Below are 275,190 nucleotides of genomic sequence, written 5' to 3' on the forward strand. Positions count from 1 at the left end.
CCTCCTCAAAGTTGTTACGATGCTCTGTCAAGGTCGCGGTGTCCTTGCCAGTTCTGCTGCAATCAGCAGCTTCTACCGTGGCCTAGTCTGGCTACTTACGCTAAGTTTGTTAGAACAGGCTCTGCTCGTGCAACTGCTCTGTAGATCCATGTCCTCTATCCTTTAGCCACTGCCCAACACTGCTGTGGCCACTTCTTGCCTTCAGAGTGTTTTTCGTTGCTCTTTTTCATGGCGTGAACCTCTCCCCTCACGTGTGCTGAAGCTCACGGGAGAGAGCGGGATGCGAGGAAGAGGAGGAGCCGATGCTGTGGACTCGCAGGAGCAAGGCAGGAGCCCCAGGGAGTGCTGCTGGGTTTGGAAGGGGCTCAGGCCAGTCTGTGTCTCCCTGTGCCCCACGAACCCTGAGCAGGAGCCCGGGAAAAGCAAAGGGCAGAGTCAGGCTCTGGCTCCTGGGGAGCCGGGGCTCCTTCCTGACCATGCTGGATCTGCCTTCACCCCATGCGGAGCAGCCTGGGGAGCCCCCGGGCCAGCACTGTGGCCGTGCAGCTGCTCTCAGCCCTGTGTGGGCCACGGGAGGTACGAGGGTCAGGGCACGGCGGGGCCTCTTCATCTCACCAGCCTTTCCCCCTCCCCGCAGCCCGGCTGCCGGCTGCCCAGGCGCTGCTGGCTCGACCGCTGGTGAGTAGCGGGGCCCTGGGGGAAGAAAGAGCTTTTCTGGCAGCACTCCCGAGCCTGCCCGAGCCCCGCGGGGATCCCAGTCCTGTCTCGGGGCTGGCGGGGGTGGCTCTGGTGGCAGGGGTGACCCGTCTCTGCTCCCTCGCCCAGGTGCTGGCGGCAGCTCCTCACACCAGCAGCGGCCGCGCCGTCGCTGCCTTGCAGCTGCTGCAGGCCCTGCAGGGCTGGATCCGCGGGGCCTTGGGGACAGCGTGGGCCACCGAGATGCCCCTCCTGCTGCAGCACCTGGCAGGTAAAGTGTGGCTGGGGGGAGAGGCTGGAGGGGAGGGAGGGCAGGAAAACGCAGCTTCCCAGTGGTCACACAGTGGGGATCAGCCGTGGTCAGAGTGTCCTTCCCCATCATGGATCCAGTGGCTCTGACAAACGCCCCTGGGCTCCCTCCTGTGTCTGTGGCCTTGCGAGGGCTTTGGCACAGGCGCTTGTGGGCTCTTTCCAGCCTGATGGCCTGGGACTTCTGGGAGGTCTGACCGCAGAGGAGACCACCGGGCTCTTCTTTGGTGTGAGCTTGAGCAGCAGCAGCAGAGCTTTTGCTTCCTCTTGCTTTCTAGGAAGAGCCAAGAGCTCCCTGGACTCTGCAGAGTGGGAGCAGCATGTGCTTAAGGTACAGCATCCTCGGGGTGTCACAAACATACGGGGAGAAGAGGGAGCAGGCAGAGTTGTGGGGAGCTGGTGAAAAGAGGGCTGGGCTTGGCAGGGCAGACACTGCCATTGCAGCAGCTCTCCCCAGCAGCATCCCAGGACACGTGGGTGTGGGAAGGGCCCTGGCCAAGGGCAGGGGGACACCCGCTTCCTCTGCTCTTCCCCCCAATTCCTGCGGGCGTCCCTGGACCCATTGAGGACGAGACCTGCAGCGTGGGCCTGAGCCAGCAGCTGAGCCGGCAGAGAGCAGCTCTGCCCCCGGCTCCTGGGAGAAGGCTTTTCTCCTGCCTCAAACCGGGACTCTGCCCACACCAGCAGTTTTCACTGCTTCACCCCCAAACTGCGCTTCCCCCGTGCTGCCCTGGCCCGGCACTGCGGGCAGTCCCGCCTGCTCCTGGGGGAGTCGGGTCAGGGGAGGCTTTGGCGGGAAAGGCTGAGGGACCTCAGGGAGGGGGGACATCGGGGAGGCTGCAGTGGCAATGCTGAGGTAGCTCAGGATGGGATGGCACTGAGGTTGGTTTCAAATGGAAATGCTGAGGTACCTTGAGAAATGGATGCTGGGCTGGGCTGAGAGGATATGTGAGAGGAGCTGCAGTACTGCTGCTTCTTCGTTAGATATATTCTGCCCCATCTCCTCTCGCTCCCGGCTGCTCACCTCTTCAGGTGTCCATTGCACCGATGTCGGATCCTCTGCTTTCCCACAGCTCCACGAACTGCGTCCCGGTCCCGGTCCAGCCGCGCCGTATGCAGCCGGGGCTCGTCCCTCATCCAGCAGTCGCCTGCTCGCCGTCAATTCTCCATATGGATCACATCGGGGTTACCACTTGTGAGGGCAAAAATCACAGACTCCACACAATTCAATGTGAATTCAAGCTGAAGCCGTTTATTGCTTGTTACGTGTCCATCCTCTCTGCTGCCCACCCTGGAAATCCCTAGAAATCTCTACCAACCCACAAATGGAGCAGCTTTGCTGCTGTTCAGATCGGCCAACCAGGTGAACACGGGGCTCGGGGACACACCACAGGGCAACAGGGAGGTCCTGAGGGGACATGAGGGCAAAGGGGGGTCTGGAGGCACCCGAGAGCACCCAGGTGCCCAGGGCTGAGCTGGCCTGTGCCTCCCCAGGCGCAGGGTCACAGCAGGGCCCTTTGTGACCTCACTCTGTGACACCCACTGCCCTGCGTGTGCTCAGCGCAGCCGTGGGCCCAGCCCACACTGTCCGACAGGACGGTGACGGGACAGGGCGTGAGCACGGAGCTGGCGAGAGCCCCGAGCGTAGCCCCAGTCTTTTGGAGAATCCTAGAATCATTTTGGTTGGAAGCGACCCTACAGATCATTGCGTCCGACCATCCCCTATCTCTAGCTGCCCTCAGCAGACTCTGGCTGTGGAGTCCCTGAGCACAGCCCACATCTTTCCCCACTGCCCCAGGCAGACCTGCGGCACCGAGGGATTTTGCCGAACGTTCTCCCTTCCTTCCCTTCATCCCACAGGATGGGAGAGAGACGCCCCAGGCGTCGCAGGGTGAGCTGGGCAGGCGGTCCCCCTGTCATCATCGGGGAGGCCTGGGAGGAGAGACCCCCCAGCCCTCCTGGGGGGGCCTTGGAGGAGAGACCCCCCAGGCGTCGCAGGGTGACCTTTGCAGACGGTCCCCCTGTCATCATCGGGGACGCCTGGGAGGAGAGACCCCCCAGGCGTCGCAGGGTGACCTTTGCAGACGGTCCCCCTGTCATCATCGGGGACGCCTGGGAGGAGAGACCCCCCAGGCGTCGCAGGGTGACCTTTGCAGACGGTCCCCCTGTCATCATCGGGGAGGCCTGGGAGGAGAGACCGCCCAGCCCTCCCAGGGTGGCCTGGGAGGAGAGACCGCCCAGCCCTCCTGGGGGGTCCTTGGAGGAGGTTTGGGATCCCCAGGAGGACAGCCCTCCACAGGAGCCCTCTGAGACGTCCCTGATCTGGCACCTGGAGATCGGTGAGTGAGGGGCGCTGATTGTCTGGGCAGGGTGGGCCCCAGAGATCGTTCCCCACTCGACACCAGCGTCACGGTTCCCCACACGCTGGCAGGGGGTTCCATGGCTGGGGATTATGCTGCCTGAAGCCCAGGGCTGCTCCGAGCTGGGAGCCGGCCCCAGCACAGCCTCTGCGGGCAGAGGGGACCCAGCTCCTGCTGCAGGGCACGGGCAGCGAGAGGCAGCTGGGCGGGCAGGAGGCAGCCGTGCTGCGGGACGGGGACCTTTCCTGCCCGTCTGAAGCGAGTTCCTCACCCGCTGCACCGGGCGCTTTCCCCGTCCTGCCTGGCTCCAGCATCGCAGCCCGTCTGCCGGGCACCCTGCAGCCCTGACACGCACGGGGAGACTGTGCCGGGACAGCGGGCGTGCGGCTGGACGGGGGGCAGAGCTCCTTCTGCTCTGTCCTGCCTGCAAACCTCTCTGCAGCCCTCCCTGCTCTCCCCCTTTATTAGATGCCACCTGGTTGCCGGTGTATGAATTTGCAAAGGGACACGTGGACTTCATCACGGCCTTTGTCAGAAACCCAGAAAAGGTAACCGCAGCCGCTTTAAATGCGGCTGTGCTGGCGGCTGCTGACAGGGGCTCTGCTGCGGGTGCTGGAGGGTGCTGGCTGGGCAGAGCTGCTGCTCCCAGGTCTCCACATGGCACTGCACCCCCATGCTGCGGTGCCCACTGCTCGTGTGTCCTGATTCTCACACTCCCTGTTTGCCTCTCTGCTCCCTGGCTCTAGGAGGAGAGCCAGAAGATGCAGTTTCTGCAGAGCATCTGTGCCCTGTGTGACACCAGCAGGGGCTCCGGCTTGTCCCTGGGCCTAGATCTCTTCTGCCAGATATTCCAGCTGGCAGACAAAATCAAGGTGAGGGGATACCCAGCGGCTCTGGGGAAGGGCTTGAGGCCCCTGACACTGGCACCCAGTGAGGACATTGTTGGGCAGGGCCAGGGGCTGGTGGCACTGGGTCCCATCCCAGCTGTGCTCTGCAGGTGCTGCTGGAAGAGGAGCCCAGGGACCAACTGCGCACGGCGCTGCGGCAGATCGCCATGCGTGCCATTGCTGAATTGAGGTACCTGCCCATCCCTCCCGGGGACCCCTGCCCCCGAGCCCCGTGTCCACCTGTACGAGGCCTCCACGCACTGCTCCCAGCACCAGTGTCTGACTGGCCCGTCTCTCTTTGCAGCCTAGTGGAGATGGTGCTGGAGGGCAAGGAGACAAGCCTCCTCGAAGCCTGCTTCTCCAGCGTCTTCTTGCTTCCTCCAGAAGAGGAAATGCAGGGCCTGGACTGTGACCTCTACCATGTGGTAAGTGCTGGGAGAGCTACAGGAGCCCCCAGTCCCTCTGGGCTGCTCTCCAGCCACCCTGCGCTGTGATATGACCAGAGATCCAAGCAGGGCAGGGTCTCAGTTCTGCTGTCCCACCCTCATCCCTCGGTCCCCTGCCTGCGGGCCTGGCCATGTCCAGTGCTGCAGGTTGCTCTGCCCGCAGCAGATTATTTGTCCCTGGGTCTCTCCCAGGCACAGCGAAGCAGCGCGGGAGTCGTCCCTCAGTGCTGGGAGTTCAGATCAGTCCCCTGGGGGTGAGAGGGATGGCAGGAAACACAACCACAACTCCTTGTCTTCTTGCAGACCATGCAAACCATGGACAACATGCTAACTAGGCTGGTGCTCCGGTGTCGTGTCTCCAGAGTCAGCAAGCTGCTGCACAATATCTTCCAGGTCTGGGTGTGCAAAGTCTGGGCTTCGCAAGGGCTGTTCCTCACCCTGGGGGACGGGGTGTCCACTCTGGAGGTGACAGTCCCACCCCGTGCCGTGCAGAGAGCGCTGCCAGGCGGGTGCCCACCTCCCCGGGGAACCAGGGGCTGCCCTCCAGGCTCTTCTGCAGCACAGTGGCCGCAGAGGGTGGCATCTGCCTTCCTGCCTGGCCACAGGGCTGGCCTGGGGCTTGTGCCCCAAGCCTGCCAGGGACCCCAGGGCAAGAACCTCACTACAGGCTTTGTGCAAGACCAGGGGAAGCCTTAATGGACTGGGCCAGTCCAGCCCAGGACTTGAGCTTCTGCTGGAGCGGTGGCTGCTCCCAGGGCTCTCCAGCAGCTTGTCTCTCCCCAGATGCTTATGACCTTCACCAGCTCCAGCAGAGCATGTGTGCAGGAGAGGGCTATGGGCAGGATTGCTATGCTGAGCCATTTACTGTCCAACTTAGTGGAGGTAAGGACCAGGCACACCCTGCTCTGCCAGGACCCAGCTCTGCCCCAGTCCTGTGTCGGCTGGGACTGCCCAAGGAGCCCAGGGGGAGCCCAGGTCTGGCAGCTCTGCCTGTGTGGGGCTGTTCAGGGAGATGGGGCCCACAGGGCCCTGCAAAGCTCTGACCTGCCTGCATCCAGCCCTGGGCACACCCTTGGGTTCAGGGCTTTATCCCCAGGTGCCCTCAACCCTTCTGTTCTTCCTCCTCCCTTGCCCAGGCTGATCCCAATGAGGACAGACACGCCTCCTACGCATCGATCCACATCCCAATCCTCGGACAGCTGCTGGGACATCTTGTCCTGCTCCTGTCATCCAGGGGAGAAGAGATCAGATATTTGGCTTTGGATGCTCTTTATTCCCTCTTCAAAGTCAAGTATCAGCAACACTGTAAGAGAAGCTGTGGCGGGATGAATCCCCCTGCACACCAACATCACCCAATACCTCTGCTAATCTTCCTGAGCATTGCAATGAATGGTTCTCCTGCTTGCTGGAGACACCATCATGTCACCAGCCCTGGCCCTGCTCCTGACCCCCACGCTCTGTCCCAGGCTGGTGATGGTCCCGTGTAGCTGAGCTGCTCCTCAGGAGCATCTTCCCATCTCCCCCGAGGGGCCCGTATCCCTGCCCCGCAGCACTGCAGCCATGCGAGCCGTCCCCCACGTCACCGTTATTCCAGCCATGGCGGACTGAACTGTGGGACTGCATGCAGAGCTCTAGGGCCTTGGAGTTTCCAGGGCCAGGAGCATTCGCACACGTACAGTGGAGGCGGGTCAGCCTTTCCGTGGCCCCGCTCTCCACCACCTCCTCCCCAGACCCTGGGTGATAATCTCCCTCCTCAGCCACTCCAAGTTCACAGCTCTTTCCAATGCTGGGGAAGCTGCTGTGTCTTACCCACTCTTCTGCGTTTGCCCCGCTCTTTAGGTGCCACACTGCCAGAGAAGAACGCACAGCTCCAAGGGGATTGGGAAGCCAAGGCCACCTCCCTGCGCTCTTCGCCCAGCACCACTCACGTTGCCATGGTAACAAGCTCCCCCCTTGCTGGCCCTCCTGGCTGTGGCACCAGCAGCGGACTTGTGAGAGCAAAGGCCTCCACAATCAGGGGGCTGGCGTGGCCTCCCTGTCCCTGCTGAGAGGGTTCCTGCTGTCCCCGAGCAGGGACGATGCGAGGGCTGCTCTCCAGTGTCCCAGCAGCAGCCCCAGTCCTGCTGGCCACCAGCAAGCCCTGGTTCATGGCAGGGCCAGCACGCTGCGCAATGACCGCAACCCTCCTCCCTCTCCCGGGCCTCTCTTCTCCTCCTCCCCAGCAGTCACTGCCGCCCCTGCTGCCAGCTTTGCTGCGGGCACTGCCGCAGCACCGCCGGGTGGCTCTGCAGGGCTGCGGGCACTGCCGCAGCACCGCCGGGTGGCTCTGCAGGGCTGCTGGCACTGCCCGGCTACGCAGCAGCACCGGGGCACTCGGTGTGACTTGGCTTTGCTGCCTCCCTTCCTCCCTTAGCTCTTTGAAGAATACCTCCAGCCTCCCGAGAGGACAGACATGGTCCTGGTGTTCATCGAGGCCATGAGCGACTCCAGCACCTTTGACAAGGCGATGGCCAGAAACCCACTGGACGTGGTCACGGGAAACCCTAAACTCTGGCTGGTGGATGTAAGTGGCCTGTGGTTGGATCGCCCTGTCCTTCAGCCCTGTCAGGCCTTGTTCCTCCCTCCATCCCTCTCTTCCTCCCCACCCCTGGTGTCTCGGGCACCTGAAGTCACCTGAAGGCGGCAGAGAGGGACGGAAAGGGCAGCTGAGGAAATGGCTGCACTCCAGTGGCAGCACCATCCTCACCTGTGTCCCCTCCAGGTGCCAAAGATCACGAGCTGCATCCACAAAAACCTGGAGAGCATCAGCACGACAGCAGCCCGGCAGGGTGTGGAGTCCCTGCTTCTGCTGATGGCCAACAGGAGCCCTGGGGAGGTGGTGTCGACGCTGCTGACAATCGCTCCACCAGGAGACAGGTACTGGCCCCAAAAGCCATGAGGCCTTGTTCCCTGTGGGGAGAGGGGCCCGGAGACGCTCTGGCTGCCAGCGCCAAGGAATCCTGCAGGACACCCCTGAGGAGCAGGACCCTCCATCCCACCACGCTTTCCAGCGCTGGGGTCAGCCAGGCCCGCAGCAGCCACAGCTGAGCGAGCCAGCCCAGAGCCCCCCACTGCGCTCCTGCCAGCCCCACGGGAGCACCAGCTCAGCCTCTGCTGCTGCCCAGGGCATCCCAGGCGTCCTGCAGCGCGGAGCCGGACACGCTGCTGTGGCCCAGGCTGCCCTGCTGACAGAGCGCTCTCTTGCAGCACTGCCCTGGCACTGTGGGAGGTGATGTTCTCCGTGCCCCAGACCCTGCTGAGCGTTTCCAATGAGCTGCTCATCCAACTCCAGGACAGGCTCTTCTGCACACACCCGGAGGACCACTGCCTTGTTAGAACGGCTGTGAGTGACCGGAAAAACACCCTGGTGCCCTTGGCCTGGTGCTGGGGTGCCTGCTCCAAAGGCCCTTCCTGCCATGGTGGGGCCTGGTGGCTGCCTGGGGAGCTCTCCACACACGGACCTCGTCCCAAAAGGGCAACTCTCTTCTTCATACAGGCAAGGAAAATGAAGGTCATGCTGCCAGACCTGATGCGGGTCCTCCAGAACGGCAATAAGGCCATCACGATCGAGGCTCTGCCCATCTTCAGAACCATGATGGCTCACCTGAAGAGGAAGGAGGCCAGTCCCATTGCCGTGCCGCTGGCAAAATTTCTCCTGCCCTTCTTTGATGACGTAAGGCTGATGTATAAGCCTGAGCCCCACGGGTGGGCACTGGACAATGACAGCAGCCCTTCAGCCCAGCCACTCAAAGCAGGGGCTTCTCTCCTTTCTCCCCGGGGCTCTTGTGGGATGGTTTCTGCATTCTGCAGCCCAGCCCAGCTTCTCCCTGCCAGCTGCTCCCACAGCTCCTCCCCACCATGGCTGCTGAGGCTGCTGGGGGATGCTGGGGCGGCGCTTTGAGGCACAGGCACTGACTGAGCAAGTCTCTTGAGCGTCCCTTCACGCACCCAGGGCCGCAGATCTGGCCACAACTGCAGTGTGCACAATGCCGCCCTGGAGCGTCTCCCCTCCCATCAGCCATGCAGGAGCTTCTGCTCCCCGTGGGCAGAGAGCTGCTGGTGCTCAGGTCCTACTGTGCTGCTCCCTCCCAGGAGCTGAGCCAGCTGAGAGAGTGCTCCATCAGCCTCTTCAGAGACTTGATGAAGATGGATGTGCGGAACGACAAGAGGGAGATGAAGAACACAGCGCGACTTGGCCTGCTCCCTCTCTTCTTCCACATGAGTGACCAAGTGCAGAGCGTGGCCAAGGTACAGATTTCAAAGCCGAGCAGTGATGCAGGGAAGAGACCCCTGGGCGTTTGGGCCAGGGCATGTCCCCGCTCCCTAAGGGCAGAATCACCCCAGGAACAAAGCCCAGAGCAGGGGGACACCAGGTCTCCTGCCCCAGACAGTGCTGCCATCTCCCAGCTTCTGCTGTTCCACAGGTTGCCAGGGAAGCCCTCCTGGGTGCCGCAGAGCTGCTCAGGTGGAAACAGCTCCAACGCCTGGTGCAGACAGAGCAGACATGGCGGATTGGACAGAGCTTGGTGAGGACAACCCCCAAGGCCCAGGGCCCAGGCTGGACGGGGCTGCCCCACATGTCCGTGCTGTGGGCTCTGCAGATGTGCCTCACCTGTCCTGCTGCAGCCCCGAGCTGCATCCTTGTTCCCTGTGCTCAAGAACAGAGCCGCCAGGGGCTCTTCCCTCTTCCCTGCAGCCAGCGGGAGGGAGGGCTCTCAGCACCCCTGGGACCCTCGGCCTGTGTCTCTCTCTCAGCCCCACAGGGCTCCTGGCTGGAACACGGGGATGGCCGGGGCGGAGGGAAGGGGAATGTGTGTTGTTGTGGGGAGGGACTGGTCCGGCCAGCTGGGGAGGGACAGTGACGTGCTCACACCCTTGTGCTCTCTCCAGCTGGAGCGGGACAGGAGCAGAGCTCAGGAGCTCTTGAGTCAGAGCCTGCCGTACCTGAGGGATGCTCAGGCCAGCTTGCGAGAGGCGGCCGTGAGGTTCATCGGTGAGTCACAGCCCCCGGGTCCCTCTTTCGGCAGCCTGGCCCCAGTCCCCACCGCTGCCCTGGCACAAGGAGCAGCCCTGTGGCTGCCAGAGCCCCGGCTGCCCCGGGCAGGGCCTTGGCCTCCCCTCCCAGCCCTGCCCACGCAGGTGGCCTTGGTGGCCGCCTTGCCCGGTCCCACCATCTCGGCTCCTGCCCTCCCCTGGGGTCAGCCCTGATGAGGGGAGGGAGCAGGGGCTGACGAGCTCTGTGCCCAGGCCTGGCTGCGCGGCCCCTGAGGGACCGAAGGGAGGAGGAGGAGCTGGCTGAGATCTGCAGCGGTGAGTAGGGAGCGTGGTCGGGAGGGGATGCCTGGGGGTCTCTGCAGACGTGGGAGCTCATCTGGGGTCTGCTTCTCTCCCTTGCAGCCCTTCAGCCCTTGGAGTGGGACAGCGAACCCTCCATCCGCTCCCTGGCAGCTCAGACCATCCGCATCCTGAGCAACCCAAGGGAGCAGCCACGATCGCGATGGGCCCTGCGAGGCCTGTGCTGCTGGCGCCGCTGAGCCCGGCGGAGGTGCAGCTCTCCTCGGGAGGAGGGCTGGAGTTTAATAAAGCTGGAGGAGAATGCCAAAGCCCTGGTGTCCTTCAGATGTGCAGCGCCCTGAGCGTGCTGAGCAGACGGTGTCGTTCCCGGGCTCTCCCGCTGCCGCGGGACGTCTGTCCCTCAGCACAGCCTGGTTCCAGGCGTAGTCACGGTGCCGGCGGGCGGGCGCTCGCTGGCCCCCAGGCCCTGCCCTGCAGGGTGAGGCCGGGGAGGCATTGGCCGTGCGGGCACGGCAGGCACGGGGGCAGCAAAGACACGCAGGTTTACAGCAGGGCTGGTCCCAGCGCCTCAGGAGCTGTTTCCCACTGTTTTGCCCTCAGCTCCCGCCACCCCCGAGGGTTTCCACAGCGCCGTCTCAGCGAGCCAGACCCTCTGCTCCGGGCTGCCGGGCCTCGTCTCTCGCGCTGCCCTCCCCTCCTCGCCAGCAGCTGCCGCCCGGCGCTTTCACCCTTTCCTGGAGATGCTTTCCCAGCGTGTGTTTGATATAGAGAGATTCCCTGCGCTGATATTCCACAGTTACATGAGAAAAAAGCTGAGTGGTAGATCTACCAGAGAAAGGTTTCCAAACAGGTCATCTAGCACAAGAACAGCAGTGTGCGCGGCTGTGCAGAGCACGGCTGTGCTGTTTGTAGGAAAGGTTCCGCATGCATCTACTTGCACAGTCCTGCATTTCTCATGTGGACAGATGCAAGGTAGCTCAGCTAGTAGAGGAACAAAGACAGTCGTAGGCAGTACTGAATGCTGCTCCACGGCACTTCTCTGCCATGGCAAATGCTTCACAGTGGCCTGAGGAAAGATGCTCAGCAATCGATGAACAAGAGAAAGGAGACTGACCATGCCATAATGCAAAAGAACAGCAGAGCATCTCTGCACAAGCTTGTCCCTGATATAGAAGCTGAGGACAAACACTTGTGTGCTTGTGTGAGAGCATGTGTCTTTCCTGTAAGTGTCTGATTGTTTGGCACAGTTACATGTGGTGGGGTCGGCTATCAACATCTAGGATACCTGCAGGTCGGTCCCTGTTGGTGTGGAGACAGTGTGCCTGTAACTCAGTCTGTGTTCGTTAGCACCTGCTGTATCCATCCATCGCTCCACACGTGTCTGAGTCCATGTCTTTCCCTCCACAAGCATGTGTGTTGATTTCGTCGCACATGTGCATCTGCGCTGGTGTAGAGCTCAGCGGAGTGTGTCTGGTGACACGAGGTAATCGAAGCCAAACCTCTGTTTTCTGGGACTTCTGCCTGGACACCTGTACACACACGAGCTTTAGAATTATCCAAAGAGAAGAAGATTAATATCTGGACAGATTCCAAGTATGCTTTGGGAGTGGTGCATGCCATGGAGCGTTTGAAAAGGGCCACGTTTATTAACAGCATAAGGAGAACAGATTAAATGTGATACTCCAATTGCCAGAAGCTGTGCTCTTCCTAGAAAAGTTGCCATCATGCATTTCAAGGAGCATCAAAGGAGACACTGATCAGGAAACGGGAAATAAATTGGCAGCTGATACTGCGAGACGAGCTGCTGAAAAGACAGAGAGAGCAATGAGAGTGATGTCTCTGAGCCCGGACGCTGCCCCTCGAACCAGCACCAGTAAACTCTGCCTTGCAGTGTGTTAACAGAGACCTTCTCAGGTTGGCCAGAAGCATCCCCTGCCCAACTAGTAAAGCTACAACAGTAACCAAAGCTTTGTTAAATGAGACCGTACCCCAATTTGGGGTACCCGCCGTGATGTCCTCTGCTAGAGGGCCCCGTTTTGTTGCACAGGTAGTGCTGCAAGTCAGTAAAGCATTAGAGATCGATTGGCAGTTGCGGACTCCCTACAAGCCTTAAGCAAGTGGGCAGGTAGAATAGAAAACGAATCATTTAATGGAACAGCAGACAAATAGAATTGGCCAGGAAACTAACTGGAAGCAGAATCAAGCACTATCTTTAGCGCTGCTCAGAATGAGCGGGAAGCCTTGAGCCGAGGAAAACGGAAGTCTTTTCTTTCATCCCACTAGATGAAGTTTCTGTGAAAGCTTTTTCATGTCAGCCTCGAGAAGAGAAGTGGAATGGGCTGTTCAGCTGTTGCTGATGGCCCTTACTGCCATCACGATTAGAGAACAACCTGCCTGGATTCACTGTTCAAGAGTGAAGAAAGCAGCAGATAAGAAACAGACGTCGGAACCAGTAGGACCTGCTGCTTTCCAGTTCTCTCGATGTTGATCTCAGTGACCTTAAAAAGTTATGCACTTTAATGCCTAAAGATCCAGTAGAAGCTGCTGTGGCTTGAACTTACCTGTCCTCTAGCAGAGGACATCAGAGCAGGGACCCCAAATCGGGGTACAGTCTCACTTAACAAAGCTTTAGATACTTTTCCAGCTTTACTACCTGGGCAGGGGATGCTTCTGGCCAACCTGAGAAGGTCTCTGTTAACACCAGCAAACCCCCTTTTCTAGGGAGTCTGGAGAAATCTAGTTGCTAATGTTGACCTGCTACATTTCCTTTTCTAATTGTTCGCATTTGTACCATATTTGTCATATTAAGCTTGTTTTCCAGACATAGTTCACATTGCTGGGTCACTTGTTTCCAAATACTATATAAATTCACTCTTTCCTTTTAATCAGATATTGGGATAGAGCATCAGCTCCCCAGTGAGTTTTGCTGTGTTCTAATATGGTTTCCCGTAATGTACTGCAAGACAGAGTTTACTGATGTTGGTTCGATAACATCACCATAATTTGGTTAACAATGTGTAAGGTTTAATTTTATTGATTCCTCTCCAGTCCTGCACTAACTCTACAGCTTTACCATCGAGGTTCTTTACTCGCATTCTATCAGCAGTCCAAACTGCAGGAAGTCACTCGTCCTTCTCGGGAGCCTCTGCTTCCTTCAGCTTTCCAGAAGACACCTTCTTGTTTTCCAGCACATCCTCCTTTCACTGCCCTGCAGAAACTCCTTTTGCCTCTGTGCCATCCCCAGCACTGACACCGTTCTCTTGGTTAATAGGAACTCAAAGGAGAAGACAGTGATACTGCTCTGAGGACAAAAACAAGCAGTACTAATGAACCACATGCTGATAGCAGATGTTCTGCCCTTCTTTCAACTGCTCCTATTTCTGTAGCACTATATCAAAGCATTTTGCAACTGTTAATTAAGGAGATTTGATGTGAAAACCAACATGCAGTGGTGGTAGAAACTGGAAATGTGACCTGGAATGATGGAGTCAGTCTTTGAGGGCAGAAATCCATTGACCAAGGTCGCTGGGTCTTCACTGAGAACATGGAGAACTTGTGCAGCGACCTGCAGGACCGGGGGCGGTTGCTCTGCACCCAGAGCGGCCACACGAGGAGCAGGTCCTGCAGCAACAGCAGGAGCAGCTGGAGCAGCAGCAGCAGCGTCTGCATCAGGGAAGTGTCTCCTCACCCTCCCCACTGGGCCTGGGGCCACAGCGCCCAAGCCCTGGAGCATTTCTGACAGCTTCTCTCCCTGCCTTTCTCCCAGCGACCGTGCAGCAGCGGCTGAGCACGGCTCACCAGAGGAGACGGCGTGAACAGCCCCGCCAGGAGCTGCCCGACCGCCCTGTGACACCGCTGACCGCAGCCCAGGACCCCGGCGCCCCGACCGAGGGTCTCTCCAGCACCCTGGGTGAGGCTTCCATGTGTTGTGGGTGGGAAGGGACTTGCTGGGGGAAACTGTGCTTGTACCAGTGTCTCCGGAGACTCGGGATGCTCCTGGGGGCTGGTTTAGTGCCCCTGTGTGTAAACCTCAGGTGTGAATTGGCCTCCGCATCCTCTGCAGGGGCTCAGCGGAGCTCTCTGAGCCAGGGCAGTGCCCGGAGGGGGCAGAAGGGGAGAGGCCGGTGGGTTAAAGCCCGTTTGCCCTGGCTTTGTGCTGTCCCCGTCCTGTGCCCCAGGTCCCCGCTGGGTCTTTCCCCAGGCAGGGACACCCTTAGCGGCTTCCCCTGCGGGTCTTGCTCACACTGCGAGGCTCTGGGCTCTGGAGGAGCATGGGGAGGGGTCCCCTCATGGGGGACACGGCACGACGGAGGCTTTGGGATGCTTCTCTCGTTGGTGAGCAACTCCTGGACTGTGACCCTGTTTCTGCGGCACTTTCTGTGATCATTCCCACACATCCTTCCCCTCTTCTCAGGGGGATGATGACTTAGAAAAGATCTTCTTGGAGTCCCTGAAGAAAGCGTCATACAACACTTCACGTCTGTCAGCATCCGTCCGTCCTTCTGCCCTTCTCCGGACCACGATTGCTTTGAGGATACGCAGTTATATCTGGAGATCCCGAGGAAAGGGCCCTACTGCACTTCACCTCTACCAGCGTCCCGGCTGCCCTCCCTGCCCCTGACCACCATTTCTTAGAGGGTTTCTTAGAGAAATGGGTTTAGAAGCCCAAGTCTCTTTACCTTGTGTTCCCTCCCCTGGGAGGCCCCCTGCTGTACCTTTTAAGTTGTTTTTTCTCTTATAACTAAAGTATTTTTTTAAAGCGCAAACGTCTGAGACTCTGATACAGGGAACCTGGGGTCAAGAACATTTCTGTGACAGTTTGTGCGCGTGAATCCGCGTGTGGCACTGCTTTGCTGATGGAGCTGGGAAGGAAATACTCGTCCTTCTCTGGAGCCGAAAAACCACATGCGGTGGTTGGAGAAACTGCCAGTTTGACGTGGAAGGATGAAGCCAGAACTTGAGGGCAGAAATCGGTTGCCCCAGGTCCTTGGGTCTGGAGATTGTTCTGGGATGTTCTTCTGGTTTTCAAAGGCCATCTTCCAGAAAACAACAATCCCAGTTGAAATAAATAACTTACGCTTTTTCTATGGATAAACAACGTTTAATTCAATTCCTTAAATGTATTCTTTAAACATGTGTTCATTAGAGCATAAGCAAAACAGCGCTGGGTGCGCGGGGGATTCACTCCGCCCAACATGCACACCTTTAACAATAAGAAGTGTGCTTAAATACAGTATGGTATTACATATTCATAATGACCCCAGAAACGCCTATACATATTCATGACCTTTCCCGCTTTTTATTAAAATGAGTCTCAGATAACCATTTACATATTCCCCTCCTTGACCCTCCCCTGTTGCGCCTGCGCAATGTCACTTGGTGAATTTGAGGAAGGGTCTTTAGGGGTCTTTGGATGAAGCTCCTTCAGCTTCGTCACAGTGGACTTTGTACCTTTGGCTCATTAGGAGGAACTGGCTGGAACCCGAGCTACCAAACCGACTGAAACCAGACTGGCGCCTCCTTTTTGCTGTAAATCTTGGCTGTCTTGTCTCCTCAAGGTTGCAGCTGGTGCTGTAAAACTTCTTATCTCGGCATTTAATGAAGTCCTGGTTTTTTTAGCACAATTATTTACATACAGCTCTAAACTACATATTAATTATGTGGTTTAAAATGTTAGCTTTTTAGTAGGCCCTTATTATATAGTTGCTTAACCCTTAAAATGTTAGTTCGCTCTATCAATATAACTTCCTAAACAAGTTTCATAACTTTTTACATAAAACTTAACCACCTTTCCCTTTTCCAAGTTCAGGGTCCGTGCCTCATTTGGTTATACCTGTAAATATTAAACATCTTAGCACGAATCACAACTGCATTTTTCACAATTCCCCCTTTTTCTTTTTATCCTATTGATTCGTGCTTTGGCCTCAAAGTTAGCCAGCACCTGCCTAGCGGTGGCTAGGTCCAGTTTGGTGTTATCTTTTAAAATCATCAATTTATGCCCCATTCCTTTTGTTGCCATTTCAGGTTCTATAGGCCTAGCTGAGATTTGCATGCCTTAGACTACTGAATGTATTAACCGAATAAAGCACGGGATCATACATGGTACAAACAGTAAACGCAGAAATGCGCATAATATCATGAACCCTATTTTCTTCCACCAGACTCCCCAAATAAGTTATCCCACCAATGGCTAGTAAGTATAGAATACCATTTCTGTACTGGTACATGTGCAACTCGTTTTATCTCCTCTGCTATTTTCATTATAGCTTCCCCATTATCATCTATTTCCAAACAACACTCAGAAGTATTCCATTTCCCACAGACGCCCCCCTCTTCAGCTAAAAGATAATCTAAGGCTACCCGATTTTGGTACACAGCAGCCCTGGTCTGAGACAATTGTCTTGCTATAAGATTCAGTGCCTCAGCTGTCTGGTTGCTTATTATTTCAACTACTGCTTGCAACTGGATAATCTGGTTTAGCATATATATTGGGGTACGGTATCCCCAGCTTCCATCTTGGGCCCAGGTGGCTGGATCATAGTATTCAATTATCCTTTTCGCAGGCCATTCATCATCTTTCCAAGTTTGCGTTCCTCCTATGGGGACATTTATTAAACCCCTCTTCTCTCTGTTTAAAGTTTCATACAGAGGTTTCCCCCCCTTTGGTAAAAGGAAAGATGCTGGTTGAATTATCCCTATTGTACAAGACCCTCTCCACCTAAGCATTAACTCATTATAAGCTCTATTCCCACATATCCAAAATAATCTATCAGGGGCTTTCCATGGTTCGTTTATATCGGTAGAGCTAGGATTCTGCCAATATCTCTTTAAATCCCCAATTTCCTCAAAGGGGTTTGCTTTGCTTTGATTCTTCTAGCATATCGTTTCATTTCCCAGGCTACAATTTCGAGACCAATATCCATTAGGTGGACTTGGCCACCAAGTGGGAGGAATAGAAGTATTTGATGAATTTGCCCGCAACACTAACTTACAAGGGGTTTGTCCAACATATTCAGTAAAATCTCGTTTACCATCATCCCTTGATATGCATATCTGCCCTATTATTAAGTGACTTAATATCCATCCTTCTGGTCTTTTTTCTCGAGTTACATGAGTTCTGTTCCATACTAGTAATCCTTCTGGGCTTACACTCTCTCCTCTCCAAGGCCACTCTTCTGCCATTTGAGACTCCCACATATCCAGCATGATGTGACATTTAATTCCCAGGCTGTCTTTTCCATAAGGTCTATAAACAGGTTTCTCCCTACTGTTGGTAATTGTAATCCCTTGTCTTTTTGCCTTATTTCTTCATACCAGTCACTGCTCTTCTGTACCACTTTCTGTTTCTCTTTCCTTCATTTCAATTCCTGAGTAGCACTCTTAACTAACTCCTCCTTATACTGATCTTGCACTCCCCCTCCATCTGAATAGCCCCACATACCAGTTTGTGAAAAACAGATACTCTGTTCTCCCCTAGGGCAGGAGACAGAGCCTACACCGAGTCCACCTTTCCCTAGATTAGTTGCTACCCATAACTTCTGCCCTTGGATTTCACATTTTTCCAATTTTGTTCTATCATAACATACATAATTAACATGAGTGTGATAATTGAGAACATATTGTGTCAGTCGTCCTATTCTCACGTGCTCATAGCACTTGGTACAGGGATTGGCCAGGCTAAGTTGGGAACAATAGGTCACCACTCCTAGCAAGAGGATCAGGTCCAGGTTTGTACACCCTCTGCCTCTCTGGCCTACCAGGTTGCAGCTGGCAGCCGAGTTCATCATCTTCTCGGCAGCAAGGGTAGTGTCCCCGCCTTTCCTATATTTGCCGTTAGGTGATGACTTCTTATTGTATCCCCAACTCTTGGCCTTCACTTTCCAGAAGCAACAGGACAACACGAAATTTGATTTCTCTTTTTACACTCTATTCTTCCTATTACTGGTGGACTCTCTAAATTCCCATACACCCCTTTAGTAAATACCTCCCATCATTCTTCACTATTCTTTTTGTATTCTTCCAGTGACTGTTAGAATTCTCAACTTAGCTTTGGTTTCCTTATCTTCTATTCTTAAATGCTTATTACACAATCCTGTTGGTAATTTCCCTTCGTGGATATGCTTATACCACAGTTCATTACAACCTAAACATCAAATACAGATAAGAGAATTACATATACAACTTAGTTCAACATGCTTAGCTATGAAAACATTCTGATTTTCATTTATACTGGACATTCATATGAACAATACTGATAGTAGTTACATCACCGATCCCGTGTTAATTTCAATTTCAATTCCCCTGGTCCTTGAGTTACTTTCCAGGTTCTTTCTTCCATCAGGGGTCCTTTAACTCGAGAGGCGTGTGTCCATCCTTTCTCTGCAATCCGAACCGCTATTTCTGTAGTTAACAAAACAAGAAAAGGCCCCTCCCATCGTGGAGTTAGAGTATCTTCTTTACAGGTTTTAATTAGTCTTTTGACAAGTTATGCACCCGTGGGTGATTTGTTTCGCTAGTTCATATATCTCAAAACACCCAAAATACTTAAGAAATTGATCACCCAATGCTCGGGTTCGCCAACGAGTTCTCTGATGCAACTGGTGTAAAATTACCCTAGCATAACTTTTTGGAACCATTTCTCTATTATCTGGTAATATTCACTTATTATTTTTAAGTTGTGCTCCTATCTTTTCTAATTCTTGCATTTCTTTTGGAGTGAACGACTCTCCCGTAATTTCTGATCCTTCTTTCAGAGGCTGTAAAACAACTGGTTTTAAAGGTAGCACTGTTGCTTTCCTGGCTTCTTGGTCACCAAAATTATTCCCTCTAATTCTTAACCCTGTTCCTCTCTTTTCTAAGGGCATTGTTTTATCCTTACCGGCTTTTCTCCTTTGATTTTTACCTCGACGAGTACAGCATTTTTGCCCTTCCAGGTACATCAGTAGTCTGTATCCCGGGATACACTTGGTTCACGACGTCTTCATTAATCTTGCCTTCTGTGGGAACAGTTGCTAAAAGCAAGCCCATTATTTTCATATATTGCTGATCATTTACCTCCAGAGTAATTTCTCCTTTTTTTGAATCTGATTACTGCACCCATTTGTTCCAACAAATTTCTCCCAAAAAGGTTTCAAGGAATTGGACATATATAGAAATTTATCAATACCTACTGTTTACCCAATTTGTATTTCAAAGGTTCACAAAAATATGCCCTTTCACTTTGGCCAGTGATTCCCTTTACCTACTATGTAATTGTTACTTATTGTCCATCCATCAAAAATTCCACTTGTTTCTGTTCATTCCAGGTTCCCATCAGTCTTTTTCAAAACTTGCTACTGTCCGTCTCTCTCTCTGCCTATTTCCTCTGTACCTTCCCCAACATGCATTTTTCCAACATATATATATATATACTGACTTCTCTCTAAAGGCTTCCAAAGCCTTCTAACCTCTTCAGTTCCATACTTTCTTATCCTTTCAACAATCTTCCTTTTCCCTGTTCCTGAATACTCTCCAAGCTTCATCTAACAACATTTCCAAATTTCTACTTTCTGTTGTCGTCTCTACTTTCTGTCGCCCTCAATTTCTATTACTTCTCTAGGGAAGCTCGCACCATTTCAGGTGTCAGGCTACCCTGAGAGGCATACGGCTTGTCCTCCCCCTGCCTCCTTCCCCCTCCGCCGCTTTGAGCAGCGTTTTTTTCTCTATATTTTTCGTTCTCTCCTTGCTGCAGTTTAGACACAGGCAAGGCCACATGGATGGGGGAGGTTCAGTTTATCTTACAACTTAGCACAGGCTTGTGATTTATGTTACAACACAGGCCTGGGATATTTCGCTTTCTTGTTTTTCCATTTAATTCCAGTCATAATACACTTAATATGCAATTCCAATTAGCTCAGCGATAGTTACGTTCCTCAGTCCCATTTACCTTTGCAGATGTCAGAAAAACAACATATTAAACATAAGTCTATTATTTCTATTTTCCTAGGTCAGTTCAATTCAGTTCATATTCTAGCCACTTACAAGCTACTTTTAAATACAATCTCCCAAGCTCACATCTATCATAACATTTAGTTTGTTCTTTTTCTATATCTCCAACTAGCACATAAATTCAATACAGATCAGAGTTTAACAACTTAAATCCTTTCCTGGTTCCAAAATTATTAGATAACAATAAAAGCAAATTATCTTAGAGTACTGTATCTCATCCTAATTTCCAAGTTCTGCAGAACAACATTTAATTGCGACTAATTTATATAACCCCACATTCGATCCACAAGTGAATACAATATTGTTTCAAACTTTCTTTTATCAGGTTTCCCCACTAAGTTACTCTAATGTGTAAGGATGCATCTTAAGGGGGAGCAAGGTGGTACTTTAATAACGGAACCGGTTCTCATTTTGTAATTATCTCCCCAAACAAATTCTTTTGGTACCAAATCTAAATATACTAACTAAAATACTGAGCTCAGACACGCAAACCAAATACCAAGTTCAAATATGCAAACAGATCACAATTACACTTCTTCAAGACAATATCTCAATTTTAGCATTGCACCTTTGAACTGCTCACTGCTCAGCCAGGTGGAGGCACCGCTGGGTCTCCCTGACAAAACAGGTCAGCGCGCGCTGGAGCCCCATGGGCACCCACCACCCCCGCCGCAGAAAGCTGGACCGGGCAAGGCTTTTATCACTGTCTCACCTGGGGCGGCACAACTGCCATCCCCAAACCAGGACCCCCCATCCGGTGCGCATACAAAAGAGCCAAATCCAGCACACCGAGATGAGACACAGCCGATCACAGAGCCGTGCAAGTCCAGATGCCAGAACAAAGCCAGCATGCCAGAAAGAAAAGCAATGGCTATCACACACAAAACCCCATCACCACATTCACACAGTTAAGAGCCAAATTGCTCATCGTCACAAAATGTACATTTTGGGTCAATCTGTGATCTTACTGTACCATACAACAGGCAAAGACTTACGAAACTGCAACACATTCAAAAAGATACCCACAAAGAAAAAAAAAACTAGTACTAAAAGGCATCTTGCAGTCTGTTCTGCAAGTTTTTCTGTGATTCATTTGTTATCAGCTAATTCTCTCTCCGCTTGCTGAAGTTCAAACCATTCTGCTTGTAAATCTGTCTACAGTGATTTAATGATCTCTTGCTCAGTTTGCTTGTCTTTCACGGCAGCTATCAATGCTGCTTCCAAAACAGCAGAAATCTCAAATCTGCTTTCTTTTGCCAAGTCCCTTATTTACTCAGTTACAATATCTGGAGACGACCAATGTCCAGAAGCCCACCTAAGACCCTCAGGACTCTGGCAAGCTTTATAATCTTTCAGCAAACTCAATATCAGGGAGCAGTCCCAGCCTGGCTTGACCCGGGATGCCATGACCTACTGCCGGAGAACACAGCACAGACCGATCCGTCCTCCTTTAGAGCCTCTGGCTCCTATCCCCCCCCAAACCACTTCTCACAGAATATCCCACTTCTGACACCAAATAAACTGTCCCGTCCCAACAGATGGGATGAGGGATGAGTTAACGCTTTGTTTCTCCTTATCTCTTCGAGTTTTCTAGTTTCTTTTCTTATATCTCCCCAGGATTTTGTTACAAACTGGGGGGTCCACTCCTTGAGTCCATTTATCCTTTGCTTTTTCCTTGGGTGAACTTCTCTTCATCCCAGAATTCTAGCATGATCCCCCCCCAAGGGACTGTTGGGGGGTCCAAAACTCTAACATGACCCCCCCCCCGCCAAGGGACTGTCAGGGGGGTACCTCCGGCAGGTCGCTCCCCTTCGACCTCTTGTGGGAACCTCAAACCCACGAAACCTGGCTCACAACGTGGGGATCAAACCCACTACAACTGGCTTACAACATGGGCATCGAGCCCACTAGCTTACAACGTGGGGCTCAAACCCACAACACAGAAAGAGTGCTTCACTCACTTTGTCCCGTCAGTGGCCAAGCCCCTCGCGGGGTGTTGGAACCGCACTTAGAAGGACTCTGCACTCACTTCGCAACCAGATCGCGTCTCAAACAACACCAGTCACACAATCACATTACCCGACATGATGGTACTTACAGTCCATTTTTCCCATCAGGACCTACCCGACCCGGCGGTACTTACAGTCCACTTTTCCCGTCGGGACCTTCGTGCACTCTGGATTACGGGTAAACCGCGGCATTCAGGGGGAGTGAGCTCAATTCTTCTCAATTCTTTTGCTTATGCTTTAATTTTGAATAACGTTGGTTGCTCTCCGCACACCCGCGTCCAAGGGCCACTGTTAAAGTGGGGCGCCTCCCTTGAACCTGAGGTAACACAGAGCTATCCAAGGTTATCACGTCGGGGTCACCAATTGAAATAAATAACTTACGCTTTTTCTATGGATAAACAACGTTTAATTCAATTCCTTAAATGTATTCTTTAAACATGTGTTCATTAGAGCATAAGCAAAACAGCGCTGGGTGCGCGGGGGATTCACTCCACCCAACACGCACACCTTTAACAATAAGAAGTGTGCTTAAATACAGTATGGTATTACATATTCATAATGACCCCAGAAACGCCTATACATATTCATGACCTTTCCCGCTTTTTATTAAAATGAGTCTCAGATAACCATTTACATATTCCCCTCCTTGCCCCTCCCCTGTTCGCCTGCGCAATGTCACTTGGTGAATTTGAGGAAGGGTCTTTAGGGGTCTTTGGATGAAGCTCCTTCAGCTTCGTCACAGTGGACTTTGTACCTTTGGCTCATTAGGAGGAACTGGCTGGAACCCGAGCTACCAAACCGACTGAAACCAGACTGGCGCCCCCTTTTTGCTGTAAATCTTGGCTGTCTTGTCTCCTCAAGGTTGCAGCTGGTGCTGTAAAACTTCTTATCTCGGCATTTAATGAAGTCCTGGTTTTTTTAGCACAATTATTTACATACAGCTCTAAACTACATATTAATTATGTGGTTTAAAATGTTAGCTTTTTAGTAGGCCCTTATTATATAGTTGCTTAACCCTTAAAATGTTAGTTCGCTCTATCAATATAACTTCCTAAACAAGTTTCATAACTTTTTACATAAAACTTAACCACCTTTCCCTTTTCCAAGTTCAGAGTCCGTGCCTCATTTGGTTACACCTGTAAATATTAAACATCTTAGCACGAATCACAACTGCATTTTTCACACAGTGAAGTGTCCAGGCTGTGTTTCCTCCCCGTGCATTTCCCGGGGTGATCTGCTCTGTGACCCTGTGAGCAGGGGTTGCACTGGGGGCTCTGCAGATGTCCCTTCAGCCCCCCAGGCTGGGATCTGTGACTCTGTGACTGTGCACTGCGGGTCCCCAGCACCCCCAGGATGTTCCACAGCCCACAGGAACTGCAGCTTTTCCTTTCCGGGCTGATTTCTGAAAAAAACATGGCTGTTGTTTTGGGCTTCACCTCCCGTCCTGCTACCCCGGGGTGACAGCGGGGCCGCTCCGGTCCCTTCCGCGGGCTCTGCCCGGTCGGAGCAGCAAGGCCGGCGGTGGGGAGGGGTTCCCGGGGAGGGCAGAGCGCGTCCCGCGGGGCTGCGGGGACGTTTCTAGGCAGGCTCCGCGCTAAACAGCCCCGTTGCTAGGGCAGGGGGCATTCCCAGACAGGCGCTGCGGTGGACAGACCCGTTGCTACGGCTGCGGGGCCTTCCAGGCCGGACCCCGCGCGGCGCAGCCTCTGTCGCCATGGTAACGGGCCCTTCCGGTGCGGGCGGCGCGCAGCATGGCGGTGCCCCTGCCGACGCGGCGCTGTGCGGCGTCCGGAGCGGGCGGCGTTCGGCACGGCCGGTGAGTCCCGGGCCGGGAGCCCCGGTTCCCCGGGGGCAGCGGGAGCCGCTTGGGGCGTGGCGGGAGAGCGCTCGGGCGGCTGAATTCCCGGCGTGGCCGGCCCGGGGAGCGGGGGCGGCTCCGGCTCTGCCCGGGCTCTCTCGGCCCCGTCTCTTGCGCTCTGGAGAAAGCGGGAACTTCCTGGAAGTGAAGAGACCGACTGAACAGCAGAGGCAATGCTGCTGTGCGGCGGCATTCTTTATTTCAGCAGCGCTGGGCAGCACTGGGAGAGACTTGCATCTGGGCAGGAACAAGCCCAGGTTCCAGTGTAAGTTGGGGAATGACCTATTAGAGAGCAGTGTAGGGGAAAGGGACCTGGGGGTCCTGGGGACAGCAGGGTGACCATGAGCCAGCACTGGGCCCTTGCGGCCAGGAAGCCAATGGTACCTGGGGTGGGTTAGAAGGGGGTGGTCAGTAGGTCAGAGAGGTTCTCCTGCCCCTCTGCTCTGCCCTGGGGAGACCACACCTGGAATATTGTGTCCAGTTGTGGCCCCTCAGTTCCAGCAGGACAGGGAACTGCTGGAGAGAGTCCAGCGCAGCCACCAAGATGCTGCAGGGAGTGGAGCATCTCCCGTGTGAGGAAAGGCTGAGGGAGCTGGGGCTCTGGAGCTGGACAAGAGGACACTGAGGGGGGACTCATTCCTGGGGATCAATATGGAAAGGGGGAGTGTCAGGAGGATGGAGCCAGGCTCTTCTGGTGACAACCAATGGTAGGACAAGGGGCGATGGGTGCAAACCGGAACACAAGAGGTTCCACTTAAATATGAGAAGAAACTTGTTCGCAGTGAGGGTGGCAGAGCCTGGCCCAGGCTGCCCAGGGGGGTTGTGGAGTCTCCTTCTGTGCAGACATTCCAACCCGCCTGGACACCTTCCTGTGTAACCTCATCTGGGTGTTCCTGCTCCATGGGGGGACTGCACTGGATGAGATTTCAAGGTCCCTCAGGATCCCTGGCATTCTGGGATTCTGTGAATCATCCTCCCCTCATTTTGCAGATGCTCTGAAAGCATTTACAATGGGTGCCTCTTTTGTAAGTGAATCACAGTGTGCATGAATTGAGCAGCTTCTCTTCACTCTCCATTCCCAGCTGCGCTCTCACGCGGGCAGCCCCGCTGGGGCCAATGCCCAGTGAGGATATTGATGTCGGCAACTTAGAAGCGCTGGAAAAATCCCGCAGTTTCAGTCGGTCATTGAGGCTGGCGAAGGAGAGCAGGGAGCCGCGCTGGGGGCAGACGGCCCGGCAGCACAGCAGCCCCAGCCAGGTACTCGCCCAAGGGGCTGCGCCGTGCGGGGTTTGGAGATCAAGGCAGCTGTTGCTGGGGCTGCATTTTGCCCCAAACTGTGCTCTGGAAAGAGCTGATGAGGGGCTTTGGCCCTTTTCTGATGTAGAAGTTTGCAGAGAGCAAATGTTTCAGGGAACCGGATGGCAGTTTTCTGGGAGGAGGGAGGCTGGCCAGGACCTGCCAAGAGACGTGGAGCAGAGTAGAGGAGTGATTCCTTGGAATCATAGAATCATTTGGTTGGAAAAGACCCTCAAGACCATTGAGTCCAACCATAACCCACCCCCAGCACTGCCCCATATCCTGAGAACCTCATGTCTGTCTGTCCAGCCCTCCAGGGATGGTGACTCCAGCACTGCCCTGGGCAGCCTGTTCCAATGCCCCACAGCCCTTTGGGGAAGAAATTGTTCCTCAGTTCCAACCTCAACCTCCCCTGGTGCAACTTGAGGCCGTTTCATCTTGTCCTAAACCCAGTAGTGTCAGAGGAACCAGAGCAGGAACCAGAGCTGTAGAGCACCTGCAGCAATTAACCCAGTTTGGCTGCAGAGAGCAGAGCTGCTCCTGGGCCGGGAAACCGCTGGGTCTGGGGGTGCGATGGGCTGGGGGAGGAGGAGGCGGCAGACGCGTGGAGGTGCCGAGGGAAGGCAGAGGTGGTAGATTCGAGTCTCTGCTGTCTTGGAGTTTGCGTCTCTTTCACAGCCTCTCTAACGCTCTGCAGCCGTTTTGTGTTTGGGTGTTTTGGGTATTTGAATTTTTCACGTATGTGTTTTTTTCACCCCTGTCTGAAGAGCCAAAGACCGACATCAGCCTGCCGCACGAGAAGCTGCTGCGGGCAAAGGAAATCAAGGCTCTCACTTACGAATACGCTGAAAAATGCAGTGCCAGTAGGGATACTTGTAGCACTTAATAGGCAATCTCTCTGCATCGTGAAAATTTACCAATCTTTGCTTCCCAGCCTTGCAAGCTATTGATCTGTTGTAGCTCAGTGTCTTTGAAAACTCTGTTATAGATCTTTTTAAAAGCCTTGTTTGGGATTACATTATATCGGTTGGATCACTGTTGTTCATACCTCTCCTTCCAACAACTGTTACAGATTTCTGAGCCACGACTTTCCTCTAAAAAGCTATGTTGACTCTACCTCAAGTCACTACACTTATCCAGGAGTTCCTACAAATTTCATGTTTATTAGAATTTCTACTGATATGGGGAATTAACAATTAACTAATTAACACTTAAGAACTAACACTTAAAGACACTTAGAGAGCTGACCCTTCAACCCACATCACTATTGCCCAGCCTTGCTCAGCTCTGTGTAACTTATTGGACGAGGAGTTCGCTGCCGCGTTGCAAGGACAATAATCCTTGGTGCATCCTTGGGTGCACTAGATTACAGAACCTTGGGCACAGGACAGGAGATAGGCCAGTTCTAACCAACGCAGCAGTCTGAGACCCAACCGACTCATCACACTGACCAAAGGTGACCTGTGCAGAGAAGAGGACCTGGGGTCATGATCCCTGCGCAGCTGCAACCGGGATGAGCCGGAGGTGGAGACTGTGGAAATGTCTCCTGAACTCATTGTAATAAGAACCGCCTCCCCGGGGACAGGTTATGAATATGTACAGGCGTTCCTAAAACTGTCATGAATATGTAACACCTTGCTGCATTTGACCAAGCTCACAGCTACTGGAAATTTACACACATATTAGGTGAAATGATTCCCCACGTGTCTGGCGCTGTAACTATATAAATCAATGCATACCGTCTTTACAATCTCAAGGGTTGTAAGGTCATCTCCGCGGCTCACTGCCGCTTTGCTCGGTGCAGAAATGAGAGCCGGCTGCCGGCCGTCCTGGTGGGGTTTGGTGAGGGCTCCCTGGGGATGGCCCCGCAGGTCTGGGCTCACCTGGGATGAGCTCTGTGACTTCTTCGTGCTGACTTCTCAATGTTAAGTCGTGCCAGCAGCCCCGCGAGGGCTGGGCGGCGGGAGCGCTCTGCACCGCTGCTCCCACGGCCGGCTCCCGGGCACGGCCGCTGCCCGCGCCGGCCCCGCCGCGACTCCTGCAGCGCGGCCCCTCGCCCTCCTGCTCTTGGCAGCCCTGGTGCGGCTGCTGCAGAGCACTGGCCGGCTTTCCGCTCCTGGTGGCTGGGAACAAAGTTTTGTCTTTGTCACATTGCTTGATAAAATTATTTTTGGCCTGCCTCTTGCAGTTCTACATTACACTTACTGAAATTCATAATGCTTTCTGGTTTTGTTCTTCTTTGAAGGTGATTTCTACCTTTTGAATGGCATCCCATAGTCTCCTCTCCTCTGTTTGGTGTCCCTATTGGCTCTGTTGACCCTCTCAGGATCTGGCTGTGGTTAAGCTGATTGCATTTATTCCAAACCTTCACCGCAGTGTTTGTAAATGCCCTCCCTACATTTTACCTTTTTATCTTCTCCTTTTAATCTCCTTTTAACAAGCTCGCAGTGGATATTTCCCACCGTTTCTACCCAGAGTTTCTCTGGTGTCCGGGAATACAACATATTCAGGCCACCAACTTTGCTGCTTGGTCAATAATAACACTTTTACAATATATTTATTGTCTCTACCTTGTTCCTGGTGTAATGCTGGCAGTTTCAGTCCTAGACCCTTTTTTTTAGGATTTTGAATTTGTAGGACCTCAAAGGATCCTCGCCCTGAGGGACTAAGCGGGGGGCTGTGTGCTCCTCCGCACCTGTTGGATGCCCTTCAGGGTCCAGCCCGTCCCACCCACCGCGGCGACGGCTGCGCGCACCAGCGTCCCGGCTCTGCCTGGGTCCGGTGCGGATGTCCGTGCTTGTGCAGGTCCCATCAGTTCCCAGTTTCTTCAGTTACTAATAAATGTGACCTCTCTGTCGCAACACCGTTCTCCTCCCAGGCGCAGAGGCTGTTTCTCCCTGTCTCTGCACATGGTGTTGGGATCATTTTGGAGAATTGCTCTGGGGACTCTGGTCTCTAACCTCCCATGTGACAGTGCACGTTTTGAGACACCTTTGGGACATTCATCTTGTGTTGTACTCAGGACTGCAACTCCTTTGCTGCAGTCTCTTCCAAACGGGGTTGCATCCATATGGCTGTACTTGGCGTCACCTATTTTAGGATCCAAACAGCCAGTTACAAAATCCTTCAGCACTGCAGCCCGTCTGGGACCCCTGCTCCACCCCTCTGTCTGCTGGGGAAGGTTCCCCTGTGGATCCATCACCCCCTTCCCCAGGCTGGGTGCCCTCCACCCATGAGATTTGCCTCCTTCACGGCACAAGAGCTCCAGGACTGAGGATGAGGGAGCTATGATGTCCCTAAAAGCCTCACTGATGTATTTCTCTGCTTCACAGAATCATCAAATGGTTTGGGTTGTAAGGGACCTTAAAGATCCTCTAGTGCTAATTCCCCTGCCACGGGCAGGCACATCTCCCACCAGAGCAGGTTGCTCAGAGCCCCGTCCAGCCTGACCCTGAACACTCCAGGGATGGGGCACCCACAGCTGCTCTGGGCAGCCTGTGCCACTGTCTCACCACCCTCATGGGGAAAGAATTCCTTCCTCATATCTAATCCAAATATCCCCTCCTTCAGTTTAAAGCCATTGCCCCTTGTCCTGTCACTATGTGCCCTCCAGCTTTCTTGTAGGTTCCCTTTAAGTACTGGAGGCTGCTCTAAGGTCTCCCGGAGCTTCTCTTCTGCAGCTGAACCCCCAGCTCTCTCACCTGTCCCCAGCAGAGCTGTTCCAGCCTCGGGTCATTCCTGGGGCTCCTCTGGCCCCTCTCCAGCAGGTCCGTGTGTGTCCTGTGCTGAGGACCCAGAGCTGGACCAGCACTGCAGGGGGTGTCACAGAGCGGGGCAGAGGGGACAGTCCCCTTCCTGACCTGCTGCCCACGGGGCTGGGGATGCAGACAGGACACAGTTTGCTTTCTGGGCTGCAAGTGCATGTTGCCAGCTCATGTTGAGCTTCTCAGCAACCAAGTCCTTCTTCTCAAGGCCGCTGTCAGCCCAGCCTGTATTTGTGTTTGGGATGTATGTATGTCCCTCAGACAGACATTGTCCCAAAGGACCGAATTCTGCCTGTAGCCAGTGAGCAGATGGCAAATGATCCTGGCCAAAAACCTGGTAAGTCTGTTTTGTGCAGCATGGCCCTGAACAGCAGAGGGCTCCAGGAAGCCCGAGTATCTCTGATTCCTTTGTTTCTCTTATGCTTGTCTAAATCATAGCTTTCCAGGACACCCACGTACTCATTATTGCTTTAAAATGTCTGTAGACCGTACTTTTAGAATCACTTCTCTCTTTGGTGTCTTGACAGGCAGCTTGGGACAGGCTGACATGGCTGTAATGAATCACAGAGGGGGAAAATAGAGATATGGAGCAAAGCAAACCTGGCTGAAAACAAATAAATGGTTTCTAAGCGAGGTTTGCAATCATTGTGAAAACTACCCAAAACAATTATTTGTGCATATTCTTCCAGTTCTGCAAAACACCCCGGGTGGCGGCTCAGTTCTCCAGAGCAGCAGCAGGACCCGCCTGTGCGGTACGGAGGGGGCTCTGCTCCACCTGCAAGCCGGACTGAAGTTCAGATGCCCGTGGCCATCTGTATTGGCTTCCTGCCACCGTTTATTCCATGTTTTCATCAGAGGTGCCTAAAAGCTGCACCTGGGTGCTCCCCAGGTCTGTGCCGGGTTTTGGAGCTGGGGATGAAGTTGCCAGAAACTAGAGAGAAAATAAGTGATTTAAGCCTGAAATTATATCTATTTTGTCCCCCTGTGTCTTCCTACTGCAGGTGTAAAAGCAGAAACTTCTATAAGGGAAATACAGTGATTAAAAGAATATGCATGTGTTTTGAAGGTATAAGCATAGAAATTACTTCTCATTGTGGCTCAGGCTCCTGTATCCTCACTCTTCCCTAGCATTCAGGTGTTCCTCTTCCCTCATAATGATATAGGGATCCAAGCTTAGCTTGGGGAGGGCTCTTATTACATAGTTATGCAGACATTTGAATGACCAAGTGAGCTGTTCCTGCAGCCCCGGTATCCCCGGCATCGCTGCGGAGGGGAAAGAGAAAACCTCGTTCCCTTGGCACTGGATGCTCAGGGTGAGACCCCAGCAGGTGCTGCCGGGGGCACCTCCTCTGCCCCCCTGTGCGGAGCTGCACAGCAGAGGACACGTGGCAGGCAGCAGTGACTGCACAATCCTTTGGGATTTGTGTGGTACGGTGCATGTGGAGCTGCCACTAGTGATGAGTGATGCCTGCGTGGCCTTGGCCCGTGGGGTGGAGGAGCACATGGAGTCATAGAATCATTGAACCGTTTCGGTTGGAAAAGCCCCTCAAGAACATCAAGTCCAACCATCCCCCACCCCTGGCACTGCCCCATGTCCTGAGAACCTCATGTCCATCTGTCCAACCCTCCAGGGATGGTGACTCCAGCACTGCCCTGGGCAGCCTGTTCCAATGCCCCACAGCCCTTTGGGGAAGAAATTGTTCCCACATCCAACCTCAACCTCCCCTGGCGCAACTTGAGGCCGTTTCCTCTGCTCCTGGCGCTTGTTCCTGGGGAGCAGAGCCCGACCCCCCTGGCTCCAAGCTCCTTTCAGGCAGTTCAGAGATCAGAAGGTCTCCCCTCAGCTCCTGTTCTCCAGCTGAACCCCCCAGGTCCCTCAGCCGCTCCATCACACTTGTGCTCCAGCCCCTCACCAGCTCCGTTCCCTTCTCTCCACTCGCTCCAGCACCTCAAGGCCTTTCTTGGCGTGAGGGGCCCAAAACTGCCCCCAGGATTAAAGGTGTGAATTTTAAGGACTGCATGACTAGTGGTGTGTAAATCCCACTGCACCCAAGATCATCATTGTCCTCTCTTGCATTCAGTGTTTGCATCGCCTCTCCCGCTGGAACAGACATTTGCTTGGGCTATTTCTCCACTCGGCTCATGGCTCAGTGACTTGACGTGCTTTCTGTTCAGCTGGATGCCCGTTGCTATAATTTTACCTGTTTGTGTCCCTTAATCTGTATTTGTTCCCTTGAAAGTGCAGGGAGACACATGAGGGCAGAGGCACTGGGTAAACACCTCCCGCCCCTCTCCACGCCGGCAGCAGTGATTACCAGCGGGTAAACAGAGCCGACTGCAGCGAACCTGCGGCTGGGGGGACACGGGCCTGCAGTCGCTCCTCCCCGGGTCTGCAGGGGAGATAAAAGCCGGGGTTCTGGGTGCACTGCATGAGCAGGACTGCAGCGTGGAGCTGCAGCTCCAGTGGCCGGTGCCTGGTGGCCGGTGTCGCGGTGCCATGGCCCGGGTGACGAGCACCATGGGCGGGATCAGCTGCTGCTGCTATAAATAGGGCTGGTGAGCTGCCCCGGCGAGACAAACCGAAAGTTGAACCTCGGAGCGTGGAGGAGAAGCGTGGTCTGGCGTGGGGCAAGCGACGGGAGGAGGACGAGTGCTGCGGCTGTCCTGTGCTGGGAGCTCCATGGCATGTGCATGATGGCAACACAGCACCCGTAGGGCTCCGGCACAACCAGGACGTGAACCACAGCACCGGGGCAGACCGATACGGGCTCCCCAGGAGGCTCCGGGGATGGCGGGAGCTCAGTTGGGGCTCCCGGGACCCTTCCCGGAGCCCCAGGTTGGGCCATGCCCGGTTTCTGACTCTGACTCTGACTCCGAGGATGCAGCTGCGGGCGGCACGGGACCCGAAACCGGGGTGCAGAACCCCTCCCAGGTCATCCACAGTGGCCACTTCATGGTGTCATCCCCGCACAGCGACTTGCTGCCCCGCCGGCGCCACCACGGCGCCGAGCCCGAACCGGCTGATCCCCGGAGCATCGACCCGACCCTCACCCGGCTCTTCGAGTGCATGAGCCTGGAGTACAGGTGAGTCCCAGCCCACGCTGACATTCATCTCAGGGACCCCCTGGCTCTTTGAAGGCACAAGGTTGTCTGATCCCTACTGCCCATCCAGGAACATGCTGCCAGTTGCCAGCTGACATCATCCTCCTCTTCTCCATGGGGCTGTGATGTGTCCATGAGATCTGGAGTCACTGCACTGGCTGTGGCATCCTCACTGGGCTGGATGGCTGCGAGGGCTTTGCGCAGGGCCTCCTGAAAGCTTCTCCTTCTGTCCTGCAAAAGCAGATGGGTGACTGCATCATTGCCTCAACCGCACAAGCCCAGGATGCTCATCCCACAGCTCCTCGGTGATACCAGGAGAGCCTACATCGTATCTCCTGGTGCCCGGGTCCCCATTCTGGAAGGCAGGCCCAAAGGTTTTGACATATAGCATCAGGGTGACTTGCTCTGCTGGTATCAATGCAAAACTGCTTGCACAGCTTTCCTAAAATGTCCAGGTGAAGGCCCAGAACAACAATGTCCTACTGATGCCCTATGAAAAAAAAAATGTCAGCAAAACAGCCTTGAAGAGTTGCCCATTACCTTGTTCCACGCAACATCTCACTCAGTTGCTGAGCTCTCAGGTTCGCCTTCAAGTCCTTGAGTGCTCGACATAGGGCAGCCCTGGTGACACTGGGCACTGGGACAGCGCTCCGAGGGTCCTGGTTGCCACACAGCTGTGCAGATTTGGCCCATCGCCACATCCCGGGTTGTGTGGGTTGCTCACGGCTGGTGGGGCACAGCTCTCCCGAGCTGCCGCTCCGGCTGGTGGGAGCACGGTGAGCTTCCGCGTGGGTGACCCAGCTGGGGGCCGTGCTTCATGCCTGGCACTGTTAGGCAAGGCACCCCTGAGTGCCATGCACAGGGGACACTGGTGGCCTCGCTCTCTTTTGCTCTCCCAGCCCCTCACTCTGAGCCTCGCAGCCTGGGACTGGAGGAGCAGACACTGCTCCACCCCAGGTGCGCCAGCTCGGGACTCCTGAGGCGCACCACAGCCTCCTGTGCCCCTGAGCTCTGGGGCTCCCCGGGCAGAAGGGAAGGGGACAGGGTGCAAGTGCCTTCACATGTGGAGGGACCTCCACAGCTGTATGTCACCCAGGGCTGGCCACCGCGCTGCAGACAGGGCTCCGTCACTCCAGATCTCTCTACCCCTTGCACTCCTGCAGGGCCTTGTTTCCCTCCTGCACACACGACCGTGCACACACCAGCCCCAGGCCCAGCACCACTGCAACCTGTAACCACAGCTGAACAGTAGCCTCAGTGAAGAGGACCCACATCAGCTACAAAGCATTAGTGCAACCACCAACAGCCACCCCGGAGTCAAGAGCACTACAGATGTCTCCTGACTGCCTTGGTGCAAGAACAGATCTTGCTCAGCACCCATGGGAGCAGTTCTTGGTCTGCCATGGAGCCAGGGTAGCTGCAGGCCATGGAACCCAAACAGGGAAACTTTGACATTGGATGTTCTCCAAACTTCATGCTCCGTTCTTCTCTCTTGGAGTTCCTTTCATCTTTAGACACTCTTCCCCTTCACGTCTCAGCTGCCATGCTCTGCAGCTTGCTGGAACCCTAAAAACAGGACGACAGGCATCGGTCAGAGATCAGGCTCAGCCGAACCTGGACCTGGATGCGGTGCTGGATGCGCCTCTCCACAGGTGCGACTGGACCCTTGCTTTGGAGTTGACCACGCTGCTGGCTACCTGCTCTTCAAGCATTTCTTTTCTCCCTTCAGAAACCTGTGGCAGCTTTGCTAATACACTATTGACAGGTGCAAGCAGCAGTGGGAGGAAGGTGTCAGAGGGAGGAAAGGGAGTTCAAAGATACTTGGTGGACCTCTTAGTCTTACCTGATTTAATACTTCTCTGCATCATCTGCTGTTTCACGCCTTCCAGCCAGGTTCCTCAGAAGGGTGCTGGTGCAGCACAGGCTCAGCTGGAGCTGTCTGCCATGTGTCCTGCAGTCTTCAGGAGTGCACCCACAGCTGTGTTGTAGACTAGCTCCTGGTGAAGCAGGCTCCACTGACAGGTATCAGCTGGGAGACCCCTCTGGAGTTCATAGTCCATCCCTTGGGCAGAGCAGGGCTAACTCCAAAGCCAGATCAAGTTGCTCAGGGCCATAACCCTGGTGGATGGAGACCCAGGACAGTAATCCCACCATCTGTCCACCCTGTCCCAGGGCTGCACCTCTCTCACAAGGAAGACTTCTCTCCATGGCTTTAATTGGAGCTTCCCTTCTTCCAGCTTGTGTCCGTTGCTTCTAGTCCTTTCTCAGTGCATGTCTGAGAAGCGCCTGGCTCCATCTCCTCTATAGCCTCCTTTGGGGAGCTGAAGGCAGCAAGTAGATCCTCTTTTCACCCTCCCTTCTTCAGGCTGAACAAACCCGTCACTCATCCTCTTCCTCCGTCATGTACATCAGTTCCCAACCATCTTCACGTCCTCCTCTGGGATCTCTGCACGTGGGGATCTCTTGTACTGGGGGACCAATCTGGACGCAATACCCAGGCTTGGTCTCCGCGGTGCTGAGTTGAGGGAACTATCACCCCCTTGGCCGGCTGGCTCAGCTGTGGCTGTTCAGCCACCGCTCCTCGCTGCCTGGGCTCACGCCATTCCGAAGGCCAAACACTCAGTTCTCTCTGAACGGCACCATTTTTCAATGGCTGTGGCTGTACATCGGGACACCTGTAATTCCTCCCCTCACCAGGATTCCCCCGCAGCACTTCACAGACACTCATGGCAGTCCTGCAGCCCGAGCAGTCGCTCTGAGGATCATCACGTCCTGCACTGTGCATCCCCCCTCACTGGGAAAGCAGCGCGGGTTCCCAAGCTGCTCTCTCCCCAGCAAGGCTGCTGTCCAGCAGAAACTTGTTTCTTCAGATTCCTCAGAGAGAGGCAACTCCCCCCACCAACATCTTCCTCCTGGTGCTGGGGGCTGGGATGAAGCAGTTCCCAGGCCCTTTGCACCCATTTTCCAGGATACGACTCTCCTTCCAGCAGCATCCCTGCTAAAGACTTCATGATTCTCCTCCGCTCCTTCTCAGAATCATAGAGTCATTTTGGCTGGAAACAAACTTTAAGATCACTGAGTCCAACCATAACGCACCCCTGGCACTGCCCTGTGTCCTGAGAACCTCATGTCCGTCTGTCCAACCCTCCAGGGCTGGTGACTCCAGCACTGCCCTGGGCAGCCTGTTCCAATGCCCCACAGCCCTTTGGGAAGAAATTGTTCCTAAATCCAACCTCACCCTCCCCTGGCGCAACTCGAGGCCGTTTCCTCTTGTCCTATCACTTGTTACTTGGGAAAAGAGACCAAAATTCACTTCTTCAACCTGTTGTATTTCTTGAACCCCCTCCCTAGACTGCTGTTTCTCCCATGGGTGACCCCCTGCAGCACACGTGGCCTCCCAAGGCTCTCCCGAAGAGCTGAGCGGGTGGAACCGAGCTCCTTCAGGAACCGTTCATGCTGCCATCGCCTCAGCGCGATCTGCCTGGCAGAGCAGCTGTCTCCCATCGCGCAGTGTCACTGCTGTCTCCCATCACGCAGTGTCACTGCTGTCTCCCATCGCGCAGTGTCACTGCTGCCTCCCCATCGCGCAGTGTCACTGCTGTCTCCCATCGCGCAGTGTCACTGCTGTCTCCCATCGCGCAGTGTCACTGCTGTCTCCCCATCACGCAGTGTCACTGCTGTCTCCCATCGCGCAGTGTCACTGCTGTCTCCCATCGCGCAGTGTCACTGCTGTCTCCCCATCGCGCAGTGTCACTGCTGTCTCCCATCGCGCAGTGTCACTGCTGTCTCCCCATCACGCAGTGTCACTGCTGTCTCCCATCGCGCAGTGTCACTGCTGTCTCCCATCGCGCAGTGTCACTGCTGCCTCCCCATCGCGCAGTGTCACTGCTGTCTCCCATCGCGCAGTGTCACTGCTGTCTCCCATCACGCAGTGTCACTGCTGTCTCCCTGGTGTCCTGCCTTGCAGAGCTGGTCTCCTGCGCTCACACACCCTCCTGTCACCAGTGCAGGGAGCCACCAGGTGACTGACCTGGGGACTGTCCTCCTGAGGGAAAACACCTGGCGCAGATGGGAGCTGCAAACTGCGGACACCTGTGGTCTCACCTGGCACATATTTATCTCGTGCTTCAGAAGAAGCCTCCTGTAGCTGTGCCCAGAGCATAACACAGATTAACCCCCTGCAAATACCAGGAGGGGAGATTTAGCAAGTAGGGACATGAGACTGGTAAGGGATGTGGAGTATTAACTCTGGCCCTGTGGTCATTTAAAACACAGCAGGCTTCAATTACATGCTTGCATGGCCATTTGGTACTAATTCATCCTCCTGGCAAGCTGAGAGCAGGCTCGGCGGTTTCCTTGAAGTGGAATTGCTGCTATAGCTTTGCTATACTCTCTAATTGATTCTCTCATTCCCAATGCCTCAAACACACACATACGGGGTGGAAAGCCTGCAGGCAGAGACTCCGGGATGCAGATGTTGAGCTGCCCTCTCTCCACTTCACTCTCTGAATTAACCTGCGCTTTTCTTCGCCCTCCTGGCAAATGACTCACCTCAGCTCACAGCTCCCCAGCACCCACCTGCAGCCCCGTGCGTGAGCTCAGAACAGCTGGAAGTGGCTCCCGTGGATGTGGCCACGTCCTGCAGTTGCTGCGTCCAGCCCCAGCGCTTGATGAGGCTTCGGTCCCATCCGGCCCGCAGCCGGGCCGGGGCAGCAGAGCTCGGGGTGATGGCAGCCCCGCTCAGCACAGCCCTTCGGGGCTTTGCAAAGGGTTCAGCAGCTTCTGTGATGAATTATCCACATGATGGGCAATGGCAGGTCAGGCAAGGGGGAAAGGCTTGTGCTCCAGCTAAACCCATTCATGCTGCAGGGGAGCTGTGCTGTCAGCAGCAGGAGCTGCAGCCTTTTCTCTGTCATTTCCCAAGGACTGGGGGCTGATCCCCTCCAGCAGTGTGCAGCCTGTTCCCACACTGTTCACAGTGGGGTCCTATCTCCAGACATCCCCAAAAGAGCTGGTTGTGTTCATTTACCTCGCTTGGCTCGCAGCTTCCCAGACAACTGTTTGCAAGAGGATTTAAATGACTTCCCTTCTTATCTGGGGCACTTCGTGCTCACTTTGTGCAGGGGTAAATGGCTGCCCAAGAGGCAGAGCTGGGAGGGCAGAGGCTCTCCCATCTGGGAGCAAATACACAGAGCGGGTCCCTATCTAATCCCCAGTACCGGGTATTGACACCTTTGCCACAGCACTGCCCTCAGATGACCCCTGACAGGGCAGAGCTCACTCCCACCACAGGCTTTGCATCAGTGCATTCAGATAGTAGAGATTTGAAGTCAGATTTGAGCACAGTGATTTTTTTTTTTTTTTGCTTTGAGGCACTTTTCAGGAAAATTGTGGTTAGATTTTTAACTTTCTTTGCCAGACTTTGGATTTTAAAACACAAAAATTCAAGATAAAATAATGAGAAATGCAATGTGAGCTTTTCAAACTTCCAGGGAAGGCTGTTGCCATCCAGCCAGCCAGGACTGAGCTGTGTCCCGGCAGCCTGGGGAGCAAGGGGGGCCCTGGCAGCCCCACGGGGACCCTGGCAGCCCCACAGGGACCCTGGCAGCCCCACGGGGACCCTGCCCCTGGCTGCAGGGGGGAAGGTCCACCGGGCTCCTACCTGCCACAGGACCCTCAGTTTGGCTGTTCCCCTTCTGCTACCACCCATTTCTCTTCACCGAGTAATTCCTCCCCCTTCCTCCTGCTGTTATGTCGAGCAAAATGCTCATTTTGCCAGGAAAGCAGGGGATGTAACACCTTCAACTTCTATACAGGCTACATGAATCACAGAGCAAACAAGGTGCAAGTGGCTGAAACAGAGTCCGTGCTGACCCACAGTGGGTTTGGTCCCAGGCTGAGCCGTGTTCCCGCCTCACCCCATCCCACCGAGACCCACAGCTGGTGCAGGGGTCTGTGTCCCCATTTCTGCAGCGGGACCTCCAGCCTCTTTAGTGCATCCCAAACCTTTCTCACGCTCAACATGGCGTTTGCATCCATCTCCCCACAGAGATAATTTCAGGGAAGGGCGGAACACTTTTCAAGGCAAACCAGGGAGCAAAGATCAGCCTGATAAGCCCCAAAACTGAAAGGATCATTAATGGGAAAAAAACGGCAGTTAGTGGCAAAGCCCAAAGGCATCTCCCCTCTGCCTCCAGGTCCCCAGCAGCTCCGTGGCTGCAGCCCCCCCAGCCCCGCCCGTGGCCAGGATGCTCGGCTGCAGCCGCGGGGCTGCGGTCCGTGTGCTCGGCCGCTCCTTTAACCGGCTGCGGGGCGGGCGGCACCGGGAGGAGTGTAGCCAGGTAGCCTTGACCGGCAGGAGCTGGCCGTGTGCCCGGGAAACCTGTCCCTTCCATTGGCTCCTCTGGTTCGCACCACCGCGCTGTTTGCCTTGTGCCACCGGGGAAAGTTCAAAATCCTGTGATAATGGAGTGGTCAGCGCGCAGCCAAACCCTTAACTCTCTGCAGGTTGGAGCTGCGGTCGGGCTTGGTGTCCCTGGGGACACCGTCCCCATCCAGTCCTGCAGGTGGGAGCACCCGCTCCCAGACACATCCCTGCACCGGGCTCTGGAGGGTCCCTGGTCCTTGTCTCCCGCGGTGAGATGGGTCAGCACACCGTCCCCTCCGCCCCGTCACGCTCCCTGTGCCCATAAAGCTGCGCAGGAGCAGCGCGGGGCTCTCACTGCCTGCGCTGTCGCCTGTTGGGGCTGCCTGGCTGCAGCACCCGCCTGCAACAAGACGCCTGCCCGCTGGCTGCACAGAGCTCCCAGCCCAGCTCCTCACCCGGCCGGCACAGCCGCGAGCAGGGAGCCCCCTGCAACACGGCCACGCTGTGCCGCGGGAGGCAGATTTACAGGCAGGTTAATGCAGAATCAGTCAGAATATTCATTCAAGAGTGCTCAGGAGTTCCACAAGCTTGAAGGAACAAGCGTACAGCTTCTTAAAGCATGAGCCATGAACTGCTCCTGTTCGCAGCACCGCAGCACGGCCAGATGGCACCGCATGGTGCATCTGAAGAGATGCAGGCAACAGGAGCTGCGGAAGGGTCTGCAGAGATGGAGACGGGCTGGATGCAGCAATCCAGCACCAGGGACCAGGGCAGTGACCGTCCCTGTGCTGGGACCTGGGGAGGCCAAACCTCGAATCCTGGGGCAGTTTTGGGCCCCTCACACCAAGAAAGGCCTTGAGGTGCTGGAGCGAGTGGAGAGAAGGGAACGGAGCTGGTGAGGGGCTGGAGCACAAGTGTGATGGAGCGGCTGAGGGACCTGGGGGTTTCAGCTGGAGAACAGGAGCTGAGGGGAGACCTTCTGATCTCTGAACTGCCTGAAAGGAGCTTGGAGCCAGGGGGGTCAGGCTCTGCTCCCCAGGAACAAGCGCCAGGAGCAGAGGAAACGGACTCAAGTTGCGCCACGGGAGGTTGAGGTTGGATCTGGGAACAATTTCTTCCCCAAAGGGCTGTGGGGCATTGGAACAGGCTGCCCAGGGCAGTGCTGGAGTCACCATCCCTGGAGGGTTGGACAGACGGACATGAGGTTCTCAGGACATGGGGCAGTGCCAAGGTGGGTTAACAGCTGAAATCAATGATCTCGAGGGGCCATCCCAGCAGGTCAGGGAGGGGATTGTCCCCTCTGCCCCGCTCTGTGACACCCCCTGCAGTGGGGGTCCAGCTCTGGGTCCTCAGCACAGGACACACACGGACCTGCTGGAGAGGGGCCAGAGGAGCCCCAGGAATGACCCGAGGCTGGAACAGCTCTGCTGGGGACAGGTGAGAGAGCTGGGGGTTCAGCTGAGAAGAGAAGCTCCGGGAGACCTTAGTGTGGCCTTTCCGGACTTAAAAGGAAAGAAAGATGGAGACAGACTTTTGAGCAGGGCCTGTTGCGATAGGACAAGGGGCGATGGTTTTGAACTGAAGGAGAGAGATTCAGGCTGGACACAAGGAAGGAATTGTTGCCCTGTGGGTGGTGAGAGCCTGGCCCAGGTTGGCCAGAGAGGTGGTGGCTGAACCATCTGGAGACATCCCAGGCCAGGCTGGACGGGGTCTGAGCACCCTGAGCTGGTGAAGAGGTCCCTGTCATGGCAGGGGGGGCACTGGGGGAGCTGGGAATGTCCCTCAACCCAAACTGTTCTGTGATTCTATAGTTCTATGATTCTGTGCAGCCAGCGTTGCCCCAAAGCCATGCCCTGGTGGGTGGGAGAGCCTGGCAGACACTGGGCTCATGGAGAGCAGTGAAAGGGCCCCAGAGTAAGGCGGAGTGACCCCAGTCTTCCCCCCAAGCTCCTGGGGCAGCAGGACACTCAGGACCCCCCAGTAGGTGTATGCAGGGGGGTGTGTCCCTCAGCTGGAAAGAAATGATGCTTAGTGCGATGAGGCTGCCCGCACTGCAGTACCCATGAGGGACATCACCAGAATGAACACGGCTGCCTCCAGGAGCTGGGAAATGAGATGGAGGGAGCCCAGCTCGGGCTGGGGGCTGGGGCGGGTGGTGCAGGTTTGCAGGGATGGATGTGGAGAGGAGCCCAGGGCAACACCGGTCCTGCTCTATGCCCTTCTTGGCGCACAGGCAAGTGTCCCTTAGCATCCCCCAGCTGGCTGTCCTGTCCCCCCCAGCCCCGCAGATCGCTGCCCCTGCCTGTCCCGCTGCCTGCACCTGCCCCCCGCTGAAGGCAGCATTTCCGAGCCTTGTCCAGCATTAAAAGGAAGGTCAGAAATAGCTGCCCAAATGCTGCAATGAGGCGAGAGCCACAGCAGCACATGTTCGCAGGTGTCTCACCTGGGCAGGAGGCTTCCATTCCCATCCCACGGGGCTGGGACACAGCCGTCCTGGCCAAAGGCAGCGGGATCCCACCTTGGACCTGGGCTTCAAGCCTCCGTGAATCAGTTCCTCCGTGTGCTGTGCTTGAGAAGCCTTGTGTGAGTCTATGAGGTTCATGGTTTAGGTCTGTGCTGTTCCCAGGGCGAACAGGAGCTGAGGGTGCTCCCATGGGTGCTCCCATGGGTGCTCCCATGGGTGCTCCTGTGGGTGCTCCTGTGGGTGCCAGGCAAGCAGCCCGCAGCAGAGCCACACGGCCATGCCTGCTCCAGACTTGCCACCGGGCTGGTGGTCTCTGGGCATCTCCAGACTCGGCTTCCTTGGGAGACCCCAAACCAGGAGGGCTCTGGAATAGTGCTCTCCCCTCAGCCTCTCCTTTGCTTGGTGTTTTAGTGGGAAGCTGGTGTCTCCAAAGTGGAAGAATTTCAAGGGGCTGCGGCTGCTTTGCCGGGAAAAAATCCGCCTCAACAACGCGATCTGGAGAGCATGGTACATCCAGTGTGAGTACAGGGCAGACCCTGCTCCATCAGCCACATGCTGGCGTGGTTGGGTGGAATGGGGCTGGCACTGGGGCAGCGACGCACAGGTACATGGACACCCTCCCGTGCCCAGGGATGGAGCCATGGGTATAGCCAGCTGTTTTCCCCCATGCAGATGTGGAGCGGAGGAAGAACCCCGTGTGTGGCTTCATCACCCCGCTGGAGGGGTCGGAGGCTGATGAGCACCGAAAACCAGAGGTAGGGCATGGTCCCTCGCAGCTCTCTGGGCCAGAGCAGGTCTGGGTGGCACAGGTGGGAGCTGAGCACACAGGGCACAGAGCTCATTGTATTTCATCGATTTGCTGGGAAAGGTGTTTCTGACATGGCACAAGGGAACCAGCCCTGGCTGTGGGGTGCTGGGGCTGGGGGTCTCAGTCGTGACTCTCGTGCTTCCCCCCAGGCTGTGGTGTTGGAGGGCAACTATTGGAAACGCCGCATCGAGGTGGTGATGAGGGAGTACCACAAGTGGAGGATCTACTACAAGAAGCGGGTGAGTGGCCTTGCCAATGCTGCTCCCCATCCCATGGCAGTGGCACTGGTGGGGCAAGATACTAGCATGCCCAGTGTGGAGCCACGGCTGACCAAGAGCGGGACGTGGCACGCAAGATGCCAGCATGGGAGTGGGATGCCGCCTGTCCCCATGGTGCCAGTGACGGGGAGCACAGTGGGGACCCAGCTGCCTGCAGCGCTGTGGTGTGCTCCAGCAGCCCCACCTGGGCTCACAAACCAGTGAAGAGTCTGGAGCACAAGTGTGATGGAGCGGCTGAGGGACCTGGGGGGTTCAGCTGGAGAACAGGAGCTGAGGGGAGACCTTCTGATCTCTGAACTGCCTGAAAGGAGCTTGGAGCCAGGGGGGTCGGGCTCTGCTCCCCAGGAACAAGCGCCAGGAGCAGAGGAAACGGCCTCAAGTTGCGCCAGGGGAGGTTGAGGTTGGATTTAGGAACAATTTCTTCCCCAAAGGGCTGTGGGGCATTGAACAGGCTGCCCAGGGCAGTGCTGGAGTCACCATCCCTGGAGGGCTGGACAGACGGACATGAGGTTCTCAGGACATGGGGCAGGGACAGGGGTGGGTTATGGTTGGACTCAGTGATCTCAAGGGTCACTTCCAACCAAAATGATTCCATGATTCTATGATTCCATGATTCTATGATTCTATGATTCCATGATTCTATGACTGGACTGTGCCCTGCTCGGAGCACGATCTGGGACTGGGTTTGGCAGTGTACCCGCAGCACACGTGTTGGAGGGGTTAAGTGGGGCCACGGCTCAGCCGCCGCGCTCCGGCTGGGCCGGATTTTCTGGCACGCCGCTGGCAGCCGCCGCTCACCCCGGCAGCACGTGCTGCCAGGCAGGCCAGGACGCTCCACATCGCTCCAGGTGCCCGCTCTGGGCATGCTGGCACACAACCTTGGCCACCAGCCACACGGGGTGGAGCACGGCCCAGCCTCCTCCCCAGCCACTCGCTCAGGACCAATAAAGGCCGGGGGTGCCACGGGCCGGCAGGGCGCTGTGGCCTCGCACCGCCACACTCCGCCTGTCCCACCGCTGCAGCAGCTGCTCAGCCCAACCCTGTGGAGTAACGGCAGATGTGAACACGCGGCGGCCACGCTGAGCCCCCCAGTGACCCCGCTCCTGAGCGCTGCCCGCTCCCCCTGCCCCGGCTCTGCCCCCCGCCCTGCCCGCCCTGCCAGGCGGGTGACCCAGGCTGTCCTCTCCTTCCAGCTTCGCAAGCCCACCCGGGAGGGAGAGCTCTCCAGTCCAAAGCAGGTGAGCCTGGGAAGGGTGGGGAGGAGGGGAAAAGGGGCTGCAATACAGACCCCGCACTGGGCAGCTTGGGAGGAGGGTGGATGAAAGCCCCAGGGTGTGACGAGCCCAAAGGGATGGGATGCCAAGCCCTTAGGATGGCAGATTCACCCTTCTGGAGGCACCAGGGTGCCAGGTGTGAGGCTTGGAGAGGAGCTGGGGAGCCAGGCATGGACTCGACCCACAAGAGGTGCCCACCTGGCTCCTTCGCTCCATCTCATGCAGGATGAGGATGTCTGGAAGCCAACAGAGAAATGGTGCAACCAGCTTTTCTGCAATGTGGTGCCCATGCTGCTGGGGGATGAGGAAGAGGAGCCGGGGGGTAGGCAGCACTTCGACTTGGACACCTTCCTCTCGGACATCTCTGATACCCTCTTCACCATGACACAGATGCCCAGCACCCACCAGGAACTCCCAGAAGATGGTAGGTACCCCGGACCACGCTCTGACAGGAGGTGGAGGAGGCCCAGGTGGGCAGCATGCACCATAGCACCTCCTTGCCTCTTGGCTTAGCCTTTGAGAGCTGCCGCCTGTGTCCTCCGGGCAGATGGGGTCTCCTGGCAGCCCTCTTGCCCGGGGCAGGAGGAGGGGATTCTCCTGCCCTCCTGCCCTGCCCAAATGCAGCAGGGAGCCACCAGAGGAGGAGATGCTCCTGCTCGGCCCAAATGGAGCTTTTGTTCCATTTGAGCAGGGTAGGAGCACCCCCTCTTTCGGTAGCTCCCTACAGAGCAGCCAGGCTGTCCCAGGTGGGATGGGTGAGCTGCCTGGGGAGGTTTGCCCCCATGAAAGACCTTGTGCCAACCTCCATGGCCACTCTTTGCTATCCCTGCCTGGCATGGACCCTGGAGCTCCTGCAGCACCCGGCAGGACCTATGCCAAGGATCAGCTTTTCTCTGGGGTTCTTGGGTGCTGGATGAGGTCCCAGAGGTGGGAACAGGATGGCTCTGAGTCTCTGCGGTGCGGGTGCCGAAGTCCCTGCACATGCACAGCTGCAGGGCAGGGTGCAGTGACGTGGGGTGACTCTGGGGTGCCACCAAGGAGTGGCAGCCAGGCATGTGTGGTGGAGTAGCCATGCAGGAAGGTCTTGGGGGTGCAGCGGCTGAGTCTCAATGTTGCAGCTCTGCTCTTTTCCAGCATACGTTGGGAATGCTGACATGATACAGCCGGACTTGGCACCCCTGCAGCCCAGCCTGGATGACATGGAGATCTCAGGTAAGAGAGCCCCAGACATCCAGTGGCATAGAAAAAACAGCATGTGTGGGGCAGGGTGCTGTGGGGCGGGGGCTCAGCACAGCTGCCTGCACCTGGGGAACAGCCACGGCGGGTCAGGAAGAGCCCGCCCAGGGGCTGTGAATCCATCTCAGTTTGTCTGCAGCCAGAGGAAGGATAATTGTTTTCTGCAAGAAAGAAGAAAACCTCTAGAGAGCAGGTTGTGTGTTGGTGTGTCCCCTCCTCACTCCTGAGCCACCAAGGGGGTCTGGCCCAGAGATGGGACCCTGTGCTGGGCTGTGCTACATCCTCTGGGGACAGGTCACCGTCCCTGCCAGGCTGGCCCTGAGAGACAAACCTGGTGTCCAGATGAGGCAGGGGGACTGCCAAGGGGACAAGTGAGCAATTGTAACGGCAGCCTCCTGTAGGGCTGCCACTGGTGCTGCTGGTGCTGCTGCACAGGCTCTGAGCCACGAGTGCCCATGAGCACCGTGGAGCTGGTGGGGACGTGTCCTGGTCCCAGCTGTGCTGTGCAGAGTCCCCATACACCAGGGCTCTGGTGCACGCTGTACCAGGGACCAGCTCTGCCCTTGGACTGCTGGCCTGGGCACACTTTGTGCAGTGGGAGCTGGTGGGAGCTGGGGCTGCAGCATCTCCAGAGCCCTCCGCATGTCTGTGAGCAGCACTTCCCTCAGTGGGAGGAAACAAGGGTGTTTGCACCATACGGCTGTGGGGTGATGCAAGACCAGATGCTGGTGGGGAGCAGGCGGGGGCACCTGATGTGCCGGGGCAGTGCTGGGATGTCCTGGGGATGGAGGGTTTGGGGTGGGAAGGCTCCTGCCAGCCCTCCATGGCTCGTTCCCTCCAGAGGTCCCATCGGGGTGAGTGGTGCTGGGCAGAGTCTGTTCTCATGGCTGGGCCTTTGCCAGAGGGCAGAGCAGCCTGAGGGCAGAGCTCAGGGGCTGCAGGTTCCTCAGCAGGAGCAGGAGGGGCAGGGTGAGCTCTGCTCTGTGACAGTGACAGAGCCCAGGGAACGGCAGAAGATGTGCCAGGGGGGTCAGTGGGACATGAGGAAAAGGTTCTTCACCCAGAGGTGCTGGACACTGAACAAGCTCCCCAGGAGGGGTCACGGCCCAACCTGACAGTGTTCAAGGAGAGACTGGACAACGTCCTCAGACACACGGGGTGACCTGTGGGGTGTCCTGGGCAGCGACAGGAGCTGGACTCCATGATCCTTGTGGGTCCCTCCCAACTCAGGATGTTCTATGATTTGCCTCCTGTCCTCAGGTGCCCCTTGAGGGTGTCAGTTGCTGGGAGGTGGGACAGCTCCAAATGGGTTAAAATGACATTTGACCAGAGTCCCGTCCCCCTGGAGTTCCTGCATGGCCATGGAAAGCTGCAGCAACCCCTTTCAAGCATCACCGCACCACAGCGGTGTCACAGCAGCCCCAGCACCGCTCTGGGTGGACCCAGCTCTGTCCGTGCTGCCAGCGTGGCAGCGCTTGTGCTCAGGAGGAGATGGCAAGGGGCATGGCAGTGTCATCTGAAGTGACATATTTCTATGAGCAGCCAATTTAGAATCATAGAATCATAGAATGTCCTCAGTTGGAAGGGACCCACAAGGATCATCAAGTCCAACTCCTGGCCTGTCTTTATTTCCTGGGGCAAAGCCTTGCATTTTGCTCCAGGGTGCTGCCTGGGAAAAGGGTGAGTCTTGCTGCAGGTACATCACAGGAAGGTGTCCCTTCCCATCCTGACCATGCCCAGCAGCTCCACACGGGCCGACAGGTGCGGGTGGGGAGGGTCCCAGCCCAGGCGGGGTCAGGGATGGCACCCCAGGATTCTGTGCCCTGAGGAGGGCAGGACCCTGGGGGCACTCGGAAATGCATTGCCCAGAGTTTCGTCCTGGACGTGGTGTGCGCAGGGATGCTGCACAGAGCAGCTCACCCCGGTGACAAGGGGTGACAGTCCCATGGCAGCTGAGCACTGCGCGTGCTGAGTGAGGCGTGCGCTGGGCTGTGCGGGACAGCTGTGCAGAGCAGACACGTGCGCACACTGTGCCATGGGCAGCACCGGTGCTGTGTGCCCACGGGACGTGGGAGCAGCAGGGAGAGGAGATGAGGGGTGAATGCTGGGTGCTGGGTACCAGAGCTGTGGGTGGCAGCCATCCCAGTTATGTCCCCAAGGCCACTTTTCTAGCAGGGTGTGCGATGGCTTCTCGTGGCTGGGGAGCAGCCTTGTGCAGAGCCCCAGGTGAAAGAGTATGGGGTGGGCACCGCGATGGAGGGACAGCGCTGCCGCAGGGTCACAGGGCTGTCGCCGTGTCTGGTGGCGGTGGCAGAGCTCGGTGCCTGTCACTCAGCACATGCAAACCAATCCCCACATGAGGAAGCACCCCGTGTCCACAGCGCGTGCCGCAGCCTGGCGTGGGGGGATGGAGAAGTCCCGATGGCAGAGGCGAGGGAGCAGCCCGGCCCCGTGCCCTGCGGGCACCGCGCTCCAGGTAGGACCCACGCCAGGCACCGGGTGCCGGGGGCTGCACTGGCTGTCCCGTAGGATGGCATCACACTGCAGGGCCCTCCCAGAGCCTGGGGCCAATGCTGGAGGGCCCTTGGTTTGGGAATGGGCTCTCTAGCCCCGACCCCACTGGAAAGCAGTCCCAGGTGTGAGTGGGGTGCCAAAGGTGTGGTGTGCCGACCACGTGGGCTCCTCTCCCTTGAGCAGCGGCATGTCCTGGACACACCGCGTGGCCTGGGAGCAGGTCAGGGTGATACAGGGGTGGAGAAGAGCGTGGTCAAGGGCTGTGGGGTGGGGAAGGGGCAGGAGAAAGGGAGGACAGGGCGCCCAGTGGCTGCCAGCCACCTCCTATCCCCGCAGCACAGCGAGAGACACAAGAGGAATTGAATCTGCAGAGCCGGGCACCAGAAATGCCTATAAATACCCACAGAGCTTCAGTGCTGGTGGCAAGGGACAGCGTGGGGCTGGCACAGCGGCGGGCTGGGGACAGCATGGGGCTGGGGACAGCATGGGGCTGGGGACAGCATGGGGCCGGGCGCTGAGACCCCGCCGGGCAGCACCGCGGTGCAGGGGAGGCTGTGCCGTGGTCCCTCGGCAGGGGAAGGGGCATCTGAGGGCTCGGGGCTGCACTGCTCCATCTTGCACCAGTGCCACCCTCAGCTGGCAGCACGCGGCACCGCTGGAATCACCAACATGCTCGGCCCCACAGCATCCCCCTCTGCTGCACATTCACTCCTGCGGTGTAGGTTCCAAGGGCTCCCAGCCGGGCAGCCCAGGGCCCACAGCCTGGGGGGAGCGCAGGGTCCTGCGGCCTCGCTGGTGCCCACGACGGCTGCACGCCAGGCAGGCGCAGCCAGCGCGGGGCCCAGCTGGCTCTGCTGGCGGCAGTGATGCTCGTGCTCGTGCCAGCACAGGGCTCAGCCGGCTCTGCTGGCGGCAGTGATGCTCGTGCTCGTGCCAGCACAGGGCTCAGCCGGCTCTGCTGGCGGCAGTGATGCTCGTGCTCGTGCCAGCACAGGGCCCAGCTGGCTCTGCTGGCGGCAGTGATGCTCGTGCTCGTGCCAGCGCGGGGCCCAGCTGGCTCTGCTGGCGGCAGTGATGCTCGTGCTCGTGCCAGCACAGGGCCCAGCTGGCTCTGCTGGCGGCAGTGATGCTCGTGCTCGTGCCAGCACAGGGCTCAGCCGGCTCTGCTGGCGGCAGTGATGCTCGTGCTCGTGCCAGCACGGGGCTCAGCCGGCTCTGCTGGCGGCAGTGATGCTCGTGCTCGTGCCAGCACGGGGCTCAGCTGGCTCTGCTGGCGGCAGTGATGCTCGTGCTCGTGCCAGCACAGGGCTCAGCCGGCTCTGCTGGCGGCAGTGATGCTCGTGCTCGTGCCAGCGTGGGGCTCAGCTGGCTCTGCTGGCGGCAGTGATGCTCGTGCTCGTGCTCGTGCCGGCTGAGGGGCTGGGAGCACAGCTCGCCAAGGGGATGCGAGCGCCTGTGTCCTGGGGCGGCTGTTCGGGCAGAGTCTGTGCCAGGAGCTGCCACTCAGGTGCCTGCAAACCCAGTCAGTGCTCCTGCTCCGTCCTGCAGCGCCATCCCTGCCCCACAGCCGTCCTCTCCCAGGAAACCCTCCTGGGGGTGATGCCCGAGCCAGGGCTGGTACAGGGAATGGTCGCACCGGGCCGAGGTGTGAGAGGAGTGATGTGCCCAGGGAGCTCGTTTGAGCAGGGTGGCGGCTGCCCCACACGTCGGGCCAGCCCTTTGTGTCGCGGTGCCTGGGCCTGCAGGAGGAGCAGGGCTGTGCGAAGGGAGAGGAAGGGAGCGGGAGTCACGGCGGGGTCACGGGGCTCGGCTCCGGGAAGGCCATGGGATGTGGTCAGCCGCAGGCTGCACGCACGGCAGCGCTGCTCTGGGGACGCAGCACTCGCCACGGCTTCGGGGGACTGTCCCCCGTGGTCTGTGAACGTGGTGACCCACTCCCCTGAGCCTCCCGCTGTGGCTGCCCCACAGCCCAGGTGCCGCGGTCCCTGCCCCGGCCCGGCGCTGGTTCAAGAGGAGCAGGACGGCCCGGCCCCCTGGCAGCAGCCCCAGTGCTGAAGCACGCTGCACCCAGCTGGGTGTCGGAGGCAGGGTCCCCACCCTGGGGTGGCACTCCGGGTGGGTTTTCCTGTCCCCATGCATGTGGCAAGGCTGGCCCAGGGTGCATGGGCTGCCTCGTCCCTCCATACTCCAGCATTTCACAACCTGGGTAACAAACCCGCCAGCAGAGCTGGGACCTGCCCCAGCCCCACAAGGTGAAGGGCTGGCAAATTAGCAGGACTGGCAAACCCCTGTCGGGGCTGGTCATGGGGTACAGCTTCCCCTGGGGCTTGTCACCCGCTCTGGGAAGGGCCGCTCACGCCTGTCACCCTGCCTCCGCTTGTCCCTGCAGATATTTTCACCAGCTACCGGCCAGTACCACCGCAGATGCAACCAGGCTACCAGGAGCTGCCCTGCTTCGTGCCCATGGCTGAGACCCAGTTTGGCACCGGGGGGCCCCTGATGGGTGCCCGGGATCTCCCCGCCAGCCCTGAGGCCCCGCTCCCCCCCAGCACCCTCCTCCAGGTGAGCGGGACCCTGGCCCGTGGCTGCCGGTAGCCCAGCCACCCCCACCCTGACCCTCCTGTGTCTCCCACAGCCCAGCGGTGCCTCCCAGCTTGGCCTGCATGGAGCCTTCCTGGCCCCCGAGCTCCCCCCAGCCCCGCCGCCCCCCGCACCCCCCGCTGCAGCGCCCAGCCTCAGCCCCCCACTCCCACACAAGCCCCTGCTGCAGTTTGGCATCCCCGGCAAGCGCCTCGGCCCGGAGCCACCGGAGCCCCCCTATGCATCCCCTGGGGTGCCACTGCTGGCCCCGGACCCCCTGTTCTCCCCTGCCCCAGTTCCCCCCTCCAAGTGGGGTTCACCTGTCCCCTCGCTCCTCACCCACACTGCCCCCCTGCTCTCAGCGCCCTGCTTGCCCCCCCACGCCCCAGGGCTGGGCTATGGGGTGGGCATGGTGCCCCCGGGGTACCCCAGCCTGGCTGCCCCCCAGCTCCTGCCCCCTGCCCTGCTGGGCGACCCCAGGTTTGCCCCCACCAAGGGGCAGCCCCAGGGCGGGAGCGGGCGGCCGAAGGCGAAGTCCAGCAGCACCAAGGCGAAGAGGCTGCCGGGACCCCCCGCGCCGCCCCCCCGGGCCGTGCCCACCGCCTGCCTGAGCCAGCTGCTGAGCACAGGTACCGGGCTGGGGCTGCGGGCACACGGGGGGACGCTACGGGGGAACTGGAGGCAGGGCCGCTTTTTCCCTGGGGCTGGGGCGCTGGGGGTGCTGGGCAGGGCACGCGCCTGTCCCCCAGCGCAGCAGCACCCAACCCAGCAGTGAAGCCCAGGGGAGCCCCCCGGCTCCAGCAGCCCCGGAAGGGAGACGGGGCCCAGCCATCCCCAGGGCTTGGCCATGGGCACCGCTGCCGAATCCCCTGATCTCCATGGCCCCGTTGGCACAGATGGGGTGGGGGTCACCGGCATCCTACCTGTTCTGTGATGGGATGGGTCCTGCAGAGGCTGTCACATCCAGCCTCATGCCGGGCTGAGGAGGGGCTGGGGGTCCCTGCCTGCCCCACGGCTCCCAGGGACATCCCCGCTGCGGGGGCACCTTCTCCAGGGGCTGCTGCTTCCCTCCCCAGGGCAGCTGGGCGGGGAAGGGGCTGCAGCAAGGCCAGTGCTGGGGCCTGGCTGTCCCCTGGGGCAGGAAGGGTCACCCGAGCCCTGGCACCTCACACAGAGACACCCTTCTGCTCCCTGCCCTCTCGCAGCCAAGCAGGAGCTGCCCTTGGATGCCCCACACCCGCTGGGTGCAGGACTCGTGCCCGCGTCCCCTGTGTCCCCGGTAAGCACTTGCCTGCTGCCCCAGGCTGGGAGTTGACCCCCCAGGTCAGCAGTTGCCCTCCTGGTTGCTGGGGCAGGGGGAGAGACACCCTATGGCATGTGGGAAATGGGGCTCCGTGGGGTCACCCATCGCAGTATGGGGCTGGACTGGCACAGGGCGAAGGAGAGGACATGCGGCCAGGGTGCCAGGAGTCTCCTGGGTGTTTTCTCCCGTAAAAGAAGCAGGGCAGAGGTGGGAAACACCTGGCTTGCAAGGCCCCTTTCCTAGTGACACTGCCCTGGGGAGACGGGGCTGGGCTGCCCCTGCAGGTGGTGGGACGGGGCTGTACATCCCCCCCGGTGTCCTCACAGGCATCACGCTATCGGTGCCCAGGCACTGACCGACCAAAGGGGAACGTCTGGCCCCCAGTGTGCGTGGGGCACTGGCGCCCCAACCTCCCTCTGCCTCCCCCCACAGCGGAGCGCTGTCCCCGATGTCCCTGCCGCCTTCCTCTCCAGGATGGCTCAGCTGAGCCCAGGACTGGCTCCTGGTTCCAGCCCTTCCCAAACGGTGCCGGTACCGGTGCCGCCGATGGGTACCCAGCCAGGCCCGCTGCTGGTCCCCAAGGCGGAGCGGCTCTCCCCCACATCGGTTTGCGGTGAGTCTGGGGTGCCCCAAGGAGCTCCGCAGGATGCCTTGTTTCCTGCATGGAGCTCAGACCAAACATTGTAGGAACGTTTAATTTCACCTTCTATCCCAGCTGCTGACGTTTACCCAGCCGAGCAGAGAGGCTTTGTTTGTGCTGGGGACGCACAGCCCCTTCGCCTGCCTCCTTCTGCAGGGGCAAAAGCAGAAACAGGAAGACAAAAAGGAGCAAAATGTCAGACTGTGGTTTTGAAAACCCAAAGCTTGGGTTTCAAGTGGGAAGCTCCCTGCTTTCACCCACAGAAACCAGAGCGGCGGCTGGAAACCAGGCTCTGTGTCGCTCCCAGTTCCGTTTGGTGCTGCAGACCACAGCCTTGCTGCCCGCAGGACTCTCTCCTGGTGATTTCCACCCTAGAAATGCTGGGAATTTAAAATGTCCCACCCCAAATGTACCCATTTCTGAGCAGCTGTAGAATGAGGGGCATTTGGGATAAGACAAAGCAATAAGACATGGTTGGATGCTGGACTAGAGCACCCGTATCAGCGGAGCAGGGTGGCTGCCCGGTGCTGGGCTGACACTGCACTCTGCTCCCCCTGCCCACCCCAGCGCAGGACCTGTGCTCACCCGTCACAGGGGCTGCGGCTGCCGCCCTGTCCCAGAGCATCGCCTTCCCTTTCCAGGTAGCGACTGGCCCAAGCCCGGCCAGGCTTCCCCGGGCCCCGCTGCGGGGCAGGGTGCTGGCACCTCTCTGCACCCCCCCGCGCCCCGGCGGGGCAGGCCCGAGGCCAGCAAGGTACGGCCGGAGCAAGCGCTGCCTTTGCTATGGGAACAGCCCCTTTCCTGCTGCCCCCCCGCTCCACCCTCACCCTGCTGTGAGCTTTGGGCAGCCTGGCCCCCACGCTGGGGCAGCCCAGGGCTGGTACCACTGCTGGGAGGTGCCTGACGACACCTGCCTGCAGATGGAGAGCCGGCGCATCACCCACATCTCCGCCGAGCAGAAGAGACGCTTCAACATCAAGCTGGGCTTCGACACGCTGCACAGCCTGGTGAGCACGCTGAGCGCCCAGCCCAGCGTCAAGGTGAGCACCCAGAGCTGTGCGGGCGGGCCCTGGGCACGCAGGGACACGCGTGTCACCCAGGGGCACTGTGTCCCGGGCTGCTCTGGCCTGCGGGGCAGGAGGCTGAAAGCCCAGCCCAGGCGCGGGAGGCCCGGCAGTGCAGCTGTGCCGGGTGCTCTGGGCGCTGGAGCCCGTGGCAGAAGCTGCTCAGGCTCAGCAGCGGGGAACACGGCCCCTCCAGCCCTGCTGGTGACCCTGCCCAGCCGGTGAGGTCCCTTCGCCATCTCAGCCCTGTGTTCTCCCAGGTCAGCAAGGCTACCACCCTGCAGAAGACAGTCGAGTACATCTGCAAGCTGCAGCACGAGCGGGCGGCTCTGCAGGACGAGGCGCAGCGGCTGCGGGAGCAGATCGAGGAGCTCAACAGCTCCATCAAGTAAGGAGGAGATGGTGGAAGGGAGCCCCTGCGTGCGCCGGGGCCGCCGGGCAGGCAGCGGGTTTTCTGAAGCTCCCAGGACATGCATTTGACTCTGCCAGCCCTCAAACCCTGTTTAGGGGGGAGGGATGATGCTCAGGAAGCAGCACTGTATGGAACTGCACATGTGGACTTGCTGCACAGCCACGCTGGGAGGGGCCACGGCCTGCCCACCCCCACGGAGGCCCCATGGGGCAGCCCCACGGCTCCCAGCCTCCCGAACACAGACCCACGGCCCTGCTTGTGCCCCGCAGCCTGTGCCAGGAGCAGCTGCCGGCCACGGGGGTGCCCATCACGCGCCAGCGCTTCGACCAGATGCGCAGCATGTTCGACGAGTACGTCCGCTCCTCCACGCTGCAGAACTGGAAGTTCTGGATCGTATCCTTTGGGGCCAGTGCCTGCTGCTCACTCTGACCCCCCCACCAAGCACCAGGTTCTCTGGCTCGGCCGCGGCTCCTGGGCCTGTGCGGTCCCTCTGGCTCCAGAGGCTCTGGGGACCATGGGAGAGGTTTCCCAGCCGTGGTGGAATGTGCTGAGGTGCTGTGGTCAGGAGGAGGCTTTGGTGACAAGGGAGCACATGGTTTGTCCTTGGGAAGAAGGGAAATCACCAGCAGAGTTGAGCTCATCCAGGGAAGAACTCCCGGTGACACAGGAACTGGCTTGGAGAGGCAGCAGCCATCAGCTGGGATTAGGAAAGGTCCAGACACAAAGCTGGGGACACGATGGCTTGGCCTTGGTGGCCATGGGGTGCAGCAACTTGGAAACCCAGCTATGCCCACGCCTGGGACATGAGTCTGGGCTCCATGTGGTGGAGAGGATGGAGGGGACCAAGGGCCAGGGCACAGGCTGTCACAGGCTGGACCTGCTTCTCCAGAGTGGGGTTCAGACACGCTGGGGCCAGTGAGCCTGCAGAGACTCCGTGCTCTGCGAAGTCCCCATTGGCACAGGACGGGCAGGCCCCGCAGCCACAGCACGGGCAGCACGGGTGGGGCACAGGTGGCTCCGCCGCAGCTCTGGAGCACTGTGGAGCTCCTTCCGCAGGACGCTGGGGGTGCTACAGCTCACGCAGGCTCCAGGATGAGCTCCTGGCAGAGGTACCTGCTGTGGATTACTGCACACACACAGTCACTGGTCCCCAGCAGTGGTCCCTGAGGCTGGGAGCGCCATGGGAGCCCACGGTGTCACACCCTGTCCTGGGCGCTTCGGAGCACACTGTGCTGGCTGGCTCCTTGATCTGCTCTGGAAGAGCTGTCCTGTGTCTAAACAACCATTTCTGGCAGCCCCAGCTGGGACAGGGTTACACAGCCCCCCCACAGCGTGCCCCGGTGACACCCGTGGCTGTCACCCAGCAGACAGCCCCCCCACAGCGTGCCCCGGTGACACCCGTGGCTGTCACCCAGCAGTGGGAGCTGGTGCCCAGCGCGGTGCTGAGGAACTGGCAGATCTGCTCCACGGTCCTGCTGCCCACAGCTGCTGGGTGGGTGACCATGGCCCTGGCAAGTTTGGTCCTTAAGTCTGCTGCTCCCACCAGTTCAGCATCATCATCCGGCCGCTCTTCGAGTCCTTCAACGGCATGGTGTCCACAGCCAGCGTGGACAGCCTGACCCAGACGAGCCTGGCCTGGCTGGAGCAGCACTGCTCCCTCCCTGCGCTGCGCCCGGGTAGGTGGCTGCTCCTGCCCCGGCACCGAGGCAGCCGGGCTGGCTGCGGGCACGGACCGGCGGCAGAGCAGAGAGGAAAGGAGAGGGGTGTCCTGGGGCGGCGGGGCCGGCACTGCGCGGGGGGAAGCACCGCTGGGACATCCCGGGGCCTGTGCCCGGGGCTGTTCCGTGTTCGGGTCACAGCCCCGCTGCAGACCCAGAGCCCGTGTCCGGCCGGGCAGGGCGCAGCCCCCAAACCCGCGGGTGGGGTTCCCTTCACCCCCCAAACCCGCGGGTGGGGTTCCCTTCACCCCCCAAACCCGCGGGTGGGGTTCCCTGCACCCCCCAAACCCGCGGGTGGGGTTCCCTGCACCCCCCAAACCCGCGGGTGGGGTTCCCTGCACCCCCCGCCGGGGCCGCGCAGGGACCTGTCGCGCTGCTCTCAGGCCGCGGCGGGCGGGGCGGGACGGGAGCGGCCGGCTCCCCGGGACGGGTGAACACGGGCCCGCTCCAGCCCAGCGCACGGGGCGGCTGACACATCCCGCCGTCCCCGCAGCCGTCCTGAGCGCCCTGCGGCAGCTGAGCGTCTCCACCGCCATCCTGAGCGACCCGGCCGGCGTCCCCGAGCAGGCGGCACGGGCGGCGGGGGCGCTGGGCCGCGGCGGCGGCTCCTCGTAGCGGCCCCGCGGGCTCCCCGTCCCCGCCACGGCCCCGGAGCCGGACAAACGCCCAACGCCAGCGCGGAGCCGCCGCGGCCGGAGCCCGGGACGGCGCTGGCTGGGGCAGCTCGGGGCCGCAGGGCTCCCCCCGCCACCGGCTGCTGCCCCTGGCCCCGCGTCCGGGCCCCGGAGAGAGGGCGCAGCGGGGGGAGGGCGGGCGGTGCTGCCCCGGCCCGGGCAGCGCCCGGTGGGACCCTGCGCACCGCCTGATAAAGGCCTCGCTCTGCCCACACGCCTTTGCGTGGTTCTTCCGGCGCCGGGCGGGGGCGGGGGCGGGAGCGGGGTCGCAAGGGCGGGGGCGGGAAGAGGGGCGGGAAGAGGGGCGGGGCGGGCGGGAGCGGGACGGGACGGGGCGGGGCGGGCGGGGCGGGGCGGGACGGGACGGGGCGGGGCGGGGCGGGAGCGGGACCGCGGCGGGGCGGGACGGGGCGGGCGGGCCCGGAGCGGAGCGGCACCACCCCATCCGCCAGGGGCCGCCCTACGCGAGCGCGCGGCGGGAGTGGCGCGGACCCGCGCGCGCCCGGAGGCCCCGCCCACCGGCCTGGCGCACGCGCACTGGGCCCCGCGCAGGCGGGGAGGGGCGGGGCCGCTGAGGTGGCGGCGGCGGGAAGATGGAGGCGGCGGCGCTGGGCGGGTGGGCGCTGCCGGGCGCCCTCGCGCTCCTCCTCCTCCTCGTCCTGCTGCTGGTGGCGGCCGCGCTGCGCCGCGCTGGCTCGCGGAGGCCGCCCGCCGCTCCGCCGGACGGTCAGTACCGGGGGTCGGGCCGGGCCGGCCGGCGCTGGGCTGACCCGCCTGCCCGCCCGCTCCCCGCAGGCCCCGGGACCAACGGCCGCGCCGCCGCCAGCCCCGAGGAGCCCAGGAAGGCGAAGCCGCCGGCGCGGGCCCGGAGGGACAAACCGCGGCCGCGCAGCCTCACCCCCCGGCTGCTGCCGCCGCGCTCAAGGTACCGCGAGCCCCGGTACCGGCGCCGCCCGCCCCGCGCCGTGACCGCGCTCCCCGCAGGGCCACGGCGGCTCCGTGCGCTGCCCGCGCTCCAGCAGCAACGGCCGGTACCCGGCGTCGTGCGCCGCGGAGCGCGCGGGGCGGCTGCGGAGCGCCCGGGGCTGGCGGCGCGGGAGCCGCTGCCCGCGGGCCCACGTGCGGCTGCACCGCGCCGAGCGCGGCCGGCTCAGCCCGGCTCCCGTACGGCCGGGCCCCTCGGCTCCGCACCGGCCCCGGCCCAGCCCGGGTCACTCGGGTGTGGGCACCGGGTGTCCCGCGGGCCGGGTGCGCAGGGCCGCGTCCCTCCCGGGCCGTGACCGCGCCGCAGCCAGGACAGCGGGGGCTCTGCACCGCGGGGCTCAGGGCAGACACCTCACTGCCCCCAGAAGGCGCCGGGTCAGGTCTGTGCCAGCGGGTGCTGGGCTGGGCTGCGCTGCTGAGCCCCTCGGGGCTCGGGAAGGTCGGTGGAAACACAGCTCAGCACTTTGGGAAGTGGCCTCTGTTAGAGAGGGGAGGGGTCTGCTTGCCAGATGTGCAGTAATAAACACTGTTCTTCTCCAGCCAGTGTTGCACGGAGCTCACACAGGGAGAGAACTTGGTGCCCTCATAAAGTGTGCAGCTTTTTATCTCCCAGTGTATCTCTTTCCCAAGGTGCCACTGAATGACCTGCCAGTTTGCCTGTTGTCACTGGGCTGAGCTGAGGTCGCCTGTTCCTCAGTGACTCAGGGTGTTTGTCCTTCCACTCAGGGCTTTTATTGTTTGGCTGGCAAATGGCGAAACTATTCGTGTCTATAAAATGACCAAGAAGGATGATGGCAGCTTCACCTTCACTGCAACTGCTGGGGACTTCCCAAAGAAGCACAAGGCTCCTGTTATTAACATAGGAATTGCAGAGAAAGGTATGGAAAGGGCAGAGCTTCTCACTCATTGAGATTCTTGAGATTGGGTTTGATTTCCTTGTAAAGTCAGAGCTGCCGCTTTGAAAGCATTGAAGTTTTTGGCATTCTCAAGGCCCATTTCTGCACCATTATTTGATTCTCTGTAGTCCTCTAGATGTTACCTTTTAGCCTTTGTTTACTCCTGGGTAAATGGAAAGGTGTAATTTTCAGGCAGAATTGTAAGGACAGCAGGCTGTGGGTGACGCTGTGTTCCTGTAAGGACAGAATTAGCGCCTCCATATGCACAGTCTCTTAATTTACATGTTCATGGATGCTGTTGCAAAGAGGTCTGGTCTCAGTAATGAGAGCATCACTGTTCGCTAGCCCACCAGTCTCTGTTTAACCAGTCAAAAATCTCTCTAGTGGGTTCATATGGTCTCTCTTGGACTTCTGGGATTTTCTAGAACAGAGGCTGCAGGGGGAGGTACCTGTTAATGGGGAGGGCTTGAGGGATTAATGCTTCAAGTACGAGCCAGCGGACAGTCCGAGGCAGGTGGATGCGAGTTCACCTCTGTAATAGGAGGGCAGAGAAAATGTTACCTGAGACCTTTGTTCAGCTGTTAAAGTGAAAACTTAAACTTGTAACAAGTACCTGAGAGTAAATGGGGTAACTCCCTGTTCGAGATGGAAAAGGGGAAAAACATCGCACGTGGAAACAAGCAGGAGTCCAAAATGCCGGCACAACCAGTAATCCTGGGTAACAGCAGCACGAGCTGTAGCCAGCTGCCTGCCCCAGTCTGGGACTCGGAAGCTCCAGAGTTGTGTTTGAAGCCCTGGGGAGGATTGAGTCTGCTGCCTCGCTCCTGTGGTACCAGCTCAGGGCTGAGCCCTTTGAGGGGAATCCGGGGTGCTGGGGTGAGACACGTGTGCTCTGTGTGTGCCCATCGCCCACTGGGGGCTGTGGGGGACACGGGGGCCCTGAGATACAACGGGCAACGTGCGCTCGCAGCCCGGAGGCCAATGGTGCCCTGGGCTGCATCCCCAGCAGTGTGACCAGCAGGTCAGGGAGGGGACTGTCCCCTCTGCCCCGCTCTGTGACACCCCCTGCAGTGCTGGTCCAGCTCTGGGTCCTCAGCACAGGACACACACGGACCTGCTGGAGAGGGGCCAGAGGAGCCCCAGGAATGACCCGAGGCTGGAACAGCTCTGCTGGGGACAGGTGAGAGAGCTGGGGGTTCAGCTGCAGAAGCTCCGGGGAGACCTTAGTGTGGCCTTTCCGGACTTAAAAGGGGCCCATGAGAAACACTTTTCAGCAAGGCCTGTTGTGATAGGACAAGGGGTGATGATTTTAAACTAAAGGAGGGAGATTCAGGCTGGACATGAGGAAGGAATTGTTGCCCTGAGGGTGGTGAGAGCCTGGCCCAGGTTGGCCAGAGAGGTGGTGGCTGAACCATCCCTGGAGACATCCCAGGCCAGGCTGGACGGGGTCTGAGCACCCTGAGCTGGTGAAGATGTCCCTGTCATGGCAGGGGGGAACTGGGGGAGCTTTGACAGTACCTTCCAACCCAGACTATTCTATGATTTTATGATAACCAGGAGCTGATTCTTCTGACGTGGCTTTTCGCTCTGTGCCAGCGGACTGGCACTCTTTGAGTTTTGGTGCTGCTTTTGGTTTTCTTGACTGTGCAGCTGCAGGGGGGGTTGCCCTGTGTAGAGACCCCCTCAGGCCTTTGATAAGTTTGTGGCAGCACTGGGACCTGTCCTGATCTTTGCCTTTTCCCCTGCAGCAAGTTCATCATGACAGCTTCCAGTGACACAACCATCCTGATCTGGAGCCCGAAGGGCGACGTCCTGGCCAGCATTAACACCAACCAGATGAGCAACGCCTACGCTGCGGTGTCGCCGTGCGGGAGGTGAGGGCTGTGAGGGGTTCCCGGCTGCTCCGGCTCTGGTCAGGGGCACCCCAGGACTGAGCAGGACTGTTGCTCCTTCCCAGGGGACCTCATCCTGGGTGCACTTGGACTCGACATGCTTAGGGGTCTTTTCCAGCCTAAACAATCCTACGATTCCATCAGTTCAGACCCTCAGCAGTTAGCTGTTATTGCAATGACATTTTCTGAGGGTTCCACAGTTTAAAAAGCGATTGTGGCCCCTCCGGGAGCGCTGACTCTCGCCTGCGCCGTCTCAGACACGCGGTGATTTGCGGTTGTCCCTCAGCACTGCTGTTCCTGGGAACCATCTCCTGAGGAGCTGAGAGCAGCATTGGCCTCAGATGGTGGTGGTGGGCCCATGGAACACCACCTCTGGCTTGTCTGTAACCTGCTCAGAGTTCATTACAGAACTAAAATCTTTCTTACCAAGAGTTTGCTTATCAGGAGAATCGTGTTCTCTGCTCTGTCTGTCGCTTGTTGTTGCAGGAAGACTTGCCACACTCAAGGTTCAGTCGGTTTGGGGATCCAAAACCCTTGGCTTTTTTATTTCAGATGTGGAGTTTCTCATGCCCGGACTGTGGAGGGGCTGCTCTGCTCCCCAGGGTCGTCCTTACCGTTCCTCTTACCAACTTGCTTTCAGGGAAAACGGATATCTATTTTTTTCAGCTGCCTGAAGCGCAGATTGGACCGTGGGAGCCTGGATGGCCTTTCCCTGGCAGAGCCCTGTCTCGTGCACGCTCCGTGCAGGGCGCTGCCTCGGCCCCTGCCCGCTCCGTGGGGCTGCCCCACAGCCCGCGCTCGCTGACACGTCCCCTCTGTCTCCACTTGTTCTCTCACCCAGGTTTGTGGCGTCCTGTGGCTTCACCCCCGATGTGAAGGTGTGGGAGGTGTGTTTTGCCAGGAATGGGGATTTCCGGGAGGTGACCAGGGCTTTTGAGTTGAAAGGCCACACTACTGGCATCCTTTCCTTCTCCTTCTCCAGTGACTCCAGGAGGTACGTGTGTCCCATCTGCTGCCCCACACACGGCTCTGGCTCAGCCTCTCACCCTCCCTGTTCTGGGGGCTGCTCCTGCTCCTCTCCTGGGAGACCAGGGGGCAGAGCCCTCCCTGCCTGGGGCCACCGTGCGCTCCCCGGGGGTTCCTCCTGTGCTCTGTGCTCTGGGAGGAGGACGAGGGCAGCCTGTGTGTACACACTCACACTTCCCAAAATATCTTGGAGAACTCATTGTGGCCTTTCTGGACTTAAGAGGGGCTCCTAAGAAAGGTGGGGACAGACTTTTGAGCAGGGCCTGTTGTGACAGGACAAGGAGTGATGGTTTAAAATAAAGGAGGGAGATTCAGGCTGGACACAAGGAAGGAATTGTTGCCCTGAGGGTGGTGAGAGCCTGGCCCAGGTTGGCCAGAGAGGTGGTGGCTGAACCATCCCTGGAGACATCCCAGGCCAGGCTGGACGGGGCTCTGAGCAACCTGAGCTGGTGCAGATGTCCCTGTCATGGCAGGGGGGGCACTGGGGGAGCTGGGAAGGTCCCTCCAACACACACTGTTCTGTGATTCTGTGATCTCTCTGTCCACAAAGGATTCCCAGTTTGCTGGCGTGGCAGGGTCGAGGTGCTGCCCGCTCTCCTCACCCTCACTTGTGCTCTGTCTCCTGCCTGCAGGATGGCGACTGTTTCCAAAGACAGGACGTGGAAGTTCTGGGACACTGATGTGGAATACAAGAAGCAGCAGGATCCCTACCTGCTCCTGACGGGGAAGTGCGAGGTGACGGAGCCGTGTCGCATCGCCCTGTCCCCCGATGCTCGTGTCATCGCCGTCTCCAGCGGCACAGCCATCGTGGTGCACAACACGCGGAGAGGTGAGGAGGAGGAGGAGGAGGAGGAGGAGCTTCCTCGCCGTGCACGGACAGCCCATCGCTGACCTGGCTTTTGACACCACCGTCTGCTACCTGGTGTCGTGTGGGGACCGGGTGATCTGCGTCCTGCACAACGCGGCCGGTCAGCGGGCGGTGCTGGAGGAGCTGGGGTCCGTGCTGAAGACGACTGCCCACAGAGCCACGTGCGAGGCTGGAGCAGCAGGTCTGCAGCGCCCACAGAGCCACGTGCGAGGCTGGAGCAGCGGATCTGCAGCGCCCACAGAGCCACGTGCGAGGCTGGAGCAGCAGGTCTGCAGCGCCCACAGAGCCACGTGCGAGGCTGGAGCAGCAGGTCTGCAGCGCCCGCAGAGCCGCGTGTGAGCGGCTGGAGCAGCAGAGCTGCAGCGCCCGCAGAGCCGCGTGTGAGCGGCTGGAGCAGCGGATCTGCAGCGCCCACAGAGCCACGTGTGAGCGGCTGGAGCAGCAGAGCTGCAGCGCCCGCAGAGCCGCGTGTGAGCGGCTGGAGCAGCGGATCTGCAGCGCCCGCAGAGCGCTGCCGCCGTCTATGGCAAGAAGCACTAAACTCCGTCTGCAGCGGCACCTCCGGCTCCCTGCGGCTCGGGCAGCGCCTGCTGCCATTGGGGCTTTATTTTTCATAACACTGAATAACTTGTAATAAAAGAGTGTGGAACGCGCCGGGGCCTCCGTGCCGCTGTGGGGAGGGAGAGCGGGACGCTGAGGAGGGGAACCCGACGGGCTCCCCAGGGCTGAGCTTGTGCTGTTTCCTTCCACGGGCTTGGCCCCACTTGGTGTCCCATGGGAGGCCAGGGAGCTTTTCTGGGGTTAAAAAAAGGATGTTAGGGGGTATGTTTTGGGTTTTTTTTTGGTTGGTTGGGGGTTTCTGTTGTGTTTTGGTTTTGTTTTTTTCTTTTTTCAGAGGAGATGCCCACACTCAACTGTTGCTGCAAAAAGGGGGGAGTTGTTGGTGCTAAAACAGCCCGGCTCACGGGGCTGAGGCCGAGCACGGCCGCCGCGGGCACGGCGGGGCCTCCGGGCGCGCTCCCGGGCCTGGGGCGGCGCCGTTCGGCGCTGAACCGGGACTGGGGGACCCCCCGTGCTCGTGCCCGGCGCTGGGCGGGACCTGCCCTAAAGCAAGATGGCGGTGGCGGCGTCGCCCCGCCTTTGCACCGCCTCGTTGCCCGCAGGAGGGCGGGGCGATCTTGCGCATGCGCACTTCCTGTTCCTCCCGCCCCTTTCTGCCGGGCGTGGCGAGCGCGGTGACGCACACGCGCAGGGCGTGGGCGGGGCGGGGCGCGCGCATGCGCGGAGGGAGGCGGCGGGCGCAGCGGAGCCGGGGCTGCCGGGGCTGCGGGCGCCATGTCGGGCCGCTCGGTGCGCGCCGAGACCCGCAGCCGCGCCAAGGATGACATCAAAAAAGTGATGGCGGCCATCGAGCGCGTCCGCAGATGGTGAGAGGCGGGGCCGCGGGGGGGGGTGGGGCCTGCCCGGCGTGCAGCCAATCACCGCACCACACGGGTGCCGGTGGAAGTGCTCCGATAGCGACTGTCCAATCAGCGTGCTGCGTGAGGCAGCAGCCAATTAGCTCGCCCTGTCGGCTCGGGAATGCGGGGGGGGGACCGGAAGTGCCGGTGCTCGGCGGGCGTCCCATCCAATCACAACGAGAGGTACGGGTTGAGGGGGCGGGGATGCTGGCGTGCTCTCGATTGGCGTTCGTCTGGGCCACTCGGAGCCTCATAGGCGGGAGGGCGGGGCTTGTTGCCAGGATACCCCGGGCCCGGCTTCCCCCGGCCCTGTTGCGGCGGGGGCGGCGGCGTCACCGTGACCGTGACCGTGACCGTGACCGCGACCGCGTGTGTCCGCGCAGGGAGAAGAAGTGGGTGACGGTGGGCGACACCTCGCTGCGGATCTTCAAGTGGGTGCCGGTGGCGGACAGCAAGGAGGTGGGTGCCGCTCCGGACGGGCCCGGCGCTGGGGCTGCGCTGCTCGCGCCGCTTCCCCGGCCCCACCGGCCGGGCCGGGACTGCCCGGGGCGGCCCCTCCGGCGCTGCCGATCCGGCCCGGCCGGCCCCGGCCCCGCGGCGGCCCGGGCTGGGGCTGCTGCTCGGCCCGGGCTGGGGCTGCTGCTCGGCCCGGGCCGGGCTGGTTTTCTCCGGTGCCGTCGTGCCTCCCGCTGCCCGCAGCGCTTTCTGCCTCCATCCCGGGCATTTCCTGGTGTTTGGTGGCGCTTCAGTTCTGTCTTGTGTCCTGATTCTGAACCCCCCCCAGGTGCAGTTCTGCCTCCCAGGCGGTCAGGAGGGTGCCCAAAGGGGAAGGGCTGCCCCAGCGCATCCCTCGGGGCTGCGGGGGAGCGAGTCGGACGCGTCTGCGTCCTCTTGCCCCTGGGGGCTCCTCTGACCTCCTGCTTGTTTCTCTCCTAAAGAAAGAGAAATCCAAGTCGAGTGGCAGCGCCGCCCGAGAGCCCAACGGCTTCCCCGCTGACAGCTCTGCAAACTCCTCCCTCCTGCTGGAGTTCCAAGGTGGGTCTGGCTGAGCCCCCCAGGCTGGGGGGACGCTCAGGCTGCACAGAGGCCGGGGTGTTGCTGCTGGTGTTGCTCCGTCCGTTGGGACAGGCAGCGTGTGCCTGCAGTGCGGGGCTGGGCTGAGCCCCCTCTGACTGTCCCTCCTGAAGCCGTTTCTTTGTGCCGTCAGCAAGAATCTTCATCCAGCTTCTGGGATGTCCCTGTGGGAAACTTCATAGGGCATCGGGGGAGTGGGGGTTCCTGCTCCTGCTCTGCAGTCCCGGCGACGGGGGGCCGGGAGCTGCCTGCAGCGGAGCCCCAGCAGTGACCTGCGTGGGATGGAGGGGCAGAGGATCTCCCTGACCTTGCCCTGGATCCCAGAGCACCGCGGGCAGCCTCCAGCAGGCTGCGGGGGAGCCACGTGAGGCTCGGGCAGCGCATGGACTTGCTGCCTGTTCACAGTGTCTCGGCTCAGCTCTCAGTGTGTCGGAAGCCAATCAGGGGCCGTGCTGGCACTTTAGAGCTGTGGTGGGAAGGGTTAACGCTGCAGGTCTGCGGTGCGGGATGGCTGTACCTGGAAAGGTGTGTGCCAGGATTGCTGCCCCTTTGGAGGCAGGTGCTGAGCACTGCTCCTGGTGCCACATTGCAGCCCCGCGAACAGCGGAGCTACAAAACCCTGGGGCACCAGCAAGAGTTTTCCTGCCGTCAAATGCCTGAGCGCTGTGGCCCTCCCAAGCTGGGGGGGTGAGGTTTGGCAGCGCAGCACTTTGTGTCAGCCCTGTGCTTTCTACTGATTTGTTCTGAACGGCTGTGCCTGCTCAGACTTGGTCCCTGGGCAGAACCACCCTCTCCCATGGGCCAGTTGTGTAGCTGGTGCCTCCCGGTGAGGTGTCTCCTGCCCAGCAGCGCTTCTGTCGACCAGTGTCGGTGAATCACCGATACCAGACCGACTCCGGCTCTGCTTGTCCTTCTCCCAAAGCCCCCGGCTCGCGGTGCCGCCCTCGGCTGTGGTGCCCTGGGTCAAGGTGCTCTTCTTCACTAGGTGCTGTTTCTGCAGATGAGAACAGCAACCAGAGCTCCCTGTCGGACGTCTACCAGCTGAAGGTGGACAGCAGCCCCAACTCCAGCCCCAGCCCCCAGCAGAGCGAGTCCATGAGTCCTGCGCACACCTCTGACTTCCGCACGGACGACTCGCAGCCTCCCACCCTGGGGCAGGAGACGCTGGAAGGTGACGCTGGAGGGCCGGGGTGGGCGCTGGGCGGGGGGAGGCCCTGCCGGAGCCGTTCTGGGCCGGCAGGTGCTGGGGCGCTGCCGGAGGGGACGGGGCAGCAGAGACTCGTCTCCTGCGCTGGCTCAGCTCTGAGCCCCCGGCTCGGCAGGTCCGTAACCCGTCTGTTCTCCCAGAGCCCTCCCTGCCTTCCTCGGAAGTTGCGGACGAGCCTCCCACTCTCACAAAGGAAGAGCCGGTCCCCCTTGAGACTCAGGTAAGGGAAGGGGGGTTGAAACCATGTCTGAATCTAGAAAAAACCCTGTAAATATCAGCCTGGAATGACCCCTGTGAGCACATCAGGGTCTTCTGCTGACAGATAGTTCTATTCTTGTAAATATGGGAAACAGTATTAATGAGTTCTTGCATTCCTGTCTCTGATTGGCTTTTTAAGGTTTGTTAATATCCTAATCAAGAAAAGCACATTTTCGGATGTTGTCTTTTTGTATCTGAATATGGCATATTGCCTTTGGCTACTCTATAGAGTAAGAACAGAGTTGCTGTTCTCCCTTGTGTTATTTGAAAAGATACTCTCCTAGCTCAAGGAGAATAAGATTCAGAGTCAAAATAAGGTCGTTCTAAATTCTGTGTAATTCGTTTAGTGATATGTGGCTTAGAAGTAGACTTGGCAGGTTAATGGTTGGACTTGATAATCTCAAAGGTCTTTCCAACCAAAATGATTCCATGAATGCGCATGGACCCAGCCGGGCCCTTTCCCCTCGCTGCGGCAGAAGCACCGTGATGGGTGCGTTCCGCAGTCCAAACCTCCCGGCTTCCCGAGCTGTCCCTGCTTCAGCTCAGGTGCCGAGGTGTGAGGAAAGGACATGGAGGTGCAGTAAAACAGTGGTTCTGGTGGGGGGCTGGAGCACAAGTGTGATGGAGCGGCTGAGGGACCTGGGGGGTTCAGCTGGAGAACAGGAGCTGAGGGGAGACCTTCTGATCTCTGAACTGCCTGAAAGGAGCTTGGAGCCAGGGGGGTCGGGCTCTGCTCCCCAGGAACAAGCGCCAGGAGCAGAGGAAATGGCCTCAAGTTGCGCCAGGGGAGGGTGAGGTTGGATCTGGGAACAATTTCTTCCCCAAAGGGCTGTGGGGCATTGGAACAGGCTGCCCAGGGCAGTGCTGGAGTCACCATCCCTGCAGGGCTGGACAGACGGACATGAGGTTCTCAGGACATGGGGCAGTGCTGGGGTGGGTTATGGTTGGACTCGATGATCTTGAGGATCTTTTCCAACCGAAACGGTTCTGTGATTCTGGCTGACTCCTGTTGCCCTGGAGCTCCCTCACAGGTTCAGCCCAGGGTGTCCCTGAGTCCGCGTGGCTCGGTGACACTGAGCTCCTGTCCCTGCCCTCTGGCTCCTGCAGGTGACTGAAGAGGAGGAGGACTCGGGTGCGCCGCCCCTGAAGAGGTTTTGTGCGGATCAGAACTCTGCGTGCCCCGCGGGCTCGGAGAGCTGAGCCCGCCCGCCGGCCAGCGCTTCGCCAGCCCCTCGCAGAGCCGCTGCCCCCCCGGGGCCCGGGGTGCTCCCCCCGCCCGCCCCCCCGGGGGACGGCGCTCCCCTGCTTGCCCCAGCCCGCCCTGCCCTGCCTGCTCGGGGGCAGGAGCCGCGTTCCCTGCCGGAGGGGGCTGCCACCAGGACCTGCAAACCTGCTTCTATTTATTGGCTCCTTCTCTCCCTGCCGACCTGTCCCGGCGCGGGGGGGTCTCCCATGCAGGAGAGGTTGTCTGGGGGGGCTCCGTGGCCCCCCGGCCCCTGGCAGATGCTCTTTGCCCCCCCTGCCCGCCTTCCCCGAGGTGCCGGGAGCGGGAGAGCCCCCCGCTCCACGGTGTGAGTTGTCTGCTCCCGCCGGAGCGGAGGCGGGAGGGGGGATGGGGGTGGCGGGGGGAGCCCGAGTCCTGCCCTGCAGCGGCTGGACGCGCTGGGACGCCGTGCAATAAGGTGCTAATTAAAGCCATTAGTGTCGGGAGCGCCCCCGCGGGGCAGGGACCGGCTGGGCCCACAGCCCCTCCTGCCCCCGGGTCCCCGCCCCGTTCCCGGGAAGGATGCGGGGGGCGCCGCCCCCCCCAGGAAGCGCCCCCGCCCCGGGGCTCCGCCGCCCGCCCCCGAGCTCCCGCTGCCCCCCCGGCCCCGCCGCCCCGGCCCCCCCCGCCGCCACTGCATGTCCCGCCGAGTCTGTGATCGAGCCTGGCGAAGCCGAAGGCGCGGCCGCGCGTGGAAGTGGAAAGTTATTTTAGCACTGAATAGAATATTTTTAAAATTAAACTATTTGAAATACAGCGCCCTGTGTGTGCGGGGGTGGGCAGCGCTGTCCGGGTTGGAGCGCGGCCCCCAACCCCCCCGAGCCGGCGGCGGGACCGGGAACCCCCCCCGGCCCGCGGGGCAGCCCCGGCCCTGCCGCCCCGGGCCCGCGCGGGGCCGCTCCGCTCCGCTCCCCGCCGGGTCCCCGGGCCCGCCGCCCGGGGTCTGTCCCAGCGCGGGGGGCGCGGCGGGAGCCGCTCCTGTCGCCACAGCCGCGGTTGTTCTGCGCGCAGCCGCAGAGAACGCGCAGAGCCCAGCGTGCCAAGAGCCCGGTAGCGGAGCTGGGGTAGCGGCGGCCGCGGGTCCCGGTGCGCCGCCTTCCATTCGCTCGCGCGTTGCGAAGGGCGCTCTTTCTTTTCCAGTTTACCCAATCCAGCGCGGAAGCCGAAGCCGAAGGCATTTGGTTTCCTTTGTCATGCTGCCGGTACAATCGCCAAGTGTTTTTAATGATTTATCCTTCCAGGATGAGGGTGGCCAGATGAGCAGGACGCCTGCTGATTGATTTCAAAACCAGCCGTCCCGTTTTGTAGATAGTTGGAAAACAGTTTTAGGAGGGAGATCCAAAAAGAATCTCTCTTGCCATCAGAGGAGGCGATGAAAGGAGCTTTGGCAGCGTGTGGGATGCAGAGTTCGGGAGGAGGAGGGAGGACGGAGGGTGAAGGCACCAATTGGTGCTGCCGGGAGCCAGCGCGGCGCTGGGCGCGGAGCGGAGTCCCCGCGGTGCGCCGGCTGCGCTGAGACCAGCGAACACTGTGCTGAGACCAGCGAACACTGCGCTGAACAGCAAATACTGCACTGAACAGCAAACACTGCGCTGAAAACAGCAAACACTGCGCTGAGACCAGCGAACACTGCGCTGAACAGCAAACACTGCGCTGAACAGCAAACACTGCACTGAACAGCAAACACTGCGCTGAGACCAGCAAACACTGCGCTGAACAGCAAACACTGCGCTGAGACCAGCAAACACTGCGCTGAAACCAGCAAACACTGCGCTGAAACCAGCAAACACTGCGCTGAAACCAGCAAATACTGCACTGAACAGCAAATACTGCACTGAACAGCAAATACTGCACTGAAACCAGCAAATACTGCACTGAAACCAGCAAACACTGTGCTGAAACCAGCAAACACTGCGCTGAAACCAGCAAACACTGCGCTGAAACCAGCAAATACTCCAGTGGACACAGCAGCCGGGTCGCTGCTGTTTCTCGAAACGTGGAGCGGTGTGGTCCCGGAGCAAAGTGCAGCCACCGAGCTGTGGATCTGCACTCGAGCGCTGGTTTGTCCCATAGGTCTTTCACTCCACAGCGGCTCCGCAAGAGGCTGCTGCTCCATGCGGGTGGCTCCTGTGCGCGGGGGGGTCACCGCCCCCGTGCGCTGGGCTCTCGTCAAACATCCCCGTGGGCGCCACGTCTGGCCTTTGAACAGTGAACCATCGATGCTCCGAGCAGCGCAGGGTCCCGTTGGTTTGACACAACACTGTCATTCTTCACTATCTACACGGGATTTTCTTGAGTAAAATGGAGAGGGGAGGTTTCTAATTAATCATTTTAGTTACTCTTTAGTGCTGGGTTTTCTAAGTTCTGAACTGGAGTTCTGAACTCCAAGAATCTCTCTACCCAGGTAAGCTGGTTATTCTGTTGTTTGGGGGGGTTTGTTTGTGTGTGTGTTTGTTTATTTAATTAAAGATTGTATTTGACAGAACTTCTAGGAAGATAATGCGATACAAAGATAAGATTTTAGGCACACAACTGTTAGGGTATTCAGAAGATGCCACTGCTCCAAGAATGTTGATTTCCCTGATTTTTCAGGTGTTTTGGCCTTTTCTCCCATTTTTGCCACTAAGTACGATACTTGATGCACACAGTTGCTGAGAACACACCCCGTGTTACAGGGGCACTGTCTGCCCCTTACACTCAAAAATGTTTCTACGGACAAAAGAGAGAAAGAGAGAATAATTTATTTCTAGCATAACTGAAATTTAAGTAGTCTGATCAAAGAGTTATTATTAATCAAGATCTAGCTCTTATAGATAAAGACAAATTAATACCTATGTGAAAAAAGTAATAATAATAATAATAATAGTTACCTGTACGTTTCCTATACCCATCCCCGCTCCTGGCGGTAGGCTCAGGGTCCTGCTGTCCATGGCTCCAGTCTGCTGGCGGTTGTTGGGGTGAGTCGTCAGCACCCCCAGTTCTTTTGTCGAGAGTGTGTAGTTGATGGTGATTGTTCCTTTTTCCTGCCCCAGGATCTGTTTGGGGTCACTTGCTGTAGGTTTGCAATGCACTTTTACACCTTGTTTTTGTTGCTGGGCTGCAAGCTCACAGCTCCATGGGAGTTCAGTAAAGCACCATGTCCCACAGGAGTCGGGCGCCTGTTCTGTGTCACCCTTACAGCCGTTCTGTCGCGCTCTGGGGCCACATTTCTTTATCTGGCCATCCGGGAGCTGATCTGGCCTTGGATCTCCTGTGCTCTGTCTCTCACCCTCCCACACCTGAATTCAGCCCTGTGTCCCACGTCTGTCACGGGCCATTTGGTGATGGACTCGTGATGGTTCTTTTACCTTGATCTCAGAGTGTAAAATTAAGGCGACCGAAATGCTGAGGGGTCAATCAAGCAGTGTTACTTTATTAATTTGCCCATAAGGTGGCACGTGATAGCGAGAGAGAGAAAGAAAAGAAAGGGGAAAGAAACAGGGAAAACTAAAGGTAAAGATGAGAAATGAGGTTGCGTTTCTCACCATCCAGTTCCAGAAGCTCCCTCTGGTCTCCGGTCCCGTGGAGTCCGGCTGGTCCTCCATCGTGGTTCGGGATCCTCTGGTGGGAAGATCTTCAACGGTGTCCATTGTGGTCTCATCTCTTATGCTTCTTCACCCCCCCTCGCTCCCATTGTTTCAGGCCAGTCTCCACCTTGATTTCACAACCCAGGCTCGTACTGCGCAGGCTCCAAAGATCCACTCTTTCTCTTGCCAACACTCGCATGTCCAGCATTCAGGGGTCTTTGGTCCATTGGGTGAGCTCAGGTCCCTTGGTGAGCTCTGGCCATGCTCCTTTTCGTTGGCCGTTGTTTGGGGGAGCAGGTGGGGACACGTGTGACTGAGGCTGCAGGTGAGAACACATCTTCTGGACAGCAGCTCTTGTCCCTGGGTGGAATAGACCCTCATGACAACAGCTTTCAGGAGGCTGGGGCTGGTTTGGCTGAAGCAGCAGGTGAAGTCCACACAGCGGCCATTGTCAGCAGGAGCCCCCTCATCGGAGAGACAGAGCCACACAATGCTGCTCCTCGGCCTCTCTCCAGGTCACTGTCCACCTGTTCTTTCGGTCAGGGCCTCGGTTCTCTCAGTTCTTGATGGTGATGTTCAGGCAAATACTGCTCCATCTTCAGACCGACTCTCACAACATCTCAAGGCCTCTGCTGTCCTGCCAGAGCTGTATTTCTGCGTCATCCTCCTGTGCAGAGCCCTGCTTGTTGCTGCTGTCTGTGTACATTGATGGCTGTTATCCGCACCCACCTGGTTAATTGAAAAAACGCTATTCCAGGCAAACTAGCTGAAAAAAACCCTCCAAACAGGCCAACAAACCCAAACAAAGTAACCAGACCAACCTCTGATTCGAGGCCTTGCACACTCGGTACAGTCCCCACGGCTCGGTGCAAGCAATGCTGTCCGCTGGCCCCCAGGGCTGAGCAGCGAGTGTTCGGGTGTCTGATTGTCTCAGACATTTATCTCAACCGGGAGTTAATTGTGCACCCTGCTCGTCAGGCTGGGACACACACGGGACAGCAAAGCTCAGCTCTGCCGGGGTGGAGAACCCAGCCTGGGCTTGATCTTCTAGGTGAAGACTTAGATTATTTCAGAATCTGTTCAGCTATAAGAGCTGCGGTGGTTGCTGAGCAACAGATGCTCCCATCTACCAGCCCTGGAAGACAAGAGAGCAGAAGCAGCCAAGGGCGATGTAAATCCTGCTGGGCTCCCGCAGAGCGGGGCTGCGGCTCTGGCTCAGGCTCTGAGACACACGGCAGAGACACAGCATTCCAGGTCCTTTCCCAGCGTCAGAATCACTCTCAGCAGCAGCAAACAGCTATTTGCTCATTAAACATAGTCCATGGATTTTTTTCCCAGATTTCGACCTATGGATGTATGTACTAATTGCTATTTTTTCTAGTTATTTTTGTAATTTTGTTGTTTTTCTGCACCTGCTTTTAGCACTGCTCTCAGATGGTTGATTTACCGATCGGTTAATAGTGTTTCAGTACAGTGGTTGCTGTTTCTTGATGAGCATGTGCTTGCGTTTGACATTTGTCTGTGTGCTGTGACTGGGTAAAGCTCTAATTTTAACCTCTGAACTTAAGACAGGATTTGTGTTAATATTTTTTAAAATTACTGTCACTGGTTATTTTCGAGGAGCAGCATGTTTAGCATTGGGATGTGAGAGGTATCTGCATGTATTGCCCTGTATTTAACAGGAATGTGTATCTGTACATCAAAGACTGATGATGGTGCCTTTTCACTTGCTGTTCTCATTGTGTTTTACCAGTCGGGAGGGCAGGAGATGCTGCAAGTGGCTGTTCCTCCTGCTTCAGCAGCAGCGACATCTCTGTCAGAGGAACACCTGGATAATGGAAAGGCAGATAGAAAGGACATAGATCTCTCCAAAGACACTTTTTCTTATTCCATTTAGAAGTCAGCCATGCCTGGAGCACAAGTTTATAGCTCTTTTACTCAGGAAAAAAAAACCTTACAGATTTACCACCAGGTATCATGGGAACTCTGAATTTTTTACTCACACTAAATTATTTCACAGAATCCCAGAATGTCAGGGGTTGAAGGGCCCTGGAAAGCTCATCCAGTGCAATCCCCCCATGGAGCAGGAACACCCAGCTGAGGTTACACAGGAAGGTGTCCAGGCGGGTTGGAATGTCTGCACAGAAGGAGACTCCACAACCCCCTGGGCAGCCTGGGCCAGGCTCTGACACCCTCACCAGGAACAAGTTTCCCCTCATATTTCAGTGGAACCTCCTGTGTTCCAGTTTGAACCCATTGCCCCTTGTCCTACCATTGGTTGTCACCAGGAAGAGCCTGGCTCCATCCTCCTGACACTCACCCTTTATATATCTGTAAACATGAATGAGGTCCCCCCTCAGTGTCCTCTTGTCCAGCTCCAGAGCCCCAGCTCCCTCAGCCTTTCCTCACACGGGAGATGCTCCACTCCCTCCAGCATCTTGGTGGCTGCGCTGGACTCTCTGCAGCAGTTCCCTGTCCTGCTGGAACTGAGGGGCCACAGCTGGACACAATATTCCAGGTGTGGTCTCCCCAGGGCAGAGCAGAGGGGCAGGAGAACCTCTCTGACCTACTGACCACCCCCTTCTAACCCAGCCCAGGTACCATTGGCTTCCTGGCCACAAGGGCCCAGTGCTGGCTCATGGTCACCCTGCTGTCCCCAGGACCCCCAGGTCCCTTTCCCCTACGCTGCTCTCTAATAGGTCATTCCCCAACTTACACTGGAACCTGGGTGGGAATGGTCTGTAAAGAGACAAAAGTCACAGAATCACAGAATGTTAGGGATTGGAAAGGATGGTTTCCTATGCTCAAGTTGGACCCCTGCGCAGGTACCCAGCTTGAGCCAGCCCTCCTGCTGTTCTACTCCATTAAATCTTCTTTTTCTGAGAATTTTGTTTCCTGAAAGTCTGCTTTGCATATGGTGATCAGGCCTCGCCTGAAAGTTGCCTCTGGAGCTCTAAATACAGGCTCTGGGGTGAACGGTGATCAGGAGGGAAGACGCCTGAGCGTTTGCTCTGTGAGCAGGTCCAGGCTCCTGCAGAGCAGGTCAGCAGCACTCGGCTCGGCTTGTTTCCCCCACGCAGCAGATAACAGAGTGAACCTGCCACTGAACTCTTTTAAGTTGCATTTCTCTTTGAGAAATCTAAACATCGTTCTGCAACGAGCAGAACCCTGAGTTACTCCCCCGCAACACCAGGAACAGCTCTGCAAGCACAGAGATGGTGTGTATGGTGTATGGGGATGCCCGGGCTGTTCTCACGGCAGGGAAGGGCCGGGGATGCAGCAGCGCCCGCGGCCCCGGGGCACGGGCAGCCAATGGCCCCGAGGGGCCGCGGGGGGACCGGGGCTGCCCCCCGGCCGGCCCTCCAGGGACAGCCCGCCCGTTGGGAGCGCGGTCTGGCAGAGCGGGCGCTGGTCTCCATGAAGAGCTGCAAAGAGTCCAATGTCAGGAAAGATTAGGAAAGGGGAGGGAATAAGCCAGAAACAGGGGCAGGTTTTGGGCCCGGAGCTCCGTGTGCAGGGCGTCCGCTCGCTCGGCATCGCCACGAGGCTCTTGGGGCGGGGAGGGGTGGGGTGACCCCATCCCGCGGGAGGGTGGGGTGACCCCTCAGGCTGCGGAACCGCCCAGGCGCAGGCGTTGGGCGGGAGCGGCCGCAGAGCGCCGCCCGGGGCCGCGCCGGGACCCGCCAGCCCCGCGGTGCCCGGGGATCGGGCGCGGCCGCTGCGCGCCCTCCGGCCGCAGGGGGGCGCTGTGCGGGCGCGCCGCCCGTCTCCATGGTGAGCGCGCGGCGCCGCGGCCATGGCGGAGCCGCCGTGCAGCGCGGGCGGCGCCGTTTACCGCTCCCGCGACCCCGTGCGCAACCTGCGGCTCCGGTGAGCGGCCGCCCCGGCCCCGGCCCGGCTCCCGGCCCCGCCCGCCGTGACGCTGCCCCTCTCCTCCCCGCAGGGTCCGCATCCAGCGGCTCCCGTCGGCCGGGCCGCTCCTGCCGCAGGCGCCGCCGCCGCTCGCCAGCCCGCGCGGCCCCGAGCTCCTGGGCCTGGCCGAGCGCGCCGCCCGCGGTACGGGGGGGAACGGGGGGCGGAACGGGGGCTCGGGGGGCGGGCGGGCGGGGCACCGTCGCCGGAGGTGACCCGACCGAGTCCCGCAGGTGCCCGGCGGCCCCCGGAGGAGGAGCAGGAGGAGGCCGAGGTGGGGTGGCAGGAGAAGCTCTTCAGCCAGGTGGGTGCGCGGGGCGGGGGGAGCTGGTCCTTGTGCCGCCCGGCGGCCGCCCTGCCCGCTCCCGTCCGGCTCTCCCGCCTCGGGTGCCCGAGCCCCGCGGGTGCGCGGCGGCGGGTGCGCGGCGGCGGGTGCGCGGCGGCGGGTGCGCGGCGGCGGGTGCGCGGCGGCGGGTGCGCGGCGGCGGGTGCGCGGCGGCGGGTGCGCGGCGGCGGGTGCGCGGCGGCGGGTGCGCGGCGGCGGGTGCGCGGCGGCGGGTGCGCGGCGTTGGAGCCGCGCGGGTGCTTTGCTGGGTTCCCAAAGGATGTTGTTTCTGTGGTGGCTTTGGAAGTGTCCGCTGAAAGGTGGTTTGTGGCTCTGAGTGTGCTGGTGAGAGGAAGCTGTTCTGCTTCACCTGCGGTGCTCTAGTTCGAGGTGGATTTGTACCAAAATGAGTCGGCGTGCCAGACTCCCCTGGAGCGGCAGTACCGCGCGGAGATCCTGAAACTGGAGAAGGCTGGAGGTCGGAAGAACTGTCGCATCTTCACCTACACTGACCATGACCGGTTCACCAACCTAGAAGAGGTACCAGCTCTCAGTTATGCACAAGCTATAGAGCAGTGTCTGTGAGCCACCAGGCCCACTGCAGAGGGAGTGATCTGCAGGGCGAATCAGTTCTTGGCCGTGCAGACACAAGCCAGATATCCTGTGTGCAGAACATACAGGTTCTGCAAAGCAGCTTCACCAGGTGCCCCAGACCTGGGATGAGATTTCCCTTCTTTCGGAGCTACGGGCAGGGACAGCTTGGAGGGACCTGCAGCGTCGCTCTGTAGGTGACCTGCTGGGTGTAGCTTAGCTGTATTTGGCCACAAGAAGAGTGAATGAAATCTACAGTCTTTCAGCAGTTTGTCCTCGCGTGTGTGTATGTGCATACCTGTTCTCCAAAATGTGGAACTGTGATTGGGAAAGATGTCCTGTTATAATTAAGGCAGTTCCTGTCTGTTTTTCCTTCCCAGCACTGCCAGAAGGTAACTGACTCAGCTCACGAGGTGCCGTCGTATCTGGCAGAGAGGATGGCCAACGTGAGGAGGAGAAGACAAGACCGTAGGCCAGTGTGAGTGCAGACGGGGACCTGGAGCTTGCTAATGCAGATTTGCTGGTGCTGGGTGACTCGAGCAGTGTCACACGTGGAATCTGGTGGTTTGGCTCGTTGTTGTGAGGGGTTCGGTGCTGCCTGTGCGGGGCTGCTGCGCTGAGCTGTGGCTTGCGGCTTGTCTTGTTGACAGAGAAGCGAGTTCTCTGAAGTCGAAAATCATCACCTGGGAACCCTCAGAAGAATTTATAAAGAACAATCATGTGATTAACACTCCTGTTCAGACCATGTACATCATGGGGGACTTGGGACCTTATGGGAAGTAAGTAAAACCTTGAAGTGATCTTAATTTCCCAGAAGGAAACCCATCTTCCCTCCTTCCTTGAATCTCCTGGTTTTTTGGTTAGTTAAGGGAAGAGGCTTCCAAGAGCTCAGTAGCTCGGGCTTCTCTTTCTTTCTGCCCCTTTCCTCAGTTGAGAGGTAACTGTGTATATCCCTCCAAAAGGCTTCTTAAACTAACACAGGAAAGCACGAGCGTGTTTGTCCCCTCCTGTACCCCCATGTGCCTTTACCAGCTCTGCTGTTCCAGAGCAAGACAGTGTCCGTATTCTCTATTCAGACTGTTTGTTGATGTCTTCCGTTAGGCTCGGTCACAGGGACTATGAACATGTTCTTTGCACAATCAAGGTGGACGGCAACGGGGTGATCACGGTGAAGCCCGACTTTACTGGCAGCAAAGGACCCTACCGGTGAGTGGGACAGGGCTGGCGCCTCCTGATGGGGCTGAACTGGGCGTCTCCCCGTCCCCCTTCAGGCAGTGGATCAGGGCAGTGGATCGGGGCTTCAACTGAGGGACAAGTTTTAGTTTTATTCCAGAGATTTCTAAGACAAGATGATTGTGCACTTGTGTTGGTGTCACTGTGTGGAGCGTTGGTGCCAGTCCCTGGGGATGCGGGTGATGCAGATGCTGAACACCAGAGAGTCTCCTTTGGGCGTCACTGCTGCTGCGGGACACGTGGGAGTGCGGAGAGACCGTGTGTGCCCCCGCGGTGTCACACAGCCCAGCTGGAGAGGGGACGGGGTCAGGGTGGCACAGCGATGCCGTTGCTGCCTGCGCCTGTTCCCTGCGTAATGGGGGAGTTTTGCTCATATGTTTTGGGGCTCTGCAGGATTGAGCTGGATGGAGAGAAGCGGGAGGTGTGGGAATACACCATTGAGAACGCGTCTGTCCAGGTGCAGCCGGAGGAGCAGGAGCGCGAGCAGCGCGTGTTCAGAGATGTAAGCACCGGCCTCCACTGATCTATGGACTAGTCCTGATTTGACAGAGGCTCAGACCCCTGTGTAGATGTAGTTGTTAGTGCTGCAGACACTAACACTGACAAAATGAATGTCCCTGCCAGCGAGTCTCATGCCCAGCAGTTTGAGAACTCAGACAAATAATTCCCTGAAGGCTTCATTCCGTACTTGAGGGAGGGGCCTTAGCAGTGTTGCTCGTGTTGGCCTCTGACCGCAGTGATCTGTGTGGTGAGAACTGATGCAAGAGCTACCTAAACTGTGCCTTTCTGTGTCACCTGCTGTTGGTTGACCTTCCCTTTTGAGCAGCGGGCAAACCCTTTTTCTTCCTTTTGGTCTTCCTCTTGCTGCCTCTGTGCTTATTGCATCACTTCTTGTTACCCATAGTGTCCCAGGATATATGTATCTCAGTTTATGTCTTGATCCTCTGAATTTCCTTTTTGGCTGCGACAGTTTATGAAAGTACTTAATATTTTAGTTTTTCATTTGTACGTTTCCTCATTGTTTTTGTGGTCAATAAGGAAATAACGACTTTGCTGCACTTGTTTTCATTGCACCAGTTTATGCCCGTGTTTTTAACGTCTCATTTAAGATCTGCTGATTCTTCAGAGCTGCTTTTTCTTTACATTGGCCTTTGTCTTCTCTGAAGCTGAAGTTCCATGCAGCATTACCAGTTGTGCATCTTTTTTCCATGAGATACTTAAATTCTCTGCATCAGCTATAAGAATTATAAAAACCTGTGTGCTAAGCCTGTCAGCAATTTAAATTGGTTTTAAATTCTATCCACTACAGTTTTTGCAAAAAGTAAAAGCATACATAATCAAAAATGCACTTTTCTCGTGCTCTTGTTGTGTGTTTGCAGCTGTACGGCCGGCACAAGGAACACCTCAGCGCTCTGGTGGGCTCGGAATTTGAGATGGTGAGCACCGGTGGCGCTGGGCAGAGACCGGGGCGCCGCTGCCTTTGGAGGCGCTTGGGCTGGTTACCGCGGGTGCCGCTTGTACCGCAGCCTCCAAACCGTGTCTCGTTCTCTGGATGCGACGGCAGCTTTTACCCCGTGGCTTCCAGCAGAAAGCGGGGTGACAAGGACGGTTTCACTGTGGCCCGCAGGCCTGTGGGGCAGCAGGAGTGTGCTGAGCGCTGCGCCTGCGCGGGTGTTGTCTGAAGGGCTTTGACTCCAGGACTTTGAGGAAGAAAGGAGGGTTTATATCTTTTAGGATAGTGATTGCTGTTAACTTCTTGAATGTCAAACACATCTGTGTAACATTTTATTCACAGCAACAGCCCCTCCCACCCCCAAATTCATGCACAGTTTCCCTTCTCACTGAATTACCCAGACTGCAATCTGTTTTGCTCAAATCGTGTTTGCAAAGGGTGAAAGTTGTACTTTCTTGTACTTCCATAGAGTGTCTCAGCTTGTCCTGTGCTTCCTGCAGCCCCCCTTGGGCAAGTATAGGAACACTACAGGAGAAACAGGACTATGATTTCTGCAAGTGACTTCTCGCTACATTCTGTATCCAGCTTGAAGTCTGAAAAAGACCTGATGTACAGAGTAGCGAACTCCTGCAGTGTAGGAATTTGGTCTCTCTAGGGAGCGTCTCTCCAGAGGGACCATTCGGTTCTAGAAAGGATGATATGAGAAGTCATCATCCCTACCTGGCCAGCAGGGCGAACCGTTCCTGGACAAACAGCTGAGAAACATCCGTGTGGGATCTCGTTGGAAGGGGATTGTATGAGGTTCCCCCAGCAGTCCCTGAGCCTTTTCTCTGCTTGGTCTTACAGGCTCTTCCTGGTGTGCTGCGGCTGTTTGTGAATGGGGAAATAGGTGAGTTCTTCCTGTGAACAGTAACTATAGAGGCAAATCTGGGTCTGCTGGGATGGCTGAAGCTACAAAGGGTTAAAGGATTCTTGGATCACAGGCTGGTCCAGAGTGGGTGATTGTCTCCCTGGAATCCTTTACTTCCTCCTCCTCCCCACTTTTTAGGAGTAACCGTTTGAGTGGCATTTGCAGACTCGAGGTTACAAATACTGCAGACATGCAGATCTGAAAAAAGGAGAGCAGACTGGGATGTTAATAGAGATTGTGGCAAAGAAAGCAATTAAATGTGTGACCTCCCTAGTCTGGTTAGTGATATGGGAACAGGGCCAGTCTGGAGGAGGAGTCTCCTCTGAGGGCCGTATTCTGTTGCTTTGAAGCCTCTGGTTTTCCCAGCTTCCAGCACTGACTGGTTGTCCCTGAGGTTACTGGTGCTGTCTCTCCCAAAAGCCGACGCGGGTACGGGAGGAGCTGGTGTGGAAGCAGCAGCCGAGGTTCATTCTTGCGTTGTTCTCAGTTTCAGCTCAAGGCTATGAGTATGACAACCTCTATGTGCATTTTTTCCTGGAGCTGCCTGACCGTAAGTATTCACATTTCCAGCCGTATCACAGCACTTCAAGGAATGAATGCTTTGGCTGTTCCATCGGATCAGCTCTGCTGGAAGCCAGTAAAAGTTAATGGAGGGGCTGGGATCTAGTCAGAGGTCTTCAGAGCTGAAATTGAAGAACTCAGTGGTTTGAACTGAACTCATGCCTGGGAGAAAATAGCAGCTTTCCTTCTGTCTCTTCCAAATCAGGCTGGGACACACGGTCCATTGGCTTCTCAACCAGTGGTGCTCATGTGCAGCAGCATACCCAAAGTTCATCCCTTATACTGCAGAGAGTAATCATTCTGTCCTCTCCATCTCAGCAGTGACCTTGTCTGATGTCAGTGCTCACCATGATGTCTCATGCTTTGTGCTGACACTGACATATTAAATGTTGACTGATAAATAAGGTTCCCAGCACTAACACGCTCATCCTGCTGCATGCGCGATCCCCCTGACGCTGTGGCTCTGGCTCCCCTCTCTGGTTATGCCCTGATGTCTGTCTGAAGAGAGACCACCTCTGCTACCCGCTGCATTTAGATAAGGTTCTGCTTTTCTTTTAAGATGGAGTTGTTGCTTTTCATGGACATTCAGGGCATCCTGGGGAGCAGCTGTTTCCTGGAACCAGAAGGGGTGGGGCACACCTGGGGAAAGTCAGTGTGGGTGATGATGTCTGTTACCCCGTTCATCCGCACTGACGTTCTCCCCTGGGCTGCCCTGGTTTACGTGTCCTCCCTCGCACCCAGAGCCCTCACCTGTGCTGTGTTCTCCCGCACTGACGTTCTCCCCTGAGCTGCCCTGGTTCACGTGTCCTCCCTGGCGCCCAGAGCCCTCACCTGTGCTGTGTTCTCCCGCAGGGTGGTCGAGCCCCGCGCGCCAGCAGCTCTCGGGAGTGACGCAGACCTGTGCCACCAAGGCGGTGGGCTGGGTAAGGACGCCTCGGCTTGCGGAGCAGGGTTTGAACAGGCACTCTCTGGGGTGGAAGGTGTATGAGAAGCTGCAGATGTATTCAGCTAAGATTGTGACTAGAGAGCTCCTTTCAAGGGCAGAGCGTGTTTGGGATTCTTCTCATTCTGTTTATACTTTTTAGAGCCTTTTTATAGCGTGCCACTGTGACCGTATAAAACCAGAGCAAATAAAACTGCTTCAAAGCAGTTTCTGGAATCTCACTTTTTTCTTCCTTCTGACTGATTGCCTTTGGAGCTTCAATTTTTGCGTTTCCAGCTGCTCAGAGTTTACAAAGAGTTGCTTTGTCTTGCCTGGGGCAGGAATGCACCCAGTCGCTAAACGGTTTTCTCACATGAACCCCTCTCCCCATCTGGGACGTTGGTTCCATTGCTGTCTACAGCTTCTCTCTTAGAAAATATGAATTTTACCAACTTTTGGATATCACTTATGTGAGCTATTTGTATATTGCAGAAATCATCATTGCACAGCATTTCAGTAGTAACATTGTTTGAGGTATTTTACTTGGCTTTTGTAAAGATCGTCATGGTGCAATAACTTTGCAACATGCTCAGTTGTTGTTTGTGGAGTGTTACTCTTTTCCCTTTTTCGTTATTTTTAACAGCCTGTTCCATCCGTGTGGCACTTGAGAGTGTGTGGGTCCATCATGCAGTCGTGCGGTTGTTATTGTGATGTGATTCATCTTGTCTGGGCATCATTACCCTTTCTCCACCGTTAGTTGTTTTCTCCCCACTCTGTGTGGCCCCTCCAGTGCTAGTGTGAATTTTCTTGTCCAGGAATCTGATATTTCTGTCCTGTTCCTTTTCTAGGATAACGTGGCACACTTCTGCTACCCCTTCACTTTGGAGATGTTTTTCACTCAAGGAGATGAAGCGGAAGGTGCGTTTCCTTGTTGCTCTGAAATGTGAAACTCTGAAATCTTTTGATGGCAGCGCAGGTGTTGTGCTGTCAGATGTGTTGTTGGCCCCTCAACAAGATGAAAGGACAGATTTAAACAAAGGGAAATGTTGCTCGTTCAGCAAATGTTTGCCCTGTCACCACACAACCTCTGGACACATGCTGTGTTTGCACCACACAGCAGTGCATCAGCATTTGTGGGGATTCATTGATTCTAGAATCACAGGATCATTTTGGTTGGAAAAGCCCCTCAAGAACATCGAGTCCAACCGTAACCCACCCCTGGCACTGCCCCATGTCCTGAGAACCTCATGTCCGTCTGTCCAGCCCTCCAGGGATGGTGACTCCAGCACTGCCCTGGGCAGCCTGTTCCAATGCCCCACAGCCCTTTGGGGAAGAAATTGTTCTCCAGATCCAACCTCACCCTCCCCTGGCGCAACTTGAGGCCGTTTCCTCTGCTCCTGGCGCTTGTTCCTGGGGAGCAGAGCCCGACCCCCCTGGCTCCAAGCTCCTTTCAGGCAGTTCAGAGATCAGAAGGTCTCCCCTCAGCTCCTGTTCTCCAGCTGAACCCCCCAGGTCCCTCAGCCGCTCCATCACACTTGTGCTCCAGCCCCTCACCAGCTCCGTTCCCTTCTCTCCACTCGCTCCAGCACCTCAAGGCCTTTCTTGGTGTGAGGGGCCCAAAACTGCCCCCAGGATTGGCGGTTTGGCCTCCCCAGGTCCCAGCACAGGGACGGTCACTGCCCTGGGCCTGCTGGCCACACCAGTGCTGGTACCAGCCAGGATGCTGGTGACCTTTTTGGCCACCTGGGCACATGCTGGCCTGTGGTCATCTGCTGTTGACCTGCACCCCCAGGTCCTTTTCTGCTGGGCAGTTTTCCATCCGCTCTTTCCTGAGCCTGTGGTGTTGCACAGGGTTGTTGTGAACCAGGTGCAGGACGCAGCTTCCAGGTGACAGTCAGCTTTATCCAGTTGCAAAACCCCTTGGATCTTGGCTTATCTGTCTCAAAATTCCCAGCACGCTGGTCTGCGTTGCCGTGGCCTGTGGGTGCGTGGAGCCCGGGACACTGCAGACACAGGCAGCGCTTTTGTACACAACTCAAACTCCGTGCTGAGTCTTATGTTTGTAGACGCACTCGGTGACCTGTATAATCTTTGTATAGTTTATGTCACTTTGAAAATCCCAGCTCTATTTTAAGCTGGGGTTCTCTGCTGCCTGTTCCTGCTGCTTCACCACACCAACCCCATCGCTCTTCAGATGGCAATTGCTGGGGACACTTTTATGGCCTGCCTTGGCACTTGAATTTGGGTATTCAACCAAGACTAATGAATTTTCAGCCTAGAATAAACACGATGAGTTTGTTTCACTATGGAAAAAAACCCAGCACTTGGAGACCTGTAGGAGAATCCAAGTTAATAATCCCCCAATAATGGTGGGAAAGGTCAGAAATAAAAAGATTCCTGTGCTTGGCATCAGATCATTCACAGAAGGTTGTTCTGCCCCAAAATAATTGAACCAGTTTGGACTTGTTCTCAAAGCAAAGAATTTTCTAAAATATTTAACATCAATAGTTCTGTTTTCATCCTCAAATCTGAGGGTTCAGCTTTTACAGAGGAAAATAATCACCCATACGTCTGGGTTCGTCGTTGTAGGAGAAGCACAGAAAGGATTTCCTGCCAGCGGAGCTGGGGATTTAGGGTTTTGTTGTCTGTGGCCGTGTCCCCAGAGCTGTGATCTGCTCCTGCCTTGCAGACAGTCTCCCCCAGTGGCCTGTTCTCTACTTTGAGGTCCTGTCCCTGGATTTCTGGCAGAGGTATCGTGTTGAAGGATACGGTTCCCTGGTGCTGCCAGCATCTCCAGGTAAAACATACCGGGGGCTTTATTTGGGAGGATGGGTTGGGTGGTTCTCTTGGGAATAGCTTCAGCTGGTCCTGGGGACGCTTTTCCTTGTGCACTGAAGGGGATAGTTACCTGTCTGCGTGCAGCAAAGGATTTGATGCATCCTGCACCGTTCTGCCTTGTAGAGAAGCACCATGTGTTGCTGTTCTTGCTCCTTCAGTTGTTCCTTCACAAAATCTTGTGTGCTAAAGCTCTGGGGTGGTGCTGCACGTCTGTCTTTACACTAGCAGCAACCTTCTCCGTCCCACGTGGAATCTGAGGGTCATAACTGTTCTGACACCCGTGTGGGTAAGGAGGCGTTCCTCATGGACACCTTCAGCGCTGGCCGCGTGGCTGCGTGGGGCAGCTGCTTGGGAGGATGAGAGGCAGCGTGCGGTGTTCCCGTGCCCAGCTGCTGGGGTGTGGGCCGCAGGCGTCCGTGTCCCACGCCGTCCTCTGTGACTCGTGGCTGCTGAGCTGTCCCGTTGTTCTGCGCAGGTCTCCACGCGCTCACCGTCCCCACCTGGCGCCCTGTGGAGCTGGGCACCGTTGCTGAGCTGAGGAGGTTTTTCATCGGTGGATCTCCTGAGCTGGAGGACATCACCTACGCCAGGACGCCATCGACCTTCAAGGTGGGCTCAGCCGCGGGACGTTGATCTTTCTGGGAGATGGGAGATGGCGCGCTCAGCTTCGGATGTCTGGACAGCCTGGACCAGATTTGGAAAAGGATGGTCCTGTTCCTGTAACCAAAGAAATGTCTCCTCTGTGAGACTGATGAGCATGGACAGAGAACGGGGCAGACAGAGGCAGAGCTCTGCCTTCTGAGGCGTGTGCAGCTTAGAGAAGTGGGTGAATGTGGATCAAAGCCTTGACATAGCCCTGCTTGTGCTGACCCTGCCCACGAAGTGTCTGTCAGGTCAGCATGTTTTACCAGCTGTAGACTCCTTCCTGTGCTGTTGTAAGGAATCTGGGCTGAAGTGCGCCTGGAACAGTTTCCCGAAGCAAGCAGCTGACAGTTGGGAGACAGGCATAAATTTCATTATCTTAAGGAAGCTGCAGAGGTGCTCACTGGTATAATGAGCAAATTGATCTTAGTAGCAGCTTTGTGTGGGAATGAGCCCTGTCCAGTTGTTGAAACCTTCCCCCAGCACTGCACGGGCAGCTCACTGGTGTCTGGATCCCGCCCGCAGCGCAGCCTGGGCTGTGTGCCCGTCTTCCTGACCTCGCGTTCCCTGTGCGCCAGGGCAGGGAGAGACTGTGTGCCCACAGGAATCACAGAATCACAGGATGGACTGGGTTGGAAAAGCCCTCAGAGATCATCCAGTCCAACCCTTGGTCCAGCTCCAGTCCATTTACTAGATCATGGCACTAAGCGCCATGTCCAGTCTCAGTTTACAAACCTCCAGGGCCGGTGAGTCCAGCACCTCCCTGGGCAGCCATTCCAATGCCTGACCACTCTCTCTGCACAGAATTGCTTTCTAATCTCCAGCCTCAATTTCCCCTGGCAGAGTTGAAGCCCATGGCCCCTTGTCCTATTGCTGATGCCTGGAGAAGAGACCAATCCCCACCTGGCTAGAACTGCCCTTCAGGTAGTTCTAGAGAGTGCTGAGCTCAGCTCTAAGCCTCCTCTTCTCCAGACTGAACAAGCCCAGCTCCCTCAGCCTCTCCCCATAGGGCTTGTGTTCCAGTCCCTTCCCCAGTCTTGTTGCTCTTCTCTGGACCCGCTCCAGCACTTCAATCTCTTTGCTGAGCTGAGGGGATGGTACTGGCGGGACATGCTTGTTTTCACTTGGATCAGCCCAGTGCAGCGGGTTGCTGGGTGTGGTGACTCTAACTTGTGCCTCTTTGCAGGGATCGCGTCTGAGCCGCCTTGGTTTTCGCACAGAGACAACGGGCAGCGTCACATTCCGCCTTTACTGCCTGCAGCAGTCTAAGTAAGTGCAGCGAAGTGAGTGTGAGCTCCGTCTCGCGTGCTGCGTTTTGGCGATCCTGACCTGCTGTGGTTCTCCGCAGAGCATTTCTGGAAACCAGTGCCCTGAGGCAGCGCATGCAGAGCATGCTGGACCGGTCTGGAGGCTTCAGCCAGCAGTGCTCTGTCTACAACGTTTTGGGTAGGGCTTTCGGTGTCGTTCTCCCTGACAAGCCTCTGGCTCACTTTTGCTCCCCTTTTTGCAGAGTGGGCTGGATGTTTCAGAAGAATCCTTTACTGTGGGGATAATTGCCCCCCGCGAGCTCTCTGAGTCCGTAGCAGAGGTTCAGTGTTCTGATCTCAGCTGGAAACTTCAGGAGGCGTCAGCTCAGGGAGGAGCGAGAACTGCTCTGTGAGGGCAAAGCCCACGCCGGCCGGCCCGGTGTCGCGTGGCGCTGAGCGGGGGCTGTGGCACCGGTACCCGGGCTCTGTATCCAGTTCCATTGGGTGCAGAGCAAAGACAGTGATAGAAATAAGTGAAAAGAGCAGCAGCGACTGGGTGCTTTGTTGCTGGAACTTAGTAACTTCTCCCAAGTGAAAAATCAAAGGATGAGAGGAAATGGCTTCAGGTTGCACCAGAGGAGGTTTAGATTGGATATTAGGAACAATTTCTTCCCCAAAGGGCTGTGGGGCATTGGAACAGGCTGCCCAGGGCAGTGCTGGAGTCACCATCCCTGGAGGGTTGGACATGGAGATGAGGTTCTCAGGACATGGGGCAGTGCCAGGGCTGGGTTATGGTTGCGCTCCATGATCTTGAGGGCTTTTCCAACCAAAACGATTCTGATTCTGTGGTTAAGAAGTGAGCGCTCTGCTCCAGGAGGGATGATGTTTGCTGGCAGACTCACCCCTCTCTTCCCGAGGCCGCTGATACGTTCTGCTGTCTTGCAGAGGCTTTCCAGAGGGCCCGGCGCCGGATGCAGGAGGCGCGCCAGAGCCGTCCCCAGCACCTCATCAGCACCTCTGCCCCCGCTGGGCAGCGCCCGCAGGAACCGTGATCGACCTCCGCTGCAGCGCCCTCCCTGCAGCACGAGCTCCGGAGCCCAGCGGGAGCCACGGTGCTGCTGCCTGCAACCTGCTGGACCTTCCTTTGTCATTTTCCCCGGATGGGGAAGGAGCCTGTAACACATCCAGACCCAGAATCTTTGCGTTTCCACCGGTACCTGTGGCAGCAGCCCCTTTTTCGCAATGTTATTACCAATGTTATTACCAGTCCCTAACAATACAGCCAATTGTTCACGTTTCTGTTGAGCAGATGAAAATACAGACAGGGGACCTGTGAACCTTTTAACACATTTTCAAGAATTAAATAGTGAAGGTTTAGAAAAATTTCAAGTCTACATGACTTGTTAAATTTAGTTTTCTTCTCAAAGAAGAGGGTGATGTTGAAGGTTGAAGCATGAGTACTAATTTAACAAAATAAGTAGGTAACTTGAGAAGTGCTGATAATTGTCAGCATAGGTCAGTCAATAGTAAAATAAATCTGTCCACCTGTGCCTTAAGATCGATTCATTCCTAGAGAGCGAGCTCCCTGCCACCTGTAATGTATGGAATCAAAGCAAAGGAATGATGCTCGACAGATTGAGAACTGGAGAAAAGGGTCACGTTCTCTGTTCCCGTGCATGTGCCCATAACATTTCTGACTCTGCAGTGATGAGCAGGCGGATTCCTTGTTCAGGAATACAGCTGCAAACACCATTCCCCATAGTTGGCAGCAGAACTTTGGCTGGGCTGGGCGGTGTGCAGACAATGAGCTTACAGCGTTTGCACAGCAGCTGAACTTTGAACGGCTCAAGCTGTTCATCTGCGCGACGGTTCGTTGTTCCAGCTCTGCGGTACACGGCATCGCTTCCCGGGGAAGCACGTGTGCGCTCTGCCTTTAGCCAGTTTCTTCTGCTCTTTTCTTTTTTCCCTGTTTTTGTTCCTCTCTCAGGTTCACAGGAGCAGGGCACCTGCAGGCTGCAGCGCTGCGCTGAGCCGTGCCGGAGTCACGTTCCATGTGTTCTCTGCTCCTCGCACAAGGGATGGGAAGGGAAATGTCAGGCTGAGATCAGGCAGGTCTGAGTGTGTCTGTGAAGTTAGAACTCACAGGCAGAATATGGAACAGGAATGGGTCTGTGTCCTGCTCTGCACGTTCCTCCTTTGCAGGCAATGTGAGACTCGTGCTCGCAGCCGCGTGCGACTGGTAGAACATCCCACTCTTCCCTGGTGCTCTGTTGTCTTCCTCACCCCCTTCTTGCCATTTTCATCTTGTCCCAGCTTTCACTGGGGAAACCAAACTCCTGGGTTTGTTCCTCCTTGACCTGCGTTGTAGTTCCTCAATCTGCCCGGCAGCTTGCATATGTCTGGCAATTTCAATCACAAACGAGGAGTTTTGCTCGCCTCCCGTGCCTGCCATCCCCCTGCTCTGACGGAGGAGGCTGCCGGTGTGTGTGAGAGCACGGCCTGGTAGCCGAGCGCCGTGTCCTCGGCCTGGAGCTCCATGACGTCTCGAGCACCAGTCAGGTCTCCGCTCGGGCTGTGGGTGCGATGGCTGCGAAGGCAACCGCGCGGTTCTGGGGGGTGTGAGCTATCATAGAGTCACGTTTCACAGAGACTGACCCGCGCAGTGCCCAGGATGAACACGCAGGGCTCACTATCGATTTTTTTCTTTAATAGGAATTCACGTCATGGCTGTGTGTGTTTATTGCATCCTATCAGCAATACTGAATTCCCTTCTGGGTGTTGCTGTTGTGCTTATCACCAAGAGCTGAATTGCCCGTCTCTAAAGCCCTTTTCAGGATTGAGTTACAAGGTGAAGAGAATGTTCTTTTTTTCAGTGAAGTAACAAAACACCTTTCGGATTGAGATGGTGCCGAGGGCAGATCTGTCAGCCAGTGGACTGTTCTGATTAGAAGATCAGGTTCCTGACTCGTGGTCGTTGCTCAGCACATTTACACGGCAGGACTTGGTGTGTTGAGTGTGTTAAGGTTGCACGGAGGTGCAGTGGGGTTTGCATAACGATACTAGTTTTGCTAGTTAAAACTGAAAAGTGTAGAATTTATAAATAAAAAATTATTATAACCAAAGAAACAATTCTTCCAAAGTAAGACAATGTTAGCAGTGTTTCACCCTCATGCTTGCAGCCTCCTTGGCCTGACAGAACAAAATGGTCCTCGTAAAAGATGTTTCGGTGAACGCCTTCAGCAAATGTTCTTTGAATATGCCCTTTTATAAATAAAACTAGCAAATTTCCATATACATGTGCATGTATGAAAATGTCACTGATCTTTAAATCCAAACTGGCATTTGGTGCAGGGTTTGTGCTCTGAGCTTGCCAAGGAGCCTGGGCAGCTGGAACGGGGGTTGCGCATCCAGCAGGTGCGTGTGGGTGACTTTGGAGGTGACCCATGGGGACAGACAGAGGGGGAGGCCAGTGACCTCCCTGGAGCCGTGAGGAGCGGCTGAGGGAGCTGGGGGGTTCAGCTGGAGAACAGGAGCTGAGGGGAGACCTTCTGATCTCTGAACTGCCTGAAAGGAGCTTGGAGCCAGGGGGGGTCGGGCTCTGCTCCCCAGGAACAAGCGCCAGGAGCAGAGGAAACGGCCTCAAGTTGCGCCAAGGGAGGTTGAGGTTGGATGTGGGGAACAATTTCTTCCCCAAAGGGCTGTGGGGCATTGGAACAGGCTGCCCAGGGCAGTGCTGGAGTCACCATCCCTGGAGGGCTGGACAGACGGACATGAGGTTCTCAGGACAGGGGGCAGTGCCAGGGGTGGGTTATGGTTGGACTTGATCTTGAGGGGTTTTTCCAGCCGAAATGATTCTGTGATTTCCCCTGTACAGAAGCGTCCCTGCAGGCTGCACTGGAAGGTGCCTTTGCAGAGGAACTCGAGCCAAAGGGAGAGGAAGGGACGGTTATGAGTGCCCCAGAGCCTGGGCCAGGAGGACGCCCGCTGACGGGCCGGGGATCCAGGGGCTGAGGGGCAGCAGGAGCTGGGCGCAGGCGCAGGCACAGGCTGGGGGTGCCGCAGGCTCCTGGTGCCCGGAGCGGGTCTGGCGGTGGGACTGGGGCTCTGCGCTGTCCCCGGCTCTGGCTCCATCAGCGGCAGCGACGTGGCCGGTTTCTCTTGAGCTCCGTGTGCTGCTTCCTTCAGGACAGGCTGCAGCGGGGGGTTGAGCGCCAGCTGAACTTCCAGCTGATGGGGCAGGTGTGGAGGCTGAGCCCTGCACCCCCAGCGCTGCGGGGGCAGGAGCCAGCAGAAAGTCCCTCTGCGCCTTCTGGGTGTCTCATTAAATATACAAACAAAGCATAATTGCAGAAATGTTGGCTTGGTGGACAAAAGGGCTGCGGGCAATTGGCAGGACTGCAAATCAGCCATTAGAAATTCCAGTGTAAATGTAACAGGAAAAGAAAACCTAGAAATGAGTCATTCACGTGACTGGGAGAACAGACTCAGAGAAGTCAGACCCCAGGAATGGGTTTTGCTCTCAGCTGCAGAAGTTCTGTGCTGTGATAACTTCAGACTTGCCAGCAAACATCACCCGCCTCTTTGGGCTGGTCCCCCCGGTGCGATGAGCTGGGGACGCGCTGTGCGGGCGGGGGCTGTGCCACCCCCTCCATCCCGGGAGCCGCCGCGAGTGCCACGGACGTCGCGTGGCTGCGCGGTGCGTGGGGACCGAGAGCCGCGCTCTGTCCGCGCTGCCGCTGTCACTGAGTGGCCACCAGAAGCAAATTGTTGGCTGGAGCCGTGAGGAGCGGCTGAGGGACCTGGGGCGTTCAGCTGGAGAACAGGAGCTGAGGGGAGACCTTCTGATCTCTGAACTGCCTGAAAGGAGCTTGGAGCCAGGGGGGTCGGGCTCTGCTCCCCAGGAACAAGTGCCAGGAGCAGAGGAAACAGCCTCAAGTTGCGCCAGTTTGGCCACTGGGTTGGCATGTGGCGGGAAGCTCCCTGCAGGCTCCCTCCTGGCACTGGAGTGGAGGAGCTTTACCTTTTATTATCCTTATTGTCTTCTCAAGGTGCAGCTTATGTTCTCTGAAGTTAATGTTGCTATTTCAATGCAAGGCAGAGCACAGCTGACCAGAGCAAAATCACACTTCATTGGATCAGTCAGAAAATAAGTGTCCATGTCCCCCTTTTTCTGCACTGAAATCATTGCTTTGATTCAATTTCATTTCTCTCATTGCTTTGGTTCAAGCAGGTTTTTGACGGGAACCCAAGTGCTCTGTAGACTGGAGGCACTTCCCTTTCTCACCCATCAAGATCAGAAAGGATTGATAGATTCTGACTTCTCTATAATTTATTCACAAGTTATTACCAACAATTGGGAGGATTTCTGCAACGTGAGGAAGATAAACTTGTTTCGGAGATGTGGGATTCCAGGTTGTTTCAAGCTTCCCCGCTCTGAGAGCGTTGTCCCTTTGCCAGGTGGGAAAGGTGGATTTCCCGTGACCTACTCTGGCCTTAGAAAGCCAGAGCATCGGCCTCTGTGCCAAGGTGTCTGCTGCTTTCCTTCGGGCACCTTCACCTGGACTTAAAGCCCAGGAGGTGTTTGCTCAACCCATTCTTTACGTGAAGATGGAGACTACAGACCATCCTTTGCAGCTGTTTTCCTGTTTCTCGCAGCAGGTTTTCTCGCACGGAGCCGCTGGCGGCAGCTCGCGCCTGGGCTGAGCGGAGCCGCTGTCGGGCTCGTGAGGAGGAGGAGGGAGCGGGTGGTTCCCGCGGGTGGTGGTTGCTCCTCAGGGTTCCCGTCCCACGGTGCCGGTGCCGGGGAGGTCTGTGCTGCGGGGCTCCCTGGCAGCGCCGCGGTGCTCTCAGAGCTCTGGAGATGCACCGGGAGCCTGACAGACCAGAGGGGCATTGGACCCAAGTGATGGGGCATTTCTCCTGCTGCCGGGAGCACCGAGCCCAGCTGGCTTCTCATTGCTTTGTTTGCCATGTCCCAACGTTTTCCATGGCAGTTGTGGTTGCAGGGACTGGATTTCCTCCCTCTTCCCCTCGCCCTCCTCTCCTCCTCCATCCTTTCCCCTTCCACATCCTATTTTGACTTTTTCTTCATTGTGTGCATGTCACACGTGAAGCTTTTAAATCCTGGGTGTGGTTTTGGCCCTGCTTTCTATCTGCACTCACCTGTGCCCCTTGCCCCTCACTATTAGCACAGAAGCTGCTCTGCTCCCCCGTGCAGCCCTTCCCGCTGAGAGCAGAGCTGAGCGGGGACACCGGGACACCAGCCTGGGCCATCCCCACCAGCTCAGGGTGCTCAGAGCCCGTCCAGCCTGGCCTGGGGTGTCTCCAGGGATGGTTCAGCCACCACCTCTCTGGCCAACCTGGGCCAGGCTCTCACCACCCTCAGGGCAACAATTCCTTCCTCATGTCCAGCCTGAATCTTCCTCCTTTAGTTTAAAACCATCACCCCCTGTCCTACTGCAACAGGCCCTGCTCAAAAGTCTGTCCCCATCAGTCTTATCCTTCTTATACCTTTTAAGTCCAGAAAGGCCACACTAAGGTCTCCCCAGAGCTTCTGCAGCTGAACCCCCAGCTCTCTCACCTGTCCCCAGCAGAGCTGTTCCAGCCTCGGGTCATTCCTGGGGCTCCTCTGGCCCCTCTCCAGCAGGTCCGTGTGTGTCCTGTGCTGAGGACCCAGAGCTGGACCAGCACTGCAGGGGGTGTCACAGAGCGGGGCACAGGGGACAGTCCCCTCCCTGACCTGCTGCCCACGGGGCTGGGGATGTAGCCCAAGATACAATTGGCTTCTGGGCTGCAAGCGCACGTTGCCCACTCAGTGCGCCCAACTGACCTGGGCTGGCCAAAACTGCAGCCTGGGGAGAGACCCCTCGTGCACAGGGCACAGCTTGTCCCTTTTCCACCAGAGTCTGGTGTCTTTCTGGATGCCCGAGCTCAGCCTCTGCAGGTCACAGCACACGTTCCTTCCCCTCCTAGCGTCATTTCCCTTGTTCTCTCCTGTGGGGCTGCATTCTTGCCCCACAGGCAGTGTGGAAATAGAAAAGCAATGGCAAAGCATCCTCCTGTCACTTGGGTATATGAGAGTGTGGCAACATTAGCTTGTCAAAAACTAGTTTGGAATGACTGCTGGCACGGAGACAAGGGCTTGGAGGAATCGCCGCTGGCATCATCTCTGCCTCCCTGGCACGGGCAGAGGGAACCTGCAGCGAGTCGGTGGATCCGCTCGTGACTGCGCTCAGGCGCCGTTCCCTGCTCCGCCCTCGCCCGCGTCTCCGAGCTGGGATGACAGACTGGGATGACACCCTCTGGTGCTGGGGGTCCCTGTGCAGGCAGGTGCTGTGAAGTGGCCCCTCTGAATTAGCTCATCCCCACCGTGCCTCTGAGGTCCCGCCTGTGCTGTGCCACAAGGCTTGGCCTCTGTTCTTGCCACCAAATGAGACTCTGGCTCCCTCAGCACTGCTGTGCTCAGCGGCTCCAGTCGTTGCCCTCCCTGCACAGCTTTCCAGTCTATTCCTCAACATATTACTTCTGGCAGCTGCTCCAGGATCTCTGTCCTGTGCCTTCAACTGGGGATATTGTCCCTGAAGTGACAGCAGTGGCTGCAAAATGAATGGCCGCGGGCAGTCTCTGAGCAGCAGCCAAGCTGCAAGCCCCGCAGCCCCCGCGTCACGCGGAGCCGGCTGAGCTCTGCGCCGCTGTGTCCGTGCTCTCAGCCCCACCGGGGGCCGACGGCTCGTTCGTCTCTGTGTTTCCGGCGAGGGCTCGTTCTGCACCGCCTCGCTGTGCGTTTGGGCTCTTCCTCCCGCTGGCGCTGCAGCCCAGTCTCTCCCGATGGAGGCAGGTTCTGCTTCAGGACAGAGCTGGATGAGCCGCAGGCTTCCCCAGCCATCCTCATGCAGCCTCCGCTCAAAATACCTCGGTAATTTTTCATGTGTATGTGGAGCACGTGTGACTCCTCGGGTTTCTGTGCTGCATTTCCGTTTGCCGTCAGCTGCCTGACTCACCTGAGAGCTCGTAAATACAGCAAGTGCTGCAGACGCAGATGCTGGTAAAGTCAAGTGCGTTTCTGACTGCTTTTTTCTGCAGTTGCCGTTGCTTGCGGCTCACACGAAGAGCTGCCTAGAGCCTCCTCCGCTCGGTCCCAGCACCCGCAGGGCTCTTGGGGAGCTGGTCCCCACAGTCATGTCTCCATTCCTGAGGTCAGAGGGTGCTCAAGAGCGTTTTGCTCTGTCCGTTGTCCCAGCCTTTGCCACACAATGAGGCTCCTGCAGCTTCTCTAGTGCCCCGTATGAGATGGTGGTGACACCAGCACCTGGGGAGGGCACGAGGACGGGGCTGGGAGAGGGGACCTGGAGCCCTCACTGGAGCTGGGGGGCTGTTGGGCCAGGGAATGGGAAAGGCTGTTGTGCAGCAGACAGGGGAGTTTGCACAGTGGGAATGCTGTGTCCATGTTACTCTGTGGAGCTTAGGAGGGGAGGAAAATGTTTATTTGGGAGCCTGTTGAAGTGACCTCGCTAACGGGTCAGTGACCTCGCTAACGGGTCAGTGACCTCGCTAACAGGTCACTTCAGACGGAGGCGGGGGGTGCTGCTCAGTGTCTGGTGTGGAGGAAGGTGCTGACCTGTCGCACTGGGGGGGTCTCTGCTCTGGCAGCCTGATGTGAGTCCTGGATTGTGCCCAGTGTGCTGAGCAGCGGAAACGTGGGGAGAGCAGAGCTGTGGGGCCACAGCGGTGCCGGGAGGGGACAGGCAAGTTGAGCTGTTCAGCTTTAGCAGGGGAAAGGATGCTCCTGGAAGACCTTATTGTGGGTGCCATAAGAATGATGGGGACAGACTTTTGAGCAGGGCCTGTTGTGACAGGACAAGGGGTGATCGTTTTGAACTAAAGGAGGGAGATTCAGGCTGGACACAAGGAAGGAATTGTTGCCCTGAGGGTGGTGAGAGCCTGGCCCAGGTTGGCCAGAGAGGTGGTGGCTGAACCATCCCTGGAGACATCCCAGGCCAGGCTGGACGGGGCTCTGAGCAACCTGAGCTGGTGAAGATGTCCCTGCTCATGGCAGGGGGGGCACTGGGGGGGCTGGGAAGGTCCCTCAACCCAAACTGTTCTATGATTCTCTGATTCTGTGCTGCAATGTGGGAGGACACCAGATATGGGCTTTTCCTTGCTGTAATATAGTGGATTTGTGTGTCCCTCCATAGGTGAGACCATCCATGGTGTTAAGAGCAATTTCCAGTAGTGAGGCCTTCTGTGCCCCCCACATGGGGATGGGGGTGAAGTGGGCCCCTGCCCTGACACACTGCAGTAAATAAGTTCAGTGCAATCACTTGAGAAATGCTGCAGGAGCTGGCTGGGCCCAGGGAGCCCGTCCAGCTGTGCCCAGCGCTTCACACGCTGAGACCTCTCCGTGCCATGAGACCCTGCTCCTGCCCTCTGGGCCAAAGTGTCCCCAAGAGTCTATTGATATCAGAGCTCTTGAATGTCATCTGGATGGTGGTGACCCAAACACAGACCCAGATGCCTATTCCACATGTTAGCGCATGTTTTGAGCAGATCTGTGTATGTGATGGGAGCAGGAGCTTCAAATCCTCTGAGAGGAAAGCGGGTCCCTTCCCCTGCAGGAGCGCGGATGGCCCCAGCTCTCCGCTGAAGCCAATGGGCAGCAGCGTGATGGACACCAGTCCTGGCCCAGGGTGTCTGGACGCCGTCCGTGTGGGGCAGATGAGCGGAGCTGCTTGAGGTGAGGAGGAGGTTGTTCCTTGGGGCATTGGGCTCCAGGAGGGTCAGTGTGAGAAGCTATTAGAACTACAATGATGCTGCGGGGTCTGGAGCATCTTTCTTACGAGGAAAGGCTGAGCTGAGTCTGTTCAACCTGGAGAAGAGAAGCTGGCAGGGACCTTATTTATGCTGATCAGTAGCTCAGGGTGGGTGTCAGAGGATGGACCAGACTCTGTTCAGTGGTGCCCAGCGCCAGGGTGAGGGGCACCGGGCACAGACTGAAACGCAGGAGGCTCCATGTGAACATGAGCAGAAACTTGTTTGCTGGGAGGTGCCAGAGCCTGGCCCAGGCTGCCCAGAGCGGGTGTGGAGTCTCCTTCTCTGAGACATTCAAACCGCCTGGACCCACCTGTGTGATCTGCTCTGTGACCCTGCGTGAGCAGGGCTGGGCTGGGGATCCACAGAGCTCCTGCAGCCCCAAGCGTGCTGTGGTTCTATGGTCAGCAGTGTGTGGCAGGGGCACGGTGGCGCGTGCTGTGCCAAGAGCCGCCCGTGGGGATCACGAGGGCGGCAGGAGAAGGTGCTGAGGCTGCAGCACTGAGGTGCCGGCACCTGGTGTGACTTTGGGCAGTCAGCACCCACTGCTGTGGCTCCTCCTGGGCAGGAGGGTGGTGTGTGTTAGCAATTAACACTGCTCTTCAGGGGAGCTGGTGGGAGCAGACACTTGGACATGCCTGCCCACCTCCCCAGGAGGAGAAGCCGAGAGCAGGGGAAGGTGCTGCCCCAGCGGGCGGGGGTGTGACGGCAGAGGACGCGACATCTCTTTTGGAGATGCACAGTGCTCTTGTGATTTAATTAAACCCTGTTCCTGGTGACAGGAACTCTCCCCACTGATGGGATGTGCAATAAAGCTCCTCTGCCCGCCCGCAAAGGAGCACGGGGAGACGCTGGTGGGAGGGGGAGCCCAAATAACACCCAGTTGGGTCTCTCCCAGGAGCCACCAAGCCATGTGTGTCCCATCTACAGGAGTCTGGGGGAGGCGGAGGGCAGGTGGGAACCCACAGGAGGGGCTCAGAAGAAGGGACACCCTGTCCAGGCCCCTCCTGGCAGACCCTCAGCCCCAGCGCCCAGGTGTGAGGGCACCTGCAGGAGAGAGGGGGGTTGTGTCTGCCTGTGGGCATGGGAGGCGTTTGGGGATGCAGGGGAAGAGCATTTGGGGTTTGCGCAGGTCTTGTTATGGGATGTTTAAGAGAACAGTGAAGGTGAGGAAAAGGGATGGTTCTGAGTGATTTAGGACAGAACAAGCATAGGAAGACAGAGGGATAAGGGGACGGAAAGGGCAGGTTGCATGCGAACAGTGCGCTGCTCAGCATGCTCCCCCGGCCCTGCCCTGTGCCTGGACAGGCTGGCTTAACTTCTATTAAACTCGGTCTCTAACTCTGCCCGGGAGGAGGGCTCCGTGTCCTGTGTGTGAGTGGAGCGAGTGCAGCAACGGGGTCCGACCAGGGCTTGGAGGGGTGCAGGTCGCCCCGCTGCTGGGGAGATCCACACGCTATATGTACATCTCCACTGTGTCTATACATACGGATGTACAGATGTGTTCCTCAGGAAGGGGAACAGGACGAGGCCGTTGGTGTTGTCTGTGTGGCCATGCGTGTCCGTGGGTGTTTGCACACGTGTGTGTACCTGGCAGCAGTGGATGCTCAGCCTTGCTGCTGGTTGGACTGGGGGGATGGACCCCCCACCGGGTGCTGGATCCGGCCCAGTTCCCTGGCACCCGCCTTCTCCTCCTGGTTTGCTGAGGCCTTTGCCGGTGCCTCTGCCGTGGTCAGGGCCTTGGCTGGGCTCACAGGCTCACAGGTCAGACCAAAGGGCGAGTCCTGTGACAGCCCGATGTGCCTCGGTCCAGGCAATGGAGCCGTGCGTGGGACCGGGAGCTCGGCCGCACAGACTGACCGGACACAGAGCGACGCTGGTGCGATGACAACCTGCCATGTTCCATTTCTGCTCGTAGATGCCAACTTCCCAAAGCAGTAATCGATGTTCCCTGGCACCAGGTCCTGCCCAGCGCGGGCTGGCTCCCTCCTGACCGTGTTACTGATGTTGTGCCCCTGCTGAGCTGCCAAACAGGCAACACGGCTCCAGGCTGGGCAAAGCCCCCCTGCCTACACCCCTGCGTGGGACTCAGACCACCCATCGAGCCAAGGTCTCGTGCAAGTGAAATCCCCCTTCACCCTCACTGCCGGGGAGGCTGCCCAGGCCCCCGCTGCGCCCCGGGGGTCCCTGACCCCCTGCTCCGTGTCATATCTGCTCCAGGAGCCACCAGCCTGTGTGGGTCCCGCTGGCATGAGCTGGGGGAGCACAGAGGCACAAGGGTGGGTGGGGACCCAAACCGAGGACTTGGAGGAAGCGACACCCTGTCTGGTCCCCTCCTGGCAGAGCCTCAGTCCCATGGACCCCACGTGAGGGCACCTGCCAGAGAGAGGGGGGTGGTATTTCTGCCTGGGAGCGTGGGATGTATTTTGGGATGCAGGAGGGATTGCACAGAGCTGACAGGATGTTTAAGAGAGGAAGTGAACGTGGGAAAATATATGGATCTGGGGGATTCAGGGAAGAACAAGGATGGGAAAATATAGGAATACATGTGGCTCCCAGGAGCCACAGGGTGAGGGCGACCTTGGCCCTGGGGGACCTGAGCTCGGCCGTGGTGGTTGCTGTGCTGGAGGGATGGGAAAGGTGCCTGCACCTGCCTGGTGCAGGTGGGTCTGACACCCCAGCACCTTGCTGAAGTGGGGTGTCGTGAGCAAAACATCTTTGGTGATGAGCACAGCAGAATCAAGTGCTGGGCAGCATTTTGCGGGCAGAGCCGCGGGCAGCAGGAGGAACAAGCAGCGTGTCCTTCCCTGAGGTGCTGCAGCCACAGGCAGGGCATCTGCTGCCCTGGGGTCAGGACAAGTCACCTGCTGAGGAGGGATGGAGGATGCAGCTCGAGAGCAGTGTCTCCCAGCCTGGGCATCCTCAGGACGTAAAAAGGACCTACAAAAAAGATGGGGACAGACTTTTTAGCAGGACCTCTGTGATAGGACAGGACAAGCGGTGATGGTTTAAACTAAAGGAGGGAGATTCAGGCTGGACATGAGGAAGGAATTGTTGCCCTGAGGGTGGTGAGAGCCTGGCCCAGGTTGGCCAGAGAGGTGGTGGATGAACCATCCCTGGAGACATCCCAGGCCAGGCTGGACGGGGTCTGAGCACCCTGAGCTGGTGAAGATGTCCCTGTCGTGGCAGGGGGGGCTCTGGGGGGGCTGGGAAGGGCCCTTCAGCACAAACTGTTCTGTGATTCTGTGAGTCCTTCCTGCCATAGTTATGGGCTGCTCCTGTGACACAGGGAGACTTTCACACCCCAGCACCAGCATGTTGGGATGGAGCAGGTGGGGTCAGAGCTTTTGGAGCCAGAGGAGAAATTACATCCCTGTCCCAGAGCTGAGGGCAGCGGGGAGCGAAAGGCTGGCAGGGCAGCGAGGAAGAACTGCTAAAAACGACTGACACCAATTCATCTGCAGCAGAGGTGCTGCAGCAGCAGGAGGGGAGCCCGCTGTGCCCCAACCCCAGGCTCTCATCCTGCAGCCACGTCACTGCCAGGCACGTTGGCAGCCCCGGGCTAAGCCCATGTCTGACAGGTCCCAAGAAATCTCTGAACATCTCCTGTGACATGAGCACGTGGCATCTCCCAGCCAGCTGATGCTCCTTCATGTTACATCCCACAGCGGTTTGCTTGGCAAATGGCGTCTTGGCATTTTTCATTCTCTAAAATCAGTTGGGGTCCCATGAATCTTCAATCTGGGCATCTTAATTTTTCTATGGAAACATTTAAACCTGGGCAGGGTTTGCTCAGGCTATTTCTCATCAAGATGTAGGTCCAGTTCCAGGGATGATCTGCTCGGTTTGTGAACCTGGAGGACCACGGGGAAGAGGTCTTTGTCAAGACACTGAGTTTTGCCAGCTGGATGTTTCCCTGGGAACAGGAGCAGGCTTTTGCTGGGACATTTCTGTTGACCCCAACCTGCCTGGTTTAGCACAGTGCAGGCTGGCTGTGCAGGGCACTGGTGGTTCTGAAGTTCTCCCTGGCACAGGAGCGCTGGGAGGAGAAGAGCCGAGCCTCTGCACCAGCTGCTCCGCAGCGCTGGGCACCCCGGGGGTGCCGGACACGTCCAGGGCTGCTGGAGCTGCAGCCAATGGCCCCGAACCCGGACCTGCTGGCCCCAGGGCAGCCGCAGGACATGCAGGAACCCGCAGGCACAGGCTGGGGAGGTCCCCGGGAAAAGGGACACAGGTGTGTCTCCCTGACACCGCCAGGTCCCCTCAAAGCAGCAAAGTGGCACCACCGCCTTGAGCCCTGTTGGCACCTCACTGCACCTGTGAGCCCAGGGCTGAGGTCCCCCAGGGTGGACATGTCCCCCACCCCTGCCTCTGGGCTGGGTGTCAGTGTGACCCCTCCTGCTGCTGGCCCCAGACTGTGGTGTCTGCAGCCCCCCAGCCCCTGCGCTGCTGGCTGCCCTGGGGACCCGCAGGCGTGACCCTGCGCTCGGGCTGCCCCGCTGTGTGTCCTGGCGCGACGTCCCCGAGGGGTGACCCCCCCCGAGCTGAGTCCCAAGTGTGAGCCCCAGATGTGATCTCCCCCAGATGTTATTCCCAAGTGCGAACCCCCGCCTGTAGCTCCCCCAGAGGTGCCTCTCCCAGTGTGACCCCACCCCTCTGCCTCCCCAGGTCTGCCCCCCTCGGCTATGAGACCCCATGTGCTCCCCCGCTGGAGCCCGCGCTGCGGTGACTGGTGTGACTGCTCTGGTGTCACCTCCCAGGTGTCATCCTCCATTAACTCCTCCCAGTGTTGATCCTCCCCGGTGTGAGACCCTGCGTGACCCCCCGCGGTGACTCCCCCCACTCCGCCCCCCGCAGGTGCGTCCTCCCCAGCTGTGCCGCCTCGTCGGTGTTACCCCTGCTCCCCATTCCCCCCCTGCCGCGCTGTGAGGCCCCAAGAACCCCGAGCTGTATCACCCGCCCCCCCCGGCAGCGCCCTCCGCGTCTCCCCCGCTCCGCTCCGCGCATGTGCCGCGGCCGCCCCTCCCCCGCGCGGCGGCCGGAGCCAGCGGCGGCCGGGCAGGATGAAGGACCGGACCGGGGAGCTGCGCGCCGTGAGTGGGGGCGCGGGGGGCGGGGGGCGGGTGCGGGCATCGCCGCTGCCCCTGCCCGGGGACCGCCCGGCGCCGCCGCGCCCCGCCCGAGCTGGGACAGCGCGCCCCGGGCGGCGGCGCCGGGGGGGCTGGGTGGGGGGAGCGGGGCCGAAGTGAGACGCCCCGCGGGGGTGTCGGAGCGGGGTTCTCCGGGCTGCCCCCCATCCTCCCCGCGGGCCGCTCCGGTTCCCCCCGGCTCCCGGGCGGCCGGTGGGAGCCGCGGGCGCTGCCCCAAGGGACCCCATCGGCCCGGCACCGGTGACCGGCTGAAAAAAGAGAAAATAAAATGTTAATCCTTATGCGGAGCAGGAGGGCAGCGCCCGGCGGGGATGCTGCGGGCAGGGTGCCCCGCGGACAGCCGGGCCCTGCCCGTGCCGGTGCCCCCCCGAGGCCGTTTCTGCCCCCGGCCGCCCCGCTCCGCACCCGTTTTGCTTTTTCATCTGGTGTCATCGGCCTGGGGAGAGCGCGGGGCCGCGCGGCCCGCGGGTGCTGCCCCGCCGGGGGACGCGGCCGGTGCTGCGGGTCCCTGCCCCGCGCTGCCCGGTGCCTGCGGGTCCCTGCCCCGCGCTGCCCGGTGCCTGCGGGTCCCTGCCCCGCGCTGCCGCTGCCCCCGCTGCCCCCGCTGCCGCCCGGGCCCGGCGCCGCCGCTGCAAACGGCCGCTTGGCGCCCGATGCCGTGACCCGGGGTCCTGCTGAGGCCGCGGGGGTGACCGTGGGGGGGGCGGGGGCATCGGGTGCCGTCTGCCGCTGGAGCCTGTCCCAGGGGAGCGCCCGGGCCCGGTGGCACCCGCGCTCTGTCCGCTGGTGGGGCCCTCGGAGACCCCCCGTGGGTCTCGGGGACCCGGGTGGGGGGCACAGCCCGCAGCTTCAGTGGGTGCCATGGCAGAGCCCCTCGCTGCCCTTTGCTGCCTGTCCCTTTGCCTGCCAGGGTCTGCGGTGGTGGCACTGCCCGGGGGGCCACCGGGACCTCGGGCACCCCGGCTCACCTGGTGCTGGGAGGTGCACTGCAGCATGTGGGGGACAGCGGGGATGCCCGGGGGTGTGAGAGCCTGAAATCCCAGGGTGCTGCTCCAGCATCCAGCCTCCTGTCTCGTGCCATCACGTTGCCACTTGCTTTGCTGCTTTTTCTTGGTTTTTGTTTTTCCAATTTCTTTACGACTGGGTCTGCCGAGCCGCCTGGGGGTGAACTGGGGGCTGCGTGGAGAGGGAGGCGAGTGGGGGCTCAGCTGTGTCCATCGGTGCTCCCTCCCAGGGGGGTGACCCAGATGTGGAGCGGGGGGTAGCGGGGGTGACCGTGGGTGGCCACGCTGGCCAGTCCCTGCAGAAACCCTGTTTAAATTGCTTCAGCCGAGAGTTTGGCTCGGTCTGGAAAACGTCAGGCGGACAGAGCTGGGGTGACGCCAGCAAGGGGCCGAGGGGGTGGCTGTCGGTGCTGGAGGAGGAAGGGACTATATAAAGAACTGCACCCCCCCAGCCATCGCGCCTGGAAAGCACCCAAACAGGGGGCTCTTTCTCCACTGACAGCGCAGGCTGTGAAATAGGATTGGAAAACAGGCTTTTTAATAATAATAATAGTAAAAACCAGCCCTGTGAATGTCCTCTTGGCAGCCGATGCTGGCTGAGAAGTGATGCTGTAGAGTATTTTAAAATCTCTCCATTCCTTTAAATATGTCTCAAGAAAAATTAAGTGCATTTTTGCTTCGTTGCTGCTGCTGTTCCTTATTCATCAGCCGAGTGCTGAAGGGCTGCGCAGCCCCCGGGCTCAGCATCCTCCTCAGGCCTCCCTGCTGCATGGGGGCTCCTGGGGACGGAGGTTTGGTTGGGAGCACCCGGGTGCCCCGGAGCTGAGCGGGTGCCCGTGCGGGGTCGGAGCCTGGCGGGGCTGCGGGAGCGGGGCAGCGTGGGGAGCGTGGATTGACAGCCCGGTGGTGGCTGTCACCTGGGAGGAGCGAGATGCTGCAGTGGATGGAGTGTCAGGAGCGCTTGGGCTTGTTTTTTCTGTGCTGCAAGTAGCCAGCCTCGGTAATAGCCTGGGCCAGTTTCTTCCTGTTTTGATATATTGCCTAAATTCTGCTGGGGATGATATAAAAGAAGAATTTAAAAAGAAAAAAAGATGGCTTTATGGGAGCTGAGGAGGGGATGCAGGGCTTTGCTGCTGTGCAGAACAAGAGCTTCATGTCTTAACGGGATTTTTAAAACAGTACTTGAAATTCAAAATGCTAATCCCGTGTCTTTTCTGAACCTTGGCGCTCCGGTTGTGTTCAGACTCCCTGGAGCTTCCCTGGTGCCCTGGGGGCGGTGATGCCCCCAGACCTGCTCTGAACCAGGGACAGGAAATTCCGCTTATGGCTGAAAAATGTCCTGGTGTTGTGGAGGAGGAGCAGCCGGGACTGGCCATGGAGGAGCCTGGAGCAGCCCAGCCGAGCTCTGCTCTCCGCTGCTCCTGCGGCTCTGGCCACGGGTGGTGGTTCTTCCCCATCTGTAGCGGTGCTGGAGCCCGATCCCTGAAAGCCCCAGAAGCTGCCCCTCCTGCTGCGGTTGTGTCTGTGCAGTGTTGGTGACAGAGCAGGGATGGGGCAAAAATCAGCTGAAAAATAATTCATTTTGCTCTTGAGACAGTCTCTAAGCTGCTTCTCCTTGTACTCCATGCACCTGGAATATCTTTAGGCTCTGCGAGGGTCCCACGCTACTCTGTCGTGTCTGGGAGGTGACAGGGCATGAGGGCATGAGACAGGGCATGAGACAAGTCCAAATGGTTAAATATTATGAATGGTGTTTTCTGAGAGACCATGAGGAGGTGAGGGGGATGTGCAAGTGTCATGGGATCACAGTGGTTTGAGTTGCAAGGAACCTTCAAAGATCATCTAGTCCAGCCTGACCCTGAACACTCCAGGGATGGGGCACCCACAGCTGCTCTGGGCAGCCTGTGCCACTGTCTCACCACCCTCACCGTGCAGCATTTCTTCCCCATGTCCAACTTAACCCCATCCTTGTTCAGTTTAAAACTCTTGTCCCCTGTCCTGTCACTGCAGGCCCTGGTCAAAACTCTCTCCATCTTTCCTACAGCCCCCTTTCAGTACTGAGGGTCCAGCACGAGGTCTCCCTGGAGCCTTCTCCAGGCTGCCCAGCCCAGCTCTCTCAGCCTCTCTCCAGGGCAGAGCTGTTCCAGCCCTTGGACCGTTTCAGCGGCTCCTCTGGCCCCGCTCTGCCAGGTCCGTGTCTGTCTGTGCTGGGGACCCAGAGCTGGACTCGGTGCTCTGGGGGGTCCCAGGAGAGCAGAGAGACGGGGAGCAGCCCCTCCCTGCACCTGCTGCCCACGCTGCTGCTGATGCAGCCCAGGAGACACTTGGCTCTCTGGGCTGCAAGCACACACTGTTGGTTCATGTCTCATCTGTCATCTACCAGTCCTTCTCCACAGAGCTTCTCTCCATCCATCCATCCATCCATCCATCCATCCATCCATCCATCCATCCCGTCCAGTCCCTCTCGATGTCACCCCTTCCCTCCAGCGTATTGACTGCCCCACTCAGCTCGGTGTCACTCGCAAACTTGCTGAGGGTGCCTTTGATCCCACTGTCTGTCATTGATGAAGATGTCAGGCATGCCGTGGAAGAGGCATTTTGCAGCTCCTGGTACCAGTCTGTCGTGTTTCCCGCAGGGCTCAATTCCCCGCACTGGTTCCCCATTGCTGAAGTGGTGAGACGATGCTCAGGAGCTGTGAGACCTGCCCGGGCCAGGAGAGGGGGTTCTGGGGGGTTCTGGGGGGGTGTGAGGGGTCAGTGGCTGGGTGGACCCAGATGGTTCAGGTCAGGGTTGGTGGACAAAGCCCATGCACTTGGCATTACCGACCATTGAGAAACAAGTGGCTGGGTGATTTTGGGAGGATGGGACTCTGCTGTCAACATTTCGTACAGCAAATTAGAAGAATTTCCAATAGTTATTGATTTTTGGTGACTGTAGCAGTTGCTGGGCTCTAATTGGACCGGGAGAGACATTTATCTGTGGACAGATCCTCTCCCCGTTCCCTACCAGGCAGTGCTCGCCCAAGGTTTTATCTTTCAGTGACACGATGGAAGTGTTCCTTGGGATGCTGGGTGGACGCTGCCCAAATCCTGAGATCGGCTGCTGTGGGGAGAGGTTTGGCAAGAGCACCGTGCTCGTGGGACAGCGTCCAGGCCCGACAGGTCTCAGTGCTGGCAGAAGCCTCCCCAGCGTGAGAAGGACCTTCTCCAGGTGGTGACAAGGGCAGTCTGGACCTGGAGACTGCCCTTTGCCCCCCAGCACAGGCCTTCGGGATGGGACTGCTTGTCCGTCTAAGACTGTGTGGGCATGGAGGTGTTTGTAGGACCGAAGTCTCGGTGGTTGCTTGCAACAAAGCAGGTGTATAAAGTGATGGCCATGTTTCTGGTGGCCTTCCCATTGAGTCTAAAAGCTTGTCTTGCTCAAATGAGTGTTAATTGAGAATAATCTCTCCAGGGTTTGAAGAGTTGCTCTTTATTTTATGTCTAGCTTTAGTTTCTCATCATACCTCATTTTTGAGTAAGGAGCCATTTCCCAAACCATGCCATGGGTGCAAAACCGGATCTGCTTTTGCACGTCTCCAGCTTGCAGAAATGGTGGAAACGGTTTTGCGGGGTCCTTTCCTCCCGCGCCCGTCGCTCCCCCCTGGCAGCGGTTTTCAGGTCCCTGTGTACCGCGCTGCCGTCCTCCCAGCCCGCCAAGCCCCCGCTCCTGCTCCGCCGCCTGCCTGCGCCCTGCTCCGCCACCTGCCCGTGCCCTGCTCCGCCACCTGCCCACGCCCTGCTCCGCCGCCTGCCCGCGCCCTGCTCCACCGCCTGCCCGCGCCCTGCTCCGCCGCCTGCCCGCGCCCTGCTCCGCCGCCTGCCCGCGCTCTGCTCTGCCCGCGCCCTGCTCCACCGCCTGCCCGCGCCCTGCTCCGCCGCCTGCCCGCGCCCTGCTCCACCGCCTGCCCGCGCCCTGCTCCGCCGCCTGCCCGCGCTCTGCTCTGCCCGCGCCCTGCTCCGCCGCCGCCTGCCCGGGGGAGCTGCGGGGAGGTGTGCGTTAAAAATAAAAGGAGCGAGAACGCAGGTCGGCTGCGGGTCTGGCTCCGCGGATCCACCCTCCTCCCGCCCGCGGCAGCTGAAATCTGCAGCGCGGCCCTGCGGGAGCTCTCAGCCAGACCTCGCACGTCCCCGCTCGTTAACAGTCCCATGCTGCTCCCGCTGATGATTTCTCTCTTGGGTGCATAAATGTAAAGTCAACCCAAGTTGCTGTTTGCAGCAGGAGTTAAGTCTTGTTGATCTCCTTTTGGGCAGTGGGGCTTTTGTGGAGGAAGTCCCCCCGCCCCGGGTGCCAAAGTCCCTGGTCCCCTGGATATGGACATATTTCCTTATTTAAATGCTGTCTTCCTTTCCTTTCCTTTTTTAAGCCCCTTGGTTACCCGGCATGGTTTCAAGCTCTTCTATTCAACCAAAAGGGTCACGTAAATAATTCAGCCTCACGTCTTCCCTCACCCGTCGGGGGCTGGGCTGCCACGTGCCGGGTGACAGCCGGCGGATCCTGTTGTGTGTGCACAGCCCCCTGTCTGGCTGGAGTTGCTGGGGTGGGTAGCGATGCTGAAAAGCTGATTTTCTGCGGGCTGGAAGGAGCCGAGTGCCATGGGGAAGGCTGAGCGCCGTGGGGAAAGCTGAGCGCCATGGGGAAGGCTGAGCACCATGGGGAAAGCTGAGCGCCATGGGGAAGGCTGAGCACCATGGGGAAAGCTGAGCGCCATGGGGAAGGCCGAGCGCCATGGGGAAGGCTGAGCGCCATGGGGAAGGCTGAGCGCCATGGGGAAGGCCGAGCACCATGGGGAAGGCTGAGTGCCATGGGGGAGGCTGAGCACCATGGGGAAGGCTGAGCGCCGTGGGGAAAGCTGAGCGCCATGGGGAAGGCTGAGCACCATGGGGAAAGCTGAGCGCCATGGGGAAGGCTGAGCGCCATGGGGAAGGCTGAGCACCATGGGGAAAGCTGAGCGCCATGGGGAAGGCTGAGCGCCATGGGGAAGGCTGAGCGCCATGGGGAAGGCTGAGTGCCATGGGGGAGGCTGAGCACCATGGGGAAGGCCGAGCGCCATGGGGAAGGCCGAGCGCCATGGGGAAGGCTGAGCACCATGGGGAAGGCTGAGCACCATGGGGAAGGCTGAGCGCCATGGGGAAGGCTGAGCACCATGGGGAAGGCTGAGCGCCATGGGGAAGGCCCGGCCCGAGCATATCCCCACACGAGGGTGCGTCTCTGGGGCAGGGCCGCTGCTTCGCCTGTTCCCTTGTCATCCTGGAGGGTGGGACAGGGTGAGACTCAGGTGAGTCCTTCCTCCCTGGGCTCTGCCAGGCCTGTCCGCTGGGAACGGCAGCAGATGACAGAGGTGACATGAACAAGCCCACAGCTTGGTCTCCATCTGAGACGTTCTTCTGCTCCGCAGCAGCTGCGGGTCCCAGGCGTCGCCATGCTGCAGGGTGTTGTTGGCAGCAGTGGGCATGCAGAGCAAGCCAAAGAAAACTTCAAATGGGGAGGACCCCTTGATGTGCTTTAAACACAGCAGCATACAAAGCCCACTCTCTAGGTTGTCTCCGGACAATGTTTAGTGTCCCCACCCTGGGAGAAGACTGGGGTCAGCAGTGCGGATCGACGTCCCAGGGGAGCGGGTGACGGACGGGGCTTGGGGGACACGCACCGGCCTCGGGGGGACACCGAGCCCCCTGCTGTCTGCCGGGAGCTCAGGGTCTGTGTGGTCAGGGCTCAGTGGTCCCACTGGAGTCGACCTGAATGCAGGAACACTCTCTGCCTCCTGGAACCCAGGGCCACGCTGTGAGAACTGACGAGTAATGAGACGTTGCGTTCGCAAGCTGCGTATGTTGGCTGCGCACTGGGTGTCTAAAAGGGCTCGAGCCAAAGGGGTTTAGACGAGTTCCCGTTGTTTTAATTGCAAGTGTCTTTGTCTTTGTGTGAGCTGCTCGGAAGCTATACAAATGTTTGTTTTGCTATGTATCTCCCTGTTAACAAGATTTCTCAGGAAATATGCAAAATTATCACTACAGGCAGAACATGTACAGTAAGGCTCATTAAGCTAAGTACTGTGATAAATTGCTACTTCCAGAAAATTACGTATATTAGCAAAAAGGAGGAGAGTGAGCCCAAGTGGAAGAGCCGGGAGGGCGGCGTGCAGTAGCGCCTTGGCTCTGGGCAGGCGGGGGTGACCTGAGCAAACCTGCGGCGAGGGGCGGCTGAATGTCCTTGGACCGCGGAGCCAGCGGGGTGATCCTTAGAGGAGACACGTGGGGTGGGGAAGGTGAGTGGAGAAGGACAGAAACAGAGTGATGCTGTGTCTGGACCAGACCAGGCATAAAGCCAACAGGATTGTCTTAGAGAAATGTAAAACAAGGCAACGCTGCAAGCACAAGGAGCAGAAAGTTTTGCTGAGCTGGAGGGCAGCGGGAGAGGGCAGGGGCGATGTGCCCAGGCTGCCGGCGCCTCTGCCTGGGGCAGCGGGGCTGGTGTCTGGAATGTGGGCGCTGCCTTGTCCCCCTGATGAGGGAGCAGACTGATGGCTGTGAACAGAGGACAGGCTGTGGCATGGGCTCGCAGAGTGGTTTGGAAGGGACCTTCAGAGGTATCTGGTCCAACCCCCCTGCCATGGGCAGGCACATCTCCCACCAGAGCAGGCTGCTCAGAGCCCCGTCCAGCCTGACCCTGAACACTCCAGGGATGGGGCACCCACAGCTGCTCTGGGCAGCCTGTGCCACTGTCTCACCACCCTCACCGTGCAGCATTTCTTCCCCATGTCCAACCTAAACCTACCCTCAGTTTAAAACTGAGGTTTTCAGCTTAAGACTTGTTGCCTCCTGTCCTGTCACTGCAGGTCCTCGTCAAAACTCTCTCCATGTTTCCTATGAGCCCCCTTTAAGGATTGCACATCCAGCACGAGGTCTCCCTGGAGCCTTCTCCAGGCTGCCCAGCCCAGCTCTCTCAGCCTCTCTCCAGGGCAGAGCTGTTCCAGCCCTTGGACCGTTTCAGCGGCTCCTCTGGCCCCGCTCTGCCAGGTCCGTGTCTGTCTGTGCTGGGGACCCAGAGCTGGACTCGGTGCTCTGGGGGGTCCCAGGAGAGCAGAGAGACGGGGAGCAGCCCCTCCCTCCACCTGCTGGTCACCCTTGTGGTGCAGCCTTTTGATGTATTTGGGAGGTGATTTTGTGAACCCCGAGGCACCCTGCTGCCATTCCTTCAGAAGGCTGTAGGCATCACCCTTCCAGTCTGCCCTTCTCCAGTCCCTTTTCCGCAGTGCTCTGTCTGAACGCCAGCAGGTCACGGCAGGAGGAAAGTTTCTTGAAGCCCTCACATCTGTAGGACTGTTGCTGACCCTGTGTGAGCAGCTCCAGGTGACCGGCCGAACCAAGTGTCCTTGGATGTGGGCTGTGATAAGAAAACCACTGTGAATGAACTTTAATTTTGGTGGTCATCTTTTCTTGAGCTGCAAACTCATTTCATTTAGTTTGATTGAGTGAGTTTTATACATAGGTGTTTTATTTGTTTTTCTTTGAGCTGCCTTGAATACAAGCAGATACTAAGTGCTCAGGTCCCACATGAGAAGTGTCCTGAAGCAACTTTCAACCTTCTTCAGGGTGGTACTCAGCATTTCCAGTGGAGGTGCAGGAGATACCCCGTACAGCCCCTCTCTGGCGGGAGGTTCTCTTCCTCCATCACCTTTGCAGGAGCCGTGGGAGCAGTGAGTGGAGCACAGGGTGATTGCTGCCCTGGGGCATCCGGAGGAGAACGGGAAATCCTCTGCTACAGCAGCCACGGGGCGGTCAGGCGGAGGGAAGACTTCACCGCGGTCGCCAGGGGCGCTGGGTGCCCGTCAGGAGGTCAGGCGAGGGAAGACTTCACCGCGGTCGCCAGGGGCGCTGGGTGCCCGTCAGGAGGCTGGGCCGGGTCCCCGGGAGGAGAGACCGGTGCTGCGTTCGAGACCTTGTCACCTCCTCGGCCTGTTTCACAGCCTTGTCAAGACTTGTAGAGAAGTTGCTTGTCCCTGCTGCCATTGGACAGTTGTTGCAGGATGATGGTTATTGAATTGTTGAATGGTTTGCGTTGGAAAAGACCTTCAACGATCCAACCCCATTGCCACAAGCAGAGACATCTTCCACTAGATTGGATCCTGACTGCGTTGTAAAATTCTAAGTCTTGTGCCTACATTATTTGTGTTCGTTTGTTCCTAGGCCGTGGTTCTCTTGCCGTTGCAGAAGGTTCATCTTCCCTCTGCCTGCTCCTCTGGCATCCACCAGCACCCCAACGTTCACCGCCAGGCGTGGGGCAAACCTGGGCTGCCTGGTGTCCAAATCTGCCGTTAGATGAGACCGAGCTTTGCGTTAATAGTGCAGTATTTCCATTTCTAGCAGATACTTACAGACCTGGGTTTCTTTTCATGGGAAGTAACTAAGAACATGATTTAAAAGAAGTCTTCTGCTCGCATTGTCCAGTGAATTTTCGGAAGCTCGCTGCTGGCCGTGACCGCGTCCCGCCATGCAGTACTTCTTCTGTGATGTCTGCTGTGGATTTGCTAGTTTTAAGTCTTCCTTTTTATCTGCTATTGCTTTCAGATCTTCCATCCTGTCAGACTTTGTGTTTGTGGTGCATGGAACGACTGTTTGTTTTGATTTCCAGAAGACATTTTGTATTTGTCTTCTGGGAGGGTTGGTGTCTCACTTGGGAGGTGCTGAGTTTCCTTTACATGGTGTGGGCAAGAGCACCAAAAAAAGTCATTCCCACGTTTGAGCATTCGTGACCGTTTGAACAACCCGGTCTAGCAGAAGATGTCCCTGCCCACGGCAGCGGGATTGGGCTGGAGAGTCTTTGAAGGTCGCTTCCAACTCAACGCATTCCATGAGTATCTGTTTGTGGGTAGCGCGGTCTGATTTGAAGGATAAGCCTTTTTTGGACTGCCTTGGTTTTCACATGGTGATCCTCGTCTGGGGCCATGGGAACTGCCTGTGTCTCCCCCTCTCCCTCAGGCTTTCCTTCTCTGTCACCAACAGCTTCCCAGGACAGACCCCGTGGTCACTGTGCTGCCGTCGTCAGAGGACGTTAAGAAATTGATTTCAGATGAATTAAGTTTGTCTGCCATTTTTCACCCAAATTATTCTTTAGCCATGATTGCAAATTTGTAAAGGATTGACTGTAAAGTACTGCTGACTTTCCAGGAGATCACAGTGCTGTCCATGTCCTAGAGGTCAGGGAGCTCAGCTCCTTGCCCTCTCAGGACTGGTGGCACTGCTGTCACCTCTGACATTTGTTCTTAATAGCTAAGTGGAATTTTACCTGCCTGCTTCTAAAACTGAGTTTAAGAGTTGACCACAGCTCTGATAAAAGGCTTGGGCTTCATGCCAGTGGTCGGTAACGTAATTCTGCAGCGATGAAAGCCAACACCTAAGGACAGAGCTCTTGGAAGTCTTGTTGTCCCTTGCACTGCTGGTGTCAGAAATTGGACATGCCTTCTGACTCACACACATGTTGCCAAATGCTAAAGTCATTTACGCTTTGAACTTCTCTTCATCAAAAAGTTAGTGGGAAGCGTGGCCTACTTTAGTGAATATTGGGATTGGTCGTAGCTGAACTGAGGCCTGTGTGCTATAAAATACCCAGTTTATTGTGCTGCATGGCTGTACTGTGTATCTAGTCTGCAGAACATGCCCAGACTGAGGCCGTAGGTGACGAGTGCTCTCAGGTGGTTCGGTTCCCCGGGGCTCTGTCCCAGGAGCAGACCCGGGCTGTCCCCGTCCCAGCCGTGACGCCACCGCCCTGCCCAGACTGAGGCCGTAGGTAATGGGTGTTCTCGGGCGGTTCCGGTCCCGGGGCTCTGTCCCAGGAGCAGACCCGGGCTGTCCTCGTCCCCAGCCGTGACACCACCCCCCGGAAACCCTGCCGAGCGGGACTCCTGCGTCTGGCTCCTGAGGAGAGCCCTGGCACGGCTGCCCTGAGACACTCGAGGAAACGCTGGCTGTGAAGGGTTAGCGCAGCCTCCCGGGTGAGGCTGGTGGGAGTTGGGTGGGTCAGAGACCCTGCGGGTGCTTTGGGCCCCGTTCACGTGAAGCTTCAGCGACAGAACTGCAGCGAGCTGCTTTGCTGCTGCCGAGCATCGCAGAGCTGGGCTGCTCCCAGGAATGCGGGCAGCCAGACCAGACGCTGTGCTACGTGTCCTGTAGGCTTTTTAAGATGGCTGAGAAGAGACGTCGGTGCAGCTCGCTGCTGAGTTATTCTGACCTCGTCCTGGCTGACGCGCGGCTGCGTGCGGGGCCGCGGGAGGGAGCTGCGCTGGAGCTGCGCTGGAGCTCTCCCTGCCCCAGCCGTGCGCTGCGTGGGGGCTTGGACACAGGGAGCAAGGCAACCGCCGCTGGACCCACGTGGCCGTGCGGGTCTGCGGTCCTGGCCGTGAGCATCCCCCCGCCGAGCAGCCTTGTGTTGTACATGCCACGGGCTGCTCTGATTTCTGTACAGAAAGGACCGTCATTTTGCAAAGAAAGTCAAGGCCAGATGGCTGGGCAGATCGGTATGGAGGTGTCTGGTAAATAAAAAAACCCCACAGATTCAGCCTGGAAGTGAAACTGGCGAGCAGCATCCTGCATCTTTTAGGGATGAGGCCTTTTTTTTCCTTAGCTTAATTGTCCCTACAAGGCGGTAGCAGCTGTTATGGCCTTTTCCTTCTGCTTTTGTGAAGCTCTGCCTCGTGTCTGTGGGGGTGGGAGGCAGCGTGGGGGCTGCGGGCGGCGCTGGGCTCGCTGTGTTTCCAGCCGGCACCGCTGTGGGTGCCGCCGGCACGGCGTGGTGCAGCAGTGAGCCCAGGGGTCGGCGCGGTCCCTGGGGTGCAGAGGAGCCCGCGGCAGCCGGGCCCGTCACTGCTCTTCCCTGGCGTGGCCCTGCTGCCTGTACCAGCTCTGCAGATGCATCCGGACATGGTCAAATGCATCTGCAACGCTAACAGAAGAGGGCAGGAGCTAAAGCCTGAGCGTAGCCGCTGCTGAGATAATAGAGATGTCTTTACGCCCTGCCGCAGCTTGCCCTGCCTCCTGCCTCTTGCTTTCTGGAGGAGAGCAGCCTTCGAGTCTTTTCCCTTGGTTTGTGCTCCTCTGCCATCTTCCAGAAAGCACCTGCAGAGGGAACAGATCTGGTTTGAAACGGAGGGATGTAATGTGCTCGATAATGAGTGTATTAGTGATGTCCTGGTTGCAAAACCCACATTGCTGGGACGCTCTGGGGCTCCACACCCATCTTCCTGTGTGCTGCTCGGCTTTGCTGGGGAGGGCGTCCCAGCTCTGCTCTGCCTCCTCTTGGGATTTCAGCCCTCGTGCAGGGCCACGTTTAACCCTGTGAGGCCCCGAAAGACGCTGGAGGAGCTCGGGCTGACCTGCCCTCCCATCCCACTCCCGCGCCCAGCAGCTCCCAGAGCCATCTCCACCGCCTGCTGCTCGGCCCCCGCGGGCTGGAGAGTGAACCCTCTGAGAGACAGCTTATCTTCACCCTCCCTGCGCGGGGCCCAGCGCCTGGTGAACCCGGTCCCTAGTGCTGCCTGGAGGTCCCCAAGGCAGGAGCAGGTGTCAAGAGAGGCTGATCAAGCCCCTCCTGTTCTTCTGCTCCAGCCGTGCCTGTGGCAGAGCAGCCGCTCCCTGTGACGCAGCAGTGGTCGTGTGGTCCCTCTGTGAGCAGCAGCAGTGAGCCACCAAAGCTGCAGGGCAGCGGAGCTGCTTGCTGACTGGTTGTGTTAATTAACTTGTGCTCATCGCCTGCTGTAAGCTGGTTTTAAAGCTAATCTCACTTAAGGCACTTAGACTTGCAGCGCTTTGCTCTGGCTCTGTTTCCCGTCTCCCTGCGAGGAGACTCGGGGCAGCCTGTGCTGCCCAAGGCTGCGATGTGTCAGGTGTGCCCAGGGGATGCAGCACAGGGAGGGTGGCATGGCCAGTGTCCTTGCATGGCACTGGGGGTGTGTGCCCCTTGCCTGTCGCTGGCAAGCACGCCTGGGCTCTTGAAGGCTGGGGATTGTTTGCTGCTTGTGTCAAGCAGTGCCAGCTGGTAGCTTTGACCTAGACTAGAGCTTTCCGTGTGGCTTTGGAAACCTGGGATGCTCACAGCTGGGATGTGTGGAGCCAAAATGCTGTCAGCTTGGTGGACACTTTAGGTTTCCTTAGGAAAGGTGCTGTTGTTCTGTTTCTGCTTTGGCAGCAGCGTATGGGAAGACACTTGAGGCGTGGGGTGCGCGTGCCTGCGGGGGCTGGCGCTGTGCCCGCACCGAGCCCTGGCATGCTGGGAGATGCTGTGAGCAGGTGACCCTTCGGTGCTCTGCATCCTGCGAGCTGTGCCTGCCCGGTGACGTCTCCTGCCCTTGGGTCCCAGATGGCCCCGCAGCCGCGGGGTGTCAGGCGGGGAGCGGTGGGGCGGGGCTCAGCCTGACACCGTGTGTCGGAGGCGACGTGGCACGGAGGATGGTTCCAGTGACGGGCTGGACAGATGGTGCCCTTCTCCAGCCGGAGTGACACGTGCCCTCCTGACCAGCAGGCTCCATCCTTGCCATTTCCTTTTCTCAGGGTTTCTGGGCAGGCTCTTGTGCCGCCTCCCTGCGCGCAGCAGGGCAGCGCCGCATTCAGTGCCTGCCCTAAATAACCGTCACCCCGCCTGTGCTTCAGTGCTCTGCTGCAGCCGGGGGTGACCTGCCTCGAAAATAGAAGTGCCTCCCGCAGGGCTGCGCGTGGGTCGGGCAGAGCCCTCTCCCTGGCGGTGGGCTGCCTTCCTCTGCGATTTCTGGGTCTAATAGACGGCACGATCCAGTGCGCAGCAGGAGTGGAACTAAGCAGCAATGTGGCATCCTGAGTGCAATGAACCAGGACTGTTTCGGCTGTGGGAAGGGTGGGCAAGAGGTGACAAGGAGATGGGCATCTTGGCTGGTGGCATGCTGACCTGCTGCCTTTCCTCTGCGGCCCGTAGTCTCTGGCCTTTGTGGTTACAGTGTTTAAAATTAGTGATGGGGAATGCTTTCCTCACAAGCTTCAGAAATTCCTGCAAATTAAGATCTTGCCAGAATGAAGGCGAGAAAAGCTGGATAGTCTCAGAGGAAGCTGTGATGGAGATGCATTTTCCTGTGCAGGACTGCAGACACTGGCGGGTGTTTCCCATCCTGCTGGCCCTGGGAGGGGCTTTCGTAGGATCACAAGTGGTTTGTGTTGGAAGGGACGTTCACAGATGATCCAGCCCAAGCCCTGCCACGGGCAGGCCCATCTCCCACCAGAGCAGGCTGCTCAGAGCCCCGTCCAGCCTGACCCTGAACACTCCAGGGATGGGGCACCCACAGCTGCTCTGGGCAGCCTGTGCCACTGTCTCACCACCCTCACCGTGCAGAATTTCTTCCCCGTGTCCAACTTGACCCCATCCTTGTTCAGTTTAAAACTCTTGTCCCCTGTCCTGTCACTGCAGGCCCTGGTCAAAACTCTCTCCATCTTTCCTACAGCCCCCTTTCAGTACTGAGGGTCCAGCACGAGGTCTCCCTGGAGCCTTCTCCAGGCTGCCCAGCCCAGCTCTCTCAGCCTCTCTCCAGGGCAGAGCTGTTCCAGCCCTTGGACCGTTTCAGCGGCTCCTCTGGCCCCGCTCTGCCAGGTCCGTGTCTGTCTGTGCTGGGGACCCAGAGCTGGACTCGGTGCTCTGAGGGGTCCCAGGAGAGCAGAGAGACGGGGAGCAGCCCCTCCCTGCACCTGCTGCCCACGCTGCTGCTGATGCAGCCCAGGAGACACTTGGGTTCTGGCCCAGGGGAAAGCGTCGTGGCACAGAGCTGGAGTCAGCAGGGCTGGGAGGAGCACAGAAGAGGAGTGGTACAACAGGTTCCAGAGGTCAACTGGAGTAACAGCCCTGTTTTCCTCTGAAATCTCCTTGAGACGCAGCCTACCACCCAGCAGCCTCTCAGTGGCACTGAGCTGATGAAGGAGACACCCACAGCTGAAATCCCACATGTGAAGTTCACTGGCTGTGGGGGCCATTGGGGACGTCCTTGTCATTGACACAGAGAGGCTGGCAGGGCAGTGGGAAGGAGGATGCTGTGACCTGGGGGTACGTGTGTCCATTTGTGTTGGCAGCTGCATCTTCTATCACTTACGACGTGTGTCCCCAGGCTTTATGTATTTATAAGGTCCTGGCAGGGGTGTAGCTGAGAGTTTGTGACGGCTCATGCTGTTTGGGATAACGCCGGCACAAGGTGGGCAGAAACCAAACCCCTGTGCGTGTGCTGGCAAAACGTCCCTCAGTCCCTGCTGGATAAGGCAAATCGTACCCTGGCTACATCAAAAGCAGCGCAGCCAGCAGGTGGAGAGGGGGACTGTCCCCTGTGCCCCGCTCTGTGACACCCCCTGCAGTGCTGGTCCAGCTCTGGGTCCTCAGCACAGGACACACACGGACCTGCTGGAGAGGGGCCAGAGGAGCCCCAGGAATGACCCGAGGCTGGAACAGCTCTGCTGGGGACAGGTGAGAGAGCTGGGGGTTCAGCTGAGAAGAGAAGCTCCAGGGAGACCTTAATGTGGCCTTTTTGTACTTAAAAGGAAAGAAAGATGGGGACAGACTTTTGAGCAGGGCCTGTTGCGATAGGACAAGGGGTGATGGTTTAAACTACAGGAGGGAGATTCAGGCTGGACACAAGGAAGGAATTGTTGCCCTGAGGGTGGTGAGAGCCTGGCCCAGGTTGGCCAGAGAGGTGGTGGCTGAACCATCCCTGGAGACACCCCAGGCCAGGCTGGACGGGGCTCTGAGCAACCTGAGCTGGTGAAGATGTCCCTGTCATGGCAGGGGGGGACTGGGGAGCTCTGAGCGTCCCAAAACTATTCAACCCAAACTATTCTGTGGTTCTACAACTGAGCATCTGATGGGCCCTGGGTACCACCTATCTCAGTCAAAGACAGTTGTTGCTTCCGATCAAGCATGGCACAAACCAAACGGGATTTCTAGTGGTGTGTAAACTGAAATGCAAACATGGATGTTAGCTACACCTATGTAGCACAGACCCATCTGATGCAGACATCCTTCCTAGCTTTAGGAGATGATGTTTTTAACCTCCTTGATGGTGAGGCCTCCTACTCACCTGTTGTGTATGCTGGGGAAGCGCCTGCGCTGCTCCAGGAGCGATGGAGTGGGTGTCAGCATCGCTCTGGGTCCATTTGTGGAGCCCAAACGCAGCGGTGCTTACAGCCAGCGGTGACTGTGCCAGCCAAGCAGGGCTCGATTGCCAGCTGAGTGGACAATGCAGTCGCAGAGCTGGGACTCCAGGGTGGCAACCTTTGTTCTGCAAAGGTGGGTTTGAGCAGGGCTGGAGCAGCGATGGCCGTGGACATGGGGACACGGGGAGGAGAGGACGTAGGTCCCTGCAGCCTGGCAGCGTCGGAGCGCAGGAGGGCTGTAACAGAGCTCATGGCCAAATCCTGCCCCTCTGAAAGCAAGAGAAAGCTCTAGGTGCCCATCCTCACGTTCATCTTGCCCAGCTCCATCAAAATCTCAGTACACTGACCCGTTCCGGGCTGGCGCCCCAGCCCGGCTGTGCAGACGGCTCCTGCCTGCTGAGCCCAGGCCGGGGGGGCCCTGCTGGAACCAAAATGGACAATTCCTGAATTCCTGGCTTCTTTGTGCCCCCAGAGTGGTGGAACAGGGCAGCGGCACATCCGCGTTTCCTTCTCAAGGAGAGGCTTTCACTGGGGTCGTGGTAGCACTCGTGTCTCCAGGTCTCTGGATCAGCCTCTGGAGAGGCGGTTACCGAGGTGAAGTGCACAGTGTTACGGGGAAGGCTGGGTATTTCATCTGCCTTAAATAAGGAGAAGAGGCATCTCTCTGGAGGCTGCTGGCCAGCTCTGCTAAGTGTGAAGGGGGCATGCTTGGACCTGCAAACATTGCACAATGTGGGGCAATTATGAGATGAGCAGAGACAGTCCGTGCTCTTAAATCTTCTCCGTTCCCCTGGCTCCTTCTCTGTGGTGAAGATGGAATAAGAGGAAACTTTTCTACCTCATTAATTTTCCATTTCCCTCCATCATGTATCCGCTTTGGATAATAATCTCTTAAATGTCTCCTTATCCAGAGGACTGTAATTTTTCTTTCACCTGTGAGCCTGCATCCTCTGCCTCGCTGGGATGGGCGGTGTTTTCATCTCTGGTGACAATGACACACATGCTGCTGCAGACAAGGACAACCCCTCATTTGCCTGCTGTGGCTTTACTACTACTGTTGTATTTTGTGTTCTCTCCTGTATTTCCTGCACCCTGCAGCATCCCTCGTGGTCTCCCATCGCAGCATCCCTTGTGTTTTCTCACCACTGCGTCCCTCACACTTCCCAGTTGCAGCATCCCTCGTGTTTCCTGTCGCTGCTGTTTGCAGAGCCGTTGTGCACAGCTGAGGGTGGCTCGGACAGTCCCCCCTCCAGCTCCCTGTGAGTGCACAGGTATCCTTAGTCCTGTTCTGCGCTTGACACAGGAGACCATATGGTGGGGTAGCTGCTGCAGCGGTGTCTTGTCTTGTGCCTTTATTGCCGGAGTTGACTGTCCTCTGCTCTCTTGGTCTTGAGTGTCTCTAGGGATGGCCCATCTACTGCCTCTCTGGTGTCCCCAGAGCGCTCTGGCGGGGCAGGGCCTGGGATGTCCCACACTTTGACTGGCATTGTCCCCGGCTCCTGGGAGCAAGTGATCACAGGAGAAGGGGAAGATGCCTCTGAGGAGCTCTGAACTGGAGGTGCAGACGCTGCAGGAAGCACTCGCTGATGCCTCTCTTTGTATCGTTGCAGGCAAAGGACAGTGATGACGATGATGAAGTCACCGTCAGTGTGGACCGGGACCGCTTCATGGATGAGTTCTTTGAGCAGGTGAGAAGTTTGTTTCTCCAGTGCAGCTTTAAAGCCAGTTCAGACCTTTCTGTTGGCACTGGAGCAGGCTGGGGGGATGTGGCACAAGTCCCCACCGCGGGAAGGGAGCAGTGGTTGAGGTGGGACGGTGGTCCTGCCCAGCTGACGCTGCCCAGCTGGTGTTGGTGCCCAGGGGTTACGCTCAGCGCGCTGATGAGCAGGAACCGGGCTTCCACGCAGACCCGGGGCGGTCGTGGTCCCACCTGGCCCTATGGATGCTTTGCTGCTCCAGTTCCTCCTCCAGAAACCAGTGGGGCAGCTGGGCTGGTGCCCAGTTGGCCGGAGCGGGTGAGCCCTGCAGCTCCAGCCTGCCCGGCGCACCCGCTCAGGCCTCTCCTGAAAGCACCTCTGTGGAGCAGCGTGTTCTGCATGGGATCAAGCGTTTAATTTTGTGCCTCTCCTTACCAAACAAGAGGTTGTCTTTGGCATGTGGGTGGCTGTAAGATCTGCATGCGGATTTTTAGCACACCCTTCGCATGGCGTGTGTGTAGGGGGTGTTAAAATGTATCTGTGCAGGCAATAAGTGGGGAAGGAAAAAAAAGTCTGATGTGCAGATGGAGGAAGATGAACAGAGTGGTGGTGTGAGCTGAAGGAGAAGGGGAGCGGGAGGGTGGGCAGCCCTGATGTGCAGATGGAGGAAGATGAACAGAGTGGTGGTGTGAGCTGAAGGAGAAGGGGAGCGGGAGGGTGGGCAGCCCGCAGGCACAGGGCACACGCGCAGGTTCCCCTCCCGGCGATGCCGCGTGTCTCCTGCAGTACAGGAGTGTGGGGAGGATGCCAGCCTGGATTTACTGGCAAATGTGGCCGCCCTGGTCTGTTGGTGATGGTCAAACTGGGTTTCTCAGCCCCTGGAGCAAAGAGCCGTGGGGGACTGAGCTGAGCCGAGCCTGGCTTGCGCAGCATCGGCGATGTTCTCCGGCCGGAGGCACAGACTCTGGGAATCTGCAGATCTGACGCTAATTTAAATAAACCCCAAATGTTTCTCAGTGCATCGCAAAGGGTAGCGGACGTAGAGTCTGTGTTACGTTGCTGTGATTGCAAAGCTGCCCTGCTGGGATGTGGAAGGTCTTGACTTCATGAGGATCCAGTTGGAAAATATTTGTCCAGGGAGATGTTTGCTGTCATGCAGGCGCATCATAGTTACTTTGGGATAGGATTTAATAATCCCTCCCCTTTCCAAAAGTCCAGGCTTTTCACAGGAGACTGTCTTGTTGTCTGTCTCTACAGGTGGAAGAAATTCGAGGATTCATTGATAAAATTTCAGAGAATGTGGAGGAAGTGAAGAGGAAGCACAGCGCCATCCTCGCTTCGCCCAACCCCGATGAGAGTGAGTGAGCCGCGATCTGCTCGCGGCCCTGCGGGCGAGCGGCTGCGCGGGCTGGGCCGCTGTGGGGCGCATGGAGTCAGAGCCAAGTCCTCTTGTCTTTAGGTGGCCGTGGCTGGAAAGCCACAAGCTGCCGAAGTGGCTGGTGGCCAGGGCGAGGGAGGGCTGGGACCTGCATGGCCAGGAGATGGAGGGACGGGCGGTGGCTTCCCGACCTTGAGAAGCGGTGAGGGTCCAACGAGGCTGCGGGACTGGAATTCAAGCAGGATGGGCAAATGCGGAGGTTGAAAAGAGCAAATGGCTGCTTTTATGCTGGTTGGTCATTATCTTGCCCCAGACTACCTGGGGAGGGTACGTGAATGAGACAGCACTTGGTCCAGAAATGGTGCAGCTCTTCTTTGAGCCCGTGGTGTGCACTTGAGATGCTGTCCCCTCTGGCCTGAAGGACCTTTTGTTGCTGGCTGGCCAAAGAGTCTGTTCCTTCTGGCTTTTACTGATGCATTGCTGTTTTCTTCCCCAGTCTTATGTTCCTGAGAAGAGGTTTGTTGCCCAGAACAGAAGTTAAGAATAGCAGCACCCAAGAGGTGGCAACATTTGGGAGTCTGCAGGATCTGGCAGAGTTAGAGCTGTGGGTGCTGAGCTCCCTTGTCCCCAGGTGCCAGCCGTGCGTCTCCTGGGGGCTGCAGGAGCTGGCTCTGGCAGAGCCCCTGGGGCTGCTGGGGTCAGCTGGGCTTCCGTAGGGCAGAGGCTTTGAGCTCCGGTGTCCGCAGCCCCGCGCTGGGCGCCCGCGGGACCGCGGTGCTGAGCTGCGCCAGGGAGGGTGGGCTGAGCAGAGCTGTTCATCGGAGCAGCTGGACTGCGGGGCTGGGGCTGGACCCTGGCCAGACTCACATCATCTGAACATCTCTGCTGCCCCAAGCTTGTCCGTCAGTCTTGCCTTGAGCCCGCGTGGGCTCTCCTTTGCCCACCTCCTTCGTGGTGCTGCAGGTTGCGGGGCTCGTGGTTCCCGCAGTGCCAGCTGTGCAGGTTGGCTCCGGGCTGCTGGGCCTTTGACCTTGGCCCAGGTGTCACTTCCACAGGCCAGTGGGCGACTGCTGAGGAACCAAAGGCTTCCTGTGCCCTCCAGGTTGCAGTGGCCCTGGCACAAGGGTGTGCTGAGGGGGCTGGGAGCTGAGACCAGGTCTCTGTCTTGCCATCTACCCCTCCCATCCACTGCTCTTCATTGGCCCAGTGCCATTCCACGTCTGCTTGTATCCAACTGTGAATTGTTTCTGGAGGTCCCAGGGGGTTGTCCGTACACACATTTTACTGTGTCCAGCCGTACTTCAAATCAGTAGATATTGCTAATTGCTTGGAAGAACCTGGCCCTTCCTGAATTGTCTCACGCTCCCCTCACCTGGCAGCTGCTTCTCAGCTAAAATTCACTTGGCCAAGCCTGGGAGCCAGGGCTTTTCTCAAGAGAATTCACGTCTCAGACTGGTGCTTAATTGTCCTCCCGGCTCTTTTGGTCTGGGCTCGCACTGTGAGGTTTTGCAGCGTGTGGGTGTTTTCAGGGAGGAGCCGTCACTGCTTTGCTCCCGGCTGCTGGGCTGGGCAGCGTCCGCGGCACGGGGGCTGCAGGGCTGAGCCGGAGCTGGGCTGCAAAGCGCACTCATGGCCTGAAAGATAATAATCTGTTTGCAAGTCTGAGATCTGCAGTGAACAAGGTATGGCGACATTGATGTGACTTCCAGAAGCATCCAGGATGTTTGGAGTGCTGCTGGTTTTGCTTTAGTGTCACCTTGCCTTGGTATTGTAGAAAATTCAGTTTATAGTGCCAAAGACTCTTTGGGCAGCGAAAGAAGAGCCTACACCTTGTTTAGAAATTAGTCTTTTGTAATATTGTGGTGTGTCCAGGAGGTGCGGTGGGGGCATCTGGTGCTCAGTGGTAGTTGGGCTCACAGAATCACAGAGTGGTTTGTGTTGGAAGGGACCTTCACAGATGATCCAGCCCAAGCCCTGCCACGGGCAGGCACATCTCCCACCAGAGCAGGCTGCTCAGAGCCCCGTCCAGCCTGACCCTGAACACTCCAGGGATGGGGCACCCACAGCTGCTCTGGGCAGCCTGTGCCACTGTCTTTAGCACTTTAGCATCACGTGAAACCTTCACTACAGGGTGGTAGGAAATCATCCATCCTCCTGGGTGTCAGAGGAAAGACACAGGCTGCTCATTCTTGTCTGGAGGCAGATGTGCAGTGCAGGGTGCAGCCCGATTCGGGGTGTGGTGCAGTTTCTCTGTCAAGAGATAGAAACACCTTAAACACCCCCAGCAAGTCCCTCTGGAGCTGGAGGACATTGGTGTGGGGCTTCAGAAGATCAGGGCAGAGCTGAGCTGGTAATCTGGGGAGCAGATGAACAGTGGTCGGAGTTGGCATTGGGGCGCTGAGTGAGAGGATGGGTGGATGGTCGTACAAGTCTGCTGGCTGAATCACTTGCTGTTTTTTCAGGGTCTCTAATAGACTCCACAGGTACAGTCCTACCAGAACCCGTGTCTTCAATGACTGTGTGCTTAGGTGGAGTCAGGCCTGTGGTGCTCTCCTCTTGCAGAAAAAGGTGAGGTCCAGGACGCCCTGTGAGTCCTGGATTTACGCACTGGGCTGGCGGGGCCCCGGTGCTGGGCGGGGTCCGTGTCACGGTGCTCGTCCCCCGTGCCGATCCGGCTCTGGCTGCGCAGCCTGCTGGCGGGGCTGCGCTGCCGCTGCTGCCCGGGCCGACTTTGGCACCTGGTGTGCGGGCGGCTGGTGGCTTTGCCGTCGCACCGGCGAGGTGGCAGCCCCTGCGCGGCGAGGGGCTCAGCCCGGCGGGGGCAGGACGGTGTCCCCACGGAGCGGGTCCGCACCGTGGAGCACCATGTCAGGGCTTGGGGGGCCTGGAGCAGCCCAGGGTCTGCATTCCTCCTTGGGATGGAGCCATTGCTGCTGCTACTCCTGGTTTGAGTCACAGCTCCTGATAAACCTGTTCCTAGAACCCTTCCCAGTGAGCTGCTGGATCTTTTGTCATTCCTGGTGTTTGTCGTTCCTGGTGTTTGTCCTCAGTCCGTGCCGCTTCCCCGAGGAGGTGGCTTTCAATGAGAAGTCACTAGCTGGAGAGGAATTAAATGATGGAGCGGTTGGGAAGGAGTGGTTGGGAAGGACTTCTATGCCATTTTTCTTCTCCGCGCACGGCATCCCTCCCCGCGGCCGTGCTCTGTGGCTCCTCAGCGCTGCCTTGTGCAACGGATGCTGTTCAGTGAATGATTTGGCCCTGGGAACGTAAATCTTCAAATGTGAAGTCATGTCTTTCAGCCCGTCAGCTCAGTCCATCTCTGCAGGCTTTGGAAGACCCAATAAATATTTCAGACCTGGAAGCAGGTCGATTATGGCTCTGAACCAGGATGGAAGTTCAGTTGCATGTGCACTTGACCTCCAGTTTTATATTTTAGGCTGTGCAGGATCAAAGCGGTGGCTTTGGACACCAGGGTGCAGGTCCTGGGTGGCTTTGTTCAGGGTCTCTGTCCACTGCAGGAGCTTTACATTATTTGGAGTGTGGCCTCTGTAACTCTGAGCAGACTGTCTCCAGGCAGAGATGTGCCAGGTGCTCCGGGACACAAACTGCAGCTGCTTGTCTCTGTCTGATGTGTTGAGGCAACACTGGCCAGTGCCAAAAGGCAGTTTGGAGTTGAGATGCCGTTCAGGTGCTGCTGGGGGAGGGGAGGCTGCAGCTGGTTCTTGCTGGACCTGCCCTTGGGCACTGTGTTCTGTGCCCTCTTAGCTCCATTTCCCACCGTGCAGGGCTTTTTCTGGGGGCACATTCCCCCTGGTGCCCAGTCCCACCAGGGCAGAGAGGAGGTTTCCTTGAAGACCAGGAATGGCCGCCATGCTGCGTTGGAGGCTTCGGGCTCGGGTGCGTGTGATGCTCCTTTGGGAGGTCAAGCAATGGTTTTGTTGAAAAGCCTGAATTTGTTTGGCTTTCTGGGCTGCAGGCACACACTGCCAGCTCTTATCACATTTGTCATCAGCAGTTTCCCCCAGTCCCCTGTAGCACTGCTCTCCATCCATCCATTCATCTCCCAGTCTGTGCTGGTACTGGGGTTGCCCAGACCCAGGTGCAGGACCTTGCACTTGGCCTTGTTGAACCTCATGGGGTTTGCATGGACCCATTTCTCCAGCTTGTCCGGGTCCCTCTGGATGGATCCCGTCCCTCAGGTGTGTCACCTGCACCACTCAGCCTGGTGTCATCTGCAAACTTGCTGAGCGTGCCCTTGATCCCACTGTGTCACTGATGAAGATGTTAAACAGTTCTGGTCCCAGTACGGACCGGTGACGGACACCACTTGTCACCAGTGTCCATCCAGACATTGTGCCACCATCTCTGGGTGTGTCCATCCAGCCAGTTCCTCGTCCACTGAACAGTCCACCCATCACCTCCACACCTCTCCCATTCAGAGAGAAGGATGTTGTGGAGGATGTCAAAGGCTTTACAGGAGTCCAGACAGACGGCATCCATAGCCCTTGCTTTGTCCACTGCGGTAGTTACTCCATCATAGAAGGCCACTGGGTTGGTCAGGCAGGGCTTGCCCTTGGTGAAGCCGTGCTGGCTGTCCGAATCCGCTCCGTGTCCCCCATGTGCCTCAGCACAGCTTCCCGGAGGGTCTGTGCCATGGTCTGCCCAGGCACAGAGCTGCGGCTGGCAGGCTGGCCGGTCCCGGGCTCCTCCTTTCTATGCTTTTTAGAAATGGGTGCCATGTTTCTCCTTTTCCAGTCACCAGGGACTTCACCTGACTGCCAGGGCTTCTCAAATATCACGGAGAGTGACTTGGCAGCTACATCAGCCAATTCCCTCAGGACTCTGGGATGCATCTAGTCGGGTCCCATAGATGTATGTATGCTCAGGTTCCTCAAGTGGCAGGATCCCACCAACACGGATGGTTCTTCAGCCTCTTGGGGCGCGCACGGGCGCTCATAGGGATGGGGCAGGAGGAGGAGGTGCCGCTGGCCGCCCTGGCTGTCAGTGTCCTGCCTCCCGGTGGCCCCGCTTCTCCTCCTCCTCTGGGCGGGTCCCTGAGGGAAGGTGATCTCGGGCTGGCTTTGCATCCCGTGCTGATCCAGCCATGGCGAGGGGTGGCTCTGCTGGCGCTGCTGGCGCAGCAAACCTGCTGGGAGATGGAGACACTGGAAGGTGCCTGGTTTGGGGAGGGGAGCGTTCCTCTGCCTGCCAGGGAGGCCCAGCACTTCGTGCAGAGCAGCTCCAGGTCTTGGCTCGGGCACCCCCCGCAGAGCTGTGCTAATGATGCCCGTGGTCACAGCACTGCCTCAGGTGGCTGCGTCCTGTCCCTGTGTCACACAGGGATCCTTTGCGTCACCATTTCACACATTTCTCCACCTCCATCTTGAGCAAATTTTGTTTCTTCTCCTGGTGATTCTTGTTGAAGAGCCACTCTAGGTCTTAACCTCCAGTGGTCAGGAGACATCTTCTCATTTCCAGCCTGAGTCTGTTTGTGATCGATTTACATACCAACGTCATCCCAAGAACAAATATATTTAGCTTAAAGAGCTGTTTGCCCTTCTGGCATCATCCTGTCAGGTTTATGCAGCAGCTCGGTCATTTCGCAAGGGCTTTGCACAGTCTCCGCCTTCCCTGTCCCCGTCACCCACCCCAGCTCTGGTTTTAAAGGGCTGGGGTACCCTGAGGCATGAGGTCTCAAGGGTTTTTGGGGGGCCCTGGATGTTGGTCATCATTTCTTGAGCTTTTCAGACCGGGTTGCCCTTATCTTACCTCGTCATGTCGCTGCCCCGTGGCAGTTGTGTCTGTGGGGGGGCAGGGTTTGCCGTGCCCGGGTGGTGGGTGCTGGGCCTGGACACCTGGCGCGATGGGTGTTTGAAGGAGACGGGCAGAGCGAGGGTCGGTGGCTTGTGGTGGCACCTCTGCCTGTGGGCAGGAGGTTTGGCTGCGCGTTGGGTTGTGGAGGTGGGTGTGTGGAGAGCGGGCAGTGCAGCCCTCCACGGTGTCTTCATGTATCGTAGAACGGTTTGGGTTGGAAGGGACCCTAAAGATCATATCATTCCAACCTCTCTGCCATAGGAAGGGACACGTTCCACCAGAGCAGGCTGCTCAGAGCCCCGTCCAGCGTGGCCTTGGACACTCCAGGGATGGGGCACCCGCAGCTGCTCTGGGCAGCCTGTGCCACTGTCTCACCACCCTCATGGGGGAGAATTTCTTCCTTACATCTAAACTCAATCTACTGTCTTTCAGTTTAAAGCCATAACCCCTTGTCCTTTCACTACATGCCTTGTAAAAGGTCCCTTTCCAATGAAATTCTACAGTTAAAATTCAAAGTACTAACTTGAATTATTTAGGATATCATATAATCTTTTTTCTGTATTTGTTTACAGACTTTGATTTTTTAACATCTTTATGGAAAAATTGGTTTCTTAATTCCTATTTTGTTAAGGTTTATAGTGTGCGGATCAAAATTGACACTTCATATTTCAGGAATGCGTACTTCTGCAGAGCACTGTTGAAAGGATCCGGTGGAACTGGGGTCAAGCTGGCAAAACGCTTCCCTGCGGCACCAAACCAGCCCAGCATCTCCCGGCACCGATTCGGCGGGAGTCGGGGGTCCAGGCGGCACAGGGGCCGGTGTGGGTGCAGGGGGCAGTGTGGGTGCAGGGCTCTGGGGCAGTGTGGGTGCAGGGCTGCCGCTGGTCCTGCCCCGGCCGCAGCCACCGCTGGGCGCGGCCCGTGTGGGGCTCCCACGCTGTGCCGTACCCGCTGGGAGCAGGACGAGCTGCAGCGGCTCCCGGGGCTGCGGGAGCTGCAGGTCTGTCCTCTCTCCCTTGTGCCCCTGTGGCTTTTCTGTTGTGTCCCCTTGACGCGCCACGTGTCGGCCCAGGTGAGATTCCATTTTCCCGTGCAAGCCCCGTGCATTCTCGAGCTTTGTGATCACTGGTGCTTATTGTCTGCTCTGTCATCCAGAACAGCGGTGGGTGATCCGCGACACCAAGTGAATGCAGAGTAAATATCAATTAACCGTAGTCTGATTCATTGCACCATAAAAAAAAAAAAAGAAAATCAGCTGCTCTGTAATTATTTGGCGCTTAATTTAGACCAAACAGTGGCACTCCTGGAAGACATGTTATTGCTGCCACATGGTGCAGCTTCTGATGAAAAACTCTATCTCCTTTGTGCTGTGTACCCCGTTGCACCTCAGTGCCCGTTGCGTGGTGCATGGCAGTGCCCTCCGAGGAGGCGCATTTTGGAACAGAGCGCGTCCTTGCTGACAGGTTTGACTGCTCCTGTTGTAGTGCAGGAGAGCTCCCGTGGCTCCCCGACTCGCGTCTCGCAGCAGCATAGCCCCTGTTCTCGCTTGCTTCCCCTCTCTTGGGCTTTGGCATCAAGTGGCCGGCAGGAGGTGAGTGGCCCTGGGGGTACAGGGACACGAGCCCCGCTGCCCATTGCACCCTCATGTCTTCTCCACTGGCTTCTCCTGTCTGTCTGCTGATTTGGCTCAGCTCCCTACCTTACGTCTCCTCTCCTTGGGCTCTCCAGCCTCGGCTGATCCTTGAGCTGTGGCTGGGGGGCAGGCAGGGCTGACCCGCGCCAGGGCTGTGCCACACGGTGTGCTGGCTGTGCCACGCGGTGTGCTGGCTGTGCCACGCGGTGTGCTGGCTGTGCCACGCGGTGTCCTGGCTGTGCCACACGGTGTGCTGGCTGTGCCACGCGGTGTGCTGGCTGTGCCACGCGGTGTGCTGGCTGTGCCACGCGCGGTACTGGCTGTGCCACGCGGTGTCCTGGCTGTGCCACGCGGTGTGCTGGCTGTGCCACGCGTGGTACTGGCTGTGCCACGCGGTGTGCTGGCTGTGCCACGCTGCAGTGCTGGCTGTGCCACGCGGTGTGCTGGCTGTGCCACGCGCGGTACTGGCTGTGCCACGCCATGGTGCTGGCTGTGCCACGCGGTGTGCTGGCTGTGCCACGCGGTGTCCTGGCTGTGCCACGCAGTGTGCTGGCTGTGCCACGCGTGGTGCTGGCTGTGCCACGCTGCAGTGCTGGCTGTGCCACGCGGTGTCCTGGCTGTGCCACGCGTGGTACTGGCTGTGCCACGCGGTGTGCTGGCTGTGCCACGTGGTGTGCTGGCTGTGCCACGTGGTGTGCTGGCTGTGCCACGCGTGGTACTGGCTGTGCCACGCGATGTGCTGGCTGTGCCACGCGATGTGCTGGCTGTGCCACGTGGTGTGCTGGCTGTGCCACGCGGTGTGCTGGCTGTGCCACGTGGTGTGCTGGCTGTGCCACGCGGTGTGCTGGCTGTGCCACGCGGTGTCCTGGCTGTGCCATGCGATGTGCTGGCTGTGCCACGCTGCAGTGCTGGCTGTGCCACGCGGTGTCCTGGCTGTGCCACGCAGTGTGCTGGCTGTGCCACGCGGTGTCCTGGCTGTGCCACGCGGTGTCCTGGCTGTGCCACGCCGCAGTGCTGGCTGCATGGCGAGGCCACCTGCTGCCTCCTGCAGCCTGGGTTGTTTGGCCTGGGAGGTTGGAAAGATGGAGGAGAAGGGAAAGGAGCAAAAATGAGGGGGGATCTGGCAGCTGTGCCCCTGGCAGCTCTGGCTGGAGGAGCTTAGTCCTCTTGCCCAGCAGGCTGGCCAGGCTGGAGGTCTTCCAGCAAGCGATGGGTTCGCAGGCTGGGTTGCTGCCTCCTTGGGCTCTCCTGCCTCTCCTGGCCGGGTTCGTAGTGGTTGGTGCCAGCTGGTCCCTGGATTCCAAGCAGAGAAGAGAAATAGAATCATAGAATAATTTTGGTTGGAAGAGACTCTCATGGTCATTGAGTCCAAGTGTTAACCCAGCACTGTCACTGCCCCATGTCCTGAGAACCTCATGTCCATCTGTCCAGCCCTCCAGGGATGGTGACTCCAGCACTGCCCTGGGCAGCCTGTTCCAATGCCCCACAGCCCTTTGGGGAAGAAATTGTTCCTAAATCCAACCTCACCCTCCCCTGGCGCAACTTGAGGCCGTTTCCTCTGCTCCTGGCGCTTGTTCCTGGGGAGCAGAGCCCGACCCCCCTGGCTCCAAGCTCCTTTCAGGCAGTTCAGAGATCAGAAGGTCTCCCCTCAGCTCCTGTTCTCCAGCTGAACCCCCCAGCTCCCTCAGCCGCTCCCATCACACTTGTGCTCCAGCCCCTCACCAGCTCCGTTCCCTTCTCTCAACTCGCTCCAGCACCTCAAGGCCTCTCTTGGTGTGAGGGGCCCAAAACTGCCCCAGGATTCGAGGTTTGGCCTCCCCATTCCCAGCACAGGGACGGTCCCTGTCCTGGTCCTGCTCCCGCGGGCAGCAGTCGGGTGCAGCACCGAGCCCGCCGGGCCGTGCGCTGGTTGACATGATGATGTACCGTGCAGCGGCTCTGCTCCTGGGCGTTGCTTTTGGCTCCAGCCTGAGTTTCTCTCATCTGCTTACAGCAGCCAGGATCCCATCCCCTCTGTGCTCCACATGGCATGAAAATTACTGCAATTTCTAATGCTTTTATCTCCCCGGCTTTGTGTTGGCGGGGGAGGCAGGTGATGGGGGGCTGAAAGGCCAAACGGTGGAAGAACAGAAACGCGGGGCTGCTTCGGGAGGTGCTGGGAAAAGCGAATGGTGAGATGAGGGTTTGCAACCCAGCGGCTGCGCAGCGAGCCCTGCCCTGCACGCCGGTGCGCCTGGTTCTGCAGCGCCGGTGCTCCTTGGGACCGTGTCCCCGCTGCACTGCGCCGTGTGTCCCAGCACGCGGCTCGGCGCGCCAGCCTGCCCTCGGCGGGCCGGCACAGCGCACAGGGCGGGGGGTGCCGCCCGCACAGGCGAGAGGGACAGAGACCCCTGGGTGCGGTCGGGTGCTCTCTAGCAGAGCTCATCCAAAGCCCGCAGCTCTGCAGCTGGAGCGCAGCTCTCTCTCGCTGAATCTCCATTGTCTCAGTATTGACACCGGGGATAATCCCTTATTTGGATAAATGAGTTTAGGCGGGCTGAGATGAGCAAGCCATAAATCCTTTGCTGTCCTTTCCCAGGATTACTTCACTGCATGCTGTGACTTTGTGCTTTGTAGGCATGCGGAGAGCAGGGGGCAGCCTGGGTCTGGCTGGCGGAGCAGGGCAGGGCTGCAGGGGGAGGAGAGGAGGGTGGCCGGTGGTCCTGTGATCTCCTGAGTGCACAGCATCACCTCTGCAGGCAAGGGACTCCTGCTGCAGGGGGATTCCAAGAACTGGCTTTCAAAGCTCTAGCTAATTTACGGAGAGATGAAAAAGTCAGAGATGGTGCGTTGGAAACTGTTGGAAGTAGCGGGGGGGAGGAATAACTGGTAAAAAGCTCTTGGGTCTTGGGCAGGTGGGAAAACAGCAGCAGCGCGTGCGCCTTTGGGTGAGCGTGGCCTGCACGCTGCGGGGCGGCGTGCGTGGTTGTGTGCCAGGTGGAACACAAGAGAGGAGGAGCTGATTAAAGTGGAGATTTTAAGCAAGTGGTAGGAGGAAGCAGGTAGATGGGGCAGGAAATCTCAGCACTGAAGGACCCTGAGGACGTTTACAGTGTTTAGAAACAGGAGCCCAGCAAGGAGCACATGTGGGCTGAGTCTGGAGGAGGAGGTGGGACAGGTGCCTGGCACAGGTGCTGGGCTGGGTAGGTAGATGACCATGTCAAGAAGTTGAGACCATGGCTGCAACATGGGAGACTGTGCTAGAGAGGGCTAAAGTGGCCAGAAGTGGCTCCTCTTGCCCGTGGGGTTGTGTCATGTCAGGTGGGAAATGGGGAGTCACTGTGTCTGCTGTGTTGTGTGAACGGACACAAGTGCTGCAGCCAGTTGGGCTGTCCATGGTTTTAGAACAATGTGCATCAACTGATAAAGATGTCGAGGAGAAACTGGGGGAGCGGCCAAAGGGCCAACAGCTGAGGTGCCGGTGGGAGAGCGGGGGGGGTGGTGATGGGAGCAGCTCTGGGAGAAACCTGCGGGCAGCCAGGGAGCACCTGGCTGGACAAGCCCCGCTGGGCATGGGTTTGCTGTCGGGTGGGTGGCTGTCGGGACGGAGAGCCTGTCCCACCCTGACAGTCGTTGGTGGAGAGATGTCCTCAAAAAAACAATGCAGGAAACAGTGTGGCCAGTGTCTGAGTGGTTCAGGCTGGGAAATCATAGGACAGTTTGGGTTGCAGGGCCCTTCCCAGCTCCCCCAGTGCCCCCCCTGCCATGACAGGGACATCTTCACCAGCTCAGGTTGCTCAGAGCCCGTCCAGCCTGGCCTGGGATGTCTCCAGGGATGGTTCAGCCACCACCTCTCTGCCCAACCTGGGCCAGGCTCTCACCACCCTCAGGGCAACAATTCCTTCCTCATGTCCAGCCTGAATCTCCCCCACTTGTCCTATCGCAACAGGCCCTGCTCAAAAGTCTGTCCCCATCATTCTTGTCAGCCCCTTTTAAGTCCGGAAAGGCCACACTAAGGTCTCCCGGAGCTTCTCTTCTCCAGCTGAACCCCCAGCTCTCTCACCTGTCCCCAGCAGAGCTGTTCCAGCCTCGGGTCATTCCTGGGGCTCCTCTGGCCCCTCTCCAGCAGGTCCGTGTGTGTCCTGTGCTGAGGACCCAGAGCTGGACCAGCACTGCAGGGGGTGTCACAGAGCGGGGCACAGGGGACAGTCCCCTCCCTGACCTGCTGCCCACGGGGCTGGGGATGCAGCCCAGGGCACCATTTGCCTTCAGGGCTGCAAGTGCACGTTGCTGGCTCATGGCCAATCTTTCATTCCCCCAGCACCCCAAGTCCTTCTCCTCAGGGCTGCTCCCCATCCCTTCATCCCCAGCCTGGACCGATACCAGGGGTTGCCCAGACCCAGGTGCAGGAACCAGTGAACTGAGCTGCTCTGCCCTGGCCCATGGTGAACCCAGCTGCTGCGCACATCTGCCCGGCTCTGGCAGGACCTGCCACCCTTCCCAGCTGTCTGCAGTGGGTGCTCACTGCTGAGCCTCCTTTGGGCCTTCAGGAATGGGGCTGGAGTTGTTCAGGCAGCGCTGACAGTGCTGCTGGAAGTGCTGAGGAGATGCCTGTGACCTAAGAAGGAGATGCTCAGAATGGGCTGGTGGGACGGTCGGTTCGGCTGTGCTGGCCTGTTGCACGGCAGCAGGGTTGTGCGGCACCAGGATCTGCACCCAAAGGTGCCGAAACCGCTGTGCTTGAAAAATGGGAAATAAAGAAGTCTGAAAATAGAGAGAATCTCTGCTCTTGGCTTGGAAACCCAAACCAATATTTTACTCAGTGCTCAAATACAGCATACGGAAGTGTGGCCTAATATTACAGTGCAGTAAGGCAAAAAAAAATATGTATTTTTAGGGGAAGGTTTGGAATATAATCCTGTTCTTGGTTTTCAAAGGTAGTTAACACAATGCTGCTGTGTATTTTATGGAATTGCTGCAGTAATCAAGTGTTTGAATGTCATTCCAAATATTTTCAGTGCTTGTTTTAGGAGAAAATATTCACGCAGAAAATATCTTGTCTTTCCCCCTAAATCCCTAAAAAATCCCCGTTTTGACTGCCTCATGACACCGCCCACCGCCAGCACGGAGCTGCTGCCCACGCTGCCGCGCCAGCCCCTCTCTGCGGGGTCTCTGCTGCCGCGCTCCTGCGGCACCCGCGGCTCTGAGCTGGGGGCTCCTGCCTCAGCCCCGTTGCTGCCTGCTGTGCGTCCTGCCCGGGTGTGTGGGTGCAGCTGCAGCTGCACGGGGGTGGCTGGGAATAACTGTTGTGTTGGAAAGAACCGTTTCCCTGCAAGCCAGGAAGGCGATTAATCGTCACGGGGGTTACTGCTGCCCATTTGCTGTTAACTGGGAGCCCTGCAGAGAGCTGGGTGATGGGGCTCTGCCTCCTGGCAAGTGCCTGGGAGCTGTTGATTCGGAGCTGTCCTGCTCCAGCAGCTGCGGCTCCAGCCTGGGCAGGCAGAGCCCAGCTGCCTGCACTGAGCTGCCTGCACTGAGCTGCCTGCACAGGGCTGCCTGCACAGCGCTGCCTGCACAGGGCTGCCTGCACTCAGCTGCCTGCACTCCTGCACTGAGCTGCCTGCACTCAGCTGCCTGCACTGGGCTGCCTGCACAGCGCTGCCTGCACTGAGCTGCCTGCACAGAGCTGCCTGCACTGGGCTGCCTGCACAGAGCTGCCTGCACTGGGCTGCCTGCACAGCGCTGCCTGCACAGCGCTGCCTGCACTGAGCTGCCTGCACAGAGCTGCCTGCACTGGGCTGCCTGCACAGCGCTGCCTGCACTGGGCTGCCTGCACAGGGCTGCCTGCACTCAGCTGCCTGCACTGAGCTGCCTGCAGTGAGCTGCCTGCACTAGGCTGCCTGCACTGGGCTGCCTGCACTGGGCTGCCTGCACAGCGCTGCCTGCACAGAGCTGCCTGCACAGAGCTGCCTGCACAGCGCTGCCTGCACAGCGCTGCCTGCACTGAGCTGCCTGCACAGCGAGGGCTCGACATCTCCGCTGGTAGGGTGGCCTGATGCTTTGCAGGGGTGGTGCTGGGGGGAGCACCTGCAGGCAGGTGCAGGCTGTTCCTCCTGCCTTTGGGAGCTGCAGCTCTCCAGCCCTGCTCCCTCCCGTGCAGACACCAGCGGGGTCTTGGTCAGCCCTCCCGTGGTGTGTGCATGGACATCCCCGTGGGTGGTCACCAGCTCTGCCACCCACACACCAGGGACACATCTCTGTGATGTTACTGGGTATGACTGGGAGCTCCTCCTTTGCCATCTCCAGACGTGCCTAGAGGGGAAACATCCCTGAAACATCCCAGGCCAGGCTGGACGGGGCTCTGAGCAACCTGAGCTGGTGACGATGTCCCTGCTCATGGCAGGGGGGGCACTGGGGGAGCTGGGAAGGTCCTTTCCCATCCAAACTATTCTGTGATTTGATGTTTCTGTGGGGGCTTGGCTTCATGTGCCTTCCAAATCTGGACCAGCGTGTCCCCTGGCTTCTTCCCCCATGCCATGGACATGGACTTTCTCCAGCACTGAGCCTGCAGAGCTGCACATAGCAGGTGACCAGCTCCTGCATCCTGCTGCTCAAAGGACCCTCACACGAGTGTTTTGGGCCCCAGAGAGGCAGGTGACGTTACTGGGGGACTGGGGCTGAGCCCCATGTGGCAGCGGTGTCACACCATAGTGCAGGCAGTCAAGGGCCTCCAGTCAGGGACCCGTCAGCCACATGCGGGACACTTAATCCCCTTAAACATCCCAGTCTGAGGTCCCAGTTCAGTGAGTGCACTGAAGTGAATGGTGCGTGGGAAACACCCTGCACGTGGGAGCAGAGTGTGTCTGGAGACACGTGCAGCAGAGGTGGCAGAACGTGAGCATCGCAGGAGCTGGAGATGGACGATCTTGATGCAAAGTTACTGGGGGACTTTTCTTCTCGCAGCACTTCTACCATCCAGGAAATCCACTGAGTTGCAGCCTCAAATTAAGTAGAAAAGGAAGCTCCTCTGACAAAAGCAACTGCGGTTATCAATGGAGGCAAATAGCAGTGGGGAGCCTGCACGTTGCTGGCGGATGCTGATGCAGGGACTTCACATGGGAAGCAAAGTAGTGATGAGCTATGGTGTCATAGCAGAACCAGCATAAACCTGAGACCTTTGGGGCTTGGGGGGGCCTTTAGTTTGCATTTTTTTGAGCAACTCTAAAGACGATGGCAGTTTGCGGCAGGCTGGCTGCGGGGGCTCGGGCCGAGCAGCGCTGGTTTTGAAGGCTCTCGAGAGGAGAACATGGATTCGTGTGGCCTGAGCGCCTCCCCTGGGTGGCGTTTCTCTGCCCGTGGCCCTGCAGACCTGCCTGTGGTCCCAGCTCCGTTTCTGTGGCTCCACTGGAGACAAATGTTTTCTGAAGACAGGCAGCATACATTTTGAGCTTGGTTTTAATGCCAGCAGAGCCTGCTTAATAAGTTTAAGTTTCTTGCAATCTCCCAGCGCCGTTAATGAGTTTCCAGGCCCCACAGAGGTGGAGGAGAACTGTGTTTTTCTAATCAAGTTATCAGATTATTAGCAAAAATGCAAATGAAAGAGCTGCTTTGGTTGCAAGTAAAAGAAGAAAATCAGTGTCTGGAGAAGCATTCTGTTGTGACACCACATAGCAGATAATGAAGGATCAGATGAGGCCAAATAATTGCCAGGGAAAGGAGATAAGATGCCGGGGGGATGTGGCCCGCTCTGGTTGCTGGCCTGGGGCTCTCCCATCAAAGATTTTTCTTCTTAATTGTATGAAGCTGTAGATGTTAGAAGCATTTATTGAGTCACTTCCTGAGTGTACCCTACTGGTAGAAGAGCTCACGAAGAGTTAATGGATGATTAATTAGCTCTGAGGTAAATAATTAATCAACTGGTGTAGAATCCAACAGATCAGAACTTGGCTTCTGATCTGTAAATACTGATGTGCACACAGCCGAGGGCTGTCTGGTGCAGATATTATTTATTTCCAGCCTCCAGCCCTTTGCGAACCACTTCTTTGTGCACTTCTAATAGGAGAGTGATCCATCATTTGTTGCTCAGATAACTGCCAGGGGTTGGTAGTGGTGCTGGTAGTGACATTTTGACCTGTAAATCTAAGGTGACTGTGCCTGGGAAGGGATGTAGGGCTCCTCTCGTTTACAAGGGTGGCACGGAGGAGCCGGGGAGGCGGTGACCGTGGTGTCCTGCACTGGTGGCAGCGCACAGACAGGCTCTGGAAATGGGAATGTCTGATGCTGCTGCTTGTACAACGTGGTCATGGCGAGAAGAGCAGCTGTGGGCACAGAGGTGAGATGGGAACCGCTGTGGGACGCTGCGCCTGCTCTTGGAAAGCGCTGCCCCTGCTCTTGGAAAGCGCTGCGCCTGCTCTTGGAAAGTGCTGCCCCTGCTCTTGGAAAGCGCTGCCCCTGGGGAGGTGTTGCTGCTCTTGTGCTTTGAGCTCCCGTTGGTCTCGGCTGAGGGGGGTTGCCCAGTACTCGGGGTACTGAGTCCAGCCATGTCGTGTCAATAAGGATCAGAAGACTTTTTATCCAGGACAAAGTGAAACCTCATCCTGGACGTGGTGAAAGCTGCAAGGAGGAGCGCAGGATGAGCGAGAAATCTGATTATTCCTTAACTAGCATTGTTCTGTATCTCTGCACTAGATTCGCTCTCTGCCTTAGGGAACAGCAGTGGTGTTCTGTCCCTGGGGTAAAAACATGGCTGTTCCCTATTTTGGGCAGGTGCGCGTGTAGCCTGTTTGTGCAAGGCCTTGGATGTGCCCAGTGGCCCCCAGAGCCTTTCTGCTTCCTCCATGTCCCTCCAGTCTCCCTGTTGACTCAGGGTTGGGGGCCATCAAGAGATGCATTGACTCAAGAATTTCCTATAGCAGTTGCTGCCTGGGCCTGACACTTACCATAGAATCATAGAACAGTTTGGGTTGGAAAGGACCATCCAGTGCCCCCCCTGCCATGACAGGGACATCTTCACCAGCTCAGGTTGCTCAGAGCCCCGTCCAGCCTGGCCTGGGATGTCTCCAGGGATGGTTCAGCCACCACCTCTCTGGGTACCTGGGCCAGGCTCTCACCACCCTCACCGTAAAACATTTCTTCCGAATATCTAGTCTGAGTTGTGCTGTCTCGTTTCCGTCACCCCGTGTGAGTTACAGAGCCAGGAGCTGTCCCACGGCGGATCCCATGCAGCAGAGTTTTGGGGGTTTATTGTAACAATATGGCACTGTGCCCACGTGGAGGACCCCCCATGGGCACCTGGCCCATTCACTGGCCCCATCTGAGACAAGTCAGATCAGAGATGTTCATTGAAATGCTCTCGATGTTGTTTTAGTCTGTTTTGATGGACACTGTCTCCGAAGCAGCCGGTGAGTGTGCGTGTGTGTGCAGGGGCACGTCTGCCATTTCCTACAACCCGAAGGCTTCTTTGTTGACGTTCTTGTAGCTGTCAGCTCCTTGGCCCCAGGCGGAGCCTGCTGGAGGCCTTTCTCTCTTGGGTCTGGTCAAAAGTGTTGGATACGAGTGTTAAAACGTCTTCCTCTGTCCCTCTAATCACAGGCAGGAAGGGAACAGCTGCTGGGGAGGTACTGGTGGAAGATAATAACATCCTGCTGTGCCCACCTTCCAGACTTGAGCCCGTGTCAGTTCCAGCCATGAAACCATCACTTGTTCCATGACCGTGGTTGATGCTTTGAATAGTGCTTGGCTTTTTACTGCAACATGGAAAGGTTTAGAGTTGCATTAATATTTCAAAAATTGTAATAAACAATTGGGCTATTCCAGCTGGCCAGGTTGTGCTGAAAGGTTTCAAGTTCACTGTTTTTACCTTCAGGTCTTAATTTCCACTTTAAGAGATTATTGGCCTTAAATCTCTTAAATGAAGTGCTGCCTTAAAAGATGTGATCATAAGAGGCTCAGAAGAAAGAGGATACAGAGCACTGAGCTCCAGAGGAGCTGCGGCCTGGAGGGGTCTCTGGAGCCCGAGAGCAGCCGGGCAGCTCGGTGTGCGTTAGTGCTGATCCAGAGCAAAAAGCAAAGATGAGACGACATTGCAGTTTGTTTCTGTGGTCGCCTCGATTAATCAGTGGGTAGAAAACCACAGGTTTCTCCTAAGAGGTTTCTGTGTCGGAAGCAGAGCAAGGACAGGCTCACTGGAGGGTTTTCTGTGCCTTTGGCTCGTTGGAAAGCCCGTGCTGGCGCCTCCCTGCAGGGCGCCATGCGCACACATCCCAGGCCTTCTCTTTGAGGCTTTTCCAGTGAAGAAATGAGGCTGAAGTTACAAAGTTCTCTTCGCTGGCCAAAGCCATAACTGGTGTGACCTCCCCTGGTCCTTTCCTTTCTCGCTCTTTTGAGCACAGTGGGGAGGTTTTGAGAAGAGGTGCCACCGTTGAAAGGCCCCCTTTCTGTCTGAGGAGCAGCAGAGAGCAGGCGCTCAATCCGCTCTGCAAACGCAGGCAGCCGGGCTGTGTCCTGTGTGCTGGAGAGCGTCGTCCCTCTGCCTCCTCAGCCCAGGAGACCACCGGGGGCTCAGCTTCGCTTCTTGTCACCCCCCCTCCCGATCTTTGATGAAGGAGAATTCAACCCTCGTGCCGACTCACAGGATCGGGGGTAGAGGCTCTTCTGGGCGCGGGGCCACCCGTGAGAGCACCGGCTGTGGGGAGGCAGAAGCTGACACTGTGCTGCATCCTCCGCTGAGGAGCGCTTTGCGCAAAGCGCTTGGAAATGATATGTGTAGTAACAGCTTTTCCATTGAGAGCTTAAAGGGTTTCAATCATGAAGAAAAAGCCACTGTGTCCATGCTAATGCCCATTTTTCTATGTATGTGAGAATGTGGGGTTTTTCTGTACAGGTGTAGGCTTTGGGAAGGATGCAGCCGAGTGACTTCTGTGTGTTCAACCGAGTCAGAAATTAGGACAGTTTTATGCAAGGCATGGTAACGCCTCTTAAAAATGCTGCAGCTATAAGAAGTGCCTTATTCTTGGCATCCATCTGTGTTCTTACGGAGATGGTGCTTCGAGTGGGTAATGGCACCATGTGTGGATTATATATCTCACCAGGACGAAAAGGAATCTGGAGCTCCCAGTCTGGAAGATAATTCTGTGCCTTGAGAGTACTGCGAGGGCTTTTAATAGCTTATGGTGCTCCAGGAAAGCAGCCTGGTGGGAAGGCAGATTGAAGAACATAAGCAGAACATCACCTACCTTATTTTCCTCGGAGTTTTAAGATCCTGCTCAGCAGCTCCACTTCTGCACTGGTGGAGCCACGTCAACTGGAGTTGCTCTCAAGATTTAGCTTTGGAAGGCTGTCTAATTTTTGCTCTTAATTGCAAATCAAATGAAGCCGTATCTAAACCCTCAATCATATGCTTATTTCATTGTCCTGTTGTTCAGTTTTATGTGAAAAAATGCTGTCTAAAAGGAGCCATCAACCTACACCACCGTAGCTCCATGTCCATGGTGGACTCAGCTCTGGACCAGCTCTGAACAGGGTGTTGCTCACAGCATCTGAACCTCTCACTGAAGAAGCTCTGAGCTGTTTCTTTCAGCAGCCTGGAGTGAAGAAACCAGTAGCTTGCTGAAAGGGTTCCCATGGGGAGCAGGCGCTGCCCACAGCTCAGCACACGTCTGCTGGGAAGGTGGCGACTGCCGGGATGGAGTGGCTGGGAATGGCATCCCATCCGCTCACTGCGAATGGAAATAAACACCTATTTTTTGATTGAAGTAATTTGTTAAGTGAAAAATCCAGAATGTCATGATGGAAAGGGGCTTTTGTGAGCTGCCACGGTGTCCCTTGCAGATGGCTGCGTCGGCACCGGGGGCAGCGGGGCGCTGAGCCTGGAGCCGCCTTGCTCCATTTCCACAAGCGGACCGTGGTGCTTGCCCGTCAGGATTGGTGTTCAGCCAGTAACTGTTTCCTGCTTCCAGACTTTGAATTCTGTAAAACACCAAGTCAAGTTACGTGAAGGCACTAACTTCTGAATTGTCCAAGTTTGTTTAAAGTGTGACCTGGAGTTTTAGGCAGCAAATTCTGGCTTGGTGAGACGTGGAGCTTGGAAACCTCTCCTTTGTTACATGTGTCTGGGGGGTCATAACTCGTATGGCTGAATGAATGCAAATGCAAAATCCACCCTGCTTTGCACAGGCAAAACGTTCCCAGGAGGGGTGGGTGCAGCAGCCGGCGCGGGCTGCCAGCCCGGAGCTGTTCCCAGGGCCTGGTTCCTGGTGCTGAGATGCGCTCTCACCTCATCTCCCAAGGCGGATGCTGTGCAGGCTCCTTGGCTTTCTGCTGAGCGGGTCCCACGCTGGCACAGGCTCACGCTGGGCCGTGCAGGTGCTGCTGCTGCTGGGGGTGGGAAGGGGGTTGGCAGGTTTGGTTTCCAGATGTGGGGTGATTCCATGTCTTCCTTCTGGACGGCCCTTTGGGGGTTCCCAAAGCCCAGCCTGGGGCAGATCTGCTCTCAAGCAGCTCGTGTGGCTGGGGACACTGCAGGTTGGCCACGGGATGAGCCTGCTGCAGTGATGCTCACCTGCACCACCCACTGCTGCCGGAGCATCTGTCCGGGGCTGCGGCTCCTGCGTCCCACTCGCCTCCCCTTTCCTCTCTCCCCAGCCCTCGACAAAGACCACACGGCGGGTGGACACAAATAGCTCCTGTGGAAGCTGTGCAGGTGTCAGAACGAGCAGGCAAAGCCCACTGCCACAGTCACGGTGCTGACAAACGCTGCCGCATGCCAGGGTGCACGTCCTCTGCTTTCTGAGGGGATGTGGCACCTGCTAAGGGCTTGTTAAATCATTGTTAGATGTGTGGCTTGGAGCAAGCACTGGGAATGCACTAGATAAAAGGCGCTACGATGACATCCCCCCTTGCTGGTGGAGAAAGGGCCAACACCGCAAGCCGTGTCCTGCCCCCTGTGCCGCCCAGCATCACGCTTGTGTCTGCTCGGGGAAAGCATTGGCGGTGGGAAAAGGTCCTGACTCCCCTCTCTCATAGAATCACAGCATCATTTTGGTTGGAAAAGCCCCTCAAGATCATTGAGTCCAACCATAACCCACCCCTGGCACTGCCCCATGTCCTGAGAACCTCATGTCCGTCTGTCCAACCCTCCAGGGATGGTGACTCCAGCACTGCCCTGGGCAGCCTGTTCCAATGCCCCACAGCCCTTTGGGGAAGAAATTGTTCCTAAATCCAACCTCAACCTCCCCTGGCGCAACTTGAGGCCGTTTCCTCTCATCCTGTCCATGCTGTCGGGTGCAGGAGCTCTGGCCGGGGGGCTGGGGACTTCTACTGCACGGTGTCTTCCACAGCGTGGGGGCAGAAGGTCCCACCATGCTTTGGTAGGAGGAAGATGCTGAAACAACTAGGAAGAGCTTTGGAATTGACTATTAAAACTTTGCAGGCTCCTAATGTGTAATAATTAATGTTAAGAGGAAATGGGCTTGTGCCAGATGAGATACTGAGTGTGCCAGGAGGGTGACTGCTCTCCTTGCCAGTGTTCGTGTATATAATCGATACAGAAAGGCGGTGCTAACCTTAATTATTACTGCTCTGGATAGTGTTTTCAGTGTGAAATTGATGGACTTTTTTGCCAAAAGCCATTGTGGAGGTTCACCTCTCTGGAGCTGGCTGTGCACGGGCACTGTGGGATCAGCAGCGCTGCTCCCGCTGGCGGATGTCACGTCCTTGTCCAGTGTGATGCTGCTGCGTATTCCCCGTTGTTCCTTGTTCCTGTGGTGTCCGGGCGGTGTGGGGAAGGAGATGGAGAACATCGTGTGTTGCAGGACGTGGCCAGGTGCAGCATGCAGAGAAAAAGGCCGTTGGTTGGCGTAGGCAGCCGTGGATGGGGTTTGGCTGGGCTGTCTGGCCAAGCGGTGCAGGGCTGGGCGGCGCTGTGGTGCTGCCTGGCTGTCCGTCTGCCTTGAGCTGTGCTGTTGGTCCTGGTTCTCCCTCCTCTGAACGTGGTAACTTGAGTTTGATGAAGGACGTGGTCTGCAAGACCAAGGTGTTGATATAAGGACCAGGCGAAGACTAACCACACCTTCAGTTTTCAGCATTTCCACCTTGTGAGGTGGGAGCAGATTGTAACAAGGCAGTCTTTTCCTGGGCTCTGGAATCTCCTTCTGTAAGGCGTTTTCTCTCGCTCTTGAACAATTTCTTCCATTGGTGCCATCTCTTTGCTTTATTGGATCCCCTCCCATCTTCTTCAGCCAGTTCCCAGACAAGGACGTTCCCCTGCACACGTCCAGCGAGGTGCAGGCTCCTCCTTCCCCTCCCTTGCCCCCAGCCCGCGGTCCAGCATCAGTAACCACCAGCATCTGCAGCCACGTAACCTCCTGTGGCACAGCTGTTTTCCATACGGTTAATGAAACACGGCACACGAGCTTCTCTGTCTGATCTGGTACGTCACAATCACAGAGCCTAGCAGCTCCTCTTTTTGTAGAGTCATGGATTGGTGAGGTTGGAAGGGACCTCTGGAGGTCACCTGGTCCAACACCCCCACTCAAGCTGCGTCACCTAGAGCAGGTTGCCCAGGACCATGGCCAGATTCTAATATCTCCAAGGAGGGAGGCTCCTCAGTGTCTCTAGTGACCTGTGATCAGTCACCATCGCAGTAGAAAACTCCTTACAGAACCACAGGCTGGCTGAGGTTGGCACGACCTCCGCTCCACCTCTGGACACTCTGGTAGGTCAGAAGCAGGAAAGACTGAAATCCTCCTGTGCCAAAGGAGTTGGTTGGGTGATAAGTCCTCCATGAAAGAGACGGAGCCCCAGTTGGTGGAGGCTCCCGACAACCCAAGTCCAAATTTGGTGCTTATTTTGATCCAGAGCATATGAGCTTTGGATCAGAGAAGACTTCTTGAGGACATATATCTTCACTATCAAGTGGACCGTGTTTGGTGGTAGCTAGTGTCTGTCTTCAGAAGTTGTTCAAAGAACATTATTAGCTCCTGAGATGGAAACGAGAAGAGCATGTCGCCCCCTGACCATCGCACACAGGCGCCGGATCTCCTGCAGCACGGCGTTTGGGCGCAGTCCCTGTCCCAGCACCGGGTGCTGTGGCCCCGCTGAGGCTGGTGTGGGAAATCCTGCCCATCCCTTGGCCCCAGAAGGACAGAACTGAACGGGGGATTAACTCTCCACAGGCTGCGAGAAGCGGGCAAGCCAAGCATTAGTGGGCATGACTTCCAGAAAACTGGATTAACTGCGCCTTCAATCCATGTCCTCACTGTCCTGCCATGGGCTGCCGCCTTCCTTGCTGACTCTCCCGTAGCCTCCTGCCAGCGTACGAGCGGATACAAGGTCCTGGAGTTGCATTTGGCCATTATAGTATTGCTCTCCATGGGAAGCGGCTGAGATTGGTCCTTTTTCAGTATCTTTCTAATTGTTTTTTAGCCTGGTTTTGTCATTAGTCAAGTGTCTTTAAATCAGATAGGTGAAGCAAGCACAGCGCCTCTGTGCCGCCTCTGCCAGACGGTGAATGGATTTTCCACCAGCCTGCAAGCTCTTAATGAAAGTACTGAATTGAACTGGACCTCGGAGTGACCCCTGCGTGGGTCTCATTCCTCATTTTTCCCCAATCCGACTCCACATCTTTAATTGCCTGGTCCCTGTGTCCGGCCTGACGTCGTGGATGTGGTGTACCCGTACGTCGCTGCCTGGCGCCGGCTGCTGCACACTGCGGGAGAACCAACGGTGCACTCTCCTTGCCGCTCTTCCTCGCTTTCACGTTTTACTTTGATTAAAGCCTTCAGCTGTCCGGAGCCTGGTTTTGCTTCTGAGCGGTGTTAGATCCACGGCACCCTAGCAGCAGTGCCTTTTCACATCTGCAGCAGCTGGAGGTTTGTGTTGTCGTTGCTGAGCGTCACCGGTGTGTGTGGAAGCTGCTGTTCGCTGAGTCAGCGTGGGGCTCTGCAGCCTCGGAGGAGAGCGCTGCTGCCCTGCGGGAGCTGCTGCAGAACCGCATGCGCGTCGGGCTCTGCAGCCTCGGAGGAGAGCGCTGCTGCCCTGCGGGAGCTGCTGCAGAACCGCATGCGCGTCAGGCTCTGCAGCCTCGGAGGAGAGCGCTGCTGCCCTGCGGGAGCTGCTGCAGAACCGCATGCGCGTCGGGCTCTGCAGCCTCGGAGGAGAGTGCTGCTGCCCTGCGGGAGCTGCTGCAGAACCGCATGCGCGTCGGATGCGAAGCGTGGGCAGTGGCCGCGTGTCTTGTGCACGGAGCAGCCCCACGCCCGTGGTGTGAGTGTGAGGGTTTGCATCGAGCGGCCAGAAATGTGAGGCGGGATAACTTGGAAAAAGGCGGGTGATGGTGAAAAGCCTCTGTCTGTCCGGGTTTGTGAAGGAGGATGAGGATGCACCACGACCATAGTGTATGAGGTGGGGAACACAGCCACATCTTGTGACCCAGGATGTCCACAGATGTTTAGAAGAAACGCTGGCATGAGATTTCCCCAAGTCTTCCCCTTGGGGAACGCAAAACCTGCTGTCTGAAAGGTAGAAAGGTCACCCTGGCGGGAGAGGGAAGTCCCCCCTGGGAGAGCTGGGGCAGAGCGGCTCCCCTGGCCGCGTGGTCACCGGGGTCCGGGGAGGGTGAGCCCTGGGCAGCGCTCTTGCCCGAGGACCCTCTGCCGGACACGCGGGGCTGCGCAGCCCTGGCGGCAGGGCACGGCGCCTGCACACGGCTTTGCTTACACAGCAGGGACATTTTAAACCGATTTTTTAAGTGTGCAAATGATCAGACAGGTAGCAGCGATTGGCAGCAGGGGCTCGGGGCAGAGTGCGAGGGCTGGCGGGGCAGAGCCCACCCTGTACCGGGGGATGAGCCGAGAGTGAGCAGCACCGCGAACGGGGAACGCAAATCCCGATGAAGAACGAGAGTGAAGTGGCAGGGGAGGGTGAATCCCAGTGTGTGCAGAGGGAGCAGGCTGGGGAAGCTGTAATTAAAGGAGACAGATGGCAGGAGCAGAGGAGTCAATGTAGCGAGGGGGTGGAGGGCTTTGGAAGAGGCTGCAGAGACCTGGGGCCAGGAGGGAACGGTGAGTGGGTGCCGAGGAGGGACTGTTGGCATCAACACGAGACCATACACAAAAATATTTCCTATGCAAGAGCTGAGGAGGGCGGATGAGTCCTTGGCAGTTGGTCTGTGCAGTCGCTGACCTGCATCCGTCCTTTCCGTGCAGCCTGAACACATCCTGCCATTCTTTTGCAGGGATTTTGTAGGGTCTCTGCAATTTTCTGTTTGTTCCTGCTGTGTTGTTTCATCTTTCTTGTTAAAGACAAGTTGTTTTTTCTCCCTACCACCATTCCAGTTTCTGTGTTTTTATTTTGAGCAGTCAGAGGTAACCTGCCCTTCTCTGAGGGGCGCTGAGCAAGGACAGTGCTGGAAGTGTGGAGCTGTAAAGTGGGGAGCAAGCCGGGTTTGCTGGTCTGGGTGCTCCCCTTGCTTTTGGGATCCCCTGTTCCCTCCTCCATCAGAGGGGAGAGTTCCCCTCCAATGAATTAACGAGCACTGTGGAAAAGGTGGCTGGCGACAGTGTGGTGACACTGGCTACTGAGGCCACGCTGGGGAGGAGCAGGAGGCTGGAGTGAGCGTGCTGGGGAGCGCCATACCGGGGAGCGCCGTGCCGGGGAGCGCCGTGCCGGGCAGCACCGTACCGGGGAGCGCCGTGCCGGGGAGCACCGTGCCAGGCAGCACCGTGCCGGGGAGCGCCGTGCTGGGGAGCGCCATACTGGGGAGCACCGTGCCGGGCAGCACCATACTGGGGAGCACCGTGCCGGGGAGCGCCGTGCCGGGCAGCACCATACTGGGGAGCACCGTGCCGGGGAGCGCCGTGCCGGGCAGCACCATACCGGGGAGCGCTGTGCTGGGGAGCACCGTACTGGGCAGCACCATACCAGGGAGCGCCGTGCCGGGGAGCACCGTGCTGGGCAGCACCATACCAGGGAGCGCCGTGCCGGGGAGTGCTGTGCCGGGGAGCGCCGTGCAGCGCCGTGCCGGGGAGCGCCGTGGCGGGGAGTGCTGTGCCGGGGAGTGCTGTGCCGGGCAGCACCGTGCCGGGGAGCACGTCGGCGCTGTGGCCATGGCAGGCAGCGTCTGGCGCTGCCCGCGGCTGCGGGCCCTGCCTGCTCGGGCAGGGGGAGGCGGGAGGGGCTCAGCAGCAGCAGCAGCAGCAGGAAAGGCGCCGGGGCCGGGGATGAGGATGTGCTGGGCAGAGCTGGGCGGTGGCGGCGGGGAGGATGCTCAGGAGCCAGCGATGTGCTCGCCCTGCCTGGGCTGGGAGTCTCCAGGCAGCAGCGGGTGCACTCCTGTGCTCCTGAGCTGGATCAGGGGGAAGTTCCTGATCAGGAACAATTTCTTTCTGATTTCTGTAAATTAATAAATGAACAGAAGAGCTCAGCAGTGGGGCAGCCTTGTGATGAACATTGTGGAAAGAGGGCACAGCCCCAGCACGTGTGTCTTATGGAGGCATGGAGCTGGCTTGCTTTTGTGTTTGGAGCGGTGGGTGCATGAGACGGTGGATGGAGCAGACCTTGCCTTCCCTCAGCAGTCACCTGCTTGCCCTGATCCATGGCCCTGGGGCCTGAGTGACCCCAGCCTCAGCGAGTGAAGCCGGTTCCTGAGGTCAGCGAGAGCCAGCTTTGCCCTTGAGCATCTTCAGCAGGGGCCTGGCGGAGCAGGCGGCCGGGGGCTCTGCAGCCCGTGCCGGCACCAGCCCTGACAGGTGGCCAAGCAAAAGGATTAAGGTTTGATGTAAGGAAGAAATGCTGCACGGTGAGGGTGGTGAGACAGTGGCACAGGCTGCCCAGAGCAGCTGTGGGTGCCCCATCCCTGGAGTGTTCAGGGTCAGGCTGGACGGGGCTCTGAGCAGCCTGCTCTGGTGGGAGATGTGCCTGCCCGTGGCAGGGCTTGGGCTGGATCATCTGTGAAGTTCCCTTTCGACCCAAACCACTCTGTGAGTCAGTGATCCTCTGAAAAAGATAATTAAGCAAGTGCCAAACCCTGTGAATTGGATATTTTCCCATTTTGCCATTTTCCATCTCTTCCCTGCTGCCTCACTAGTGACACTCTGTGACCTGGGCTGCTGCTAAAGCCTCCCGATGACCCAAGCCCATTTTCTCTTTTGATTAAACGCATTACGATGATTGCTTGTGTGTTGCTATTTGTGGAGATGCAGCAGGCTGCCGAGCGGCGGGTGGCTCGTAGGGACCTTCCCGGCCTTTCTGTGCCCAAAGCGTCTGCTCGGCCACCCGGCAGAGCCGCAGGTTGCCATGGCTGGGTGACCCGGACGGGGTGTTCCCTTAGCAAACCCTGTGGCCCTCCAGCTGGGGGGGAGCGCTCAGAGCTGCTGCGTGCGCAGCGCCCGGGGCAGGGAGAGTGGGGAGTCAGCGTGAGCGGGACAGCGAACCACAGCAGCAGAAATACCAGCCGTCCTGCCTGCGAATGGGCCACGAGCAACGCAGCTTGTCATGGTCCATTTGGATCTCTCGGATTTACAGGACAACACAGTCTGTAAATTAAACTTGATTTTGTGAGCTCATTAGGAAGAAAACAAGCACGATAAACAAGGGCTCAATACACTTTGCACAGACTAGTCCCGACATGCAAATTCATTAGTTCTTCAATTAATGCAATTTCGAACTCAAAAGTTCTCAAGTTCATAACTTGCAACTTGTAACCCATGCATCTGTGAGCAAAACGGTGGCGCAGCAGCGGGTGGGCGTGCTCGCCCTCCGCTGGGTCACGGTGCAGGCGTCCTCCGTGTCTCACCGGCGAGCACAGAAGCCTCAGCAGTCTGGCTGCTGCTGGAGCCTCTTAAGAGATGTTGGAGCCACTTAAGAAACTCTTTCTGGGTAAGTTCATGTGGTTATACCTTCCAGCTTGGAAACTGGGTCTATACCATTGCCATTAGTTACTGGATTCTGAGGAAAGCACCAGACAACCAGTACGCAAGAGCTGAAGCTCTGGGTGGTAGGATGTCTTCAGGTCATTTTTTTTCAGCAGTGCTAGAAAAGGTTTTCTTTCCAGCAAGAGGTGATACTTGCTCTTTACCATGGAAATGTGCAACTCTAAAAAGAACTTTTCCACAACTCCCTGGCTGGCTGCCTTTCCGCACGAAGCCCTGTTTCTCTGTGTCCAAATGGGGTCACCGTATGTGATCTGCATCACCTTGTGCACGAGGTGAAGGATTTCCCAGCCCCTTGGTCAGGCCCTGCTTCTCCACGGCCCTGTGGGCTGCTCGGAGCCCAGGGCCCCTTGCTGGCATAGGCTCTCTAGCTTGGACTTGCTTTCTCATCCTGAACAATTTAAACATGGCGTTCAGGGTACATCTGCTTTTGGGAAGAGCCATGGTGTGTCCTGGGTCACATAAGTGCTGGGCTCATGATGGGTCCTGCAGAAGTGGGCTGTGCTGGTTGGTGTGCAGGACGTTGCCCGTGGGAGCCCCCTGCTCCCCGCAGAGCTGTTCTGCCCCTGCTGAGGAGACTGGCTGAGCGGACAGGCCGGGGACACGTCCAGGGAAGGTCCTGGGCTAGGCTGGTGGCATTGTGATCATGCTGTCCTGCAGAGCAGTGTCTGCTGTGGGCTGGGATGGCTGTTGCCCTCCAGAGCTCTGCCTCCTGCTCTGGGCTTCGGAGAGGTCCACAGCTTTTTATTTTAGTTTTTATAACTCAGTTGGATTGAGCTGGCATTGCATTCAGCTTTCTAGAACAAGGTCAGATAAACAAGTGCTATTCCTAGACCAGCAAGAAAGCAGCGTGGGCTGGGGTGCTCAGGGTGGTGGAGAGTATGGCCGGGTCACCGCTCGTTGCAGGAAGAAGCTCTCCTGATGGTGGCTCAGAGGCAACCTCCCAAAGGAGTGGAGGATAAACAGGGAAAGGTAGATCAAATGCTTTAGTGTACGGCCGGGGTGACAGGAACAAAGTTACCAAGGCATGTGAACCTCATAAAGTTCAATCAGGCAAAGTACAAGGTCCTGCACCTGGGTCAGGGCAACCCCAGTACCAGCACAGACTGAGGGAGGATGGATGGATGGATGGATGGATGGATGGATGGATGGATGGATGGATGGATGGAGAGAAGCCCTGTGGAGAAGGACTGGTAGATGACAGATGAGACATGAACCGACAGTGTGTGCTTGCAGCCCAGAAAGCCAAGTGTCTCCTGGGCTGCATCAGCAGCAGCGTGGGCAGCAGGTGCAGGGAGGGGCTGCTCCCCGTCTCTCTGCTCTCCTGGGACCCCCCAGAGCACCGAGTCCAGCTCTGGGTCCCCAGCACAGACAGACACGGACCTGGCAGAGCGGGGCCAGAGGAGCCGCTGAAACGGTCCAAGGGCTGGAACAGCTCTGCCCTGGAGAGAGGCTGAGAGAGCTGGGCTGGGCAGCCTGGAGAAGGCTCCAGGGAGACCTCGTGCTGGACCCTCAGTACTGAAAGGGGGCTGTAGGAAAGATGGAGAGAGTTTTGACCAGGGCCTGCAGTGACAGGACAGGGGACAAGAGTTTTAAACTGAACAAGGATGGGGTCAAGTTGGACACGGGGAAGAAATGCTGCACGGTGAGGGTGGTGAGACAGTGGCACAGGCTGCCCAGAGCAGCTGTGGGTGCCCCATCCCTGGAGTGTTCAGGGTCAGGCTGGACGGGGCTCTGAGCAGCCTGCTCTGGTGGGAGATGTGCCTGCCCGTGGCAGGGCTTGGGCTGGATCATCTGTGAAGGTCCCTTCCAACACAAAACCACTCTCTAAGTCCATGATCCTAAGATTAAGCATGGAACAAAAAGAAATTATTTAGTTGCCCCAGACATCTGTTACAAGACCAATTAATAAACCAGAGAATTGCAGTTGCTCGTTTGTGATCCCAAATTCAGCCTAGTTTGTGTTACTCAGACCTAGAAGAAGGTTTTGCTTTGCTGGCATGTGGAATGTCCTGTCACAGCCTGGGGAGGGCCCCGTGCACAGCGCTGCTCGTGTTCGGGTCGGCGCTGGGGTGGCCGGTGTCAGCCCACAGCCTGAGCCTGGGAGAATGAGGCAAAGCTCTGTGTCGTGAGACGTGCTGTGCTCACGCCGAAGAGCCTCGTCCCCTTTTTGTCTCAGCAGATAAAGGGAACTGAGGACAAGGTGAAAAGTGAGCAGCTTTGGTATAAATGATCATGACTTGCTCCTTTGTATCATGTGTGCACAGAACAAATTTAAAGCACTATATTCTCAGTGCATCCTTTTGTATTTCTCACCTGTTTTCTGTAACTCCTACTTTTGGAGTTTTACTCGCCATTGATTTACATTTATCTCTGCTTGCCCATACATGGTGGGCAGGAGGAGGAGATTTCACAGACGCTGGACCTGGGAGTCACAGGGAGCTGGAAAGTCCAGCAAGCGCCAGCCCGAAGGATGAGCTGAGGGTTTTTGTGGCATACTTGAAGAAGAGCAGGAACCTTTCAGCTGTTTTGGTAAATTAATAAAGGAAAATGGGAGAATAATGTATAACAGAAGGGAGAGAAGCACATGGGAAACACTTTCTTTGAGTGTGTGAGAAAACATGTGATGTATCTTTTGATGATTAAATTCTTACATTCCAACAGTAATTCAGGTTGTTACTGAGCAGTTGGTACCAAAACCAGACACTGCTGGGTCCAGTCTACCTGAAGTTATCGATGGGGAAGTTTTCCGAGAGCTGAGTAAGAAGCTGCCTCTGCCATTAGCGTTGATTTCCAATAAGTATTCACATACCTGATGGGCTCTAGGAGCTCAGCACGTAGCACAGAGTCAATTTTTAAAGGAAGAGAGAGGGAATGAGCTGGGTAATTATTGACTGATAAACCCGACCTTGCTTCTGGGCAAAATAATGGAGTATTTGAAGTGGAATTCGATCAAGAGAATTAAAGGAGGGTAAGACAATTAATGTGGTTCGGTGTTGTAAAATAGACCTGAGCAGCTTCACTTGGTGTCCCTGCCTGTGGGAGGGCTGGCTGTGCTCCCCAGCCCCGGCGCCGCTGTCCGTGTGCCCCGCGCCCAGCCCGGAGCTGCGGGGGCTGGCGTGTGCCCGGGGGGCAGCGGCAGCAAGAGGACCGGGCACTCATACAGATCGTGATGGTGCTTAGTGCCACCCTGGGGGGTGCATGGAGAGTCTGGGAGGAGAGCCGTGGGGAGCACGGGGCGCTGGAAGGAAAGCAGGAGCAGGCCATGGAAAGGGAACAAGCAGTTTGCTCATCAGCCAGCTGATTGCTTCCAGAGAGCTGGGGGCCCCGAGACCTTGCAAGTGACGCTGTAGAACAGCCAGGGATGGGTGTCTTTGAACAAGAGCCAGCAGTGTCCCTGGAACCCAGTGGGCCACCCGTGTCCCGGTGCACCCAGCGCAGCGCGGCCAGCGGGCAGGGGGGGATCGTCCCCTCTGCTCTGCCTGGGGCGGCCTCACCTGCAGCATCCACTGTGTGCAGGGCTGGGACACGGGAGAAAAGGAGACAAAGCTGCTGCAGAGTGTCCAGAGGAGGCTGCGAAGCTGGGGAAGGTTTGGAGGGGAAGCCGGATGAGCAGCAGCTGCAGTCCCTGGGTTTGTTCAGCTGGAGCAGAGCAGCCTGAGGGCAGAGCTCATGGGCTGCAGGTTCCTCAGCAGGAGCAGGAGGGGCAGGGTGAGCTCTGCTCTGTGACAGTGACAGAGCCCAGGGAACGGCAGCAGATGAGCCAGGGGGGTCAGTGGGACATGAGGAAAAGGTTCTTCACCCAGAGGTGCTGGACACTGAACAGGCTCCCCAGGGAGGTGTCACGGCCCCAACCTGACAGTGTTCAAGGAGAGACTGGACAATGTCCTCAGACACACGGGGTGACCTGTGGGGTGTCCTGGGCAGGGACAGGAGTTGGACTTCGTGATCCTTGTGGGTCCCTCCAACTCAGAACATTCTATGAGTCTGTGTAATAGAAACATCAGTTAAACATCTCACCTGCTTCCTTTTTTAGACACTTAAAAAGTCAAAAGCTACTTTTGCGGATCACCTCCAAACACAGCCAGATGGTACAGATGAGGAGTTTTAGGGAGTGCCCTTAGTCCCAGAGGAACCATAAGAGCTTTTCAGACCCTTCCATGCATCTTCTCTGTTCTGCTCCCATGTAAAAGCCTTGTGACGTTTTGCACTGATACTGAATACCAGCAGCATGTCTCCTTGCTGCATCACGAGCAGGATTCATCCCTGCTGGCACGCTGGAAGTTAAAACTCCCAGGGCTGCTGGCCCCTCACGACGGTCCCGGCCGCCTCCGTGCCCTCGCTCCTGGCAAAGGCAGATGGCCGGCTCTGCTGTGTCCTATTTCTGCAGCTCAGCAAGCAGCTGGAGCTCCTTGTGTTGCTTCTGCATGGAAGGGACAATCCCGGCTCTGCTCAGTTCTGCGCAGCTCTCTCCTGCTCCTCTGTGCGCGCCCCCTTTCTGTCATACCTTCTGCAATGGATTATATTGATCAGAGAGGAAGAAAGCTCTAGAAGATTAGGAAGGGGTTAACTCAGTGTCTTGCAAACCGAATGTCTGATTTTTAATTCTTCTTTTACTTAGCTTGAATAAATAAGTTGTGATGTCAGAGTGAGCTCTGTTTCCAAGAAGGAACATCAGCCTATGGGAGCTGAAGGACAAATGGGACTTAGCTGGAAAGTCCCTCTCCACAGGGCTGCTCTCCATCCATCCATCCATCCATCCACCCATCCATCCATCCATCCTCCCCCAGCCTGTGCTGGTACTGGGGTTGCCCTGACCCAGGTGCAGGACCTTGCACTTGGCCTGGTCGAACCTCATGAGGTTCACGTGGATCCACTCCCCCAGGCTGTTCATGTCCCGCTGAACGTCACCCCTTCCCTCCAGTGTGTCAATGGCACCGCTCAGCTCAGTGTCACCCGCAAACTTGCTGAGGGTGCCCTTGGTCCCACTGTCTGCGTCACTGATGAAGATGTTAAATAGTGTTGGTCCCAGTATGGACCCTTGAGGGACACCGCTCATTACAGGTTTCCACTTGGGCATTGAGACACTGACTGCAGTGATCTGGATGTGGCCATCCAGCCAATTCCTTATCCACCTGTAGTCCATCCATCAAACATGTATTTCTCCAAATAAGAGGCAAGAAACTTGTGGGGCGCCATGTCAAAGGCCTTACAGAAGTCCAGATTGACAATGTCTGTAGCTCTTCCTTTGTCCACTAACGCAGTCACTCCATCATGGAAGCCCACCAGCTTTGTCAGGCGTGATTTGCCCGTGGTGCAGCCATGCTGGCTGTCCCTCGTCACCTCCCTGTCACCCATGTGTTCCAACACGTCTCCCAGGAGCATCTCCTCCATGATTTACTGGGCACGGATTGACTGGTCAGTGGTTCCCAGCCCGGGGCTGGCACAGCCTTTCTAGCCAATCTCCTCCCTGTTGTGTTTTAAAACAGGACACTGTGGAAAATATTTCAACCAGCTCCGTAGATCCCCAGGAAGGATCCTTTATGGTTTGCTCCCACAGACTGGGCAGCTCGTGGGGGCTGCCAGCTCTGCGCTTACTCTTTTCATACGCCTTTAAGAAATACCCTACATTTCATAACTATAAGTGCCAAAATAAACAGGCACATCAATGGTAAGCTGTGAGAGAAGGAGGAAAAGTTTTAAGGCAAGAAAGGTTAATGTTGTAGATTTCCTTGGAGGAACTGTGGTCAGGATCTTTAATTTTTTGTTGAAATGCTATATCTTTCCCCAAAAGATCCTTTTTTCCAGCTTTGTCAGGGAACTCAGTTACAAATTAGTTTGAAGTGGTACTTTTCTTGCTGGCGTTGGTTGTTGTCAGTACAGAACTGCAGGTCCCGAAGAGGCGAAGGTTTATTAATCTGGACACTGAGTGAGGAAGCGTGGCGTACGGTGTGTGCAGCCCCCGTGCCAGACGTGCTGCGGCGGGCAGGCGTCCCTCACCCCGGCTAACGGGGAAGGGGGGAGGTTTCCCGCGGCCCTTGTGCCCAGGGCTGGTGCTCCAGAGGCTTTTCCCCCTTCGCTGACCGTGGTGAACGCGGCTGCTGCGCGCTGGGCGGCAGGCAGGACTGTGTCCCTGCCCCAGGGAGCGTCCTGCCTGGCAGCTCTGGGGGTTCCTAGTGCTGTTCGTCCCCTTCCCTGTGCTGTGGGGGATGCTTTTGGGAGCTCAGGGAGCTGTGGGGAAGGGGAACATGAAGGAACTGCGTTTTCCTCTTTTCCAAGCAGCTGAGGCTGGACTGGAGCTCAGTGGTGTTACCAGCCTGGGCTGGGCCTTTGCTTTCAGCCAGGCTGGTGCCCCACTTGCTGTTGGCAGGAGGAGAAAGGGCTCCTGCTGCTGCCTGCACCCCTGCCTGCACCCCTGCCTGCACCCCCGCCTGCACCCCTGCCTGCACTCCTGCCTGCAGCCCTGCCTGCACTCCTGCCTGCACCCCCGCCTGCACCCCTGCCTGCACTCCTGCCTGCACCCCCGCCTGCACCCCTGCCTGCACCCCTGCCTGCAGCCCTGCCTGCACTCCTGCCTGCACCCCTGCCTGCACTCCTGCCTGCAGCCCTGCCTGCACTCCTGCCTGCACCCCCGCCTGCACCCCTGCCTGCACTCCTGCCTGCACCCCCGCCTGCACCCCCGCCTGCACCCCTTCCTGCAGCCCTGCCTGCACCCCCACCTGCAGCCCTGCCTGCAGCCCTGCCTGCACCCGCGCCTGCAGCCCTGCCTGCACCCCTGCCTGCAGCCCCACCTGCACCCCCGCCTGCACCCCTGCCTGCACCCCTGCCTGCACCCCCGCCTGCAGCCCCGCCTGCAGCCCTGCCTGCACCCCCGCCTGCACCCCTGCCTGCAGCCCTGCCTGCACTCCTGCCTGCACTCCTGCCTGCACTCCTGCCTGCAGCCCTGCCTGCAGCCCTGCCTGCACTCCTGCCTCCCCTGTGCTGCTTGGCCTCCCCTCCAGGGAAGGTCATGGGGCCCTGGGGCTTCCCCAGGGGTGTAAGGATCAACCCAACCAAAGCCTCCTGGTCCCTCCCAGCGGGGACTGGGGTCACAGCCCGTGGTGCTGGTGGCCATGGGGACGTCCCCGCTCCCGGCAGCGCTCGCTGCCCGCAGGAGCAGAGCAGATGTCCCGGGCTGGCTGTGGGAGGGGGGGATCCTCACCTGTCCTCTTAAACATCATGTCCTGTCCCTTAGCGCTGCTCTGCCGTCGAGGTAACCCCGGCCGTAGCGGCAGTGATGTTGTGGTGCTTCAGCTTCCTGTTGCTGGATGTTACTCACCGTGAACAGTTAAATAGATTTGAGTGAGTCACTTAAACAGACGCCATGGATGTGAAAATAATTGTCTGGCAAGCCTGTGCCTGCCAGGTCGCCGAGTAATCCTCACACGTCCTGTGACTCACAGCCAGCCAGGAGGAGTGTTTTCTCCCTGCTGCTCAGTTGGAATATTTTGCAGGAAGGCAGCCTTGCTCCCCGCCTCGTGTCCCCTCCGTCCGTGCGCGTGGTCCTGTCCCCTTCCCGAGCGGCCAGCGCAGCGGGGTGCTCCCCACACTCACCGCCTGCCCTGTGCGTCCTCAGGGACACCTCTGCAGTGATCCGTCAGACCAAACGGACAGGGAGAAGCGAAAGAACGTAGCAGTGAGTTACATGACATTGTTCCATAGGACTGAAGGTGGATATGGCCTCCAGGGCCCCTGGTCAGTACCCTCCAGCAGGTCCATTAGGCCAGGTTGCTCAGGCCTTCACCCAGCCACATGTTGAATATCCTTAAGGACTGGACATCACACAGGCTCTCTGGGTCCAGAATTTGGCCACCTTCATGATGATGATTTTTTTTTCCTGATATCTAATTGGAATTTTGCTTATCCCAGCTTGGTCTGTCACTGCTTGTCCTGTTTCTGTGCATCTCCAAGTTTCAGCAAGAACCTGAAGGTCACCTCCAAGGACCAGCAGTCAGTCTGGCTCCGGCTTCTCTCCACCGTCCTGCTGGGTAGTCCCAGGCAGCAGTAGGAACCCGCTTTGCTTTCCCCTTTCCAGGTGAACAAACGCAGCTTTCAGTCTGTGCTGTGTTCCTGGCAGCCTGTTGTCCCTCGGTCCTGCTGGGTCTTTGCATCCCCATCAGCTGGGGAGTTCCTCAGCCCAGGATGGTTTGTTTCTTTATTAATCATAGAATCACAGAATCATTTTGGTTGGAAAAGCCCCTCAAGATCATCAAGTTCAACCATAACCCACCCCTGTCCCTGCCCCATGTCCTGAGAACCTCATGTCCATCTGTCCAACCCTCCAGGGATGGGGACTCCAGCACTGCCCTGGGCAGCCTGTTCCAATGCCCCACAGCCCTTTGGGGAAGAAATTGTTCCCCAGATCCAACCTCAGCCTCCCCTGGCGCAACTTGAGGCCGTTTCCTCTGCTCCTGGCGCTTGTTCCTGGGGAGCAGAGCCCGACCCCCCTGGCTCCAAGCTCCTTTCAGACAGTTCAGAGATCAGAAGGTCTCCCCTCAGCTCCTGTTCTCCAGCTGAACCCCCCAGGTCCCTCAGCCGCTCCATCACACTTGTGCTCCAGCCCCTCACCAGCTCCGTTCCCTTCTCTCAACTCGCTCCAGCACCTCAAGGCCTTTCTTGGCGTGAGGGGCCCAAAACTGCCCCCAGGATTTGAGGTTTGAATACAAGTTAAATAGAAGTTCTTTCAAGAATGGGGAAAAGACAAATAATTGGTCACTTAAATGAGAACTCAAACTGAAAATGTCCTCTTCCTTTCCCTGTATTTGTGCTTACTCTCTAGTAAATACATAATTGTACCGCTCCCCCCGGTGAGGCCGCTGTGTTGGCTTGCTCAGAAGTACCTGTGGCCTGGGGTGAAGGTATTCGCAGACATGTTCATTTTCTCCTTTTCCCAATAGTGCTGAAGCTCTTAGCTTTGAGTCAGAAATGTGTACAACCGTCGATAGGATGTGACCTTCCCCCAGCACATTCCCATCATCATGATTTTCTAATTATGCCTGTGACTGCCAGCTGGGAGCATACAGCATCAGAGCTACCACAGCCATTAAAATGACTAAGTTAATGCGCCTAGAGTCTATTAAACAAAGTTTTATTGAATTAAGTAAGTCTTGATCCCATCAAAATCAAGAGGGAGCATTAGGGTGGCAGCATTTCTGAGAAATCATATTTGAATGGCAAGTGTTTTTTACTTCCTTTAGTATCTGGATCTTGAGATATGGCAACATGCTGGTCTCCCTGCTGCATTTTAGGGTTGGCCAGTCCCACGTTTGGGGCACATTTACATCCTTAGCAAGCCAGCTGGGCCACCACAAGCCCGTGGGTGGCATCTCGTACCACGCAGCCTTTTTGCAGCTATGCAGCTTGAAGGGCCGCCCAGCTGGGAACCCACGTGCTGAGCACAGAGGCTGCGCCCCCCGCTCCAGCCCTGCTGATGTGCTCAGGGGGTCTGGCGGGTGCTGAAGCACAGGGTGGCACATCCCAGCTCCTTCAAGGACACTCTGGTTTCTGAGAGAGGAACCTGGATGAGATCCCAGGCTCACAGAATGGTTTGAGTTGCAAGGGACCTTCACAGATCATCTAGTTCCAACACCCCTGCCATGGGCAGGGACATCTCCCGCTAGACGAGGTCACTCAGAGTCCCGTCCAGCCTGACCTGGAACACTTCCAGGGATGGGGCACCCACAGCTGCTCTGGGCAGCCCGAGCAACATTTCTTCCCTGTGTCCAACTTAACCCCATCCTTGTTCAGTTTAAAACTCTTGTCCCCTGTCCTGTCACTGCAGGTCCTGGTCAAAACTCTCTCCATCTTTCCTACAGCCCCCTTTCAGTACTGAGGGTCCAGCACGAGGTCTCCCTGGAGCCTTCTCCAGGCTGCCCAGCCCAGCTCTCTCAGCCTCTCTCCAGGGCAGAGCTGTTCCAGCCCTTGGACCGTTTCAGCGGCTCCTCTGGCCCCGCTCTGCCAGGTCCGTGTCTGTCTGTGCTGGGGACCCAGAGCTGGACTCGGTGCTCTGGGGGGTCCCAGGAGAGCAGAGAGACGGGGAGCAGCCCCTCCCTGCACCCGCTGCCCACGCTGCTGCTGATGCAGCCCAGGAGACACTTGGCTCTCTGGGCTGCAAGCACACATTGCTGGCTCATGTCCCATTTGTCACCCACCAGTATCCCCCCGTTCTTCTCTGCAGGGCTGATCAAGGAGCTTCGCTCTGATCCAGGTTTACCGAGCACAGCTTGTGGCTTGGAGGTGCTGCTGCAATGCTGGGAAATGTCCAACAGGACACAAGTGCCCAGAGGTCTCGCGGTGGTTGTGCTGTCAGTGGTCAGCTCAGAGCCCATTCCTGGCGTTTGCGCTCGGGAGTGGGGGCAGATCCAGCACTGCGCCAGGTCCCATCCGTCACACGGGGCTCAGAATTTCCCCAGCTGATGGAGTCCCTCAGGTCTGGTACATAGTTTCCTCCTCTCTCTAGCCAAGTCCATAGTCATGGCAGCCCAGGAGATTCTTGTCACAGCATTCTTGTCCTGGAGCGGTGGCCCTGAGCAGCTGAGGCTCAGCGGCATCCTCCGTGCTCACAGGGCTCTTCTCCTGGTGGCAGCCACACGCATCGTGCAGGCACATGTGGGATGCCTGTGGGCACTGGGAAGAAGGGACTCACTGTACCTGTTTTTATTTGTGACTCCTGTGCCCCTGCTTGTTGAAACGTGAGAATTGCTTTTCACCCTCCTGCCACTGCTGGGCGGCTCAGAGTCGTTCCTGAGAGAATGGGCTGTGGGGCTGGGGACAGATTCTGCCTGCTTCAGCCCTTACTTTTCTGCCCAAAGCAGCAAATTCAGGCTGGGGAGGGAACACACACACACACACACACACTGGCTGCCAGTGGAGGACACGACCTGTTGTAATGCCCTGGGGAGGGCTGGCCGGTGTTGCGGGGGCTTGGAGTGATCAGCCCGTGGTGAGTGTCCAGCAGCGGTTTTCTCTGCACTACAGGACTGTATATCCTGCAGGGCGGGGGGCAGCTGGGGCTGTTTTCTCTGCACTACAGGACTGTACATCCTGCAGGGCGGGGGGCAGGTGGGGCTGTGCCCAGCTCCCTGCTTGCCCACCAGCAGCCGGGTTATTTCCAGGCCCAGGACTGTGAGGAGAGCGCAGTGGGGTGTGTGGGGCTCCCAGTCTGGAGGTGGGAGTGCTCACAGCTCCGGGCTCCACGTGCCTTGGAGCTGGGCAGCAGATTTTACCCATGTATCCAGCACATTGTGTTTGCTCTTTTCCTTCTCCCCAGAAACGAAGGAGGAGCTGGAGGAGCTGATGTCTGACATAAAGAAGACAGCGAACAAAGTGCGCTCCAAGCTAAAGAGTGAGTATTTGCCTGCAGTGCTGCTGGGGGGCTCTGCCCGCGGGGCCCTGCCCGGCAGCCCCGCAGTGGGTGGCGCAGCTCCCGTCATGGGGTAGGGAGCATTGCTGCCCTGGGTCTTGCTCCTTGTCCCCACTGCCCAGCACCTCCCACGCGTTCCCCGTGACCAGAAATGCTGTGACACCCTGGCTGTCACCTCAGCTCTGTGCCGTCAGCAGCTGGGGTTTGACTCAGGTCAGGGCAGTTGGAGGTGGTTGGTCTGGGTGGAAAAGGGCAGGGGACAGACACAGTTTGGGCCTGTGTGTCCTCTGGCAGCCCGAGCTGGTGCTGAGAGAGGTCACAGAGCTGGAGGAAGGGACAGCCAGAAGTGGCGGCTGCCACTGTTTGCGGGGATCACTCGGGGATGGGTGTCACCTTCCCTCCCCCTGGCACCCTCCAGCTGCTTTTATTTGCCCTTTGGGAAATTGCCCCCTTGAGCCCCATTCCCAGGATGCAGCCGAGGGGACGGGCCATGAGCCCCAGTGGGCTGTGAGCAGGTCCCATGCCACCAGCACTGGCAGGTGTTGCGCTCTGAGCAGACCCACACCATGGCCAAAGGTTGGATTGCCAGTGCTGAGTGGTTGAAGAGTTGCTGGTGTGGGATTTGCAAGCCCCAAAGAAGAGTTGGCTCTTCCCTAGGAGCCAGGTTGGCATGGTGGTGGGGAAGAAAGGGGCCATTGGGCTTGGGGAAGGTTATCCCCTCCCATCTCATCAGCATGCCCCAGCGTCCTGACACACCTCCGCCTCGGGCAGTGCAGGGACAGGGTGCGGCCAACATGACCATCAGTTTGCACCATTGGAAGAGTCAATCAATCTCTTTGACAAGTGGAGAGTGAGAACAACGCGACTGTCAGCCCATTGATGGCCGGGGTTGTGCTGGAGCACTTGGAGAAGCCCAAAAGCCCAAGACTGGACCCGGGAGATTGAGGGGGCGGCGAGGACGGCAGCATGTTGAGGCAGGAGGCAGGTCCCCTTGGCGCAGCTCAGGTTTCCCTGCAGTGCTCTTGGACTTCAGCGGGATCTGGGTGAGATTGGTGCAGGAACTTGTCTGTGTCTGAAGGGGAGAGAGGAGCTGGTGCTTCCCACAGCAGCAGCGTTCTCCCTAATACCAGGGTTCCGTGGGACCCCCATGGGCATGGAGGACTTAGAGGCAGCTGGAGCCTTTTGTTGGGTTTGTCACTACTGACGTGGCCATGTCCCATGTGTGTGCCAGAAGGAGACTTGTTCCTTGTTGTCCCCTTGCTGCCATCTGTCCTCCCGGCACATGAGCTCAGCTGGACCCAGGAAGGAGAGCTGGGCGCCAGCTTACCCATTTCATAGACCAGGGATCCCTTCCCATGGACCGCGCTGAGATCCCTGGTGTCCGGGTGGGGACGGGGTTTAGCCTGTGCAAACCAAAAATCCTCCTCCACAGTTGTTATGTTATGTAGTTCTTAAGGGGCTTTGAGAGCCTGAAAGGTTGAAGAACAGGCTCTGATTCCTGTTTCCTTCATCCAGAAAAGACTCACTGGTATTGTATTTACCTGGAACAACAGACAGTTAGTCCTTGTGCTTTTTCTTGAATCGCCTTGTGGCCAGCATGATCTATGAAAGAAAACAGTCAGGACTCATCAAAAACACCATCTGCTGACAGCGAATTGACTTCTTTAGAACAGACATTGCTCATGCAGAGGCTAATTCTAATTACCAGCTTCTTGGGAAAATGTGATTTTATTAATTATCCTAAATGCACAATGTTTGCCAATACTGTTCCTTGGGAACAGGGAAGGGTTTATGACAAGTGTGGAGGAAGAGCAATAGCTGATGCAATGTGCTGGGCAGGCAGCAGCCGGTGTGCGCGCAGGCAGGGGAATGCACAGAAGCGCCAGGGCCGGCGGGCTGTGTGAGACGGGACCTTTCGATCAGCTCTAGATACAGACGCTTCTTCCAGGACAGAGTAGGAGGGCGTGCAGAATTTGTGCTGATGTTCTCCAGCACTTCCCCAGAGCATCCTCTGCTGTTGGGCACCCTCTGCCGTCACCATGAAGGGTTTTCCAGGCCCACAGTCTTTACAGCACTGCTACTCTCTGCAGGGTGGTACCATGGGACCACCCGTGTAACCAGCACACAGCAGAATCACAGAACAGTTTGGGTTGAAGGGCCCTTCCCAGCTCCCCCAGTGCCCCCCCTGCCATGACAGGGACATCTTCACCAGCTCAGGGTGCTCAGAGCCCCGTCCAGCCTGGCCTGGGATGTCTCCAGGGATGGTTCAGCCACCACCTCTCTGGCCAACCTGGGCCAGGCTCTCACCACCCTCAGGGCAACAATTCCTTCCTCATGTCCAGCCTGAATCTCCCTCCTTTAGTTTAAACCATCACCCATTGTCCTATGGCAACAGGCCCTGCTCAAAAGTCTGTCCCCATCATTCTTATCAGCCCCTTTTAAGTCCGGAAAGGCCACACTAAGGTCTCCCGGAGCTTCTCTTCTGCAGCTGAACCCCCAGCTCTCTCACCTGTCCCCAGCAGAGCTGTTCCAGCCTCGGGTCATTCCTGGGGCTCCTCTGGCCCCTCCAACACGTCCATGCCTTCCTGGGGTCATGAACACTGTGAACTGTGCTACAGGGAGTCACTGGATTCGGGAGCCTGGCAAGGAGGGGTTGGGCTGGGAAGCACGGAGATACGGGCTCGGATCTGCTGAAAGAGAAACAAACCACAGATGCCCACGGCGGTGTCGGTGTCCTGCGCTCTGCCCCGTTGCACTGGATGGCGATGAGGGGCAGCTCCAGGGAATGGGGAGCTCCTGCTGCAGGAGGAACCTGCCCTGTGCTGGGCTCGTGGGACCTGCTCCAGTGAGGAAGGTGCTGGGGACAGCCGAGCTCAGAGAACTGTGGGACAACTGCATTGGGAATGGGATCTTCAGCCAAATGTGAGAGATGCCACCAGCTCACACCTGGGGGTCTACGTGGAGACAGGTGTCTGCAGCCTGGGCCAGCCTGCTGATGGCAGCTTTCTTCCAGGCTTTTTAAGTCCCTGAATTTAAGCTTTTGAATTAGCACATCTCGAGCTGGCCTTGAAGAACAGATTTCCACTGCCTTGTTCTGTGCCAGACCCCTGCCCTGCAGCCCCATGCTCCCTCCCTGCCCAAACCGTGATGGGGTGCTGCGCAGGGCAGCGCTCCTCCCTCATGTGATTTATGGACTTCGGGCAAGTGACGAATTCATCTCAGCTGCACTACTGGGCATCATTAAAAGGGCAGATCTCCGCTTTGCTGCAGTGGAGTGTTCAGCAAGATGCTGCACGTTCTTGCCAGCCTGGCGAGTCCTCCCCGGGCAGGGCTGGGCAGCTGGCACACCTACTATTTTTAGGGTCCCTGGAGACATCTTGAGCTTTGGTATTTTACAGACATTTTAGCTCTGGGTTTTCTCCTCCCCTTACCTAGCAGGGGGAGAACAGCGCTCCATTCTGTTTGAGTACCATAAAGTGCAGAGATCAGACCTGAGCGTGACATCTATTCTGTATTGAAACCCGCGTTTACCAGCCTGGGAGTGATGGGGACGGCCCTGGACAGCACCGAGTCCCAGCTGATGGCCGGCACTGGGTGCTTTGCCATGATGGAACGGGGCTTTGCCGACAGTCCTGGCGCAATCACGGGCTGGGGAGCTGGGAGCTGCTCAGTGCCAGGCGCTCCTCGATTTGCAGCCTTTTACAGCCCTTTTGCCAAACCACCCCTTTCCCTTCTCTAAACAGTGTGAAATAATCTGTGTCCTTCTACCCTGCCCAGGTATTGAGCAGAGTATTGAACAAGAGGAAGGACTGAACAGGTCATCTGCTGACCTGCGGATAAGGAAAACTCAGGTGAGTGTCTGCCCTGTGGCGCTGGGACGGGGAGGACGGGAGGTGGCTGGAGGCAGCTGAGGGGTCCCGGAGGTGATGGGAGAGGGGGCTGCGCTTTGCTTTAGAGCAAGAAGTTCTGGTGTGCAAATCCTGGGGAAAGTAGCGCAGCACATTTCCAAATGGACCAGTGAAAAAGCAGCCTGAGAGACCTGTGACACCAGCGCGTGACGAAGGGGCTGCGGGCGAGGGCAGCAAGCAGGGCTTTGTCTGTGTGTCCAAGTCTGGGCATCGGTGTGAACAAACCGGCATGTGGGTTCTGCACATTTATGTTAACCATCTCATTAAAGGTGATTTTATCTGGAGAAAAAATGCCCTCTGAAGTGCCAGCTTTGACGGGAGAACATTTGTCTGCAACATGTTCGGAGACCTGAAGTCTCCATGTGTTTCTGCAGTGCCTGGAAGGATGATTGAGCAGCTCATAAATGAGACCTCATTTGCTCACCTAAACTTTCCCTTAATCTAAGCAGACGAGTGGCGTTTGGAAGAGCACTGTGCAGGCTGCTGGGCAGGTTCTTCCCCGTTGGGTCTGTGATTGCCACTCCACCAGGTATCAGTGTGGCTTCACAGCTCAGGGAGCGTTAGACTTCGGAAGGGCTGACACGACTCTTCCTCTTGTTCCTGTGAAACCAAGAACTGGCACTTTCTTTTGATGGGCTTCTTAGCAGTGTTATCCAGGGGCAGATGGAGGGACAGGGTCCACCTCCCTCTCCTTTGCCCGGCTGCTCCCCAGGCTGTGTTGTGCTCAGTTGTGATGAGCAGTCGTGCTGTTCTCGCTTCAGTGGGGTGGAACGTGGTGGGGTGTTGAGGGACATGGGGCTTGTCCGTAGGCCCAGCAGCGCACACTGAAAACCGAAATCACTAACTCTGCTTTGAGCCGCAGGTTGGGTTGCATGACCTCCTGAAGTCCATTCTAGCCTGAATTGTCCTACAATTCTGAGTAACTCCCCTCCCACCCCCGCAAAGGCAAGAAATAGCTTAGAAACCTTCAATGGAAGAAACGTTCAAGTGTCTTGTAGAAAGGCTTTTCTCTCTCGGGAGCATCTGAGTGCAGTGAGAAGCTCTGATTGCTGCAGATGTCCCTGCTGAGCACACTCCAGTTCTGGCCTGGGCATCTGGGAAGCAAGGGCTGGTCACAACCATCGCTCTGATGTCCACAGTGGGTGCAGTGGGAAGACTCTGAGAACACCAACAGAGTCAGTGGGGTCGTGGCAAGGCCAGTGACTTGGCAGAAAGTGCCGGAAGGTTTCCTTGAGGAAGCAGCAGGCAGGACCTGGGAGGGCAGCGCTAGGGCCTCGGGAGAGCTAAGGGAAAGGACACGGAGCTGGGGACAGGGGAGGTGACCGAGCTTCATGCACACCTCATACAGCCTGCAGCATTGTCACAGGTTAACTCAGAAGAAGATGATGACCTGAGGTCTCAGAAGACAAGGATACCCATGGTCTCCAGCTGCTTTTGAAACCAGGGCTTGAATTTCTAAATAGTGTGTAGTTTGTGAAAATAGGACATACTCACTGATTTTCTGAAGTCAGAGCTATGTAATTGTGTTGGACATCCCAGGATAGCAGAGCATGTCGGGATGGAGGCAGCAGAGATCAAGGTCGTGGCTCTAGTTGCCCCTGTTGGATCAGCCAGCGGTGCAGGTTTATCTGGATCAGGCGCACGGTGGCACCTTGGCCCAGCACGCGTGCGAGCTTCACGCTGACCGGAGCTGCCGTGCTCTGCCTGCACCTGCGTCATCCTGGCACACGGAGAGCGGCATTCAGGGCTTTGCTCCACCACAGAGTCATGGAGAGGTTTGGGTTGGAAGGCTGTCTCACCACCCTCATCATAAAACATTTCTTCCTTATGTCCAGCCTAAACCTACTCTTTTTCAGTTTGAAACCACCACTTCTCGTCCTGTCACTGCAGGGCCTGGTCAAAAGTCTCTCTCCCTCTTTCCTATAAGCTGCCTTTATATATTGAACAGCTGCGGTAAGGTCTCCCTGGAGCCTTCTCTCCTCCACAAGTCCAACTCTGTCAGCCATGGAACACTCAGTCAAGGAACTGGGTGATTTTCTTGCAATTTGGACATTTCTTAGCATTTCTGCAGGCGCTGTCCCCAGGGGAGAGGAGCTCCCCAGGGCTGCAGCTTGAGGCCGTTGCTGTGGGAGGCTGAGGTGGGCATGGAGCACCCTGCTCCACCGCGGGGCTTGGGCTTCTCACCAAGGTGCTCTCAGTCTCCTGCAGCTGTTCATGTGCCCAGGAGTGCTGACCCCTCGCTGGGACCGTGTGCCCAGCAGTGTGTCCCCAGCCGTGTGTCCCCAGCAGTGTGTGCCCAGCTGTGTGTGCCCAGCCGTGTGTGCCCAGCAGTGTGTGCCCAGCAGTGTGTCCCCAGCAGTGTGTGCCCAGCCGTGTGTCCCCAGCCGTGTGTGCCCAGCAGTGTGTCCCCAGCCGTGTGTGCCCAGCCGTGTGTGCCCAGCCGTGTGTCCCCAGCAGTGTGTGCCCAGCCGTGTGTGCCCAGCCGTGTGTGCCCAGCCGTGTGTCCCCAGCCGTGTGTGCCCAGCCGTGTGTGCCCAGCCGTGTGTCCCCAGCAGTGTGTGCCCAGCCGTGTGTGCCCAGCCGTGTGTCCCCAGCCGTGTGTCCCCAGCCGTGTGTGCCCAGCCGTGTGTGCCCAGCCGTGTGTGCCCAGCAGTGTGTGCCCAGCACCACTGTGTGCCCAGCCGTGTGTGCCCAGCCGTGTGTGCCCAGCAGTGTGTGCCCAGCCGTGTGTCCCCAGCCGTGTGTGCCCAGCTGTGTGTGCCCAGCCGTGTGTCCCCAGCCGTGTGTCCCCAGCCGTGTGTGCCCAGCAGTGTGTCCCCAGCCGTGTGTGCCCAGCCGTGTGTGCCCAGCCGTGTGTCCCCAGCCGTGTGTGCCCAGCCGTGTGTGCCCAGCCGTGTGTCCCCAGCCGTGTGTGCCCAGCACCACTGTGTGCCCAGCCGTGTGTGCCCAGCCGTGTGTGCCCAGCAGTGTGTGCCCAGCCGTGTGTGCCCAGCAGTGTGTGCCCAGCCGTGTGTGCCCAGCCGTGTGTGCCCAGCCGTGTGTCCCCAGCCGTGTGTTCCCAGCAGTGTGTGCCCAGCCGTGTGTCCCCAGCCGTGTGTGCCCAGCCGTGTGTTGTCAGCAGTGTGTGCCCAGCCGTGTGCCCAGCCGTGTGTCCCCAGCCGTGTGTCCCCAGCCGTGTGTCCCCAGCCGTGTGTGCCCAGCCGTGTGTCCCCAGCAGTGTGTGCCCAGCAGTGTGTGCCCAGCCGTGTGTGCCCAGCCGTGTGTGCCCAGCCGTGTGTCCCCAGCCGTGTGTGCCCAGCAGTGTGTCCCCAGCCGTGTGTGCCCAGCCGTGTGTCCCCAGCCGTGTGTGCCCAGCCGTGTGTGCCCAGCCGTGTGTCCCCAGCCGTGTGTGCCCAGCACTGTGTCCCCAGCCGTGTGTGCCCAGCCGTGTGTGCCCAGCCGTGTGTCCCCAGCCGTGTGTCCCCAGCCGTGTGTGCCCAGCCGTGTGTCCCCAGCTGTGTGTCCCCAGCCGTGTGTGCCCAGCCGTGTGTGCCCAGCCGTGTGTCCCCAGCCGTGTGTTGTCAGCAGTGTGTCCCCAGCCGTGTGTCCCTAACAGTGTATCCCCAGCAGTGTGTCCCCAGCAGTGTAACCTCATCTGGGTGTTCCTGCTCCATGGGGGGATTGCACTGGATGAGCTTTCCAGGGCCCTTCCAAGCCCTGACACTCTGGGGTTCTGTGTGTGCTCAGCTGTGTGTGCCCAGCGCACACACCCGTGTGCAGGGCGGGCGGTGAGCTGGGCACAGAGCGCTGTCCCGGAGCTGCGTTGCTGGCTGTGCTTGTCACCACGCGTGGCGGGTAAGAGGAGGTGACAGCGCTGTCGGACTGTGTGTGCCTGCTGGGTGAGCGGTGCTGATGTGATTGTTGGAGCTGTCACCCAGGGAACAGTGAGGGGTGAGCTGGCGGTAACGCAGCTTTCTGGCTGGAACACACCAACTAGTGCGACAGCATCCCTGGCCGTCGCCTGCATTGGTTTTGCCCTGGTTCCCAGTGCACGGCTGGTGTGATTTGGTATTTTTGGTGCCATGGGACAGAGCCTCAGCAGGGACACTGTGTTTCCATGGAGCTATTGCAGCTGGCATTGGCCTTGTTTGTCACATGGGTGTCCCCCTTGGACTCTTGGTCATCCAGGGACAAGCAATAGCCCAACTAGAGATCTGGCACCCAGGTTTGTTCGGTGTTGTGGGTTCCCAGCGTGCTGGTGGGAAGCGACCTCGGGAGGTCCCAGCGCTGCCATGAGCAGTGCCAGCCACGCTGGGTGGCTCATGGCCTTGTCCAGCTGCGTTCTTCGTGTCTAGAAGGATGGAGGTGCCGTAGGCATCAGTCCATGAGTCCGGATCCAGTGTTTGGCCACCTTTATGATGATTTTTTCTCCCTTAATATTTAACTTGAATTCCGTGTGTCTCAGCTTGGTCTGTTGTCTCTTGTCCTATGCCCATGCACCTCCAAGAAGAGTATGGCTCCAGCTTCTCTCCATTCTTCCACCGGGTCATTGTAGACAGCAATAAGATCCCCCTGAGCTTTGTCACCTTCAGCTGACCAAACCCTGTTCCTCTGAGCCTGTCCTTGTCCTGTGCCCCAGCCCAGACCACTTTGGTGGCCTGAGCTGGCGTCGCTCCCACTGGGCAGCTCCAAGCAGAACACGGAGCTGTAGTTGTGGTCTGGGTGGACTGAAGGCTCCCTGTCCTCCCTGCTGGCTGTCCTGCTCCCCCGGAGGGATCCCTGTCCTCCCTGCTGGCTGTCCTGCTCCCCCGGCAGATCCCTGTCCTCCCTGCTGGCTGTCCTGCTCCCCCGGCAGATCCCTGTCCTCCCTGCTGGCTGTCCTGCTCCCCCGGCAGATCCCTGTCCTCCCTGCTGGCTGTCCTGCTCCCCCGGCAGATCCCTGTCCTCCCTGCTGGCTGTCCTGCTCCCCCGGCAGATCCCTGTCCTCCCTGCTGGCTGTCCTGCTCCCCCGGCAGATCCCTGTCCTCCCTGCTGGCTGTCCTGCTCCCCCGGCAGATCCCTGTCCTCCCTGCTGGCTGTCCTGCTCCCCCGGCAGATCCCTGTCCTCCCTGCTGGCTGTCCTGCTCCCCCGGCCCGCGGTGAGTTCTGCCTTCCCTGCTGAGCCCTGGCCAGCCTGGTGCCCTTGAGGACTTTGGAGCTCTAGGTGCTTTCTGGCCCGCTGGCCCCAGCCTGTCCTGCACTGTGCATCCTGACTCCATCGCAGGATGTTGCATTTGCCTGTGAGCTTCATGGGGTTTCTGGCAGCCCCCTTCTCCAAAGCGCTGAGGCCCAGTCCTGTCTTCCGTCACTCTCCCTAAGTCTGGTGTCTTCGCAAACCTGCTGAAAGGACACTCCAGTCCAGTTACTGGTGAAGGTGTTTAATGGTGTTTTCAGACCCACCATTGCTCACTGAGGGGTTACCATTGGGAAATGGCCACTGCTTGGCCTTCGTACTGCTGATCACAACCTGGCAGTCCAGACCATTTTCCATCTGCCTTATCCAAGCTGTGTCCCATCACAAAGGCTGGAAATGTACAATGGGAGTCTGTGTCAAAGGCCTTAAAACCTGGGTGTGCTGTTCCCTGCTCTCCTCTTGTCTGCAGAGCTGCTCATCTCATCGGACAAGCCCATCAGGATGGCACAGCACAATTTTCTCTCAGTAAATCCACGTTGGCTGTTTCCAGTTACCTTCTTGTCTTGGGAGGATTTACTCAATGCCTTCCCCAGTGACTGAGGGGAACATGAGGGATTCCCCAGGTCATCCTTTCAGAAGATGGCACTAAACTGTGTCCCTAAAACCCTCATCTATGTGTGATGCATGCTCAGATGCATCCCGCCCGGTTCCATGGACCTGAATATTTCCAGTTGACTGAAGCACACCCAAAGTCTACAGCTGTCTCCATGAGTGGTGTTTCGTGCCACTCATGCTCAGAGGGCACCGAGAGGCCAAGGACGGACCTTACCAGTGATCACCGAGGCAAAAGAAGAAAGGGAACCCTCAGCCTTTGCTGTGTCCCTGGTCGCCCGAGCTCTTGCCCCATTGAACCGTGGGACCACAGCTTCCTTGGGCTCCTCAGTCCCCAGGACAGCACGTCCTGCTGCCCCACAGCCCTCACTGCTCCAGCTTGGTCCGTGTGGGCTCCCCCGAGCCCGGCCCTGCTCCAACCTCCCCTCCTGCATTTGCCTGGGGGAGCTGAACTGAGAGCAAATCAGTTGGAGAGCTGATTTGGATATGCCTTGTGCTTGAAGCATGGTCCTTGGGCAGGTATTTCTGCAATGAGGGTTTGTATGGACTTTATTGTGAGCAAATCAGTGAGTAAAAGGAGGAACGAGGAGTGGATGCTCCTCCCCAGCCCTGGGTTAACCTATTGTAAATTAGGACTAACTGAGCATTAAGATCATGGATTCTTATTGTGGCTTTGCAGTTGCCATCTCCAGCCAGGCCTGGAGCTTTCCCAGGAACAGCTTTGTCTATCCCGGCCAACTGCTGGGGCTCTGGGCGCCGACAGCGCCGGAGGCTGGTGTGAGCCCAGGGGCAGGGCCGGCCCAGCGCAGCCATGGCGGAGCACGATGCGGCCCCCGTGGCTGTCCCGAACTGCACCAGCCTCCAGCAAACTGCTCCAGGGGCAGCTTGGCTCCTGAGCTGCTTCTGCACCGAGGAAGAGCTGTTTCCATGTTCTAAGTGCATTGCATGAAGAGCGCTGTGTCCTGGTTTCGCAGCGTGAGTGCAGCGCGCTGCCTCGGGCAGCTCGGCGGCAGCAGCAGCACACAGGGGCCTTGGGGTCGCAGCTCCCAAGGGCATCCCCAGCCCAGAAACATCGCTAGTGGTGCAGGTTCCCAGACATCTCAACAGTGTTTCCATGTTTCTATAAGTTTCAATTTTTGAGCTCACAGCAGAGCAAAAGCAGCTATTTACGTTCTTCCAAACGTCAGTACTTTCAGTCCTTGTTATTCCGAAGAGCTTTTGCTCTGCTTGCTTTTGGCTTGGTTTGTGAAGCCAGTGTGGTGGAAATACTCACCTTGCTGGGACTAGTTCAAACACTGAAGCAACCGCGTCCGGTGGGGGCTCCGGAGGGGGCTCCGCTCCCGCGTAGCCCCGTGGGCGCAGCGGGGGGCTGGTGTCCCCGGGGTGAGCGCTTCGGAAGCGTCTTTCTCTTCACTAAGAACGTGGAGGCCAAGGTCCATGTTCAGTGTGTGCTTTGGGAGGGTCTCAGGGCCCCTCTGGGTACCCAGATCTCTAGAGGCTCTTTGGAAATCCATCCCGGCTGCCTTCCCCACGTTTCGGGAGTGAAGACTTTCTGGCCTGAGGTAAAACAACCCCATTTCTTACCTTTAGTTAATATTTTCTGTTTAATGAATTTTCAGATGCAAGGTACATTTTGATACGCTTTTTATTTACTCTGAATATTCCGTTAGTTTTATATTTAAATTTAATGACTGAAAACCATTTAAATTATTTTTTCCAGAGCCCGTTTTGCATGAAGCTCCCTATTCCCTCAAAAATCAGATGCATTCTGTAGACATGTGGGATGCCCCTGGGAACCTGAAATAACAATCTGACAAAATAAACACCAAGTTAAAGAACTTATTAAGTAAAAGAGATATGGTGTGGTGTACTGGTGAGCAGAAAGGAGCATAATGTAACACCCAGGCTATATTTGGCTGCAGATCAACGTACATTGATGGCTTTCAGCTGAATGAGAATTGACTGGATTTTAGGAAAACAATTTTGCAAAGGCAGAAGGAGAGCTGCGTGGATGGCACATCATGTCTTTGCCTGATCTCAAGCCACACTGATACTCGGGAGCTGTTCTGACCTTGCTTTGGGCTGGCGCCTCCCGAGCTGCCTGCTGGGCTCGAGGCTGCTGGGGTGTTTGAGCTTTGCCAGCAGAATCATAAGATGAGCTGAGTCTGAGGCCCTGCCATAAATACAGAGCTGCTGCTCGCTCAGAAGAGCTGCAAAGCAAACAACTGTATCTTCAGGATGTCTCCAGTGCCATCTCCTGGAGGTAGGGCTGTGCTGGCTGGGGCTGGGCTGGTACCAGCCCTGCAGAGGCTCTGAGAGCTGCTCTGGCCCATGGGCTTGGCTCTCTGTGAGCAGTGACTCTAACGGGGAGCTCACACCATGCTGGTGGCCATGAAAGTCCCTGTGGGATCACTCATTGGGAGTTTCATCATGGTGTCAGTCTCTCCATAACTTCTTTCTGGGTATCTTCTTTTCCTATTCCTTGTCCATCATCTCCTCTCCTTTCATCTTCCACCACGGCTCCGTATCTGCTGCCCTGCACGAGCAGTCCCCAGGGTGAGGCTGGGGTGACACAGCCTTCCTCCCCCTGCAGTGCTGTCAGCTCACAGGTCACCACTGCACGCGAGTGACGCTGAGTGCACACGATGGGGGTACCAGACAACGCTTCTGATGCACGGCTGGAGAAGGGCACAAGTGTTTCTTCCTTCACACAGTATTGGGTTTGGCTTCACTTGAGACTCATACACTAGATTCGCCTTCTCTGGAAAGGAAGGAAGGCTTTTGGCCCGGCAAAGAAGAGCCTGGGGAGTCGGGTGGGTGACAAATGGGACGTGGGCTGGCAAGAAAGCCAAGTGTCTCCTGGGCTGCATCAGCAGCAGCGTGGGCAGCAGGTGCAGGGAGGGGCTGCTCCCCGTCTCTCTGCTCTCCTGGGACCCCCCAGAGCACCGAGTCCAGCTCTGGGTCCCCAGCACAGACAGACACGGACCTGGCAGAGCGGGGCCAGAGGAGCCGCTGAAACGGTCCAAGGGCTGGAACAGCTCTGCCCTGGAGAGAGGCTGAGAGAGCTGGGCTGGGCAGCCTGGAGAAGGCTCCAGGGAGACCTCGTGCTGGACCCTCAGTACTGAAAGGGGGCTGTAGGAAAGATGGAGAGAGTTTTGACCAGGGCCTGCAGTGACAGGACAGGGGACAAGAGTTTTAAACTTAACAAGGATGGGGTTAAGTTGGACATGAGGAAAAGGTTCTTCACCCAGAGGTGCTGGACACTGAACAGGCTCCCCAGGGAGGTGTCACGGCCCCAACCTGACAGTGTTCAAGAAGAGACTGGACAACGTCCTCAGACACACGGGGTGAGCTGTGGGGTGTCCTGTGCAGGGACGGGAGTTGGACTCTGTGATCCTTGTGAGTCCCTCCCAACTCAGGACATTTATGGTTCTATGTTCTTTCAAGTTCTTTTCCAATTCAAACCACTCTGTGAGTCCATGATTTTATGAAACTTGATTTCTGGTATATTGGGGAAAGGGCTCATTCAAGAGTTACAAGTGTTGGGATGAAGGATGCATGTGATGCTCTGTCCTGACCTTCCTGGAACATGTTCAGGCCTGTTTGCTGTGCTCAGCCTGACGGCCGGATCAGGCAGCAAACCCTGGTGTGGTTGTTCACGTGGGGCTGAGCTTCCCCGTGGGGCAGCACTGGGGTGCTCAGCATGTTCAGCTGGACCCTGCTCAGGTGTAATTCCAAGGTTTTCTGGCACATTTCCTGGAGAAAGGAAAACAGCCTAAGCAGATGAGGTTCTGTGTGCGGGGCTGGCAGCTCTGGCACAGCCGCTCAGTTTGGGGCCGTCCCCCACATCCCCGTGGGGTGGTGCCTGGGGCAGCCCTCCAGTGTGGGGAGGAGCAGCGGGACCGTGCTCCCAGAGTGGGGACATTTACTCTGGGCATCCCCTGTCCCCCTGCTTGCCTGGGTCCCCAGGGCTCCCACACCAGCCCTGCCCCGGGCCGGGTCGGGGTTTTAATGCCTTGGGGCACAGGATCCCCTGGGGCCTCCTGCCCAACTCCAACACCACACAGTGACCGCCCCAGGTCCATCCTGTGCCCGTGCTGGGTCCGGCACGTCCCGGCAGCGAGTCAGGGACAGGCGGGCTTGGCCCAGGCACAAGCCGTGCTGCGGTGCCGGGACCGTGCTGCGGTGCCGGGGCCGTGCTGCGGTGCCGGGGCCGTGCTGCGGTGCCAGGGCCGTGCTGCGGTGCCACGGCCGTGCTGCGGTGCCGGGGCCGTGCTGCGGTGCCGGGGCCGTGCTGCGGTGCCGGGGCCGTGCTGCGGTGCCACGGCCGTGCTGCGGTGCCAGGGCCGTGCTGTGGTGCCGGGGCCGTGCTGCGGTGCCGGGGCCGTGCTGCGGTGCCACGGCCGTGCTGCGGTGCCAGGGCCGTGCTGCGGTGCCAGGGCCGTGCTGCGGTGCCACGGCCGTGCTGCGGTGCCGGGGCCGTGCTGCTGTCACCGCCCGCGGCTCTGCTGCCGCCCTGGCGCGTCTCTGGGGGCCAGAGGCTCTGCCTGATGTGTGCTTGGGTGAGGGGTGCGTCTGCTCCCCCCCATCACCAGGGCTGTGTCACCTGCTGCCGCCTCCCCGCCTCGTGCTTTTGTCACACTCCTTGGAGCAGCTTTTGGCCTGGAAACACTTTTTAGGCTGGTAGAGGTGCAGGGGGACCCCAGGGCTGAGCCTTCCCCGGCTCGTGGGTGGCAGGTCGCTCCTCCCGCGGGACCCTCACCCCCTTTCTCTTCCTCTCCCTCCACAGCACTCGACGCTGTCACGCAAGTTTGTGGAGGTGATGTCCGAGTACAACGCCACGCAGACTGACTACCGGGAGCGCTGCAAGGGCAGGATTCAGAGGCAGCTGGAGATCAGTGAGTAAACCTGGGGGCGATGCAGCTGGGCTGTGGGGCCGCGTCCTGCGCAGGCTCTGGCTGGCTCGGAGCTGCTCCCGCTGCTGCGCAGCGCTGCCCGGGGAGCGCGGGGCACGGGGACCCCGCACACGGAGCGACCAGGACACGGCTCCTGGGGGACAGACAGTGGTGGGACCTCACATGTCAGAGTCAAAGCGCATCCAGCAAAGCGCATCCAGCTAGAGACAAAAACTGCCCCCAGATTCTCTTCAGTGCTGTGCAGAGAGTGCAGAGAGCACAGGGAGAAACATTTCTGCCTTGTTTGCAGCTCATTTTGGATTCAAAGAAGCTCGTGGCAATTCATGACTCCCATCTGCTGTCTTGCCATTCCTCCGGGTGCTTTCTATCATGGGTGAACTGAACTGAATGTAAAACCAGAGAAGTATAAATAGAAAGACGAAATCAGTATATTTTATCTATAATAAATATAGTTATAAATAAATTAACGAATAAACAAATAAATAAATGAAAACAATATAAAACCAGGCTACGCAAGGAAGTGGTTGAGACACCATCCCTGGAGGTGATTGAGCAGGGGTTTAACCGACATGGAGATGAGGTTCTCGGGGACACGGGTTAGTGCCAGTGCTGGGTTAACAGTTGGACTCATGATCTTGAGGGTCTCTTCCAACCAAAACGACTCTGTGATTGGATGGTTCTAAGCGAGCTCGTGAGCTGGGGGCTCTCGTTGCTCCCTGTGCTTTCCCTGCTGCAGCAGAAGCACGAGCCTTGGTGCCTGTCCCAGGCATCTCCCTGGCCCAAGGACCAGTAGTGGTGTCTTCTGGCCACAGGTGACACCTCCGAGGCCGTCACCACCCTTAAGATCTCCCTGGGTCATCCATGGCCTGTCACGCAGGAGAACTCTAGTCCTGCCTGTCCACAAACCCACTCTGCTGGTGGTTCTTCTGGGCCATCGGTGGTACCTGGTTAGAGAAACGCGGTCATCTCCCAGCACAGAAGAACCATTCCACCGCCGGAATGGGGGGGATGAGCAAGCAAAGGAGAAGTCAGGACACGTGGAGATTAAAAGGGATTTTTGAAAATAATCTCATTGTCAGAGAGGCGTTATGTGTTTTTGTGCTCAAAAGGAAAGTCTGGAGCCTCGTGAGTCCAGGTTTGGGTTTTTTTTCCTCAGAAACAAGCAGGTGTTCTTCTTCCCTGTCACAACTCGGCATGAATAATAAGGTGTGAGCTCTTTGGGTCAGAACGGTGTCCGTGCAGCTCAGCTCTGGGAACGTCCCCGCGAGCCGCGGGTGCTGGGACGCGGTGCCGACGCGGTGCGGCTGTCTCTGGGCAGGACGGGAAGGAGATCGGCTGTGCAGGCCTTTCCCCTCTGGCATTGGTCTTTATGATGTAGAATAATAACAGAAACGTCTCACACCGGCTGAATGGAGAGTCTGACTGACAAGAGGCTCAACAAGAACTTGACGTTTAATGTAAAGCAGGATGATGAGTGTGTCACTGCTCCAGCTGACTCATTTGTCACCTAATGTCCTTCTGTAGGTGATACCCAGCTCCAGGAGTGGCTTGTAACATAGACAGGAATGAAGGTCTCACTATGCCTCCCTTCTAAGAGAGGAGAAGTTTTGAAAGGACTTAGCCAAGACCTTAATTGTCTGCAGGCTTGAAATAAACCTTCCTCATGTGTTTTTTTACTCCTGGGTTTTGGAAGGACTCGGCAGCTTTGCTTAAAGGATGCAGGTATATTAAACGATGCCTGTCCTCAGTCTGTCCCGCCTGCCGGCTGCCAGTGCCGGTTGACGGGTACGAGGAGAAGGCTGCTCAGGACCCCCCGGTGCGCTGGGGCGTGCGCAGGAGGTGGCCCAGCTGGTGACAGAGGGACCTGCTTTCCCTTCGGGGCGGAGATGGGGAGCAGGTGCGGGATGGGGCTGCGCTGGGAAGGTCCACAGTCCTGTGCACAGTTTGTTGCAGGAGTTGGGTTCCTTGTCAGGACAGTGGAAAATGTCTTCTGGCAAAAAGGCTCATCACAAGTAACAAGGTGATGGAGGTTTTACCAGGAGAGCGTCCTGGGGTGTCCCAGCCAGCACCTTCAGTGCCTGGTGCTCCAGGGGCTCTCGAACAGGCTCTTTTGAAAGGAGCTCAGCTGGGCTGTGCTGGCCGCATTGAAGCTCTACAATCCTCAGCTCTCATTTTCAGCTGATAGATCCAAAGACAGAAAGTGCCGTGAGCTCTGACAGCAAAATCAGTTGCCCTCACCCCCTCGTCCCCACTCGCGCTGAGAGGGCAGATGCCACAGAGACCTCACAGGAGGCGCCGTGTCCTGGGCTGGTGGTGGCCGGACAGGTGCTGGGTGGCCGTGGCTGGTGGGTTCCTCGTCCCCGCAGTGTCCCCACGGCTGCTGGAGCTCTGCTCCGCGGCACAGGCGGCCGTGCTGCCTGGGATGGGGACTGTTGCTCCTTCGCTTTTTTTCGCCTCCATTTTGTCTGTTGTGACAAACGGCATATTAAATCTAATTAGGTTTTGCTCCCGGAGAAATTGGATTTGAAGCTTGGAGGAGCATTTTGTGGTGGGTGTGCAGCTTTGAAGCCACGGAGGTGCTGCACAGATGCAGCTTGTTTTTTATGAACAGTTCTGTTACGTGCGAGACCGAGGAGACAAAAATGAAGCATCTGCCGTCTGCAAAGGCACGGAGGGAGTTAATGAGCCCTGCCCCACTGTGAGCCCAGGTCAGCGTGTGCAGAGGGCGAGGTGCTGCAGCCCGCGCTGCCCTCCAGCCGGGAGAGTCGGGGGCTGCTCTGTCCCCAGCGGCTCCTCGGGCAGCCCCAGGTGGTCCCCGGGCGCTGGGACAGGCTTACTTAGGATTTCTGTGACATTTTCATCTCAGGAGTGACCATGGGGTTTATGTGACCTAAAAATGTCTCACTGGGTGCCAGTGCCTGCATGGTGCTGTGAGGTGGCCCCTGCAGTCCCACCCAGCTGAGCAGAAGGGTCCCAAGGGATGGGGAGGTGGGTGGCAGTTTGTGACATGCCGGACAGGCTTTTATCGCTGACATCTGCTCATCCTGACACCCTGTGGGCAGGGCTGGACCTGTCCGAGCTGCGGGACAGTCAGGTGGGTCAGGTCATAGAATCACAGAATCATTTGGGTTGGAAAAGACCCTCAAGTTCATCTAGTCCAATAGTTACCCCACCCCTGTCCCTGCCCCATGTCCTGAGAACCTCATGTCCGTCTGTCCAGCCCTCCAGGGATGGTGACTCCAGCACTGCCCTGGGCAGCCTGTTCCAATGTCCAACAACACTTGCCAGGAAGAAATTTTTCCCAATATCCAATCTAAACCTCCCCTGATGCAACTTGAGGCCGTTTCCTTTTGTCCTATCGCTTGTTCCTGGGGAGCAGAGACCAACACCCGCCTTACTACAACCTCTTTTCAGTCAGGCTCTGCTCTGGCTCGGCCCTTGTTTGCATGGTGAGCTCAGGTCTATGCTCAAGACAGCTTGTCTCCAGCCCTGTCTCCTGGGGCTTTCTTGTAGTCATGTTGTAGGATCATGGACTCACAGAGTGGTTTGGGTTGGAAGAGAACTTGAACTTGATCATCCAGCCCAAGCCCTGCCACGGGCAGGCACATCTCCCACCAGAGCAGGCTGCTCAGAGCCCCGTCCAGCCTGACCCTGAACACTCCAGGGATGGGGCACCCACAGCTGCTCTGGGCAGCCTGTGCCACTGTCTCACCACCCTCATCGCGCAGCATTTCTTCCCTGTGTCCAACTTAACCCCATCCTTGTTAAGTTTAAAACTCTTGTCCCCTGTCCTGTCACTGCAGGCCCTGGTCAAAACTCTCTCCATCTTTCCTACAGCCCCCTTTCAGTACTGAGGGTCCAGCACGAGGTCTCCCTGGAGCCTTCTCCAGGCTGCCCAGCCCAGCTCTCTCAGCCTCTCTCCAGGGCAGAGCTGTTCCAGCCCTTGGACCGTTTCAGCGGCTCCTCTGGCCCCGCTCTGCCAGGTCCGTGTCTGTCTGTGCTGGGGACCCAGAGCTGGACTCGGTGCTCTGGGGGGTCCCAGGAGAGCAGAGAGACGGGGAGCAGCCCCTCCCTCCACCTGCTGCCCACGCTGCTGCTGATGCAGCCCAGGAGACACTTGGCTCTCTGGGCTGCAAGCAGACACTGTCGGTTCATGTCCCATTTGTCACCCACCAGCACCCCTTAGTCCTTTTCTGCAGGGTGCTCTCCATCCATCCATCCATCCATCCGTCCATCCATCCAGGTACCAGCCTGGGTCCAGGAGAGGGCTTTGTTGCAGGGGGAAGGAGGCAGCCTGGTTTCTGTTATGCAGCTGCGGGGCTAAAGCTCTGGCAGCGCAGTGACTGCAGCAGTGCCGCCCGCCCAGCAAGCCCTGCTGAGTCCAGTGTCCTCATGGCCTTGAAATGGCCTGAAATGGGGTTTGGAAAGAGCATTCCTGGTCCTTTTGTACCAGTCCCTGCCCCACAGGAATGGGCAGCTTGACCAGGAGGGATAGACTGGCTTTCCTGGTGAGTTGTACCAAGCTGGCTACTGGACCCCCTTAAAAAGAGGGGTTGCAGGGGCGACACAGAGTGGAGCTGCAGGGTGGCGTCCCCTCCCGCTGCCCAGCGTGCTTCTGGGACTGGAAGCTTTTTTCCATTCCACTCTCAGGAGATGCTGCGGAGCCAGCAGAGCCCTGCAGTCGGGTCATAGGACCTGTGGCTGGGACAGGAGGTTCATGGCTGACGCACGTTGTGTTGCTTGCAGCTGGCAGGACCACCACCAGCGAGGAGCTGGAGGACATGCTGGAGAGCGGCAACCCGGCCATCTTCTCGTCTGGGGTAAGCACGGGGTCCAAGCCCAGCATGGCCAAAAGCTGAGCCAGCCCCCTCATCCCGGGCAGCCTGGCTGGTGGATGTGCTGCTGTGGTGGCCCCGGGACAGGAGTAGTGAGCGTAGCCCACGCAGGAGGTGGGACCTCTCTTGGTGCCCCTGATCCTGGCACCTGAGCTGAGCCCGGTGCTCAGTGACCCTGTCTTCCTGCAGATCATTATGGATTCAAACATCACTAAGCAGGCACTGAATGAGATTGAAACACGGCACAGTGAGATCATCAAACTGGAGAACAGCATCCGAGAGCTGCATGACATGTTCATGGACATGGCCATGCTGGTGGAGAGCCAGGTACGGAGCTTACCTGGGGAGGGTTGGAGTCCCTGCCTGGTGGGTGCTGAGGGGAAAAAACCTGCATCTGGGTCTGATGTGGCTCCCACTGAAGCTCGGCTGGGCCCCCCAGGGCAAGAGCCACTCGCCCTGTGCCCCAGCACTGGGGTCTGCTGCGTGCCGGGCGGGGTGAAGGGCGTTGGAGGAGGGCAGCGGGTGGCTGCCATGCGGGTGGAGAGTCCTCCATGTGCCCAGAGCACCGGCCCCTGCTGGGTGAGCTCGGGGTGCCGCTGGCCTCGGTGGTCCGGTCAGGCCACCCCTGGGTGTGCCGCCAGCCCGTGGGGCTTGGCCCTTCAACCCGGCACACACTGTGGTGTCTCTGCTCACCGCCCTTCTTGCCCGCCATGCTGCCGCGGCCCGAGGAGACGCCAGTGGAAGGTAAACCCCGCCGAGCCCCTGCCCGTGCTGCATGCTCCGCTCTGCATGGCTGCACCCTGCATGGCTGCATCTCTCGCATGGACCCGGCAGCCTGGGTGCCCTCTGCTGTCTGCCGTGCAGGATTCGCAGCTCCCTGCCCCACTCTGAAGGCTGGGCCATGCCAACCCCCTGCCTTGTCCTGCGGTGGGGGGCTCTGGGCTGCTGGCACCGGGAGCAGAGGGTGCCAGGCTGGCAGCGGTGCTGGCAGCTGCCTGCGCTGCCCAGGCACGGCACGGGTGGGACGGAGAAGCAGCAGCTCTAGGCAAGGCAGCCAGGCTGACATGGCACCGGCACAGGACAGGCAGCAGGGAGCCTGGGAGGGGGAGTGGGGGGTGCATGTATGGACTTAAAGCTTGTCCTCCCTGTGCTTTCTGGCATTAAGCTGAGAAATGAGCTTTGTGGAGCTGCGGGCCATGACTCCCCAAGCCCAAATTCCCTCTGTGCCGTGTAGGGCGGCACTGGGCTTTGAGCCTCCCCAACCTCTACAACCCTCTTGGTCGCATGAGCTGCCAGACTCTGCAGCTGCTGCAGACCCTGGCTGCTGCCCTGTGCACTCAGGAGGGGCCAAGCAAGGCTGGCACGCTGGGGGAGCGCGCCCTGGGCTGTGCCCCACATTCCCAGCCCACCCCTGAAACTGGGGGGGCAGAGGGACAGGAGCCTTGCCAGCCCAGCTCCAGGACCCTCCCCCCTGGGCTGGGTGCTTGTGCAGATCAGAGTGGCCATCCCTGCATGTGCGCGGCTTTGTGAGCATCCCACCTGGTGCTGTCCTCGCTCCCCCACCACGCCGCCTGTTTCTGCAGCGTGCAGCGCGCTGTCAGCCTGGATCTTGTTGTGGCTTTGATGTCACCGGAGAGATCAGACAGGACAGCCACTGGGCCAGGGCCAGGCTGGGGAATCCCCTTGGTGGGATGAGCACACAGGTCCCAACCCTCTGGGACAGAGTCCCTGGTCCAGAGCTCCCACCCCAGAGCACCCTGAGGCACCCGCTGCCTCCAGGCACCTGACAGTCCCTGTCTCTCCGTCGCAGGGCCGCTGGGCAGGGTGACACCCACACGGTGCTGGGGAGCAGGAAGGAGCTCACGTCTGGGCTCGCGTGGGCCCTGTCCCCGCTCTGCAGGGAGAGATGATTGACCGTATCGAGTACAATGTGGAGCACTCGGTGGACTACGTGGAGCGGGCTGTGTCTGACACCAAAAAAGCGGTGAAGTACCAGAGCAAAGCCAGACGGGTGAGTCCCAGCACTGGCCAGGGCCCGTCTTCCCCTGCCACAGCTCCATCGCAGGGGCAGGGCCCTGCCTGGCACCCTCGCCTGCCCCCACCGCCCCGTGGGGCAGACAGCTGGGAGAGCCCCAGCCTGGCTGGGTTGCAGGAGCTCTGCAGATCCCCAGCCCCCCTGCTCACGCAGGGTCACAGAGCAGATCACACAGGTGGGTCCAGGCGGTTTGAATGTCTCAGAGCAGGAGACTCCACACCCGCTCTGGGCAGCCTGGGCCAGGCTCTGGCACCTCCCAGCAAACAAGTTTCTGCTCATGTTCAGATGGACCCTCCTGTGTTTCAGTCTGTGCCCGTTGCCCCTCACCCTGGCATTGGGCACCATCCTCTGACACCCACCCTGGAGATATTTAGAAGCACAAACAAGATCCCCGGGGAAAAAGCATGGTGCTCCTCTGACCATGCGTGGTGCCAGCTGCCTGTCCTGGTCCCCACACTGGGTCTCGTGGCAGATCAAGGACCCCGGGGCCACCAGCCCAGGATGCTGGGGTGCCCATCCCTGCCCCAGAGCTGCTGGAGCCCCTCTGGCTCCCCCAGTGCTGCTCAGACCCCACCACGGGCAAAGGAGAACAGGGCAGATGGCAGCTCCCTGCTCAGGGCCAGCCTGTCCCGCAGCACTCACTCCTGCCCCTCTCCCCTCTCTCCTTGCTGGTGCTGGGACACCCGAGCAGAAGAAGATCATGATCATCATCTGCTGCGTGATCCTGGGTATCGTCATTGCCTCCACCTTCGGCGGCATTTTCGGCTAGACTCACCCCACGGGACAGTTTGTGTGCAATGGATGAAGCCGCGCCTGCCATGGGGCCGCAGCCACGCCGGAGTGACCCATGCAGCCCCGGAGCCTCCCAGCAGCATTTCAGTTTCTAATGCATGGTTGTTTGTGATGCTGTGTGTGCGGTGCGGTGCATCTGTGTGGAGGGAGCACTGGCCCCGGGGTGCAGGCAGGGTGCAGGGGACAGTGATGGGCGCAAGGGGAACCCTTGGCGGGGGGACCCGAGCCCTCATCACTGTTCCAGCCTGGGTGGCTGGTGGGGACAGAGGTGCCCATGGGCGCTGTTGCTCCTCCTGGGCTGGGCAGGCTGGGGTGGCCACAGCCAAGGATGAGGAGGGACCGACAAAGAGCGTTCAGGGTCCTTGGGAGCACAGTCCCCAGTCAACCTCCCCCAGCATCCCCATCACCTCCAGCCAGAGCTCTCGTGTCTGTCAGCCACATCTGTGCTTGCGAACACCTTTCCTTGGGCTGCTTCTCCTGCGGGGCCTTCCCCAGGGGTGCACTCTGCCAGGTCCCCGCCTGTCCTGCGGCCGTGCCCGCCGCGAGACCTCGCCCGGTGTGGGTGCCGGGGCTGGACGTGCCGCTGCTGGCGGCGGGTGCCTGATGGAGCAGTGTGGGATGAGGAGCTGCTGCTTTGGGGCCACCATGGTGGCTTGGGGATGGGGACCGGCCACGTGGGGACCTGTGCTGCACCCTGGTGCTGGTGTGGTGGGGCAGGAGAGTATAGGGACTTTCAGGCCAGCGTGTTTCACTGGCGCTCACTCTGCACCCAAGCACCATTGGTCTGTTCGCAGCCCCAAGACGCGGTAGCCCTGGCTCCTGCTGCCCCAGGCACGGGCTGTGCTCCTGCAGGCCCGGCAGCGCCCAGCCGGGAGCGGGGCTGCCTCCGGCCCCCCTTCTCCACACAGGCACCTGTGGCTGGGGGCTGGAGGCAGTTGGGCTTTCTCCTGTTGTGGTCCCAGGAGCAGCCCTGGTTGCACCCACGCCCCCGCAAGCCAGAGCAGCAGCCTTCGTCCATCTCCTCCTCCTCCTCTGTGCTACCAGCCCCTGAGCAGGGCAGCGCCTGACTGACGCTTCCCGCTCTCTGCCACCTTTTGGCACCTGCCTGCCCCGTCACCTCCTCCTGGCACAGTGCCCTTCTGCTGCTTGCCCGCTGAGCCATCCAGCGAGGCACCCACACCTGGGGAGATGGTGCCCTGTGCCCCCACCGTGCCAGCCACATGGGGGCAGCCCCTGTGGGGTGGCCTGAGCCTGCTGCCAGCTTGGAGGGGCGCAGTGTTGCTACTGTCCCTCTTCCTCAGGCTGGGGGGCAGGGCTCTGCCCACACAGTCCTGGAGCCTCCAGGGCTCCAGCTCACCTGTGCACATGCCGAAGTGCTAGAGGAGCGCAAAGCAAGGCAGGCACCTGAGGCCAAGCTCACAGCCACCCACTGGAACAGGAGCTGGACACAAGCCCAGATGCTGGAAGCAGAAAAAGGGCACCTGATGGCAGCTGGTAGCATGTCAGCTCCCTGCTCCAACTGGGGTGAGGGCAGCAGCTCCCCCTGCGCTCCCCTGGCTGGGGGCTGCAGCGTGGATGCTGGTGCTGACCCACGCGTGGTGCCCATGGCTGCAGGGGTAGAGGAGGTGGCTGGAGCCAGGACGGTGCTGCCTTCCCCAGGTGCAGCCCTGCCCTGCAGCCACCCCAGCACGGCTCCTTCCGTGCCCCAGGTCCCACCATCCAGCCTCTGGGCGCATTAAGCTGCCCCAGGGAAGCATGTCCAGCTGGGGTCCTCTGCCCAGCCCAAGCCCCCAGTGGGTGCTGGGCCATGAGACAACCGAAGACCAGAGCCCCCTTCTTCCACAGTCCCACCACCAACATGAGCTCCAGCACCGCAGCCTGTGTGCACAGAAAGGCTGGGGGCACCAGGACCCCCACAAGTGGGGGCAGCTCTGGAGCCCCCCTCCAGTAGGCCAGGAGACACACAGGCAGGGCCTTGGCTCTGTGAGGATGTGTCTGGCTACAGGAAAGGGGCCTGGAGGTGACAGCAGCTGCTCCTGCCCCTGTGCAGCTCCCTGCCCCACAGCAGCTCTGCTCTGCCCCACCGAGCCAGCGAGCACCAGGCCTCCTCCAGGAAGCAATAACGCTGCTGGGGGCTGCGCCAAGGCAGGCAGGCACAACGCTCCTCAGGCTCCCGCCCTGCAGCGATGCCACTGCAAGCACAAGGTGACTTTTGTTTTCTTCCAAGCAGCTGCTTTTGTGGCACAAGCTCAGACGCCATCAGGGCCGTGGCCCATCCCCGTCAAAGGCACGAGGCCAAGAACAGCGCTGGGGGAGTCCTGGCACTTGCTCCCTCCTTGTTGGTCCCACCAGCACCAGCAGCCCCGGCAGCAGCTGGATGGGGCACAGCCGAGCGCTCTGCTGGACCCTGCGGGTGGCGGCGGCGCCAGGCTCCGGCACCAGGGAGGCGGAGGAGCAGCTGCCCTCGCCGCCCGCACGCAGGCTCACGCTGTCCGCGCTGTGAGGGAGGGTGTTTTGGTGCAATAATTACCCCTGCACTATGGGAAGCCCCGTTCGGTTCCTTTTTACCTACCCCGTTGTTGCATGTACAGACCAAATCACCAACAGTGTGGTTGTGCTTTGGGAAGACATTTCACTTTTTATTTCCAGCCCTCAACCTCAGACCGCTTGTCCTTTGGGTTTCCCCACCTCTGTTCCAAGTGCCGCCCGCCCTCCCCGCGCCGGGAGCTGGCGATGCCGTATCCACCAGCAGCGTGGGCACGCGCAGCTTGCACTCGAACTGGGGATTGGCTTTTCTTTTCTTTTTTTTTGTAATTAATGTACTTGAAGGCTTTTAGAGCCCCTGTGGAGTTGTACTGTTGCTGTACTGTGAGCTAAGTGTCCCTGTTTTCTGTGTGGATCTTGACCCCGGCTTGCTCTGTCTCACTGGGCTGGATGACACTGTATGTTGCCTCTTCCCCCCCCCCTTTCCCTCCCCGCTAGCCTCCCTTTCTTCTCCCAAAGCTTTGGGGTGCAAAACAGCTTCCCATTTTGTGGAATTTTTATGTAGAATAAACATTTGTAACTGTAAAGCTCTGGCTGGCACTGCTCTGTTCCAGGGGGTGGGAAGAGGTGATGAGGAGCAAGGGCAGGGGTGCGGACAATGCGAGCACCGTGGGAGCATTAAATCACACTGGGGGGCCTCAAGCAAAGCACCCACAGGAGCAATCACCACAGGAATAACACCGAGATCTGCCCGCAGAGGACACGCACCCTTATCCTGCCTGACCCCCTCCTGGGGGTGCAGGGGATACTGGAAAGGAGCTGGGTGCTCGGTTCCCACCTCAGCACCCCCTGCACTGATGGCAGGACACAGGACACCAGCAGCACGTCTGACTCGGTGACTGTTTAGTGAGGAGGCCGGATGTAAGTTCGGGTCACCGGGAGCTCCCGCTGGCTCACCGCACTCTCAGGCAGATCATCAATGGCACTGCGGACGCCAAGTGGCCAGAGCACTGTCTGCTGCTCCACCTTCACCAGGAAAACAGGGCTGGCAGCTTTGCAGTTGCTGTTGGGCAGCACCCGAGCCAGTTTACAACGCCAAAAGCCAGCGTGACCTGTCCCAGCAAGTCCCAGGCCTGGGCTGTGCATCTGTGCCATCCACAGGAGGCACTGAGGGGACCAACACACCATCTCCCATGCCAGCGGTGTCCAGAGCAATTCAGAAGCGAGGGCGGCGCTTCCGACCAGTGTATTTCGTGTCTGCTCGCACTTCCCTGCGAAGAAAAGCAGAAAGCACCTGAGTACAACCCACGGGTCATTCTGGGAGGGGAAAGGAAGCGGGTTTGTGGCAGGAGTTTGAAGAAGTGACAGCAGCCAGACGAGCACAACTGGCAGGACCCAGCTGAACTTACTTGCCCTGTCGTCGTCTACGCTCTTTCTTCTCAAGGATCCAGTCCCGGCTTTTCTTCACAGACTTGCCCTTGGCGTTTCTGAACCGTGTCCTACAGAGGAAGCACACAGAGCTGGAAGAACTGAGGTGCATGGCCAGAGTTTTCTGCCATGGAGGATTGTCACCCCAAACTGGGCATACCCTCTGCCTCCTAAAACCAGTGAGGACCCCTGCGATTGAAAGAGGTTCAGCCAGCACTGGGGCAGGTGGCCAGACAGTCCAGCTCCAGATGCAGTGGGGGAGGAGGCTGCTTCCAACCGTGGTTCTGAGCTGAGGGACACCCCCGCTCATGGAGTGCAGCAGGGCAGTGCTCCCCAGGCCACCCTGACACACCAGTGGCACGCTGGGCTCTGGGATCTCGGTGGAACACGTGCTCAAGCACAACCACCCTCCCCCTGCTGCTCTTCTGAACACAGCAGCCAAAACCTCTGGCTTCCAAAAAAGTTGCCAGTTCTGCTACCGCCCTCCAAAACCACACACACCCTGGAGTAAGTGAGGAGAGAACAGCAGTGTAAGAGGCAGGAAAACATGGCAGCCACAAGCTCCTGGCAGCCATGACGATTTCCCTCCGGTTTTTGTTCTCTGTCTCTCCCACTGGCTGCAAGAGGGGCTCCTGCTTGCACCACTCCCATGGAAGCAGACCAGGCCAGCAGCAGAAGAAACCCCCCAAACTAAGCAAAGAATTTGACAGCAGAAGAAAGGGAACACCAGGCTTCAGGCACAGCAGCCTGCCTCCCTAACTCAAACAGCCACACATAGTACGTACCACCAGCACTGTAAACGCTCCCCCTCCCAGCACCTACACTCCAGCACGGAGCTGGAGAGCGCAGCGCCGGACAGAACGCACACCTCAAACTGCTCAGCTGCAGCTCTCGGGTAAGCGCCAACAGCCCCACGATGCCACAGCAAAAACCTCCAGACTAACCCGTTCCGTTCCTGGTGCCTGAGGCCCTTTGATAAGATCAAGCAGTGCCCAACTGGGCTGCCAAGGGTCCTCCCAGTCCGCTCTCTTCAGTCCCTTCTCACACGGCAGCGCTGTGGTCCTGAGCAGAACCCAGCTCCTACACCCTCCGCACCACCTGCCTGGGGAGAACCCGCAGCTTCACCCCCTACACGATACCTCTCATTGGTGAACTTTGCCTGCTGCATCTCTTCTCCATCAGCACACTCAGTACCAAGGCCCTAAAAAACAAAATTAAGAAGTTTCACTCTTCTCCAGAGCAGACAGAGCTAACAGTCATGCCATCTCAATAAAGGGGAAGCCAGGGCTCTGCAAGGGGAAGGAGTGGAGCAGGAAAAATCTGGTCTTCCCAAAACTGTAGCAAAGAAACCAGATCTCAGGGAGAGGAGGGGTTGGTGAGACTGAGAGCAAACGTATAAATGAAGTCACACTGCATGCAGAGAGCTGCTGGGCTCCCACTCTTGTCCACACCTCTTCCACAGTCAACGCTGCTGCCTCACAGAGCTCCTCACCTTTGGTAACGTGCCAGATGTCCCAACAAAGAGACAAAGGAAGAACCTGAAACAACAAGAATAAGGAAGGTGAAGCTGCGATTCAGCCTTTGATTCCCAAACCCTAAGCAAGACTGAGATTGTTGATAACAGTCAGATCTAAGCCGTAACTTCTCTCCAGGACTGTATCACGGGAGACAGAACAGCTTGGTAAGAAAAATCACTGCTAAACCCAGACCTCAACCCGAACACACGCATAGTCAGAGACACAGGACTCACTTCTTGGCTTTGGCGCTGTTGGGGTAATCCACCACCATTCCCCCAGTAAAACCAGCTCTCATGGCTTGGGCCGTGATGAGCTCCAGCTGGAAAAAAAGCACATGCCAGAGTTATTCAGCAGTCAGGCACCAGCGACCCCAGGAGACCTGCGGGCTCAGCCACAGCTCACTGTGTGTGCCAAAGTGGGGTCCTTCCTCCTCCTGCTCAACTCTGTTCAGCTCCCGAGCTCCCCGCTCTGCAGAGCCCTTCTGACCCCACTCCACTGCCTTGGTTGGGTTCTCCCTGCCCGTCTGCCCAGCCTGGGTTAACTGAGGCAGCAGAGTCCCTAGGAGAGGGATACTTGGCTGGATTTTCCAGCCCTGGCGTTCCGGTGCTGATGACTACAGGCCAGTTTTCAAACCAGTCACATGGGAAAAATCTATGACAGCAGATTCAGATGGCATCCTGCCAATTTCTTTGATTTTAAAGCTCAGCCCAAGACAACCTGTGAAGCAAAAGAAATTGCATAGGGCATTCTCATACATTTTTTGGGGGGGCCTCTTGAAGAACTTTACAGATGGAGAAACACAATGCATTCACAGCGCCCAAGAGCACAGGACTGCTCTGCCTGGCTCTGCCTGTACCTCCTCCCCACTGACTGATGTCCTGTACCTGTTCTGAGTTCTCGGGATACAGTTGCAGGACAGCTCGGGATCCTCGGGCCTACAGGAAATAAATTTAGTCACAAACATCTCTCAGTGCAGGCAACCCCTCCAGTCACCCAACTCCTCACCAAGACACCGGTGCCCACCTCTCCAAAGCCTCCAGGGAAACTCTCCCACAAGAGCTGCTCAGCGTGCAGAGCCAGCTCCCCCACAGCACAGCAAGTGCCCCTCACGCCAAGAACTCGAGGTGCTGAAGCAAGTTCAGAGCTGGGGAAGGGGCTGGAGCACAAGTGTGATGGGAGCGGCTGAGGGACCTGGGGGGTTCAGCTGGAGAACAGGAGCTGAGGGGAGACCTTCTGATCTCTGAACTGCCTGAAAGGAGCTTGGAGCCAGGGGGGTCGGGCTCTGCTCCCCAGGAACAAGCGCCAGGAGCAGAGGAAACGGCCTCAAGTTGCACCAGGGGAGGGTGAGGTTGGATGTGGGAACAATTTCTTCCCCAAAGGGCTGTGGGGCATTGGAACAGGCTGCCCAGGGCAGTGCTGGAGTCACCATCCCTGGAGGGCTGGACAGACGGACATGAGGTTCTCAGGACACGGGGCAGTGCCAGGGGTGGGGGATGGTTGGACTGGATGATCTTGAGGGTCTTTCCCAACCAAAATGATGCTGTGATTCAAGGCCCAGGGGTACCAGCAGGGATCACGGGAGCAGAAGACACCATGCAGGCAGGCGAGGAGAGAGGACTGGGTGCTCCTGCCAGTCCACTGGTCCAGAGTAACATTTACTTACAATACTTAAAATATCTTGGTAAAATGTACCAGCGAGGATGTAAAAGTAGGCAGAGGTCTGCTGACTGGGAGAGCACAACACTTACCAAGGCCGTATAAAGAGTTGAGAAGAACTGATAAAGGCGTTTTGGAGGGCTGTGGGATTTCTTATCAGCATTACAAAGCCACTGTACTGCAGAAATACTGAGAAAGAAAACAAGACCCCCAGAATAATGAGCCATCAATTATTTTGCAGAGCTCGTCACCTCTCCCTGAGCTTACTTCCAGCACTAAGCATGCGTGAGGCTTCAAGGAAACAATTTAATTTTGTCCATGTAGCTTCACCTTCTGTTTTGCAGTTACACAGCCCCCCCCAGACACTCACTATGTCAAAACCCTACGAGGCACAGTAGTCATTCAAGCACAAAACAATCACCAAGCATCCCCTTTAGGCCAGGTGCTCGAACAACTCCAATGCTCAGCTGTGGCCCCTGCATGGCTGTGTGGTTTTTGCCAATGAGCAACCCCAAACAGAGTGTTTGGATCAGCAATGGACAGTCCCTGCTCCTTCCCAGCACCTGAGGTATCCGTGAAGAAGAAAAGTGTTTGTCCCCTTCACCTATCCCTGCCTCCTCAAAACCAGCCATCAAACCTTGAATCCAGGGCCCGACCTTGCAGCTGAGCAATGGTACACACATATTTTCTGTGTTCCCCCACGGAGCAGGTCTCAAGCCTCCTGACAACATCCCCAGGCTTTTTTTACTTACTTCAATAAACTTCCTAGTTCACCAGCACAAAAAGCAGACAAGTGTCACTTGGGAAACAACTGCTGGAAGCTGCCGCTACTATCCAGGATCTCAGCAGATTGTCCCAGAGAGGTGGAGTCAAGTTGCGTGGAGCAAAGAGAGTGACTGATAAGGACACTCATGCTCATCTGGTTATGTTCTGTACACGGATCGTGTGTGCTGTACAGACAATGCAGCCATATGGGCTATCAAAAGAACTCGCTGTATACACAGACTCACCTGATGCAGCCATCAAACATGCCAGGCCTGAAGGGGATGCCCTGGCCCGCATCTGCAAGCAGCAGATCTCCGTCCACCTCCCTCTCCACAGCCACATCTGCACAGAAAACAGCTCAGGCAGCCGGTCCTGCGGTTGGGAAGCGCACAGGGGGTGAGGGGGGTGGCAGGAGGAGCCGCTCACCCAGCATGGCGGGGCTGATGTCCAGGCCAACCCAGTAGTGACCCTCCTCGGAGATGTGATCCCCGCTCAGCCCGGAGCCGCAGCTGGACAGGGAGGGGAAAGCACAGGGATCATGGAGCTGGGCGGAGGCCCAAAGGCGCAGCCGCCCGTCCCTCTCGTCACCCGCACAGAGACGCTGGAGCCGCGGCCCCGGCCGCCCCGGCCAACCCCCGTGCCGCATGTGCCGGGACACCGGGCAGCCCCGCTCACCCCACGTCCAGCAGCAGGCACGGCCGGTCCGCGGGCAGCCCCAGCAGCTCCACGGCACGCTCCGCCATCTGCGCCTGGATCCGCACCACCCGGGAGCTGCGGGACGGACAGGCGGGGAGCTGGCGGGGCCCGCGGGATTCCACCCCCTCCCCCGGCACCGCCCCCGGCAGCACCGAGCCCCCCCGGCACCGCCGCCCCACGACCGACCCCCATCCCCCGGCACCGCCCCACGACCGACCCCCATCCCCCGGCACCGCCCCACGACCGACCCCCATCCCCCGGCACCGCCCCCGGCAGCACCGACCCCCATCCCCCGGCACCGCACCACGACCGACCCCCCTCCCCCGGCACCGCACCACGACCGACCCCCATCCCCCGGCACCGCACCACGACCGACCCCCATCCCCCGGCACCGCCCCACGACCGACCCCCATCCCCCGGCACCGCCCCACGACCGACCCCCGTCCCCCGGCACCGCACCACGACCGACCCCCGTCCCCCGGCACCGCCCCATGACCGACCCCCGTCCCCCGGCACCGCCGCCCCATGACCGACCCCCCTCCCCCTCCACCGCCGCCCCACGACAGGCCCGCGCCCAGCTCCGCCGCGCCCGCGCTGCCGTACTTCTGAGTGTACTTCCGCGCCTCGGCCTCATTGTAGAACTGCAACGAGAAGGAGACGGGGCAGTGAGGCCGCGGCCGCCCGGCTCCGTCCGCGGCTCCGTCCGCGGCTCCGTCCCGCCCCGTCCCCGCTCACCAGCTCGGGCGGGCCCCGGTGCTCGGGCCGGCTGCCGCTGCCCGCCATGCCGCGCGTGACGTCACTGCCCCGCGCCGCCTGCGGAGCTGCCGTCGCGGCCAAGATGGCGTTGGGCGGGCGCTGAGGCGGCGCGGCCCATGGAGCCGGCAGCGCTCGGCCGCCTGCGGCGCCTCCTGCCCGCCCGCTGCGCCCCCCGGCCCGGCCGCGGCCTGGCGCCGTCCCGCAGCGCGCAGACGGGCGGCGGCGGCGGAACAAACCTGTACGAGGTGCTGGGGGTGGCGGCCACGGCGACGGCGGCGCAGATCAAGAGCGCGTACTACGCGCAGTCGTTCCGTTACCACCCCGACCGCAACGCCGGCAGCGCCGCCGCCGCCGCGCGCTTCGCCGCCGTGAGCGAGGCCTACCGGGTGCTGGGCAGCGCCGCGCTGCGCCGCCAGTACGACCGCGGCCTGCTCGGCCCCCGGGAGCTGCGCGGCGCCCCCCCGCCCGCGGGCCGCCCGCCCGCCCCCGCCCCGCCGCCCCCCCGGGCCCCCGCCGCCCGCCCGGGCCCCGTCCCGCCGCCCTTCGACTTCGACGCGTTCTACCGGGCGCACTACGGGGAGCAGCTGGAGCGGGAGCGGCTGCTGCGCGTGAGGAGGGAGCAGCTGCGGCTCCGCCGGGAGGAGGCCGCGGCCCGGGGGCGCTTCAGGCTGCTCGCTGACCTCTCCGTGGGGCTCTTCTTCGTCCTGAGCTTCGCCATCATCTACGGCCTCAAGTGACAGCAGCGCCGCGGCGGAGCGGGGCGGCCACGGCACCCACCCGGCCCCACGGCTCAGCGGGACGGAGCGTCACAGCGGCCACGGGGCACCACCCGGCCCCACGGCTCAGCGGGACGGAGCGTCACAGCGGCCACGGGGCACCCACCCGGCCCCACGGCTCAGCGGGACGGAGCGTCACAGCGGCCACGGGGCACCCACCCGGCCCCACGGCTCAGCGGGACGGAGCGTCACAGCGGCCACGGGGCACCACCCGGCCCCACGGCTCAGCGGGACGGAGCGTCACAGCGGCACGGCACCCACCCAGCCCCACGGCTCAGCGGGAGGGAGTGTCACAGCGGGCATGGCAGCTGGCGGGGGGTGTCCCCTGTACCTGCACAGGTGGCAGGTGCTGTGTTGGTGTCTGCTCCTCGGGCTGTGACATTTCCCCTGGCTGGTGTGACCTTCGGACACGGTGTGTGACCAGCAGGTACCGTGAGTCTCTGCCCCGTGGTCTGTGACCTGACCCCGCTGCCTGTGTGACCTTCAGACACCGAGCGCATCTGGCAGACGTGGTTGTGATGTGACCTCCACAGCTGTGACCCGCAGACCACGTGTGACCGCTGGATGCCACGGGTGGGCTCTGCTCTGCAGGCTGTGATGTGCCCCCCGCCCGTGTGACCTGGCTGGTGTGACATGGGGGCTCAACGAGCTGCGCTGTGCCCTCTGTGCCAGTCCGGCCTGCAGACACAGTGCCCGACAGGTAAATGCAGTTCACGGACTCTGCTTTGTGGACTGTGACCTGTCCCCTCCTGCTGTTTGACCTTGGCGGTACCCACGTGCCTCTTCTGAGCCTCAGCAGAGATTAAATGTCTGTCAGTGGTGGTTGTGTGCTGTGTGGGTTCATGGAGGGTGCTCTCACTGCTGCTGAGTTAGGGCTCTCTGTGGTTTTCTGATAATCGAAGACCTGTCACCTCTGCGCTGTCACACCTGTTGTTACTACAACTTTGGGGAATTTTATGAGTGTTGATCTCCAAACTGCATCATTGCCCTTGTCTGTCCCTGTTCAGGGCTTCCCTCGCTGTGTGGTGAGTGTGGGAGTCTTGGCTTCAGCAGCCTGGGAGAGGGAAACCTGGGCCCGTGCCAGCTCGTGTCCTGGTCGGCGTGAACCATCGCCTGGAGGTGCTGCCCAAAACACTTCTGTGCTCAGAACAGCCTGTCCTGTCTGGGGCTGCCCAGGAACTTCGCACAAGCCCATCCCGCACAGGCCCTGGTGCCTGGAGCGGTGCACTCTGAGCACCGAGGGTTTTACACGTGTCTAAGCATCATTTGCACATAAAGAGTATTTGCCTATTTAAGTGTTCTTAGAACTAAAGATTGTGTCTCTCAGAGCTTTTGTCTTCGCTTGGGTGAAGGTTTCACCCGTGCTGTGCTGGTACCGCATGGAGTGAGCGGAGCTTTGTGGTACTGAACGCTGAGTGTGCCAAAGACTTTGTTATTTTGCACTGGATTTGCGGGCCCGGCTGCAGTGTGCGCAGGCGCCAGCCCTCGCCTCTCACTGCACTGGGCCTGGGTTCTGTCTTCTTCCAACACAAGAACATTAAAAGCGAATGCCCCATGTTTTCCAGCTGCATAGTTGTGTGATGCTGAACTGAGCCTCGGGCAATGGCGTGGCAGGGAACGTAATGTCCACGGGTAGGGCTGTTAGCTGAGCTTTCTGCCGTGTCTGGAGAGCATGGTACCATGTCCAGCTGCAGGCTGCAGAGACTGCTGCGTGTTTGAAGCAAATTCAGCCCAAAGGTGGGGAGAGCGAGCTTGTCAGGATGCTCTCCAGTTGTCAGTCCGCCCCTCTGTGTGGGATTATAGTGCTGAAATGGCAGCAGGAGCTCGGCATTCACGAGCATTAGTTACAGAGTGAAAGGCTCTGGAGTTGTGGCTCTGTGTCACATGCTGCTGCATTTTGATGCTATAAACCAAGTCACCTGAAAGCCCAGAGGCAGCTTCTCTAGCAGAATTTGGCAGGAAATGTTCTCTTTCACACTGCGAAAGCCAGAGACATCCACGGGAAGTGGAGGGTGGTAGGGAGCAACGTTCCAGTTCCGGATGTCGTGGCTTGCAGGTTTATTAGATGCCCTGCCGAACACCAGGTGTCCTCTGGCGCGGTGTTTCTGAGCGGCCTGTGGTGCCGAGGCCTGGGCTGTGGGCTGTGCCCACGGGTCGGCTCTGTGCCCAGCCCTGAGCTCAGCTCCTGCTCTGGGGCAGCGCAGACTGCAGCAGCAGAGCCAGGCTCGGTGGTGCCCCCGCATCGCTCTGCCCCAACACTGGGAGGGAGAAGAGCTGCTCCATAAGGCAGCTGGGCTGACTCTCCTGCTCTGTGTCACAAATTGCGGGGTGAGGTACTCAAAACTGAGCTAATCCATGTGCCTTTCAGTGGGTGCTTTGGGCAGCTCATGTTGCTGGTTCTTCCCCTTCATCCTCAGGTCTCCCTGATGTATCTTGAACATTAAAGCTATCCAGCCCTAAGCTGCTGGCAAAATGACAGCTTTCTTTTGAGGGGCTTGGGTGGTAAATATTCCTTGTACTTGCTGGAAAATGGAGTAGGGAGGACAAGCTGGTGTTGCACATAGTGACTGCAGCAGGTTGAGGAAGAGGGTGGGGAGGAGGGGGCTCCTGTTTCCCTGAGGCCGTGCTGGGGGGGCAGGCGCTGCCCGCAGTCAGCAGGAGTGGCTGAGATGGCCCCCGGGCCACCATGGCCTTGGCTTCTGCCGGTGGAGACCCGCCCGGTGCTGCTGTGACGCGCGGGAGCTGCTGTGTGCTCGTGACAAACCCCCTGTGCTCCCGCACTCTCCGCACTTGGGCGCTGCGGGCGGCGCTCAGTTGTGCTGCTGTTTGGCCCAAGGAGGGGAAGCGTGGCGTGCAGGGTGTGGAGAGATGCTTGGGGCATCCAGTCTGTCCCTTCTGGGGTGGTACCATGTGTACTTCTCCCCAGTGTCACCTCAAGCTCATCAAGTCCAACTGTTACCTCACCCCCGGCACTGCCCCGTGGCCCTGAGAACATCATCTCCATCTGTCCAGTCCTCCAGGGATGGTGACTCCAGCACTGCCCTGGGCAGAAGTTGTTCCCAATATGCAATCTGATCTTCCCCTGGCGCAACTTGAGGCCGTTTCCTCTGCTCCTGGCGCTTGTTCCTGGGGAGCAGAGCCCGACCCCCCTGGCTCCAAGCTCCTTTCAGGCAGTTCAGAGATCAGAAGGTCTCCCCTCAGCTCCTGTTCTCCAGCTGAACCCCCCAGGTCCCTCAGCCGCTCCCATCACACTTGTGCTCCAGCCCCTCACCAGCTCCGTTCCCTTCTCTCCACTCGCTCCTGCACCTCAAGGCCTCTCTTGGCATGAGGGGCCCAGAACTGCCCCCAGGGTTGGCGGTTTGTCCTCCCCATTCCCAGCACTGCCCTGGGCCTGCTGGCTGCACCAGTCCTGGTAAAAATTTTTGTGCAGGAGAGAGTGAAGCTCTGCAGCTGCCTGTCACCTTTGCTGTCCTCACACCCAAGGGAAACCAAGAACAGGTCCTAAGGGGATACTGAGCCAGAGGGCAGTTTCTGTGACAGCCGCCTTCTTGCAGCTGGGGGCAAGGCGGCTGTGGCCGGAGGTCACAGCAGGGAATGGCTGCCACTCGCATGTCCTGCAGGCTTTGCCCCCTTTGGAGGATGTTGCAGCTACACAGAACCAATGCCAGTAAGATGCTGCGGTCACAGCTGTTGTGCAGCCCTGGGCTGTGCCCGCGGGGTGGGGACAGCAGGCTCAGCTGCGCAGGAGGTCGCAGTGAGTTGTCCTGAGGCCTTTGCTGGGAGGAGTGTGATGCCAACAGTAGGGATTTCTTCCTCCTCACTCTCAAGTCCCACTGGGACCACTTTTACACATTTACGAGCACATCCTGCCCTTCTCTTCATTGTTCTGAAGCTCCGCATTGCATCTGCATTTACAGTAAGTGATCTATTTTATGCACACTAGATGCTCATTCTTTGCTCACCCACACCTGGCACCAATTTCTGTCAGCTCTCAGATTTGTGTCACTGGAAGGAGCTGCCCAAGGGTGAGTTGTTGGTGGGGCCTCAGCTGTCGCTCTGAGCCCCCCCAGGCCCGCAGTGCTCTGCCCGGCACCTTCACCAGGGCTTGTTCTGTTCACCTTCTGGTTACTCATTCACACCCTTGAATTACTAACAACACACATCGTACCTACCATGCCACTGTAACAGGGAAGCAAAACTAAAACTCATCAGTTAATGACCACTTGGTAATTAGATGCTCTTATAAACTAAGTAAATCAAATGAAAGCTCCAGGCAAGCTGGGACAAGCCCAGCTGAGGCCTGACCGCGCCAGTCCTGGGGCCGTGCGGGCTCGGCGCAGACTCCGTTCCCCAGCCCATCTGCGCCCGCTCTCGTGGGCTGGCGTCCTTGTCACCGCAGGCTGGGAGCGCTGAGCTCCTTCCTCAGCTGCTGGGGGTGCAGCTGCGGGCATGGGGGCTCAGTGCCTCATTTGGGCCTCTTCCCTCTACCTGGAGAAGCTGGGCTGCTCTTAGTGAGGAAGGGGTTAAACCTGGCAGGACTTTGGGGGTGCCAGCTGGGCCGGGGCACGCGGGGCAGAGCCAAGGAGCTGCAGGCTGGGTGAGCACGGTCCTGGGCAGCACTGGAGGGGTGGCTCCCGCACCCAGCCTGGCGGGGGGGGGTGAGGGGACAGCCCTGGGACAGCCCAGCCCTCACCTGCCCGCGGGCAGCGCTCTGCACCCCACAGGGGCTCTGCCCCCCGCCCAGAGGGGCCACACAGTGGCCGCAGCGTGGGTGGGAGGGCAGCTCCCGCCTCTGCAGCGTTCCCTGCGGTGATTGTCTGTTAACAGAGTTAATCGTTAATAGAGTTTGCTCCTGCTCACAGCCCCGCTGCCTGCGCGGTGCCTGCTGCCCGGGGGCCCAGCTGGGGCACCCCAACACCGCCCATCATGGTCCAGCCCCAGCCTGGGGCTTTGCATCCCCCGCCAACATGGGGTGGTGGCCCAGAAGGTCTCCTGGAGGCTGCCCGTGTTGGGGACACCCCTTTTGTCCCAGGCGTCCTGTCCCTCCGGGGCTGGGAGCTGCTACTTACCCAAGCCTGGCTCCAGGGGGAGGGGCGGCCATAGAGCTGGCAGGGCCAACTCCTGCCTGTGCCCGCTCCCTGCCTGTGCCTGCCCCGCTCCCTGCCTGTGCCTGCCCCGCTCCCTGCCTGTGCCTGCCCTGCTCCCTGCCTGTGCCTGCCCTGCCTGTGCCTGCCCTGCCTGTGCCTGCCCCGCTCCCTGCCTGTGCCTGCCCTGCTCCCTGCCTGTGCCTGCCCCGCTCCCTGCCTGTGCCCGCTCCCCGCCTGTGCCTGCCCTGCTCCCTGCCTGTGCCTGCCCTGCTCCCTGCCTGTGCCTGCCCTGCTCCCTGCCTGTGCCTGCCCCGCTCCCTGCCTGTGCCTGCCCTGCTCCCTGCCTGTGCCTGCCCTGCCTGTGCCTGCCCCGCTCCCTGCCTGTGCCTGCCCCGCTCCCTGCCTGTGCCTGCCCTGCCTGTGCCTGCCCCGCTCCCTGCCTGTGCCTGCCCTGCCTGTGCCCGCTCCCTGCCTGTGCCTGCCCTGCCTGTGCCCGCTCCCTGCCTGTGCCTGCCCTGCTCCCTGCCTGTGCCTGCCCTGCCTGTGCCTGCCCTGCTCCCCGCCTGTGCCTGCCCTGCCTGTGCCTGCCCCGCTCCCCGCCTGTGCCTGCCCTGCTCCCTGCCTGTGCCTGCCCCGCTCCCTGCCTGTGCCTGCCCCGCTCCCCGCCTGTGCCTGCCCTGCCTGTGCCTGCCCCGCTCCCCGCCTGTGCCTGCCCTGCTCCCTGCCTGTGCCTGCCCCGCTCCCTGCCTGTGCCTGCCCCGCTCCCTGCCTGTGCCTGCCCCGCTCCCCGCCTGTGCCTGCCCTGCTCCCCGCCTGTGCCTGCCCTGCTCCCTGCCTGTGCCTGCCCCGCTCCCTGCCTGTGCCTGCCCTGCTCCCTGCCTGTGCCTGCCCCGCTCCCTGCCTGTGCCTGCCCTGCTCCCTGCCTGTGCCTGCCCTGCTCCCTGCCTGTGCCTGCCCTGCCTGTGCCTGCCCTGCTCCCTGCCTGTGCCTGCCCTGCCTGTGCCCGCTCCCTGCCTGTGCCTGCCCTGCTCCCTGCCTGTGCCCGCTCCCTGCCTGTGCCTGCCCTGCTCCCTGCCTGTGCCTGCCCTGCTCCCTGCCTGTGCCTGCCCTGCTCCCTGCCTGTGCCTGCCCTGCTCCCTGCCTGTGCCCGCTCCCTGCCTGTGCCTGCCCTGCCTGTGCCTGCCCTGCTCCCTGCCTGTGCCTGCCCTGCCTGTGCCCGCTCCCTGCCTGTGCCCGCTCCCTGCCTGTGCCTGCCCTGCTCCCTGCCTGTGCCCGCTCCCTGCCTGTGCCTGCCCTGCTCCCTGCCTGTGCCTGCCCTGCCTGTGCCCGCTCCCTGCCTGTGCCCGCTCCCTGCCTGTGCCTGCCCTGCTCCCTGCCTGTGCCCGCTCCCTGCCTGTGCCTGCTCCCTGCCTGCCCCTCTGGGTTTGACTGCCCACCCGCTGGCAGAGGGGCTGAGCTGGCTCCAGGCTACTGCCTGGCCCAGTACAGAAATGCAGGTGAACACCTGGTTGGCAAGAAGCCCTGCTGCTCCCCGGGGTGAGCAGGAGCACATTGAGCCCCTCTCAGTGTGGCCCTGCAGGGCAGGCAGCACTTGGCACAGGGAGTGAAAGCCACTGTGCAGGCAAGGAAGGGCACAGAGGAATCACCAGGTGCTGCTGCCAGCTCCTGCCTGTTACCAGCATCCCTGTCTTGCACCCTGTGCTGGACTGTGTCACAGAATCACAGGATCATTTTGGTTGGAAAAGACCCTCAAGTTCATCTAGTCCAATAGTTACCCCACCCCTGGCACTGCCCCATGTCCTGAGAACCTCATGTCCGTCTGTCCAGCCCTCCAGGGATGGTGACTCCAGCACTGCCCTGGGCAGCCTGTTCCAATGCCCCACAGCCCTTTGGGGAAGAAATTGTTCCCCACATCCAACCTCAGCCTCCCCTGGCGCAACTTGAGGCCGTTTCCTCTGCTCCTGGCGCTTGTTCCTGGGAGCAGAGCCCGACCCCCCTGGCTCCAAGCTCCTTTCAGGCAGTTCAGAGATCAGAAGGTCTCCCCTCAGCTCCTGTTCTCCAGCTGAACCCCCAGGTCCCTCAGCCGCTCCATCACACTTGTGCTCCAGCCCCTCACCAGCTCCGTTCCCTTCTCTCAACTCGCTCCAGCACCTCAAGGCCTTTCTTGGCGTGAGAGGCCCAAAACTGCCCCCAGGATTCGAGGTTTGGCCTCCCCATTCCCAGGACAGGCCTGCAGAAGGGTTGGAGCTGCCTGTATGGTGAGGCGCTGCCTGTGCACTCAAGGGACAAAGGGGCAGACGCCCACCACTGCCACCTCCCCCAGAGGCACAGCACGCTCTGACGCTGCACAGCACGCTCTGACGCTGCACAGCACACTCTGACGCTGCACAGCACACTCTGACGCTGCACAGCGCGCTCTGACGCTGCACATGCGCTCCCCAGCAGGGCCACTGCACCTGCTGGGGTCTGGCCACCCACCTGGGGCACTATCTGCTCCAAACTGGACAGGACCAACTCCAGGGCAGGAGGAACGTCCCCAGGGCAGGGGCTCACCTTGTTTGGCACCTTCCCGGTGGTTAAAGGACCTTGGCTGGAGTGGAGTGGCGGCCAGCACAACAGGACCAGAGGGCTGCCCACCACTACCCGAGCTGGGTGGGTGCCTGGGGGTGCTGCAGGGCTCTTCTGGATAGAAATCCATCCAGGGCCACAGCAGCTCATTGCACCTTGTTCTTTGGCGCATCACTCTTAGCGCTGTCAGCTGCGGTGCGACACATCCTCCCTGGGCTGCAGAGAGGCAGCTGCTCGCCTCAAGGGTTCGCACTCATGGGGCAGCGTTTGCCCTTTGCCGTAAGATGACTCAGTACCTACTCAGGGCCAGGGAGGTTTGTCCTGGAGCTGGTGACAGGTCCATGCACCGTTGCCTCGGACTGCCCAGCCCCGGGGAGCCATGCAAGGCAGCCGTGGGCTGGGCAGAACCACTGGTTGTGCCTGGCTGTTCTTTGGGTGGTTTGGCTCCTTGTGCATGGTTGCACACGTGCTAGTGCCAGCCCAGTGCTGCACCTGGTCCCGTGTTGCAGGGCAGTGACACAGCTGGCCAGCATTGCCCCTGGCTGGCATTAAGCCCATACAGGTACCTGGTCCTGGGCTTGAGCATGCGCTGTATCCTCATGCCATTGCCTTGGGACCCTTTCCCTCTGTGCCAAGTGCAAAAGTGGCCTCCTTCCCCCAGGTGGGCATCCAGATCCGGGGAGAAGTCTTGTGCTTACCCACCAGCACCCCTGGGTGGGCGTGCTCAGAGCTCGGAGCTCAAGGCACACACATCACATCTCCATGCTGCAGCCGCAGCTCCGGTCACCTCACACAGCACCCACCGCAGCCCTCGGGGTGGCCGGGCAGCTCTGGTCACTCACACAGCACCCACCGCAGCCCTCGGGGTGGCCGGGCAGCTCTGGTCACTCACACAGCACCCACCGCAGCCCTCGGGGTGGCCGGGCAGCTCCGGTCACCTCACACAGCACCCACCGCAGCCCTCGGGGTGGCCGGGCAGCTCTGGTCACTCACACAGCACCCACCGCAGCCCTCGGGGTGGCCGGGCAGCTCTGGTCACTCACACAGCACCCACCACAGCCCTCGGGGTGGCCGGGCAGCTCTGGTCACTCACACAGCACCCACCGCAGCCCTCGGGGTGGCCGGGCAGCGGTCTGGGGACCCAGCACACAGGGCAGGACAGAACTGCCTGTGCATCCCACCCCCCCAAGACACAGCACAGTTGGTCCCTGAAGGACTGACCGGCTGCCTAAGTGCTCCTGCTCAGTCCCCTTCTTTCCCTGGTTAGTTTAGCCCTGTAGGGCTGGTATGGGGATCTAACCAAGCTCTTTGTGCCATGGTTACCACCATATTATGGTCCTCTCTTCTGACATGTGGCCACCAAGCCTGACTGAGGCTGGTAGAACCCAGGAAAGCAGGAAGTGCCCTGTGAAACCCCATATATTCCAGTGCCTCCTGTCTCCTTGCCTGTCAATAAAACCACAGTGTCTGGTCCCCAGTTTAGCTCAGTCTTAAACCCATTCTAACTGATTGTACTGGATGACTAGCCCAGCCCCATGTGTGAGGGCTGGAGTTTGGAGTAAGAATGGGGTACCCCCAGTGTTAGAGGGGGTGATCAGACACTGCCAGCCAATGGTCCATATTTTGGGGTGCTTTGTAGCCAGAACCAGAGCCCCTGGACACTTTGCGATGATTTTTAAACAGTCTACGTAACAGTGCCAAGCTGCAGGGAAAGAATTAAAACCCACCACAATTAGACAAGGACAGAAAGCACAGGAAGAGTCTGAAACCAAATCTAAAGCTCTAAACAGCACAGGAGACAACCCGGACCAGGGAACAAGTACCCCAGTGCTGCAGCTGGAGCAGCCAGGGCTTCCCCAGCCCCGGCTCATCCCCCGTCGTGTGAAATCAAGGAAAGCAATAGAAGAGCCTGGGATGAAAGAGCAACTCAGGCCTCCTGCAGCCTTGTCCTGTGCTGGCTGAAGTCAGCGCTAGTGAAGGAGGGTGGATGCATAATAGGTACCAAAAATCACTGCTATGAGGGAGACCAGCTGGCTGGGGGGTATAACCCTCATGGGGACAAAGACTTGATTGCTGGCACAAGGCATCTCTGTTTACCAGAAGTCTTCACCATGTGTGGGGCCAAACTGCTGCCGGTGGTCCCTGGCACCAGCCTGGAGGGAAACTGGCCTTGCTGGGCTCTCTGCCCCACCTGGGCAGGCCCAGCCCCCTCCCCAAGGTGGTGATGGGCTGAGCCAAGTGCAGGTACTGGGGCTCCCCAGGCTGGGGAACCCTGGACTGCCAGTCAGCTCCAAGCCTGGCAAGTGTCCCCCCCACAACTGCTTCTCCCTGCCTCTGTTCATAGCCAGAGCCAAGGGGTAACACACAGCGTGGAAAAGAGCCTTTATTTAGAAAGCACATGGTGCCCAGTGCTCCTGACCCTCTTCCCTGCTGTCTCCCACCTGACTGAGCCCACTGACATCCCTACAAACCACCTGCCCCCACCTCCTGTCCCTGCTCCTCTTGCTGTGGATGCAGCTCCCCCAGTGCAGGACCCCTCCCCAGCCACGGCACCCGCCCCCTCCCGCCCCAGCTCAGCGCCTCCGTCCCCTGCGAGCGCCTCCGTCCCCTGCGAGCGCCTCCGTCCCCCTGCGAGCGCCTCCGTCCCCCTGCGAGCGCCTCCGTCCCCCTGCGAGCGCCTCCGTCCCCTGCAGCGCCGCCCTGCCCGGCAGCACCGCAGCGCCTCGGAGCTGCGCCCGCACCCCCCCGCCTGCTCCCTGCCGGGGTGTCCGTGCAGCCCCGCGGAGGCACAGGGCCAGAGGGGGACATCCCCATCCCTGCCCCGCTACCGGTGTGGGGGCTCCTGCTTCTGGTGTGGCGGCTGCTGCTGCCTGCGGAAGGGCTGAGGGCTGAGCAGGGAGACGTGTCCAACGAGGGGCAGGGGTGAGCTTGGGCTGGAGATTTCGGAGCAGGGAGATACTTGCTGGTGTCCCAGGGCTGGGAGGCGGCGGCTGGGAGGCACAGCCGGCACGGCGAACGGCACAACGACCTCCGAGGGGATCAGAAAGGCGGGCACGAAGCCATAGGAAAGATCAAAGGCTCTGGGGGCTACTCCGCTGCGCAATGGGGGAAGGCGGGCTGGGGCCAGGCCAGCCAGGGCACCTGGGCACCCCATGGGGCCCGCGGGGCTCCTGCCCACCTGGTCCTTCCACAGCAGCTCCTGCAGTTTCTCCAGCTGCGTCCGGCAGACGTGGGAGCGTGTGCGGCTCTGGCAGAAGGACTCCAGAAAGGAATCAAGGGGCAGGTCCTGGGCCAGGAACTGCTTGATCTGTGCCTGTGGGTTGGGTGGTGGGACAGCATCAAGCCAACAGCCATGGGACCACAGAAGGAGCCCAAATGGCTGAGCACCCCTGTGGCCTCCTCTCCAGGGCCTGGTACATGGGAGGGCATAGAGAGCAGTCCATGGCCCAGGCAAGGAAAGGGCAGCAGCACCAGGGTCTCTCCTGACTCACCTCTGACTCCGCCTCGGAGGCATCGAGCTTGGCTTGGAGCTGGCCCAGCGCGCCCTGCGGGCTCCACTTCTCCAGGTGCGCCTCTGTGTCAGAGGGGATGGGGCTAACAAACCTCCCCTCGGACGTTCCGCTGCTGGGGCTCTGGTCTTTCCCATCCCCAAGTGTCAGCTCCGCCCCCCTCAAACTGAAGCACCCCCAAACACATCACTGGAGCCACTGGGGCCCATGTCCCAGCACAGCCGGGGTTCCAGCTGAGGGCTGCTGGCGGTGTCACAGGCAACGTCGCTCCCGGCTGCTCCCGATCACGGCTGGGCTGTTTCCCCAGGGCAGGCTCGAGGGTGCTGAGCCACCCTGGGCCCTTATGTAAACATGGGCTGCTCTGGCCATGCTGGACTCTGCACCCACTCACCCAGGCGCTGCTGCTTGTCCCAACATGCCTCTCGTATCTCCTGTAGCTCCTGATACTTGATGGCTAAGGACGCCTTTCCATCTTCCAGCCGTGGGCGCAGGGACAGGTTCGCCCTGGCCAGGGTGCAGTTTGAAGCCAAACACATCTCTCGTTCCAGCTGTAGGCTCTGAAACTGTGAGAATGGGAACGGGGGGAGGGGCAGGTATCAGCACTGGGAGAAATGGGCAGAACCAGTCAGAGCGGGCAGCCCGCTGGGAGGGCTCTGGCTCCATCCAGGGCGAACCGTCTGGTCTCGCACTGTCCCTGCCCCTCTGCTCTGCTCGGAACGGGGGTACGTCCCAGGAGGGATGCAACGGCAGGACCTGGGCTACCCACAGCGCAGGGCAGCTCACACAGAATGGCAAACCTCACAGCTGGCTGCCCGGGCTCCCGTGCAGAGGCAAAGGCTTGCTGGCTAACCGGGATGTCAGGCGAGAGACACCCTCTGACGCTGCACACACATCTCCCACCCACGCAGAGTGGGGAGCAAAATGAGGTGCCAGGCTGTGCCTTGAAAGACTCAGGGGAAAGCTGCTGAAATCAGGCTGAGAATGATTGTAAAAGAACACGGTCAGGCTCCTGGCAGAGGAGCTGCAGGAGCCTCTGGAGGTGGGGAGCGCCGGGAGCTCATCCCCGCTGCAGGGAGCGAAGCCGGGTGTGGGGGGCACAGAGAGGGGCCGGGGCCCCCAGCCTCCCCAGAGTCCCGGTGCAGGGAGAGCAGCGGGAGCAGCGGCTGTCACCCTGCTCTGGGATCGGTGCCCGAGGCTGCTGGGCAGGCGGTGGCTGCTGGACCGCGAGCGGCGCAGGGTGCCCGGGGAGCCGCCGGCCGGGCTGCCCCACGCTGAGGTTTCCCCGCGGCCGCCTCAACCCGGCTGGTGGGTTCTGCGGCTCCTCCAAAGCCCTCGGGCTCGGCGTGTCGGTTACCGGAGGGGAAACCGACAGTCAGCGCTGCCGGGGATCGGCGGCTCCGCCTGCGGCGGCTCCACCCCGCGCACAGGGAAGCCCCGTTCGGGACGAGCGCCGCGCTGCCCCGCGGGACACGGCCCCCGCGGGACACGGCCTCCCCGGGCCCGCCCGGTCCCCGCCGTACCTTCCTGCTGAGGCGGGCGGCGCGCTGCAGCCGGGGCTCGTCCTGCAGCAGAGCGCGGAGCTGCGCGGTGCTGAGCGCCCCGAAGCGGCGCGGGGAGCCGGGCGGCGCCGGCGGCCGGGACATGGGCCGGGGCACGGGCGGGCGCGGCCGGGACACCCCCCGCCGCCGCCGGGACACCCGCCCAGCCACCGGGACACCCCCCGCCACCGGGACACCCCCCGCCACCGGGACACCCCCCGCCACCGGGACACCCGCCCAGCCACCGGGAGCCGCGCGCGCCCCGCGACCGCCCCCGCTGCGCACCTCCCCGCCCCCCCGCCGGTCTTAAAGGAGCCGCATCTGAGCACAAGGAGCTGCGCTCCTGCACCGCGCCGCCCGCGGCTGGGGGGAGAACCGGCACTGCACCCCGCTGTGTGCATCCTGCACTGCAACCCGCACCGTGCGTCCTGCACTGCAACCCCTTTGTGCATTCTGCACCCCGCTGTGTGCATCCTGCACTGCAACCCGCACCGTGCGTCCTGCACTGCAACCCCTTTGTGCATTCTGCTCCGCGCCGTGTGCGTCCGCAGTGCTGCACGCTGCTGTGTGCATCCTGCACCTCCGTGCCTGCATCCTGCACTGCACCACACTATGTGCACCATGCACGGCACTGTGTCTGCCCTGTACTGCACTGCACTGGGTACATCCCGGTTGTCACTGCACTGGCCTCGTCCTGTACTTGGCAGCACTGCACTTGTGCATCATGGGCACATCCTGGCACCCCTGCACCCTTGGGCTCAGGGGAGAGGAGAGAAAGAGCAGCAAGGCGCCTGTCACTGCTGGCTCTCTAAGGTCCCCTGCGTCCTCTGGGGAGTGCAGAGGTGCCAGTGCGGCCCCACTTGTCATGGGGAACCGCTTGCCGCAGAGTGTTGCAGCATCTTTGCCACATTCTTAGTCCTTTAGTAAAAAAGATGTGGTGGAGCAGCTGGGGAAAAGTAGCAAAGCAGGAACTCATGGGAGATGGGAATTGCTCCCCAGGGAAGTTTTACCTTAGTGAAAACCCACAGCTGCAGGGAGAGCCGTGCGCTAGGACTGCTCTGTCCTGGCCGTGGCGTTTCCATGGAGCAGATATCTGATGGGAGAGAGTATCTAATGGCCACTGCTTGACCTCAGATGTCACCTCAGGCCAACACTGGCTGCTGGAGCTGAGCCAAGGGAGCTGCCGAGGAGCCACCGGGGACTGGAGTCACTGCTGCTGGGTGGCCAAGAGCCCAGCAGGATTTAGGAAATGTTTGGATGGGTAGCTTGGAATAGGGAGCTGTGTGGAGCTGATGCTGCTGTAGGAGAGATGAGAATCCATCTGTACACAGAGATACCTGTGGTGGAGGGATGAGACAGCACCGCAGAGACACCGCTCACTGCCCCATCCCCCTGGGCCAGGGCTGCCAGCCCTGTTGTGCTGTGAGGATGTTTTACAATGCTCTTCTGCACCTTATGAGGAGCAGCTGAGGGACCTGGGGGGTTCAGCTGGAGAACAGGAGCTGAGGGGAGACCTTCTGATCTCTGAACTGCCTGGAAGGAGCTTGGAGCCAGGGGGGTCGGGCTCTGCTCCAAGGGAACATGTGACAGAGTGAGAGGAAACGGCCTCAAGTTGCAGCAGAGGAAGATCAGATTGCATATTGGGAACAACTTCTGCCCAGGGCAGTGCTGGAGTCACCACCCCTGGAGGGCTGGACAGACAGACATGAGGTTCTCAGGACATGGGGCAGTGCCGGGGGTGGGTTGACAGTTGGAACTTGAGGGTCTTTTCCAACTAAAATGATTCTGTGATTCTATGATTCTGTCTCCTGGCCCGTGTCTCCCCTTTGGGCTGCCCCAGCAGAAGACAGCACTGGTGCGACAAGAATCTTTTGCTCCTTAGTCCAGCAGTGCCAAGGCAACTCCGATTTTCCCTGTTGCCTGGAAACTCCAGAGGCCCAGGAGCAGCAGCAGCATCATTTCAAAGTCTGCCCAGTGCCACCCGCTGCCACCGGCTGACTTTGGCAGCCAAATCCACTCTGGGGGCGCTGCCGCCCTCTCACGCTGCTCAAGTCTATCATGGAGCTGCACCGCGCCCCCCTCTCTGTGCTGTGGCGCCCACTGCAAGACAGGGATGAGCTGTGTGCTGAGGTTCCACCAGCCCCCTGTGCTCTGCTTTGGGGGGCTTGGTGCTTGGTGCTGGAGGCTCTCAGGAGCTTCACCCAAGAGCTGCTTTCAGTAGAAGCCGCCCTGAGCCCTCTCCCTCCTCAGACATCCCTGAGCCCTCTCCCTCCTCAGACATCCCTGAGCCCTCTCCCTCCTCAGACATCCCCGGGTGCAGGTGCCCTCTGTGCAGTGCTGAGGGCAGTTCCCTGGGTAGTGTAATGTACTTTCTGTCTTGGGGGTCCTCCACTGCTCACTTCTTTCGGTATTTTCTCATTTCTCACACCTTTTGGGGTGGCTCCCAGTGGCACTGGGCTCTGCAGCTGCCACTCGAGCGCTGGGTTTTCCCTCAGCTGGCTGTCCTGGAGGTGGAACTCGCTGTCGTGGCCGTGCTGCCCCGAGACAAAGCCAGAAAAGGTTTGTGAAGGTGAAGGTGCTTCTCAAACAATCTGTCCTGGCAGTGCCAAGGTGCTGTGGGATGGAGGAGCTGCAGGGCCCTTGTCCTGCAGCCTCACAGCATCAGCTCCTTCCTGGCAAAGGTTCAACTAAATAGGTCTCAGAAACCTGGATATGGTGAACCCACTCCTGTAATGAGGTGTTCCCTCATTAGAGTGTCTCCTAATTCAAGTGATTGTTAACATCTAACCTACTTCTCCTTTGCTTCTGTTTAAGTTTACTGATTCATAGTGACAACAGACAGACCTACTTATAGCTTTGAAACAGCGTTTCTGCGGGATCAAAGCATGTCTGTGCAGGTAAATCCCAGCAGATGCAGCCTCCAGCAGGAGCAGGACCCGGTGCCAGGACATCGGCCCGGCTTTTGAGCCTGGGCTGTGAACGTGGCAATGATGTGGGAAGAGCTCTCCCACATGATGGGTCATTGAGCCTGGGCTGTGAACGTGGCAATGATGTGGGAAGAGCTCTCCCACATGATGGGTCATTGAGCCTGGGCTGTGAACGTGGCAATGGTGTGGGAAGAGCTCTCCCACATGATGGGTCATTGAGCCTGGGCTGTGAACATGGCAATGGTGTGGGAAGAGCTCTCCCACATGACGGGCCATTGTGAACCCCCCTGTGCAGAGCACAGATCCTTCATCTCAGCGTCACTGGCTCCAAGACCCCAGTCCTGGCGCCTGACACGGGATTTCTTTGGTCTCTGCGGGAGCACGTCAGAGATACAGAACAGACGTTTGTTAATGGAGAATGAGCTCAAGGAAGCAAATTTATTGGGATGCTTTATCAGATGCTGTAGAGAGGCACAGAGTATATGGAAATTAGTAGCATGCAGCTTTTTGCTTGTTGCGGGTTCTGGAGACAGCTGAGAAACTCTGATGAAAAGTCACTCCAGGGCTGAGTGTCTTTCTCCCGAGGGAAGGTACATGTGGAATCCACAGATTTCACTAGTGATGTTTTTATTCTTGATCATGATCATAATAACAAGGAATCATTGGCAAGCACAGGGGAAAGAGCTGAGGAGAAGGGAGCCTGCACTCGGAGCAGGGAAATGGAAAGTGGCGTTCCACTAAAACCCTGCTACACTTGGGCTCCCCCCTGCTCCAGGAAGGCTCCAGCGCTTTGGCCGTGCAGAGCCTTCACAGAGTGTCCAGTGTGGACAGCAGGGTGAAGAAGCACTAACAATATGCAGCTGGTTTGATGAGAATAAGGGAGGATTTGCAGTTCCCTTTGCACAGGTCACCCCATGTCATGCCGCCCTTAAAATTCAACCGTACAGAATAACATGCTGAGAACCACCACCCGCCCTCATAGCTGTAGGCACAGTTCTTACTGTAAGTGTCCTGATCCCGATCCTTTGTGGAGAACTTCATGTTGTCATGCATGGTCTTGGGGTTGTCTGAGGTCATGGCATCCCCTGCTGTCCCCGAGTAGGAGCCCAGCCGCAGCCGGTAGCCATGGGACTCGTCCTCCACGCTGAAGAGGTTGTAGTCTGCGATGCTGGTGCTGTCTGTGGAGTCCTGGATAACAAACCTGACCTGGTAGACCTTCTGCCTGGCGATCTGGTGGATGTACTCGGTGCCCAGCCAGTACTCGCCACGCACGCTCCCAAAGCCGTACTTGTAGGTGCTCCAGGACTCGGCCCAGGTGACCGGTGTGTCCTTCTGGTTCCTCTGGATGACCGTCCAGCCCCCGTGCGTCACGTTCATCTCACAGTACACCACGAGGTGGTGGAGCCCTTTCGGCTGAATAATGTAGACACCGCTGCGGCTGCCAGCGGGGATCTCGCTGCAGTCCTTGGGCCAGCCTGGGGCAGGAGACAGAGCTGGTTATTAAATCCCACACAATAAGACACTGAAAGCATCTGATATTGCTTTTGTGCCTATATCCTATTGCACACGCATTCATGGGCTGTGTTCCTGCCATGCACTCACAGGAGTACATCAACGTCTTGAAATGACCAATGTAAGAGTTCTTCCCAGTTAAGGATCTGAACTGATGGAGACACACTGCCAAAATGTCTTGGTCTGCCGAGACCAAGCCAGACGTCGCCTTTACCCAGCACACAATGCACCAGAGCTCAGGTTGGATTCACTCTTGTAGGGCTGGGGTGTCCTGCTTGTAGCACACAGACGAGTGCAAATCTGAGTTATAAAGCCATTTTCGGTTACAGCATGGAGGCTTTAGAGCTCTATAGCAGCCTCAGAAACCCTCGAGAGGGTGTGATCAAGACATCCATATCACTAATAATTAAATATGCCCCTGTGATCTCAATAGGGCAAATCCATTGGTTTTCTCTGGGCTTACCCAAGTAAGACTTCCAGACTGGTTTGATTTGCTTATGGTCTTTCCATGCTCCAGAGCGTAAACCCTTGATACAACAAACAGATGAACGCACCTACACACTCCTGGGAAGGGATTTGCTCCACTCCCAGCACCTCTGCTGCTGGTCGTTCCTACCCAGTGAAGCTGTATCTTGGGGGCCTGTGCGCTGATGTTGACTCAGTCTGTCAGTAACACAGTCAGCCCCTCTTACCCAGTCTGCTCATCGGCTGTAGTGTGAGAACAGGAAAATAACCAACCACCACTTCTCAAAGGCCAGTAACGAATCATCACTTTCTGGTTGGGATCTCTAGGTGGGAAATTCCCCATGCAGAAGATCCTCATCAACTACTGAGTCCAGGACGTGGCTGTTAATAGCGTCCTCCTGAGGCTGTGAGCTGTGGCTCCTCTGTAGCCAGAGATCAGCATTTTCCTGGGAGGAACCAGCTCCCAGCTCTTCATGAGCATCTGGGCGCCCAGCAGCGTGAAACCTTATGGGCAGATGTGCTCCCTGAGCAGAGACTCACCACAACCTTATGGGCAGATGTGCTCCCTGAGGAGGGACTCACCACAACCTTATGGGCAGATGTGCTCCCTGAGGAGGGACTCACCACAACCTTATGGGCAGATGTGCTCCCTGAGGAGGGACTCACCACAACCTCATGGGCAGATGTGCTCCCTGAGGAGGGACTCACCACAACCTCATGGGCAGATGTGCTCCCTGAGGAGGGACTCACCACAACCTTATGGGCAGATGTGCTCCATAAGAGACTCACCACAACCTTATGGGCAGATGTGCTCCCTGAGGAGAGACTCACCACAACCTCATGGGCAGATGTGCTCCATAAGAGACTCACCACAACCTCATGGGCAGATGTGCTCCATAAGAGACTCACCACAACCTTATGGGCAGGTGTGCTCCCTGAGCAGAGACTCACCACAACGTTATGGGCAGATGTGCTCCATAAGAGACTCACCACAACCTCATGGGCAGGTGTGCTCCATAAGAGACTCACCACAACCTCATGGGCAGATGTGCTCCTGAGGACAGACTCACCACAACCTCATGGGCAGGTGTGCTCCATAAGAGACTCACCACAACCTCATGGGCAGATGTGCTCCCTGAGGACAGACTCACCACAACCTCATGGGCAGATGTGCTCCCTGAGGACAGACTCACCACGGCCCGCCGGCGGGTGGGGGGCGACGTCTCTGACCTGCCGGGCGTGTTTGTCGCCATCATCTGAAGGAACAAGAACAGAGACAGGAGTGAGTTTTGAGAGCAGACATGTCAGACGCCTGCTGGGAGAGTATGATATCCCTGTTTTTCTGTTGTTGCTCCTAATTCTGGAGAGACTTCACCAGTTGGTAGTTCGAGGGAATTTCCATGGTGTTAGAGTGGGGAGATGCATCCTTGGTGAGAAAGATTTGGGCACACTGTGTGGGGAAAGACCCCAAATGGTGGTGACAATGGTGGAAAGATGGTTGTTAAGGTGCAGTAGAAGCAGTTGGGAAGGGACTCAGGAAGGGGATTGGAGGGGGGAGATGTGAGAGCGGACACGGAAAAGGCGCTGTGGGTGTCAGGAGCTGGAGAGGGCTCACGAGGGAGTCTGAAGGGTGTTGCTGGAAGAGAGGATGGTCTAGAGTGAATTAACGTGTTTCTTTTGCAAGGACATCTTGTGTGTGTCCACTGACGGCTATGAACCAGAGGAATGAATCGCAGGCCTATGGGATCACAAAAAGCGATTCTGTCCCCTCTCTGAAGCAGAAGCCGAACTCTGCAGCTGCTGGTCTGTGACACCCTCGAATGTCTGCGTCCTGCTGCAGCTGGTGCCTTCTCATCCCTGCGCTATGAAGTGTCCAACCTCAGCCTGTCGCACTGTGTGTGAGCCCCTTCCTTCTCTTACTACTCCCAGAGTACACTTTTTCCTGCAGGCAGACTGGAATATTGCTGTCATTTCCTCCTCCAGGGTCTTCTGGTTTGGGGGCTAGACCATTCAGTTCTTTGGCCCCTGTGACACCGTCTGCCTGCCGGATTTTTGACTCTTTTCCTTTTGACTGTCTCCAGATGCATCCTGAAGCCCACCAGTGGAAGGGCGGTTGGCCTGAGCCTGTCTGGAGCGGAAAGTGCTCATGTAACATGGTCTGGAGGACTTTCCTACCATGGTATTCACTTTTACTAAAGCCATATGAAGCTGTTCACTCATGTTCATTTTCTAAAGCCCAGACTGCCCCGCTCCTTTCTGCCTTCAATTCCTGTCCATTTGGAAGCACTTCTCTACATGTCAAGGCTTTCAGATGTCAGCCTGTGTTCTCCGGTCTCCCTGCTCATCCCTCTTGCACTCTGCTGGCTGTTTTAAGAGCAGTGCTCTGGGTGGGAGAAGGGTGTAGAGCCCAGAATACAGCATCTTTTCCTACCCAAACCTGCAGTTCTCGGTGACGCCCCATCTCCTGTCTCAGTCACAGGTGCTCCCTGTGTTGGTGGTTTCCTGACAGCGAAGGCTGATGTGGAACCAGCCTCAAACACCTGAACCTGGAGCTTTTCTGCTGGGAGCTGCTCCTCCCTTGGGAGGGAAAACAGCTCCTTCTGTGCTGCCATGACCCACAGTCCTCAGCTTTGTTCCTGGAGCATTTCTCAGAGGCTTCCTCGTTGTTCCAGTATATCATGGTGTTTGTAGGTTACTCTGTGTCATCATCTGGCTGGTTGCCCTGTGTCATTGCCACTACAGGGTGTTTCAAAAAGATGGACCCAATTTCAAAGCAATACGACTTCAAACTTGGTCCATCTTTTTGAAACACCCTGTGCTTTAGACTCTTTGCAGTAACTTAGTTCCTCTTTCTGTTCAAATCTCTCCTGAATTTAGTTCTCCGCTGACCATGTGGTTTCCAGAGGTGGCCGCTGTTCTCCATGTCCTCCTGTTTTCCTGAACATCTTTAATGCTGCTGCTCCGAGGAGGAGCCCCCGGCGCAGAGCACCCGGCTTGGTCCTGCTGCCGGTGAGCCCGGGCCTGTCCCTGTCCCGGGATCCCGTGGACACCCGCGCTGCACTGGCACTGTCCGCACACGGAGCAGCGTTCAGCGCTCCCTCCGAGCCGCAGGGCGCGGTGGGTTGGTGTGCAGCTCTGTGTGGGGTCTGACTGAGCACGACCTTGTTTGCTGCTCCCTGCTGTGGTGACTGATGTACTTACCGAGCTGCGGGGACTCGGGGGGAACATTCAGAATTTCATCCAGGGTGCCGTTGAGTAGGTGCAAGTTCTTTATGTCGAGGGCAGGAAGAGCTGCTGCCAGGGCCAGCAGGCAGGTGAAAAGCAGGAGACAAAGGCACTGGGGAGCTGAAATGGGAAGAGATGGGAAAAATAAGAAAGAGATCATAACTCTTTCATTAGAGAACCATGAATTCCATTTGACTCCTTGCAGAGTAAAGCAGGAAAATAAAATTCTTCACATGCAGAGCTCCCTCTTGGAGCCATAAGCCCCAAGTCACTCATTGAGATGAGCCGTCATATACTCATCGGTAGGAGTCAATAGCTGTAGCACCTGCTGTTGGTAGTTTTTGAGACAGAAGTGTGAAAACTTTGTCCCAACCCAAAGTGACCGTCGTCAGAAATCCCTGTGAAAAGGTCTTGGGGCTGGAGATGAGCAGGACGAGCAGAGGGAGGAACGCCCTTCGCCCCAGCTCCCGTTGCGCCCCGTGACGCTCCCGTGGGGTGAGCTGGGCCCACACCGGCCGCCAGTTCAGCTTTGTGGGCAGTGAGAACCCAATGTCTGTGTTAACAAGGCCCAGGGCTGTGTTTCTCTGCTCTGCATGAAGCAGCACGACGGAGGGGGCAGAACAGGCTTCCAGGAATTACTGCCTGCCTGGTGCAAATTATGACCTTTATATGGTTATATGGCTACTTCAAAATTTCCGTAAGTAGCCAGCTGTTCTGATTTGTTCCTGTTCAGAGCAGCTAGGGAAGCCAGCACAATTTTTGCAATATTTGATCTAAATAAAATAACAGTTTATCATGATTTCTAGAGAGTGGGGCGCTGTGGAGACACTGCCATGGGGAAATCAGTTTGTTATGTGACAGCTGCAGCTCGCCCTGGCAGATCCCCAGTGTGACCCCCCCACTGCTGGGAAGGAGCAAAGGCACCCCCTGCGCTGCCCTGGCAGATCCCCAGTGTGACCCCCCCACTGCTGGGAAGGAGCAAAGGCACCCCCTGCGCTGCCCTGGCAGATCCCCAGTGTGACCCCCCCCGTTCGGGAGGAGCGAAGGCCCCCCCTGCGCTGCCGGGGGCGCTGGGCTCGCGTTCCCTGGGGTGACTGAGCAGAGCGGTCGGTGCCCGAGCCGCAGCGCCGTGTGCGATCGCAGCCGCCCTAGAGACCAGCGCCCCCTTCTGGGAGGCTCACAGCTGTCCCAGCCATTCCCGCTGGTTACAGTTTCACAGCAAGGACATTTACAAACACTTCAGTCCAATTGATTTGCTTCTCAATTCCTACATAACAATTAGTGCCTTGATAGGCTTGTGTTTAAGGCACGTTTAAAGACATCTCTTCTGGAGGTGGCCAGAGCAGCCTCCACTGGAGCTCCCTCCACTGCTGGCCCGTCCCCCACGAGTGGTCACGGGAAGCCCGGGTGGGAAGGAGATGCAGATCAGCCTCTCCTGGGGCTTCCTCTGGGGACAGAAATGTGCTCTTGAGCATCTGACCTCCAGATCTTGATACCCGTTCAATATTGCTCCTTAAGCAAGAACATCTGAAACATCAATTTTCTATTCTGGGGTATTTAACACTTTCCTTGGAGAAATTTCAGTACTAAACATTCTTTGTAATTCTCAATTTCAGAGAATGTTTGGTAAATATGAGGCTTGTAAAATGGGTACCTGGCCCTGCAGGGCTGCACTAACGCAGCCTGAGAGCAGCAGAACGTGCTCCTGCTGCAGTTCCCAGCCCAGGCACAGCGAGCCCAGTCAACGCCATGAACCTGGCGCAGGGACGGCTGGGGTGCGGGAGGGGGAGCCCTGATGAAGACAAAGTGCCAGGATGCCTGTGACCCGCAGCACCTGCAGCCCCGGCAGCAGCGCCCCCGTCCCGCCCCGTCCGTCCCGTCCCGTCCGTCCGTCCGTCCGTCCCACACTCACCCATGCTGTCTCTGCGGGGAGGACACCGAGCGCGTTCGGCTTGGCAGGAGGGGTGTCCAGCCTGAAAGTTATAGGGCTCAGCGGGGAGGGGGTGGAGGCACAAGACCCAAACCGCAGCACTTGTCCTCTGGTTGGCAACAGGACTAGTGGTTTAAGGCTTATTTGCTCTTCATCATTAAGTGGTACGTCCTCAGACAATGAAGGCTACGTCTCACAAAGGTGAAGAGCTTTCTTCATTAGCAAAGCAAATAATTCAAAGCCAATAAGTAAATGCCTTAAAACAAGTGCAGTCCACAGTGCCGGCCGCCCCCCGCCCTGGCAGCGTTTCCCAGGGAAAGGCGACCTCTGGGCACCTCTGCACCTTTCGACTCATACGTAAATACCCAGGTGACATTACCCTCTGGATGGAAATCAAACATCAGGCGTAAATCACTCTCCAGAGCAGGCGTCGAGCCCAACAGGGACCCCGTTAGAGCTCTCAGGAAGAGGTGCTCCAGTGTTCCTGGCAAACTGGAACCAAACTTCAGAGAGCGCCGCTGCAGGTGCCGCCTGACGTGCTTGGCTGCACCCCCACGCTGCCTCTTGTGCAACACGCGCCGCGGCCCTCGCACCAGTCACAAGGGAGCTTTGTGAAACCTGGTGTGATGCTGGTGTAAAATGGTCTCACTTCAAGACCCTCTGCTACTGGGAGTGCTTACACCATGGATTTCTTACAGAAAATGCCAGACCACCCCTCTCCCAGGGACTGATAGGCTCAGTATTTTGAGTTATGAGGAGTCCTGTACCCCAGTGTCCACCTTGTGCAGGACAGCACAGCAGGGCCAGAGCCTGGGAGAGCAGGCTGGCTCTTGTCACAGGTTGTTTGCTGGCAGTGCGACTGCCTGGTCACGGAGGCTCCTGTGCATACCCTGCCGTGCTGCTGCCTGGTCATGGAGGCTCCTGTGCATACCCTGCCGTGCTGCTGCCTGGTCATGGAGGCTCCTGTGCATACCCTGCCGTGCTGCTGCCTGGTCACGGAGGCTCCTGTGCATACCCTGCCGTGCTGCTGCCTGGTCACGGAGGCTCCTGTGCATACCCTGCCGTGCTGCTGCTCTGCTCAACAGCGGCCATGGCAGGTGTGACCCTCAGCAGAGCTCACCGACAGCGGCCCCAGGTGTGACCTCAGCAGAGCTCACCGACAGCGGCCATGGCAGGTGTGACCCTCAGCAGAGCTCACCGACAGCGGCCCCAGGTGTGACCCTCAGCAGAGCTCACCGACAGGGCCCATCCCCGGCCAGCTCTCCAGGAGCTGGTGTTTGGGTCAGGGTGTGCGAAGGAGCCGGGGAAAGGCCACAGAGGGAATGTTTCTGAAAGCCCATCTGTGTCCTGGGGCCCAGCTCCTGCTCAGTACATGACACTGAGGGAGCCACAGTTGTGGCACAGATATGTTTGTCGCCGCATCTGCAAAAATGTAGCCAGGAGGGTGAGGGAAAGGATTATTCAGCTCCCCATGTGAGATGGCAGCTGGAGTGCTGTGCCCTGTGTGGGGCTCCCCCTTGCACAACAGTGACTGAACTCCAGCAGGAGTGGAGCCAAGACCACCCAGACACAGAGTCACACAGGATCAAGGAGCACACGACGTGCACAGGCTCAGAAAGACGGGCTTGTCCACCTGGAGAAGGGAGGGCTGAGACGGGCCCTCGCTGCTGCCTGCAGCCGCCTGGTGGGAGGTGGAGAGCAGACAGGGTCGGGCTCCTTGGGGCACGGGGTCTTGTTTGGGACCCCTCATTACAAGAAACATATTGACAGACTGAGGCAAGTCCAGCGTGAGCACCGGGCTGGCCAGGGGCTGGAGCTCAGGACGTGTCGGTGACTCTGGGAGGACGGGGCTCGCTCCACCTGCAGAGAGCGGGCCCAGGGGACCCTTGTTGCTGACCGCACTGACCTCGTGGGAGGACACAGAGAACATACTCAAGGAGGTGCCTGGTGCTGGGATGAGAAGCAATGGATATGTCGGAACATGAAAATTCAGTTAGAAATAGGGACTTTTTTAACATGAGGTGGGTCAAATACTGGAACGGGTGCACAGAGGGAGGCCATGGGATTTCTGTCCTTAGAGGTGTACAAGACTTGACCGGACAAGGACCTGATTTTTATATCTGCTTTGAGCAGAGGTTGGACCAGATGGCCTCCAGAGGTCCCTGCCAACTTAAATTAATCTATCTCTCTGTGATTCTGTGACTGTCTTTGGAGGTGCAGAGGGACAGGATGAGAGGCAATGGACATAATGGAAGGGACAAAGATTAGAATTAGATTTAAAATTTTCACCCTGAGGGTGTTCAGATACTGGGGGGAAAAAGGAGAGAGAGACGCTGTGGGACCTCCATTCCTTGACATATTCACAGCTGACCCTGAACAACTCATTCTAAGCTGTCCCTGCGCTGGCCTCGGGATCAGACCAGAGGCACTCAGAGGTCGTCCTGCTCTCCACACCCGGTGTTCCTCTGGTTCTCCGAAGAGCGTCCTGCTCTCCGTGCCCGGTGTTTGTTCCTCTGGTTCTCCGAAGAGCGTCCTGCTCTCCGTGCCCGGTGTTTGTTCCTCTGGTTCTCCGAAGAGCGTCCTGCTCTCTGTGTCCGGTGTTCCTCTAGTTCTCCGAAGAGCGTCCTGCTCTCCGTGCCCGGTGTTTGTTCCTCTGGTTCTCCGAAGAGCGTCCTGCTCTCTGTGTCCGGTGTTCCTCTAGTTCTCCGAAGAGCGTCCTGCTCTCCCACCCGGTGTTTGTTCCTCTGGTTCTCTGAGAGCGTCCTGCTCTCCCACCCGGTGTGTGTTCCTCTGGTTCTCCGAAGAGCGCCCCCCCATGCCTGTGTGTGTCTGCAGGGGCGCAGCCATGGCACGGGGCCTCGTGCAAGACGCAGACCTGGCTGCAGCAGAAGGTGCCTTGAGAAGACACTTGGTAAGCCCAAAGAGCCATAGCAAGAGCCTGAGGGCCTATGAGCATGAGGGGCCCGTGCAGCTGCCAGGCCGGTGGGATTGGCTCTTTCAGGATTAACCGCTACTGTCAGGGCCCCGAGCACACCAGTCGGCCTCAATGGCTTGTGACTAGTCCCACCTGGGACCTTCGCCTGGGCCCATGAGGCTTGTTTGAGCTTGGTCCTGGGCGTTCAGTCCTAACCTGAGCTGCACCATATGAGCACTGGTCTCCAGTCCCTGCTCTGGCCTTGTTTTCCAGGTGCATCTCAGACCTGCACTGCAGGCGGCTCATTGCCAGGGTGGACCACTCGGATAAGTGTTGGAGCTCATGGCCAGACCTGCCTTTTCCACCGTGCCCTTTTGTCTGGGATCTCAAACCTGGTCGGCTTGCCTTGCCTGCAGCTGTTCCCAACACTCGGCTCTGCTGGCTGTGCTGACCTGACGGACAGGGGTCTCTGCTGACTGTAGATGAGCTGTCCTGTTGACACACGGCTGTCATTTGATCTATTCAGAGCAGCCCCGTGGAACCTGCTGCACACAGGGGCAGGGGACGACGTCCTCTCCGTGGCCTGTGGGGCCCATGTTCCCACTGCACTGGCAGCCCTGTGGCCAGCAAGCGATTGCAGTGGTGGCTCCCAGCGCAGCCGGCCTGCCAGCCCAGGCACCCACACCCACCCAAGGTGCTGCACTGCTCAGGACCGGCATCAGCTCCAGGGACAGCCGGCCTGCCAGCCCAGGCACCCACACCCAGCACCCCAAGGTGCTGCACTGCTCAGGACCGGCATCAGCTCCAGGGACAGCCGGCCTGCCAGCAGGGCACCCACACCCAGCACCCCAAGGTGCTGCACTGCTCAGGACCGGCATCAGCTCCAGGGACAGCCGCGGGAGCCCCTAAGTCAGCTGCCTTTCCTGCCTCCGCAGAAAGGGGACGCGGCTCCTCTGCCCCGGGTCCTTCTGCCCAGGGCAGTTGGGCCCTTCTCCCTCCATGCACTCGGGAGTGCTGTTTTTATGATGCTCCCAAACTAAATGAGGCTGCGGACAAGGGCTCTCGACTCTAACCAAGCAAGCAAGGATGAGATAGCAGGGTTCAGATGGAAGCTGATCCAGGGATCCCTCACCTCGGAGAGCTCTGGGTGAACAGCAGCATCAGTGCAGTGTCCCTGCTCGACGTGTTCTCCTGCAGTACGGAGCTGTGGTGGGAGCTCCAGCCTGGACACTGTCCTGCTGGGAACACCAGGTATAGAGCTGTACCATGAGGAACACATCTGGTCAGTAGCTACTGAAACCAACACAAGAGAAGGTAGAAAGGTGGCAAATTTTTCCTCTTAAAATTGGCTTGATGAAGAGATGGAGCTGTCTGCACCTTCTGGCACAAATAACAACCCTCCCAAACAATGTCCTGAGAGCATTTTGCTCCTGCAGAGGGACCAGCCCCTGGCTTACATTGCTGGGCTGGGGGGGGACCCACAGGGTCCCACTGGGCCAAAGGCCGTGGCTGGGAACGGGTGGCAAGGGGACCCACACCACCTGTTTGTTACCTGGAGCCCTTGCCCTCTTCTCATAACGTGCAGACTGGGGTGCAGGGGACAATGTGTGTACAGGGGACACTGTTTTCAGCCAGTGACTTAACTCGTTGATCCTGAAACCTGCCAGCAGAGACTCAGCAAGTGGGACGTCTCCCGACCACCCGTCCTTATCTTTCCAAGGTCACCTTTGGGACTGAGCCAACAGGAGACCTCATCTCTCCTTTGCCAGTTTCTGTGTACGCCCTTAACAAGCTGGGTCTCTCCACTTCGGTTTGACCATGACTCTCCAGAATTTGCTCCAAGTGAGCAATTCACATGTAGTGTTTGTGTAGCTGATAGAGTCAATAGTTGAAATCCCCCATCATGGAGGGGGTTATTTTGTACCTCTCTGGCTGGGAGACATGCCTCCCACCCTCAGGGGGTTCCTTGTGCTGTCATGGGATCTGAAAACTGCTCGAGTCACAAGCTGCAAGTGCCTCCTTGTGCCTCTACAAATAAGAAGCCTGAGCACAAGTGGGTGTGTGCGGTGCCTATAAAGCCACCACGGAGAGCTCGGTGTGGAGGGCGCACCACTGGCTCCTGCTCCCTGCTCCGCTGCGCTGCTGTGATGGGTGAGTTACCTTGTGATGGGTGAGTTACCTCCCCGCCGCACGCTGCATCGGGTGCGGTGCTGGGCTCAGACCAGACCCGACCGGGTGAGTATACAAAGGCATAAGATGATTAGCAGGACAGCAGCCATGATCTTGCCTGGGCGGGTGCGCTGCCCGGCCCCTGGCAGCAGAGGGATGCAAGACCGAAGCACCGAATGACACGTGTGCTTGGTGCCAGCCTGTACTGTCCCCGGGCTATGTGTGCCCTGTATGCCCATGTCCTGTCAAGGGAGGTTAATGTGGAGACCGAGACTGCAGCTTGGTCCTTTCCCTTTCTGATCAAAGCACGTGGCACATGTGGTTGCACGGGGTCCTTCCCCAGGCACGATGTAACTGAGCCCGTGCCAGGTGCCGGCGCTGCTGGCGGCCAGCGCAGAGGCTTTGAGCTTGAGTCACTGTGTGGGCCCAGGAGACTTCCTCTGTCTGGGAGCTGGCACCTGTGCAGTAGGACCCGTCCTTTGCCTCTGGTTCCCTGCCAGCTGTCATTGGCCTGGAGTGGCTAATAGAAAAAGGCTTATGCATGATTACTCAAAAAAACCCTGTTTCTTGTGATCCCTCCCCTTGGGAAACTGCTGCTACTGTGTGATTTTCCTCTCTTAGCTACTCTTGGGCTGTAGGTTCTGAGAACAGATCTGCAGGTCGCTGTCTGGTGCAGGGAAGGGTCCGACCAAGAGGGTGACGAAGCCATTTCTCACCGTCCTTCAGCCCTGCATGGGCAGAGCCTGCACTGCAGCTGCAGCTCCCACCACCCGGGACCCCCCTGCTCCTGCCTGTGCCCCGTGGCTCCGCCATCCTGGGACCCCAGGAGCCACGGGCAAGGGCAGAGGGGGCTGCTCAGGGATCCTAATGGTGCTGGACCCTTTCCTCCACAGGGCTCCAGGCTGGGACACGCCGGCTCCATGGGGACCTCGTCCTCCTCCCCACGGTGGTGGCGACGCTTCTCCTGTGCGCGAGCGCTGGCCCCGCAGCGCCCACCGCCAGCCCCCGGGGCGGTGAGTGTGGGGGGGGCGGGCGGCCCTGGCTCCAGGGCACCGAGCAGGAGAGGCTCCCGAGAGCAGGGACGCTCAGGCCCGCTCGGTCTCGGGAAGGGCAGCATGACCTGGGGTGGTGACAACACGAGATCTCACACGCACCCTGGGCCGTGGCTCGTAAAGCGAGCAGCCTGGCACCTGCCAAGCCGCCCTCACTCCCTCTGCGGGTCTGTGCTGAAACCAGGGGCTTTCTGCCCAAACACCGTAACCTGGCAGGGTTCCTCTGTGGCGGGCGTCCTTTAACACTTCAGTTCTAGGAGAGACCATCCCAGCTTTATTTTTGAGCCCTTGTTGGATCAGGAGTGTTCCTTCCTCCTTCCTCCCTGCAAGACAAATGTGCCCAAGAAAAACAGAATTGCATGGGCTGAATTGGAATTACCCACAGGAAATTGTCCCTCATCAGACGCAAAACAAGAAAAACAAATTAGGCAGCAAATTAGTTTGGCAAGTAAGTCATGACAGATCAGTCCTGCCAGCAGATAAACTGCAACAAGCTGGCAGGAGCGATCCTTAGATCCTTGTGAGATCAAGGTAGAACTCAGCCTTCTTTTACAATACCACGATCACCAGAAAACCCATACATTTTCATTACATATCCTCATCCAGTGGAGCATTTTGCGCACTTCTGATCCTTGCAAGAAGGCTCCAAATGAAATAGCAAGTCATGAGAAACAGATCCTTGGGCACTTCCTAGGGTGACTGTCTTAGAGACCTTTGGTTGCACCGTGGATGAGCCAGTGGAAAAGCTGCTCTACACTGTGAAGTAGAGTACAGAGAAAACCAGCGCTTTTGTCCCGAGCCCTCACTCCCCTACGGGAGCTCCTTGAATATCATATCCTGACAGATTCATATGATCCTTCTCTCCCCCACCCCAACCTGTGTTTGCCGTTGCTGCTGTTGCAGGGTTCCCCCCGGACTGCAGCCACCTCCGCAAGACCAGCCCCAGCGGGGTGTACGTCATCCAGCCGGCGCATTCTCCTCCACGCGTGGTGTGGTGCGACATGGACACGGAAGGCAAAGGCTGGACTGTTGTCCAGAGAAACTCTCATGACACTGAGCTCACATGGAAGCAATCCTGGACCACCTACAAGTACGGCTTTGGGAACGTGCAGGGTGATCACTGGCTGGGCACGGAGTACCTGCACCTGCTGACTCAGCAGGGCACCTACAAAGTCCGCTTCGTGGTGCGGGATAAAGCCAATGTCACCCATTACGCTGAATACGACATCTTCAGGGTGGAGAGCGAGGCCAGTGGGTACCCGCTGCGGCTGGGCCGGTTTTCTGGTGATGGGGAGGACTATCTGACCCTCTATCACCCCAAGAAAGGGGGCATACACGACAACATGAAGTTCAGCACAACTGACAAGGACCAGGACCAGTACAGCGGGAACTGCGCCAACAGCTACGGGGGCTGGTGGTACGACAGGTGCCAGAACGTCCTGCTCAATGCCAAAAAGCGCATCGTTTGGCCAGGATTCTGCGATAATGGCGACTGTACATCCTCCCTCATCCTGGTCAAGCCCACAGACGTGTGCTGACCGTGCCGCAGCCTCCCGGGGTTTCGGGGAGCGCCCCGTCCCAGCTCAGCGCCCCGTCCCGCGCCCGCCGACACCCCGTGCCAGCCCCGGTGCGCGTCCTGCGTGGCTGCGGCTGCGGCACCATCAGCAGCTGGAACGCAGCGGCTCTGGGGCTCCGGAGCGATCGCCCGCAGCCCCGGGCATGCGGCAGCTGTGCCGGTGCCGCAGTGCTGGCCGGCACTGGGACGCAGGCGCTGGTTGGGGTGGGTGCCCCCACTCCTGTCCTGGGGAGAGGGAGACAGTGCACGTTCCCCCCCGCGCAGTCGCTGTGCCCCTGCTTTGCTCAGGCCCTGCTCCCCCCGGGCCCCGTAGACCCCACAGCTCTGCTGCCCACGGTGGGAGAAACCAGCTGCAATAAACCCTGGAGCCAGACGTGCTGCCTCGTGTCTGCCTGCTGCTGGGACACATCAGTGTGTGGGGATCACTCTGCTCTGCCTCTGGGCTGGGGGACCTGCGGGAAAGTAGGTGTAATATAGAATCATAGAATGTCCCAAGTTGGAAGTGATCCACAAGGATCACTGAGTCCAGTTCCTGTCCCTGCATAGGACAACCATGAAATACGCACCAGTCTCTGGGGCTGTTATCCAAATGCTTCTCGAACACTGTCAGGTTGGGCCGTGACCCCTCCCTGGGGAGCCTGTTCAGTGTCCAGCACCTCTGGGTGAAGAACCTTTTCCTCATGTCCCACTGACCCTCCCTGGCACATCTTCTGCCGTTCCCTGGGCTCTGTCACTGTCACAGAGCAGAGCTCACCCTGCCCCTCCTGCTCCTGCTGAGGAACCTGCAGCCCATGAGCTCTGCCCTCAGGCTGCTCTGCTCCAGCTGAACAAACCCAGGGACTGCAGCCGCTGCTCATCCGGCTTCCCCTCCAAACCTTCCCCAGCTTCGCAGCCTCCTCTGGACACTCTGCAGCAGCTTTGTCTCCTTTTCTCCCGTGTCCCAGCCCTGCACACAGTGGATGCTGCAGGGGAGGCCGCCCCAGGCAGAGCAGAGCGGGACGATCCCCCTGCCCGGCTGGTCGTGCTGTGCTGGGTGCACCGGGACACAGGCCCCTCTTGGCTCCAGGGACACTGCTGGCTCTTGTTCAACCTGCCGTCCACCAGAACCCCCGATCCCTGTCCATGGGACTGCTGTCCATCCTCTTGTTACCCAGTCTTCATGTTCCATATATCGTGTAGGTCCTCTCCTGGGCAAGAAGACAAACCCACCCAAGGGACGCCAGCTCTCCCTGGGACACCCAGAGCTCCCCTCCCCAGGGCTGGGGTGCTGGCTCCTGGTTGTAAGGTGATCTGCTCAGGCACTGCTGTGCCGGGCCAGGTGTGGGGCTGATTCTGCTCCCAGGATGAGCCGGTGCAGAGCTGGAGTGCCATGCAGGGGTTTTACGCTGAATTTTCTTTTTTTCTGAAATATTTCCATGTTCCACAGTGAAAGGCCTGACAATTCTCCAAGCTGCTGACTGTCCCTATCATCAGCCTGTAACATGAGCTTTTCTCCCTTTGGTGTGGTTGCTGTACACAGCTGAGTACAGCAATTGTACCTACTTCTGCCTGTGCTTTAGTTCTCAAGTCTCTGGATCCAATATTGTTTCCAGTGGCTTGTTTCAGCCACTTTGCATAAGACTATGATTAAATAACAGGGCCAGCAAAGCCCAGTATCTCACAAAACCCTCACTCATAGTTTGCCCCTATCCATGGCTGGGTGGTTGCTCTGTGCTGGGAAGTGAAGAAACCACCATAGACTGGAGCATGGAGAGGGGGGTGGACTCCCCGCGGGCAAGAGGTGCAGGCAAGTCAGTCCCATCATGGGGCTCTGCTCCCCAGGAACAAGCGCCGGGAGCAGAGCAAACGGCCTCGAGTTGCGCCAGGGGACGGTGAGGTTGGATTTAGGAACAATTTCTCCCCCCAAGGGCTGTGGGGCATTGGAACAGGCTGCCCAGGGCAGTGCTGGAGTCACCAGCCCTGGAGGGCTGGACAGACGGACATGAGGTTCTCAGGACATGGGGCAGTGCTGGAGTCACCAGCCCTGCAGGGGTTTAAAAGATATATAGGCAAGGGACATGGTTTAGTGCTAGATTTAGGTTACAGTTGGACTCGATGATTTTACGTGTCTCTTCCAACCAAAATGATTCTACGATTCTGTGGACTGAGAGATGTGTCTGCTGGTTTAAATGGTCATTTGCACTCCAGGCTGGGTGTCCAAGCCGACTGGAGGGGAGGAGCTGGCGGAACAGGGCTTGTGGTTTCTGGTGAACAGCAATTTGCTGCTGTCTCTGGTGGCTCCAGACGCGGCTGGTGGGGCCGGAGCTGAGCTGTGGTTCCCTCCCGCCCCCAGCGCTCGCTCTTGCCCATGTGGTGCTGCATCCCACCCTGAAACCCAACTCCCTTCTTTAAGGGGAAGTTTTGTCTTTAATTCCTCATTTGACTCAGGAAAAATTTTCCCTTTGGAGTCTGTTCTCAGTGCACCAGACCCTCAGGTCTGCTCCTGGCAGGAAAGCGCAGCAGTTCTGGGGAGTTCCCGAACAAATGAGGGACATTTGCATGTCTGCGCAGGTTCTGAAAGGTTTTTATTCTGCAGGGTGAACACGGACTGCAGCTGAGATACGGCCCGTGTGTGGCCGCCGGGGCTCAGAGCAGCCTAGATCAGGGTAGCTAGTGATTGATATTTGTCTGTTCAAGTCATCTGTACCCTCAAAGCAAAGTAATAAGTTCAGGAGGGGTTCAGGTTTCTGAGCACAATTTTCTCCCCACAAGGAACGCGCTTGGAAACCACAGCATTTATAAAGCCTTGTTCTAATAATGATCCCTAAAAAGCCACCCCAGGTGAAAAGCCAGAGACAAAGCCGGGAGCTTTGCTGCTTTTCAAGGGAAGAGGAAAATAAACCAGCTCTGGATATACAGGAGCAGCCCCATTCACCCCCAGCCCTCAGCCAGGAGAGCAGCCCCAGCGGGCACCGCGCCGGCCGCGAGCCGTGCAGGGAGGGAGGGGGCACCGCGCCGGGCACGAGCCGTGCAGGGAGGGAGGGGGCACCGCGCCGGGCACGAGCCGTGCAGGGAGGGAGGGGGCACTACTGGTGCGGGGCTGGTTTGACGAGGATGGCAGAGCCTTTGCAGTTCCCGTTGCACAGGCCGCCCCATGTTATGCCCCCCCTGACGTTCAGCCGCGCAGAATAACACGCCGAGTACCACCAGCCGCCCCCAGAGCTGGAGGCACAGTTCCCTCTGTAAGTGTCCTGATCCCGATCTTTAGTGGAGAACTTCATGTTGTTGTGCGCTTTCCTGGGGTCGCCTGAGGACATGGCGTCCTCCGCTGTCCCCGAGTGCACCCCCAGCCTCAGCCGGTAGCCCTGGGACTCATCTTCCACACTGAAGGGGTTGTAGTCTGCAAACCTGGTTCTGTTCGCAGCATCCCAGATGACAAACCTGACCCGGTAGACCTTCTGCCTGGAGATCTGGTGGATGTACTCAGTGCCCAGCCAGTAGTCGCTGTGCACGTTCCCAAAGCCGTACTTGTAGGTGCTCCAGGACTCGGCCCAGGTGATGTCGGTGCTCTGCCGGTTCCTCTGGATGACCGTCCAGCCCCCGCTCATGTCGCAGTGCACCAGGACGGGGTGCAGCCCGGCGGGCTGGATGACATACACACCGCTGGGGCTGCCCGCAGGGACCTCGCTGCAGTCCCTGGGCAAACCTGGGCAAGGACAGAAGGTGATTGAACAGAGGCCTGTGTGACAGGGCAAAGAACACGTTTCACCCTGTGGCAGGACAGAGGGGCATCTGGCCAGTGTGCCCAGGGACAACCAGCTGCCCTGGCCCAGAGAGGTCAACGTGCGTTGCTGGTGGTGAGACAGGTTTGCCTCTGCCCTCTGTGCCCCCTCCATATGTCACCCAACAGCAAGCAGCCCAGGGAAAGGCCCCAGACCCACTGGGCTGTGCTGGGGTCAGGCCAGGATACCGATGTGGACACCAGTGGGCTCATTTGGGCCTCTGAAACAGGGGTTACGGCACTAAAACAGGGTCACAGCGGGGAGGAAGGTGCAAAGGACCTTGGCCCTGCCTGTGACTGAGGGAACAGGAGAAAAATGACCCCTTGTAGCACACACGCTTCCCACGCTGCACACGGCGCACACACACACACAGCACGCAGTGCATCCCCGTCCTGTCCTGCAGCGGGGCCGGGGGGGACAGCGTGTGGGAGCAGGTACGGCCCCCCCAGAGCTGCCCGAGGTTGAGCACACAGCACGTTCCCCCGTGCTGGCAGGGGGGCTCCCCCACACCTGTGCTCCCCACACCTGTGCTCCCCCACACCTGTGCTCCCCACACCTGTGCTCCCCACACCTGTGCTCCCCCACACCTGTGCTCCCCACACCTGTGCTCTGCTCCCCCACACCTGTGCTCTGCTCCCCCACACCTGAGCTCTCCCCACACCTGTGCTCCCCCACACCTGTGCTCTGCTCTCCCACACCTGTGCTCCCCCACACCTGTGCTCTGCTCTCCCCACACCTGTGCTCCCCACACCTGTGCTCCCCACACCTGTGCTCTGCTCTCCCCACACCTGTGCTCCCCACACCTGTGCTCCCCACACCTGTGCTCCCCACACCTGTGCTCTGCTCTCCCCACACCTGTGCTCTGCTCTCCCACACCTGTGCTCCCCACACCTGTGCTCCCCACACCTGTGCTCCCCACACCTGTGCCCCCCTCACCTCCAGCTCGCCCGCGGCAGGACCTCCCGCTGCAGTGAGGGCGTCCTGCCCGATGGGCAGAGCCCCGTCCCTGCTGAGCAGACCCGGGCAGACGCTGCGCCTCAGCCCGCCCGTGTGCACCATGGGGTGTTTTGGGATCCAAGTCCCCACAGCACCCTCTGCCCAGCACCGTTTTACCAGCCTGCGCTGCCCGGAGCCCGGGCTGGGGCAGCTCCCCGGCCAGCGCTGACCCGGGTAAGGAGCTGAAAGGGGCTGGTGGGAGCACCGCGATGCCCACAGGGTGCTACGTACGGGTTTTCTTCAGAGCACTCGCCGAAGTGTTGGAGGGAGATTTCCTGAAGACGTTTGGGGTTTGCACATGCAGGGAGTGGCCTGGGGCAGCCGAGACCAGCACACAAGCCAGGAGCAGAAGGCCCTGGGCTGCTAGAAAGGGAAAAGATGGACAGAAGATGAAATGTGACCCTCCCTCCAGAGAGATGGCAAATACGCCCTTGGGTCCAGCAGGGCACGGTGAAACACGACCCCGTCAGACGCAGGGGCGCACCGGGCATGCAGGGTGCAGCAGGCTGCTCTGTGCAACACAGAAAGCTGGACAAACGGCCTCAGTGTCCAAGGGGCAGGGAACCTTGTCTTTCCCCCCAACCAGCTGCCACGCATGAGACAGTTTTAGGTGGAGCGAAGCACCCAACAGCTGTCCGAGCGAGTTTCGTTCCCGGCCACGGGAGCCGCGGACAGGCTGGGGTGGGCCAGGGGCCCGAGCTGCTGCTGTTTGCGGGTGGCGGGGAACGTGCCCTCAGAGGGCGCTGGTGCCGCTGCTCCCCATCCGCGCATGAGGACCCGTGCACGGAGCCGCTCCCCAGCTGGGTGCCCTGCCCGTGCACCTGCATTGCCAGCACGGAGCCCCGTACTCACCCATGGCGTCACCCCGGAGCGGCCCCGGAGCACAGTGCTGTGCAGGGGCAGGTCGATGGAGGCACTTGCAGTGCCCTCTGCAGTGGGTGGGTGAGCGGGACCTGCCCCGTCTCAGCTTCCTTTCTGCTGCAGGAGGAAACCAGGCTGGGCTTCCTTCGTACCCTTAGAGAACAAGAGCTGAGGTGAAGGTACCTGTGGTTCCAGGTGCTTCCGGAGCTGCAAAGAAAATAACCAGCAAGAGTCCTTGGAATGGTCTCTTCTGGGAGTGCTCGGCTCCTTGGATGGAATTTCCCCTGGGAACAGCATGTTTGGGAGCTGTGAAGAATGCAGTTCAGCAAATAAACACTTAAATGCCAGTCACCAATCAGCATGGAAAGCAAACAGTGGGGATGTCCCCGCCCCCCACACTTCGGCTGGTGCTGCCAGGTCAATTGGTTGTTGTTCAATGTGCTTTTGATAAGCTCAGCCCAGGTCTTAGTGTGGAAGTCAGAGCAGCCCAGACACTCCCAGAGAGAACGGCCGCTGCAGGACAGCACTGGAGCTGCCGCTGCAGGACAGCACTGGAGCCGCTGCAGGACAGCACTGGAGCTGCTGCTGCAGGACAGCATTGGAGCCGCCGCAGGACAGCACTGGAGCGGCTGCTGCAGGACAGCACTGGAGCCGCTGCAGGACAGCACTGGAGCCGCCGCAGGACAGCACTGGAGCTGCTGCTGCAGGACAGCACTGGAGCCGCCGCTGCAGGACAGCACTGGAGCAGCCGCTGCAGGACAGCACTGGAGCAGCTGCTGCAGGACAGCACTGGAGCCGCTGCTGCAGGACAGCACTGGAGCCGCTGCAGGACAGCACTGGAGCCGCCGCTGCAGGACAGCACTGGAGCAGCTGCAGGACAGCACTGGAGCCGCCGCTGCAGGACAGCATTGGAGCCGCCGCTGCCGGGCAGCACTGGAGCCGCTGCAGGACAGCACTGGAGCCGCTGCAGGACAGCACTGGAGCTGCTGCAGGACAGCATTGGAGCAGCTGCTGCAGGACAGCACTGGAGCCACTGCTGCAGGACAGCACTGGAGCCGCTGCAGGACAGCACTGGAGAGGCTGCTGCAGGACAGCGCTGGAGCCGCTGCAGGACAGCACTGGAGCCGCTGCTGCAGGAAATCACTGGAGCAGCTGCTGCAGGACAGCACTGGAGCGGCCGCTGCAGGACAGCACTGGAGCCGCTGCTGCAGGACAGCACTGGAGCCGCTGCAGGACAGCACTGGAGCAGCTGCTGCAGGACAGCACCGGAGCCGCCGCTGCAGGACAGCACTGGAGCGGCTGCTGCAGGACAGCACTGGAGCTGCTGCAGGACAGCACTGCAGCGGCCGCTGCAGGACAGCACTGGAGCCGCTGCAGGACAGCACTGGAGCCGCCGCTGCAGGACAGCACTGGAGCCGCTGCAGGACAGCACTGCAGCGGCCGCTGCAGGACAGCACTGGAGCGGCTACTGCAGGACAGCACTGGAGCCGCTGAAGGACAGCACTGGAGCGGCTGCTGCAGGACAGCACTGGAGCCGCCGCTGCAGCACAGCACTGGAGCCGCTGCAGGACAGCACTGGAGCGGCCGCTGCAGGACAGCACTGGAGCAGCTGCTGCAGGACAGCACTGGAGCCGCTGCAGGACAGCACTGGAGCCGCCGCTGCAGGAAATCACTGGAGCAGCTGCTGCAGGACAGCACTGGAGCAGCCGCTGCAGGACAGCACTGGAGCAGCTGCTGCAGGACAGCACTGGAGCAGCCGCTGAAGGACAGCACTGGAGCCGCTGCTGCAGGACAGCACTGGAGCAGCCGCTGCAGGACAGCACTGGAGCCGCTGCAGGACAGCGCTGGAGCCGCTGCTGCAGGACAGCACTGGAGCAGCCGCTGCAGGACAGCACTGGAGCCGCTGCTGCAGGACAGCACTGGAGCAGCCGCTGCAGGACAGCACTGGAGCCGCTGCAGGACAGCACTGGAGCCGCTGCTGCAGGACAGCACTGGAGCCGCTGCAGGACAGCGCTGGAGCCGCTGCTGCTCTCTGGGCTGCGTGGCAGCAGACGGGCTGTGGCGGAGCTGCTCTCCCCCTGGGGATGCAGGAGAGGCCTCTGTTCCCCAGCAGGCTGCATCCTGCACGGACGAATGGACCTGCTGAACGACACCGGCTAAAAGGCGTCCGTGGGCCAGTTGAGAGAGCTGGGTCCCTGGGTCCCTGGGTTTGCGAGGCTGGTCGTGCAGGATGGACGGGTACAGAGAACAAGGAGCGAGCGAACCTGGGCGGCTGGAGGGCAGCGATAGCAATGTGAGAACGGACAGACGGGATGGAGGGGTCTGAGCGAGCACAGCGGGAAAGCATCATACCTGACCCTGTGTGCACGGAGAGGGAATGGAGAGCTGAGGGTGCATGGAGGGAAGACGAAGGGCATGGAGGGTGCACAGAGGCACTGGAAGGGATGTGACAGCAGGACCCGCTGGAACTGAGCACCCACAGAGGGACAGGTGGGACCTGAGTGTCCAAGGGGGCACCTGGGGGAATCTGAGGGCACTTGTGGAATAGGGGATGTGAGTGTGCACAGAGGGGAAAGTCAGCACTAAGTAGACACTGAAAGTAATAGAGATCTGAATATGTAAGGAGGCGAAGAGAGGAGAGGAACAAAGGAGATCTGAATGCATAGAGAGGGGAATGAAGGACGCCTGAGCACACAACAGGGGAATGGAGAGAATCCGTGCAAGGAAGACGACAGAAGGGTTCCGAGAAAGCACAGTGAGGGGAATGGAGAGGATGTGAAAGCAGCTGGATATGAATGGAGAACATCTGAGGGTGCTTGGAAGTTGACAGAATGAGTGTGAGGGGATCTAGAAGCAGCCAGAAGGGAACAGAGGGAACCTGAAAGCACGTGGAGGGGCCATGGCTTGGATGTGGGGCGCTCAGAACGGGTGAAGGGACTGGGGGTGCACAAAGGGCAGCGGAGAAGGTCTGAGCCTGCATGGGTGGGAACGGTGAGGTTCCAAGGCACAGGCAGGGGAGCAGCTTGGAGCCACAGACCCAGCGTGTCTGCAGAGATGGAGAAGGATCCCAAGTACCAGTTAAAGGCAGGTTTGTGCTTCCATAGGGAAGGCTAAAGGACAGCGTCATTGGGTGCCCAAGTGCCATGGCGCTCTAAGGTCTCTTGGGTTCTGGCCGCACCGTGTGTTGTTCCATCTGTAGCAGTGACAGTGTTTGGGGTACGTTGGGCAAGGGTCGGGGTCCTCTGGGCAAATCCAGAGGCCACAAACCTACGGGAGGCCCTTGACTGAACTGGGGGATTGTTTTGGAGGGTGTGCCCACCCAGGACGATGAGGACAGGAGCCATCATAATCCAGGAGAGAAGAGTCCATCATAATCCAGATTTTTAGAGCTCAGTGGTTCTCTTTTTACTGTTCTCATTTGCACATGCCACCCCAATGCAAGAAAAGCAATTGCAAAAAAACAATTGGTCCTCAGGGATGGATCCGAATGTCAAGCCCCCCAGGGTGAGCCCAGGCACCTGGAACCCCCTGGAGGAGCCCGTTGTCCAGGTCTGGGGGATGTCCGGGGTCAGCGAGCTCTGGAGAGGCTCCAGCACTGCCAGGCGGCTCTGGGAGGCAGAGGAAGAATGGAGAAGGGGGAGGGGGAGGGACCCCCTCTATCCCCATCTGCGGGGCTGGGGATCAGGGGGCATCTGGGGAGCCCAAGGGCAACTGGGGGCTCCTGGGAGCAACAGATGGGTCTAAGGGTGCAAGTACGGCAGCCTGGGGGAAACTGGGTCAACTGACTATAACTGTGGGACAGTGGGAGTTCTGGGGAAGATGGAGGAAGGTGGCGGGGTCTCAGGGGTAATTAGGGAGTCTGGGGAGGCGAGGCAGCCTGGAGAGGCCCTGGGTGCAAGGAGGGGCCATGGAATGGGCCAGAGGACAATGGGAGTCCCAGGGGGACACAGGGGGCCCTGTGAGTCCTGGCAGTCCCCACCCCCCCTGGACACCCAGGTGCCCTCACATTTGTAGGGAATCCCAAGGACTGAGGGGCCTGGGGAGGGCGGGTACAAGCACCATGCTGCTCTGCGGGAGCCCCAGGGCGTGGGCGTTTTGAGGGTGAGGTTCACAGGTCATGAGGACTCACCCCAGCAGCATCACGAGTGCCATGGAGCCAAGTGCCAGCCCCAGCCCCAGCCACGCCATGGGGTGCAGGGGGGCCATGTCATGGGGCCAGCGCAGCACAACGCTGAGCCGAGCCTGGAGTCCCCGCTCTGCCTCCACGTTTTGCCCTGATACTGTGGGGACCCAGGCACCTCAGGTCATGGGGCACTGACCCCAGGGACCAGGTGTCCCTGCAGCACCCGCTCCAGCCACAGGTCTCGCTGCCCCCAGGGAGCCAGGTGTCTGGAGTCCTTGCTCCCTTCCACGTGCCCCACCGGCCCCAGAGCAGGGAACACCTGCCCCACTCCCCCCGTCCAGCATGGACCCAGGTGTCCTGGCACTCTGTTCACACCCCGTGCATCCCGCTCCTGTGGACCCAGGTGTCCTGGCACTCTGTTCACACCCCGTGCATCCCACTCCTGTGGACCCAGGTGTCCTGGCACTCTGTTCACACCCCGTGCATCCCGCTCCTGTGGACCCAGGTGTCCTGGCACTCTGTTCACACCCCGTGCATCCCACTCCTGTGGACCCAGGTGTCCTGGCACTCTGTTCACACCCCGTGCACCCCGCTCCTGTGGACCCAGGTGTCCTGGCACTCTGTTCACACCCCGTGCATCCCACTCCTGTGGACCCAGGTGTCCTGGCACTCTGTTCACACCCCGTGCACCCCGCTCCTGTGGACCCAGGTGTCCTGGCACTCTGTTCACACCCCGTGCATCCCGCTCCTGTGGACTCAGTGTCTGGGGCCCCACTCCGCCCCACGCCGCTCACTGCCCCGGGCGCTCAGTCGTGTCAGCGCACCATTGAGGTAGAAGTACTTGCGGACGAAGGGCTCGGAAAGGTCTGCCAGGCGACAGGCGAAGGTTCCCTGGACGGGGTCCCAGAGGGTCAGACTCATGGGTCCCTCTGCACCCGTCTGCAGCTCCTCAAACAGTGTCAGATCCTGTGTGCGCATCTGGGCCGTGGGGGACACATCAGCACACACTGGTGCACCAGGTACACAAACCAGCACACACGTGCGTGCAAAGGCACCCGTGGCCTGCACATGCTCATCACGTCCCCTTCATGCTGCTTGTACTCTTTGCTTGTGCATGTGCACGCACCTCATGTCCCACATGTGCTCTTCATGCGCTGTGTGTGCACACAGGGATGCACAAGCAGGAGAGACACAAAAGTCACTTCCTACACACACCTGCACACACAAACGCACACAAATCTGCGAACACGAGTGACCCGCCTCCCCCTTTGCACGCACCCTTCACAGGGATGAGCACTTGCTTGCATGCTGTGCATGCTGATGCACGTGCTACTTATAACACACATATCTACTGTATAAGTAATACCTGTATCTATTGATAGTCCTTATGCCAAGCGCACCACTATGTGCATGCAGGCCTGGCTTCCCATGCCCGGTGTTCTTATTAATGTCTAATATGCCCTTGTGCGTGCAACTCACGTCCTTGGCAAACATCCAGGTAACGGACGAGTTCGGGGGGACAGCAAAGGGCACGTCACAGCGCAGCGTGACGACTTCATCCGCGCGGGCCCACACGTCCTGCACTGGAGCATCGACACGCGTGAGTTCACTGCACGGGCTCATGGTGCAGAGGGGTGGGTGTTCATCCGGCACACTCTGTGTGCTCATGGTGCAGAGGGGTGGGTGTTCATCTCGCACACTCCTGTGCTCATGGTGCAGAGGGGTGGGTGTTCATCTCGCACACTCCTGTGCTCATGGTGCAGGGGGTGGGCGTTCATCTCGCACACTCCTGTGCTCATGGTGCAGGGGGTGGGTGTTTATCTCGCACACTCCTGTGCTCATGGTGCAGGGGGTGGGTGTTCATCTCGCACACTCTGTGTGCTCATGGTGCAGAGGGGTGGGCGTTCATCTCGCACACTCCTGTGCTCATGGTGCAGAGGGGTGGGTGTTCATCTCGCACACTCCTGTGCTCATGGTGCAGAGGGGTGGGCGTTCATCTCGCACACTCCTGTGCTCATGGTGCAGAGGGGTGGGTGTTCATCTCGCACACTCCTGTGCTCATGGTGCAGAGGGGTGGGTGTTCATTTCGCACACTCCTGTGCTCATGGTGCAGGGGGTGGGTGTTTATCTCGCACACTCCTGTGCTCATGGTGCAGGGGGTGGGTGTTTATCTCACACACTCCAGTGCTCATGGTGCAGAGGGGTGGGCGTTCATCTCGCACACTCCTGTGCTCATGCTGGGCCCACCAGGCATGTCCATGTGTGAGGAATGGGGGTTGCTGCCATGGCCCTGGAGGCCCCCAGCTCTATGGCTCAGCCCAGACGGGGTGCCGGGTCTGCCGTGCCCCCATACCTGGGCAGTCCAGGGGAAACGGGCAGTGCATGATGTGGCAGGTCGCACACTGGAAGACGCGGGCAGCTTTCTGATTGCCTAGGAGGGAGAAACTTGGTGGTCCCAGGGGTATGTGAGATGTATTAGGGATCGGGGGGTGGAAAAGCAGAGGGCTCAGCACTCACCACAGGGGGGGATGCAGGCTGGAGCTGATGGGGAGGAAGCAGCATTAGACTGGGGTTCATTGTGATGGGCTGCCAGGGCTCAGCCCTTGTCCAGCCCAGATCGGGTGTCTGAGGGTCTCTCCAGGGTGGGGAGGTGCCCAGGGTGGGGGTCCCTGGGATGTAGATGTCCAGGGTGGGGGTCTCGGTGGCAGTCCCTTGAGTCCCAGGGGTTCCTCAGGGCGGGAGTCCTTGGTGGGTGTGCCCATTGACCCCATACCTGCCTCCATCCGGCTCAGCTTCGCCCAGGTGTTCCTGACGGCTTCCCTCAGAGACGCCAGAACGGACCCTGGGGTGTCCCAGGTGTCTGGGTGAGATGATGGACCCTGCCCCCGATCCCCATAAACCCTCCCTGGATCCCACAGATTGCCTGTACAGCTGGACCCCAAATATCCATTCTGGAGTCCTGTATATCCCCTCAAAAAAACCCAGAAGCTGTGTACCTTGAAACCCCTCTACCCTCATGATTCCCCAAATATCCCCCTATAGCCCCCAGACCTCCATACATCCTGTATTTCACCACACCCCCCATTCAAGGCCTCCACATCCCACCCCCTCTGCCCCATGTCCTGGCCCCATCCCCTCACACATCCCATGTTCCCTGCTCACTCTTGCCCTTCTGCGCCTTCACAAAATCCACAGCGTCCATGATCATCTTCTGAAGTGCCGTATGCTGCTCCTCCCCTGAGACCAGAACAGGGGCACTGGGACCAGTGCGGAGCTGGGGCTGGAGGCTCAGGAACAGGAGGGTCCACTAAGGGCTGGGGGGTTCCTGGAGTCCTGATAGGGATTAGGGATACTGGGAAAGTCAGTTACCCCTGGGGATTCCTGAGGTCCTAGGCAGGGATCCAGGGGTGCGGAGTCCTAGGGAGTCCCCACTGTGTTCCTGTTCAGGCTTGGGGGGTTCTCAGGGCTGGGGTTCCCAGAGGTCCCTGGGGTCCAGGTCAGGACTGGGGAGACCTTGTCATGGTTGGGAGTCCTTAAGGTGCTTGTCTGCGATGGGTCCCTGTTTAGGAAGCACCTGCCTGGGATCTTGGCCAGTGTCAGAGTGGGGGCCTGGGTTGAAGTGGGGAACAGAGAGGGCTCTGGGGTCCTGTTCGGGGGGGGGTCCACCTTGGGATGGGGTCTCTGGTGGGATGGGAGTGGCCGTCAGGATGGGGGTCCCTGGTCAGAGTCCCTGTTGGGTTGGGCATCCCTGGGGTCCCATGACGCACCCACAACGACAGAGGCAAGTGATTGAGCAGCCTCAGCAAGGGCCTCAATGCAGAGCTGATGCTGGGTCTCCTTGGCACTGGTGTCAGTCATGTAACGGCACAGCTGCCTCTGGTCGGTGGGAGCCAAAAAGCAGAACATGCAGGGGTGCACCCCAGGGAGCCAGGACACCAAGGCCACCCCCCACCACAAGCCAAGGCCCCCTGCCCGTGTGCCTGGGTGTCGAGGGAGCCAGAGGACCAGCAGCAGCACCATGGGTGCACACCACCACCCCATGGCCCCAGAGCACAACACCCGGGTGCCCGAGTCCTAAGGAACAGTGGGGTTCCGAGGTGGAGCCAGGTTCCCTAAGGAACAGTGGGGTTCCGAGGTGGAGCTGGGTGCCTGAGTCCCTAAGGAACAGTGGGGTTCCGAGGTGGAGCCGGGTGCCTGAGTCCCTAAGGAACAGTGGGTTCCAAGGTGGAGCCGGGTGCCTGAGTCCCTAAGGAACAGTGGGGTTCCGAGGTGGAGCTCCAGGTGGTCTCCAGGGGACAGTGGGTTCCGAGGTGGAGCTCCAGGTGGTCTCCAGGGGACAGTGGGTTCCGAGGTGGAGCTCCAGGTGGTCTCCAGGGGACAGTGGGTTCCGAGGTGGAGCTCCAGGTGGTCTCCAGGGGACAGTGGGTTCCGAGGTGGAGCTCCAGGTGGTCTCCAGGGGACAGGTGTCACGAGGCAGGTCCCAGGTGCCTGATTCCACGAGTGGGGAGAACCAGACACGTGGGTCCCGTGCGTCACGTGGGCTGGAAAGGGGCTCCCAGACCCTCATTTGATCTCCCCAGATCTGCCGCCTTCCAGGCCAAAACGTTCCTTTTGTTGTTGGGCACTGAACAGGCTGCCCAGGGCAGTGGTCGAGTCACCACCCTGGAGGGGTTTAGAAGATTTGGCACTTGGGTCATGGTTTAGCGGTGGACTTGGCAGTGTTGGGTTTTATGGTTGGACTTGATGGTCTTAAAGGTCTTTTCAAACCTAAATTATTCTATAATTCTAAGGTTTGCGGCCCCAGAAAACAGGTGTAGTTCCATTTGTGTTTTAGCACAACCCAATCAAATGGTAAGAGGTCTGTATGGGACTCTGAGCAGCATCGAACAGATCGAGAACACAAGACCTGTGGGTTTGTACTCAGGATTTGGGTTCTAAAATCCACACTATGTTTTTAAAATCATTGTACAATTTTGGACAAAAAATTTTAATGAAGCACTTTCCTCTGTTTCCCAGGTGCTGTTCTGAATTATGATGTGAGATATTGTGGCAGATCATAGAATCACAGAATAATTTAGGTTGGAAAAGCCCTTTGAGATCACGCCAGCACGTGGCAGTGATGCTGCCCCTCAGGTTCTGCACTGGGAAGAGCAGACGTAGAGATGGGGTTGTCTTAGCAGAGGGGGCTTTGCAGTTCACACTACAGGCAGGTTTTTACAGCTGTTCATTGCAGGTGCAACTTCTTGTGTAATTTCTTTTCATCTTCTTACAGCAAAGCCATTGGACAGGAGCTCTGGATGCAGGAACCTCCTGGATCCGGGATCCAAGACCGTTCTCTGATTGACCCGTTCGTCCTCCACTATGGGGACCGAGAAGGAGAGCTGAGGATTCTCCAGCACCCCCATGGCAGCCCAGTGTCCCAGGCACTCAGTGCCCCCAGGGCAGCCCTGGAGCCACGAGGCAGCAGGTCCAGGGCTCTTTAGACTAAGAACCTTCTTCTCTGCCCTCCTGGAACTTGTTGTTTGCTCACACACTTGCTCTGGCATCAATCTGCTCCCTAAAAATAGTTTGCACTTCTTTCTTCTAAGGGTTTTAATATGCTTTATTAAATGTACCTTCACAGCCAACCCTTCCGTTGTCTACATTATACAGAAAACTATAACCAAGATTAAATCTGATTTGTCTCATTTCAACAGTTTTCTTGAGTGGCAGAATCAGCGTCCCTGTCCCACAGATCACTCACAGACCTTATTGGTTTATCTGGAATTTACCTTCCACCAGGGCAGTTTGTCCCCGTTTTGTTCCCCTCGCTGCTGGATTATCCGTCGGATCCACAGGAGGCAGTGAGAGCTTTAAAATCCCGTCTGGCAGCACTTTGATGCTGCAGGGAGCGACTCGAACTTCCAGTTCACCTTCAAGAAAAATACATTTTTAAATATTTTTTTCATCCCATGAGGAGTCAAAACAGATATCATTATTATTATTATTATTATTATTATTATTATTATTATTATTATTATTATTATTATTATTATTTTCTGAGGAAATTGAATTTTTAAATGTTGAAATGTTTCATTCCATCACAGTTGGAGAGCTCGGAGTGCACATGGAGGACATTCTGAGGTTTTGTTCCATGTCAGTGGAACAGGGAGACGCAGCCGCCGCGGTGCAGCCCGCGGCTCATGGGCCGTGGGACCAGCAGCAGCGCAGGAGCTGCAGCCGCCGCGGTGCAGCCCGCGGCTCATGGGCCGTGGGACCAGCAGCAGCGCAGGAGCTGCAGCTGCCGCGGTGCAGCCCGCGGCTCATGGGCCGTGGGACCAGCAGCAGCACAGGAGCCGGGCGGCCGCTCAGGGGGACGTCACCAACTCACACAAAACGGACCATGGGGAGCTGTCTAAGAAACGGAAACGCCTCATCTCAGTCTGTCCCAACCCAGCATTAAAACCTCCTGGAGACACAATTTAAAAATGGAAGAGAAATTCAAGTATTCTTTAAAGCAAGCGCAATCAGTGAAAAGTGCCCATTGAAAACAAACCCAACCAAAAGCACACAAAAACCCCCAAATAAATCGCAGAATCACAGGATGGACTGGGCTGGAAAAGCCCTCAGAGCTCATCCAGGAACCCTTGGTCCAGCTCCAGCCATTGCCAGATCAGGGCACCGAGTGCCGCGTCCAGTCCCAGTTCGGCGGAGGCTTTTCCTGTCAGTGCTTTTCCTTTCTCCTCCTTCGCCTTCAAGCAGCTTCTCCGAATGATCAGAACCTGCCTGCAAAGACACAACAGGGTGTCTTGGCAGGAGTGCCCCGTAAGTGCCCCATAAGTGCCCCATAAGCGCCCCATAACTGTCTGTTAGTGACCCCCAAGTGCCCCAATAGTGACCTACAAGTGCCCCATAAGTGCCTGTTAGTGACCCCCAAGTGCCTATTAGTGACCCACAAGTTCCCCATAGGTGTCCCATAAGTGCCCCATAACTGCCTCTTAGTGACCCCCCAAGTGGCCCATAGTGACCCACAAGTTCCCCATAAGTGCCCCATAAGTGCCCCATAAGTGCCTCTTAGTGACCCCCAAGTGCCCCATATTGACCCACAAGTTCCTCATAAGTGCCCCATAAGTGCCTGTTAGTGACCCCCAAGTGCCCCATAGTGACCCACAAGTTCCCCATAAGTGCCCCATAAGTGCCTGTTAGTGACCCCCAAGTGCCCCATAGTGACCCACAAGTTCCCCATAAGTGCCCCATAAGTGACCCACAAGTTCCTCTTGGTGACCCCCAAATGAGCCACTTGGGGTGACGGTGGCTGCGCCCGGTGTCACCGCGCTGTGTCCCTGCGCTGTGTCCCTGCGCTGGGCGGGCACCTGGCCGGGCCCGGCGATGCCGCGCAGACGGGACAGCAGGTTGTTGATGTTGTTTTCAAACTCGAGGAGGAGCTCCTGGTTCCTGAGCCCCTGGGCTCGCACCCAGCACCCCCCGGGCCTCTTGTGCTGCAGGTTCGCCCTGAGCTCCTCCTCCAGCACCCTGAGCCAACCACAGTCACACCCATGCAACTGCACAGCGGAGCAGAGACACCACAAATCCATTGCAAAAGCTGCTCAGGTTGCAACCCACCACCCCCCCTGCCATGACAGGGACATCTGCACCAGCTCAGGGTGCTCAGACCCCGTCCAGCCTGGCCTGGGATGTCTCCAGGGATGGTTCAGCCACCACCTCTCTGCCCAACCTGGGCCAGGCTCTCACCACCCAAATCGTAACAAGCGATAAGACAAACAGAAATGGCCTCAAGTTGCGCCAGGGGAGGGTGAGGTTGGATTTAGGAACAATTTCTTCCCCAAAGGGCTGTGGGGCATTGGAACAGGCTGCCCAGGGCAGTGCTGGAGTCACCAGCCCTGGAGGGCTGGACAGACGGACATGAGGTTCTCAGGACATGGGGCAGGGACAGGGGTGGGTTATGGTTGGACTCAGTGATCTTGAGGCTCTTTTCCAAGCAAAATGAGTCTGTGATTCTATGACAGGGCTGTCCCGAGGCCAGCAGCACCTGTTTTTGTTGGGGGCCTGGTGAAACTTGAGCTCAGCCTTCTGCAGCTCCACATCCCTCAGCGTCCTCTCCAGCTCCTTCTTCTCCTCGCTCTCCTTGATGTGGTTCTCCAGGTACGCCAAGGGCTTCTGCTGTGCCAGGAGCTTGCTGGGGATGTCCTACCAGGGGACAGCACGAGAACTCAGCCCACAGTGCTCATGCAGGGTGCAGGACCTGGCCTGTGGCCTCAGAGGGGTTTCTGCACCAGGGACCACTGCGGGCTCAAGGCATGGAGAAACACAGCTCCATCCCTGCCCACACAAGAGGGGCTCTGGGGGGCTCCAGGCCCACAGGAGAGCTGAGAACCCCTCCAGAAAACAAAGCGAGCAGAGAGGTCTCGGCTCCCTGTGGCCACGAGCAGCCTCAGGTTTTGGGGAGATGGGTTGTTCCGTTACCCAGAGGCGGGAGCACGGCACCGCAGCCTTGGCCGCCTCCATCGTCTCGCTTGTCCGGCCTCGAGGTCCGTCCTGGACTCGGCGGCCTCCAGTTGGTGGCTGAGGCGGGAGAAACGCGGCAGAGAGGGATCCCGGAGCTGCCCCGCGTCCCACCCCCCTGCACCCGCCAAGCACCCACCCACCAGGGCGCAGGGTCTGGGGGTGAAGGGGTTTGGGGTTCAGGGATGGGTAGGGCAGGATTTTGGGGTACAGGGTTTGGGGGTACAAAGTTTAGGGGGCAGGGATTTGCAGTGCAAGATCTTGGGGTGCAGGATTTGGGTTTCAAGGTTTGGGGGTGCAGGATTGGAGGGTGCAAGGTTTGGGTGTTCAAGATGTAGGGGAGCAGGATCGTGGGATGCAGGGTTTGGGGGTGCAGGATCTGGGGCAGCAAGACTGTGGGGTGCAGGGGTTTGGGGTGAAGGGCTGGGTAGGGCAGGATTTGGGGTAAAGGATTTGGGAAGAAGGAAGGAAGGAAGGAAGGAAGGAAGGAAGGAAGGAAGGAAGGAAGGAAGGAAGGAAGGAAGGAAGGAAGGAAGGAAGGAAGGAAGGAAGGAAGGAAGGAAGGAAGGAAGGAAGGAAGGAAGGAAGTAAAGATAGATCTGGGGGTGCAGGATCTGGCGGTGCAGGGTTTAGGGGTGCAGGATCTGGGGGCGCGGCGGTTTGGGTGAAGGGCTTGGTGGGCAGGATTTTGGGGTGAAGGATTTTGGGTGCAGGGTTTGGGGGTGCAGGGTGTTTGGGGAAGGATCTCGGATACAAGATTTGGGGTTGCTCAGTTTGGGGGTTAAAGGATTTGGGGGTGCAGTGTTCAGGTGTTCAGGACCTGGGCGTGCAGGGTTTGCGCGTTCAAGGTTTGGGGCGCATTGTTTTGGGGGACAGGATTTGGGGGTGCAGAGTTTGGGGGGGCATGATCTGTGAGAGAAGAATTGGGGGTGTAGAGGGGGTTCAGGGTTTAGGGTAGCAGCATCTTGGTGTGCAGGAATTGGGGGTGCAGTGTTTGTGGGTGCAGGGATTAGGGGTCAGGATCTGGGGGTGCAGGATTTTGGGGTTCAGGGTTTGGGGGTGTAGGGTTTGGATGGCAGGATCTGGGGGTGCGGGATTTAGGGGTGTAGGGTTGGGGGGTGAAGGGTTTGGGGGACAGAATTTTGAGGTGAATGGTTTGTGGGTGCAAGGTCTGGGCCAGGATTTGGGGGTGCAGGGTTCTGGGGTGCCATGGTTTGGGGTGCAGGGTACAGGGAAGGATGATATGGGGGTGCAGGGTTTATGGTAACAGGATCTTGGGGTGCAGGGGTTTGGGGTGGAGGGCTTGGTAGGGCAGGATTTGGGGGTGGAAAGTTTAGGGGGGTAGGGTTTGGGGTGCAGGATTTGGGGTGAAGGAGTTTGGGGGTGCAGGGTTATGGGGTGAAGGGTTTCAAGTGCAGGGTTTGGGGGTGCAAGATCTTGGGGTGTATGAGCTTTTGGTGTGGGATTTGAAGGGAAATTATTTGGGGGTGCAGGGATTGGGGGTGCAGGGTTTTGGGGGTGCTGCTTTTAGAGATTCAGGATGTGAGTGTTAAGGATTTGGGGGTACAGGGTTTGGGTGCAGGATTTGGGGGTACAGGGGTTTGAAGGGGACAGGATTTGGAGGTGCAAGATTTGGTGGGCTGGGGTTCTGGGGTGCAGGGTTTGGGGTGAGGGATGTGGGGTGGAGGATTCGAGCGTGCGGGCTGTTGGGGTCCAGAGGTTCAGGGGACAGATTTGGGGGTGCGGGGTTTGTGGGGCAGGATTTAGGGTTCCGGGTTTAGGGCTGTAGGCTTTGGGGTGCAGGGCTGTGGAGGGCGGGATCCGGGGGTGCAGCGTTTTGGGGTGCAGGATTTGGGGTGCAGAGGTTTAAGGTGCAGGGTTTGGGGTGCAGGATCTGGGGGTGTAGGGTTTGCGGAGCATGATTTTAGGGTGCAGGACTTGGAGATGCAGGGCTTGGGGGTGCAGATTTTGGGGGTGCAGGGTTTCAGGGTCAGGATCTGGGGGTGCAGGGTGTTGAGGGTAAGAATTTGGAGGTGCAGTGTTTGGGGGGGCAGGTGGTCCAGGGTTCTGGGGTGTGAGTTTTCCAGTGAAGGATGTGGGGTGGCAGGACTTGGGGGTGCAGGGTTTTGGGCTGCAGGATTTGGGGGTGCAGGGATTTGGGGTGAAGGGTTGGGTAGGGCAGGATTTGGGGTGCAGGCTTTGGAAAGGAAGGAAGGAAGGAAGGAAGGAAGGAAGGAAGGAAGGAAGGAAGGAAGGAAGGAAGGAAGTATTTGGGGCTGCAGGATTTGGGGGTGCAGGGTTTAGGGTAGCAGGATTTTGGGGGTGCAGGATCTGGAGGTGCAGGGTGTAGGGATCAGAATTTGGGGGTGCAGGGTTCTGGGGTGCAGGATCTGGGCTGCAGGATATGGGGGAGCAGGGTTTGGGGTGCAGAACCTTGTTGTTCAGGGTTTAGAGGCAGGATTTGGGGGTGCAGGGCTTTGGATGAGGGCTTGGGGGTGCAGGGTTCAGGTGTTCAGGACCTGGGCATTGCGGGATTTGGGGGTTGCAGGACTTGGGGGTGCAGGGTTTGGGGGGGAAGGATCTGCAGGTGCAGGGTTTGGAAATGCCTTGATTGGGGGTCAGAATTTGGGGGTGCAGGGTTTGTGGGGCAGGATATTGGGTGCAGGGATTTTGGGTGAGGGATTTGGGGTTCAGGGTTTGGGGGTGCAGGGTGTTGGGGAAGGATCTGGGGGTGCAGGATTTGGGGCTGCAGGGTTTGGAGGTTCAGGAAATGGGGTTGAAGGATTTGGGGGGTGCGGGGTTTTGAAGTGCAGGATTTGGGGGGCAGGATCTGGGGGTGCAGGATTTGGGCATGAATGCTTTCGAGGTGCAGGGTTTTTGGGGGAGGGATGATGGATTTAGGGGGCAGCGATTGGGGGTGCAGGATCTAGGGGTGCAGATTTTGGGGTGCAGGGTTGTGGAGAGCAGGAACGGAGGTGCAGGGTTGGGGGTGCATGGTTTGGTGGGGCAGGAATTGGGGGTGCAGGGTGTTGGGGGGAAGGATCTGGGGGTGCAGGATTTGGGGGTTCAGGGTTTAGGGAAGCAAGACCTTGCGGTGCAGGATATAGGGGTGCAGTGTTTGTGGGTGCGGGGATTGTGGGTTATGATTTGGGGGTTCAGAGTTTGGGCGACAGGATCTGGGGGTGCGGGATTTAGGGGTGTAGAGTTGGGGGGTTAAGGGTTTGGCAAACAGAATTTCGAGGAGAAGAGTTTGAGGGTGCAGGATCTGGGGGTGAAGGGGTTTGGGGTTCAGGGTTGGGTAGGGCAGGATTTTGGGGTACAGGGTTTGGGGGTACAAAGTTTAGGGGGCAGGGATTTGCAGTGCAGGATCTGGGGGTGCAGGGATTTGGGTTTCAAGGTTTGGGGGTGCAGGATTGGAGGGTGCAAGGTTTGGATGTTCAAGATTTAGGGGAGCAGGATCTTGGGGTGCAGGGTTTTGGGGTTCAGGGATTTGGGGTTCAGGGTTGGGGTGCAGGCTTGGGGTGCAGGGTTGGGGTGCAGGGTGTTGAGGAAGGATTTGTGGGTGCAGGGTTTGGATGTGGAGTTATTCAGGGATCAGGGCTTGGGGGCAGAATTTTGGGTGAAGTTTTTGGGATTGCGGGATTTGGGGTATCAAGACTGTGGGGTGCAGGGGTTTGGGGTGAAGGGTTGGGTAGGGCAGGATTTGGGGGTGCAGGGCTTAGGGTAGCAGGACCTTGGGGTGCAGGGTTGTAGGCCAGTATTTGGGGGTGCAGGATCAGGGGGGTGCATTGTTTTTTGGGGGAGGATTTGGGGTGCAGGGTTTAAGGGTTTAGGATCTGGGGGTGCAGGATTTATGGGCGCAGGGTGTTGGGGTTTAGGGTGGGAGGATCTTGGGGTGCAGGGCTGAAGGGTTTGGTAGGGCCAGATTAGGGGGTGCAGGGCTTTAGGGGGAGGCTTCGGGGGTGCGGGTTTCATGTCTTTAGGAACTGGGGGGGCAGGATTTTGTGCTGCGGACTTTTGAGTGCAAGTCTGAGGGGCCTTGATTTTGGGGTACATGGTTTGGGGGGGCAGGATTTCGGGTGTAAGGTTTTGGGGTGCAGGACTTGGGGGTGCAGGTTTCACACATTAAGGAATCGGGGCTGTAAAATTTGGGGGTGCAGGGTTTTGGGGTGCAGGGTTGAAGGGTGCAGGGTTATGGGGGTACAGGTTTGGGGAGGGAAGGATCTGGGGGTGCAGGGTGTAGGGATCAGAATATGGGGGTGCAGGATTAGGGGGTGCAGAACCTTGTTGTTCAGGTGTTCAGGACCTGGGGGTGCCATGTTTGGGGGTGCAGGGTATTGGGGTGCAGAATCTAGAAGGGCAGGATTGGGAGTGCAGAGTTTTGGGGAGCAGGGTTTGCTGCTTCATGACCTGGGGATGGAGGAATTGGGGGTGCAAGATTTGGGATTGCAGGATGTTGGGTGCAGGATCCGGGGGTACAAGATTTGGGGGAGCAGGGTTTTGGGGAGCAGGGTTTAGGGGTCAGGCTTTAGGGGGACAGGGTTTGGGGGGCAGGGTTGGGAGGGATGATTTGGGGGTGCAGGTTTAGGGCAGCAGGATCTTGGGGTGAAGGGGGTTGGGTGAAGGGTTGGGTAGGACAGGATTTGGGGGTGCAGGTTTTTAGGGTGCAACTTGCGGGGGGCAGGATTTGGGGTACAGGGGTTTGGGGATGCAGAATTTAGGGGTGCGGGGTTTGGGGGTGCAGGTCTTGGGGGGCAGAATTGGGGGTGCAGGTTTTGGAGTTAAGGGATTTGGGGGTGCAGCTTTTGGGTGTTCAGGACCTGGGGGTGCAGGATTTGGGGATGTAGGGTTTGGGGGGGCAGGGTCTGGGGTGCTGGAATTGGGGGACATTCGGGACATGGGCCTGCAGGATTTGGGGGTGCAGGGTTAAGGGTTTTAGGATTTTGGGTGCAGGGTTCTGGGGTGCAGGGTTTAGAAGTCAGGTCTAAGAGTGCAGGGTTTGGGGTGCAGGGTTTGGGGTGCAGGTTTCATGAGTTCAGGAACTGGGGGTGCAGGAATTAAGGGTGCAGGGTTTGGGGGAGAATTTGGGGGTGCAGGGTTTCGTAGTTCAGGGTTTGGGGGGGAAATTTAAAGTTGCAGAGTGTGGGGTGCAGAGCACTGGAGCAAAGGATTTGGGGGTGCGGGGTTTCAGGGTTCAGGATTTGGAGGTGTGGAGTTTTGGGGTGCAGGGTTTGGGGGTGAAGGATTTGAGGGTGCAGGGTGGTGGGGGAAGGATTTGGGGGTGAGAGATTTGAGGTGCAGCATTTGGGGGTGCAGAGTTTTGGGAGGCAAGGATCTGGGGGTGTAGGATTTGGGGGTTCAGTGTTGAGGGCAGCACAGTCCTGGGGTGCAGGGGTTTGCAGTGGAAGGTTTGGTAGGGCAGGATTTGGGGTGCAGGATTCTGGAGTGCTGGGTTTTGGGGTGCAGGATTTGGTGTTGCAGGGATGGGGTTGAAGGGCCTGGGTTTCCAGGCCTTTGAGGTGCAGGATTTGGAGGTGCAAGGTTTGGGAGTGAATTCTTTGGGGTGCAGGGTTTGGGTGTTCAGGACCTGGGGGTGCAGGGTTTGGGTGTTCAGGGGGTGCTGTGTTTGGGGGTGCAGGGTTTGGGTGTTCCGGACCTGGGGGTGCCACATTTGGGGGTGCAGGTTTTGGGGTGTGTTATAAATGAAGACAAGTTTTTGAGCCAATCAATCAATTTTATTGAGCAAGCGGATTGAAGGCGAGCGGTGATTGGGCGGCACAGCGCGGGGTGGGCGGGAACTCGGTTCCGCAGGGCGCACCCTGCACGGGCTCCCCCCCCACGGTCACACCCCCCACGGTCACACTGCCGGTCCCGCGGGAGGGGTCACACCTGAGAGCTGCCCCTGCAGGGAAAGGAGCCCGTGGGGCAGGCTGAGGGTCCCTGGGGTCTCGCCAGCAGCACTGGGAGCAGAGCAGAGGTTCTCTGCGCAGGATGCAGGAGCAGGGCCTGCGGGCTGGAGAGCAGCGTTGCTCCACACACACCAATGCTCACGAGATTCTTCACTGGGTGTTCATGGGACCACTGACCAGTTGCTTTGGTGATGTCACCCGTGACCTATCATCATGTAGTGGCACCTACAGGGCCTGGGGATGTCACCTGTGACCCATCATCATGTTTGTGAAACCCATGACCTGTGATTCTGCTGGTGACACCCATGGCTCTCAGCACCATGGTGGTGGCACCTACAAGTCCTGTCGATTTCACCCATGACCCATCATGGTGGTGGCACCTACAGGGCCTGGTAGTGTCATCCACGACTCATCGTCATGTGGTGGCACCTGCAGGGTCTGTTGGTGACACCCATGACCCATCATCATGGTAGTGACACCCATGACCCGTCATTGTGCTGGTGACACCCATGGGTCACAGCACCGTGGTGGTGGCACCTACAAGTCCTGTTGATGTCACCCATGACCCATAATGGTGCTGGCACCTACAGGGCCTGGTGGTCTCACCCATGACCCATCATCATATGGTGGCACTTACAGGGCCTGGTAGTGACACCCATGGCCCGACATTGTGATGGTGACACCCATGGGTCACAGCGCCATGGTGGGTGCACCTACAGGTCCTGGTAATGTCAGCCATGAGCCATCACGGTTTGGTGGCACGTACGGGGCATAGTGGTGTCACCCATGGCCCACCCTCTGGTGTCGGCACCTGCAGGTGCTCGTGAAGTCACCCATGACAAATCATGGTGGTGGCACCTCTAACCAACCGTCATGATGGTGGCACCTACAGCTCCTGTTGCTGTCTCCCATGACCAACCATCTTGTGGCGGCACCTACAGGGCCTGCTGGTGTCACCCATGACCCATTGTCATGTGGTGACACCTGCAGGCCCTGGTAGTGTCACTCATGACCCCTCGTCATGTGGTGGCACCTGCAGGGTCTGCTGGTGACACCCATGACCCATCATCGAGGTAGTGATGCCCATGACCCGTCATTGTGTTGGTGACACCCATGGGTCACAGCACCGTGGTGGTGGCACCTACAGGTCCTGGTAATGTCACCCATGACCCATCATGGTTTGGTGGAAAAGGAGGAGGAGGAGATGGAAAAGAAGAAGGAGAAGGAGAGAGAGGGAAAAGGAGAAGAAGAATCTGATGATGACTTAGATGATGAAGCTGGCGAGCACGTCCCCACCCGGGAAGACATCAAGAGGGAGGGGCAGCTGCTAATCCAAAGAAAGAAAGCAGCCATGCAGAAGTAGTAGTTGCTCCACGAGAGCTTTGGATGCCCCAGACCACCCCTTGTTCTTTGGGTGCCCCCACTACCCTTTGTTTCCTGGATGGCCCAGAGCATCCATTTGGCTCTGCATTCCCCCACGACACCTTGTACCTTTTCTCCCGCAAGTTTAATAAAGCAGATCTTTTTTGTTCCTCCCAAACCTGCGGTCAAGCTGCAATGGGGGGTCCCAGGTCACTTCTGCCACCCGGGACGCATGGGGGTCAAACCCTGGGGAGCACTCACCTGGGTTTGGAGGCAGCCCCATGGCCCTGGCCCTCACCCAGCTGTTCTCCTGCAGAGATGGGGATGGGCTGGGGTGGGGACGGTGTTCCTGGCCAGAGGAAAGCCAGGGGCAGGCGGCTCCCCCTTGATCCTGTGGAGCCAGCAACTTCCTGGGCCCTCTGTCCCCAGGCGGCTCTGGGTGCACCAGTGGGCCGGTGTGTGTCCACAAACATCTGCCAAAGCCTCAGGGAACCGAGAATCCCACCTCCCAGCAGTGACGGCACCGAATCCCAGACCCAAGGTCCCAGTGCAGCCCAGCGCTGCTGTGCCTGCCCGGGGGTGGCAGCCGGGGGGTGCCCAGCGTGGTGTCTCTGCACCCCTGTGCAGTTGTAGATGTGGCTGTGGTTGGCTCAGGGTGCTGGAGGACGAGCTCAGGGTGAAACTGCAGCACAAGAGGCCCGGGGGGACCGGACGTGAGCCCGGATGCTGAAGAACGAGCAGCTCCTCTCTGAAATTGAAAACAGAATTGACCACCTGCTGTCCCGTCTGCGCGGCATCGCCGGGCCCGGCCAGGTGCCCGCCCAGCGCAGGGACACAGCGCAGGGACACAGCGCGGTGACACCGGGCGCAGCCACCGTCACCCCAAGTGGCTCATTTTGCCCACCAGGTGGTTCTCTCCGTCTCCAGGATGATTCTCTCCTGTCCCGGGGGGTGGAGGAGAAGCTGCAGCACCTGGGCCAGAAGCTGCAGCACCTGGGCCAGAAGCTGCAGCACCTGGGCCAGAAGCTGCAGCACCTGGGCCAGAAGCTCCAGCAACTGGGCCAGAAGCTGCAGCACCTGGGCCAGAAGCTGCAGAACCTGGCACAGCGGGCGGCCAACCTGCCCCTGACAGTCACATCCCCCATGAGAGCAACGAGGTACGTGGGGTGTCCATCCCTCTGGGGTCTTGGGGACCCGCACCAGGCTCCCCTGATGGCCCGTCCCAAGTGTCCCCCAGGGGACATCAAGGGCATCCCTTGGGCTGCAACACCCACCTCCCCTTCAGCAGTTAACCCGGGGTGTCTTCCACAGAGTTTTGGGAAGGGCAGGGATTTAATGGGGAGAAAAACGTCCCGTGATCCTCGGAAGGTGACGGTTTCCTTTGAGGACAGAGACAGCCGCGATGACGGCAGGAGACAGGAGGGACACGGGGAGCTTTGGGAAGACCCTCCATATGCTGAGCTGCTGTGTCTCCTTCCTCTTCAGCCTCTACAAAGTATTTGGAAAAGAGCAGAGTTGGAACCGGGGGTTCCCACCATTTGGGATAAACCCTAAAAACCCATTAATCATTTTGGTTGGAAAAAACCCTCAAGATCACAGAGTCCAACCATAACCCAGCCCTGTCCCTGCCCCACGTCCTGAGAACCTCCTGTCCGTCTGTCCAGCCCCGCAGGGACGGTGACTGCAGCACTGCCCTGGGCAGCCTGTTCAGTGCCCCACAGCCCTTTGGGGTGACTCCAGCGCTGCTCCGTGCTGCAGGGCTGACAGTGACCGCTCCGCGGCTTCTGGCTCCTATTTCCTGGGAAGAGGCTTAAAATGGATATTGGGGGGGTTTCTGCTGCCCCCCCAGGGGCACCCAGCTTGGAGGGGGTGGGGAGCCCTGTGGGACCCGCCCGGGGGCTGCGGCAGCACCCAAGGGTGAGGGTCCCCCTGCGCTGCCCTGGGGTCCCGCTGGCGTGGGGACCGCGATGGGAACTGGGGAGCAGAGCGGGGATCCCGGGTGGGGGTGCTGTAATAAGTAAATGATCAAAATTGTTATTGTTGATCAAATCAAGTGGAACTCAGTTGTATTATGTATGTTGGTGTGAGCAGTAACTGGGTTTGTGCAAGTTTGGTTATGTTTTGTAAAACTTTGTGGTGGCAGTTAAACCAAGGCCTGAATGCCTGGATAAGGCAGCAAGGTCAAATAGGACAAGCCCCCCCCCAGTGACTCAGCTTTTTCAAGCCAGAAACCAGCGACATCCAGTGGCTCAAAAGGCAACATTTTCCACAGCAAATTCACCACAGCAACACCGTCCACCAATCCGGAGAGCTGCTGGACGCCCGCGAACAGCATCAACCAATGCATGGACACGTGTGAAACTGATATAAGCACCCACGAGGAGTGGAGGGGGTGCCCGTGGCGGAACCGGGTTCCCCCGGTCTCCCAGCGCTGGTTTGCCTAATTACCGCTTGCTTTAAATTCGCTTGCTTTAATTGGTTAACCTTAATAAAATTAATTGATAGGCTTAAAAACTTGTCTTCATTTATAACACAGGGGGCTGGGCGGGGGTTTCAGGGTGCAGGGCAGTACAGTGGGGTACAGGACAGGAGAGTGGGGTGCAGGGAGAAACAACAGGGTGCGGATGGGTGGCGCCCACGGGAGCGCAGGTACAAACACGGTCCGTGGGTCCAGCACCGCCCACCAGCTCCCGGTGCAGCCGAACTGGGGTGTCACGGAGGCACCCGGGGTTCGTGTAAGGGACAACAGGGTCCAAACCAACTGTGATTAACCCGGTGAGAAACAGGGTTTAGCAGTGTAAAAGTGACGAGAATACAGGTTCGGGGGGCAGCTGAGGAAAAACATGAAGGGGCAGCAACTGATAGAGCAGGCGGTGCAGGGGTGCACGGACACGGCTGCACCGGAACCGGAGCCGCGCGGTGCGGGAGCAGCGCACGGCACGGACACGCGGGGGTGTGCAAAGGGACACGCGCACCCGTAGTGAGTGCGGGAAGTGCCCACCCGCGATTCCGCGAGCGGACATTTATCACACACTCGCGATCCCGCGGGGGTCATTGCCCTCACCCCGCGGGGCGGGGCAGCGCCGGCTCCGTCCCGGGGGGGCTCCGTCCCGGGGGGGCTCCGTCCCGGGGGGGGGCTCCGTCCCGGGGGGGCTCCGTCCCGGGGGGGGGCTCCGTCCCGGGGGGGCTCCGTCCCGGGGGGGGGCTCCGTCCCGGGGGGGGCTCCGTCCCGGGGGGGCTCCGTCCCGGGGGGGCTCGGCGGCGGCATCTCGCTCGTGCTCCCAGAGACCCGCGACAATGGGCGGAGTCTCGACGAGAGTCCCGTTTTTGATTGGCTGATCAGATCTGACTGGGCATTCCAGAAGCTTCTCTGCCCCCCCCCCCCGGGCTGCGGGTGCCCCTGGAGCCTCCAAACCCCCCCCCGGGCTGTGGGTGCCCCTGGAGCCTCCAAACCCCCCACAGTGGCCGCGGGCGCCCGGCGGCTCCCGGCGCCTCCCGCTCCCTTCTCCCGACGCCCCGGCCGGGGGCTCTGGGCCGACCCAAAGCAGCTGGAGCAGAGGGAGCCGTGTCTGCTCCTCCCGTGCTGAGGGAGGGAGGGGAGGGGGTTTGATCCTGCCCGGGGGTCGCTGGGCACTGGTGCTCAGGGGGAGCAGCCGCAGCGAGCGCCCCCGGTGTGTCCAGCAGGGTCACCGCACCACGGGGGGCACAGGGATGCTGGGGCAGCACATGGAGAGCGATCGCACCCCCACCCGGGATCCCCGCTCTGCTCCCCAGTTCCCATCGCGGTCCCCACGCCAGCGGGACCCCAGGGCAGCGCAGGGGGACCCTCACCCTTGGGTGCTGCCGCAGCCCCCGGGCGGGTCCCACAGGGCTCTCCACCCCCTCCAAGCTGGGTGCCCCTGGGGGGGCAGCAGAAACCCCCCCAATATCCATTTTAAGCCTCTTTCCAGGAAATAGGAGCCAGAAGCCGCGGAGCGGTCACTGTCAGCCCTGCAGCACGGAGCAGCGCTGGAGTCACCCCAAAGGGCTGTGGGGCACTGAACAGGCTGCCCAGGGCAGTGCTGCAGTCACCGTCCCTGCGGGGCTGGACAGACGGACAGGAGGTTCTCAGGACGTGGGGCAGGGACAGGGCTGGGTTATGGTTGGACTCTGTGATCTTGAGGGTTTTTTCCAGCCACAATGATTAATGGGTTTTTAGGGTTTATCCCAAATGATGGGAACCCCCAGTTCCAACTCTGCTCTTTTCCAAATACTTTGTAGAGGCTGAAGAGGAAGGAGACACAGCAGCTCGGCATATGGAGGGTCTTCCCAAAGCTCCCCGTGTCCCTCCTGTCTCCTGCCGTCATCGCTGCTGTCTCTGTCCTCAAAGGAAACCGTCACCTTCCGAGGATCGCGGGACGTTTTTCTCCCCATTAAATCCCTGCCCTTCCCAAAACTCTGTGGAAGACACCCCGGGTTAACTGCTGAAGGGGAGGTGGGTGTTGCAGCCCAAGGGATGCCCTTGATGTCCCCTGGGGGACACTTGGGACGGGCCATCAGGGGAGCCTGGTGCGGGTCCCCAAGACCCCAGAGGGATGGACACCCCACGTACCTCGTTGCTCTCATGGGGGATGTGACTGTCAGGGGCAGGTTGGCCGCCCGCTGTGCCAGGTGCTGCAGCTTCTGGCCCAGGTGCTGCAGCTTCTGGCCCAGGTGCTGCAGCTTCTGGCCCATGTACTGCAGCTTCTGGCCCAGGTGCTGCAGCTTCTGGCCCAGGTGCTGCAGCTTCTGACCCAGGTGCTGCAGCTTCTGGCCCAGGTGCTGCAGCTTCTCCTCCGCCCCCCGGGACAGGAGAGAATCATCCTGGAGACGGAGAGAACCACCTGGTGGGCAAAATGAGCCACTTGGGGTGACGGTGGCTGCGCCCGGTGTCACGGCGCTGTGTCCCTGCGCTGTGTCACCCAGCGCTGGGCGGGCACCTGGCCGGGCCCGGCGATGCCGCGCAGACGGGACAGCAGGTGGTCAATTCTGTTTTCAATTTCGGAGAGGAGCTGCTCGTTCTTCAGCATCCGGGCTCACGTCCGGTCCCCCCGGGCCTCTTGTGCTGCAGTTTCACCCTGAGCTCGTCCTCCAGCACCCTGAGCCAACCACAGCCACATCTACAACTGCACAGGGGTGCAGAGACACCACTGCTGGGCACCCCCCGGCTGCCACCCCGGGCAGGCACAGCAGCGCTGGGCTGCACTGGGACCTTGGTCTGGGATTCGGTGCCGTCACTGCTGGGAGGTGGGATTCTCGGTTCCCTGAGGCTTTGGCAGATGTTTGTGGACACACACGGGCCCACTGGTGCACCCAGAGCCGCCTGGGGGCAGAGGGCCCAGGAAGTTGCTGGCTCCACAGGATCAAGGGGGAGCCGCCTGCCCCCGGCTTTCCTCTGGCCAGGAACGCGTCCCCACCCCGGCCCATCCCACCTCTGTGAGGAGAACAGCTGGGTGAGGGCCAGGGCCATGGGGCTGCCTCCAAACCAGGTGAGTGCTCCCCAGGGTTTGACCCCCATGCGTCCCGGGTGGCAGAAGTGACCTGGACCCCCCATTGCAGCTTGACCAGAGGTTTGGGAGGAACAAAAAAGATCTGCTTTATTAAACTTGCGGGAGAAAAGGTACAAGGTGTCGCGGGGGAATGCAGAGCCAAATGGATGCTCTGGGCCATCGAGGAAACAAAGGGTAGTGGGGGCACCCAAAGAACAAGGGGTGGTCTGGGGCATCCAAAGCTCTCGTGGAGCAACTACTACTTCTGCATGGCTGCTTTCTTTCTTTGGATTAGCAGCTGCCCCTCCCTCTTGATGTCTTCCCGGGTGGGGACGTGCTCGCCAGCTTCATCATCTAAGTCATCATCAGATTCTCCTTCTCCCTCTCTCTCCTTCTCCTTCTCCTTCTTCTTTTCCATCTCCTCCTCCTCCTTTTCCACCAAACCATGATGGGTCATGGGTGACATTACCAGGACCTGTAGGTGCCACCACCACGGTGCTGTGACCCATGGGTGTCACCAACACAATGACGGGTCATGGGTGTCACTACCTCGATGATGGGTCATGGGTGTCACCAACAGACCCTGCAGGTGCCACCACATGACGATGAGTCGTGGATGACACTACCAGGGCCTGCAGGTGCCACCACCATGATGGGTCATGGGTGACATCGACAGGACTTGTAGGTGCCACCACCATGGTGCTGAGAGCCATGGGTGTCACCAGCAGAATCACAGGCCATGGGTTTCACAAACATGATGATGGGTCACAGGTGACATCCCCAGGCCCTGTAGGTGCCACTACATGATGATAGGTCACGGGTGACATCAGCAAAGCAACTGGTCAGTGGTCCCATGAACACCCAGTGAAGAATCTTGTGAGCATTGGTGTGTGTGGAGCAACGCTGCTCTCCAGCCCGCAGGCCCTGCTCCTGCATCCTGCGCAGAGAACCTCTGCTCTGCTCCCAGTGCTGCTGGCGAGACCCCAGGGACCCTCAGCCTGCCCCACGGGCTCCTTTCCCTGCAGGGGCAGCTCTCAGGTGTGACCCCTCCCGCGGGACCGGCAGTGTTTGCCGTGCCGCGGGGCTCGGGCTGGGAAACACCCGTCCCGCTCTGCGGCAGCAGCGGCAGCCGGCAGTGTTTGCCGTGCCGCGGGGCTCAGGCTGCGCTCACGCGGCTCTGGGGGCTCCGGGCAGGCCCTGGTGTCTCCCCAGCGGGGCAGGTTTGCGGGAAGGGGTGACAAGGCCCCAGGGCCTGTGGGGAGACCCCCCCCGTCACCCACACACAGACCCTGAGCCGGGGCCGCTGGGCTGGGCTGGGCTGGGCTCAGGCTGAGCAGAGCGCTGGGCTGGGCTGGGCTGGGCTGAGCAGAGCGCTGGGCTGGGCTGGGCTGGGCTGGGCTCAGGCTGAGCAGAGCGCTGGGCTGGGCTGGGCTGGGCTCAGGCTGAGCAGAGCGCTGGGCTCGGCTGAGCTGGGCTTGGCTGGGCTGGGCTCAGGCTGAGCAGAGCGCTGGGCTGTGCTTGGCTGGGCTGGGCTCAGGCTGAGCAGAGTGCTGGGCTGGGCTGGGCTGGGCTGGGCTGGGCTGGGCTGGGCTTGGCTGGGCTGGGCTCAGGCTGAGCAGAGCGCTGGGCTGGGCTGGGCTGGGTCAGGCTGAGCAGAGCGCTGGGCTGGGCTGGGCTGGGCTGGGCTGGGCTGGGTCAGGCTGAGCAGAGCGCTGGGCTGGGCTGGGCTGGGTCAGGCTGAGCAGAGCGCTGGGCTGGGCTGGGCTGGGCTGGGCTGGGCTGGGCTCAGGCTGAGCAGAGCGCTGGGCTGGGCTGGGCTGGGCTGGGTCAGGCTGAGCAGAGCGCTGGGCTGGGCTGGGCTGGGCTCGGCTGGGCTGGGCTCAGGCTGCCCCGGCCTGTCACGGCCACAGCCCCGCGGGCCCCGTCTGCGCCAGCCCCACCGGGAGCCCCCGGAGGTGACGGGTCCCGGGGTTTGGAGTTTGACCCTTTGGACTCTGAGGGGCGGGGGGGAACTGGCGGCTCCCACACCCCAGGAGGTGCCGTTCTCCACTACAATGAGCAAAGTGGCTCCTGATGTTCAAAGACAGTTTGTTAGGGGCTGGCTCAAGGAGCCTGGACATGAGCAACTGCGTTGCTCGGTGGGCTCATGTCCAGGCTCCTTGAGCCAGCCCCTAACAGCAGTTTAGTCCAAAGGACTCAAAAAGACACTGAGAAGAACGGCCCGTTCCCAGGAGACACCGTTAGATGAGCCGTGATGGTTTCCTTGTCCAATGCTGGGGTTCAAGAAGGCCCATAAGCAAACCCCCGGTTTTCCATTAAAGACGCGTTTCAGTCACATCTCCAGCCTCTCCCGTGCAGAACCGTGAGGGCGAGGGGGGAACCGAAGCCCCATCCAGCAGGAGCCGGAGCTGCCCAGTGCTGGGCGGCGGCGCCTGCTCGGGGCAGGACACCCTCACCGCGTCAGCAATCAGGACACACAACCACGGACGCAGTTCTATGCGGTGCTTTTATTTCAGCGCAGGGAAACCAGGGGTTCCTACCCAAAGCTTCGACCACTGATTGGAACTCCACTACATTTATACAATTTGCTTACATACATATTCATTAGGGTTACTACGTATGTGTTGCATATTCATCAGATTACATCATTATTTCACAATATCAGTTGCACCCCTTGGAACTACTCTGAGCATGCGCAGTGTCCTCTGGTGCTCGTTCAGGGCTCTGCAGGATGAAGTCAGGAGTCCTCTTCACTCGTGAACTTTTCAGCTTTTGTCACTGCACATGCACACTATTCCTATACTCACTATAAAATCATATAAAATACTCAGGTTTCTTGGATGCGCATCCTTTCTGTTCAAGATAAGATAAGGACTTACTGAGAACTAATAGAACTAATTTTAGTTCCCTGCTCTCAAGCTAAGAGATAAAACCTTGTGTACCATCTGTGAAATTTCAAGATAAGGCAAGAATCTTGGATACAGTTTACAAAAGCAAAATACAGCTGACTATAACAACAGGGCCATGCGGCCGCACCCGCTGTGCCGGGGCAGGACCGGGGCTGCGGCCACGCTCACCAAAACTGCCCCTCGGCTGGTCCAGGGGGGATCCCAATGTCCTTGTACCAAGGGACAGGCGGAATCGTTAATGCAGAAAACAGCAGTGAGCCGGAAGAGAGTGAGCGAGCAGGAGCTGAGCTCAGCCCCGCGTGGGCAGCGGAGCCCCAGCAGATCCTCCCCTCCTTCATCCTCACCCCCTTCATCCTCACCCCCATCCTGCCCTCCTTCATCCTCACCCCCTTCATCCTCACCCCCATCCTCCCCTCCTTCATCCTCACCCCCTTCATCCTCACCCCCATCCTCCCCTCCCGCTGGAGCCGCCCGGCCACCCCTCAGCTCCAGCTGCCTGTCCCACCAGGGCTGCCCAACAGAGGGCTGGGGTGGAGAGACCTGCACCCCAGGGCCTGAACCCCAAACCCTGCACCCCCAACACAGCACCCCCTGAACCCCAAACCCTGCACCCCAAACACAGCACCCCTGAGCACCCAAACCCTGCACCCCAAACACAGCACCCCCTGAGCACCCAAACCCTGCACCCCAAACCCTGCACCCCCTGAACACCCAAACCCTGCACCCCCAACACAGCACCCCTGAGCACCCAAACCCTGCACCCCCAACACAGCACCCCCTGAGCACCCAAACCCTGCACCCCCAACACAGCACCCCCTGAGCACCCAAACCCTGCACCCCAAACACAGCACCCCCTGAGCACCCAAACCCTGCACCCCCAACACAGCACCCCTGAACACCCAAACCCTGCACCCCCAACACAGCACCCCCTGAGCACCCAAACCCTGCACCCCAAACACAGCACCCCCTGAGCACCCAAACCCTGCACCCCAAACACAGCACCCCCTGAGCACCCAAACCCTGCACCCCAAACACAGCACCCCCTCAGCACCCAAACCCTGCACCCCAAACACAGCACCCCCTGAGCACCCAAACCCTGCACCCCCAACACAGCACCCCCTGAGCACCCAAACCCTGCACCCCAAACACAGCACCCCCTGAGCACCCAAACCCTGCACACCAAACACAGCACCCCCTGAGCACCCAAACCCTGCACCCCAAACACAGCACCCCCTGAGCACCCAAACCCTGCACCCCCAACACAGCACCCCCTGAGCACCCAAACCCTGCACCCCAAACACAGCACCCCCTGAGCACCCAAACCCTGCACTCCAAACACAGCACCCCCTGAGCACCCAAACCCTGCACCCCCAGGTCCTGAACACCCAAACCCTGCACCCCAAAGAATTCACTCCCAAACCTTGCACCTCCAAATCCTGCACCTCAAAGGCCCGGAAACCCAGGCCCTTCAACCCCATCCCTGCAACACCAAATCCTGCACCCCAAAACCCAGCACCCCAGAATCCTGCACCCCAAATCCTGCCCTACCAAACCTTCCACTGCAAACCCCTGCACCCCAGGACTGTGCTGCCCTCAACACTGAACCCCCAAATCCTACACCCCCAGATCCTTGCCTCCCAAAACTCTGCACCCCCAAACCCTGCACCTCAAATCTCTCACCCCCAAATCCTTCCCCCACCACCCTGCACCCTCAAATCCTTCACCCCCAAACCCTGCACCCCAAAACTCCACACCTCCAAATCCTGAACCCTGAAACCCCGCACCCCCAAATCCTTTGCTCCAGTGCTCTGCACCCCACACTCTGCAACCTTAAATTTCCCCCCCAAACCCTGAACTACGAAACCCTGCACCCCCAAATTCTCCCCCAAACCCTGCACCCTTAATTCCTGCACCCCCAGTTCCTGAACTCATGAAACCTGCACCCCAAACCCTGCACTCTTAGACCTGACTTCTAAACCCTGCACCCCAGAACCCTGCACCCAAAATCCTAAAACCCTTAACCCTGCACCCCCAAATCCTGCAGGCCCATGTCCCGAATGTCCCCCAATTCCAGCACCCCAGACCCTGCCCCCCCAAACCCTACATCCCCAAATCCTGCACCCCCAGGTCCTGAACACCCAAAAGCTGCACCCCCAAATCCCTTAACTCCCAAAACCTGCACCCCCAATTCTGCCCCCCAAGACCTGCACCCCCAAACCCCGCACCCCTAAATTCTGCATCCCCAAATCCCTGTACCCCAAATCCTGCCCCCCGCAAGTTGCACCCTAAAATCCTGCACCCCCAAATCCTGTCCTACCCAACCCTTCACCCAACCCCCTTCACCCCAAGATCCTGCTGCCCTAAACCCTGCACCCCCAAATCATCCCTCCCAACCCTGCCCCCCAAACCCTGTCCCCCTAAAGCCTGACCCCTAAACCCTGCTCCCCAAAACCCTGCTAACCCAAATCTTGTACCCCCGGATCCTGCACCCAACATCCTGCAATCCCAAACCCTGCACCCCCAATTCCTCCATCCCCAGGTCATGAAGCAGCAAACCCTGCTCCCCAAAACTCTGCACTCCCAATCCTGCCTTTCTAGATTCTGCACCCCAATACCCTGCACCCCCAAACATGGCACCCCCAGGTCCTGAACACCTGAACAACAAGGTTCTGCACCCCCTAATCCTGCACCCCCATATTCTGATCCCTACACCCTGCACCCCCAGATCCTTCCCTCCCCTAACCTGTACCCCCATAACCCTGCACCCTTCAGCCCTGCACCCCAAAACCCTGCACCCCAAATTTTACAGCCCCGATTCCTTAATGTGTGAAACCTGCACCCCCAAGTCCTGCACCCCAAAACCTTACACCCGAAATCCTGCCCCCCCAAACCATGTACCCCAAAATCAAAGCCCCTCAGACTTGCACTCAAAAGTCCGCAGCACAAAATCCTGCCCCCCCAGTTCCTAAAGACATGAAACCCGCACCCCCAAAGCCTCCCCCTAAAGCCCTGCACCCCCAAATCCGGCCCTACCAAACCCTTCAGCCCTGCACCCCAAGATCCTCCCACCCTAAACCCCAACACCCTGCACCCATAAATCCTGCACCCCCAGATCCTAAACCCTGCACCCCAAATCCTCCCTCCCCAGCTCTGCACCCCAAGACTGCACAAACCCAGACCTTGCACCCCTAAATCTCTGCACTCCACAACCCTGCACCCTCAAATCCTGCACCCCTATAGCCTGCCCCCCAAACCCCTGCACCTCCAAACCCTTGAGTCCCACCCCTTACTCTAGAGCCCTGCACCCCAAATCCGGCCCTACCAAACCCTTCAGCCCTGCACCCCAAGATCCTCCCACCCTAAACCCCAACACCCTGCACCCATAAATCCTGCACCCCCAGATCCTGCACCCACCACCCTGCACCCCAGAACTCTGCACCTCCAGATCCTAAACCCTGAAACCCTGCACCCCAAATCCTCCCCCAAAAAACAATGCACCCCACAACTCTGCACCCCCAGATCCTGCTGCCCCAAACCCTGCAGCCCCACACTCTGCACCCCAGAACCCTGCACCCCCCAATCCTTCACCTCAAAAACTGGCACCCCTAAATCCCGCACCCCCCAACCCTGCACCCCCTAATCTTCCACCCTCTAATAATGCACCCCTAAACCTCACACCCTGAAACCTGCACCCCCAGGTCCTGAATCCCCAAACCCTGCACCCCATAACCCTGCACCCCATAACCCTGCCCCCCAAAACTCTGCAACCCAAATCCTGCACCCCAAACCCTACCCTCCTAAACTTTCCACCCCCATATCCTGCCCTACCAAGCCCTCCACCCAAAACCCCTGCACCCCAAGATCCTGGTACCCTAAACCCTGCACCCCCATATCATCCTTCCCTAAACCCTGCACCCCAAAATGATGCACTCCAGAACCCTGCACCCCAAACCTGGCACTCCAGAACCCTGCAAACCCAAATCCTGCACCCACGAACACTGCACCCCCAAATCCTGCACCCCCAGATCCTTCCTTCCTTCCTTCCAAAACCTGCACCCCAAATCCTGCCCTACCCAACCCTTCACCCCAAACCCCTGCACCCCACAGTCTTGCTGCCCCAGATCCTGCAAACCCAAACACTGCACCCAAAATTCTGCCCCCAAACCCTGATCCCTGGATCACTCCACCTCCAAACCTGGACCCCCAAATCGTTCCCCAACACCCTGCACCCCCTAACCTTGAACCCCAAATCCCTGAACCCAAAAACCCTGCACGCCTCAAACCCTGCACCCCAAGATCCTGCTCCCCTAAATCTTGAACACCCAAACCTCGCACCCTCAAAGCTTGCACCCCCAAACCCTGCACCCTGAAAGCGTTCATGCCCAAATCCCGCACCCTCAGATCCTGCCCCCCAAATCTTCACTGCAAACCTTTCACCACAAACATTTCACCTCGCAATTCTGTCCCCCAAACCCTTCACCCCCAACCCTACACCCCTAAATCCCGCACCCCCAGATCCTGCCGCTCAAACCCTGTGCCCCAAAGCCCTGCACCCCCAGTTCTGTACCGCAAATTCCTGCGCCCCCAGATCTTGAACCACCAGACCCTTCCCCCAACACCCTGCACCCCCAAACCCTCTACCCCCAAGTTCTCCACCCCGAAACCCTGCACCCCAATGTCCTTCACCCTAAAACCTGCACCAGCAAATACTTCCCGCCAACAGCCTGCACCCCCAATTGCTGCCCCACCAAACCCTGCACCCCCAACCCTGCACCTCCGTTCCTGCTCTCCACAACCCTGCACCCCAAAATCTGTGCCCGTAGATCCTGCACCCGCAATTGCTGCCCCCTAAATCCCATCATCCCTCCCCCAAAAACCCTGCACCCCAAAAGCATTCATGCCCAAATCCTGCACCCCCAGATCCTGCCCCCCAAATCCTGCACTTCAAAACCCCGCACCCCCCAAATCCTTCAACCCCGTTTCCTGAACCTCCAAACCCTGCAGCCCCAAATCCTGCGCCCCCAAAGAGTGCACCCCCAAACCCTGCACCCCCAGATCCTTCACCCAAAAACCCTGGAACACCAAATCTTGCAACCCGAAATCCCTCCCCCAACATCCTGAACCCCCAAACCCTAAACGCCCAAATCGTCCACCCCCACGTCCCGAACCCCCAAACCCTGCTCATCTAAACCCTGCACCTCTTAGATCCTACACCCCAGAGTCCTGAACCCCCCAAACCATTCACCCCCATATCCTGCATCCCCAAACCCAGTACCTGAAAATCCTGCCCTCTAAATGCTGCACCCCAAAACTCTGCGCCAAACCCTGCCCCCCCAAACCCTGCCCCTCAGCAGTGCACCCCCAAAGCCCTTCACCCTAAACCTCTGCACCCAAAAATCCTTCTACCCTCAACCCTGCACCCCCAATTCATGCCCTACCACACCCTGCACCCCCAAACCCTGCCCCCCCAGATCCTTCACCAACACCCTGCACCCCTGAACCCTGAACCCCAAATCCCTCACCCTGCACCCCTGCACCCAAAATCCTGCCCCACAAACCCTGCACCCCCAAATTCTGACCCAAATCCCTTACAAACCCTGCACCCGCAGATCCTTCCGCCCCCAAACCCGGCACCCCAAAATCCCTCACCCCAAACCCCTGCACTCTCAAATCTTGCACCCCCAGAAAACGTGCACCCCCAATTGTTCACCCTGTATCCTGCCCCTTTAAACCCTGCACCCCCAAATCCTTCCCCCAAACACCCTGCACCCATTAATCCTGCACCCCCAAATCCTGCACCCCCAAGTGCTGAAACTTCAAACTCTGCACCCTCAGAGCCTTCCTTGCCCTACCCTGCACCCCCAAATCCTGCACCCCAAATCCTGCCCTACCCAACCCTTCACCCCTAACCCCTGCACCCCACAGTCTTGCTGCCCCAAATCCTGCAATCCCAAACCCTGCACCCAGAATTCTGCCCCCAAACCCTGATCCCTGAAACACTCCACCTCCAAACCCTGCACCCCCAGATCCTTCCCCAACACCCTGCACCCCGAACCCTGCACCCCCTAACCCTGAACCCCAAATTCCTCTCCCAAAAACCCTGCACCCCCAAATCCCTGCACCCAGAAAGCATTCGTGCTCAAATCCTGCATCCTAAAATCCTGCACCCCCAAGCCCTAAAACCCAAATCCTGTACCCCCAGATCGTGCACCCCAAACCCTTCACCTTGAAATTCTGTCCCCCAAACCCTTCACCCCTCAACCCTACACCCCTAAATCCCGCACCCCAAGATCCTGCCTCCAAAAGCCCACACCCCAAACCCTGAGACGCCAATCCGGCAGCCCCAGATGCTGAACCCCAATCCCTACACTCACAAACACTGCACCCCATATCCTGCACCCCAACATCCCGCTACCCTAAACCCTGGACCCCCAAATCCTCCAGCCCCTAATTCTTCTCTCACAAACCCTGCACCCCAAAACTCTGTACCCCCAAATCCTGAAGCCCCAGATCCTTCCCTCCCATACCCTGCAGCCCCAAATCTGAATCCCCGAATCCAGAACTCCAGGATCTTGCACCCCCAGACCCTGTACCCCCAAATCAGGCCCCTAAAACTCTGCACCCCCAACCCTGCACCCCTAAATCCTGCACCACCAAATCTTGAACCCCCAAAACCTCCCCCGTCCAAACCCTGCACTTCAAAATACTGCACCCTGAATCCTTCTCCCCAACACCCTGCACCCCCAGATGCTGACCCCAAAACCCAGCACCCCCAAATCCTGTATCCCCAGCTCCTTCCTTCCTTCCTTCCTTCCTTCCTTCCTTCCTTCCTTCCTTCCTTCCTTCCTTCCTTCCTTCCTTCCTTCCTTCCTTCCTTCCTTCCTTCCTTCCTTCCTTCCTTCCTTCCTTCCTTCCTTCCTTCCTTCCCTTTCCTTCCTTTCCTTCCTTTCCTTCCTTTCCTTCCTTTCCTTCCCAAATCCTGCCCCCCCCAATCCTGCCCTACCATACTCTTCACCCCAAGCCCCTGCACCCCAAATTCCTGTTACCCTCAACCCTGAAACCCCAAATCCTGCATCTCCAGATCCTGCACCCTCAGATCCTCTGCCAAAAACCCTGCACCCCAAACCCTGAACTCCCAAACTCTGCACCCAAAGTCCTGCACCCTCAAATCCTGCACCCCCAGACCTCGCCCCAAAGTCCTGCACCCCCAGATCCTGCTCTACCAAACTCTTCACTGCAGACCCCTGCACCCCAAGATGCTGAATTCCAAAGTCTGCACCCCATAATCATCCAAACCCTGCCCCCCCAACAGTGCACCCCCAATTCATGCCCTACCAAACCCTGCAACCCCAAAACCTTCACCTCAAAACCCGGCACCCCTAAACCCTGCCCCCAAACCCTGCACCCCAAATCCTGCACCCCAAATCCTGCCCTACCAAAGCTTTCACTGCAAACCCCTGCACCCCAAGACTGTGCTGCCCTCAGCACTGAAGCCCCAAATCCTACACCCCCAGATCCTTGCCTCCCAAAACTCTGCACCCCCAAACCCTGCACCTCAAATCTCTCACCCCCAAATCCCTCCCCACAGAATCCCAGAACCCCAGAATGTCAGGGGTTGAAGGGCCCTGGAAAGCTCATCCAGTGCAATCCCCCATGGAGCAGGAACACCCAGATGAGGTTACACAGGAAGGTGTCCAGGCGGGTTGGAATGTCTGCACAGAAGGAGACTCCACAACCTCCCTGGGCAGCCTGGGCCAGTGCTCCATCGCCCTCACTGAGAATAAGTTTCTTCTCAAATTTAAGTGGAACCTCTTGTGTTCCAGCTTGATCCCATTACCCCTTGTCCTATCATTGTTTGCCACCGAGAAGAGCCTGGCTCCATCCTCCTGACACTCACCCTTTATATATTTATAAACATTAACAAGGTCCCCCCTCAGTCTCCTCTTGTCCAGCTCCAGAGCCCCAGCTCCCTCAGCCTTTCCTCACACGGGAGATGCTCCACTCCCTTCAGCATCTTTGTTGCCCTGCGCTGGACTCTCTGCAGCAGTTCCCTGTCCTGCTGGAACTGAGGGGCCACAACTGGACACAAGATTCCAGGTGTGGTCTCCCCAGGGCAGAGCAGAGGGGCAGGAGAACCTCTCTGACCTACTGACCACCCCCTTCTAACCCACCCCAGGTACCATTGGCTTCCTGGCCACAAGGGCCCAGTGCTGGCTCATGGTCACCCTGCTGTCCCCAGGACCCCCAGGTCCCTTTCCCCTACACTGCTCTCTAATATGTAATCTCCCAACTTGTACTGGAGCCTGGGGTTGTTCCTGCCCAGATTCAAGACTCTACACTTGCCCTTGTTAAATTTCATTAGGTTATTCCCCACCCAACTCTCCAGCTTGTCCAGGTCTCTGATGGCAGCACAGCTTCCAGTGTCAGTCACTCCTCCCAGCTTGGTGTCACCAGCAAACTTGCTGACAGTCACTCTATTCCCTCGTCCAAATCATTGATGAATATATTGAATAATCCTGGCCCCAGCACTGCCCCTGAGGCACTGCACTAGATACAGGATCAACTGGACTCTGCCCCATTGACCACGACTCTCTGGCTTCTTCTCTTCAGCCAGTTCGCAGTCACCTCACTACCCGATCGTCCACACCACACTCCCTCAGTTCAGCTGTGAGGATGCTGTGGGAGACTGTGTCAAAGGCTTTACTGAAGTCAAGGTAGACCACATCCACCGCTCTGCCATCATCCATCCACCTTGTTACATTCTCATAAAAGGCTATGAGGTTGGTCAAGCATGACTTACCCTTGGTAAAGCCATGCTGACTGCCCCTAATAACCCTCTTATCCTTGATATGCCTTGAGATGGCACCAAGGACAAGCTGTTCCATTACTTTCCCAGGGACAGGGCTGACCGGTCTATAATTACCCGGGTCCTCCTTCTTGCCCTTTTTGAAGACTGGAGTGACATTTGCTTTCCTCCAGTCCTCAGGCACCTCTCCCGTTTCCCAGGACTAGGCAAAGATGATGGAGAGCGGTCCAGCAATGACCTCAGCCAGCTCCCTCAGCACCTGAGGGTGCATCCCATCTGGACACATGGATTTATGGATGTCCAGATTGCCCAACTGCTCCCTAACCCAGTCCTCATCAACCCAGGCAAACTCCTCCATTGTCCTGCCTTCCTCTGGGGCCTCAGCGGTGCGGGATCCTCAGGACAGACTCCGGCAGAGTAGGCAGAGACAAAGAAGCATTCAGTAATTCTGCCTTCTCTGTATCTTCTGCCACCAGGGCACCCACCCCATTCATCAGTGGGCCTACATTGCCTCTGGTATTAGTTTTATCTGCTATGTATTTGAAAAAGTTCTTTTTGCTGTCCTTGACCCCTCTCGCCAGCTGTAATTCTAAGGAGGCCTTGGCTATCCTAGCTGCCTTCCTACATCCTCTAACAGCAGCCTTATATTCCTCCCAAGTTGCCAGCCCCTGCTTCCATGACCTGTAAACTCTCCTCTTCTGCTTGAGCACACCCAACAGATCCCTATTCAACCACACAGGCCTCCTGGCTCCCTTCCTTGACTTCCCACGTGTGGGGATGTTCTGATCCTGAGCATGGAAGAAGCAATCTCTGAATGCCACCCAGCTATCTTGGGCCCCTTTTCCTTCAAGCAGTCTTGCCCATGGGATTTCCCCCAGCAATTGCTTGAAAAGGCCAAAGTCAGCCCTGCTAAAGTCCAGGGTTGCAATTCTACTTGCTATTCTGTTCCTGCCACACGAGATGCTGAACTCCACCATCTCGTGGTCACTGCAGCCCAGGCAGCCCTCAACCTTTACTGCTTCGACCAGACCCTCCTTGTTAGTGAGGATGAGATCCAGCAGTGCTCCTCTCCTAGTCGGCTCCTCCACCATCTGCATGAGGAAGTTCTCATCAAGGCACTGGAGGAACCTCCTGGACTGTGGCTGGCTGGCTAATGGTCCTTCCAGCAAACATCAGGGAAGTTAAAATCCCCCACAACAACCATGGCCTGTGACTGTGAGGCCACTCTCAGCTGCCCATAGAAGGCCTCATCAACTTCCTCAGCCTGATCTGGTGGCCTGTAACAGACGCCCACAACAGTGTCAGCCCTGCCAGCCTGCCCTTGATCCTGACCCATACACTCTCAACTCGCTCGTCATCCGCTCCTGGGCAGAATTTAGTACATTGTAGTTGCTCTCTCACATAGAGAGCAACTCCACCACCACGCCTGGCTGGCCTGTCTTTCCTGAAAAGGGCATAGCCATCCATGACCACATTCCAGTCATGTGAACTGTCCCACCATGTTTCTGTAATTGCCACCAGATCATAATCTCCCGACCGAACGTAGGATTCTAGCTCCTCCTGCTTATTCCCCATGCTGCGTGCATTGGTATACAGGCATTTCAGGGAGCGAGCAGAGCACACCAGTTTCTCCCTAGGGGCAGAGGAGGCCACCCGGTCCTCATCAGTTTTAGAATGCAGCCCCACTGGGACAAGCCCAGCTACAACCCCGTCCCCCTTCGAGCCTAGTTTAAAGCTCTCCAAATGAGCCCAGCTAATTCCTGCCCCAGCATCCTTTTGCCCCTGCGAGATAAACCTTTCCCACGTGACAGTGTCCGGACTGGTGTCTTATAAAACCAGCCATTATCAAAAAATCCAAAGCCCTGCCTGTAGCACCAGTCTTGGAGCCAACCATTTAGAAAGTGAATTTTCCTATTCCATCCCACATCGTCACTTGAAGATGGAAGGAGTGAAGAGAAGATCACTTGAGCCCCTGAGTCTTTCACCATCCTTCCCAAGACCTTGAAATCGTTCTTCATCCCCCTCAGACCACGGGAAGCAGCTTCCTCCCCATCTGTCTGGAAGACCAGCAGCGGGTAGTAGTCCGTCGGGTGCACCAGTTTGGGGAGCTCTCTAGCGATATCCTTGATCCGGGCTCCAGGGAGACTACAAACTTCCCTAAGATGAGGGTCGACTCTGCATATTGGGCCCTCTGTTCCTTTCAGAAGGGAATTTCCTATTTCAATCATCTGTACATACAGCTCTGAAAGTCAGGGAACTTCGCCAAAGCAGCCTCACACTTTACCACACTCTCCACGCGTTTTCCCCGTGTTTCCCGTGTGCCTGCGAGCACAGCTCAGCTGGAGCTGGACAGACAAACACCAAGCCAGGGGGCCTGAGACTTCGTTGGCTGGAGTCGCAGAGGTTTTGAACTTCAGGGCCTGGTCAGAGCTCCAGCTGCTGCCGTGGTCCCAGGAGCAGGTACCTCCCCGAGCGCCGTCACCACTGCGGGCAGAGGGGACGCCTGCCCTGCCAGGGGCTCTCTGCAGCTCCAGATGAAGCCTTTGGGATAAAGGAGTAACTTCTACATCTACATTTTATGCCACGATGCTTTTTCAGTGGAAATTCATAATGGAAGGACACGTTTACAGTCCAGGTGGTAGAACGGCATTACTCAACTTTGTGGGCAGTTTGGGGAGCTGAATTTTGCCAAGGCTGCTTCTTTTCACCCCGAGTCAGCCAGCGCAGGGCTGTACAGAGCAGACCTGCTCCTCAGCGCCATGAAGCAGCACCGACCCAGGATCACTAGGAAATACTTACTACACTAAATTTTAAGTGAATTCTGTTTTCCTGATAATTGAAAATGGGGTTAGAGGGAACAATGCTGGGCTTGTATTTTTGCTGTGCTTCTGGTGGCTTCAACCCCCCTGAAACAATGATGAGACAAACACACCACATACAGAACCCCAGAATGTCAGGGGTTGAAGGGCCCTGGAAAGCCCATCCAGTGCAGTCCCCCCATGGAGCAGGAACACCCAGCTGAGGTTACACAGGAAGGTGTCCAGGTGGGTTGGAATGTCTGCACAGAAGGAGACTCCACAACCCCCCTGGGCAGCCTGGGCCAGGCTCTGCCACCCTCACTGAGAAGAAGTTTCTTCTCAAATTTAAGTGGAACCTCCTGTGTTCCAGTTTGCACCCACTGCCCCTTGTCCTGTCACTGGTTGTCACCAGAAGAGCCTGGCTCCATCCTCCTGACACTCCCCCTTTCCATCTTGATCCCCATGAATGAGTCCCCCCTCAGTGTCCTCTTGTCCAGCTCCAGAGCCCCAGCTCCCTCAGCCTTTCCTCACACGGGAGATGCTCCACTCCCTCCAGCATCTTGGTGGCTGCGCTGGACTCTCTCCAGCAGTTCCCTGTCCTGCTGGAACTGAGGAGCCACAACTGGACACAATATTCCAGATGCGGTCTCAGACAGATCCTGCTCGAAGACGTTTGCGCTTTCTGCGCTGTGATGTTGAGTCCTGACATAAATCAATGCAAGAGTTGGTCTGTCCACTTGCCTGCTGATACCTCGGGCCAGAGCTCTTCTGAGCCCTTCCCGTGCTCCCTCACCTTGTTCCTTCCTGCTGGTTCAGATCTGAGTCCCTCCTCCACAAACAAGATCTTTCTCACACAGTCTTAAAATCCCACATATATACATATATATATATATATATCTCACCTTTCCTGGGACATGTTAGTTATATGTGAACTGTGCTAAGCCTGCAGCCTTTCTTTGTTAAGCTTGCAGCCTTTTGTGTGCTTCTGCTCTTGGAGAGCCCAGGCAGTGTCTGGGGTGTGCTGCTGGAAAGTCCAAGCAGAGGAAGGGGTGTTTGCAGGCGGTTTGGAGGGCAGGCTGCTTCCCTTGCTCACCTGGGGCTTGGGAGATTCCCGGTGACATCCTCCTGCCTGGCGAACATCGGGACACCGGTGGACTCATCCTGCTTGCCCTGACCATGGCATTCCCCCTGTGGCAGGCGATGGGAGAGCAGCAGAGCCCAGCTGCAAACCCCGACACTGGCAGCAAAGCCCCAGTGAGGACAGTCCTGCGGGTGCCAGAGCGATGGGCTGCAGGAGACGGGAGCTCTTTCCACATGGAGATTTTGAAATCTCTTTTCCATTTCAACATAGCAAAGGCAGGATGGTGCCTCCTCTTCACGCTGTCATCTCTCAGAAGTCACCGTGGCCCTGGCTCAGGAGGTGGACTCCACACAGCACGGGGGGATGCGAGATGCATGGACAACGAAACCTAAACCTCAGTGTTGCTGAGAAATGCGAAAAGGTTTTGACATTTGCTTGGCAAAGGCCAAGTCTACACACAGTATTTCAAGTTTTATTTGTGCATTGCTTTTGCTGTGCTGTCCTCAACATGTGTCCTACAGAAACGCTGTGCTTCAGTAGTAAAAACCTCCTAACATGTTAACCTCTGTGAGCACTTCAAAGACTTGAGAGAGACTTTTACAACTGAGACAGATTTTGAATACAGATTTATTTGAATATTTAACAACGCTTAAGCCTGAAATGTAGAAGGTACAGAGTGGAAATTTGATTGTGCACATTAATATCTTGAGCAAGATCTTCAACAGGTGAAAATTAGGTAGTCTGCCTGAAGTTAAGGATGTAAATTAATCATATCGGTTCACTGGGTTTGGCTGTTTCACATTTTATATGAAGCACAGTACAGACCTGGAAACTCCAGGTTTTGCAGCACAGTTGAGGGGAAAGAGGGAATCTACAGGAGGGAGAAGAAGTGGAAGATGCCTTATGTTCTTCGGTAGCCGGGATATGGCCAATCCTAGGACACTAGGTTTGCCTGTGACATGTTTTTCCTTTTTCCATCTCCTTGCAGAGCCAGAATTAGCCCCAGGTTGGACAGAAAGGAAACAAAAATGCAACTAACAGTAGGAAACTGGTTTGATGAGGATGGCAGAGCCTTTGCAGTTCCCGTTGCACAGGCCGCCCCATGTTATGCCCCCCCTGACGTTCAGCCGCGCAGAATAACACGCCGAGTACCACCAGCCGCCCCCATAGCTGGAGGCACAGTTACTGCTGGAAGTGTCCTGATCCCGATCTTTAGTGGAGAACTTCATGTTGTCGTGTGTGGCAGAAGCACTGTTCAAGGCCATGCCGTCCCCTGCCGACCCCGAGTATGTTCCCAGCCTCAGCCGGTAGCCCTGGGACTCATCTTCCACACTGAAGAGGTTATAGTCTGCAAACCTGGCATAGTTTGCAGCATCCCAGATGACAAACCTGACCCGGTAGACCTTCTGCCTGGAGATCTGGTGGATGTACTCAGTGCCCAGCCAGTAGTCGGTGTGCACGTTCCCAAAGCCGTACTTGTAGGTGGTCCAGGACTCGGCCCAGGTGATGTCGGTGCTCTGCCGGTTCCTCTGGATGACCGTCCAGCCCCCGTCTGCCACACTCAAGTTGCAGTACACCACGATGGGCTGCAGCCCGGTGGGCTGGATGACGTAGATGCCGCTGGGGCTGCCAGAAGAGACCTCGCTGCAGTCCCTGGGCCAACCTGGGCAAGGACAGAACATGCAGGACCCCCAGACACAGCACCTCCCCCAGTCCGCTTGTCTGGCCCTGGGACAGGGACTTCTAGAAAATGGGCAGATGTGGGATTGTGCCAGAATAGCAAAATTCTGCCACTGCTTCCTACTGCAGGTGTAAAAGCAGAAACTTCTATAAGGGAAATACAGTGATTAAAAGAATATGCATGTGTTTTGAAGGTATAAGCACAGAAATTACTTCTCCTTGTGGCTCAGGCTCCTGTTTCCTCACTCTTCCCTAGCATTCAGGTGTTTCTCTTCCCTCATAATGATATAGGGATCCAAGCTTAGCTTGGGGAGGGCTCTTATTACGTAGTTATACAGAAGTTCAAATGAGCAAGTGAGCTGTTCCTGCAGCCCCGGTATCCCCGGCATCGCTGCGGAGGGGAAAGAGAAAACCTCGTTCCCTTGGCACTGGATGCTCAGGGTGAGACCCCAGCAGGTGCTGCCGGGGGCACCTCCTCTGCCCCCCTGTGCGGAGCTGCACAGCAGAGGACACGTGGCAGGCAGCAGTGACTGCACAATCCTTTGGGATTTGTGTGGTACGGTGCATGTGGAGCTGCCACTAGTGATGAGTGATGCCTGCGTGGCCTTGGCCCGTGGGGTGGAGGAGCACATGGAGTCATAGAATCATTGAACCGTTTCGGTTGGAAAAGCCCCTCAAGATCATGGAGTCCAACCAAACCCACCCCTGTCCCTGCCCCATGTCCTGAGAACCTCATGTCCGTCTGTCCAGCCCTCCAGGGATGGTGACTCCAGCACTGCCCTGGGCAGCCTGTTCCAATGCCCCACAGCCCTTTGGGGAAGAAATTGTTCCCCAGATCCAACCTCAACCTCCCCTGGCACAACTTGAGGCCGTTTCCTCTGCTCCTGGCGCTTGTTCCTGGGGAGCAGAGCCCGACCCCCCTGGCTCCAAGCTCCTTTCAGGCAGTTCAGAGATCAGAAGGTCTCCCCTCAGCTCCTGTTCTCCAGCTGAACCCCCCAGGTCCCTCAGCCGCTCCCATCACACTTGTGCTCCAGCCCCTCACCAGCTCCGTTCCCTTCTCTCCACTCACTCCAGCACCTCAAGGGATTTCTTGGTGTGAGGGGCCCAAAACTGCCCCCAGGATTCGAGGTTTGGTCTCCCCAGGTCCCAGCACAGGGACGGTCACTGCCCTGGGCCTGCTGGCCACACCAGTGCTGTACCAGCCAGGATGTTCATGGCATTTTGGCCACCTGGGCACACGCTGGCCCACGTTCAGCTGCTGTCGCCACCATCCCCAGTCTTGCTCCCAGGAGCTGAACTAGGTTATCCCCAGGCTTGTTGCCCACCCACCACTGTTGGACCCTGGTTGCCTGGACCTCTCCCTGTCGCCAGCGGGGTGGTGGGGACACTTACGGTGGTTCGCTGTCTGCTGACTGTTGCTGGATCTGCTCTGCCGTTCATTCTCTCCATCTTCTTCTACATTGGGAAAACAGAAAGAGTGAGATGAGCAGCCTGTGCCGCAGCCCAGGGGCAGCTCCCGCCACACAGGCTGGTACTCCCAGCGCCAAGATTTCTGTTGGGCATTTCAACAATGCCACTGAGCTAATTTTTCTTCTTATATGGTAGCTTTTGGTTGTAAACTCTTGAAAGTGGTAAGATACTAGGAAGGGTAACACTCCAGTTATTGGGTGGCTGCCTTTTTGGTCCACTCAGCATTAAGGCTTTATGGAGATGCATGGAGTGGACAGCACATCTATGTAGTAGTGGTGGTACAGGGAGATACTGCTGGAAAGGAAGGACTGAGAAGAAGATAGACTGTATATGGTTTCAGATCAAGATTAAACTGTTGAGCTTAATGGTGCTGTAAATCTGCATTGCTTCTCAATGATGGTCAAAGGGATTCACAGGTTCGTTTTGCTCATAAAGAGCTTCAGAAGCATTCAGAGAGGTACAGGAGCTCAAAGCATGTAAACCAGCAATGTTCTCTTTAGAGAGAAATCACAACACCCATATTTCTAAGACAACTTTCCCCAAGAGCCTCCAGTGGCGTGACCGTTATCAGTGATGTGACAAGGTTATGGTACCATTTAGCCATGTGCAGGCCTCAGAAAGCGTTTTACTTGGTCACCTATGCAAAGTTTCTCTGAAGTCTCAGTGCTACAGATGGATTGCAGATAGCAAGAGAAAAGGTTTTTCCTTCAAATATCTATGGTTGGCTCATGTGGTCCTGTTAATAACAAAGAAGGCTGAACTACAAAATCTTCTGATGTTTGGTTAAGATCTGAAACTGGAGGAAGATTTGATCAGGTTCCTTTTGTTTCTGAGTGTGACTGCTCTTCCCCAACATTATTTTCCACTTTTCCCTCTCTGTGCAGAGAGGAGAGGGCTCCTGGTGCTCGGATGAACGGAGTTTAGGGATGTAAAAGAGAAAACACATACCAGGATGGAGCTCATCTGAATGGAGATTAACGATTTCACCCAAATTTGCTTTTAGTCTTTCCAGGTTTTCAATTTCCAGAGCAAGAAGAGGGGCCAGCAGGGCCAGCACCAAGGGGAAGAACAGCAGATTGGAGCGATGAGCAGCTGTAGAAAGAATACACACGGTGAATCTGGAAATGCAAACCCACTGGAAGAGACTTGGCTAACTAAATTCAGCAGAAGTTTAAACAAACTAACAGAATAAATAAATCCACAACATTATGTTTTTACTTTCTTGACCAGCAGAAGTATACAGAACAATTTCCAAAACCAAGCATTCTCATTCTGCAAAGGCATACATCCCCGGAGAGAAACACTTTTCCGCAGAAATTACACTTTACAGGTCTAAGTTTGCAGCTTCTAAGAGCAAGGTCATCCTCTTTGGCTGCAGTCTGGGCTAAAGCAAGGGGCTCTGGGTCCCGGAATGGAGATGTGGAGACAGCATCAGTGTGTGTGTGTCGTGAGAAAAGCAGCTCACGCTCCAGGAGCGCATGCTGGTTTGTAGGAGCTGCGGGGACCTTGGGATAGTCAGGAGCTACTACAGCAGCGACAAACAAGGCACAGGGACCAGAGAGCTTGGAAAGAAAGGACCTGTTATGGCCACAATGCTGATGGTGCCCTGAGAATCAGAGGCTTCACTTAATTGTCCCCAAACTGTCCCCTCCCAGGAGGGTGCTGGGCAGAGGCTGGAGGCTGCACCTTGTGTCGCAGCTGTGGCTGCTGCAGGGATGTGACGGGGTCAGCGCATCCCGCCGAAACCTGGGCCAGCACACTGTGCTTTACAGGACGGTTTCTGCCGCCATCAGAAACCTGAGCACTTTGCCTCCTTGGACCAGACCAGATCAGGGCTCTCCTCAACAGCTTGTTCATGCTCAGCTCCATAGATTTGTGTTGACAGCTTGCTCACCCAGCTTCAGTACCCTGAAGGGATTATGGGGTCAATGGATAATTAATACATTAATTAGCTTCCATTCTGATTTTAATTTTTTTTTTTTTTGGTGCTTTGGGCTGTGGCACAAATATAATTTAAACAAATGTTGCCTTTACAACACCACCCAGGGCAGGATGGTTTCGCTTGTGGCCAGGAATGAAGGGGAGAGGATGAGGAGTAGGACAGTCACAGAGACCTACAGCAGGAATAGGGTCATCCCACCATCCCCAGGCCAGAAATGGTCAGTGGGAAAAGCAGAGCCGCAGGTGGGGCGGCAGAAGGGCAGGGGCAGGCAGAGGAGATGGGGTGCCCGGCCATAGTGTGTCCCCAGCCCACCCCGTCCCACCCACGCTCACCCGTCCCACCCACGCTCACCCGTCCCACCCACGCTCACCCATGCCGTCTGCAGGGACCCTGCGGAGCGCGAAGCGGCAGGTTTGGCTGGCGCAGGGTGGCCAATGCTGCCGTTATATAGGGCTCCAGGGGCGAGGTGGGACCAGCTGGCCCAAACTACAACACTCACCCCCTCCAGTTGTCACCAGCGTTGGAAATTTATGGTTTGTTTGCCCTCATCTGTAACCACCTCTGTTCATGCACCAGCTGTTGTGCTTCTGTGATAAGAGCTCCTGAATGAACCTCAGCAAACAGCACCTGGTGTTCACACAAAATATCACCAAACCAGCAAATGCTCCTGATAAGAACTTTTCTTGAAGTTGTCATTACTTACGGGATTTGATGCCAAACCCTGTGGGGACATCCTGTGACCCCATGCCAGGGGTTTCTGTTAGACAGGGTCTGCCCACCCCAGGATGGTGCATCCCCGCAGAGGGAGCCGTGCTCGCTGACCCCGCACCCTGGCCCCCACGCACCCCAGGGCTGCAAAGGGGCCTTGTCCCCAGCCCCACCCCCCCAGTGATGCAACCGCTTGGGCTGGTGTGAGCCGTGAGCCGGTCCCACGGGGCAGCCACGCGTGTGGAGGTGTTGCTGCCCAAGTGCTGCGGTGGGGCAGGTCCCAGCACCCTCCTGAGGGCTCCAGGGCTGGCGCTGGAGCTGAGGGCTCTGCTGGAGGGTTTGGCTCTGACTGCACAGCTCTGGGTAACCTGGGGAGCAGCCCCTCATCACAGAGCTGGCTGCAGACTCAGTTAGTTGGGTGACTGTGGGTTCAGCAGATATTGAGCGGTCCAGTCTGAAGCCAGGCTTGCAAATGCACAGGGATGGGAGAGGAGCGCTAAGAAAGGCAGTGGCACAGCTTGGCAATGGTGGCTGATGGCTCGGTGACACTGATCTATGATCACGGTGAGGTATTTATTGATGGCCTGACACCAGCAGGTGCTGAGCTGCCGGAACACGTCCCTGTGCCACCCCCAGGATGCTCCATAGCATTGCCAGGGACCCGCACAGGCTCTGCTGCCACCAAGCTGATGCTGGCTGCTGCCCCATGCTGCCTTCATCCCCAGGCCCTTCATCCCCGGGTGGCATTGCCACCTCTGCCGTCCTTCAGGAGACCAGCAGGTGGTGGTGAAGGTCCCAGCACCAGCGCTGCCGCTGTGACAGCACCTGGCTGTGCCCTGCTCTGGGTTACACCGAGACTTGTCACCGAGCAACACGTCCTCCCTGGCCCCTTGTGGAACTCCGTGTGTATTCACAGGAAAAAAGGGTTCTTGCCAGCTCTGCTTGTCAGTATTCTTTGTTGTGGTGTTGGACAGCAATGGATATCTCAGACCTGATCCAAGGCTGCTCCTCGGAAGTTTCCTTTTAATGAAGCACTTTTCTTCTTACAAGAGCTTCCTAAAGTCCCTTGGTAGATAACCTGGGGCTGTAGCATTTGTCTTCCAGACATTAGCGGCAGCCGAATTCCAAAAAGATGCGAAGGGCCTTCGCAGCCCTTTGAGCCAGCGCCCCACGCCACGCGGGAGCAGGGCCGCTCCCCACACCCACCACGGCACTCGGTGCCAGCACCAGAGCCGAGTGCCAAGCTGTGCTGGCATCCCCGGCTGTCACTGTGTGTGACCCTGGGGAGCACTGGGGTGGCCCTGCGTGCTGTCACCCCTCGGTGCCTCCTGCCACCCTCACACGACAGGGACCACATGGCAAGCTCTCCTGGTGCCGCTGTCCCTGGGAGGAGCAGCGACGGGGCACGAGCAGCCTCGGAGCAGTGATCCCACCAGGGCACGCAGACATGGCAAGAGGAGCTGAATTACAGGGCGCAGGACGAGAGGCAGCAAGGGGACTGAGCCTCCTGTGCACATGGGGACAGGCCTCCGCCCTCGCTCCTCCCCTGCCCTCCCTCCGCCGGTGGGACCTGCTGCTGATGGAAGCATCACCTTCTAGAAGACAGAGTGTGCTGCAGCCGAGACCCACCACTGGTGACACCCGGGAGTACAAATTGTCCCAACGGGACAGCAGCAGCGTGGGGCCAGCAGAGCCAGCTACAGGTGACAGGTGAGGAGCGGCTGGTGTCTCCCAAGGCAGGATGTGTATAGACGGAAGAAGAAGAAGGTGAAGGTTTGGAGGGGAAGCCGGATGAGCAGCGGCTGCAGTCCCTGGGTTTGTTCAGCTGGAGCAGAGCAGCCTGAGGGCAGAGCTCATGGGCTGCAGGTTCCTCAGCAGGAGCAGGAGGGGCAGGGTGAGCTCTGCTCTGTGACAGTGACAGAGCCCAGGGAACGGCAGAAGATGAGCCAGGAGGGTCAGTGGGACATGAGGAAAAGGTTCTTCCCCCAGAGGTGCTGGACACTGAACAGGCTCCCCAGGGAGGTGTCACGGCCCAACATGACAGTGTTCAAGAAGAGACTGGACAACGTCCTCAGACACACGGGGTGACCTGTGGGGTGTCCTGGGCAGGGACGGGAGTTGGACTCCATGATCCTGGTGGGTCCCTCCAGCTCAGAACATTTATGATTCTATGATAAGAGGGGAACAAGGATGAGACTCCATGAGATGGCCTCCCAGACAGCACCCAGCCTGGACCAGGCTCCAGAGCATTGCCCACCCCACATGCAGTGGGGAAGAGCAGAAGGTCGGCAGAGCCTTCCCGAGCCTGCTCCTTCCCACCAAGACTTGTGGGCCAAGGGAGGGATGTGTAGGGGAAGAAGAACTGCACAGACATCCCCCAGCCTATTTTTGCTCAGAGGTGCCCCAACCGCCCCGGGGACAGGATGGGCCCTGGAAAGGGGCTCCTTCAGCCCTCGGCCTCTGCTGATCAAGGACCAAAAAGGCGC

The 275,190-nt window shown here is 58.2% G+C and overlaps 12 protein-coding genes and 1 long non-coding RNA gene across 16 annotated transcripts; 8 read left to right on the top strand and 5 right to left on the bottom strand.

Annotated features, from left to right (window-relative positions):
- Positions 1–23,724: 23,724 nt before the first annotated feature.
- Positions 23,725–27,393, top strand: LOC309447771. Its single transcript, XR_014185670.1, has 3 exons — positions 23,725–24,151; positions 24,969–25,143; positions 25,950–27,393. It is a non-coding gene; the product is annotated as an uncharacterized lncRNA (long non-coding RNA).
- Positions 27,394–31,537: 4,144 nt separating this feature from the next.
- On the top strand, positions 31,538–55,477 carry MLXIPL (MLX interacting protein like). The gene is given in 18 exon segments (XM_082068800.1): positions 31,538–32,030; positions 41,291–41,397; positions 41,552–41,634; positions 41,837–41,926; positions 43,159–43,203; positions 43,465–43,663; positions 44,374–44,451; positions 49,379–49,558; positions 49,561–49,598; positions 49,601–50,198; positions 50,775–50,848; positions 51,305–51,485; positions 52,154–52,266; positions 52,433–52,552; positions 52,837–52,964; positions 53,258–53,381; positions 54,535–54,664; positions 55,200–55,477. Coding segments are annotated over 18 exon segments (2,706 nt in total). The 5' UTR covers positions 31,538–31,734; the 3' UTR covers positions 55,322–55,477.
- A 439-nt stretch (positions 55,478–55,916) lies between these two features.
- TBL2 (transducin beta like 2) lies at positions 55,917–61,516 on the top strand. The gene is given in 7 exon segments (XM_082068190.1): positions 55,917–56,106; positions 57,091–57,236; positions 57,239–57,242; positions 59,009–59,134; positions 59,994–60,146; positions 60,811–61,020; positions 61,022–61,516. Coding segments are annotated over 6 exon segments (954 nt in total). The 5' UTR covers positions 55,917–56,106; positions 57,091–57,139; the 3' UTR covers positions 61,386–61,516.
- Positions 61,517–62,320: 804 nt separating this feature from the next.
- Positions 62,321–67,065, top strand: BCL7B (BAF chromatin remodeling complex subunit BCL7B). 2 transcript variants are annotated; one of them, XM_082068304.1, is made up of 6 exons: positions 62,321–62,473; positions 62,890–62,965; positions 63,445–63,541; positions 64,566–64,751; positions 64,928–65,007; positions 66,153–67,065. In XM_082068304.1, the coding sequence occupies exons 1-6, from the start codon at positions 62,382–62,384 to the stop codon at positions 66,243–66,245; spliced, it is 624 nt and encodes a 207-aa protein (XP_081924430.1). In that variant the 5' UTR covers positions 62,321–62,381; the 3' UTR covers positions 66,246–67,065. The 2 variants fall into 2 exon arrangements, with proteins under 2 accessions (XP_081924430.1, XP_081924431.1); XM_082068305.1 differs by having other exon boundaries at positions 64,581–64,751.
- Positions 67,066–73,656: 6,591 nt separating this feature from the next.
- Positions 73,657–87,803, top strand: MKS1 (MKS transition zone complex subunit 1). The gene is given in 18 exon segments (XM_082068884.1): positions 73,657–73,745; positions 73,819–73,916; positions 73,919–74,091; positions 74,497–74,652; positions 75,084–75,181; positions 75,354–75,482; positions 75,805–75,909; positions 76,330–76,438; positions 77,316–77,372; positions 78,236–78,278; positions 78,787–78,849; positions 79,713–79,783; positions 80,631–80,700; positions 82,472–82,579; positions 83,096–83,229; positions 84,449–84,531; positions 84,611–84,708; positions 85,455–87,803. Coding segments are annotated over 18 exon segments (1,776 nt in total). The 5' UTR covers positions 73,657–73,671; the 3' UTR covers positions 85,562–87,803.
- An 11,547-nt stretch (positions 87,804–99,350) lies between these two features.
- On the top strand, positions 99,351–182,609 carry STX1A (syntaxin 1A). 2 transcript variants are annotated; one of them, XM_082068310.1, is made up of 10 exons: positions 99,351–99,409; positions 117,270–117,347; positions 118,614–118,713; positions 157,397–157,471; positions 161,267–161,340; positions 171,951–172,059; positions 176,824–176,897; positions 177,102–177,239; positions 178,813–178,923; positions 179,639–182,609. In XM_082068310.1, exons 1-10 carry the CDS (start codon positions 99,380–99,382, stop codon positions 179,714–179,716), a joined length of 867 nt encoding a protein of 288 aa, XP_081924436.1. In that variant the 5' UTR covers positions 99,351–99,379; the 3' UTR covers positions 179,717–182,609. The 2 variants fall into 2 exon arrangements, with proteins under 2 accessions (XP_081924436.1, XP_081924437.1); XM_082068311.1 differs by lacking the exon at positions 179,639–182,609 and having other exon boundaries at positions 178,723–178,917.
- A 502-nt stretch (positions 182,610–183,111) lies between these two features.
- On the bottom strand, positions 183,112–189,129 carry BUD23 (BUD23 rRNA methyltransferase and ribosome maturation factor). 2 transcript variants are annotated; one of them, XM_082068312.1, is made up of 12 exons: positions 189,021–189,129; positions 188,889–188,926; positions 188,265–188,360; positions 188,016–188,098; positions 187,835–187,931; positions 186,917–187,013; positions 186,053–186,103; positions 185,402–185,487; positions 185,144–185,189; positions 184,791–184,852; positions 183,633–183,722; positions 183,112–183,494 (listed from the first exon to the last, which is right to left on the bottom strand). In XM_082068312.1, the coding sequence occupies exons 1-12, from the start codon at positions 189,066–189,068 to the stop codon at positions 183,440–183,442; spliced, it is 849 nt and encodes a 282-aa protein (XP_081924438.1). In that variant the 5' UTR covers positions 189,069–189,129; the 3' UTR covers positions 183,112–183,439. The 2 variants fall into 2 exon arrangements, with proteins under 2 accessions (XP_081924438.1, XP_081924439.1); XM_082068313.1 differs by lacking the exon at positions 188,265–188,360 and having other exon boundaries at positions 189,021–189,105.
- Positions 189,053–191,383, top strand: DNAJC30 (DnaJ heat shock protein family (Hsp40) member C30). The gene has a single exon (XM_082068314.1). It carries the CDS (start codon positions 189,158–189,160, stop codon positions 189,776–189,778), a length of 621 nt encoding a protein of 206 aa, XP_081924440.1. The 5' UTR covers positions 189,053–189,157; the 3' UTR covers positions 189,779–191,383.
- An 8,678-nt stretch (positions 191,384–200,061) lies between these two features.
- VPS37D (VPS37D subunit of ESCRT-I) lies at positions 200,062–202,655 on the bottom strand. The gene is made up of 4 exons (XM_082068608.1): positions 202,502–202,655; positions 201,373–201,544; positions 200,964–201,046; positions 200,062–200,785 (listed from the first exon to the last, which is right to left on the bottom strand). The coding sequence occupies exons 1-4, from the start codon at positions 202,622–202,624 to the stop codon at positions 200,297–200,299; spliced, it is 867 nt and encodes a 288-aa protein (XP_081924734.1). The 5' UTR covers positions 202,625–202,655; the 3' UTR covers positions 200,062–200,296.
- Positions 202,656–206,292: 3,637 nt separating this feature from the next.
- On the bottom strand, positions 206,293–212,564 carry LOC309447794 (fibrinogen-like protein 1-like protein; the record flags this gene model as incomplete). Its single annotated transcript, XM_082068759.1, has 4 exons — positions 206,293–206,921; positions 208,617–208,679; positions 210,625–210,768; positions 212,561–212,564. 4 exons carry the CDS (start codon positions 212,562–212,564, stop codon positions 206,293–206,295), a joined length of 840 nt encoding a protein of 279 aa, XP_081924885.1.
- A 4,033-nt stretch (positions 212,565–216,597) lies between these two features.
- On the top strand, positions 216,598–220,655 carry LOC309447795 (fibrinogen-like protein 1-like protein; the record flags this gene model as incomplete). Its single annotated transcript, XM_082068760.1, has 3 exons — positions 216,598–216,688; positions 218,555–218,674; positions 219,617–220,655. 3 exons carry the CDS (start codon positions 216,598–216,600, stop codon positions 220,249–220,251), a joined length of 846 nt encoding a protein of 281 aa, XP_081924886.1. The 3' UTR covers positions 220,252–220,655.
- A 2,693-nt stretch (positions 220,656–223,348) lies between these two features.
- On the bottom strand, positions 223,349–225,920 carry LOC309447823 (fibrinogen-like protein 1-like protein). Its single transcript, XM_082068801.1, has 3 exons — positions 225,899–225,920; positions 225,278–225,409; positions 223,349–223,974 (listed from the first exon to the last, which is right to left on the bottom strand). The coding sequence occupies exons 1-3, from the start codon at positions 225,900–225,902 to the stop codon at positions 223,355–223,357; spliced, it is 756 nt and encodes a 251-aa protein (XP_081924927.1). The 5' UTR covers positions 225,903–225,920; the 3' UTR covers positions 223,349–223,354.
- A 42,018-nt stretch (positions 225,921–267,938) lies between these two features.
- LOC309447797 (fibrinogen-like protein 1-like protein) lies at positions 267,939–272,370 on the bottom strand (the record flags this gene model as incomplete). Its single annotated transcript, XM_082068775.1, has 4 exons — positions 267,939–268,567; positions 269,977–270,039; positions 271,003–271,146; positions 272,367–272,370. The coding sequence occupies 4 exons, from the start codon at positions 272,368–272,370 to the stop codon at positions 267,939–267,941; spliced, it is 840 nt and encodes a 279-aa protein (XP_081924901.1).
- Between the last annotated feature and the right edge of the window lie 2,820 nt (positions 272,371–275,190).

Source organism: Streptopelia decaocto (genome assembly GCF_964273445.1).
Source record: "Streptopelia decaocto genome assembly, chromosome: 18".
NCBI lineage: Eukaryota > Metazoa > Chordata > Aves > Columbiformes > Columbidae > Streptopelia > Streptopelia decaocto.

Bases quoted from the DNA above. Each gene is read 5' to 3' on its own strand.
- BCL7B (XM_082068304.1), top strand. From the start codon at position 62,382: ATGTCGGGCCGCTCGGTGCGCGCCGAGACCCGCAGCCGCGCCAAGGAT. The intron at 62,966-63,444 runs GTGGGTGCCGCT...TCTCTCCTAAAG, and splicing joins CGGTGGCGGACAGCAAGGAG to AAAGAGAAATCCAAGTCGAG. The intron at 65,008-66,152 runs GTAAGGGAAGGG...TGGCTCCTGCAG, and splicing joins CGGTCCCCCTTGAGACTCAG to GTGACTGAAGAGGAGGAGGA.
- STX1A (XM_082068310.1), top strand. From the start codon at position 99,380: ATGAAGGACCGGACCGGGGAGCTGCGCGCC. The intron at 161,341-171,950 runs GTGAGTGTCTGC...CTCCCTCCACAG, and splicing joins TGCGGATAAGGAAAACTCAG to CACTCGACGCTGTCACGCAA. The intron at 178,924-179,638 runs GTGAGTCCCAGC...ACACCCGAGCAG, and splicing joins ACCAGAGCAAAGCCAGACGG to AAGAAGATCATGATCATCAT.
- BUD23 (XM_082068312.1), bottom strand. From the start codon at position 189,068: ATGGCGGGCAGCGGCAGCCGGCCCGAGCACCGGGGCCCGCCCGAGCTG. The intron at 188,927-189,020 runs GTGAGCGGGGAC...TTCTCGTTGCAG, and splicing joins ACCGGGGCCCGCCCGAGCTG to TTCTACAATGAGGCCGAGGC. The intron at 186,104-186,916 runs GTAAGTGTTGTG...TATTTCCTGTAG, and splicing joins CAACTCTTTATACGGCCTTG to GCCCGAGGATCCCGAGCTGT.
- DNAJC30 (XM_082068314.1), top strand. From the start codon at position 189,158: ATGGAGCCGGCAGCGCTCGGCCGCCTGCGGCGCCTCCTGCCCGCCCGC.
- VPS37D (XM_082068608.1), bottom strand. From the start codon at position 202,624: ATGTCCCGGCCGCCGGCGCCGCCCGGCTCCCCGCGCCGCTTCGGGGCG. The intron at 201,047-201,372 runs GTGAGTGGGTGC...CCTCTGACACAG, and splicing joins GGACAAGCAGCAGCGCCTGG to AGGCGCACCTGGAGAAGTGG. The intron at 200,786-200,963 runs GTGAGTCAGGAG...CCCAACCCACAG, and splicing joins CCTCCGAGGCGGAGTCAGAG to GCACAGATCAAGCAGTTCCT.
- LOC309447823 (XM_082068801.1), bottom strand. The intron at 223,975-225,277 runs GTACGTAGCACC...GTCCTTGCCCAG, and splicing joins GAGTGCTCTGAAGAAAACCC to GTTTGCCCAGGGACTGCAGC.